Source organism: Ascaphus truei, chromosome 4 (genome assembly GCF_040206685.1).
Source record: "Ascaphus truei isolate aAscTru1 chromosome 4, aAscTru1.hap1, whole genome shotgun sequence".
NCBI lineage: Eukaryota > Metazoa > Chordata > Amphibia > Anura > Ascaphidae > Ascaphus > Ascaphus truei.
This window is the reverse complement of record NC_134486.1, coordinates 421,216,164-421,504,521: the sequence shown is the minus strand read 5'-3', so window position 1 is coordinate 421,504,521 and position 288,358 is coordinate 421,216,164. Positions and strand designations below refer to the sequence as shown.

Genomic DNA, 288,358 nt, shown 5'->3' with positions numbered 1-288,358 from the left:
GGACTGAAACACAGTCCCCCAATCTCTGGGGTTCCCCCGGACTGAAACACAGTCACTCAATCTCTGGGGTTCCCCAGGACTGAAACACAGTCCCCCAATCTCTGAGGTTCCCCAGGACTGAAACACGGTCCCCCAATCTCTTGGGTTCCCCAGGACTGAAACACAGTCACCCAATCTCTGGGGTTCCCCAGGACTGAAACACAGTCACCCAATCTCTGGGGTTCCCCAGGACTGAAACACAGTCCCCCAATCTCTGGGGTTCACCAGGACTGAAACACAGTCACCCAATCTCTGGGGCTCCCCAGGACTGAAACACAGTCACCCAATCTCTGGGGTTCCCCAGGACTGAAACACAGTCCCCCAATCTCTGGGGTTCCCCAGGACTGAAACACGGTCACCCAATCTCTAGGGTTCCCCAGGACTGAAACACAGTCCCCCAATCTCTGGGGTTCCCCAGGACTGAAACACAGTCACCCAATGTCTGGGGTTCCCCAGGACTGAAACACAGTCCCCCAATCTCTGGGGATCCCCAGGACTTAAACACGATCCCCCAATCTCTGGGGTTCCCCAGGACTGAAACACAGTCACCCAATCTCTAGGGTTCCCAGGACTGAAACATGATCCCCCAATCTCTGGGGTTCCCCAGGACTGAAACACAGTCACCCAATCTCTGGGGTTCCCCAGGACTGAAACACGGTCACCCAATCTCTGGGGTTCCCCAGGACTGAAACACAGTCACCCAATCTCTGGGGTTCCCCAGGACTGAAACACGGTCCCCCAATCTCTGGGGTTCCCCAGGACTGAAACACAGTCACCCAATCTCTGGGGTTCCCCAGGACTGAAACCCAGTCACCCAATCTCTGGGGTTCCCCAGGACTGAAACACAGTCCCCCAATCTCTGGGGTTCACCAGGACTGAAACACAGTCACCCAATCTCTGGGGCTCCCCAGGACTGAAACACAGTCACCCAATCTCTGGGGTTCCCCAAGACTGAAACACAGTCACCCAATCTCTAGGGTTCCCAGGACTGAAACATGATCCCCCAATCTCTGGGGTTCCCCAGGACTGAAACACAGTCACCCAATCTCTGGGGTTCCCCAGGACTGAAACACGGTCACCCAATCTCTGGGGTTCCCCAGGACTGAAACACAGTCACCCAATCTCTGGGTTTCCCCAGGACTGAAACACGGTCCCCCAATCTCTGGGGTTCCCCAGGATTGAAACACGGTCCCCCAATCTCTGGGGTTCCCCAGGACTGAAACATGGTCCCCCAATCTCTGGGGTTCCCCAGGACTGAAACACGGTCCCCCAATCTCTGGGGTTCCCCAGGACTGAAACACAGTCACCCAATCTCTGGGGTTCCCCTGGACTGAAACACAGTCCCCCAATCTCTGGGGTTCCCCAAGACTCAAACACAGTCCCCCAATCTCTGGGGTTCCCCAGGACTGAAACACAGTCACCCAATCTCTGGGGTTCCCCAGGACTGAAACATGGTCACCCAATCTCTGGGGTTCCCCAGGACTGAAACACGGTCCCCCAATCTCTGGGGTTCCCCAGGACTGAAACACAGTCACCCAATCTCTGGGGTTCCCCAGGACTGAAACACGGTCTCCCAATCTCTGGGGTTCCCCAAGACTGAAACACGGTCACCCAATCTCTGGGGTTCCCCAGGACTGAAACACAGTCACCCAATCTCTGGGGTTCCCCAGGACTGAAACACGGTCTCCCAATCTCTGGGGTTCCCCAGGACTGAAACACGGTCACCCAATCTCTGGGGTTCCCCAGGACTGAAACACAGTCCCCCAATCTCTGGGGTTCCCCAGGACTGAAACACGGTTACCCAATCTCTGGGGTTCCCCAGGACTGAAACACAGTCACCCAATCTCTGGGGTTCCCCAGGACTGAAACACAGTCCCCCAATCTCTGGTGTTCCCCAGGACTGAAACACGGTCCCCCAATCTCTGGGATTCCCCAGGACTGAAACACAGTCCCCCAATCTCTGGGGTTCCCCTGGACTGAAACATGGTCACCCAATCTCTGGGATTCCCCGGGACTGAAACACAGTCCACCAATCTCTGGGGTTCCCCAGGACTGAAACACGGTCACCCAATCTCTGGGGTTCCCCAGGACTGAAACACAGTCCCCCAATCTCTGGGGTTCCCCAGGACTGAAACACGGTCACCCAATCTCTGGGGTTCCCCAGGACTGAAACACGGTCCCCCAATCTCTGGGGTTCCCCTGGACTGAAACACGGTCACCAAATCTCTGGGGTTCCCCAGGACTGAAACACGGTCACCCAATCTCTGGGGTTCCCCATTACTGAAACACGGTCACCCAATCTCTGGGGTTCCCCAGGACTGAAACACGGTCACCCATTCTCTGGGGTTCCCAAGGACTGAAACACGGTCACCCAATCTCTGGGGTTCCCCAGGACTGAAACACGGTCACCCAATCTCTGTGGTTCCCTAGGACTGAAACACGGTCACCCAATCTCTGGGGTTCCCCAGGACTGAAACACGGTCCCCCAATCTCTGGGGTTCCCCAGGACTGAAACACGGTCACCCAATTTCTGGGGTTCCCCAGGACTGAAACACGGTCACCCAATCTCTGGGGTTCCCCAGGACTGAAACACATTCCCCCAATCTCTGAGGTTCCCCAGGACTGAAACACGGTCCCCCAATTTCTGGGGTTCCCCAGGACTGAAACACGGTCACCCAATCTCTGAGGTTCCCCAGGACTGAAACACGGTCCCCCAATCTCTGGAGTTCCCCAGGACTGAAACACAGTCACCCAATCTCTGGGGTTCCCCAGCACTGAAACACAGTCCCCCAATCTCTGGGGTTCCCCCGGACTGAAACACAGTCACTCAATCTCTGGGGTTCCCCAGGACTGAAACACAGTCCCCCAATCTCTGAGGTTCCCCAGGACTGAAACACGGTCCCCCAATCTCTTGGGTTCCCCAGGACTGAAACACAGTCACCCAATCTCTGGGGTTCCCCAGGACTGAAACACAGTCACCCAATCTCTGGGGTTCCCCAGGACTGAAACACAGTCCCCCAATCTCTGGGGTTCACCAGGACTGAAACACAGTCACCCAATCTCTGGGGCTCCCCAGGACTGAAACACAGTCACCCAATCTCTGGGGTTCCCCAGGACTGAAACACAGTCCCCCAATCTCTGGGGTTCCCCAGGACTGAAACACGGTCACCCAATCTCTAGGGTTCCCCAGGACTGAAACACAGTCCCCCAATCTCTGGGGTTCCCCAGGACTGAAACACAGTCACCCAATGTCTGGGGTTCCCCAGGACTGAAACACAGTCCCCCAATCTCTGGGGATCCCCAGGACTTAAACACGATCCCCCAATCTCTGGGGTTCCCCAGGACTGAAACACAGTCACCCAATCTCTAGGGTTCCCAGGACTGAAACATGATCCCCCAATCTCTGGGGTTCCCCAGGACTGAAACACAGTCCCCCAATCTCTGGGGTTCCCCCAGACTGAAACACAGTCACTCAATCTCTGGGGATCCCCAGGACTGAAACACAGTCCCCCAATCTCTGAGGTTCCCCAGGACTGAAACACGGTCCCCCAATCTCTTGGGTTCCCCAGGACTGAAACACAGTCACCCAATCTCTGGGGTTCCCCAGGACTGAAACACAGTCACCCAATCTCTGGGGTTCCCCAGGACTGAAACACAGTCCCCCAATCTCTGGGGTTCACCAGGACTGAAACACAGTCACCCAATCTCTGGGGCTCCCCAGGACTGAAACACAGTCACCCAATCTCTGGGGTTCCCCAGGACTGAAACACAGTCCCCCAATCTCTGGGGTTCCCCAGGACTGAAACACGGTCACCCAATCTCTAGGGTTCCCCAGGACTGAAACACAGTCCCCCAATCTCTGGGGTTCCCCAGGACTGAAACACAGTCACCCAATGTCTGGGGTTCCCCAGGACTGAAACACAGTCCCCCAATCTCTGGGGATCCCCAGGACTTAAACACGATCCCCCAATCTCTGGGGTTCCCCAGGACTGAAACACAGTCACCCAATCTCTAGGGTTCCCAGGACTGAAACATGATCCCCCAATCTCTGGGGTTCCCCAGGACTGAAACACAGTCACCCAATCTCTGGGGTTCCCCAGGACTGAAACACAGTCACCCAATCTCTGGGGTTCCCCAGGACTGAAACACAGTCACCCAATCTCTGGGGTTCCCCAGGACTGAAACACAGTCCCCCAATCTCTGGGGTTCACCAGGACTGAAACACAGTCACCCAATCTCTGGGGCTCCCCAGGACTGAAACACAGTCACCCAATCTCTGGGGTTCCCCAAGACTGAAACACAGTCACCCAATCTCTAGGGTTCCCAGGACTGAAACATGATCCCCCAATCTCTGGGGTTCCCCAGGACTGAAACACAGTCACCCAATCTCTGGGGTTCCCCAGTACTGAAACACGGTCACCCAATCTCTGGGGTTCCCCAGGACTGAAACACAGTCACCCAATCTCTGGGTTTCCCCAGGACTAAAACACGGTCCCCCAATCTCTGGGGTTCCCCAGGATTGAAACACGGTCCCCCAATCTCTGGGGTTCCCCAGGACTGAAACATGGTCCCCCAATCTCTGGGGTTCCCAGGACTGAAACACGGTCCCCCAATCTCTAGGGTTCCCCAGGACTGAAACACAGTCACCCAATCTCTGGGGTTCCCCAGGACTGAAACACGGTCACCCAATCTCTGGGGTGCCCCAGGACTGAAACACGGTCACCCAATCTCTGCGGTTCCCATGGACTGAAACACGGACACCCATTCTCTGGGGTTCCCCAGGACTGAAACATGGTCACCCAATCTCTGGGGTTCCCCTGGACTGAAACACAGTCACCCAATCTCTGGGGTTCCCCAGGAGTGAAACACGGTCCCCCAATCTCTGGGGTTCCCCAGGACTGAAACACAGTCACCCAATCTCTGGGGTTCCCCAGGACTGAAACACGGTCACCCAATCTCTTGGGTTCCCCAAGACTGAAACACGGTCACCCAATCTCTGGGGTTCCCCAGGACTGAAACACAGTCACCCAATCTCTGGGGTTCCCCAGGACTGAAACACGATCCCCCAATCTCTGGGGTTCCCCAGGACTGAAACACAGTCCCCCAATCTCTGGGGTTCCCCATTACTGAAACATGGTCACCCAATCTCTGGGGTTCCCCAGGACTGAAACACGGTCACCCAATCTCTGGGGTTCCCCTGGACTGAAACACGGTCACTAAATCTCTGGGGTTCCCCAGGACTGAAACACGGTCACCCAATCTCTGGGGTTCCCCAGGACTGAAACACATTCCCCCAATCTCTGAGGTTCCCCAGGACTGAAACACGGTCCCCCAATCTCTGGGGTTCCCCAGGACTGAAACACGGTCACCCAATCTCTGAGGTTCCCCAGGACTGAAACACGGTCCCCCAATCTCTAGGGTTCCCCAGGACTGAAACACAGTCACCCAATCTCTGGGGTTCCCCAGGACTGAAACACAGTCACCCAATCTCTGGGGTTCCCCAGGACTGAAACACGGTCACCCAATCTCTGGGGTGCCCCAGGACTGAAACGCGGTCACCCATTCTCTGGGGTTCCCCAGGACTGAAACATGGTCACCCAATCTCTGGGGTTCCCCAGGACTGAAAAACAGTCACCCAATCTCTGGGGTTCCCCTGGACTGAAACACAGTCACCCAATCTCTGGGGTTCCCCAGGAGTGAAACACGGTCCCCCAATCTCTGGGGTTCCCCAGGACTGAAACACAGTCACCCAATCTCTGGGGTTCACCAGGACTGAAACACGGTCCCACAATCTCTGGGGTTCCCCAGGACTGAAACACAGCCACCCAATCTCTGGGGTTCCCCAGGACTGAAACACGGTCACCCAATCTCTGGGGTTCCCCAAGACTGAAACACGGTCACCCAATCTCTGGGGTTCCCCAGGACTGAAACACAGTCACCCAATCTCTGGGGTTCCCCAGGACTGAAACACGATCCCCCAATCTCTGGGGTTCCCCAGGACTGAAACACGGTCCCTCAATCTCTGGTGTTCCCCAGGACTGAAACACGGTCCCCCAATCTCTGGGGTTCCCCAGGACTGAAACACGGTCCCCCAATCTCTGGGGTTCCCCTGGACTGAAACACGGTCACCAAATCTCTGGGGTTCCCCAGGACTGAAACACGGTCACCCAATCTCTGGGGTTCCCCATTACTGAAACACGGTCACCCAATCTCTGGGGTTCCCCAGGACTGAAACACGGTCACCCATTCTCTGGGGTTCCCCAGGACTGAAACACGGTCACCCAATCTCTGGGATTCCCCAGGACTGAAACACGGTCCCCCAATCTCTGGGGTTCCCCAGGACTGAAACACGGTCACCCAATTTCTGGGGTTCCCCAGGACTGAAACACGGTCACCCAATCTCTGGGGTTCCCCAGGACTGAAACACATTCCCCCAATCTCTGAGGTTCCCCAGGACTGAAACACGGTCCCCCAATTTCTGGGGTTCCCCAGGACTGAAACACGGTCACCCAATCTCTGAGGTTCCCCAGGACTGAAACACGGTCCCCCAATCTCTGGAGTTCCCCAGGACTGAAACACAGTCACCCAATCTCTGGGGTTCCCCAGGACTGAAACACAGTCACCCAATCTCTGGGGTTCCCCAGGACTGAAACACAGTCCCCCAATCTCTGGGGTTCCCCCGGACTGAAACACAGTCACTCAATCTCTGGGGTTCCCCAGGACTGAAACACAGTCCCCCAATCTCTGAGGTTCCCCAGGACTGAAACACGGTCCCCCAATCTCTTGGGTTCCCCAGGACTGAAACACAGTCACCCAATCTCTGGGGTTCCCCAGGACTGAAACACAGTCACCCAATCTCTGGGGTTCCCCAGGACTGAAACACAGTCCCCCAATCTCTGGGGTTCACCAGGACTGAAACACAGTCACCCAATCTCTGGGGCTCCCCAGGACTGAAACACAGTCACCCAATCTCTGGGGTTCCCCAGGACTGAAACACAGTCCCCCAATCTCTGGGGTTCCCCAGGACTGAAACACGGTCACCCAATCTCTAGGGTTCCCCAGGACTGAAACACAGTCCCCCAATCTCTGGGGTTCCCCAGGACTGAAACACAGTCACCCAATGTCTGGGGTTCCCCAGGACTGAAACACAGTCCCCCAATCTCTGGGGATCCCCAGGACTTAAACACGATCCCCCAATCTCTGGGGTTCCCCAGGACTGAAACACAGTCACCCAATCTCTAGGGTTCCCAGGACTGAAACATGATCCCCCAATCTCTGGGGTTCCCCAGGACTGAAACACAGTCACCCAATCTCTGGGGTTCCCCAGGACTGAAACACGGTCACCCAATCTCTGGGGTTCCCCAGGACTGAAACACAGTCACCCAATCTCTGGGGTTCCCCAGGACTGAAACACGGTCCCCCAATCTCTGGGGTTCCCCAGGACTGAAACACAGTCACCCAATCTCTGGGGTTCCCCAGGACTGAAACCCAGTCACCCAATCTCTGGGGTTCCCCAGGACTGAAACACAGTCCCCCAATCTCTGGGGTTCACCAGGACTGAAACACAGTCACCCAATCTCTGGGGCTCCCCAGGACTGAAACACAGTCACCCAATCTCTGGGGTTCCCCAAGACTGAAACACAGTCACCCAATCTCTAGGGTTCCCAGGACTGAAACATGATCCCCCAATCTCTGGGGTTCCCCAGGACTGAAACACAGTCACCCAATCTCTGGGGTTCCCCAGGACTGAAACACGGTCACCCAATCTCTGGGGTTCCCCAGGACTGAAACACAGTCACCCAATCTCTGGGTTTCCCCAGGACTGAAACACGGTCCCCCAATCTCTGGGGTTCCCCAGGATTGAAACACGGTCCCCCAATCTCTGGGGTTCCCCAGGACTGAAACATGGTCCCCCAATCTCTGGGGTTCCCCAGGACTGAAACACGGTCCCCCAATCTCTGGGGTTCCCCAGGACTGAAACACAGTCACCCAATCTCTGGGGTTCCCCTGGACTGAAACACAGTCCCCCAATCTCTGGGGTTCCCCAAGACTCAAACACAGTCCCCCAATCTCTGGGGTTCCCCAGGACTGAAACACAGTCACCCAATCTCTGGGGTTCCCCAGGACTGAAACATGGTCACCCAATCTCTGGGGTTCCCCAGGACTGAAACACGGTCCCCCAATCTCTGGGGTTCCCCAGGACTGAAACACAGTCACCCAATCTCTGGGGTTCCCCAGGACTGAAACACGGTCTCCCAATCTCTGGGGTTCCCCAAGACTGAAACACGGTCACCCAATCTCTGGGGTTCCCCAGGACTGAAACACAGTCACCCAATCTCTGGGGTTCCCCAGGACTGAAACACGGTCTCCCAATCTCTGGGGTTCCCCAGGACTGAAACACGGTCACCCAATCTCTGGGGTTCCCCAGGACTGAAACACAGTCCCCCAATCTCTGGGGTTCCCCAGGACTGAAACACGGTTACCCAATCTCTGGGGTTCCCCAGGACTGAAACACAGTCACCCAATCTCTGGGGTTCCCCAGGACTGAAACACAGTCCCCCAATCTCTGGTGTTCCCCAGGACTGAAACACGGTCCCCCAATCTCTGGGATTCCCCAGGACTGAAACACAGTCCCCCAATCTCTGGGGTTCCCCTGGACTGAAACATGGTCACCCAATCTCTGGGATTCCCCGGGACTGAAACACAGTCCACCAATCTCTGGGGTTCCCCAGGACTGAAACACGGTCACCCAATCTCTGGGGTTCCCCAGGACTGAAACACAGTCCCCCAATCTCTGGGGTTCCCCAGGACTGAAACACGGTCACCCAATCTCTGGGGTTCCCCAGGACTGAAACACGGTCCCCCAATCTCTGGGGTTCCCCTGGACTGAAACACGGTCACCAAATCTCTGGGGTTCCCCAGGACTGAAACACGGTCACCCAATCTCTGGGGTTCCCCATTACTGAAACACGGTCACCCAATCTCTGGGGTTCCCCAGGACTGAAACACGGTCACCCATTCTCTGGGGTTCCCAAGGACTGAAACACGGTCACCCAATCTCTGGGGTTCCCCAGGACTGAAACACGGTCACCCAATCTCTGTGGTTCCCTAGGACTGAAACACGGTCACCCAATCTCTGGGGTTCCCCAGGACTGAAACACGGTCCCCCAATCTCTGGGGTTCCCCAGGACTGAAACACGGTCACCCAATTTCTGGGGTTCCCCAGGACTGAAACACGGTCACCCAATCTCTGGGGTTCCCCAGGACTGAAACACATTCCCCCAATCTCTGAGGTTCCCCAGGACTGAAACACGGTCCCCCAATTTCTGGGGTTCCCCAGGACTGAAACACGGTCACCCAATCTCTGAGGTTCCCCAGGACTGAAACACGGTCCCCCAATCTCTGGAGTTCCCCAGGACTGAAACACAGTCACCCAATCTCTGGGGTTCCCCAGCACTGAAACACAGTCCCCCAATCTCTGGGGTTCCCCCGGACTGAAACACAGTCACTCAATCTCTGGGGTTCCCCAGGACTGAAACACAGTCCCCCAATCTCTGAGGTTCCCCAGGACTGAAACACGGTCCCCCAATCTCTTGGGTTCCCCAGGACTGAAACACAGTCACCCAATCTCTGGGGTTCCCCAGGACTGAAACACAGTCACCCAATCTCTGGGGTTCCCCAGGACTGAAACACAGTCCCCCAATCTCTGGGGTTCACCAGGACTGAAACACAGTCACCCAATCTCTGGGGCTCCCCAGGACTGAAACACAGTCACCCAATCTCTGGGGTTCCCCAGGACTGAAACACAGTCCCCCAATCTCTGGGGTTCCCCAGGACTGAAACACGGTCACCCAATCTCTAGGGTTCCCCAGGACTGAAACACAGTCCCCCAATCTCTGGGGTTCCCCAGGACTGAAACACAGTCACCCAATGTCTGGGGTTCCCCAGGACTGAAACACAGTCCCCCAATCTCTGGGGATCCCCAGGACTTAAACACGATCCCCCAATCTCTGGGGTTCCCCAGGACTGAAACACAGTCACCCAATCTCTAGGGTTCCCAGGACTGAAACATGATCCCCCAATCTCTGGGGTTCCCCAGGACTGAAACACAGTCCCCCAATCTCTGGGGTTCCCCCAGACTGAAACACAGTCACTCAATCTCTGGGGATCCCCAGGACTGAAACACAGTCCCCCAATCTCTGAGGTTCCCCAGGACTGAAACACGGTCCCCCAATCTCTTGGGTTCCCCAGGACTGAAACACAGTCACCCAATCTCTGGGGTTCCCCAGGACTGAAACACAGTCACCCAATCTCTGGGGTTCCCCAGGACTGAAACACAGTCCCCCAATCTCTGGGGTTCACCAGGACTGAAACACAGTCACCCAATCTCTGGGGCTCCCCAGGACTGAAACACAGTCACCCAATCTCTGGGGTTCCCCAGGACTGAAACACAGTCCCCCAATCTCTGGGGTTCCCCAGGACTGAAACACGGTCACCCAATCTCTAGGGTTCCCCAGGACTGAAACACAGTCCCCCAATCTCTGGGGTTCCCCAGGACTGAAACACAGTCACCCAATGTCTGGGGTTCCCCAGGACTGAAACACAGTCCCCCAATCTCTGGGGATCCCCAGGACTTAAACACGATCCCCCAATCTCTGGGGTTCCCCAGGACTGAAACACAGTCACCCAATCTCTAGGGTTCCCAGGACTGAAACATGATCCCCCAATCTCTGGGGTTCCCCAGGACTGAAACACAGTCACCCAATCTCTGGGGTTCCCCAGGACTGAAACACAGTCACCCAATCTCTGGGGTTCCCCAGGACTGAAACACAGTCACCCAATCTCTGGGGTTCCCCAGGACTGAAACACAGTCCCCCAATCTCTGGGGTTCACCAGGACTGAAACACAGTCACCCAATCTCTGGGGCTCCCCAGGACTGAAACACAGTCACCCAATCTCTGGGGTTCCCCAAGACTGAAACACAGTCACCCAATCTCTAGGGTTCCCAGGACTGAAACATGATCCCCCAATCTCTGGGGTTCCCCAGGACTGAAACACAGTCACCCAATCTCTGGGGTTCCCCAGTACTGAAACACGGTCACCCAATCTCTGGGGTTCCCCAGGACTGAAACACAGTCACCCAATCTCTGGGTTTCCCCAGGACTAAAACACGGTCCCCCAATCTCTGGGGTTCCCCAGGATTGAAACACGGTCCCCCAATCTCTGGGGTTCCCCAGGACTGAAACATGGTCCCCCAATCTCTGGGGTTCCCAGGACTGAAACACGGTCCCCCAATCTCTGGGGTTCCCCAGGACTGAAACACAGTCACCCAATCTCTGGGGTTCCCCTGGACTGAAACACAGTCCCCCAATCTCTGGGGTTCCCCAAGACTCAAACACAGTCCCCCAATCTCTGGGGTTCCCCAGGACTGAAACACAGTCACCCAATCTCTGGGGTTCCCCAGGACTGAAACATGGTCACCCAATCTCTGGGGTTCCCCAGGACTGAAACACGGTCCCCCAATCTCTGGGGTTCCCCAGGACTGAAACACAGTCACCCAATCTCTGGGGTTCCCCAGGACTGAAACACGGTCTCCCAATCTCTGGGGTTCCCCAGGACTGAAACACGGTCACCCAATCTCTGGGGTTCCCCAGGACTGAAACACAGTCCCCCAATCTCTGGGGTTCCCCTGGACTGAAACACAGTCACCCAATCTCTGGGGTTCCCCAGGACTGAAACACGGTTACCCAATCTCTGGGGTTCCCCAGGACTGAAACACAGTCACCCAATCTCTGGGGTTCCCCAGGACTGAAACACAGTCCCCCAATCTCTGGTGTTCCCCAGGACTGAAACACGGTCCCCCAATCTCTGGGATTCCCCAGGACTGAAACACAGTCCCCCAATCTCTGGGGTTCCCCTGGACTGAAACATGGTCACCCAATCTCTGGGATTCCCCGGGACTGAAACACGGTCACCCAATCTCTGGGGCTCCCCAAGACTGAAACACAGTCCCCCAATCTCTGGGGTTCCCCAGGACTGAAACACGGTCACCCAATCTCCGGGGTTCCCCAGGACTGAAACACAGTCCCCCAATCTCTGGGGTTCCCCAGGACTGAAACACGGTCACCCAATCTCTGGGGTTCCCCAGGACTGAAACACGGTCACCCAATCTCTGGGGTTCCCCAGGACTGAAACACGGTCACCCAATCTCTGGTGTTCCACAGGACTGAAACACAGTCCCCCAATCTCTGGGGTTCCCCATGACTGAAACACGGTCACCCATTCTCTGGGGTTCCCCAGGACTGAAACACGGTCACCCAATCTCTGGGGTTCCCCAGGACTGAAACACGGTCACCCAATCTCTGGGGTTCCCCAGGACTGAACCACAGTCACCCAATCTCTGGGGTTCCCCTGGACTGAAACACAATCACCCAATCTCTGGGGTTCCCCAGGACTGAAACACGGTTATCCAATCTCTGGGGTTCCCCAGGACTGAAACACGGTCACCCAATCTCTGGGGTTCCCCTGGACTGAAACACAGTCCCCCAATCTCTGAGGTTCCCCAGGACTGAAACACGGTCCCCCAATCTCTGGGGTTCCCCAGGACTGAAACACGGTCACCCAATCTCTAGTGTTCCCCAGGACTGAAACACAGTCACCCAATCTCTGGGGTTCCCCAGGACTGAAACACAGTCCCCCAATCTCTGGGGTTCTCCAGGATTGAAACACGGTACCCCAATCTCTGGGGTTCCCCAGGACTGAAACACAGTCCCCCAATCTCTGGGGTTCCCAGGACTGAAACACGGTACCCCAATCTCTGGGGTTCCCCAGGACTGAAACACAGTCACCCAATCTCTGGGGTTCCCCAGGACTGAAAAACAGTCACCCAATTTCTGGGGTTCCCCAGGACTGAAACACAGTCACATAATCTCTGGGGTTCCCCAGGACTGAAACACGGTCCCCCAATCTCTGGGGTTCCCCAGGACTGAAACACAGTCCCCCAATCTCTGGGGTTCATGCAGCGCCCCCCGGAGCAGCACTACATTCCTTCCCCGCGGGAGGAGGAGGAAGAGGAGGCTTACTTCATGCAGCGCCCCCCGGAGCAGCAGAACATTCCTTCCCCGCGGGAGGAGGAGGAGGAGGCTTACTTCATGCAGCGCCCCCCGGAGCAGCAGAACATTCCTTCCCCGCGGGAGGAGGAGGAGGAGGCTTACTTCATGCAGCGCCCACCGGAGCAGCAGAACATTCCTTCCCCGCGGGAGGAGGAGGAGGAGGAGGCTTACTTCATGCAGCGCCCCCCGGAGCAGCAGAACATTCCTTCCCCGCGGGAGGAGGAGGAGGCTTACTTCATGCAGCGCCCCCCGGAGCAGCAGAACATTCCTTCCCCGCGGGAGGAGGAGGAGGAGGAGGAGGCTTACTTCATGCAGCGCCCCCCGGAGCAGCAGAACATTCCTTCCCCGCGGGAGGAGGAGGAGGCTTACTTCATGCAGCGCCCCCCGGAGCAGCAGAACATTCCTTCCCCGCGGGAGGAGGAGGAGGAGGCTTACTTCATGCAGCGCCCCCCGGAGCAGCAGAACATTCCTTCCCCGCGGGCGGAGGAGGAGGAGGCTTACTTCATGCAGCGCCCCCCGGAGCAGCAGAACATTCCTTCCCCGCGGGAGGAGGAGGAGGAGGCTTACTTCATGCAGCGCCCCCCGGAGCAGCAGAACATTCCTTCCCCGCGGGAGGAGGAGGAGGAGGCTTACTTCATGCAGCGCCCCCCGGAGCAGCAGAACATTCCTTCCCCGTGGGAGGAGGAGGAGGAGGCTTAATTCATGCAGCGCCCCCCGGAGCAGCAGAACATTCCTTCCCCGCGGGAGGAGGAGGCTTACTTCATGCAGCGCCCCCCGGAGCAGCAGAACATTCCTTCCCCGCGGGAGGAGGAGGAGGCTTACTTCATGCAGCGCCCCCCGGAGCAGCAGAACATTCCTTCACCGCGGGGGGAGGAGGAGGAGGCTTAATTCATGCTGCGCCCCCCCGGAGCAGCAGAACATTCCTTCCCCGCGGGAGGAGGAGGAGGAGGCTTACTTCATGCAGCGCCCCCCGGAGCAGCAGAACATTCCTTCCCCGCGGGAGGAGGAGGAGGAGGCTTACTTCATGCAGCGCCCCCCGGAGCAGCAGAACATTCCTTCCCCGCGGGAGGAGGAGGAGGAGGAGGCTTACTTCATGCAGCGCCCCCCGGAGCAGCAGAACATTCCTTCCCCGCGGGAGGAGGAGGAGGCTTACTTCATGCAGCGCCCCCCGGAGCAGCAGAACATTCCTTCCCCGCGGGAGGAGGAGGAGGCTTACTTCATGCAGCGCCCCCCGGAGCAGCAGAACATTCCTTCCCCGCGGGAGGAGGAGGAGGAGGCTTACTTCATGCAGCGCCCCCCGGAGCAGCAGAACATTCCTTCCCCGCGGGAGGAGGAGGAGGCTTACTTCATGCAGCGCCCCCCGGAGCAGCAGAACATTCCTTCCCCGCGGGAGGAGGAGGAGGAGGAGGAGGAGGCTTACTTCATGCAGCGCCCCCCGGAGCAGCAGAACATTCCTTCACCGCGGGGGGAGGAGGAGGAGGCTTAATTCATGCTGCGCCCCCCCGGAGCAGCAGAACATTCCTTCCCCGCGGGAGGAGGAGGAGGCATACTTCATGCAGCGCCCCCCGGAGCAGCAGAACATTCCTTCCCCGCGGGAGGAGGAGGAGGAGGCTTACTTCATGCAGCGCCCCCCGGAGCAGCAGAACATTCCTTCCCCGCGGGAGGAGGAGGAGGAGGCTTACTTCATGCAGCGCCCCCCGGAGCAGCAGAACATTCCTTCCCCGCGGGAGGAGGAGGAGGAGGAGGCTTACTTCATGCAGCGCCCCCCGGAGCAGCAGAACATTCCTTCCCCGCGGGAGGAGGAGGAGGAGGCTTACTTCATGCAGCGCCCCCCGGAGCAGCAGAACATTCCTTCCCTGCGGGAGGAGGAGGAGGAGGAGGCTTACTTCATGCAGTGCCCCCCGGAGCAGCAGAACATTCCTTCCCCGCGGGAGGAGGAGGAGGAGGCTTACTTCATGCAGCGCCCCCCGGAGCAGCAGAACATTCCTTCCCCGCGGGAGGAGGAGGAGGCTTACTTCATGCAGCGCCCCCCGGAGCAGCAGAACATTCCTTCTCCGCGGGAGGAGGAGGAGGCTTACTTCATGCAGCGCCCCCCGGAGCAGCAGAACATTCCTTCCCCGTGGGGGGAGGAGGAGGAGGCTTACTTCATGCAGCGCCCCCCCGGAGCAGCAGAACATTCCTTCCCCGCGGGAGGAGGAGGCTTACTTCATGCAGCGCCCCCCGGAGCAGCAGAACATTCCTTCCCCGCGGGAGGAGGAGGAGGAGGCTTACTTCATGCAGCGCCCCCCGGAGCAGCAGAACATTCCTTCCCCGCGGGAGGAGGAGGAGGAGGCTTACTTCATGCAGCGCCCCCCGGAGCAGCAGAACATTCCTTCCCCGCGGGGGGAGGAGGAGGAGGCTTACTTCATGCAGCGCCCCCCGGAGCAGCAGAACATTCCTTCCCCGCGGGAGGAGGAGGAGGAGGCTTACTTCATGCAGCGCCCCCCGGAGCAGCAGAACATTCCTTCCCCGCGGGAGGAGGAGGAGGAGGCTTACTTCATGCAGCGCCCCCCGGAGCAGCAGAACATTCCTTCCCCGCGGGAGGAGGAGGAGGAGGCTTACTTCATGCAGCGCCCCCCGGAGCAGCAGAACATTCCTTCCCCGCGGGAGGAGGAGGAGGAGGCTTACTTCATGCTCCGCCCCCCGGAGCAGCAGAACATTCCTTCCCCGTGGGAGGAGGAGGAGGAGGCTTACTTCATGCAGCGCCCCCCGGAGCAGCAGAACATTCCTTCCCCGCGGGAGGAGGAGGCTTACTTCATGCAGCGCCCCCCGGAGCAGCAGAACATTCCTTCCCCGCGGGAGGAGGAGGAGGCTTACTTCATGCAGCGCCCCCCGGAGCAGCAGAACATTCCTTCCCCGCGGGGGGAGGAGGAGGAGGCTTACTTCATGCAGCGCCCCCCCGGAGCAGCAGAACATTCCTTCCCCGCGGGATTAGGAGGCTTACTTCACGCAGCGCCCCCCGGAGCAGCAGAACATTCCTTCCCCGCGGGAGGAGGAGGAGGAGGCTTACTTCATGCAGCGCCCCCCGGAGCAGCAGAACATTCCTTCCCCACGGGAGGAGGAGGAGGAGGCTTACTTCATGCAGCGCCCCCCGGAGCAGCAGAACATTCCTTCCCCGCGGGGGGAGGAGGAGGAGGCTTACTTCATGCAGCGCCCCCCGGAGCAGCAGAACATTCCTTCCCCGCGGGAGGAGGAGGAGGAGGCTTACTACATGCAGCGCCCCCCGGAGCAGCAGAACATTCCTTCCCCGCGGGAGGAGGAGGAGGAGGCTTACTTCATGCAGCGCCCCCCGGAGCAGCAGAACATTCCTTCCCCGCGGGAGGAGGAGGAGGAGGCTTACTTCATGCAGCGCCCACCGGAGCAGCAGAACATTCCTTCCCCGCGGGAGGAGGAGGAGGAGGCTTACTTCATGCAGCGCCCCCCGGAGCAGCAGAACATTCCTTCCCCGCGGGAGGAGGAGGAGGCTTACTTCATGCAGCGCCCCCCGGAGCAGCAGAACATTCCTTCCCCGCGGGATTAGGAGGAGGAGGCTTACTTCATGCAGCGCCCCCCGGAGCAGCAGAACATTCCTTCCCCGCGGGAGGAGGAGGAGGAGGCTTACTTCATGCAGCGCCCCCCGGAGCAGCAGAACATTCCTTCCCCGCGGGAGGAGGAGGAGGAGGCTTACTTCATGCAGCGCCCCCCGGAGTAGCAGAACATTCCTTCCCCGCGGGAGGAGGAGGAGGCTTACTTCATGCAGCGCCCCCCAGAGCAGCAGAACATTCCTTCCCCGCGGGAGGAGGAGGAGGAGGCTTACTTCATGCAGCGCCCCCCGGAGCAGCAGAACATTCCTTCCCCGCGGGAGGAGGAGGAGGAGGCTTACTTCATGCAGCGCCCCCCGGAGCAGCAGAACATTCCTTCCCCGCGGGAGGAGGAGGAGGAGGCTTACTTCATGCAGCGCCCCCCGGAGCAGCAGAACATTCCTTCCCCACGGGAGGAGGAGGAGGAGGCTTACTTCATGCAGCGCCCCCCGGAGCAGCAGAACATTCCTTCCCCGCGGGAGGAGGAGGAGGAGGCTTACTTCATGCAGCGCCCCCCGGAGCAGCAGAACATTCCTTCCCCGCGGGAGGAGGAGGAGGAGGCTTACTTCATGCAGCGCCCCCCGGAGCAGCACAACATTCCTTCCCCGCGGGAGGAGGAGGAGGAGGCTTACTTCATGCAGCGCCCCCCGGAGCAGCAGAACATTCCTTCCCCGCGGGAGGAGGAGGAGGAGGCTTACTTCATGCAGCGCCCCCCGGAGCAGCAGAACATTCCTTCCCCGCGGGAGGAGGAGGAGGAGGCTTACTTCATGCAGCGCCCCCCGGAGCAGCAGAACATTCCTTCCCCGCGGGAGGAGGAGGAGGAGGAGGCTTACTTCATGCAGCGCCCCCCGGAGCAGCAGAACATTCCTTCCCCGCGGGAGGAGGAGGAGGAGGCTTACTTCATGCAGCGCCCCCCGGAGCAGCAGAACATTCCTTCCCCGCGGGAGGAGGAGGAGGAGGCTTACTTCATGCAGCGCCCCCCGGAGCAGCAGAACATTCCTTCCCCGCGGGAGGAGGAGGCTTACTTCATGCAGCGCCCCCCGGAGCAGCAGAACATTCCTTCCCCGCGGGAGGAGGAGGAGGAGGCTTACTTCATGCAGCGCCCCCCGGAGCAGCAGAACATTCCTTCCCCGCGGGAGGAGGAGGAGGAGGCTTACTTCATGCAGCGCCCCCCGGAGCAGCAGAACATTCCTTCCCCGCGGGAGGAGGAGGAGGAGGCTTACTTCATGCAGCGCCCCCCGGAGCAGCAGAACATTCCTTCCCCGCGGGAGGAGGAGGAGGAGGCTTACTTCATGCAGCGCCCCCCGGAGCAGCAGAACATTCCTTCCCCGCGGGAGGAGGAGGAGGAGGCATACTTCATGCAGCGCCCCCCGGAGCAGCAGAACATTCCTTCCCCGCGGGAGGAGGAGGAGGAGGCTTACTTCATGCAGCGCCCCCCGGAGCAGCAGAACATTCCTTCCCCGCGGGAGGAGGAGGAGGAGGCTTACTTCATGCAGCGCCCCCCGGAGCAGCAGAACATTCCTTCCCTGTGGGAGGAGGAGGAGGAGGCTTACTTCATGCAGCGCCCCCCGGAGCAGCAGAACATTCCTTCCCCGCGGGAGGAGGAGGAGGCTTACTTCATGCAGCGCCCCCCGGAGCAGCAGAACATTCCTTCCCCGCGGGATTAGGAGGAGGAGGCTTACTTCATGCAGCGCCCCCCGGAGCAGCAGAACATTCCTTCCCCGCGGGGGAGGAGGAGGAGGCTTACTTCATGCAGCGCCCCCCCGGAGCAGCAGAACATTCCTTCCCCGCGGGAGGAGGAGGAGGAGGCTTACTTCATGCAGCGCCCCCCGGAGCAGCAGAACATTCCTTCCCCGCGGGAGGAGGAGGAGGAGGCTTACTTCATGCAGCACCCCCCGGAGCAGCAGAACATTCCTTCCCCGCGTGAGGAGGAGGAGGCTTACTTCATGCAGCGCCCCCCGGAGCAGCAGAACATTCCTTCCCCGCGGGGGGAGGAGGAGGAGGCTTACTTCATGCAGCGCCCCCCCGGAGCAGCAGAACATTCCTTCCCCGCGGGAGGAGGAGGAGGAGGCTTACTTCATGCAGCGCCCCCCGGAGCAGCAGAACATTCCTTCCCCATTGGAGGAGGAGGAGGAGGCTTACTTCATGCAGCGCCCCCCGGAGCAGCAGAACATTCCTTCCCCACGGGAGGAGGAGGAGGAGGCTTACTTCATGCAGCGCCCCCCGGAGCAGCAGAACATTCCTTCCCCGCGGGAGGAGGAGGAGGCTTACTTCATGCAGCGCCCCCCGGAGCAGCAGAACATTCCTTCCCCGCGGGGGAGGAGGAGGAGGCTTACTTCATGCAGCGCCCCCCCGGAGCAGCAGAACATTCCTTCCCCGCGGGAGGAGGAGGAGGAGGAGGCTTACTTCATGCAGCGCCCCCCGGAGCAGCAGAACATTCCTTCCCCGCGGGAGGAGGAGGAGGCTTACTTCATGCAGCGCCCCCCGGAGCAGCAGAACATTCCTTCCCTGTGGGAGGAGGAGGAGGAGGCTTACTTCATGCAGCGCCCCCCGGAGCAGCAGAACATTCCTTCCCCGCGGGAGGAGGAGGAGGCTTACTTCATGCAGCGCCCCCCGGAGCAGCAGAACATTCCTTCCCCGCGGGAGGAGGAGGAGGCTTACTTCATGCAGCGCCCCCCGGAGCAGCAGAACATTCCTTCCCCGCGGGAGGAGGAGAAGGAGGCTTACTTCATGCAGCGCCCCCCCGGAGCAGCAGAACATTCCTTCCCCGCGGGAGGAGGAGGAGGAGGCTTACTTCATGCAGCACCCCCCGGAGCAGCAGAACATTCCTTCCCCATGGGAGGAGGAGGAGGAGGCTTACTTCATGCAGCGCCCCCCGGAGCAGCAGAACATTCCTTCCCCACGGGGAGGAGGAGGAGGAGGCTTACTTCATGCAGCGCCCCCCGGAGCAGCAGAACATTCCTTCCCCGCGGGAGGAGGAGGAGGCTTACTTCATGCAGCGCCCCCCGGAGCAGCAGAACATTCCTTCCCCGCGGGGGGAGGAGGAGGAGGCTTACTTCATGCAGCGCCCCCCCGGAGCAGCAGAACATTCCTTCCCCGCGGGAGGAGGAGGCTTACTTCATGCAGCGCCCCCCGGAGCAGCAGAACATTCCTTCCCCGCGGGAGGAGGAGGAGGCTTACTTCATGCAGCGCCCCCCGGAGCAGCAGAACATTCCTTCCCCACGGGAGGAGGAGGAGGAGGCTTACTTCATGCAGCGCCCCCCCGGAGCAGCAGAACATTCCTTCCCCGCGGGGAGGAGGAGGCTTACTTCATGCAGCGCCCCCCGGAGCAGCAGAACATTCCTTCCCCGCGGGAGGAGGAGGAGGAGGCTTACTTCATGCAGCGCCCCCCCGGAGCAGCAGAACATTCCTTCCCCGCGGGAGGAGGAGGAGGCTTACTTCATGCAGCGCCCCCCGGAGCAGCAGAACATTCCTTCCCCGCGGGGGGAGGAGGAGGAGGCTTACTTCATGCAGCGCCCCCCCGGAGCAGCAGAACATTCCTTCCCCGCGGAGGAGGAGGAGGAGGAGGCTTACTTCATGCAGCGCCCCCCGGAGCAGCAGAACATTCCTTCCCCGCGGGAGGAGGAGGAGGCTTACTTCATGCAGCGCCCCCCGGAGCAGCAGAACATTCCTTCCCCGCGGGAGGAGGAGGAGGAAGCTTACTTCATGCAGCGCCCCCCAGAGCAGCAGAACATTCCTTCCCCGCGGGAGGAGGAGGAGGCTTACTTCATGCAGCGCCCCCCGGAGCAGCAGAACATTCCTTCCCCGCGGGAGGAGGAGGAGGAGGCTTACTTCATGCAGCGCCCCCCGGAGCAGCAGAACATTGCTTCCCCGCGGGAGGAGGAGGAGGCTTACTTCATGCAGCGCCCCCCAGGAGCAGCAGAACATTCCTTCCCCGCGGGAGGAGGAGGAGGAGGCTTACTTCATGCTGCGCCCCCCGGAGCAGCAGAACATTCCTTCCCCGCGGGAGGAGGAGGAGGAGGCTTACTTCATGCAGCAGCCCCCCCGGAGCAGCAGAACATTCGTTCCCTGCGGGAGGAGGAGGAGGCTTACTTCATGCAGCGCCCCCCGGAGCAGCAGAACATTCCTTCCCCGCGGGAGGAGGAGGAGGAGGCTTACTTCATGCAGCGCCCCCCGGAGCAGCAGAACATTCCTTCCCCGCGGGAGGAGGAGGAGGAGGCTTACTTCATGCAGCGCCCCCCGGAGCAGCAGAACATTCCTTCCCCGCGGGAGGAGGAGGAGGCTTACTTCATGCAGCGCCCCCCGGAGCAGCAGAACATTCCTTCCCCGCGGGAGGAGGAGGAGGAGGCTTACTTCATGCAGCGCCCCCCGGAGCAGCAGAACATTCCTTCCCCGCGGGGGGGGGGGGGGAGGAGGAGGAGGCTTACTTCATGCAGCGCCCCCCGGAGCAGCAGAACATTCCTTCCCCGCGGGAGGAGGAGGAGGAGCTTACTTCATGCAGCGCCCCCCAGGAGCAGCAGAACATTCCTTCCCCGCGGGAGGAGGAGGAGGCTTACTTCATGCAGCGCCCCCCGGAGCAGCAGAACATTCCTTCCCCGCGGGAGGAGGAGGAGGAGGCTTACTTCATGCAGCGCCCCCCGGAGCAGCAGAACATTCCTTCCCCGCGGGAGGAGGAGGAGGCTTACTTCATGCAGCGCCCCCCGGAGCAGCAGAACATTCCTTCCCCGCGGGAGGAGGAGGAGGAGGCTTACTTCATGCAGCGCCCCCCGGAGCAGCAGAACATTCCTTCCCCGCGGGAGGAGGAGGAGGGCTTACTTCATGCAGCGCCCCCCGGAGCAGCAGAACATTCCTTCCCCGCGGGAGGAGGAGGAGGCTTACTTCATGCAGCGCCCCCCGGAGCAGCAGAACATTCCTTCCCCGCGGGAGGAGGAGGAGGCTTACTTCATGCAGCGCCCCCCGGAGCAGCAGAACATTCCTTCCCCGCGGGAGGAGGAGGAGGCTTACTTCATGCAGCGCCCCCCGGAGCAGCAGAACATTCCTTCCCCGCGGGAGGAGGAGGAGGCTTACTTCATGCAGCGCCCCCCGGAGCAGCAGAACATTCCTTCCCCGCGGGAGGAGGAGGAGGCTTACTTCATGCAGCGCCCCCCGGAGCAGCAGAACATTCCTTCCCCGCGGGAGGAGGAGGAGGCTTACTTCATGCAGCGCCCCCCGGAGCAGCAGAACATTCCTTCCCCGCGGGAGGAGGAGGAGGCTTACTTCATGCAGCGCCCCGGAGCTACTTCATGCAGCGCCCCCCGGAGCAGCAGAACATTCGCTTCCGCCCGCGGGGAGCAGCAGAACATTCCTTCCCCGCGGGAGGAGGAGGAGGAGGCTTACTTCATGCAGCGCCCCCCGGAGCAGCAGAACATTCCTTCCCCGCGGGAGGAGGAGGAGAAGGAGGAGGCTTACTTCATGCAGCGCCCCCCGGAGCAGCAGAACATTCCTTCCCCGCGGGAGGAGGAGGAGGCTTACTTCATGCAGCGCCCCCCGGAGCAGCAGAACATTCCTTCCCCGCGGGAGGAGGAGGAGGAGGCTTACTTCATGCAGCGCCCCCCGGAGCAGCAGAACATTCCTTCTCTGCGGGAGGAGGAGGAGGAGGCTTACTTCATGCAGCGCCCCCCGGAGCAGCAGAACATTCCTTCCCCGCGGCGGGAGGAGGAGGAGCCTTACTTCATGCAGCGCCCCCCGGAGCAGCAGAACATTCCTTCCCCGCGGGAGGAGGAGGAGGAGGCTTACTTCATGCAGCGCCCCCCGGAGCAGCAGAAAATTCCTTCCCCGCGGGGGGAGGAGGAGGAGGCTTACTTCATGCAGCGCCCCCCGGAGCAGCAGAACATTCCTTCCCCGCGGGAGGAGGAGGAGGAGGCTTACTTCATGCAGCGCCCCCCGGAGCAGCAGAACATTCCTTCCCCGCGGGAGGAGGAGGAGGAGGCTTACTTCATGCAGCGCCCCCCGGAGCAGCAGAACATTCCTTCCCCGCGGGAGGAGGAGGAGGAGGCTTACTTCATGCAGCGCCCCCCGGAGCAGCAGAACATTCCTTCCCCGCGGGAGGAGGAGGAGGAGGCTTACTTCATGCAGCGCCCCCCGGAGCAGCAGAACATTCCTTCCCCGCGGGGGGGAGGGGGAGGAGGCTTACTTCATGCAGTGCCCCCCGGAGCAGCAGAACATTCCTTCCCCGCGGGAGGAGGAGGAGGAGGCTTACTTCATGCAGCACCCCCCGGAGCAGCAGAACATTCCTTCCCCGCGGGAGTAGGAGGAGGCTTACTTCATGCAGCGCCCCCCGGAGCAGCAGAACATTCCTTCCCCGCGGGGGAGGAGGAGGAGGCTTACTTCATGCAGCGCCCCCCGGAGCAGCAGAACATTCCTTCCCCGTGGGAGGAGGAGGAGGAGGCTTACTTCATGCAGCGCCCCCCGGAGCAGCAGAACATTCCTTCCCCGCGGGAGGAGGAGGAGGAGGCTTACTTCATGCAGCGCCCCCCGGAGCAGCAGAACATTCCTTCCCCGCGGGAGGAGAAGGAGGAGGCTTACTTCATGCAGCGCCCCCCGGAGCAGCAGAACATTCCTTCCCCGCGGGAGGAGGAGGCTTACTTCATGCAGCGCCCCCCGGAGCAGCAGAACATTCCTTCCCCGCGGGAGGAGGAGGAGGAGGCTTACTTCATGCAGCGCCCCCCGGAGCAGCAGAACATTCCTTCCCCGCGGGAGGAGGAGGAGGCTTACTTCATGCAGCGCCCCCCGGAGCAGCAGAACATTCCTTCCCCGCGGGAGGAGGAGGAGGAGGCTTACTTGATGCAGTGCCCCCCGGAGCAGCAGAACATTCCTTCCCCGCGGGAGGAGGAGGAGGAGGCTTACTTCATGCAGCGCCCCCCGGAGCAGCAGAACATTCCATCCCTGCGGGAGGAGGAGGAGGAGGCTTACTTCATGCAGCGCCCCCGGAGCAGCAGAACATTCCTTCCCCGCGGGAGGAGGAGGAGGAGGCTTACTTCATGCAGCGCCCCCCGGAGCAGCAGAACATTCCTTCCCCGTGGGAGGAGGAGGAGGAGGCTTACTTCATGCAGCGCCCCCCGGAGCAGCAGAACATTCCTTCCCCGCGGGAGGAGGAGGAGGAGGCTTACTTCATGCAGCGCCCCCCGGAGCAGCAGAACATTCCTTCCCCGCGGGAGGAGGAGGAGGAGGCTTACTTCATGCAGCGCCCCCGGGAGCAGCAGAACATTCCTTCCCCGCGGGAGGAGGAGGAGGCTTACTTCATGCAGCGCCCCCCGGAGCAGAAGAACATTCCTTCCCCGCGGGAGGAGGAGGAGGAGGCTTACTTCATGCAGTGCCCCCCGGAGCAGCAGAACATTCCTTCCCCGCGGGAGGAGGAGGAGGAGGCTTACTTCATGCAGCGCCCCCCGGAGCAGCAGAACATTCCTTCCCCGCGGGAGGAGGAGGAGGCTTACTTCATGCAGCGCCCCCCGGAGCAAAAGAACATTCCTTCCCCGCGGGAGGAGGAGGAGGAGGCTTACTTCATGCAGCGCCCCCCGGAGCAAAAGAACATTCCTTCCCCGCGGGAGGAGGAGGAGGTTTACTTCATGCAGCGCCCCCCGGAGCAGCAGAACATTCCTTCCCCGCGGGAGGAGGAGGAGGAGGCTTACTTCATGCAGCGCCCCCCGGAGCAGCAGAACATTCCTTCCCCGCGGGAGGAGGAGGAGGAGGCTTACTTCATGCAGCGCCCTCCGGAGCAGCAGAACATTCCTTCCCCGCGGGAGGAGGAGGAGGAGGCTTACTTCATGCAGCGCCCCCCGGAGCAGCAGAACATTCCTTCCCCGCGGGAGGAGGAGGAGGAGGCTTACTTCATGCAGCGCCCCCCCGGAGCAGCAGAACATTCCTTCAACGCGGGGGGGAGGAGGAGGCTTACTTCATGCAGCGCCCCCCGGAGCAGCAGAACATTTCTTCCCCGCGGGAGGAGGAGGAGGCTTACTTCATGCAGCGCCCCCCGGAGCAGCAGAACATTCCTTCCCCACGGGAGGAGGAGGAGGAGGCTTACTTCATGCAGCGCCCCCCGGAGCAGCAGAACATTCCTTCCCCGCGGGAGGAGGAGGAGGAGGCTTACTTCATGCAGCGCCCCCCGGAGCAGCAGAACATTCCTTCTCTGCGGGAGGAGGAGGAGGAGGCTTACTTCATGCAGCGCCCCCCGGAGCAGCAGAACATTCCTTCCCCGCGGGAGGAGGAGGAGGAGGAGGCTTACTTCATGCAGCGCTCCCCGGAGCAGCAGAACATTCCTTCCCGCGGGGGGAGGAGGAGGAGGCTTACTTCATGCAGCGCCCCCCCGGAGCAGCAGAACATTCCTTCCCCGCGGGAGGAGGAGGAGGAGGCTTACTTCATGCAGCGCCCCCCGGAGCAGCAGAACATTCCTTCCCCGCGGGAGGAGGAGGAGGAGGCTTACTTCATGCAGCGCCCCCCGGAGCAGCAGAACATTCCTTCCCCGCGGGAGGAGGAGGCTTACTTCATGCAGCGCCCCCCGGAGCAGCAGAACATTCCTTCCCCGCGGGAGGAGGAGGAGGAGGCTTACTTCATGCAGCGCCCCCCGGAGCAGCAGAACATTCCTTCCCCGCGGGGGGAGGAGGAGGAGGCTTACTTCATGCAGCGCCCCCCGGAGCAGCAGAACATTCCTTCCCCGCGGGAGGAGGAGGAGGAGGTTTACTTCATGCAGTGCCCCCCGGAGCAGCAGAACATTCCTTCCCCGCGGGAAGAGGAGGAGGAGGCTTACTTCATGCAGCGCCCCCCGGAGCAGCAGAACATTCCTTCCCCGCGGGGGGAGGAGGAGGCTTACTTCATGCAGCGCCCCCCGGAGCAGCAGAACATTCCTTCCCCGCGGGAGGAGGAGGAGGAGGCTTACTTCATGCAGCGCCCCCCGGAGCAGCAGAACATTCCTTCCCCGCGGGAGGAGGAGGAGGCTTACTTCATGCAGCGCCCCCCGGAGCAGCAGAACATTCCTTCCCCGCGGGAGGAGGAGGAGGAGGCTTACTTCATGCAGCGCCCCCCGGAGCAGCAGAACATTCCTTCCCCGCGGGAGGAGGAGGAGGCTTACTTCATGCAGCGCCCCCCGGAGCAGCAGAACATTCCTTCCCCGCGGGAGGAGGAGGAGGAGGCTTACTTCATGCAGCGCCCCCCGGAGCAGCAGAACATTCCTTCCCCGCGGGAGGAGGAGGAGGAGGCTTACTTCATGCAGCGCCCCCCGGAGCAGCAGAACATTCCTTCCCCGCGGCGGGAGGAGGAGGAGCCTTACTTCATGCAGCGCCCCCCGGAGCAGCAGAACATTCCTTCCCCGCGGGAGGAGGAGGAGGAGGCTTACTTCATGCAGCGCCCCCCGGAGCAGCAGAAAATTCCTTCCCCGCGGGGGGAGGAGGAGGAGGCTTACTTCATGCAGCGCCCCCCGGAGCAGCAGAACATTCCTTCCCCGCGGGAGGAGGAGGAGGAGGCTTACTTCATGCAGCGCCCCCCGGAGCAGCAGAACATTCCTTCCCCGCGGGAGGAGGAGGAGGAGGCTTACTTCATGCAGCGCCCCCCGGAGCAGCAGAACATTCCTTCCCCGCGGGAGGAGGAGGAGGAGGCTTACTTCATGCAGCGCCCCCCGGAGCAGCAGAACATTCCTTCCCCGCGGGAGGAGGAGGAGGAGGCTTACTTCATGCAGCGCCCCCCGGAGCAGCAGAACATTCCTTCCCCGCGGGGGGGAGGGGGAGGAGGCTTACTTCATGCAGCGCCCCCCGGAGCAGCAGAACATTCCTTCCCCGCGGGAGGAGGAGGAGGAGGCTTACTTCATGCAGTGCCCCCCGGAGCAGCAGAACATTCCTTCCCCGCGGGGGGAGGAGGAGGAGGCTTACTTCATGCAGCGCTCCCCGGAGCAGCAGAACATTCCTTCCCCGCGGGAGGAGGAGGAGGAGGAGGCTTACTTCATGCAGCACCCCCCGGAGCAGCAGAACATTCCTTCCCCGCGGGAGTAGGAGGAGGAGGCTTACTTCATGCAGCGCCCCCCGGAGCAGCAGAACATTCCTTCCCGCGGGAGGAGGAGGAGGAGGCTTACTTCATGCAGCGCCCCCCGGAGCAGCAGAACATTCCTTCCCCGCGGGGGGAGGAGGAGGAGGCTTACTTCATGCAGCGCCCCCCGGAGCAGCAGAACATTCCTTCCCCGTGGGAGGAGGAGGAGGAGGCTTACTTCATGCAGCGCCCCCCGGAGCAGCAGAACATTCCTTCCCCGCGGGAGGAGAAGGAGGAGGCTTACTTCATGCAGCGCCCCCCGGAGCAGCAGAACATTCCTTCCCCGCGGGAGGAGGAGGAGGCTTACTTCATGCAGCGCCCCCCGGAGCAGCAGAACATTCCTTCCCCGCGGGAGGAGGAGGAGGAGGCTTACTTCATGCAGCGCCCCCCGGAGCAGCAGAACATTCCTTCCCCGCGGGAGGAGGAGGAGGAGGCTTACTTCATGCAGCGCCCCCCGGAGCAGCAGAACATTCCTTCCCCGCGGGAGGAGGAGGCTTACTTCATGCAGCGCCCCCCGGAGCAGCAGAACATTCCTTCCCCGCGGGAGGAGGAGGAGGAGGCTTACTTCATGCAGCGCCCCCCGGAGCAGCAGAACATTCCTTCCCCGCGGGAGGAGGAGGAGGCTTACTTCATGCAGCGCCCCCCGGAGCAGCAGAACATTCCTTCCCCGCGGGAGGAGGAGGAGGAGGCTTACTTCATGCAGCGCCCCCCGGAGCAGCAGAACATTCCTTCCCCGCGGGGGGAGGAGGAGGAGGCTTACTTCATGCAGCGCCCCCCGGAGCAAAAGAACATTCCTTCCCCGCGGGAGGAGGAGGAGGAGGCTTACTTCATGCAGCGCCCCCCGGAGCAGCAGAACATTCCTTCCCCGCGGGAGGAGGAGGAGGAGGTTTACTTCATGCAGCGCCCCCCGGAGCAAAAGAACATTCCTTCCCCGCGGGAGGAGGAGGAGGAGGTTTACTTCATGCAGCGCCCCCCGGAGCAGCAGAACATTCCTTCCCCGCGGGAGGAGGAGGAGGAGGCTTACTTCATGCAGCGCCCCCCGGAGCAGCAGAACATTCCTTCCCCGCGGAAGGAGGAGGAGGCTTACTTCATGCAGCGCCCCCCGGAGCAGCAGAACATTCCTTCCCCACGGGAGGAGGAGGAGGAGACTTACTTCATGCAGCGCCCCCCGGAGCAGCAGAACATTCCTTCCCCGCGGGAGGAGGAGGAGGAGGCTTACTTCATGCAGCGCCCCCCGGAGCAGCAGAACATTCCTTCCCTGCGGGGGGGAGGGGGAGGAGGCTTACTTCATGCAGCGCCCCCCGGAGCAGCAGAACATTCCTTCCCCGCGGGAGGAGGAGGAGGAGGCTTACTTCATGCAGCGCCCCCCGGAGCAGCAGAACATTCCTTCCCCGCGGGGGGAGGAGGAGGAGGCTTACTTCATGCAGCGCCCCCCGGAGCAGCAGAACATTCCTTCCCCGCGGGAGGAGGAGGAGGAGGCTTACTTCATGCAGCGCCCCCCGGAGCAGCAGAACATTCCTTCCCCGCGGGAGGAGGAGGAGGAGGCTTACTTCATGCAGCGCCCCCCGGAGCAGCAGAACATTCCTTCCCCGCGGGAGGAGGAGGCTTACTTCATGCAGCGCCCCCCGGAGCAGCAGAACATTCCTTCCCCGGGGGAGGAGGAGGCTTACTTCATGCAGCGCCCCCCGGAGCAGCAGAACATTCCTTCCCCGCGGGAGGAGGAGGAGGAGGCTTACTTCATGCAGCGCCCCCCGGAGCAGCAGAACATTCCTTCCCCGCGGGGGAGGAGGAGGAGGCTTACTTCATGCAGCGCCCCCCGGAGCAGCAGAACATTCCTTCCCCGCGGGAGGAGGAGGAGGCTTACTTCATGCAGCGCCCCCCGGAGCAGCAGAACATTCCTTCCCCGCGGGAGGAGGAGGAGGAGGCTTACTTCATGCAGTGCCCCCCCGGAGCAGCAGAACATTCCTTCCCCGCGGGAGGAGGAGGAGGCTTACTTGATGCCAGCGCCCCCCGGAGCAGCAGAACATTCCTTCCCCGCGGGAGGAGGAGGAGGAGGTTTACTTCATGCAGTGCCCCCCGGAGCAGCAGAACATTCCTTCCCCGCGGGAAGAGGAGGAGGAGGCTTACTTCATGCAGCGCCCCCCGGAGCAGCAGAACATTCCTTCCCCGCGGGAAGAGGAGGAGGAGGCTTACTTCATGCAGCGCCCCCCGGAGCAGCAGAACATTCCTTCCCCGCGGGAGGAGGAGGAGGAGGCTTACTTCATGCAGCGCCCCCCGGAGCAGCAGAACATTCCTTCCCCGCGGGAGGAGGAGGAGGCTTACTTCATGCAGCGCCCCCCGGAGCAGCAGAACATTCCTTCCCCGCGGGAGGAGGAGGAGGAGGCTTACTTCATGCAGCGCCCCCCGGAGCAGCAGAACATTCCTTCCCCGCGGGAGGAGGAGGAGGCTTACTTCATGCAGCGCCCCCCGGAGCAGCAGAACATTCCTTCCCCGCGGGAGGAGGAGGAGGAGGCTTACTTCATGCAGCGCCCCCCGGAGCAGCAGAACATTCCTTCTCTGCGGGAGGAGGAGGAGGAGGCTTACTTCATGCAGCGCCCCCCGGAGCAGCAGAACATTCCTTCCCCGCGGCGGGAGGAGGAGGAGCCTTACTTCATGCAGCGCCCCCCGGAGCAGCAGAACATTCCTTCCCCGCGGGAGGAGGAGGAGGAGGCTTACTTCATGCAGCGCCCCCCGGAGCAGCAGAAAATTCCTTCCCCGCGGGGGGAGGAGGAGGAGGCTTACTTCATGCAGCGCCCCCCGGAGCAGCAGAACATTCCTTCCCCGCGGGAGGAGGAGGAGGAGGCTTACTTCATGCAGCGCCCCCCGGAGCAGCAGAACATTCCTTCCCCGCGGGAGGAGGAGGAGGAGGCTTACTTCATGCAGCGCCCCCCGGAGCAGCAGAACATTCCTTCCCCGCGGGAGGAGGAGGAGGAGGCTTACTTCATGCAGCGCCCCCCGGAGCAGCAGAACATTCCTTCCCCGCGGGAGGAGGAGGAGGAGGCTTACTTCATGCAGCGCCCCCCGGAGCAGCAGAACATTCCTTCCCCGCGGGGGGAGGGGGAGGAGGCTTACTTCATGCAGCGCCCCCCGGAGCAGCAGAACATTCCTTCCCCGCGGGAGGAGGAGGAGGAGGCTTACTTCATGCAGTGCCCCCCGGAGCAGCAGAACATTCCTTCCCCGCGGGAGGAGGAGGAGGAGGAGGCTTACTTCATGCAGCACCCCCCGGAGCAGCAGAACATTCCTTCCCCGCGGGAGTAGGAGGAGGCTTACTTCATGCAGCGCCCCCCGGAGCAGCAGAACATTCCTTCCCCGCGGGGGGAGGAGGAGGAGGCTTACTTCATGCAGCGCCCCCCGGAGCAGCAGAACATTCCTTCCCCGTGGGAGGAGGAGGAGGAGGCTTACTTCATGCAGCGCCCCCCGGAGCAGCAGAACATTCCTTCCCCGCGGGAGGAGAAGGAGGAGGCTTACTTCATGCAGCGCCCCCCGGAGCAGCAGAACATTCCTTCCCCGCGGAGAGGAGGAGGCTTATTTCATGCAGCGCCCCCCGGAGCAGCAGAACATTCCTTCCCCGCGGGAGGAGGAGGAGGAGGCTTACTTCATGCAGCGCCCCCCGGAGCAGCAGAACATTCCTTCCCCGCGGGAGGAGGAGGAGGAGGCTTACTTCATGCAGCGCCCCCCGGAGCAGCAGAACATTCCTTCCCCGCGGGAGGAGGAGGAGGAGGCTTACTTGATGCAGTGCCCCCCGGAGCAGCAGAACATTCCTTCCCCGCGGGAGGAGGAGGAGGAGGCTTACTTCATGCAGTGCCCCCCGGAGCAGCAGAACATTCCTTCCCTGCGGGAGGAGGAGGAGGAGGCTTACTTCATGCAGCGCCCCCCGGAGCAGCAGAACATTCCTTCCCCGCGGGAGGAGGAGGAGGCTTACTTCATGCAGCGCCCCCCGGAGCAGCAGAACATTCCTTCCCCGCGGGAGGAGGAGGCTTACTTCATGCAGCGCCCCCCGGAGCAGCAGAACATTCCTTCCCCGCGGGGGGAGGAGGAAGAGGCTTACTTCATGCAGCGCACCCCGGAGCAGCAGAACATTCCTTCCCCGCGGGAGGAGGAGGAGGAGGCTTACTTCATGCAGCGCCCCCCGGAGCAGCAGAACATTCCTTCCCCGCGGGAGGAGGAGGAGGAGGCTTACTTCATACAGCGCCCCCCGGAGCAGCAGAACATTCCTTCCCCGCGGGAGGAGGAGGAGGAGGCTTACTTCATGCAGCGCCCCCCGGAGCAGCAGAACATTCCTTCCCCGCGGGAGGAGGAGGAGGAGGCTTACTTCATGCAGCGCCCCCGGAGCAGCAGAACATTCCTTCCCCGCGGGGTGAGGAGGAGGAGGCTTACTTCATGCAGCGCCCCCCGGAGCAGCAGAACATTCCTTCCCCGCGGGGGGGAGGGGGAGGAGGCTTACTTCATGCAGCGCCCCCCGGAGCAGCAGAACATTCCTTTCCCGCGGGAGGAGGAGGAGGAGGCTTACTTCATGCAGCGCCCCCCGGAGCAGCAGAACATTCCTTCCCCGCGGGAGGAGGAGGAGGAGGCTTACTTCATGCAGCGCCCCCCGGAGCAGCAGAACATTCCTTCCCCGCGGGAGGAGGAGGAGGAGGCTTACTTCATGCAGCGCCCCCCGGAGCAGCAGAACATTCCTTCCCCGCGGGAGGAGGAGGAGGAGGAGGCTTACTTCATGCAGCGCCCCCCGGAGCAGCAGAACATTCCTTCCCCGCGGGAGGAGGAGGAGCCTTACTTCATGCAGCGCCCCCCGGAGCAGCAGAACATTCCTTCCCCGCGGGAGGAGGAGGAGGAGGCTTACTTCATGCAGCGCCCCCCGGAGCAGCAGAAAATTCCTTCCCCGCGGGGGGAGGAGGAGGAGGCTTACTTCATGCAGCGCCCCCCGGAGCAGCAGAACATTCCTTCCCCGCGGGAGGAGGAGGAGGAGGCTTACTTCATGCAGCGCCCCCCGGAGCAGCAGAACATTCCTTCCCCGCGGGAGGAGGAGGAGGAGGCTTACTTCATGCAGCGCCCCCCGGAGCAGCAGAACATTCCTTCCCCGCGGGAGGAGGAGGAGGAGGCTTACTTCATGCAGCGCCCCCCGGAGCAGCAGAACATTCCTTCCCCGCGGGAGGAGGAGGAGGCTTACTTCATGCAGCGCCCCCCGGAGCAGCAGAACATTCCTTCCCCGCGGGGGGGAGGGGGAGGAGGCTTACTTCATGCAGCGCCCCCCGGAGCAGCAGAACATTCCTTCCCCGCGGGAGGAGGAGGAGGAGGCTTACTTCATGCAGTGCCCCCCGGAGCAGCAGAACATTCCTTCCCCGCGGGAGGAGGAGGAGGAGGAGGCTTACTTCATGCAGCACCCCCCGGAGCAGCAGAACATTCCTTCCCCGCGGGAGGAGGAGGAGGCTTACTTCATGCAGCGCCCCCCGGAGCAGCAGAACATTCCTTCCCCGCGGGGGGAGGAGGAGGAGGCTTACTTCATGCAGCGCCCCCCGGAGCAGCAGAACATTCCTTCCCCGTGGGAGGAGGAGGAGGAGGCTTACTTCATGCAGCGCCCCCCGGAGCAGCAGAACATTCCTTCCCCGCGGGAGGAGGAGGAGGAGGCTTACTTCATGCAGCGCCCCCCGGAGCAGCAGAACATTCCTTCCCCGCGGGAGGAGGAGGAGGAGGCTTACTTCATGCAGCGCCCCCCGGAGCAGCAGAACATTCCTTCCCCGCGGGAGGAGGAGGCTTACTTCATGCAGCGCCCCCCGGAGCAGCAGAACATTCCTTCCCCGCGGGAGGAGGAGGAGGAGGCTTACTTCATGCAGCGCCCCCCGGAGCAGCAGAACATTCCTTCCCCGCGGGAGGAGGAGGAGGAGGCTTACTTCATGCAGCGCCCCCCGGAGCAGCAGAACATTCCTTCCCCGCGGTAGGAGGAGGAGGAGGCTTACTTGATGCAGTGCCCCCCGGAGCAGCAGAACATTCCTTCCCCGCGGGAGGAGGAGGAGGAGGCTTACTTCATGCAGTGCCCCCCGGAGCAGCAGAACATTCCTTCCCTGCGGGAGGAGGAGGAGGAGGCTTACTTCATGCAGCGCCCCCCGGAGCAGCAGAACATTCCTTCCCCGCGGGAGGAGGAGGAGGCTTACTTCATGCAGCGCCCCCCGGAGCAGCAGAACATTCCTTCCCCGCGGGAGGAGGAGGCTTACTTCATGCAGCGCCCCCCGGAGCAGCAGAACATTCCTTCCCCGCGGGGGGAGGAGGAAGAGGCTTACTTCATGCAGCGCACCCCGGAGCAGCAGAACATTCCTTCCCCGCGGGAGGAGGAGGAGGAGGCTTACTTCATGCAGCGCCCCCCGGAGCAGCAGAACATTCCTTCCCCGCGGGAGGAGGAGGAGGAGGCTTACTTCATGCAGCGCCCCCCGGAGCAGCAGAACATTCCTTCCCCGCGGGAGGAGGAGGAGGAGGCTTACTTCATGCAGCGCCCCCCGGAGCAGCAGAACATTCCTTCCCCGCGGGAGGAGGAGGAGGAGGCTTACTTCATGCAGCGCCCCCGGAGCAGCAGAACATTCCTTCCCCGCGGGGGGAGGAGGAGGAGGCTTACTTCATGCAGCGCCCCCCGGAGCAGCAGAACATTCCTTCCCCGCGGGGGGGAGGGGGAGGAGGCTTACTTCATGCAGCGCCCCCCGGAGCAGCAGAACATTCCTTTCCCGCGGGAGGAGGAGGAGGAGGCTTACTTCATGCAGCGCCCCCCGGAGCAGCAGAACATTCCTTCCCCGCGGGAGGAGGAGGAGGAGGCTTACTTCATGCAGCGCCCCCCGGAGCAGCAGAACATTCCTTCCCCGCGGGAGGAGGAGGAGGAGGCTTACTTCATGCAGCGCCCCCCGGAGCAGCAGAACATTCCTTCCCCGCGGGAGGAGGAGGAGGAGGAGGCTTACTTCATGCAGCGCCCCCCGGAGCAGCAGAACATTCCTTCCCCGCGGGAGGAGGAGGAGGAGGTTTACTTCATGCAGCGCCCCCCGGAGCAGCAGAACATTCCTTCCCCGCGGGAGGAGGAGGAGGAGGCTTACTTCATGCAGCGCCCCCCGGAGCAGCAGAACATTCCTTCCCCGCGGGAGGAGGAGGAGGAGGCTTACTTCATGCAGCGCCCCCCGGAGCAGCAGAACATTCCTTCCCCGCGGGGGGAGGAGGAGGAGGCTTACTTCATGCAGCGCCCCCCGGAGCAGCAGAACATTCCTTCCCCGCGGGAGGAGGAGGAGGAGGCTTACTTCATGCAGAGCCCCCCGGAGCAGCAGAACATTCCTTCCCCGCGGGAGGAGGAGGAGGCTTACTTCATGCTGCGCCCCCCGGAGCAGCAGAACATTCCTTCCCCGCGGGGGGGAGGAGGAGGAGGCTTACTTCATGCAGCGCCCCCCGGAGCAGCAGAACATTCCTTCCCCGCGGGAGGAGGAGGAGGAGGCTTACTTCATGCAGCGCCCCCCGGAGCAGCAGAACATCCCTTCCCCGCGGGAGGAGGAGGCTTACTTCATGCAGCGCTCCCCGGAGCAGCAGAACATTCCTTCCCCGCGGGGGGAGGAGGAGGAGGCTTACTTCATGCAGCGCCCCCTGGAGCAGCAGAACATTCCTTCCCCGCGGGAGGAGGAGGAGGAGGCTTACTTCATGCAGCGCCCCCCGGAGCAGCAGAACATTCCTTCCCCGCGGGAGGAGGAGGAGGAGGCTTACTTCATGCAGCGCCCCCCGGAGCAGCAGAACATTCCTTCCCCGCGGGAGGAGGAGGAGGAGGAGGCTTACTTCATGCAGCGCCCCCCGGAGCAGCAGAACATTCCTTCCCCGCGGGAGGAGGAGGAGGAGGCTTACTTCATGCAGCGCCCCCCGGAGCAGCAGAACAATCCTTCCCCGCGGGAGGAGGAGGAGGCTTACTTCATGCAGCGCCCCCCGGAGCAGCAGACAATTCCTTCCCCGCGGGGGAGGAGGAGGAGGCTTACTTCATGCAGCGCCCCCTGGAGCAGCAGAACATTCCTTCCCCGCGGGAGGAGGAGGAGGAGGCTTACTTCATGCAGCGCCCCCCGGAGCAGCAGAACATTCCTTCCCCGCGGGAGGAGGAGGAGGAGGCTTACTTCATGCAGCGCCCCCCGGAGCAGCAGAACATTCCTTCCCCGCGGGAGGAGGAGGAGGAGGAGGCTTACTTCATGCAGCGCCCCCCGGAGCAGCAGAACATTCCTTCCCCGCGGGGGGAGGAGGAGGAGGCTTACTTCATGCAGCGCCCCCCGGAGCAGCAGAACATTCCTTCCCCGCGGGAGGAGGAGGAGGAGGCTTACTTCATGCAGCGCCCCCCGGAGCAGCAGAACATTCCTTCCCCGCGGGAGGAGGAGGAGGAGGCTTACTTCATGCAGCGCCCCCCGGAGCAGCAGAACATTCCTTCCCCGCGGGAGGAGGAGGAGGAGGCTTACTTCATGCAGTGCCCCCCGGAGCAGCAGAACATTCGTTCCCCGCGGGAGGAGGAGGAGGAGGCTTACTTCATGCAGCGCCCCCCGGAGCAGCAGAACATTCCTTCCCCGCGGGAGGAGGAGGAGGAGGCTTACTTCATGCAGCGCCCCCCGGAGCAGCAGAACATTCCTTCCCCGCGGGAGAAGGAGGAGGAGGCTTACTTCATGCAGCGCCCCCCGGAGCAGCAGAACATTCCTTCCCCGCGGGAGGAGGAGGAGGAGGCTTACTTCATGCAGCGCCCCCCGGAGCAGCAGAACATTCCTTCCCCGCGGGAAGAGGAGGAGGAGGCTTACTTCATGCAGCGCCCCCCGGAGCAGCAGAACATTCCTTCCCCGCGGGAGGAGGAGGAGGAGGCTTACTTCATGCAGCGCCCCCCGGAGCAGCAGAACATTCCTTCCCCGCGGGAGGAGGAGGAGGAGGCTTACTTCATGCAGCGCCCCCCGGAGCAGAAGAACATTCCTTCCCCGCGGGGGGAGGAGGAGGAGGCTTACTTCATGCAGCGCCCCCCGGAGCAGCAGAACATTCCTTCCCGCGGGAGGAGGAGGAGGAGGCTTACTTCATGCAGCGCCCCCCGGAGCAGCAGAACATTCCTTCCCCGCGGGAGGAGGAGGAGGAGGCTTACTTCATGCAGCGCCCCCCGGAGCAGCAGAACATTCCTTCCCCGCGGGAGGAGGAGGAGGCTTACTTCATGCAGTGCCCCCCGGAGCAGCAGAACATTCGTTCCCCGCGGGAGGAGGAGGAGGAGGCTTACTTCATGCAGCGCCCCCCGGAGCAGCAGAACATTCCTTCCCCGCGGGAGGAGGAGGAGGAGGCCTACTTCATGCAGCGCCCCCCGGAGCAGCAGAACATTCCTTCCCCGCGGGAGGAGGAGGAGGAGGCTTACTTCATGCAGTGCCCCCCGGAGCAGCAGAACATTCCTTCCCCGCGGGAGGAGGAGGAGGAGGCTTACTTCATGCAGCGCCCCCCGGAGCAGCAGAACATTCCTTCCCCGCGGGAGAAGGAGGAGGAGGCTTACTTCATGCAGCGCCCCCCGGAGCAGCAGAACATTCCTTCCCCGCGGGAGGAGGAGGAGGAGGCTTACTTCATGCAGCGCCCCCCGGAGCAGCAGAACATTCCTTCCCCGCGGGAAGAGGAGGAGGAGGCTTACTTCATGCAGCGCCCCCCGGAGCAGCAGAACATTCCTTCCCCGCGGGAGGAGGAGGAGGAGGCTTACTGCATGCAGTGCCCCCCGGAGCAGCAGAACATTCCTTCCCCGCGGGAAGAGGAGGAGGAGGCTTACTTCATGCAGCGCCCCCCGGAGCAGCAGAACATTCCTTCCCCGCGGGAGGAGGAGGAGGAGGAGGCTTACTTCATGCAGCGCCCCCCGGAGCAGCAGAACATTCCTTCCCCGCGGGAGGAGGAGGAGGCTTACTTCATGCAGCGCCCCCCGGAGCAGCAGAACATTCCTTCCCCGTGGGAGGAGGAGGAGGAGACTTACTTCATGCAGCGCCCCCCGGAGCAGCAGAACATTCCTTCCCCGCGGGAGGAGGAGGAGGCTTACTTCATGCAGCGCCCCCCGGAGCAGCAGAACATTCCTTCCCCGCGGGAGGAGGAGGAGGAGGCTTACTTCATGCAGCGCCCTCCGGAGCAGCAGAACATTCCTTCCCCGCGGGAGGAGGAGGAGGCTTACTTCATGCAGCGCCCCCCGGAGCAGCAGAACATTCCTTCCCCGCGGGAGGAGGAGGAGGAGGCTTACTTCATGCAGCGCCCCCCGGAGCAGCAGAACATTCCTTCCCCGCGGGAGGAGGAGGAGGAGGCTTACTTCATGCAGCGCCCCCCGGAGCAGCAGAACATTCCTTCCCCGCGGGAGGAGGAGGAGGCTTACTTCATGCAGCGCCCCCCGGAGCAGCAGAACATTCCTTCCCCGCGGGAGGAGGAGGAGGCTTACTTCATGCAGCGCCCCCCGGAGCAGCAGAACATTCCTTCCCCGCGGGGGGAGGAGGAGGCTTACTTCATGCAGCGCCCCCCGGAGCAGCAGAACATTCCTTCCCCGCGGGAGGAGGAGGAGGAGGCTTACTTCATGCAGCGCCCCCCGGAGCAGCAGAACATTCCTTCCCCGCGGGAGGAGGAGGAGGCTTACTTCATGCAGCGCCCCCCGGAGCAGCAGAACATTCCTTCCCCGCGGGAGGAGGAGGAGGAGGCTTACTTCATGCAGCGCCCCCCGGAGCAGCAGAACATTCCTTCCCCGCGGGAGGAGGAGGAGGCTTACTTCATGCAGCGCCCCCCGGAGCAGCAGAACATTCCTTCCCCGCGGGAGGAGGAGGAGGAGGCTTACTTCATGCAGCGCCCCCCGGAGCAGCAGAACATTCCTTCTCTGCGGGAGGAGGAGGAGGAGGCTTACTTCATGCAGCGCCCCCCGGAGCAGCAGAACATTCCTTCCCCGCGGCGGGAGGAGGAGGAGCCTTACTTCATGCAGCGCCCCCCGGAGCAGCAGAACATTCCTTCCCCGCGGGAGGAGGAGGAGGAGGCTTACTTCATGCAGCGCCCCCCGGAGCAGCAGAAAATTCCTTCCCCGCGGGGGAGGAGGAGGAGGCTTACTTCATGCAGCGCCCCCCGGAGCAGCAGAACATTCCTTCCCCGCGGGAGGAGGAGGAGGAGGCTTACTTCATGCAGCGCCCCCCGGAGCAGCAGAACATTCCTTCCCCGCGGGAGGAGGAGGAGGAGGCTTACTTCATGCAGCGCCCCCCGGAGCAGCAGAACATTCCTTCCCCGCGGGAGGAGGAGGAGGAGGCTTACTTCATGCAGCGCCCCCCGGAGCAGCAGAACATTCCTTCCCCGCGGGAGGAGGAGGAGGAGGCTTACTTCATGCAGCGCCCCCCGGAGCAGCAGAACATTCCTTCCCCGCGGGGGGGAGGGGGAGGAGGCTTACTTCATGCAGCGCCCCCCGGAGCAGCAGAACATTCCTTCCCCGCGGGAGGAGGAGGAGGAGGCTTACTTCATGCAGTGCCCCCCGGAGCAGCAGAACATTCCTTCCCCGCGGGAGGAGGAGGAGGAGGAGGCTTACTTCATGCAGCACCCCCCGGAGCAGCAGAACATTCCTTCCCCGCGGGAGTAGGAGGAGGCTTACTTCATGCAGCGCCCCCCGGAGCAGCAGAACATTCCTTCCCCGCGGGGGGAGGAGGAGGAGGCTTACTTCATGCAGCGCCCCCCGGAGCAGCAGAACATTCCTTCCCCGTGGGAGGAGGAGGAGGAGGCTTACTTCATGCAGCGCCCCCCGGAGCAGCAGAACATTCCTTCCCCGCGGGAGGAGGAGGAGGAGGCTTACTTCATGCAGCGCCCCCCGGAGCAGCAGAACATTCCTTCCCCGCGGGAGGAGGAGGAGGCTTACTTCATGCAGCGCCCCCCGGAGCAGCAGAACATTCCTTCCCCGCGGGAGGAGGAGGCTTACTTCATGCAGCGCCCCCCGGAGCAGCAGAACATTCCTTCCCCGCGGGAGGAGGAGGAGGAGGCTTACTTCATGCAGCGCCCCCCGGAGCAGCAGAACATTCCTTCCCCGCGGGAGGAGGAGGAGGCTTACTTCATGCAGCGCCCCCCGGAGCAGCAGAACATTCCTTCCCCGCGGGAGGAGGAGGAGGAGGCTTACTTCATGCAGCGCCCCCCGGAGCAAAAGAACATTCCTTCCCCGCGGGAGGAGGAGGAGGAGGAGGCTTACTTCATGCAGCGCCCCCCGGAGCAGAAGAACATTCCTTCCCCGCGGGAGGAGGAGGAGGAGGTTTACTTCATGCAGCGCCCCCCGGAGCAGCAGAACATTCCTTCCCGCGGGAGGAGGAGGAGGAGGCTTACTTCATGCAGCGCCCCCCGGAGCAGCAGAACATTCCTTCAACGCGGGGGGAGGAGGAGGAGGCTTACTTCATGCAGCGCCCCCCGGAGCAGCAGAACATTCCTTCCCCGCGGGAGGAGGAGGAGGAGGCTTACTTCATGCAGCGCCCTCCGGAGCAGCAGAACATTTCTTCCCCGCGGGAGGAGGAGGAGGCTTACTTCATGCAGCGCCCCCCGGAGCAGCAGAACATTCCTTCCCCGCGGAAGGAGGAGGAGGCTTACTTCATGCAGCGCCCCCCGGAGCAGCAGAACATTCCTTCCCCACGGGAGGAGGAGGAGGAGGCTTACTTCATGCAGCGCCCCCCGGAGCAGCAGAACATTCCTTCCCCGCGGGAGGAGGAGGAGGAGGCTTACTTCATGCAGCGCCCCCCGGAGCAGCAGAACATTCCTTCCCCGCGGGAGGAGGAGGAGGAGGCTTACTTCATGCAGCGCCCCCCGGAGCAGCAGAACATTCCTTCCCCGCGGGAGGAGGAGGAGGAGGCTTACTTCATGCAGCGCCCCCCGGAGCAGCAGAACATTCCTTCTCTGCGGGAGGAGGAGGAGGCTTACTTCATGCAGCGCCCCCCGGAGCAGCAGAACATTCCTTCCCCGCGGGGGGAGGAGGAGGAGGCTTACTTCATGCAGCGCCCCCCCGGAGCAGCAGAACATTCCTTCCCCGCGGGAGGAGGAGGAGGCTTACTTCATGCAGTGCCCCCCGGAGCAGCAGAACATTCCTTCCCCGCGGGAGGAGGAGGAGGAGGCTTACTTCATGCAGCGCCCCCCGGAGCAGCAGAACATTCCTTCCCCGCGGGAGGAGGAGGAGGAGGCTTACTTCATGCAGCGCCCCCCGGAGCAGCAGAACATTCCTTCCCCGCGGGAGGAGGAGGCTTACTTCATGCAGCGCCCCCCGGAGCAGCAGAACATTCCTTCCCCGTGGGAGGAGGAGGCTTACTTCATGCAGCGCCCCCCGGAGCAGCAGAACATTCCTTCCCCGCGGGAGGAGGAGGAGGAGGCTTACTTCATGCAGCGCCCCCCGGAGCAGCAGAACATTCCTTCCCCGCGGGGGGAGGAGGAGGAGGCTTACTTCATGCAGCGCCCCCCGGAGCAGCAGAACATTCCTTCCCCGCGGGAGGAGGAGGAGGAGGTTTACTTCATGCAGTGCCCCCCGGAGCAGCAGAACATTCCTTCCCCGCGGGAAGAGGAGGAGGAGGCTTACTTCATGCAGCGCCCCCCGGAGCAGCAGAACATTCCTTCCCCGCGGGGGGAGGAGGAGGCTTACTTCATGCAGCGCCCCCCGGAGCAGCAGAACATTCCTTCCCCGCGGGAGGAGGAGGAGGAGGCTTACTTCATGCAGCGCCCCCCGGAGCAGCAGAACATTCCTTCTCTGCGGGAGGAGGAGGAGGAGGCTTACTTCATGCAGCGCCCCCCGGAGCAGCAGAACATTCCTTCCCCGCGGCGGGAGGAGGAGGAGCCTTACTTCATGCATCGCCCCCCGGAGCAGCAGAACATTCCTTCCCCGCGGGAGGAGGAGGAGGAGGCTTACTTCATGCAGCGCCCCCCGGAGCAGCAGAAAATTCCTTCCCCGCGGGGGGAGGAGGAGGAGGCTTACTTCATGCAGCGCCCCCCGGAGCAGCAGAACATTCCTTCCCCGCGGGAGGAGGAGGAGGAGGCTTACTTCATGCAGCGCCCCCCGGAGCAGCAGAACATTCCTTCCCCGCGGGAGGAGGAGGAGGAGGCTTACTTCATGCAGCGCCCCCCGGAGCAGCAGAACATTCCTTCCCCGCGGGAGGAGGAGGAGGAGGCTTACTTCATGCAGCGCCCCCCGGAGCAGCAGAACATTCCTTCCCCGCGGGAGGAGGAGGAGGAGGCTTACTTCATGCAGCGCCCCCCGGAGCAGCAGAACATTCCTTCCCCGCGGGAGGAGGAGGAGGAGGCTTACTTCATGCAGCGCCCCCCGGAGCAGCAGAACATTCCTTCCCCGCGGGGGGGAGGGGGAGGAGGCTTACTTCATGCAGCGCCCCCCGGAGCAGCAGAACATTCCTTCCCCGCGGGAGGAGGAGGAGGAGGCTTACTTCATGCAGTGCCCCCCGGAGCAGCAGAACATTCCTTCCCCGCGGGAGGAGGAGGAGGAGGAGGCTTACTTCATGCAGCACCCCCCGGAGCAGCAGAACATTCCTTCCCCGCGGGAGTAGGAGGAGGCTTACTTCATGCAGCGCCCCCCGGAGCAGCAGAACATTCCTTCCCCGCGGGGGGAGGAGGAGGAGGCTTACTTCATGCAGCGCCCCCCGGAGCAGCAGAACATTCCTTCCCCGTGGGAGGAGGAGGAGGAGGCTTACTTCATGCAGCGCCCCCCGGAGCAGCAGAACATTCCTTCCCCGCGGGAGGAGGAGGAGGAGGCTTACTTCATGCAGCGCCCCCCGGAGCAGCAGAACATTCCTTCCCCGCGGGAGGAGAAGGAGGAGGCTTACTTCATGCAGCGCCCCCCGGAGCAGCAGAACATTCCTTCCCCGCGGGAGGGAGGAGGCTTACTTCATGCAGCGCCCCCCGGAGCAGCAGAACATTCCTTCCCCGCGGGAGGAGGAGGAGGAGGCTTACTTCATGCAGCGCCCCCCGGAGCAGCAGAACATTCCTTCCCCGCGGGAGGAGGAGGAGGAGGCTTACTTCATGCAGCGCCCCCCGGAGCAGCAGAACATTCCTTCCCGCGGGAGGAGGAGGAGGAGGCTTACTTGATGCAGTGCCCCCCGGAGCAGCAGAAAATTCCTTCCCCGCGGGAGGAGGAGGAGGAGGCTTACTTCATGCAGTGCCCCCCGGAGCAGCAGAACATTCCTTCCCTGCGGGAGGAGGAGGAGGAGGCTTACTTCATGCAGCGCCCCCCGGAGCAGCAGAACATTCCTTCCCCGCGGGAGGAGGAGGAGGCTTACTTCATGCAGCGCCCCCCGGAGCAGCAGAACATTCCTTCCCCGCGGGAGGAGGAGGCTTACTTCATGCAGCGCCCCCCGGAGCAGCAGAACATTCCTTCCCCGCGGGGGGAGGAGGAAGAGGCTTACTTCATGCAGCGCACCCCGGAGCAGCAGAACATTCCTTCCCCGCGGGAGGAGGAGGAGGAGGCTTACTTCATGCAGCGCCCCCCGGAGCAGCAGAACATTCCTTCCCCGCGGGAGGAGGAGGAGGAGGAGGCTTACTTCATGCAGCGCCCCCCGGAGCAGCAGAACATTCCTTCCCCGCGGGAGGAGGAGGAGGAGGCTTACTTCATGCAGCGCCCCCCGGAGCAGCAGAACATTCCTTCCCCGCGGGAGGAGGAGGAGGAGGCTTACTTCATGCAGCGCCCCCGGAGCAGCAGAACATTCCTTCCCCGCGGGGTGAGGAGGAGGAGGCTTACTTCATGCAGCGCCCCCCGGAGCAGCAGAACATTCCTTCCCCGCGGGGGGGAGGGGAGGAGGCTTACTTCATGCAGCGCCCCCCGGAGCAGCAGAACATTCCTTTTCCCGCGGGAGGAGGAGGAGGAGGCTTACTTCATGCAGCGCCCCCCGGAGCAGCAGAACATTCCTTCCCCGCGGGAGGAGGAGGAGGAGGCTTACTTCATGCAGCGCCCCCCGGAGCAGCAGAACATTCCTTCCCCGCGGGAGGAGGAGGAGGAGGCTTACTTCATGCAGCGCCCCCCGGAGCAGCAGAACATTCCTTCCCCGCGGGAGGAGGAGGAGGAGGAGGCTTACTTCATGCAGCGCCCCCCGGAGCAGCAGAACATTCCTTCCCCGCGGGAGGAGGAGGAGCCTTACTTCATGCAGCGCCCCCCGGAGCAGCAGAACATTCCTTCCCCGCGGGAGGAGGAGGAGGAGGCTTACTTCATGCAGCGCCCCCCGGAGCAGCAGAAAATTCCTTCCCCGCGGGGGGAGGAGGAGGAGGCTTACTTCATGCAGCGCCCCCCGGAGCAGCAGAACATTCCTTCCCCGCGGGAGGAGGAGGAGGAGGCTTACTTCATGCAGCGCCCCCCGGAGCAGCAGAACATTCCTTCCCCGCGGGAGGAGGAGGAGGAGGCTTACTTCATGCAGCGCCCCCCGGAGCAGCAGAACATTCCTTCCCCGCGGGAGGAGGAGGAGGAGGCTTACTTCATGCAGCGCCCCCCGGAGCAGCAGAACATTCCTTCCCCGCGGGAGGAGGAGGAGGCTTACTTCATGCAGCGCCCCCCGGAGCAGCAGAACATTCCTTCCCCGCGGGGGGGAGGGGGAGGAGGCTTACTTCATGCAGCGCCCCCCGGAGCAGCAGAACATTCCTTCCCCGCGGGAGGAGGAGGAGGAGGCTTACTTCATGCAGTGCCCCCCGGAGCAGCAGAACATTCCTTCCCCGCGGGAGGAGGAGGAGGAGGAGGCTTACTTCATGCAGCACCCCCCGGAGCAGCAGAACATTCCTTCCCCGCGGGAGGAGGAGGAGGCTTACTTCATGCAGCGCCCCCCGGAGCAGCAGAACATTCCTTCCCCGCGGGGGGAGGAGGAGGAGGCTTACTTCATGCAGCGCCCCCCGGAGCAGCAGAACATTCCTTCCCCGTGGGAGGAGGAGGAGGAGGCTTACTTCATGCAGCGCCCCCCGGAGCAGCAGAACATTCCTTCCCCGCGGGAGGAGGAGGAGGAGGCTTACTTCATGCAGCGCCCCCCGGAGCAGCAGAACATTCCTTCCCCGCGGGAGGAGGAGGAGGAGGCTTACTTCATGCAGCGCCCCCCGGAGCAGCAGAACATTCCTTCCCCGCGGGAGGAGGAGGCTTACTTCATGCAGCGCCCCCCGGAGCAGCAGAACATTCCTTCCCCGCGGGAGGAGGAGGAGGAGGCTTACTTCATGCAGCGCCCCCCGGAGCAGCAGAACATTCCTTCCCCGCGGGAGGAGGAGGAGGAGGCTTACTTCATGCAGCGCCCCCCGGAGCAGCAGAACATTCCTTCCCCGCGGTAGGAGGAGGAGGAGGCTTACTTGATGCAGTGCCCCCCGGAGCAGCAGAACATTCCTTCCCCGCGGGAGGAGGAGGAGGAGGCTTACTTCATGCAGTGCCCCCCGGAGCAGCAGAACATTCCTTCCCTGCGGGAGGAGGAGGAGGAGGCTTACTTCATGCAGCGCCCCCCGGAGCAGCACAACATTCCTTCCCCGCGGGAGGAGGAGGAGGAGGCTTACTTCATGCAGCGCCCCCCGGAGCAGCAGAACATTCCTTCCCCGCGGGAGGAGGAGGAGGCTTACTTCATGCAGCGCCCCCCGGAGCAGCAGAACATTCCTTCCCCGCGGGAGGAGGAGGCTTACTTCATGCAGCGCCCCCCGGAGCAGCAGAACATTCCTTCCCCGCGGGGGGAGGAGGAAGAGGCTTACTTCATGCAGCGCACCCCGGAGCAGCAGAACATTCCTTCCCCGCGGGAGGAGGAGGAGGAGGCTTACTTCATGCAGCGCCCCCCGGAGCAGCAGAACATTCCTTCCCCGCGGGAGGAGGAGGAGGAGGCTTACTTCATGCAGCGCCCCCCGGAGCAGCAGAACATTCCTTCCCCGCGGGAGGAGGAGGAGGAGGCTTACTTCATGCAGCGCCCCCCGGAGCAGCAGAACATTCCTTCCCCGCGGGAGGAGGAGGAGGAGGCTTACTTCATGCAGCGCCCCCGGAGCAGCAGAACATTCCTTCCCCGCGGGGGGAGGAGGAGGAGGCTTACTTCATGCAGCGCCCCCCGGAGCAGCAGAACATTCCTTCCCCGCGGGGGGGAGGGGGAGGAGGCTTACTTCATGCAGCGCCCCCCGGAGCAGCAGAACATTCCTTTCCCGCGGGAGGAGGAGGAGGAGGCTTACTTCATGCAGCGCCCCCCGGAGCAGCAGAACATTCCTTCCCCGCGGGAGGAGGAGGAGGAGGCTTACTTCATGCAGCGCCCCCCGGAGCAGCAGAACATTCCTTCCCCGCGGGAGGAGGAGGAGGAGGCTTACTTCATGCAGCGCCCCCCGGAGCAGCAGAACATTCCTTCCCCGCGGGAGGAGGAGGAGGAGGAGGCTTACTTCATGCAGCGCCCCCCGGAGCAGCAGAACATTCCTTCCCCGCGGGAGGAGGAGGAGGAGGTTTACTTCATGCAGCGCCCCCCGGAGCAGCAGAACATTCCTTCCCCGCGGGAGGAGGAGGAGGAGGCTTACTTCATGCAGCGCCCCCCGGAGCAGCAGAACATTCCTTCCCCGCGGGAGGAGGAGGAGGAGGCTTACTTCATGCAGCGCCCCCCGGAGCAGCAGAACATTCCTTCCCCGCGGGGGGAGGAGGAGGAGGCTTACTTCATGCAGCGCCCCCCGGAGCAGCAGAACATTCCTTCCCCGCGGGAGGAGGAGGAGGAGGCTTACTTCATGCAGAGCCCCCCGGAGCAGCAGAACATTCCTTCCCCGCGGGAGGAGGAGGAGGCTTACTTCATGCTGCGCCCCCCGGAGCAGCAGAACATTCCTTCCCCGCGGGGGGGAGGAGGAGGAGGCTTACTTCATGCAGCGCCCCCCGGAGCAGCAGAACATTCCTTCCCCGCGGGAGGAGGAGGAGGAGGCTTACTTCATGCAGCGCCCCCCGGAGCAGCAGAACATCCCTTCCCCGCGGGAGGAGGAGGCTTACTTCATGCAGCGCTCCCCGGAGCAGCAGAACATTCCTTCCCCGCGGGGGGAGGAGGAGGAGGCTTACTTCATGCAGCGCCCCCTGGAGCAGCAGAACATTCCTTCCCCGCGGGAGGAGGAGGAGGAGGCTTACTTCATGCAGCGCCCCCCGGAGCAGCAGAACATTCCTTCCCCGCGGGAGGAGGAGGAGGAGGCTTACTTCATGCAGCGCCCCCCGGAGCAGCAGAACAATCCTTCCCCGCGGGAGGAGGAGGAGGCTTACTTCATGCAGCGCCCCCCGGAGCAGCAGACAATTCCTTCCCCGCGGGGGGAGGAGGAGGAGGCTTACTTCATGCAGCGCCCCCTGGAGCAGCAGAACATTCCTTCCCCGCGGGAGGAGGAGGAGGAGGCTTACTTCATGCAGCGCCCCCCGGAGCAGCAGAACATTCCTTCCCCGCGGGAGGAGGAGGAGGAGGCTTACTTCATGCAGCGCCCCCCGGAGCAGCAGAACATTCCTTCCCCGCGGGAGGAGGAGGAGGAGGAGGCTTACTTCATGCAGCGCCCCCCGGAGCAGAAGAACATTCCTTCCCCGCGGGGGGAGGAGGAGGAGGCTTACTTCATGCAGCGCCCCCCGGAGCAGCAGAACATTCCTTCCCCGCGGGAGGAGGAGGAGGAGGCTTACTTCATGCAGCGCCCCCCGGAGCAGCAGAACATTCCTTCCCCGCGGGAGGAGGAGGAGGAGGCTTACTTCATGCAGCGCCCCCCGGAGCAGCAGAACATTCCTTCCCCGCGGGAGGAGGAGGAGGCTTACTTCATGCAGTGCCCCCCGGAGCAGCAGAACATTCGTTCCCCGCGGGAGGAGGAGGAGGAGGCTTACTTCATGCAGCGCCCCCCGGAGCAGCAGAACATTCCTTCCCCGCGGGAGGAGGAGGAGGAGGCTTACTTCATGCAGTGCCCCCCGGAGCAGCAGAACATTCCTTCCCCGCGGGAGAAGGAGGAGGAGGCTTACTTCATGCAGCGCCCCCCGGAGCAGCAGAACATTCCTTCCCCGCGGGAGAAGGAGGAGGAGGCTTACTTCATGCAGCGCCCCCCGGAGCAGCAGAACATTCCTTCCCCGCGGGAGGAGGAGGAGGAGGCTTACTTCATGCAGCGCCCCCCGGAGCAGCAGAACATTCCTTCCCCGCGGGAAGAGGAGGAGGAGGCTTACTTCATGCAGCGCCCCCCGGAGCAGCAGAACATTCCTTCCCCGCGGGAGGAGGAGGAGGAGGCTTACTTCATGCAGCGCCCCCCGGAGCAGCAGAACATTCCTTCCCCGCGGGAGGAGGAGGAGGAGGCTTACTTCATGCAGCGCCCCCCGGAGCAGAAGAACATTCCTTCCCCGCGGGGGGAGGAGGAGGAGGCTTACTTCATGCAGCGCCCCCCGGAGCAGCAGAACATTCCTTCCCCGCGGGAGGAGGAGGAGGAGGCTTACTTCATGCAGCGCCCCCCGGAGCAGCAGAACATTCCTTCCCCGCGGGAGGAGGAGGAGGAGGCTTACTTCATGCAGCGCCCCCCGGAGCAGCAGAACATTCCTTCCCCGCGGGAGGAGGAGGAGGCTTACTTCATGCAGTGCCCCCCGGAGCAGCAGAACATTCGTTCCCCGCGGGAGGAGGAGGAGGAGGCTTACTTCATGCAGCGCCCCCCGGAGCAGCAGAACATTCCTTCCCCGCGGGAGGAGGAGGAGGAGGCCTACTTCATGCAGCGCCCCCCGGAGCAGCAGAACATTCCTTCCCCGCGGGAGGAGGAGGAGGAGGCTTACTTCATGCAGTGCCCCCCGGAGCAGCAGAACATTCCTTCCCCGCGGGAGGAGGAGGAGGAGGCTTACTTCATGCAGCGCCCCCCGGAGCAGCAGAACATTCCTTCCCCGCGGGAGAAGGAGGAGGAGGCTTACTTCATGCAGCGCCCCCCGGAGCAGCAGAACATTCCTTCCCCGCGGGAGGAGGAGGAGGAGGCTTACTTCATGCAGCGCCCCCCGGAGCAGCAGAACATTCCTTCCCCGCGGGAAGAGGAGGAGGAGGCTTACTTCATGCAGCGCCCCCCGGAGCAGCAGAACATTCCTTCCCCGCGGGAGGAGGAGGAGGAGGCTTACTGCATGCAGTGCCCCCCGGAGCAGCAGAACATTCCTTCCCCGCGGGAAGAGGAGGAGGAGGCTTACTTCATGCAGCGCCCCCCGGAGCAGCAGAACATTCCTTCCCCGCGGGAGGAGGAGGAGGAGGAGGCTTACTTCATGCAGCGCCCCCCGGAGCAGCAGAACATTCCTTCCCCGCGGGAGGAGGAGGAGGCTTACTTCATGCAGCGCCCCCCGGAGCAGCAGAACATTCCTTCCCCGTGGGAGGAGGAGGAGGAGACTTACTTCATGCAGCGCCCCCCGGAGCAGCAGAACATTCCTTCCCCGCGGGAGGAGGAGGAGGCTTACTTCATGCAGCGCCCCCCGGAGCAGCAGAACATTCCTTCCCCGCGGGAGGAGGAGGAGGAGGCTTACTTCATGCAGCGCCCTCCGGAGCAGCAGAACATTCCTTCCCCGCGGGAGGAGGAGGAGGCTTACTTCATGCAGCGCCCCCCGGAGCAGCAGAACATTCCTTCCCCGCGGGAGGAGGAGGAGGAGGCTTACTTCATGCAGCGCCCCCCGGAGCAGCAGAACATTCCTTCCCCGCGGGAGGAGGAGGAGGAGGCTTACTTCATGCAGCGCCCCCCGGAGCAGCAGAACATTCCTTCCCCGCGGGAGGAGGAGGAGGCTTACTTCATGCAGCGCCCCCCGGAGCAGCAGAACATTCCTTCCCCGCGGGAGGAGGAGGCTTACTTCATGCAGCGCCCCCCGGAGCAGCAGAACATTCCTTCCCCGCGGGAGGAGGAGGAGGAGGCTTACTTCATGCAGCGCCCCCCGGAGCAGCAGAACATTCCTTCCCCGCGGGAGGAGGAGGAGGCTTACTTCATGCAGCGCCCCCCGGAGCAGCAGAACATTCCTTCCCCGCGGGAGGAGGAGGCTTACTTCATGCAGCGCCCCCCGGAGCAGCAGAACATTCCTTCCCCGCGGGAGGAGGAGGAGGAGGCTTACTTCATGCAGCGCCCCCCGGAGCAGCAGAACATTCCTTCCCCGCGGGAGGAGGAGGAGGAGGCTTACTTCATGCAGCGCCCCCCTGAGCAGCAGAACATTCCTTCCCCGCGGGAGGAGGAGGAGGCTTACTTCATGCAGCGCCCCCCGGAGCAGCAGAACATTCCTTCCCCGCGGGAGGAGGAGGAGGCTTACTTCATGCAGCGCCCCCCGGAGCAGCAGAACATTCCTTCCCCGCGGGAGGAGGAGGAGGAGGCTTACTTCATGCAGCGCCCCCCGGAGCAGCAGAACATTCCTTCCCCGCGGGAGGAGGAGGAGGAGGCTTACTTCATGCAGCGCCCCCCGGAGCAGCAGAACATTCCTTCCCCGCGGGAGGAGGAGGAGGAGGCTTACTTCATGCAGCGCCCCCCGGAGCAGCAGAACATTCCTTCCCTGCGGGGGGGAGGGGGAGGAGGCTTACTTCATGCAGCGCCCCCCGGAGCAGCAGAACATTCCTTCCCCGCGGGAGGAGGAGGAGGCTTACTTCATGCAGCGCCCCCCGGAGCAGCAGAACATTCCTTCCCCGCGGGGGTGAGGGGGAGGAGGTTTACTTCATGCAGCGCCCCCCGGAGCAGCAGAACATTCCTTCCCCGCGGGAGGAGGAGGAGGAGGCTTACTTCATGCAGCGCCCCCCGGAGCAGCAGAACGTTCCTTCCCCGCGGGAGGAGGAGGAGGAGGCTTACTTCATGCAGCGCCCCCCGGAGCAGCAGAACATTCCTTCCCCGCGGGAGGAGGAGGAGGAGGCTTACTTCATGCAGCGCCCCCCGGAGCAGCAGAACATTCCTTCCCCGCGGGGGGGAGGGGGAGGAGGTTTACTTTAAGCATCTCAGTAGCAAGTCATTTCTTCTGTCCGGCCAAATAACAAATAGATAACCCTACTGGGAAAGTGCCCACTTATTGCTGAACAAGTCCGCAGAATCTGATTGTACTAGTGCAGGGGACGGCAACTCCAGTCCTCAAAGGACACCAACAGGTCAGGTTTTCAGGATATCCCTGCTTCGGCACAGGTGGTGCAGTCGAAGACCGAGCCACGGATTGAGGAACCTGTGCTGAAGCAGTAATGTCTTGAAAACCTGACCTGTTGGTGGCCCTTGAGAACTAGAGTTGGCCTCTCCCTGTACCTCACGCACCCCCCCCCCCCCTGTGCCTTACGCACCTGCGCCGGCCCTGGATCCACCCCCGGTAGCCCCACCGTCATTGGCCACGGGGTGTCACCCGGTCACCCCCATTGTCCATGGCGCCATCCCCCCTGGCGGATATGCCGGCATTAGGGGCACCGGGAAGCGTCACTGATCCGGGGAACAGCAGCAAGAGCCGGGCGGCGAGCAAAAGTTCCAGGACCGGTCACCCAGGGGCCCGAGCCGCGAGCAGGCGAGCATGGTAATGCGGGGTTGGAAAGTGACTACGATGTTAGTGACGTGGGGTCGGTTAGGACAGCGGTGCGCAAACTGTGGGGCGCGACCCCCAGGGGGGGCGCGACACTGCCGACGGGGGGCGCGGGGTTTACAGAGGCCCCGCGCGCTTCCCGAAGGCACTTAAATTAAGTGCCGGGGGAGCTGCAGCGCCTCTGTAAACCTAACTTACCGTGGCTCCGGCGGCTTCCTCCCGGCGTCGCCATGGCAACGCGGCGTCAAAATGACGCTGCGAGGTCATGTGACGTCACGTTGCTATGGCAACGTGACGTCATTACGCCGGAGCGTGGGTAAGTTGGGGTTGGGGGGGGCGCGGGAGTGAGGGGACAGCCGGCAGGGGGGCGCAGGGAAAAAAGTTTGCGCCCCCCTGGGTTAGGAAAGGGTCGGACTGTGAGTCCCAAGGGTCAGACAGCGACGATAGTGGCAGCGCAAGGGCGAGCACCGAGTGAGGCGCAGACAGCGACGAGACCCCGGGGCTAAAGCGCTTAAGGAAGCAGGTAGAAGCGTTAAGCGAGTCTGCGAAGCGGAGTAGGAAGGTGAAAAAACTCAGCGCGCAAGGACAAGGGGGCGGTCTCCACCCGCGGCGGGGAGGATGCGGTTTCCTCCCGCGGCGGGGAGGATGCGGGTCTCCACCCGCGGCGGGGAGGATGCGGGTCTCCACCCGCGGCGGGGAGGATGCGGGTCTCCACCCGCGGCGGGGAGGATGCGGTTTCCACCCGCGGCGGGGAGGATGCGGTCTCCACCCGCGGCGGGGAGGATGCGGGGTTTCCACCCGCGGCGGGGAGGATGCGGGTTTCCACCCGCGGCGGGGAGGATGCGGGTTTCCACCCGCGGCGGGGAGGATGCGGGTTTCCACCCGCGCGGGGAGGATGCGGGTTTCCACCCGCGGCGGGGAGGATGCGGGTTTCCACCCGCGCGGGGAGGATGCGGGTTTCCACCCGCGGCGGGGAGGATGCGGTTTCCACCCGCGGCGGGGAGGATGCGGGTTTCCACCCGCGGCGGGGAGGATGCGTCCGCGGTCGAGACTCGCTCCCTGTACACACACCTGCACAGGAGAACGCAGATAGATATAGGTAACAGGGAGTACGTGGATATGTTTAAGCTGTCAGTAACGGGGCGAGGTTGTGAGATGGACGCAGAGGTGGCGGGGAGAGACACGGGTGGGGGAGATGGATGCAGAGGTGGCGGGGAGAGACACGGGTGGGGGAGATGGATGCAGAGGTGGCGGGGAGAGACACGGGTGGGGGAGATGGATGCAGAGGTGGCGGGGAGAGACACGGGTGGGGGACATGGACGCAGAGGTGGCGGGAAGAGATACGGGTGGGGGAGATGGACGCAGAGGTGGCGGGGAGAGACACGGGTGGGGAAGATGGACGCACAGGTGGCGGGGAGAGACACAGGTGGGGGAGATGGACGCAGAGGTGGCGGGGAGAGACACGGGTGGGGGAGATGGACGCAGAGGTGGCGGGGAGAGACACGGGTGGGGGAGATGGACGCAGAGGTGGCGGGGAGAGACACGGGTGGGGGAGATGGACGCAGAGGTGGCGGGGAGAGACACGGGTGGGGGAGATGGACGCAGAGGTGGCGGGGAGAGACACGGGTGGGGGACATGGAGGCAGAGGTGGCGGGAAGAGACACGGGTGGGGGACATGAACGCAGAGGTAGCGGGGAGAGACACAGGTGGGGGAGATGGACGCAGAGGTGGCGGGGAGAGACACGGGTGGGGGAGATGGACGCAGAGGTGGCGGGGAGAGACACGGGAGGGGGAGATGGACGCAGAGGTGGCGGGGAGAGACACGGGTGGGGGAGATGGACGCAGAGGTGGCGGGGAGAGACACGGGTGGGGGACATGGATGCAGAGGTAGCGGGGAGAGACACAGGTGGGGGAGATGGACGCAGAGGTGGCGGGGAGAGACACGGGTGGGGGAGATGGACGCAGAGGTGGCGGGGAGAGACACGGGAGGGGGAGATGGACGCAGAGGTGGCGGGGAGAGACACGGGTGGGGGAGATGGACGCAGAGGTGGCGGGGAGAGACACGGGTGGGGGACATGGATGCAGAGGTGGCGGGGAGAGACACGGGTGGGGGAGATGGATGCAGAGATGGCGGGGAGAGACACGGGTGGGGGAGATGGACGCAGAGGTGGCGGGGAGAGACACGGGTGGGGGAGATGGACGCAGAGGTGGCGGGGAGAGACACGGATGGGGGAGATGGACGCAGAGGTGGCGGGGAGAGACACGGGTGGGGGAGATGGACGCAGAGGTGGCGGGGAGAGACACGGGTGGGGGAGATGGACGCAGAGGTGGCGGGGAGAGACGGGTGGGGGAGATGGACGCAGAGGTTGCGGGGAGAGACACGGGTGGGGGAGATGGACGCAGAGGTGGCGGAGACAGACATGGGTGGGGGAGATGGACGCAGAGGTGGCGGAGACAGACATGGGTGGGGGAGATGGACGCAGAGGTGGCGGGGAGAAACATGGGTGGGGGAGATGGACGCAGAGGTGGCGGGGAGAGACACGGGTGGGGGAGATGGACGCAGAGGTGGCGGGGAGAGACACGGGTGGGGGAGATGGACGCAGAGGTGGCAGGGAGAGACACGGGTGGGGGAGATGGACGCAGAGGTGGCGGGGAGAGACACGGGTGGGGGAGATGGACGCAGAGGTGGCAGGGAGAGACACGGGTGGGGGAGATGGACGCAGAGGTGGCGGGGAGAGAAACGGGTGGGGGAGATGGACGCAGAGGTGGCGGGGAGAGACACGGGTGGGGGAGATGGACGCAGAGGTGGCGGGGAGAGACACGGGTGGGGGAGATGGACGCAGAGGTGGCAGGGAGAGACACGGATGGGGAAGATGGACGCAGAGGTGGCGGGGAGAGACACGGGTGGGGGAGATGGACGCAGAGGTGGCAGGGAGAGACACGGGTGGGGGAGATGGACGCAGAGGTGGCGGGGAGAGAAACGGGTGGGGGAGATGGACGCAGAGGTGGCGGGGAGAGACACGGGTGGGGGAGATGGACGCAGAGGTGGCGGGGAGAGACACGGGTGGGGGAGATGGACGCAGAGGTGGCAGGGAGAGACACGGATGGGGAAGATGGACATGAAGTTGTGGATAGATCTAGTGGGACAGGGGAAGCAAGCGTCCTTTCTAAGGGGCGGCCGTTCAGCGACAGACACGGCACGCTGGGGGCGGGTGGCAAGTTTAGACGTGTGTGTAGCCAGTGTGGGGGTAACCACCTCATTAAGAAGTGCTACACAGCCACGGGCAACCCCACCCAGGGGGGGGGGTACACCCCTAACAAAGGCCCAACGCCGGTCAGCCATAGCGGTTTGAGCCGTTGGTTACAGGGGTACCCCAACCGGGAGGAAGCAAGGTTCCTGGAGGAGGGGTGTAAGGTGGGGGGGTGTCACATTTCAGTGGGGGGGGGCAGTACGAGCGAGGCGAGTAAGCCGAAATTTGAAATCTGCTATGATACACGCACACATAGTTAAAGAGATAATAGAAATAGAGGTGATAAAATTGGGGCGAATGGTGGGCCCATTCGCCTCCCCCCCCCCTCGCCCAGCTAATTATTTCCCCACTGGGCCTGGTGCCTGAAAAGGACCCGGGCAAATTCAGGATAATACCACACCTGTCATATCCAAGGGGTGGGTCTGTAAACGATGCCACAGACACGGAGCCATGCCGGGTACAATACCAATCATTCCACACCGCCATAGGGATAATTAAACATATGGGGAGGGAGCACTACTGGCCAAAACTGACATAGAATCAGCCGTTCGGCTGTTACCTTTGACCCCCAGCAGCTTCAGATTCACAGGGTGCGTGTTACATGGATAAATATCCCCCCACAGGGTGCGTGTTACATGGATAAATATCCCCCCACAGGGTGCGTGTTACATGGATAGGTGTCTCCCCACAGGGTGCGTATTAAATGGATAGATGTCTCCCCACAGGGTGCGTATTACATGGATAGATGTCTCCCCACAGGGTGCGTATTAGATGGATAGATGTCTCCCCACAGGGTGCGTATTACATGGATAGATGTCTCCCCACAGGGTGCGTATTAGATGGATAGATGTCTCCCCACAGGGTGCGTATTACATGGATAGATGTCTCCCCACAGGGTGCGTATTACATGGATAGATGTCTCCCCACAGGGTGCGTATTACATGGATAGATGTCTCCCCACGGGATGTGTATTACATGGATAGATGTCTCCCCACAGGGTGCGTATTAGATGGATAGATGTCTCCCCACAGGGTGCGTATTACATGGATAGATGTCTCCCCACAGGGTGCGTGTTACATGGATAGATGTCTCCCCACAGGGTGCGTGTTACATGGATAGATGTCTCCCCACAGGGTGCGTGTTACATGGATAGATGTCTCCCCACAGGGTGCGTATTACATGGATAGATGTCTCCCCACAGGATGCGTATTACATGGATAGATGTCTCCCCACAGGATGCGTATTACATGGATAGATGTCTCCCCACAGGATGCGTATTACATGGATAGATGTCTCCCCACAGGCTGCGTATTACATGGATAGATGTCTCCCCACAGGGTGCGTATTACATGGATAGGTGTCTCCCCACAGGATGCGTATTACATGGATAGGTGTCTCCCCACAGGGTGCGTATTACATGGATAGATGTCTCCCCACAGGGTGCGTATTACATGGATAGATGTCTCCCCACAGGATGCGTATTACATGGATAGATGTCTCCCCACAGGGTGCGTATTACATGGATAGATGTCTCCCCACATGGTGCGTATTACATGGATAGATGTCTCCCCACAGGGTGCGTATTACATGGATAGATGTCTCCCCACAGGGTGCGTATTACATGGATAGATGTCTCCCCACAGGGTGCGTATTACATGGATAGATGTCTCCCCACAGGGTACGTATTACATGGATAGATGTCTCCCCACAGGATGCGTATTACATGGATAGATGTCTCCCCACAGGGTGCGTATTACATGGATAGATGTCTCCCCACAGGATGCGTATTACATGGATAGATGTCTCCCCACAGGGTGCGTATTACATGGATAGATGTCTCCCCACAGGATGCGTATTACATGGATAGATGTCTCCCCACAGGGTGCGTATTACATGGATAGATGTCTCCCCACAGGGTGCGTATTACATGGATAGATGTCTCCCCACAGGGTGCGTATTACATGGATAGATGTCTCCCCACAGGGTGCGTATTACATGGATAGATGTCTCCCCACAGGGTGCGTATTACATGGATAGATGTCTCCCCACAGGGTGCGTATTACATGGATAGATGTCTCCCCACAGGATGCGTATTACATGGATAGATGTCTCCCCACAGGGTGCGTATTACATGGATAGATGTCTCCCCACAGGATGCGTATTACATGGATAGATGTCTCCCCACAGGGTGCGTATTACATGGATAGATGTCTCCCCACAGGGTGCGTATTACATGGATAGATGTCTCCCCACAGGGTGCGTATTACATGGATAGATGTCTCCCCACAGGATGCGTATTACATGGATAGATGTCTCCCCACAGGATGCGTATTACATGGATAGATGTCTCCCCACGGGGTGCGTATTACATAGATAGATGTCTCCCCACAGGGTGCGTGTTACATGGATAGATGTCTCCCCACAGGGTGCGTATTACATGGATAGATGTCTCCCCACAGGATGCGTATTACATGGATAGATGTCTCCCCACAGGGTGCGTATTACATGGATAGATGTCTCCCCACATGGTGCGTATTACATGGATAGATGTCTCCCCACAGGGTGCGTATTACATGGATAGATGTCTCCCCACAGGGTGCGTATTACATGGATAGATGTCTCCCCACAGGGTGCGTATTACATGGATAGATGTCTCCCCACAGGGTACGTATTACATGGATAGATGTCTCCCCACAGGATGCGTATTACATGGATAGATGTCTCCCCACAGGGTGCGTATTACATGGATAGATGTCTCCCCACAGGATGCGTATTACATGGATAGATGTCTCCCCACAGGATGCGTATTACATGGATAGATGTCTCCCCACAGGGTGCGTATTACATGGATAGATGTCTCCCCACAGGATGCGTATTACATGGATAGATGTCTCCCCACAGGGTGCGTATTACATGGATAGATGTCTCCCCACAGGGTGCGTATTACATGGATAGATGTCTCCCCACAGGGTGCGTATTACATGGATAGATGTCTCCCCACAGGGTGCGTATTACATGGATAGATGTCTCCCCACAGGGTGCGTATTACATGGATAGATGTCTCCCCACAGGATGCGTATTACATGGATAGATGTCTCCCCACAGGGTGCGTATTACATGGATAGATGTCTCCCCACAGGATGCGTATTACATGGATAGATGTCTCCCCACAGGGTGCGTATTACATGGATAGATGTCTCCCCACAGGGTGCGTATTACATGGATAGATGTCTCCCCACAGGATGCGTATTACATGGATAGATGTCTCCCCACAGGGTGCGTATTACATGGATAGATGTCTCCCCACAGGATGCGTATTACATGGATAGATGTCTCCCCACAGGATGCGTATTACATGGATAGATGTCTCCCCACGGGGTGCGTATTACATAGATAGATGTCTCCCCACAGGGTGCGTGTTACATGGATAGATGTCTCCCCACAGGGTGCGTATTACATGGATAGATGTCTCCCCACAGGGTGCGTATTACATGGATAGATGTCTCCCCACAGGGTGCATATTACATGGATAGATGTCTCCCCACAGGGTGCGTGTTACATGGATAGATGTCTCCCCACAGGGTGCGTATTACATGGATAGATGTCTCCCCACAGGATGCGTATTACTTGGATAGATGTCTCCCCACAGGGTGCGTATTACATGGATAGATGTCTCCCCACAGGGTGCGTATTACATGGATAGATGTCTCCCCACAGGGTGCGTATTACATGGATAGATGTCTCCCCACAGGGTGCGTATTACATGGATAGATGTCTCCCCAGAGGGTGCGTATTACATGGATAGATGTCTCCCCACAGGATGCGTATTACATGGATAGATGTCTCCCCACAGGGTGCGTATTACATGGATAGATGTCTCCCCACAGGGTGCGTATTACATGGATAGGTGTCTCCCCACAGGGTGCGTATTACATGGATAGATGTCTTCCCACAGGGTGCGAATTACATGGATAGATGTCTCCCCACAGGGTGCGTATTACATGGATAGATGTCTCCCCACATGGTGCGTATTACATGGATAGATGTCTCCCCACAGGGTGCGTATTACATGGATAGATGTCTCCCCACAGGGTGCGTATTACATGGATAGATGTCTCCCCACAGGGTGCGTATTACATGGATAGATGTCTCCCCACAGGGTACGTATTACATGGATAGATGTCTCCCCACAGGATGCGTATTACATGGATAGATGTCTCCCCACAGGGTGCGTATTACATGGATAGATGTCTCCCCACAGGATGCGTATTACATGGATAGATGTCTCCCCACAGGATGCGTATTACATGGATAGATGTCTCCCCACAGGGTGCGTATTACATGGATAGATGTCTCCCCACAGGATGCGTATTACATGGATAGATGTCTCCCCACAGGGTGCGTATTACATGGATAGATGTCTCCCCACAGGGTGCGTATTACATGGATAGATGTCTCCCCACAGGGTGCGTATTACATGGATAGATGTCTCCCCACAGGGTGCGTATTACATGGATAGATGTCTCCCCACAGGGTGCGTATTACATGGATAGATGTCTCCCCACAGGATGCGTATTACATGGATAGATGTCTCCCCACAGGGTGCGTATTACATGGATAGATGTCTCCCCACAGGATGCGTATTACATGGATAGATGTCTCCCCACAGGGTGCGTATTACATGGATAGATGTCTCCCCACAGGGTGCGTATTACATGGATAGATGTCTCCCCACAGGATGCGTATTACATGGATAGATGTCTCCCCACAGGGTGCGTATTACATGGATAGATGTCTCCCCACAGGATGCGTATTACATGGATAGATGTCTCCCCACAGGATGCGTATTACATGGATAGATGTCTCCCCACGGGGTGCGTATTACATAGATAGATGTCTCCCCACAGGGTGCGTGTTACATGGATAGATGTCTCCCCACAGGGTGCGTATTACATGGATAGATGTCTCCCCACAGGGTGCGTATTACATGGATAGATGTCTCCCCACAGGGTGCATATTACATGGATAGATGTCTCCCCACAGGGTGCGTGTTACATGGATAGATGTCTCCCCACAGGGTGCGTATTACATGGATAGATGTCTCCCCACAGGATGCGTATTACTTGGATAGATGTCTCCCCACAGGGTGCGTATTACATGGATAGATGTCTCCCCACAGGGTGCGTATTACATGGATAGATGTCTCCCCACAGGGTGCGTATTACATGGATAGATGTCTCCCCACAGGGTGCGTATTACATGGATAGATGTCTCCCCAGAGGGTGCGTATTACATGGATAGATGTCTCCCCACAGGATGCGTATTACATGGATAGATGTCTCCCCACAGGGTGCGTATTACATGGATAGATGTCTCCCCACAGGGTGCGTATTACATGGATAGGTGTCTCCCCACAGGGTGCGTATTACATGGATAGATGTCTTCCCACAGGGTGCGTATTACATGGATAGATGTCTCCCCACAGGGTGCGTATTACATGGATAGATGTCTCCCCACAGGATGCGTATTACATGGATAGATGTCTCCCCACAGGATGCGTATTACATGGATAGATGTCTCCCCACAGGGTGCGTATTACATGGATAGATGTCTCCCCACAGGATGCGTATTACATGGATAGATGTCTCCCCACAGGGTGCGTATTACATGGATAGATGTCTCCCCACAGGGTGCGTATTACATGGATAGATGTCTCCCCACAGGATGCGTATTACATGGATAGATGTCTCCCCACAGGGTGCGTATTACATGGATAGATGTCTCCCCACAGGATGCGTATTACATGGATAGATGTCTCCCCACAGGGTGCGTATTACATGGATAGATGTCTCCCCACAGGGTGCGTGTTACATGGATAGATGTCTCCCCACAGGGTGCGTATTACTTGGATAGATGTCTCCCCACAGGGTGCGTGTTACATGGATAGATGTCTCCCCACAGGGTGCGTATTACATGGATAGATGTCTCCCCACAGGGTGCGTATTACATGGATAGGTGTCTCCCCACAGGGTGCGTGTTACATGGATAGATGTCTCCCCACAGGGTGCGTATTACATGGATAGATGTCTCCCCACAGGGTGCGTATTACATGGATAGATGTCTCCCCACAGGGTGCGTATTACATGGATAGATGTCTCCCCACAGGGTGCGTATTACATGGATAGATGTCTCCCCACAGGCTGCGTATTACATGGATAGATTTCTCCCCACGGGGTGCGTATTACATGGATAGATGTCTCCCCACAGGATGCGTATTACATGGATAGTTGTCTCCCCACAGGGTGCGTATTACATGGATAGGTGTCTCCCCACAGGGTGCGTGTTACATGGATAGATGTCTCCCCACAGGGTGCGTATTACATGGATAGATGTCTCCCCACAGGGTGCGTATTACATGGATAGATGTCTCCCCACAGGCTGCGTATTACATGGATAGATTTCTCCCCACGGGGTGCGTATTACATGGATAGATGTCTCCCCACAGGGTGCGTATTACATGGATAGTTGTCTCCCCACAGGGTGCGTATTACATGGATAGGTGTCTCCCCACAGGGTGCGTGTTACATGGATAGATGTCTCCCCACAGGGTGCGTATTACATGGATAGATGTCTCCCCACAGGGTGCGTGTTACATGGATAGATGTTTCCCCACAGGATGCGTATTACATGGATAGATGTCTCCCCACAGGGTGCGTATTACATGGATAGATGTCTCCCCACAGGATGCGTATTACATGGATAGATGTCTCCCCACAGGATGCGTATTACATGGATAGATGTCTCCCCACAGGGTGCGTATTACATGGATAGATGTCTCCCCACAGGGTGCGTATTACATGGATAGATGTCTCCCCACAGGGTGCGTATTACATGGATAGATGTCTCCCCACAGGGTGTGTATTACATGGATAGATGTTTCCCCACAGGGTGCGTATTACATGGATAGATGTCTCCCCACAGGGTGCGTATTACATGGATAGATGTCTCCCCACAGGGTGCGTATTACATGGATAGATGTCTCCCCACAGGATGCGTATTACATGGATAGATGTCTCCCCACAGGGTGCGTATTACATGGATAGATGTCTCCCCACAGGGTGCGTATTACATGGATAGATGTCTCCCCACAGGGTGCGTATTACATGGATAGATGTCTCCCCACAGGGTGCGTATTACATGGATAGATGTCTCCCCACAGGATGCGTATTACATGGATAGATGTCTCCCCACAGGGTGCGTGTTACATGGATAGATGTTTCCCCACAGGGTGCGTATTACATGGATAGGTGTCTCCCCACAGGGTGCGTATTACATGGATAGGTGTCTCCCCACAGGGTGCGTATTACATGGATAGATGTCTCCCCACAGGGTGCGTATTACATGGATAGGTGTCTCCCCACATGGTGCGTATTACATGGATAGATGTCTCCCCACAGGGTGCGTATTACTTGGATTGATGTCTCCCCACAGGGTGCGTATTACATGGATAGATGTCTCCCCACAGGGTGCGTATTACTTGGATTGATGTCTCCCCACAGGGTGCGTATTACATGGATAGATGTCTCCCCACAGGGTGCGTATTACATGGATAGATGTCTCCCCACAGGGTGCGTATTACATGGATAGATGTCTCCCCACAGGGTGCGTATTACATGGATAGATGTCTCCCCACAGGTGCGTATTACATGGATAGATGTCTCCCCACAGGATGCGTATTACATGGATAGATGTCTCCCCACAGGGTGCGTATTACATGGATAGATGTCTCCCCACAGGGTGCGTATTACATGGATAGATGTCTCCCCACAGGGTGCGTATTACATGAATAGATGTCTCCCCACAGGGTGCGTATTACATGGATAGATGTCTCCCCACAGGGTGCGTATTACATGGATAGATGTCTCCCCACAGGGTGCGTATTACATGGATAGATGTCTCCCCACAGGGTGCGTATTACATGGATAGATGTCTCCCCACAGGGTGCGTATTACATGGATAGATGTCTCCCCACAGGGTGCGTATTACATGGATAGATGTCTCCCCACAGGGTGCGTATTACATGGATAGATGTCTCCCCACAGGATGCGTATTACATGGATAGGTGTCTCCCCACAGGATGCGTATTACATGGATAGATGTCTCCCCACAGGGTGCGTATTACATGGATAGATGTCTCCCCACAGGGTGCGTATTACATGGATAGATGTCTCCCCACAGGGTGCGTATTACATGGATAGATGTCTCCCCACAGGATGCGTATTACATGGATAGATGTCTCCCCACAGGATGCGTATTACATGGATAGATGTCTCCCCACAGGATGCGTATTACATGGATAGATGTCCCCCACAGGGTGCGTATTACATGGATAGATGTCTCCCCACAGGATGCGTATTACATGGATAGATGTCTCCCCACAGGGTGCGTATTACATGGATAGATGTCTCCCCACAGGGTGCGTATTACATGGATAGATGTCTCCCCACAGGGTGCGTATTACATGGATAGATGTTTCCCCACAGGGTGCGTATTACATGGATAGATGTCTCCCCACAGGCTGCGTATTACATGGATAGATGTCTCCCCACAGGGTGCGTATTACATGGATAGATGTCTCCCCACAGGGTGCGTATTACATGGATAGATGTCTCCCCACAGGGTGCGTATTACATGGATAGAGGGTGCGTATTACATGGATAGGTGTCTCCCCACAGGGTGCGTATTACATGGATAGATGTCTCCCCACAGGGTGCGTATTACATGGATAGATGTCTCCCCACAGGGTGCGTATTACATGGATAGATGTCTCCCCACAGGGTGCGTATTACATGGATAGATGTCTCCCCACAGGGTGCGTATTACATGGATAGATGTCTCCCCACAGGATGCGTATTACATGGATAGATGTCTCCCCACAGGGTGCGTATTACATGGATAGATGTCTCCCCACAGGATGCGTATTACATGGATAGATGTCTCCCCACAGGGTGCGTATTACATGGATAGATGTCTCCCCACAGGATGCGTATTACATGGATAGATGTCTCCCCACAGGATGCGTATTACATGGATAGGTGTCTCCCCACAGGGTGCGTATTACATGGATAGGTGTCTCCCCACAGGGTGCGTATTACATGGATAGATGTCTCCCCACAGGGTGCGTATTACATGGATAGATGTCTCCCCACAGGGTGCGTATTACATGGATAGAGGGTGCGTATTACATGGATAGGTGTCTCCCCACAGGGTGCGTATTACATGGATAGATGTCTCCCCACAGGGTGCGTATTACATGGATAGATGTCTCCCCACAGGGTGCGTATTACTTGGATTGATGTCTCCCCACAGGGTGCGTATTACATGGATAGATGTCTCCCCACAGGGTGCGTATTACATGGATAGATGTCTCCCCACAGGGTGCGTATTACATGGATAGATGTCTCCCCACAGGATGCGTATTACATGGATAGATGTCTCCCCACAGGGTGCGTATTACATGGATAGATGTCTCCCCACAGGATGCGTATTACATGGATAGATGTCTCCCCACAGGGTGCGTATTACATGGATAGATGTCTCCCCACAGGATGCGTATTACATGGATAGATGTCCCCCCACAGGGTGCGTATTACATGGATAGATGTCTCCCCACAGGATGCGTATTACATGGATAGATGTCTCCCCACAGGGTGCGTATTACATGGATAGATGTCTCCCCACAGGGTGCGTATTACATGGATAGATGTCTCCCCACAGGGTGCGTATTACATGGATAGATGTCTCCCCACAGGGTGCGTATTACATGGATAGATGTCTCCCCACAGGGTGCGTATTACATGGATAGATGTCTCCCCACAGGATGCGTATTACATGGATAGATGTCTCCCCACAGGGTGCGTATTACATGGATAGATGTCTCCCCACAGGGTGCGTATTACATGGATAGATGTCTCCCCACAGGGTGCGTATTACATGGATAGATGTCTCCCCACAGGATGCGTATTACATGGATAGATGTCTCCCCACAGGGTGCGTATTACATGGATAGATGTCTCCCCACAGGGTGCGTATTACATGGATAGATGTCTCCCCACAGGGTGCGTATTACATGGATAGATGTCTCCCCACAGGATGTGTATTACATGGATAGATGTCTCCCCACAGGGTGCGTATTACATGGATAGGTGTCTCCCCACAGGGTGCGTGTTACATGGATAGATGTCTCCCCACAGGGTGCGTATTACATGGATAGATGTCTCCCCACAGGGTGCGTATTACATGGATAGTTGTCTCCCCAGGGGGTGCGTATTACATGGATAGATGTCTCCCCACAGGGTGCGTATTACATGGATAGATGTCTCCCCACAGGATGTGTATTACATGGATAGATGTCTCCCCACAGGGTGCGTATTACATGGATAGGTGTCTCCCCACAGGGTGCGTGTTACATGGATAGATGTCTCCCCACAGGGTGCGTATTACATGGATAGATGTCTCCCCACAGGGTGCGTATTACATGGATAGTTGTCTCCCCAGGGGGTGCGTATTACATGGATAGATGTCTCCCCACAGGGTGCGTATTACATGGATAGATGTCTCCCCACAGGGTGCGTATTACATGGATAGTTGTCTCCCCAGGGGGTGCGTATTACATGGATAGATGTCTCCCCACAGGGTGCGTATTACATGGATAGATGTCTCCCCACAGGATGCGTATTACATGGATAGATGTCTCCCCACAGGGTGCGTATTACATGGATAGATGTCTCCCCACAGGATGCGTATTACATGGATAGATGTCTCCCCACAGGGTGCGTATTACATGGATAGGTGTCTCCCCACAGGGTGCGTGTTACATGGATAGATGTCTCCCCACAGGGTGCGTATTACATGGATAGATGTCTCCCCACAGGGTGCGTATTACATGGATAGTTGTCTCCCCAGGGGGTGCGTATTACATGGATAGATGTCTCCCCACAGGGTGCGTATTACATGGATAGATGTCTCCCCACAGGGTGCGTATTACATGGATAGTTGTCTCCCCAGGGGGTGCGTATTACATGGATAGATGTCTCCCCACAGGGTGCGTATTACATGGATAGATGTCTCCCCACAGGATGCGTATTACATGGATAGATGTCTCCCCACAGGGCGCGTATTACATGGATAGATGTCTCCCCACAGGGTGCGTGTTACATGGATAGATGTCTCCCCACAGGGTGCGTATTACATGGATAGATGTCTCCCCACAGGGTGCGTATTACATGGATAGATGTCTCCCCACAGGGTGCGTATTACATGGATAGATGTCTCCCCACAGGGTGCGTATTACATGGATAGATGTCTCCCCACAGGATGCGTATTACATGGATAGATGTCTCCCCACAGGGTGCGTATTACATGGATAGATGTCTCCCCACAGGGTGCGTATTACATGGATAGATGTCTCCCACAGGGTGCGTATTACATGGATAGATGTCTCCCCACAGGGTGCGTATTACATGGATAGATGTCTCCCCACAGGGTGCGTATTACATGGATAGATGTCTCCCCACAGGGTGCGTATTACATGGATAGATGTCTCCCCACAGGGTGCGTATTACATGGATAGATGTCTCCCCACAGGGTGCGTATTACATGGATAGATGTCTCCCCACAGGATGCGTATTACATGGATAGGTGTCTCCCCACAGGATGCGTATTACATGGATAGATGTCTCCCCACAGGGTGCGTATTACATGGATAGATGTCTCCCCACAGGGTGCGTATTACATGGATAGATGTCTCCCCACAGGGTGCGTATTACATGGATAGATGTCTCCCCACAGGATGCGTATTACATGGATAGATGTCTCCCCACAGGATGCGTATTACATGGATAGATGTCTCCCCACAGGATGCGTATTACATGGATAGATGTCCCCCCACAGGGTGCGTATTACATGGATAGATGTCTCCCCACAGGATGCGTATTACATGGATAGATGTCTCCCCACAGGGTGCGTATTACATGGATAGATGTCTCCCCACAGGGTGCGTATTACATGGATAGATGTCTCCCCACAGGGTGCGTATTACATGGATAGATGTTTCCCCACAGGGTGCGTATTACATGGATAGATGTCTCCCCACAGGCTGCGTATTACATGGATAGATGTCTCCCCACAGGGTGCGTATTACATGGATAGATGTCTCCCCACAGGGTGCGTATTACATGGATAGATGTCTCCCCACAGGGTGCGTATTACATGGATAGAGGGTGCGTATTACATGGATAGGTGTCTCCCCACAGGGTGCGTATTACATGGATAGATGTCTCCCCACAGGGTGCGTATTACATGGATAGATGTCTCCCCACAGGGTGCGTATTACATGGATAGATGTCTCCCCACAGGGTGCGTATTACATGGATAGATGTCTCCCCACAGGGTGCGTATTACATGGATAGATGTCTCCCCACAGGATGCGTATTACATGGATAGATGTCTCCCCACAGGGTGCGTATTACATGGATAGATGTCTCCCCACAGGATGCGTATTACATGGATAGATGTCTCCCCACAGGGTGCGTATTACATGGATAGATGTCTCCCCACAGGATGCGTATTACATGGATAGATGTCTCCCCACAGGATGCGTATTACATGGATAGGTGTCTCCCCACAGGGTGCGTATTACATGGATAGGTGTCTCCCCACAGGGTGCGTATTACATGGATAGATGTCTCCCCACAGGGTGCGTATTACATGGATAGATGTCTCCCCACAGGGTGCGTATTACATGGATAGAGGGTGCGTATTACATGGATAGGTGTCTCCCCACAGGGTGCGTATTACATGGATAGATGTCTCCCCACAGGGTGCGTATTACATGGATAGATGTCTCCCCACAGGGTGCGTATTACTTGGATTGATGTCTCCCCACAGGGTGCGTATTACATGGATAGATGTCTCCCCACAGGGTGCGTATTACATGGATAGATGTCTCCCCACAGGGTGCGTATTACATGGATAGATGTCTCCCCACAGGATGCGTATTACATGGATAGATGTCTCCCCACAGGGTGCGTATTACATGGATAGATGTCTCCCCACAGGATGCGTATTACATGGATAGATGTCTCCCCACAGGGTGCGTATTACATGGATAGATGTCTCCCCACAGGATGCGTATTACATGGATAGATGTCCCCCCACAGGGTGCGTATTACATGGATAGATGTCTCCCCACAGGATGCGTATTACATGGATAGATGTCTCCCCACAGGGTGCGTATTACATGGATAGATGTCTCCCCACAGGGTGCGTATTACATGGATAGATGTCTCCCCACAGGGTGCGTATTACATGGATAGATGTCTCCCCACAGGGTGCGTATTACATGGATAGATGTCTCCCCACAGGGTGCGTATTACATGGATAGATGTCTCCCCACAGGATGCGTATTACATGGATAGATGTCTCCCCACAGGGTGCGTATTACATGGATAGATGTCTCCCCACAGGGTGCGTATTACATGGATAGATGTCTCCCCACAGGGTGCGTATTACATGGATAGATGTCTCCCCACAGGATGCGTATTACATGGATAGATGTCTCCCCACAGGGTGCGTATTACATGGATAGATGTCTCCCCACAGGGTGCGTATTACATGGATAGATGTCTCCCCACAGGGTGCGTATTACATGGATAGATGTCTCCCCACAGGATGTGTATTACATGGATAGATGTCTCCCCACAGGGTGCGTATTACATGGATAGGTGTCTCCCCACAGGGTGCGTGTTACATGGATAGATGTCTCCCCACAGGGTGCGTATTACATGGATAGATGTCTCCCCACAGGGTGCGTATTACATGGATAGTTGTCTCCCCAGGGGGTGCGTATTACATGGATAGATGTCTCCCCACAGGGTGCGTATTACATGGATAGATGTCTCCCCACAGGATGTGTATTACATGGATAGATGTCTCCCCACAGGGTGCGTATTACATGGATAGGTGTCTCCCCACAGGGTGCGTGTTACATGGATAGATGTCTCCCCACAGGGTGCGTATTACATGGATAGATGTCTCCCCACAGGGTGCGTATTACATGGATAGTTGTCTCCCCAGGGGGTGCGTATTACATGGATAGATGTCTCCCCACAGGGTGCGTATTACATGGATAGATGTCTCCCCACAGGGTGCGTATTACATGGATAGTTGTCTCCCCAGGGGGTGCGTATTACATGGATAGATGTCTCCCCACAGGGTGCGTATTACATGGATAGATGTCTCCCCACAGGATGCGTATTACATGGATAGATGTCTCCCCACAGGGCGCGTATTACATGGATAGATGTCTCCCCACAGGGTGCGTGTTACATGGATAGATGTCTCCCCACAGGGTGCGTATTACATGGATAGATGTCTCCCCACAGGGTGCGTATTACATGGATAGATGTCTCCCCACAGGGTGCGTATTACATGGATAGATGTCTCCCCACAGGGTGCGTATTACATGGATAGATGTCTCCCCACAGGATGCGTATTACATGGATAGATGTCTCCCCACAGGGTGCGTATTACATGGATAGATGTCTCCCCACAGGGTGCGTATTACATGGATAGATGTCTCCCACAGGGTGCGTATTACATGGATAGATGTCTCCCCACAGGGTGCGTATTACATGGATAGATGTCTCCCCACAGGGTGCGTATTACATGGATAGATGTCTCCCCACAGGGTGCGTATTACATGGATAGATGTCTCCCACAGGGTGCGTATTACATGGATAGATGTCTCCCCACAGGGTGCGTATTACATGGATAGATGTCTCCCCACAGGGTGCGTATTACATGGATAGATGTCTCCCCACAGGGTGCGTATTCCATTGATAGATGTCTCCCCACAGGGTGCGTATTACATGGATAGATGTCTCCCCACAGGGTGCGTATTACATGGATAGATGTCTCCCCACAGGGTGCGTATTACATGGATAGATGTCTTCCCACAGGATGCGTATTACATGGATAGATGTCTCCCCACAGGGTGCGTATTACACGGATAGATGTCTCCCCACAGGATGCGTATTACATGGATAGATGTCTCCCCACAGGGTGCGTATTACATGGATAGATGTCTCCCCACAGGGTGCGTATTCCATTGATAGATGTCTCCCCACAGGGTGCGTATTACATGGATAGATGTCTCCCCACAGGGTGCGTATTACATGGATAGATGTCTCCCCACAGGGTGCGTATTACATGGATAGATGTCTCCCCACAGGGTGCGTATTACATGGATAGATGTCTCCCACAGGGTGCGTATTACATGGATAGATGTCTCCCCACAGGGTGCGTATTCCATTGATAGATGTCTCCCCACAGGGTGCGTATTACATGGATAGGTGTCTCCCCACAGGGTGCGTATTACATTGATATGTGTCTCCCCACATGGTGCGTATTACATGGATAGATGTCTCCCCACAGGGTGCGTATTACATGGATAGATGTCTCCCCACAGGGTGCGTATTACATGGATAGATGTCTCCCCACAGGGTGCGTATTACATGGATAGATGTCTCCCCACAGGATGCGTATTACATGGATAGATGTCTCCCCACATGGTGCGTATTACATGGATAGATGTCTCCCCACAGGGTGCGTATTACATGGATAGATGTCTCCCCACAGGGTGCGTATTACATGGATAGATGTCTCCCCACAGGGTGCGTATTACATGGATAGATGTCTCCCCACAGGGTGCGTATTACATGGATAGATGTCTCCCCACAGGGTGCGTATTACATGGATAGATGTCTCCCCACAGGGTGCGTATTACATGGATAGATGTCTCCCCACAGGGTGCGTATTACACGGATAGATGTCTCCCCACAGGGTGCGTATTACATGGATAGATGTCTCCCCACAGGATGCGTATTACATGGATAGATGTCTCCCCACAGGGTGCGTATTACATGGATAGATGTCTCCCCACAGGATGCGTATTACATGGATAGATGTCTCCCCACAGGGTGCGTATTACATGGATAGATGTCTCCCCACAGGGTGCGTATTACATGGATAGATGTCTCCCCACAGGATGCGTATTACATGGATAGATGTCTCCCCACAGGGTGCGTATTACATGGATAGATGTCTCCCCACAGGGTGCGTATTACTTGGATTGATGTCTCCCCACAGGGTGCGTATTACATGGATAGATGTCTTCCCACAGGGTGCGTATTACATGGATAGATGTCTCCCCACAGGGTGCGTATTACATGGATAGATGTCTCCCCACAGGGTGCGTATTACATGGATAGATGTCTCCCCACAGGGTGCGTATTACATGGATAGATGTCTCCCCACAGGGTGCGTGTTACATGGATAGATGTCTCCCCACAGGGTGCGTATTACATGGATAGATGTCTCCCCACAGGGTGCGTATTACATGGATAGATGTCTCCCCACAGGGTGCGTATTACATAGATAGATGTCTCCCCACAGGGTGCGTATTACATGGATAGATGTCTCCCCACACGGTGCGTATTACATGGATAGATGTCTCCCCACAGGGTGCGTATTACATGGATAGATGTCTCCCCACAGGGTGCGTATTACATGGATAGATGTCTCCCCACAGGGTGCGTATTACATGGATAGATGTCTCCCACAGGGTGCGTATTACATGGATAGATGTCTCCCCACAGGGTGCGTATTCCATTGATAGATGTCTCCCCACAGGGTGCGTATTACATGGATAGGTGTCTCCCCACAGGGTGCGTATTACATTGATATGTGTCTCCCCACATGGTGCGTATTACATGGATAGATGTCTCCCCACAGGGTGCGTATTACATGGATAGATGTCTCCCCACAGGGTGCGTATTACATGGATAGATGTCTCCCCACAGGGTGCGTATTACATGGATAGATGTCTCCCCACAGGATGCGTATTACATGGATAGATGTCTCCCCACATGGTGCGTATTACATGGATAGATGTCTCCCCACAGGGTGCGTATTACATGGATAGATGTCTCCCCACAGGGTGCGTATTACATGGATAGATGTCTCCCCACAGGGTGCGTATTACATGGATAGATGTCTCCCCACAGGGTGCGTATTACATGGATAGATGTCTCCCCACAGGGTGCGTATTACATGGATAGATGTCTCCCCACAGGGTGCGTATTACATGGATAGATGTCTCCCCACAGGGTGCGTATTACACGGATAGATGTCTCCCCACAGGGTGCGTATTACATGGATAGATGTCTCCCCACAGGATGCGTATTACATGGATAGATGTCTCCCCACAGGGTGCGTATTACATGGATAGATGTCTCCCCACAGGATGCGTATTACATGGATAGATGTCTCCCCACAGGGTGCGTATTACATGGATAGATGTCTCCCCACAGGGTGCGTATTACATGGATAGATGTCTCCCCACAGGATGCGTATTACATGGATAGATGTCTCCCCACAGGGTGCGTATTACATGGATAGATGTCTCCCCACAGGGTGCGTATTACTTGGATTGATGTCTCCCCACAGGGTGCGTATTACATGGATAGATGTCTTCCCACAGGGTGCGTATTACATGGATAGATGTCTCCCCACAGGGTGCGTATTACATGGATAGATGTCTCCCCACAGGGTGCGTATTACATGGATAGATGTCTCCCCACAGGGTGCGTATTACATGGATAGATGTCTCCCCACAGGGTGCGTGTTACATGGATAGATGTCTCCCCACAGGGTGCGTATTACATGGATAGATGTCTCCCCACAGGGTGCGTATTACATGGATAGATGTCTCCCCACAGGGTGCGTATTACATAGATAGATGTCTCCCCACAGGGTGCGTATTACATGGATAGATGTCTCCCCACACGGTGCGTATTACATGGATAGATGTCTCCCCACAGGGTGCGTATTACATGGATAGATGTCTCCCCACAGGGTGCGTATTACATGGATAGATGTCTCCCCACAGGGTGCGTATTACATGGATAGATGTCTCCCCACAGGGTGCGTATTACATGGATAGATGTCTCCCCACAGGGTGCGTATTACATAGATAGATGTCTCCCCACAGGGTGTGTATTACATGGATAGATGTCTCCCCACACGGTGCGTATTACATGGATAGATGTCTCCCCACAGGGTGCGTATTACATGGATAGATGTCTCCCCACAGGGTGCGTATTACATGGATAGATGTCTCCCCACAGGGTGCGTATTACATGGATAGATGTCTCCCCACAGGGTGCGTATTACATGGATAGATGTCTCCCCACAGGGTGCGTATTACATGGATAGATGTCTCCCCACAGGATGCATATTACATGGATAGATGTCTCCCCACACGGTGCGTATTACATGGATAGATGTCTCCCCACAGGGTGCGTATTACATGGATAGATGTCTCCCCACAGGGTGCGTATTACATGGATAGATGTCTCCCCACAGGGTGCGTATTACATGGATAGATGTCTCCCCACAGGATGCGTATTACATGGATAGATGTCTCCCCACAGGGTGCGTATTACATGGATAGATGTCTCCCCACAGGGTGCGTGTTACATGGATAGATGTCTCCCCACAGGGTGCGTATTACATGGATAGATGTCTCCCCACAGGGTGCGTATTACATGGATAGATGTCTCCCCACAGGGTGCGTATTACATGGATAGATGTCTCCCCACAGGGTGCGTATTACACGGATAGATGTCTCCCCACAGGGTGCATATTACATGGATAGATGTCTCCCCACAGGATGCGTATTACATGGATAGATGTCTCCCCACAGGGTGCGTATTACATGGATAGATGTCTCCCCACAGGGTGCGTATTACATGGATAGATGTCTCCCCACAGGGTGCGTATTACATGGATAGATGTCTCCCCACAGGGTGCGTATTACATGGATAGATGTCTCCCCACAGGATGCGTATTACATGGATAGATGTCTCCCCACAGGGTGCGTATTACATGGATAGATGTCTCCCCACAGGGTGCGTATTACATGGATAGATGTCTCCCCACAGGGTGCGTATTACATGGATAGATGTCTCCCCACAGGGTGCGTATTACATGGATAGATGTCTCCCCACAGGGTGCGTATTACATGGATAGATGTCTCCCCACAGGGTGCGTATTACATGGATAGATGTCTCCCCACAGGATGCGTATTACATGGATAGATGTCTCCCCACAGGGTGCGTATTACATGGATAGATGTCTCCCCACAGGGTGCGTATTACATGGATAGATGTCTCCCCACAGGATGCGTATTACATGGATAGATGTCTCCCCACGGGGTGCGTATTACATGGATAGATGTCTCCCCACAGGATGCGTATTACATGGATAGATGTCTCCCCAGGGTGTGCGTATTACATGGATAGATGTCTCCCCACAGGATGCGTATTACATGGATAGATGTCTCCCCACAGGGTGCGTATTACATGGATAGATGTCTCCCCACAGGGTGCGTATTACATGGATAGATGTCTCCCCACAGGGTGCGTATTACATGGATAGATGTCTCCCCACAGGATGCGTATTACTTGGATAGATGTCTCCCCACAGGGTGCGTATTACATGGATAGATGTCTCCCCACAGGGTGCGTATTACATGGATAGATGTCTCCCCACAGGGTGCGTATTACATGGATAGATGTCTCCCCACAGGGTGCGTATTACATGGATAGATGTCTCCCCACAGGGTGCGTATTACATGGATAGATGTCTCCCCACAGGGTGCGTATTACATGGATAGATGTCTCCCCACAGGGTGCGTATTACATGGATAGATGTCTCCCCACAGGGTGCGTATTACATGGATAGGTGTCTCCCCACAAGGTGCGTATTACATGGATAGATGTCTCCCCACAGGATGCGTATTACATGGATAGATGTCTCCCCACAGGGTGCGTATTACATGGATAGATGTCTCCCCACAGGGTGCGTATTACATGGATAGATGTCTCCCCACAGGATGCGTATTACATGGATAGATGTCTCCCCACAGGGTGCGTATTACATGGATAGATGTCTCCCCACTGGGTGCGTATTACATGGATAGATGTCTCCCCAGGGGGTGCGTATTACATGGATAGGTGTCTCCCCACAGGATGCGTATTACATGGATAGATGTCTCCCCACAGGGTGCGTATTACATGGATAGATGTCTCCCCACAGGATGCGTATTACATGGATAGATGTCTCCCCACAGGGTGCGTATTACATGGATAGATGTCTCCCCACAGGGTGCGTATTACATAGATAGATGTCTCCCCACAGGGTGCGTATTACATGGATAGATGTCTCCCCACAGGGTGCATATTACATGGATAGATGTCTCCCCACAGGGTGCGTATTACATGGATAGATGTCTCCCCACAGGGTGCGTATTACATGGATAGATGTCTCCCCACAGGGTGCGTATTACATGGATAGAGGTCTCCCCACAGGGTGCGTATTACATGGATAGATGTCTCCCCACAGGGTGCGTATTACATGGATAGATGTCTCCCCACAGGGTGCGTATTACATGGATAGATGTCTCCCCACAGGGTGCGTATTACATTGATATATGTCTCCCCACACGGTGCGTATTACATGGATAGATGTCTCCCCACAGGATGCGTATTACATGGATAGATGTCTCCCCCCAGGGTGCGTATTACATGGATAGATGTCTCCCCACACGGTGCGTATTACATGGATAGATGTCTCCCCACAGGGTGCGTATTACATGGATAGATGTCTCCCCACATGGTGCGTATTACATGGATAGATGTCTCCCCACAGGATGCGTATTACATGGATAGATGTCTCCCCACAGGGTGCGTATTACATGGATAGATGTCTCCCAACACGGTGCGTATTACATGGATAGATGTCTCCCCACAGGGTGCGTATTACATGGATAGATGTCTCCCCACAGGGTGCGTATTACATGGATAGATGTCTCCCCACAGGGTGCGTATTACATGGATAGATGTCTCCCCACAGGGTGCGTATTACATGGATAGATGTCTCCCCACAGGGTGCGTATTACATGGATAGATGTCTCCCCACAGGGTGCGTATTACATGGATAGATGTCTCCCAACACGGTGCGTATTACATGGATAGATGTCTCCCCACAGGGTGCGTATTACATGGATAGATGTCTTCCCACAGGGTGCGTATTACATGGATAGATGTCTCCCCACAGGGTACGTATTACATGGATAGATGTCTCCCCACAGGGTGCGTATTACATGGATAGATGTCTCCCCACAGGATGCGTATTACATGGATAGATGTCTCCCCACAGGATGCGTATTACATGGATAGATGTCTCCCCACAGGGTGCGTATTACATGTATAGATGTCTCCCCACAGGGTGCGTATTACATGGATAGATGTCTCCCCACAGGGTGCGTATTACATGGATAGATGTCTCCCCACAGGGTGCGTATTACATGGATAGATGTCTCCCCAGGGGGAGCGTATTACATGGATAGATGTCTCCCCACAGGGTGCGTGTTACATGGATAGAAGTCTCCCCACAGGGTGCGTATTACATGGATAGATGTCTCCCCACAGGGTGCATATTACATGGATAGATGTCTCCCCACAGGGTGCGTATTACATGGATAGATGTCACTCCACAGGATGCGTATTACATGGATAGATGTCCCACCACAGGGTGCGTATTACATAGATAGATGTCTCCCCACAGGGTGCGTATTACATGGATAGATGTCTCCCCACAGGATGCGTATTACATGGATAGATGTCTCCCCACAGGGTGCGTATTTCATGGATAGATGTCTCACCACAGGGTGCGTATTACATGGATAGAGGTCTCCCCACAGGGTGCGTATTACATGGATAGATGTCTCCCCACAGGGTGCGTATTACATGGATAGATGTCTCCCCACAGGGCGCGTATTACATGGATAGATGTCTCCCCACAGGGTGCGTATTACATGGATAGATGTCTCCCCACAGGGTGCGTATTACATGGATAGATGTCTCCCCACAGGGTGCGTATTACATGGATAGATGTCTCCCCACAGGGTGCGTATTACATGGATAGATGTCTCCCCACAGGGTGCGTATTACATGGATAGATGACTCCCCACAGGGTGCGTATTACATGGATAGATGTCTCCCCAGGGGGTGCGTATTACATGGATAGATGTCTCCCCACAGGGTGCGTATTACATGGATAGAAGTCTCCCCACAGGGTGCGTATTACATGGATAGATGTCTCCCCACAGGGTGCATATTACATGGATAGATGTCTCCCCACAGGGTGCGTATTACATGGATAGATGTCACTCCACAGGATGCGTATTACATGGATAGATGTCTCCCCACAGGGTGCGTATTACATGGATAGATGTCCCACCACAGGGTGCGTATTACATAGATAGATGTCTCCCCACAGGGTGCGTATTACATGGATAGATGTCTCCCCACAGGATGCGTATTACATGGATAGATGTCTCCCCATAGGGTGCGTATTACATGGATAGTTGTCTCCTCATGTGGTGCGTATTACATGGATAGATGTCTCCCCAGGGGGTGCGTATTATATGGATAGATGTCTCCCCACAGGATGCGTATTACATGGATAGATGTCTCCTCATGTGGTGCGTATTACATGGATAGATGTCTCCCCAGGGGGTGCGTATTACATGGATAGATGTCTCCCCACAGGATGCGTATTACATGGATAGATGTCTCCCCACAGGGTGCGTATTACATTGATAGATGTCTCCCCACAGGGTGCGTATTACATAGATAGATGTCTCCCCACAGGGTGCGTATTACATGGATAGATGTCTCTCCACAGGATGCGTATTACATGGATAGATGTCTCCCCACAGGGTGCGTATTACATGGATAGATGTCTCCCCACAGGGTGCGTATTACATGGATAGATGTCTCCCCACAGGGTGCGTATTACATGGATAGATGTCTCCCCACAGGGTGCGTATTACATGGATAGATGTCTCCCCACAGGGTGCGTATTACATGGATAGATGTCTCCCCAGGGGGTGCGTATTACATGGATAGATGTCTCCCCACAGGGTGCGTATTACATGGATAGATGTCTCCCCACAGGGTGCGTATTACATGCATAGATGTCTCCCCACAGGGTGCGTATTACATGGATAGATGTCTCCCCACAGGGTGCGTATTACATAGATAGATGTCTCCCCACAGGGTGCGTATTACATGGATAGATGTCTCTCCACAGGATGCGTATTACATGGATAGATGTCTCCCCACAGGGTGCGTATTACATGGATAGATGTCTCCCCACAGGGTGCGTATTACATGGATAGATGTCTCCCCAGGGGGTGCGTATTACATGGATAGATGTCTCCCCACAGGGTGCGTATTACATGGATAGATGTCTCCCCACAGGGTGCGTATTACATGGATAGATGTCTCCCCACAGGGTGCGTATTACATGGATAGATGTCTCCCCACAGGGTGCGTATTACATGGATAGATGTCTCCCACAGGGTGCGTATTACATGGATAGATGTCTCCCCACAGGGTGCGTATTACATGGATAGATGTCTCCCACAGGATGCGTATTACATGGATAGATGTCTCCCCACAGGATGCGTATTACATTGATAGATGTCTCCCCACAGGGTGCGTATTACATGGATAGATGTCTCCCCAGGGGGTGCGTATTACATGGATAGATGTCTCCCCACAGGCTGCGTATTACATGGATAGATGTCTCCCCACAGGGTGTGTATTACATTGATAGATGTCTCCCCACAGGGTGCGTATTACATGGATAGATGTCTCCCCAGGGGTGCGTATTACATGGATAGATGTCTCCCCACAGGGTGCGTGTTACATGGATAGATGTCTCCCCACAGGGTGCGTATTACATTGATAGATGTCTCCCCACATGGTGCGTATTACATTGATAGATGTCTCCCTACAGGGTGCGTATTACATGGATAGATGTCTCCCCACAGGGTGCGTGTTACATGGATAGATGTCTCCCCACAGAATGCGTATTACATGGATAGATGTCTCCCCAGGGGGTGCGTATTACATGGATAGATGTCTCCCCACAGGGTGCGTATTACATTGATAGATGTCTCCCCACAGGGTGCGTATTACATGGATAGATGTCTCCCCAGGGGGTGCGTATTACATGGATAGATGTCTCCCCACAGGGTGCGTATTACATTGATAGATGTCTCCCCACAGAATGCGTATTACATGGATAGATGTCTCCCCACATGGTGCGTATTACATGGATAGATGTCTCCCCACAGGGTGCGTATTACATGGATAGATGTCTCCCCACAGGATGCGTATTACATTGATAGATGTCTCCCCACAGGGCGCGTATTACATGGATAGAGGGTGCGTATTACATGGATAGATGTCTCCCCAGGGGGTGCGTATTACATGGATAGATGTCTCCCCACAGGGTGCGTATTACATGGATAGATGTCTCCCCAGGGTGCGTATTACATGGATAGATGTCTCCCCACAGGGTGCGTATTACATTGATAGATGTCTCCCCACATGGTGCGTATTACATGGATAGGTGTCTCCCCACAGGGTGCGTATTACATGGATAGATGTCTCCCCACAGGATGCGTATTACATTGATAGATGTCTCCCCACAGGGCGCGTATTACATGGATAGAGGGTGCGTATTACATGGATAGATGTCTCCCCAGGAGGTGCGTATTACATGGATAGATGTCTCCCCACAGGGTGCGTATTACATGGATAGATGTCTCCCCACAGGGTGCGTATTACATGGATAGATGTCTCCCCACAGGGTGCGTATTACATGGATAGATGTCTCCCCACAGGGTGCGTGTTACATGGATAGATGTCTCCCCACAGGGTGCGTATTACATGGATAGATGTCTCCCCACAGGGTGCGTATTACATGGATAGATGTCTCCCCACAGAGTGCGTATTACATTGATAGATGTCTCCCCACAGGATGCGTGTTACATGGATAGATGTCTCCCCACAGGGTGCGTATTACATGGATAGATGTCTCCCCACAGGGTACGTATTACATGGATAGATGTCTCCCCACAGGGTGCGTATTACATGGATAGATGTCTCCCCACAGGGTGCGTATTACACGGATAGATGTCTCTCCACAGGGTGTGTATTACATGGATAGATGTCTCCCCACAGGGTGCGTATTACATGGATAGATGTCTCCCCACAGGGTGCGTATTACACGGATAGATGTCTCCCCACAGGGTGCGTATTACATGGATAGATGTCTCCCCACAGGGTGCGTATTACATGGATAGATGTCTCCCCACAGGGTGCGTATTACATGGATAGATGTCTCCCCACAGGGTGCGTGTTACATGGATAGATGTCTCTCCACAGGGTGTGTATTACATGGATAGATGTCTCCCCACAGGGTGTGTATTACATGGATAGATGTCTCCCCACAGGGTGCGTATTACATGGATAGATGTCTCCCCACAGGGTGCGTATTACATGGATAGATGTCTCCCCACAGGGTGCGTATTACATGGATAGATGTCTCCCCACAGGGTGCGTATTACATGGATAGATGTCTCCCCACAGGGTGCGTATTACATGGATAGATGTCTCCCCACAGGGTGCGTATTACATGGATAGATGTCTCCCCACAGGGTGCGTATTACATGGATAGATGTCTCCCCACAGGGTGCGTATTACATGGATAGATGTCTCCCCACAGGGTTCGTAATACATTGATAGATGTCTCCCCACAGGGCGCGTATTAGATGGATAGATGTCTCCCCACAGGGTGCGTATTACATGGATAGATGTCTCCCCACAGGGTGCGTGTTACATGGATAGATGTCTCCCCACAGGGTGCGTATTACATGGATAGATGTCTCCCCACAGGGTGCATATTACATGGATAGATGTCTCCCCACAGGGTGCGTATTACATGGATAGATGTCTCCCCACAGGATGCGTATTACATGGATAGATGTCTCCCCACAGGGTGCGTATTACATGGATAGATGTCTCCCCACAGGGTGCGTATTACATGGATAGATGTCTCCCCACAGGGTGCGTATTACATGGATAGATGTCTCCCCAGGGGGTGCGTATTACATGGATAGATGTCTACCCACAGGGTGCGTATTACATGGATAGGTGTCTCCCCACAGGATGCGTATTACATGGATAGATGTCTCCCCACAGGGTGCGTATTACATGGATAGATGTCTCCCCACAGGATGCGTATTACATGGATAGATTTCTCCCCACAGGATGCGTATTACATGGATAGATGTCTCCCCACAGGGTGCGTATTACATGGATAGATGTCTCCCCACAGGGTGCGTATTACATGGATAGATGTCTCCCCACAGGGTGCGTATTACATGGATAGATGTCTCCCCACAGGGTGCGTATTACATGGATAGGTGTCTCCCCACAGGGTGCGTATTACATGGATAGATGTCTCCCCACAGGATGCGTATTACATGGATAGATGTCTCCCCACAGGGTGCGTATTACATGGATAGATGTCTCCCCACAGGGTGCGTATTACATGGATAGATGTCTCCCCACAGGGTGCGTATTACATGGATAGATGTCTCCCCACAGGGTGCGTATTACATGGATAGATGTCTCCCCACAGGATGCGTATTACTTGGATAGATGTCTCCCCACAGGGTGCGTATTACATGGATAGATGTCTCCCCACAGGGTGCGTATTACATGGATAGATGTCTCCCCACAGGGTGCGTATTACATGGATAGATGTCTCCCCACAGGGTGCGTATTACATGGATAGATGTCTCCCCACAGGGTGCGTATTACATGGATAGATGTCTCCCCACAGGGTGCGTATTACATGGATAGAGGTCTCCCCACAGGGTGCGTATTACATGGATAGATGTCTCCCCACAGGGTGCGTATTACATGGATAGGTGTCTCCCCACAGGGTGCGTATTACATGGATAGATGTCTCCCCACAGGATGCGTATTACATGGATAGATGTCTCCCCACAGGGTGCGTATTACATGGATAGATGTCTCCCCACAGGGTGCGTATTACATGGATAGATGTCTCCCCACAGGGTGCGTATTACATGGATAGATGTCTCCCCACAAGGTGCGTATTACATGGATAGGTGTCTCCCCACAAGGTGCGTATTACATGGATAGATGTCTCCCCACAGGATGCGTATTACATGGATAGATGTCTCCCCACAGGGTGCGTATTACATGGATAGATGTCTCCCCACAGGGTGCGTATTACATGGATAGATGTCTCCCCAGAGGGTGCGTATTACATGGATAGATGTCTCCCCACAGGGTGCGTATTACAGGGATAGATGTCTCCCCACAGGGTGCGTATTACATGGATAGATGTCTCCCCACAGGATGCGTATTACATGGATAGATGTCTCCCCACAGGGTGCGTATTACATGGATAGATGTCTCCCCACTGGGTGCGTATTACATGGATAGATGTCTCCCCAGGGGGTGCGTATTACATGGATAGGTGTCTCCCCACAGGATGCGTATTACATGGATAGATGTCTCCCCACAGGGTGCGTATTACATGGATAGATGTCTCCCCACTGGGTGCGTATTACATGGATAGATGTCTCCCCAGGGGGTGCGTATTACATGGATAGGTGTCTCCCCACAGGATGCGTATTACATGGATAGATGTCTCCCCACAGGGTGCGTATTACATGGATAGATGTCTCCCCACAGGGTGCGTATTACATTGATATATGTCTCCCCACACGGTGCGTATTACATGGATAGATGTCTCCCCACAGGATGCGTATTACATGGATAGATGTCTCCCCACAGAGTGCGTGTTACATGGATAAATGTCCCCCCACAGGATGCGTATTACATGGATAGATGTCTCCCCACAGGGTGCGTATTACATTGATATATGTCTCCCCACATGGTGCGTATTACATGGATAGATGTCTCCCCACAGGATGCGTATTACATGGATAGATGTCTCCCCACAGAGTGCGTGTTACATGGATAAATGTCCCCCCACAGGATGCGTATTACATGGATAGATGTCTCCCCACAGGGTGCGTATTACATGGATAGTTGTCTCCCCACAGGGTGCGTATTACATGGATAGATGTCTCCACACAGGGTGCGTATTACATGGATAGATGTCTTCCCACAGGGTGCGTATTACATGGATAGATGTCTCCCCACAGGGTGCGTATTACATGGATAGATGTCTCCCCACAGGGTGCGTATTACATGGATAGAAGTCTCCCCACAGGGTGCGTATTACATGGATAGATGTCTCCCCACAGGGTGCATATTACATGGATAGATGTCTCCCCACAGGGTGCGTATTACATTGATAGATGTCTCTCCACAGGATGCGTATTACATGGATAGATGTCTCCCCACAGGGTGCGTATTACATGGATAGATGTCTCCCCACAGGGTGCGTATTACATGGATAGATGTCTCCCCACAGGATGCGTATTACATGGATAGATGTCTCCCCATAGGGTGCGTATTACATGGATAGATGTCTCCTCATGTGGTGCGTATTACATGGATAGATGTCTCCCCAGGGGGTGCGTATTATATGGATAGATGTCTCCCCACAGGATGCGTATTACATGGATAGATGTCTCCCCACAGGATGCGTATTACATGGATAGATGTCTCCCCACAGGGTGCGTATTACATGGATAGATGTCTCCCCAGAGGGTGCGTATTACATGGATAGATGTCTCCCCACAGGGTGCGTATTACATGGATAGATGTCTCCCCACAGGGTGCGTATTACATGGATAGATGTCTCCCCACAGGGTGCGTATTACATGGATAGATGTCTCCCCAGGGGGTGCGTATTACATGGATAGATGTCTCCCCACAGGGTGCGTATTACATGGATAGATGTCTCCCCACAGGGTGCGTATTACATGGATAGATGTCTCCCCACAGGGTGCGTATTACATAGATAGATGTCTCCCCACAGGGTGCGTATTACATGGATAGATGTCTCTCCACAGGATGCGTATTACATGGATAGATGTCTCCCCAGGGGGTGCGTATTACATGGATAGATGTCTCCCCACAGGGTGCGTATTACATGGATAGATGTCTCCCCAGGGGGTGCGTATTACATGGATAGATGTCTCCCCACAGGGTGCGTATTACATGGATAGATGTCTCCCCACAGGGTGCGTATTACATGGATAGATGTCTCCCCACAGGGTGCGTATTACATGGATAGATGTCTCCCCACAGGGTGCGTATTACATGGATAGATGTCTCCCACAGGGTGCGTATTACATGGATAGATGTCTCCCCACAGGATGCGTATTACATTGATAGATGTCTCCCCACAGGGTGCGTATTACATGGATAGATGTCTCCCCACAGGGTGTGTATTACATTGATAGATGTCTCCCCACAGGGTGCGTATTACATGGATAGATGTCTCCCCAGGGGTGCGTATTACATGGATAGATGTCTCCCCACAGGGTGCGTATTACATTGATAGATGTCTCCCCACATGGTGCGTATTACATTGATAGATGTCTCCCCACAGGATGCGTATTACATGGATAGATGTCTCCTCACAGGGTGCGTATTACATGGATAGATGTCTCCCTACAGGGTGCGTATTACATGGATAGATGTCTCCCCACAGGGTGCGTGTTACATGGATAGATGTCTCCCCACAGAATGCGTATTACATGGATAGATGTCTCCCCAGGGGGTGCGTATTACATGGATAGATGTCTCCCCACAGGGTGCGTATTACATGGATAGATGTCTCCCCACAGGGTGCGTATTACATTGATAGATGTCTCCCCACATGGTGCGTATTACATGGATAGATGTCTCCCCACAGGGTGCGTATTACATTGATAGATGTCTCCCCACATGGTGCGTATTACATGGATAGATGTCTCCCCACTGGATGCGTATTACATGGATAGATGTCTCCCCACAGGATGCGTATTACATTGATAGATGTCTCCCCACAGGGCGCGTATTACATGGATAGAGGGTGCGTATTACATGGATAGATGTCTCCCCAGGGGGTGCGTATTACATGGATAGATGTCTCCCCACAGGGTGCGTATTACATGGATAGATGTCTCCCCAGGGTGCGTATTACATGGATAGATGTCTCCCCACAGGATGCGTATTACATTGATAGATGTCTCCCCACAGGATGCGTATTACATGGATAGATGTCTCCCCACAGGGTGCGTGTTACATGGATAGATGTCTCCCCACAGGGTGCATATTACATGGATAGATGTCTCCCCACAGGGTGCGTATTACATAGATAGATGTCTCCCCACAGGGTGCGTATTACATGGATAGATGTCTCTCCACAGGATGCGTATTACATGGATAGATGTCTCCCCAGGGGGTGCGTATTACATGGATAGATGTCTCCCCACAGGGTGCGTATTACATGGATAGATGTCTCCCCAGGGGGTGCGTATTACATGGATAGATGTCTCCCCACAGGGTGCGTATTACATGGATAGATGTCTCCCCACAGGGTGCGTATTACATGGATAGATGTCTCCCCACAGGGTGCGTATTACATGGATAGATGTCTCCCCACAGGGTGCGTATTACATGGATAGATGTCTCCCACAGGGTGCGTATTACATGGATAGATGTCTCCCCACAGGATGCGTATTACATTGATAGATGTCTCCCCACAGGGTGCGTATTACATGGATAGATGTCTCCCCACAGGGTGTGTATTACATTGATAGATGTCTCCCCACAGGGTGCGTATTACATGGATAGATGTCTCCCCAGGGGTGCGTATTACATGGATAGATGTCTCCCCACAGGGTGCGTATTACATTGATAGATGTCTCCCCACATGGTGCGTATTACATTGATAGATGTCTCCCCACAGGATGCGTATTACATGGATAGATGTCTCCTCACAGGGTGCGTATTACATGGATAGATGTCTCCCCACAGGGTGCGTATTACATGGATAGATGTCTCCCCACAGGGTGCGTGTTACATGGATAGATGTCTCCCCACAGAATGCGTATTACATGGATAGATGTCTCCCCAGGGGGTGCGTATTACATGGATAGATGTCTCCCCACAGGGTGCGTATTACATGGATAGATGTCTCCCCACAGGGTGCGTATTACATTGATAGATGTCTCCCCACATGGTGCGTATTACATGGATAGATGTCTCCCCACAGGGTGCGTATTACATTGATAGATGTCTCCCCACATGGTGCGTATTACATGGATAGATGTCTCCCCACAGGGTGCGTATTACATGGATAGATGTCTCCCCACAGGGTGCGTATTACATGGATAGATGTCTCCCCACAGGATGCGTATTACATTGATAGATGTCTCCCCACAGGGCGCGTATTACATGGATAGAGGGTGCGTATTACATGGATAGATGTCTCCCCAGTGGGTGCGTATTACATGGATAGATGTCTCCCCACAGGGTGCGTATTACATGGATAGATGTCTCCCCAGGGTGCGTATTACATGGATAGATGTCTCCCCACAGGGTGCGTATTACATGGATAGATGTCTCCCCACAGGGTGCGTAATACATGGATAGATGTCTCCCCACAGGGTGCGTATTACATGGATAGATGTCTCCCCACAGGGTGCGTATTACATGGATAGATGTCTCCCCACAGGGTGCGTATTACATGGATAGATGTCTCCCCACAGGGTGCGTATTACATGGATAGATGTCTCCCCACAGGGTGCGTATTACATGGATAGATGTCTCCCCACAGGGTTCGTAATACATTGATAGATGTCTCCCCACAGGGTGCGTATTACATGGATAGATGTCTCCCCACAGGATGCGTGTTACATGGATAGATGTCTCCCCACAGGGTGCGTATTACATGGATAGATGTCTCCCCACAGGGTGCGTATTACATGGATAGATGTCTCCCCACAGGGTGCGTATTACACGGATAGATGTCTCCCCACAGGGTGCGTGTTACATGGATAGATGTCTCCCCACAGGATGCGTGTTACATGGATAGATGTCTCCCCACAGGGTGCGTATTACACGGATAGATGTCTCCCCACAGGATGCGTATTACATGGATAGATGTCTCCCCACAGGGTGCGTATTACATGGATATATGTCTCCCCACACGGTGCGTATTACATGGATAGATGTCTCCCCACAGGATGCATATTACATGGATAGATGTCTCCCCACAGGGTGCGTATTACATGGATAGATGTCTCCCCACAGGGTGCGTGTTACATGGATAGATGTCTCCCCACAGGGTGCGTATTACACGGATAGATGTCTCCCCACAGGGTGCGTATTACACGGATAGATGTCTCCCCACAGGGTGCGTATTACATGGATAGATGTCTCCCCACAGGGTGCGTATTACATGGATAGGTGTCTCCCCACAGGATGCGTATTACATGGATAGATGTCTCCCCACAGGGTGCGTATTACATGGATAGATGTCTCCCCACAGGGTGCGTATTACATGGATAGATGTCTCCCCACAGGGTGCGTATTACATGGATAGATGTCTCCCCACAGGGTACGTATTACATGGATAGATGTCTCTCCACAGGATGCGTGTTACATGGATAGATGTCTCCCCACAGGATGCATATTACATGGATAGATGTCTCCCCACAGGGTGCGTATTACATGGATAGATGTCTCCCCACAGGATGCGTATTACATGGATAGATGTCTCCCCACAGGGTGCGTATTACATGGATAGATGTCTCCCCACAGGATGCGTATTACACGGATAGATGTCTCCCCACAGGGTGCGTATTACATGGATAGATGTCTCCCCACAGGGTGCGTATTACATGGATAGATGTCTCCCCACAGGGTGCGTATTACATGGATAGATGTCTCCCCACAGGGTACGTATTACATGGATAGATGTCTCTCCACAGGATGCGTGTTACATGGATAGATGTCTCCCCACAGGGTACGTATTACATGGATAGATGTCTCCCCACAGGGTGCGTATTACATGGATAGATGTCTCCCCACAGGGTGCGTATTACATGGATAGATGTCTCCCCACAGGGTACGTATTACATGGATAGATGTCTCCCCACAGGGTGCGTATTACATGGATAGATGTCTCCCCACAGGGTGCGTGTTACATGGATAGATGTCTCCCCACAGGGTGCGTGTTACATGGATAGATGTCTCCCCACAGGGTGCGTATTACATGGATAGATGTCTCCCCACAGGGTGCGTATTACATGGATAGATGTCTCCCCATGGGTTGCACTATTTCATGCGCCTACTTTGAGGCATTGAGTGCTTTCCTACGCTGGTGCGTAGTCAGTAAGACGGGGACTAGCACAGTGGCGCACTATCCGGATAACTTCCTGCTGGTGGGTCCCCCGGGTTCCCCACTGTGGGACAGGCTGCCAGAGAGTACTAAGGGGATTATGAGGGAGTTGGGGGTTCCCATAGCAGAGGAGGAAACGGAGGGCCCAACAGAAATACTGTCATTCCTCGGTATAGAGATTGACACGCTGGCGAGGGAATCACGCTTACCCGCGGACAAAGTCAGGACGCTTAGGACTAGCCTAGGTCAGGTCAGGGAGGCCAGGAAGCTTAGGACTAGCCTAGGTCAGGTCAGGGAGACCAGGAAGCTTAGGACTAGCCTAGGTCAGGTCAGGGAGGCCAGGAAGCTTAGAATGAGCCTAGGCCAGGTCAGGGAGGCCAGGAAGCTTAGGACTAGCCTAGGCCAGGTCAGGGAGGCCAGGAAGCTTAGAATGAGCCTAGGCCAGGTCAGGGAGGTCAGGAAGCTTAGAATGAGCCTAGGCCAGGTCAGGGAGGTCAGGAAGCTTAGAATGAGCCTAGGCCAGGTCAGGGAGGCCAGGAAGCTTAGAATGAGCCTAGGCCAGGTCAGGGAGGCCAGGAAGCTTAGAATGAGCCTAGGCCAGGTCAGGGAGGCCAGGAAGCTTAGAATGAGCCTAGGCCAGGTCAGGGAGGCCAGGAAGCTTAGAATGAGCCTAGGCCAGGTCAGGGAGGTCAGGAAGCTTAGAATGAGCCTAGGCCAGGTCAGGGAGGCCAGGAAGCTTAGAATGAGCCTAGGCCAGGTCAGGGAGACCAGGAAGCTTAGAATGAGCCTAGGCCAGGTCAGGGAGACCAGGAAGCTTAGAATGAGCCTAGGCCAGGTCAGGGAGGCCAGGAAGCTTAGAATGAGCCTAGGTCAGGTCAGGGAGGCCAGGAAGCTTAGAATGAGCCTAGGCCAGGTCAGGGAGACCAGGAAGCTTAGAATGAGCCTAGGCCAGGTCAGGGAGGCCAGGAAGCTTAGAATGAGCCTAGGCCAGGTCAGGGAGACCAGGAAGCTTAGAATGAGCCTAGGCCAGGTCAGGGAGGCCAGGAAGCTTAGAATGAGCCTAGGTCAGGTCAGGGAGGCCAGGAAGCTTAGAATGAGCCTAGGCCAGGTCAGGGAGACCAGGAAGCTTAGGACTAGCCTAGGCCAGGTCAGGGAGACCAGGAAGCTTAGAATGAGCCTAGGTCAGGTCAGGGAGGCCAGGAAGCTTAGAATGAGCCTAGGCCAGGTCAGGGAGGCCAGGAAGCTTAGAATGAGCCTAGGCCAGGTCAGGGAGGCCAGGAAGCTTAGGACTAGCCTAGGCCAGGTCAGGGAGACCAGGAAGCTTAGAATGAGCCTAGGTCAGGTCAGGGAGGCCAGGAAGCTTAGAATGAGCCTAGGCCAGGTCAGGGAGACCAGGAAGCTTAGGACTAGCCTAGGCCAGGTCAGGGAGGCCAGGAAGCTTAGAATGAGCCTAGGCCAGGTCAGGGAGGCCAGGAAGCTTAGAATGAGCCTAGGCCAGGTCAGGGAGACCAGGAAGCTTAGAATGAGCCTAGGCCAGGTCAGGGAGGCCAGGAAGCTTAGAATGAGCCTAGGCCAGGTCAGGGAGGCCAGGAAGCTTAGGACTAGCCTAGGTCAGGTCAGGGAGACCAGGAAGCTTAGAATGAGCCTAGGTCAGGTCAGGGAGGCCAGGAAGCTTAGGACTAGCCTAGGCCAGGTCAGGGAGGCCAGGAAGCTTAGAATGAGCCTAGGCCAGGTCAGGGAGACCAGGAAGCTTAGAATGAGCCTAGGCCAGGTCAGGGAGGCCAGGAAGCTTAGAATGAGCCTAGGCCAGGTCAGGGAGGCCAGGAAGCTTAGGACTAGCCTAGGCCAGGTCAGGGAGACCAGGAAGCTTAGAATGAGCCTAGGCCAGGTCAGGGAGGCCAGGAAGCTTAGAATGAGCCTAGGCCAGGTCAGGGAGGTCAGGAAGCTTAGAATGAGCCTAGGCCAGGTCAGGGAGACCAGGAAGCTTAGAATGAGCCTAGGCCAGGTCAGGGAGACCAGGAAGCTTAGAATGAGCCTAGGCCAGGTCAGGGAAGCCAGGAAGCTTAGGACTAGCCTAGGCCAGGTCAGGGAGACCAGGAAGCTTAGAATGAGCCTAGGTCAGGTCAGGGAGGCCAGGAAGCTTAGAATGAGCCTAGGCCAGGTCAGGGAGGTCAGGAAGCTTAGAATGAGCCTAGGCCAGGTCAGGGAGACCAGGAAGCTTAGAATGAGCCTAGGTCAGGTCAGGGAGGCCAGGAAGCTTAGAATGAGCCTAGGCCAGGTCAGGGAGGCCAGGAAGCTTAGAATGAGCCTAGGTCAGGTCAGGGAGACCAGGAAGCTTAGAATGAGCCTAGGCCAGGTCAGGGAAGCCAGGAAGCTTAGGACTAGCCTAGGCCAGGTCAGGGAGACCAGGAAGCTTAGAATGAGCCTAGGTCAGGTCAGGGAGGCCAGGAAGCTTAGAATGAGCCTAGGCCAGGTCAGGGAGGTCAGGAAGCTTAGAATGAGCCTAGGCCAGGTCAGGGAGGCCAGGAAGCTTAGAATGAGCCTAGGCCAGGTCAGGGAGACCAGGAAGCTTAGAAAGAGCCTAGGCCAGGTCAGGGAAGCCAGGAAGCTTAGAATGAGCCTAGGCCAGGTCAGGGAGACCAGGAAGCTTAGAAAGAGCCTAGGCCAGGTCAGGGAGACCAGGAAGCTTAGAATGAGCCTAGGCCAGGTCAGGGAGACCAGGAAGCTTAGAATGAGCCTAGGCCAGGTCAGGGAGACCAGGAAGCTTAGAATGAGCCTAGGCCAGGTCAGGGAGACCAGGAAGCTTAGAATGAGCCTAGGCCAGGTCAGGGAGACCAGGAAGCTTAGAATGAGCCTAGGCCAGGTCAGGGAGGCCAGGAAGCTTAGGACTAGCCTAGGCCAGGTCAGGGAGGCCAGGAAGCTTAGAATGAGCCTAGGTCAGGTCAGGGAGGCCAGGAAGCTTAGAATGAGCCTAGGCCAGGTCAGGGAGACCAGGAAGCTTAGGACTAGCCTAGGCCAGGTCAGGGAGGCCAGGAAGCTTAGAATGAGCCTAGGCCAGGTCAGGGAGGCCAGGAAGCTTAGGACTAGCCTAGGTCAGGTCAGGGAAGCCAGGAAGGTGACCCTGAAACAAATGCTGTCACTGCTGGGTCTGCTAAACTTCACCTGCCGAGTAATCCCCATGGGCAGGTTATTTAACCGCAGGTTGGAAAGGGTCACTTCGGGGGGCAAGGTACTCCCTACATCCTATCCGAATCACCAGGGAGCTGAGGGCAGACCAGAAGGGAGGGGGGTTCTCAGGCAATTTAACGGTAGAAGGCTTTGAGTCAGGGACAGCGAGACCAGCGTTGCCCTGCAGTTATTCACTGACGCGTCAGGGGGGCACGGGTTCGGGGCATACTTTAGAGGGGAGTGGTGTGCGGGTCCATGGCCAGCTGACTGGGCAGAGACGGGGCTAACTAAGAACATGGCTTTCCTGGAGTTGTTCCCCATTATAGTAGCAGTAGAGTTATGGGCCAAGGAGTTGGCAAACAAGCATATAGTATTCTGGGCAGACAATTTGGGGGTGGTGGAGGCGGTGAACGGCCTATCGGCAACGTCACCACCAGTGATAAGGTTATTGCGCAGGTTGGTCCTGCAGTGCATGCTGGGGAATAGAAACCTTAAAGCAAGCATGTCCCAGGGAAGCGTAATATAATCGCAGGCGCATTATCTCGCTGTAACTGGCCGGCATTTAGGCGGGCAGCCCGAGGCACGCAGGAAAGAGGTCTGACCTGCCCAAATTATCTGTGTCAGTTAGGGCAGAGGGAGTGAGGGATTTGGTGGTTTCACTTTCGCCTTTTTTGGAGCCTTTAGAGTAGGGGAACTGGTAGCAGCAGAAACTAGCAGGGACGCTGGCCTTGTGTTCGGGAATGTGATTATAGGGGAGGAGACTGACCAGGCAAGGAAGGGGTCCTGGGTACATGAGACAGCACGAGAACAGGAGGGTGTGCCCTGTGAGGGCGGCAAAGCGCTGCGCCAGGCAGCGATCGCAAGGGGGCGAGGTTTTCCTGACGCATAAAGATTCAACTCCCCTAACCAAATTTCAGTTCACAGGATTTTAAGCGTTGCCTGGAGGCGGGAGGCGTAGATGCCACCAATTGTGGGACCCACTCGTTTCGGATCGGGGCAGCAACGGTAGCCTCCGAGCGGGGGCTGCCTATAGCGCAGATTAAGGAACTGGGGAGGGGGAAATCAAACGCTTACAAAGGGTACATCAGGTCCCGGCAGGCGAGTAATTAAATAATCGTGCAGTGCTAACGCGCTTTCTGTCTTCACAGTGGGCGATGCAGGCGCAGCGCGGGAAGTCTGGCGGATCGGTCATTCTTTCATGTTCTGGGCCCGGGAGCGGGCGGCGAGCACGCTGGGTCTGCAGCTGGGAATCCCACGAGAGAGCATGAAAATACGCTGGCTGGGTAAGAGAGGGATGCGCTGGAGAGACCTGGTGCCAACCACCACAAGCGCGCCAGCAGTCTATGGCAGGAAGCCCCACGTGATAATGATCCACCTGGGCGGGAACGACATGGCGGCCACCAAGTCTTTAGACTTAATCCTCCAGATACACGCCGACTGCGCCAGTGTTAAAGCCCTCTGGAGGGACGCAGTCATTATTTGGTGAGATTATACCTCGGCTGGTATGGAGGGGGGCGCGCAGTTGGGTGGGCATCGAGAAGGCAAGGCGAGACGTGAACAGAGACATCCGTAAGTTCATCCTCTCTTGGACAGGGGCGTACTTGGCACAGGAGGGACGGGGTGCACCTGACGGACGAGGGCATGGATATATTTTTATTAATAACATGCTCAGGCCTTTGCAAGCGATCAGCAGTCAGGGTTTAGGGTCACAGCTTGGTGTGTGGGTGATTCCCCAGTAAAAGGCCTTAATGGGGTCTCGGGGTGGTGGAACTGTCAGGCCAGTCATCGTAGGGACACCGTGAATACCCGAAATGGGGCTCCACCCGATGCGGATGGGCCCCAGATAGCGGTTCCCCTGAAGATTGTGCGGGCCGGAGGCACCAACGCAGCCAGTCGGGCACTGTACCCCTGGCACCAATCTTAGGAATCTGGGCTCTACCCTATGCGGGTAGGCCCAGACAGCCAAGAAAATGGGAACTAGGGTGAGCAGATGACAGGGTGGTTGGGAGATGACTCCCGCCGGACGGTAGATTAGGACGGTTTGGAGAAGGGCTCCCGCCGGAAGATACCGAGAATAGGGCTGACGACACATGACTAGCGACTGGCCGACAGTTTATTTTCAAGTATTGTTAAGGCAATAAAGCTGGGACCAATTTTTACTTCCACAAAACTGTGGCGTCTCAGTTTGTAGGTGGGGGTGTAAGTAAACCTCGCTGTAGGCAAACTAAGCCTTTATGCGCCTTCGCGAAACGTACTTCGGGAAGTGGGAAGTCTGCTGTCACGTCGTCCGTCACACCCGTGTTTTGCTGCTGCGAACGCGGCGAGATACTGGCCACCATGGAGCACAGCTGAGGCCCGGAGACCCCTCGCCGAGCGCCAGAAACGCCGTGCCCGAGCAGACAGCAGGGAAGTAACCAGGGCATCCCCTCCTGTCCGTTCCCTGTTTTTCCTCAGATAAGGGGCAGCTCCGAGTCTACTATGAGCTATTTGCCAGCAAGCTGATAGAGCGTCTTCCATTGCTATGGCCACATACAGTTCCACTTAAAGGGGCAGCAACGAAGCCCAGGGGTTAAGCTGTAAATGTCTAATTAAGCACAGCCTTGCTTCCTTATTGTTATAAACTGTTCCACTCTCTCACTCCACCTTATACAGTCATGTGAATAAGAAAGTACACCCCCTTTGAATTCTATGGTTTTACATATCAGGACATAATAACAATCATCTGTTCCCTAGCAGGTCTAAAAATGAGGTAAATACAACCTCAGATGAACAACAGCACACAACATATTACACCGTCATTATTTATTTAACAAAAATAAAGCCAAAATGGAGAAGCTATGCGTGTAAAACTAAGTACACCCTTACTGCTTCCATAGGAATTAAGATGCTAAGTAGCAGACAGGTGCTGCTAATCAAATGCCCTTGATTAATTGATCATCAGCAAGTGTGACCACCTCTAAAAAAACGAAGTTTTAGCAGTTTGCTGGTCTGGAGCATTCAGGTGTGTGTTAACACAATGCCAAGGAGGAAAGACATCAGCAATGATCTTAGAGAAGCAATTGTTGCTGCTCATCAATCTGGGAAGGGTTATAAGGCCATTTCCAAACAATTTAAAGTCCATCATTCTACAGTGAGAAAGATTATTCAAAAGTGGAACACTTTCAAGACAGTTGCCAATCTTCCCAAGAGTGGACGTCCCAGCAAATTCACCCCAAGGTCAGACCGTGCAATGCTCAGAGAAATTGCAAAAAAAACTAGAGTTACATCTCAGAGTCTACAGGCCTCAGTTAGCATGTTAAATGTTAAAGTTCATGACAGTACAATTAGAAAAAGACTGAACAAGTATAGTTAGTTTGGAAGGGTTGCCAGGAGAAAGCCTCTTCTCTCTAAAAAGAACACGGTAGCACTGCATAGGTTTGCAAAGTTGCATCTGAACAAACCACAAGACTTCTGGAACTATGTCCTTTGGACAGACGAGACCAAAGTGGAAATGTCTGGCTATAATGCACAGCGCCACGTTTGGCGAAAACCAAACACAGCATATCAGCACAAACACCTCATACCAACTGTCAAGCACGGTGGTGGAGGGGTGATGATTTGGGCTTGTTTTACAGCCACAGAACCTGGGAACCTTGCAGTCATTGAGTTGACCATGAACTTCTCTGTATACCAATGTATTCTGGAGTCAAATATGAGGCCATCTGTCCGACAGCTAAAGCTTGGCCGAAATTGGGTCATGCAACAGGACAATGATCCCAAGCACACCAGCAAATCTACAACAGAATGGCTGAAAAAGAAAAGAATCAAGGTGTTGCAATGGCCCAGTCAAAGTCCAGACCTCAACCCGATTGAAATGCTGTGGCTGGACCTTAAGAGAGCTGTGCATAAACAAATGCCCACAAACCTCAATGAACTGAAGCAATGTTGTAAAGAAGAGTGGGCCAAAATTCCTCCACAACGATGTGAGAGACTGATAAAGTCATACAGGAAACGATTACTTCAAGTTATTGCTGCTAAATGTGGTTCTACAAGCTATTGAATCAAAAGGTGCTTAGTTTTTCACACATGGCTTCTCCATTTTGGCTTTATCTTTGTTAAATAAATAATGACACGGTGTAATATGTCATCTGTTGTTGTTCATCTGAGGTTGTATTTACCTAATGTTAAGACCTGCTAAGGAACAATTGATTGTTATTATGTCCTGATATGTAAAACCATGGAATTCAAAGAGGGTGTACTTTCTTATTCACACCACTGTATGTATGGCCAATCCTTTCACCAGCGGCATGCTCCTAACACGGAGAAGCGCAGTGAATATATATATTTGTTTGAGGGGATACATTACCTGCGGCAGATTATTGTCCTAAATGCCACGTGTGAAAGCAAAGACGTGGCAAATTTGTGAGAAAGTGTGCGAGGTCTCTTCGCCTTCCACTGATTTGGTTGTGGACGCGTGTAAAAGCGGGAGTAATCCCTGTTCAAGTAATGTGCCTTTAATCTAGCAGTGTGGTGGTTAACTGCTGGTAGTCAATTAATAAACACCACATGCCTGATTTGGTTGCTTACAAAAGCCTGTCTGTTGAGACAGGAAGTGACTCCTTAGCTCACTTGTGGGCTGAACTTTGGAGACAGAGCAGTGTTCTTGAGTCTCCCAGGAGAGATTGACCAAGAGAACACAGATCTCTGGAGCTGACCTGTCTTGAGCTCTGCACAGCATAGCTGATTGCAAGACACCAAATAAGACTTCTAAACCTGGATGCTGACATTTTCTGTGCACGCACGGGTGCGGTTCCAGGAGAGCAGAGAAGCTTACTCTACAGCAGCTAACAGATAAGACTTTCATTATTAAGAGACGGCTTATATCTGCTTATTTCATGCTATATGTTTGGGGCTGGGAGAAATTCTTACTTAGGGAGTTGTGAATTAATTGCATGGGATTTTACTAGAAATACTCCCAAGTGAATAGAAGCTTTGTTCCCCCCCCCTGTGTTTGGATGATTTCCTGATGAAAAGGAAAAGGCACAATAAAGCCTTATTATAATTTCACCTTATAAACGTCTCCAATTGTGTACCTCTGTGAACGTCCATCTACAATGCGTTTCAGGGGAAAAGTAGAAAAATAATCATTTTTATTTTAAGCTAGGATTTGAGGAGCGTTGCAGTTACACGGGGACGGGTGCTGTTACACGGGGACGGGTGCTGTTACACGGGGACGGGTGCTGTTACACGGGACAGTTGCTGTTACACGGGATGGGTGCTGTTACACGGGGACGGGTGCTGTTACACGGGACAGTTGCTGTTACACGGGACGGTTGCTGTTACACGGGACGGTTGCTGTTACACGGGATGGGTGCTGTTACACGGGGACGGTTGCATGGTTGGGTTATGACGGGAGCAGCACCGTGTAATAGTGCGAGGGGGGTGACGTCGCCACCTCTCAGCCATGCTGTAGTCCTGAGCTAGGAACGACCTTCACCGCAGCCGACAGCCGGGTGCGCTCCTGGTTCCTCCTCAGGGCCTGGTTTATGAAGAACTCGCTCTCCTGTCCCACCTCGGTCAGACGCAGGTCAAAAGCCACCAGGGTCTTGTTCTCCGACATGCCTTCCAGGAGCTGCTTCCCCCCATCCTGCAAGCAAAGCAATGGTATGAATAAAGGTTCACTGTACATGTGATGCGGGGCACAGAGAGACAAAGGGACGTGTCCACATTACACCGGCATTACACCGGGCTGGCACTGACATTACATTGGGGTTCTCAAGTTCAAGCACTAGAGAAGTGTGAATGTGAGACGGGCGCTTGCTGGCAGTGAATGTGAGACGTGCGCTTGCTGGCAGTGAATGTGAGATGGGCGCTTGCTGGCAGTGAATGTGAGATGGGCGCTTGCTGGGTGTGAATGTGAGATGGGCGCTTGCTGGCTGTGAATGTGAGATGGGCGCTTGCTGGGTGTGAATGTGAGATGGGCGCTTGCTGGGTGTGAATGTGAGATGGGCGCTTGCTGGCAGTGAATGTGAGATGGGCGCTTGCTGGGTGTGAATGTGAGATGGGCGCTTGCTGGCAGTGAATGTGAGATGGGCGCTTGCTGGCAGTGAATGTGAGATGGGCGCTTGCTGGGTGTGAATGTGAGATGGGCGCTTGCTGGCAGTGAATGTGAGACGGGCACTTGCTGGGTGTGAATGTGAGATGGGCGCTTGCTGGGTGTGAATGTGAGATGGGCGCTTGCTGGCAGTGAATGTGAGATGGGCGCTTGCTGGCAGTGAATGTGAGATGGGCGCTTGCTGGGTGTGAATGTGAGATGGGCGCTTGCTGGGTGTGAATGTGAGATGGGCGCTTGCTGGCAGTGAATGTGAGATGGGCGCTTGCTGGGTGTGAATGTGAGATGGGCGCTTGCTGGCAGTGAATGTGTGATGGGCGCTTGCTGGCAGTGAATGTGAGATGGGCGCTTGCTGGCAGTGAATGTGAGATGGGCGCTTGCTGGCAGTGAATGTGAGATGGGCGCTTGCTGGCAGTGAATGTGAGATGGGCGCTTGCTGGGTGTGAATGTGAGATGGGCGCTTGCTGGCAGTGAATGTGAGACGGGCGCTTGCTGGGTGTGAGATGGGCGCTTGCTGGCAGTGAATGTGAGATGGGCGCTTGCTGGGTGTGAATGTGAGATGGGCGCTTGCTGGGTGTGAATGTGAGATGGGCGCTTGCTGGGTGTGAATGTGAGATGGGCGCTTGCTGGCAGTGAATGTGAGATGGGCGCTTGCTGGCAGTGAATGTGAGATGGGCGCTTGCTGGCAGTGAATGTGAGATGGGCGCTTGCTGGCAGTGAATGTGAGATGGGCGCTTGCTGGCAGTGAATGTGAGATGGGCGCTTGCTGGGTGTGAATGTGAGATGGGCGCTTGCTGGGTGTGAATGTGAGATGGGCGCTTGCTGGCAGTGAATGTGAGATGGGCGCTTGCTGGGTGTGAATGTGAGATGGGCGCTTGCTGGCAGTGAATGTGAGATGGGCGCTTGCTGGCAGTGAATGTGAGATGGGCGCTTGCTGGGTGTGAATGTGAGATGGGCGCTTGCTGGCAGTGAATGTGAGATGGGCGCTTGCTGGCAGTGAATGTGAGATGGGCGCTTGCTGGGTGTGAATGTGAGATGGGCGCTTGCTGGCAGTGAATGTGAGACGGGCACTTGCTGGGTGTAAATGTGAGATGGGCGCTTGCTGGGTGTGAATGTGAGATGGGCGCTTGCTGGCAGTGAATGTGAGATGGGCGCTTGCTGGCAGTGAATGTGAGATGGGCGCTTGCTGGGTGTGAATGTGAGATGGGCGCTTGCTGGGTGTGAATGTGAGATGGGCGCTTGCTGGCAGTGAATGTGAGATGGGCGCTTGCTGGGTGTGAATGTGAGATGGGCGCTTGCTGGCAGTGAATGTGAGATGGGCGCTTGCTGGCAGTGAATGTGAGATGGGCGCTTGCTGGCAGTGAATGTGAGATGGGCGCTTGCTGGCAGTGAATGTGAGATGGGCGCTTGCTGGCAGTGAATGTGAGATGGGCGCTTGCTGGGTGTGAATGTGAGATGGGCGCTTGCTGGCAGTGAATGTGAGACGGGCGCTTGCTGGGTGTGAGATGGGCGCTTGCTGGCAGTGAATGTGAGATGGGCGCTTGCTGGGTGTGAATGTGAGATGGGCGCTTGCTGGGTGTGAATATGAGATGGGCGCTTGCTGGCAGTGAATGTGAGATGGGCGCTTGCTGGGTGTGAATGTGAGATGGGCGCTTGCTGGCAGTGAATGTGAGATGGGCGCTTGCTGGGTGTGAATGTGAGATGGGCGCTTGCTGGCAGTGAATGTGAGATGGGCGCTTGCTGGCAGTGAATGTGAGATGGGCGCTTGCTGGGTGTGAATGTGAGATGGGCGCTTGCTGGCAGTGAATGTGAGATGGGCGCTTGCTGGCAGTGAATGTGAGATGGGAGCTTGCTGGCAGTGAATGTGAGATGGGGGCTTGCTGGCAGTGAATGTGAGATGGGCGCTTGCTGGCAGTGAATGTGAGATGGGCGCTTGCTGGGTGTGAGATGGGCGCTTGCTGGCAGTGAATGTGAGATGGGCGCTTGCTGGGTGTGAATGTGAGATGGGCGCTTGCTGAGTGTGAATATGAGATGGGCGCTTGCTGGCAGTGAATGTGAGATGGGCGCTTGCTGGGTGTGAATGTGAGATGGGCGCTTGCTGGCAGTGAATGTGAGATGGGCGCTTGCTGGGTGTGAATGTGAGATGGGCGCTTGCTGGCAGTGAATGTGAGATGGGCGCTTGCTGGCAGTGAATGTGAGATGGGCGCTTGCTGGGTGTGAATGTGAGATGGGCGCTTGCTGGCAGTGAATGTGAGATGGGCGCTTGCTGGCAGTGAATGTGAGATGGGAGCTTGCTGGCAGTGAATGTGAGATGGGGGCTTGCTGGCAGTGAATGTGAGATGGGCGCTTGCTGGCAGTGAATGTGAGATGGGCGCTTGCTGGCAGTGAATGTGAGACGGGCGCTTGCTGGGTGTGAATGTGAGATGGGCGCTTGCTGGCAGTGAATGTGAGACGGGCACTTGCTGGGTGTGAATGTGAGATGGGCGCTTGCTGGGTGTGAATGTGAGATGGGCGCTTGCTGGCAGTGAATGTGAGATGGGCGCTTGCTGGCAGTGAATGTGAGATGGGCGCTTGCTGGGTGTGAATGGGAGATGGGCGCTTGCTGGGTGTGAATGTGAGATGGGCGCTTGCTGGCAGTGAATGTGAGATGGGCGCTTGCTGGGTGTGAATGTGAGATGGGCGCTTGCTGGCAGTGAATGTGTGATGGGCGCTTGCTGGCAGTGAATGTGAGATGGGCGCTTGCTGGCAGTGAATGTGGGATGGGCGCTTGCTGGCAGTGAATGTGAGATGGGCGCTTGCTGGCAGTGAATGTGAGATGGGCGCTTGCTGGGTGTGAATGTGAGATGGGCGCTTGCTGGCAGTGAATGTGAGACGGGCGCTTGCTGGGTGTGAGATGGGCGCTTGCTGGCAGTGAATGTGAGATGGGCGCTTGCTGGGTGTGAATGTGAGATGGGCGCTTGCTGGGTGTGAATATGAGATGGGCGCTTGCTGGCAGTGAATGTGAGATGGGCGCTTGCTGGGTGTGAATGTGAGATGGGCGCTTGCTGGCAGTGAATGTGAGATGGGCGCTTGCTGGCAGTGAATGTGAGATGGGCGCTTGCTGGCAGTGAATGTGAGATGGGCGCTTGCTGGCAGTGAATGTGAGATGGGCGCTTGCTGGGTGTGAATGTGAGATGGGCGCTTGCTGGGTGTGAATGTGAGATGGGCGCTTGCTGGCAGTGAATGTGAGATGGGCGCTTGCTGGCAGTGAATGTGAGATGGGCGCTTGCTGGCAGTGAATGTGAGATGGGCGCTTGCTGGCAGTGAATGTGAGACGGGCGCTTGCTGGGTGTGAATGTGAGACGGGCGCTTGCTGGGTGTGAATGTGAGATGGGCGCTTGCTGGCAGTGAATATGAGATGGGCGCTTGCTGGGTGTGAATGTGAGATGGGCGCTTGCTGGCAGTGAATGTGAGATGGGCGCTTGCTGGGTGTGAATGTGAGATGGGCGCTTGCTGGCTGTGAATGTGAGATGGGCGCTTGCTGGGTGTGAATATGAGATGGGCGCTTGCTGGGTGTGAATGTGAGATGGGCGCTTGCTGGGTGTGAATGTGAGATGGGCGCTTGCTGGCAGTGAATGTGAGATGGGCGCTTGCTGGCAGTGAATATGAGATGGGCGCTTGCTGGGTGTGAATGTGAGATGGGCGCTTGCTGGCAGTGAATATGAGATGGGCGCTTGCTGGGTGTGAATATGAGATGGGCGCTTGCTGGCAGTGAATGTGAGATGGGCGCTTGCTGGCAGTGAATATGAGATGGGCGCTTGCTGGCAGTGAATATGAGATGGGCGCTTGCTGGCAGTGAATATGAGATGGGCGCTTGCTGGGTGTGAATGTGAGATGGGCGCTTGCTGGCAGTGAATATGAGATGGGCGCTTGCTGGCAGTGAATATGAGATGGGCGCTTGCTGGGTGTGAATGTGAGATGGGCGCTTGCTGGCAGTGAATATGAGATGGGCGCTTGCTGGGTGTGAATATGAGATGGGCGCTTGCTGGCAGTGAATGTGAGATGGGCGCTTGCTGGCAGTGAATGTGAGATGGGCGCTTGTTGGCAGTGAATGTGAGATGGGCGCTTGCTGGCAGTGATTGTGAGATGGGCGCTTGCTGGCAGTGAATGTGAGATGGGCGCTTGCTGGGTGTGAATGTGAGATGGGCGCTTGCTGGCAGTGAATGTGAGATGGGCGCTTGCTGGCAGTGAATGTGAGATGGGAGCTTGCTGGGTGTGAATGTGAGATGGGCGCTTGCTGGCAGTGAATGTGAGATGGGAGCTTGCTGGGTGTGAATGTGAGATGGGCGCTTGCTGGGTGTGAATGTGAGATGGGCGCTTGCTGGCTGTGAATGTGAGATGGGCACTTGCTGGCAGTGAATGTGAGATGGGCGCTTGCTGGCAGTGAATGTGAGATGGGCGCTTGCTGGCAGTGAATGTGAGATGGGCGCTTGCTGGCAGTGAATGTGAGATGGGCGCTTGCTGGCAGTGAATGTGAGATGGGCGCTTGCTGGCAGTGAATGTGAGATGGGCGCTTGCTGGCAGTGAATGTGAGATGGGCGCTTGCTGGCAGTGAATGTGAGATGGGCGCTTGCTGGCAGTGAATGTGAGATGGGCGCTTGCTGGCAGTGAATGTGAGATGGGCGCTTGCTGGCAGTGAATGTGAGATGGGCGCTTGCTGGCAGTGAATGTGAGATGGGCGCTTGCTGGCAGTGAATGTGAGATGGGCGCTTGCTGGCAGTGAATGTGAGATGGGCGCTTGCTGGCAGTGAATGTGAGATGGGCGCTTGCTGGCAGTGAATGTGAGATGGGCACTTGCTGGGTGTGAATGTGAGACGGGCGCTTGCTGGCAGTGAATGTGAGACGGGCGCTTGCTGGGTGTGAATGTGAGATGGGCGCTTGCTGGGTGTGAATGTGAGATGGGCGCTTGCTGGCAGTGAATGTGAGATGGGCGCTTGCTGGGTGTGAATGTGAGATGGGCGCTTGCTGGCTGTGAATGTGAGATGGGCGCTTGCTGGCAGTGAATGTGAGACGGGCGCTTGCTGGCAGTGAATGTGAGACGGGCGCTTGCTGGCAGTGAATGTGAGATGGGCGCTTGCTGGCAGTGAATGTGAGATGGGCGCTTGCTGGCAGTGAATGTGAGATGGGCGCTTGCTGGGTGTGAATGTGAGACGGGCGCTTGCTGGCAGTGAATGTGAGATGGGCGCTTGCTGGCAGTGAATGTGAGATGGGCGCTTGCTGGGTGTGAATGTGAGATGGGCGCTTGCTGGCAGTGAATGTGAGATGGGCGCTTGCTGGCAGTGAATGTGAGATGGGCGCTTGCTGGCAGTGAATGTGAGATGGGCGCTTGCTGGGTGTGAATGTGAGATGGGCGCTTGCTGGCAGTGAATGTGAGATGGGCGCTTGCTGGCTGTGAATGTGAGATGGGCGCTTGCTGGGTGTGAATGTGAGATGGGCGCTTGCTGGCAGTGAATGTGAGATGGGCGCTTGCTGGCAGTGAATGTGAGATGGGCGCTTGCTGGCAGTGAATGTGAGATGGGCGCTTGTTGGCAGTGAATGTGAGATGGGCGCTTGCTGGCAGTGAATGTGAGATGGGCACTTGCTGGCAGTGAATGTGAGATGGGCGCTTGCTGGGTGTGAATGTGAGATGGGCGCTTGCTGGCAGTGAATGTGAGATGGGCGCTTGCTGGCAGTGAATGTGAGATGGGCGCTTGCTGGCAGTGAATGTGAGATGGGCGCTTGCTGGCAGTGAATGTGAGATGGGCGCTTGTTGGCAGTGAATGTGAGATGGGCGCTTGCTGGCAGTGAATGTGAGATGGGCGCTTGCTGGCAGTGAATGTGAGATGGGCGCTTGCTGGCTGTGAATGTGAGATGGGCGCTTGCTGGGTGTGAATGTGAGATGGGCGCTTGCTGGCAGTGAATGTGAGATGGGCGCTTGCTGGGTGTGAATGTGAGATGGGCGCTTGCTGGGTGTGAATGTGAGATGGGCGCTTGCTGGGTGTGAATGTGAGATGGGCGCTTGCTGGCAGTGAATGTGAGATGGGCGCTTGCTGGCAGTGAATGTGAGATGGGCGCTTGCTGGCAGTGAATGTGAGATGGGCGCTTGCTGGCAGTGAATGTGAGATGGGCGCTTGCTGGCAGTGAATGTGAGATGGGCGCTTGCTGGGTGTGAATGTGAGATGGGCGCTTGCTGGGTGTGAATGTGAGATGGGCGCTTGCTGGCAGTGAATGTGAGATGGGCGCTTGCTGGGTGTGAATGTGAGATGGGCGCTTGCCGGCAGTGAATGTGAGATGGGCGCTTGCTGGCAGTGAATGTGAGATGGGCGCTTGCTGGGTGTGAATGTGAGATGGGCGCTTGCTGGCAGTGAATGTGAGATGGGCGCTTGCTGGCAGTGAATGTGAGATGGGCGCTTGCTGGGTGTGAATGTGAGATGGGCGCTTGCTGGCAGTGAATGTGAGACGGGCACTTGCTGGGTGTGAATGTGAGATGGGCGCTTGCTGGGTGTGAATGTGAGATGGGCGCTTGCTGGCAGTGAATGTGAGATGGGCGCTTGCTGGCAGTGAATGTGAGATGGGCGCTTGCTGGGTGTGAATGTGAGATGGGCGCTTGCTGGGTGTGAATGTGAGATGGGCGCTTGCTGGCAGTGAATGTGAGATGGGCGCTTGCTGGGTGTGAATGTGAGATGGGCGCTTGCTGGCAGTGAATGTGAGATGGGCGCTTGCTGGCAGTGAATGTGAGATGGGCGCTTGCTGGCAGTGAATGTGAGATGGGCGCTTGCTGGCAGTGAATGTGAGATGGGCGCTTGCTGGCAGTGAATGTGAGATGGGCGCTTGCTGGGTGTGAATGTGAGATGGGCGCTTGCTGGCAGTGAATGTGAGACGGGCGCTTGCTGGGTGTGAGATGGGCGCTTGCTGGCAGTGAATGTGAGATGGGCGCTTGCTGGGTGTGAATGTGAGATGGGCGCTTGCTGGGTGTGAATATGAGATGGGCGCTTGCTGGCAGTGAATGTGAGATGGGCGCTTGCTGGGTGTGAATGTGAGATGGGCGCTTGCTGGCAGTGAATGTGAGATGGGCGCTTGCTGGGTGTGAATGTGAGATGGGCGCTTGCTGGCAGTGAATGTGAGATGGGCGCTTGCTGGCAGTGAATGTGAGATGGGCGCTTGCTGGGTGTGAATGTGAGATGGGCGCTTGCTGGCAGTGAATGTGAGATGGGCGCTTGCTGGCAGTGAATGTGAGATGGGAGCTTGCTGGCAGTGAATGTGAGATGGGGGCTTGCTGGCAGTGAATGTGAGATGGGCGCTTGCTGGCAGTGAATGTGAGATGGGCGCTTGCTGGGTGTGAATGTGAGATGGGCGCTTGCTGGCAGTGAATGTGAGACGGGCACTTGCTGGGTGTGAATGTGAGATGGGCGCTTGCTGGGTGTGAATGTGAGATGGGCGCTTGCTGGCAGTGAATGTGAGATGGGCGCTTGCTGGCAGTGAATGTGAGATGGGCGCTTGCTGGGTGTGAATGTGAGATGGGCGCTTGCTGGGTGTGAATGTGAGATGGGCGCTTGCTGGCAGTGAATGTGAGATGGGCGCTTGCTGGGTGTGAATGTGAGATGGGCGCTTGCTGGCAGTGAATGTGAGATGGGCGCTTGCTGGCAGTGAATGTGAGATGGACGCTTGCTGGCAGTGAATGTGAGATGGGCGCTTGCTGGCAGTGAATGTGAGATGGGCGCTTGCTGGCAGTGAATGTGAGATGGGCGCTTGCTGGGTGTGAATGTGAGATGGGCGCTTGCTGGCAGTGAATGTGAGACGGGCGCTTGCTGGGTGTGAGATGGGCGCTTGCTGGCAGTGAATGTGAGATGGGCGCTTGCTGGGTGTGAATGTGAGATGGGCGCTTGCTGGGTGTGAATATGAGATGGGCGCTTGCTGGCAGTGAATGTGAGATGGGCGCTTGCTGGGTGTGAATGTGAGATGGGCGCTTGCTGGCAGTGAATGTGAGATGGGCGCTTGCTGGGTGTGAATGTGAGATGGGCGCTTGCTGGCAGTGAATGTGAGATGGGCGCTTGCTGGCAGTGAATGTGAGATGGGCGCTTGCTGGGTGTGAATGTGAGATGGGCGCTTGCTGGCAGTGAATGTGAGATGGGCGCTTGCTGGCAGTGAATGTGAGATGGGAGCTTGCTGGCAGTGAATGTGAGATGGGGGCTTGCTGGCAGTGAATGTGAGATGGGCGCTTGCTGGCAGTGAATGTGAGATGGGCGCTTGCTGGGTGTGAGATGGGCGCTTGCTGGCAGTGAATGTGAGATGGGCGCTTGCTGGGTGTGAATGTGAGATGGGCGCTTGCTGAGTGTGAATATGAGATGGGCGCTTGCTGGCAGTGAATGTGAGATGGGCGCTTGCTGGCAGTGAATGTGAGACGGGCGCTTGCTGGGTGTGAATGTGAGATGGGCGCTTGCTGGCAGTGAATGTGAGATGGGCGCTTGCTGGGTGTGAATGTGAGATGGGCGCTTGCTGGCAGTGAATGTGAGATGGGCGCTTGCTGGCAGTGAATGTGAGATGGGCGCTTGCTGGGTGTGAATGTGAGATGGGCGCTTGCTGGCAGTGAATGTGAGATGGGCGCTTGCTGGCAGTGAATGTGAGATGGGAGCTTGCTGGCAGTGAATGTGAGATGGGGGCTTGCTGGCAGTGAATGTGAGACGGGCGCTTGCTGGCAGTGAATGTGAGACGGGCGCTTGCTGGCAGTGAATGTGAGACGGGCGCTTGCTGGGAGTGAATGTGAGACGGGCGCTTGCTGGCAGTGAATGTGAGACGGGCACTTGCTGGGTGTGAATGTGAGACGGGCGCTTGCTGGGTGTGAATGTGAGATGGGCGCTTGCTGGCAGTGAATGTGAGATGGGCGCTTGCTGGCAGTGAATGTGAGATGGGCGCTTGCTGGGTGTGAATGTGAGATGGGCGCTTGCTGGGTGTGAATGTGAGATGGGCGCTTGCTGGCAGTGAATGTGAGATGGGCGCTTGCTGGGTGTGAATGTGAGATGGGCGCTTGCTGGCAGTGAATGTGTGATGGGCGCTTGCTGGCAGTGAATGTGAGATGGGCGCTTGCTGGCAGTGAATGTGGGATGGGCGCTTGCTGGCAGTGAATGTGAGATGGGCGCTTGCTGGCAGTGAATGTGAGATGGGCGCTTGCTGGGTGTGAATGTGAGATGGGCGCTTGCTGGCAGTGAATGTGAGACGGGCGCTTGCTGGGTGTGAGATGGGCGCTTGCTGGCAGTGAATGTGAGATGGGCGCTTGCTGGGTGTGAATGTGAGATGGGCGCTTGCTGGGTGTGAATATGAGATGGGCGCTTGCTGGCAGTGAATGTGAGATGGGCGCTTGCTGGGTGTGAATGTGAGATGGGCGCTTGCTGGCAGTGAATGTGAGATGGGCGCTTGCTGGCAGTGAATGTGAGATGGGCGCTTGCTGGCAGTGAATGTGAGATGGGCGCTTGCTGGCAGTGAATGTGAGATGGGCGCTTGCTGGGTGTGAATGTGAGATGGGCGCTTGCTGGGTGTGAATGTGAGATGGGCGCTTGCTGGCAGTGAATGTGAGATGGGCGCTTGCTGGCAGTGAATGTGAGATGGGCGCTTGCTGGCAGTGAATGTGAGATGGGCGCTTGCTGGCAGTGAATGTGAGACGGGCGCTTGCTGGGTGTGAATGTGAGACGGGCGCTTGCTGGGTGTGAATGTGAGATGGGCGCTTGCTGGCAGTGAATATGAGATGGGCGCTTGCTGGGTGTGAATGTGAGATGGGCGCTTGCTGGCAGTGAATGTGAGATGGGCGCTTGCTGGGTGTGAATGTGAGATGGGCGCTTGCTGGCTGTGAATGTGAGATGGGCGCTTGCTGGGTGTGAATATGAGATGGGCGCTTGCTGGGTGTGAATGTGAGATGGGCGCTTGCTGGGTGTGAATGTGAGATGGGCGCTTGCTGGCAGTGAATGTGAGATGGGCGCTGGCTGGGTGTGAATGTGAGATGGGCGCTTGCTGGCAGTGAATATGAGATGGGCGCTTGCTGGCAGTGAATATGAGATGGGCGCTTGCTGGGTGTGAATGTGAGATGGGCGCTTGCTGGCAGTGAATATGAGATGGGCGCTTGCTGGGTGTGAATGTGAGATGGGCGCTTGCTGGCAGTGAATGTGAGATGGGCGCTTGCTGGCAGTGAATGTGAGATGGGCGCTTGTTGGCAGTGAATGTGAGATGGGCGCTTGCTGGCAGTGATTGTGAGATGGGCGCTTGCTGGCAGTGAATGTGAGATGGGCGCTTGCTGGGTGTGAATGTGAGATGGGCGCTTGCTGGCAGTGAATGTGAGATGGGCGCTTGCTGGCAGTGAATGTGAGATGGGAGCTTGCTGGGTGTGAATGTGAGATGGGCGCTTGCTGGCAGTGAATGTGAGATGGGAGCTTGCTGGGTGTGAATGTGAGATGGGCGCTTGCTGGGTGTGAATGTGAGATGGGCGCTTGCTGGCTGTGAATGTGAGATGGGCACTTGCTGGCAGTGAATGTGAGATGGGCGCTTGCTGGCAGTGAATGTGAGATGGGCGCTTGCTGGCAGTGAATGTGAGATGGGCGCTTGCTGGCAGTGAATGTGAGATGGGCGCTTGCTGGCAGTGAATGTGAGATGGGCGCTTGCTGGCAGTGAATGTGAGATGGGCGCTTGCTGGCAGTGAATGTGAGATGGGCGCTTGCTGGCAGTGAATGTGAGATGGGCGCTTGCTGGCAGTGAATGTGAGATGGGCGCTTGCTGGCAGTGAATGTGAGATGGGCGCTTGCTGGCAGTGAATGTGAGATGGGCGCTTGCTGGCAGTGAATGTGAGATGGGCGCTTGCTGGCAGTGAATGTGAGATGGGCGCTTGCTGGCAGTGAATGTGAGATGGGCGCTTGCTGGCAGTGAATGTGAGATGGGCACTTGCTGGGTGTGAATGTGAGACGGGCGCTTGCTGGCAGTGAATGTGAGACGGGCGCTTGCTGGGTGTGAATGTGAGATGGGCGCTTGCTGGGTGTGAATGTGAGATGGGCGCTTGCTGGCAGTGAATGTGAGATGGGCGCTTGCTGGGTGTGAATGTGAGATGGGCGCTTGCTGGCTGTGAATGTGAGATGGGCGCTTGCTGGCAGTGAATGTGAGACGGGCGCTTGCTGGCAGTGAATGTGAGACGGGCGCTTGCTGGCAGTGAATGTGAGATGGGCGCTTGCTGGCAGTGAATGTGAGATGGGCGCTTGCTGGCAGTGAATGTGAGATGGGCGCTTGCTGGGTGTGAATGTGAGACGGGCGCTTGCTGGCAGTGAATGTGAGATGGGCGCTTGCTGGCAGTGAATGTGAGATGGGCGCTTGCTGGCAGTGAATGTGAGATGGGCGCTTGCTGGCAGTGAATGTGAGATGGGCGCTTGCTGGCAGTGAATGTGAGATGGGCGCTTGCTGGCAGTGAATGTGAGATGGGCGCTTGCTGGCAGTGAATGTGAGATGGGCGCTTGCTGGGTGTGAATGTGAGATGGGCGCTTGCTGGCAGTGAATGTGAGATGGGCGCTTGCTGGCAGTGAATGTGAGATGGGCGCTTGCTGGCAGTGAATGTGAGATGGGCGCTTGCTGGGTGTGAATGTGAGATGGGCGCTTGCTGGCAGTGAATGTGAGATGGGCGCTTGCTGGCTGTGAATGTGAGATGGGCGCTTGCTGGGTGTGAATGTGAGATGGGCGCTTGCTGGCAGTGAATGTGAGATGGGCGCTTGCTGGCAGTGAATGTGAGATGGGCGCTTGCTGGCAGTGAATGTGAGATGGGCGCTTGTTGGCAGTGAATGTGAGATGGGCGCTTGCTGGCAGTGAATGTGAGATGGGCACTTGCTGGCAGTGAATGTGAGATGGGCGCTTGCTGGGTGTGAATGTGAGATGGGCGCTTGCTGGCAGTGAATGTGAGATGGGCGCTTGCTGGCAGTGAATGTGAGATGGGCGCTTGCTGGCAGTGAATGTGAGATGGGCGCTTGCTGGCAGTGAATGTGAGATGGGCGCTTGCTGGCAGTGAATGTGAGATGGGCGCTTGCTGGCAGTGAATGTGAGATGGGCGCTTGCTGGCAGTGAATGTGAGATGGGCGCTTGCTGGCAGTGAATGTGAGATGGGCGATTGCTGGCTGTGAATGTGAGATGGGCGCTTGCTGGGTGTGAATGTGAGATGGGCGCTTGCTGGCAGTGAATGTGAGATGGGCGCTTGCTGGCAGTGAATGTGTGATGGGCGCTTGCTGGCAGTGAATGTGAGATGGGCGCTTGCTGGCAGTGAATGTGAGATGGGCGCTTGCTGGCAGTGAATGTGAGATGGGCGCTTGCTGGCAGTGAATGTGAGATGGGCGCTTGCTGGGTGTGAATGTGAGATGGGCGCTTGCTGGCAGTGAATGTGAGACGGGCGCTTGCTGGGTGTGAGATGGGCGCTTGCTGGCAGTGAATGTGAGATGGGCGCTTGCTGGGTGTGAATGTGAGATGGGCGCTTGCTGGGTGTGAATATGAGATGGGCGCTTGCTGGCAGTGAATGTGAGATGGGCGCTTGCTGGGTGTGAATGTGAGATGGGCGCTTGCTGGCATTGAATGTGAGATGGGCGCTTGCTGGGTGTGAATGTGAGATGGGCGCTTGCTGGCAGTGAATGTGAGATGGGCGCTTGCTGGCAGTGAATGTGAGATGGGCGCTTGCTGGGTGTGAATGTGAGATGGGCGCTTGCTGGCAGTGAATGTGAGATGGGCGCTTGCTGGCAGTGAATGTGAGATGGGAGCTTGCTGGCAGTGAATGTGAGATGGGGGCTTGCTGGCAGTGAATGTGAGATGGGCGCTTGCTGGCAGTGAATGTGAGATGGGCGCTTGCTGGCAGTGAATGTGAGACGGGCGCTTGCTGGGTGTGAATGTGAGATGGGCGCTTGCTGGCAGTGAATGTGAGACGGGCACTTGCTGGGTGTGAATGTGAGATGGGCGCTTGCTGGGTGTGAATGTGAGATGGGCGCTTGCTGGCAGTGAATGTGAGATGGGCGCTTGCTGGCAGTGAATGTGAGATGGGCGCTTGCTGGGTGTGAATGTGAGATGGGCGCTTGCTGGGTGTGAATGTGAGATGGGCGCTTGCTGGCAGTGAATGTGAGATGGGCGCTTGCTGGGTGTGAATGTGAGATGGGCGCTTGCTGGCAGTGAATGTGTGATGGGCGCTTGCTGGCAGTGAATGTGAGATGGGCGCTTGCTGGGTGTGAATGTGAGATGGGCGCTTGCTGGCAGTGAATGTGAGATGGGCGCTTGCTGGCTGTGAATGTGAGATGGGCGCTTGCTGGGTGTGAATGTGAGATGGGCGCTTGCTGGCAGTGAATGTGAGATGGGCGCTTGCTGGCAGTGAATGTGAGATGGGCGCTTGCTGGCAGTGAATGTGAGATGGGCGCTTGTTGGCAGTGAATGTGAGATGGGCGCTTGCTGGCAGTGAATGTGAGATGGGCACTTGCTGGCAGTGAATGTGAGATGGGCGCTTGCTGGGTGTGAATGTGAGATGGGCGCTTGCTGGCAGTGAATGTGAGATGGGCGCTTGCTGGCAGTGAATGTGAGATGGGCGCTTGCTGGCAGTGAATGTGAGATGGGCGCTTGCTGGCAGTGAATGTGAGATGGGCGCTTGCTGGCAGTGAATGTGAGATGGGCGCTTGCTGGCAGTGAATGTGAGATGGGCGCTTGCTGGCAGTGAATGTGAGATGGGCGATTGCTGGCTGTGAATGTGAGATGGGCGCTTGCTGGGTGTGAATGTGAGATGGGCGCTTGCTGGCAGTGAATGTGAGATGGGCGCTTGCTGGCAGTGAATGTGTGATGGGCGCTTGCTGGCAGTGAATGTGAGATGGGCGCTTGCTGGCAGTGAATGTGAGATGGGCGCTTGCTGGCAGTGAATGTGAGATGGGCGCTTGCTGGCAGTGAATGTGAGATGGGCGCTTGCTGGGTGTGAATGTGAGATGGGCGCTTGCTGGCAGTGAATGTGAGACGGGCGCTTGCTGGGTGTGAGATGGGCGCTTGCTGGCAGTGAATGTGAGATGGGCGCTTGCTGGGTGTGAATGTGAGATGGGCGCTTGCTGGGTGTGAATATGAGATGGGCGCTTGCTGGCAGTGAATGTGAGATGGGCGCTTGCTGGGTGTGAATGTGAGATGGGCGCTTGCTGGCATTGAATGTGAGATGGGCGCTTGCTGGGTGTGAATGTGAGATGGGCGCTTGCTGGCAGTGAATGTGAGATGGGCGCTTGCTGGCAGTGAATGTGAGATGGGCGCTTGCTGGGTGTGAATGTGAGATGGGCGCTTGCTGGCAGTGAATGTGAGATGGGCGCTTGCTGGCAGTGAATGTGAGATGGGAGCTTGCTGGCAGTGAATGTGAGATGGGGGCTTGCTGGCAGTGAATGTGAGATGGGCGCTTGCTGGCAGTGAATGTGAGATGGGCGCTTGCTGGCAGTGAATGTGAGACGGGCGCTTGCTGGGTGTGAATGTGAGATGGGCGCTTGCTGGCAGTGAATGTGAGACGGGCACTTGCTGGGTGTGAATGTGAGATGGGCGCTTGCTGGGTGTGAATGTGAGATGGGCGCTTGCTGGCAGTGAATGTGAGATGGGCGCTTGCTGGCAGTGAATGTGAGATGGGCGCTTGCTGGGTGTGAATGTGAGATGGGCGCTTGCTGGGTGTGAATGTGAGATGGGCGCTTGCTGGCAGTGAATGTGAGATGGGCGCTTGCTGGGTGTGAATGTGAGATGGGCGCTTGCTGGCAGTGAATGTGTGATGGGCGCTTGCTGGCAGTGAATGTGAGATGGGCGCTTGCTGCCAGTGAATGTGAGATGGGCGCTTGCTGGCAGTGAATGTGAGATGGGCGCTTGCTGGCAGTGAATGTGAGATGGGCGCTTGCTGGGTGTGAATGTGAGATGGGCGCTTGCTGGCAGTGAATGTGAGACGGGCGCTTGCTGGGTGTGAGATGGGCGCTTGCTGGCAGTGAATGTGAGATGGGCGCTTGCTGGGTGTGAATGTGAGATGGGCGCTTGCTGGGTGTGAATATGAGATGGGCGCTTGCTGGCAGTGAATGTGAGATGGGCGCTTGCTGGGTGTGAATGTGAGATGGGCGCTTGCTGGCAGTGAATGTGAGATGGGCGCTTGCTGGCAGTGAATATGAGATGGGCGCTTGCTGGGTGTGAATGTGAGATGGGCGCTTGCTGGCAGTGAATATGAGATGGGCGCTTGCTGGGTGTGAATGTGAGATGGGCGCTTGCTGGCAGTGAATGTGAGATGGGCGCTTGCTGGCAGTGAATGTGAGATGGGCGCTTGTTGGCAGTGAATGTGAGATGGGCGCTTGCTGGCAGTGATTGTGAGATGGGCGCTTGCTGGCAGTGAATGTGAGATGGGCGCTTGCTGGGTGTGAATGTGAGATGGGCGCTTGCTGGCAGTGAATGTGAGATGGGCGCTTGCTGGCAGTGAATGTGAGATGGGAGCTTGCTGGGTGTGAATGTGAGATGGGCGCTTGCTGGCAGTGAATGTGAGACGGGCGCTTGCTGGCAGTGAATGTGAGATGGGAGCTTGCTGGGTGTGAATGTGAGATGGGCGCTTGCTGGCAGTGAATGTGAGATGGGAGCTTGCTGGGTGTGAATGTGAGATGGGCGCTTGCTGGGTGTGAATGTGAGATGGGCGCTTGCTGGCTGTGAATGTGAGATGGGCGCTTGCTGGCAGTGAATGTGAGATGGGCGCTTGCTGGCAGTGAATGTGAGATGGGCGCTTGCTGGCAGTGAATGTGAGATGGGCGCTTGCTGGCAGTGAATGTGAGATGGGCGCTTGCTGGCAGTGAATGTGAGATGGGCGCTTGCTGGCAGTGAATGTGAGATGGGCGCTTGCTGGCAGTGAATGTGAGATGGGCGCTTGCTGGCAGTGAATGTGAGATGGGCGCTTGCTGGCAGTGAATGTGAGATGGGCGCTTGCTGGCAGTGAATGTGAGATGGGCGCTTGCTGGCAGTGAATGTGAGATGGGCGCTTGCTGGCAGTGAATGTGAGATGGGCGCTTGCTGGCAGTGAATGTGAGATGGGCGCTTGCTGGCAGTGAATGTGAGATGGGCGCTTGCTGGCAGTGAATGTGAGATGGGCGCTTGCTGGCAGTGAATGTGAGATGGGCGCTTGCTGGCAGTGAATGTGAGATGGGCGCTTGCTGGCAGTGAATGTGAGATGGGCGCTTGCTGGCAGTGAATGTGAGATGGGCGCTTGCTGGGTGTGAATGTGAGACGGGCGCTTGCTGGCAGTGAATGTGAGATGGGCGCTTGCTGGGTGTGAATGTGAGATGGGCGCTTGCTGGGTGTGAATGTGAGATGGGCGCTTGCTGGCAGTGAATGTGAGATGGGCGCTTGCTGGGTGTGAATGTGAGATGGGCGCTTGCTGGCTGTGAATGTGAGATGGGCGCTTGCTGGCAGTGAATGTGAGACGGGCGCTTGCTGGCAGTGAATGTGAGACGGGCGCTTGCTGGCAGTGAATGTGAGATGGGCGCTTGCTGGCAGTGAATGTGAGATGGGCGCTTGCTGGCAGTGAATGTGAGATGGGCGCTTGCTGGGTGTGAATGTGAGACGGGCGCTTGCTGGCAGTGAATGTGAGATGGGCGCTTGCTGGCAGTGAATGTGAGATGGGCGCTTGCTGGCTGTGAATGTGAGATGGGCGCTTGCTGGCAGTGAATGTGAGATGGGCGCTTGCTGGCAGTGAAGGTGAGATGGGCGCTTGCTGGCAGTGAATGTGAGATGGGCGCTTGCTGGGTGTGAATGTGAGATGGGCGCTTGCTGGCAGTGAATGTGAGATGGGCGCTTGCTGGCTGTGAATGTGAGATGGGCGCTTGCTGGGTGTGAATGTGAGATGGGCGCTTGCTGGCAGTGAATGTGAGATGGGCGCTTGCTGGCAGTGAATGTGAGATGGGCGCTTGCTGGCAGTGAATGTGAGATGGGCGCTTGCTGGCAGTGAATGTGAGATGGGCACTTGCTGGCAGTGAATGTGAGATGGGCGCTTGCTGGCTGTGAATGTGAGATGGGCGCTTGCTGGGTGTGAATGTGAGATGGGCGCTTGCTGGCAGTGAATGTGAGATGGGCGCTTGCTGGCAGTGAATGTGAGATGGGTGCTTGCTGGCAGTGAATGTGAGATGGCGCTTGCTGGGTGTGAATGTGAGATGGGCGCTTGCTGGCAGTGAATGTGAGACGGGCGCTTGCTGGGTGTGAATGTGAGACGAGCGCTTGCTGGCTGTGAATGTGAGACGGGCGCTTGCTGGGTGTGAATGTGAGACGGGCGCTTGCTGGGTGTGAATGTGAGACGGGCGCTTGCTGGCTGTGAATGTGAGACGGGCGCTTGCTGGGTGTGAATGTGAGACGGGCGCTTGCTGGGTGTGAATGTGAGATGGGCGCTTGCTGGGTGTGAATGTGAGATGGGCGCTTGCTGGCAGTGAATGTGAGATGGCGCTTGCTGGCAGTGAATGTGAGATGGGCGCTTGCTGGGTGTGAATGTGAGATGGGCGCTTGCTGGGTGTGAATGTGAGATGGGCGCTTGCTGGGTGTGAATGTGAGACGGGCGCTTGCTGGGTGTGAATGTGAGACGGGCGCTTGCTGGGTGTGAATGTGAGATGGGCGCTTGCTGGCAGTGAATGTGAGATGGGCGCTTGCTGGCAGTGAATGTGAGATGGCGCTTGCTGGCAGTGAATGTGAGATGGGCGCTTGCTGGGTGTGAATGTGAGATGGGCGCTTGCTGGGTGTGAATGTGAGATGGGCGCTTGCTGGCAGTGAATGTGAGATGGGTGCTTGCTGGGTGTGAATGTGAGATGGGCGCTTGCTGGCAGAGAATGTGAGATGGCGCTTGCTGGGTGTGAATGTGAGATGGGCGCTTGCTGGCAGTGAATGTGAGATGGGCGCTTGCTGGGTGTGAATGTGAGACGAGCGCTTGCTGGGTGTGAATGTGAGATGGCGCTTGCTGGGTGTGAATGTGAGACGGGCGCTTGCTGGCAGTGAATATGAGATGGGCGCTTGCTGGCAGTGTATGTGAGATGGCGCTTGCTGGGTGTGAATGTGAGATGGGTGCTTGCTGGCAGTGAATGTGAGATGGGCGCTTGCTGGGTGTGAATGTGAGATGGGCGCTTGCTGGGTGTGAATGTGAGATGGGCGCTTGCTGGCAGTGAATGTGAGATGGGTGCTTGCTGGCAGTGTATGTGAGATGGCGCTTGCTGGGTGTGAATGTGAGATGGGCGCTTGCTGGCAGTGAATGTGAGATGGGCGCTTGCTGGGTGTGAATGTGAGATGGGCGCTTGCTGGGTGTGAATGTGAGATGGGCGCTTGCTGGGTGTGAATGTGAGATGGGCGCTTGCTGGGTGTGAATGTGAGATGGGCGCTTGCTGGCAGTGAATGTGAGATGGGTGCTTGCTGGCAGTGTATGTGAGATGGCGCTTGCTGGGTGTGAATGTGAGATGGGCGCTTGCTGGCAGTGAATGTGAGATGGGCGCTTGCTGGCAGTGAATGTGAGATGGGCGCTTGCTGGCAGTGAATGTGAGATGGGCGCTTGCTGGGTGTGAATGTGAGACGGGCGCTTGCTGGCAGTGAATGTGAGATGGGCGCTTGCTGGGTGTGAATGTGAGATGGGCGCTTGCTGGGTGTGAATGTGAGATGGGCGCTTGCTGGCAGTGAATGTGAGATGGGCGCTTGCTGGGTGTGAATGTGAGATGGGCGCTTGCTGGCTGTGAATGTGAGATGGGCGCTTGCTGGCAGTGAATGTGAGACGGGCGCTTGCTGGCAGTGAATGTGAGATGGGCGCTTGCTGGCAGTGAATGTGAGATGGGCGCTTGCTGGCAGTGAATGTGAGATGGGCGCTTGCTGGGTGTGAATGTGAGACGGGCGCTTGCTGGCAGTGAATGTGAGATGGGCGCTTGCTGGCAGTGAATGTGAGATGGGCGCTTGCTGGGTGTGAATGTGAGATGGGCGCTTGCTGGCAGTGAATGTGAGATGGGCGCTTGCTGGCAGTGAAGGTGAGATGGGCGCTTGCTGGCAGTGAATGTGAGATGGGCGCTTGCTGGGTGTGAATGTGAGATGGGCGCTTGCTGGCAGTGAATGTGAGATGGGCGCTTGCTGGCTGTGAATGTGAGATGGGCGCTTGCTGGGTGTGAATGTGAGATGGGCGCTTGCTGGCAGTGAATGTGAGATGGGCGCTTGCTGGCAGTGAATGTGAGATGGGCGCTTGCTGGCAGTGAATGTGAGATGGGCGCTTGCTGGCAGTGAATGTGAGATGGGCACTTGCTGGCAGTGAATGTGAGATGGGCGCTTGCTGGCTGTGAATGTGAGATGGGCGCTTGCTGGGTGTGAATGTGAGATGGGCGCTTGCTGGCAGTGAATGTGAGATGGGCGCTTGCTGGCAGTGAATGTGAGATGGGTGCTTGCTGGCAGTGAATGTGAGATGGCGCTTGCTGGGTGTGAATGTGAGATGGGCGCTTGCTGGCAGTGAATGTGAGACGGGCGCTTGCTGGGTGTGAATGTGAGACGAGCGCTTGCTGGCTGTGAATGTGAGACGGGCGCTTGCTGGGTGTGAATGTGAGACGGGCGCTTGCTGGGTGTGAATGTGAGACGGGCGCTTGCTGGCTGTGAATGTGAGACGGGCGCTTGCTGGGTGTGAATGTGAGACGGGCGCTTGCTGGGTGTGAATGTGAGATGGGCGCTTGCTGGGTGTGAATGTGAGATGGGCGCTTGCTGGGTGTGAATGTGAGATGGGCGCTTGCTGGCAGTGAATGTGAGATGGGCGCTTGCTGGCAGTGAATGTGAGATGGCGCTTGCTGGCAGTGAATGTGAGATGGGCGCTTGCTGGGTGTGAATGTGAGATGGGCGCTTGCTGGGTGTGAATGTGAGATGGGCGCTTGCTGGCAGTGAATGTGAGATGGGTGCTTGCTGGCAGAGAATGTGAGATGGCGCTTGCTGGGTGTGAATGTGAGATGGGCGCTTGCTGGCAGTGAATGTGAGATGGGCGCTTGCTGGGTGTGAATGTGAGACGAGCGCTTGCTGGGTGTGAATGTGAGATGGCGCTTGCTGGGTGTGAATGTGAGACGGGCGCTTGCTGGCAGTGAATATGAGATGGGCGCTTGCTGGCAGTGAATATGAGATGGGCGCTTGCTGGCAGTGTATGTGAGATGGGCGCTTGCTGGCAGTGAATATGAGATGGGCGCTTGCTGGCAGTGTATGTGAGATGGCGCTTGCTGGGTGTGAATGTGAGATGGGCGCTTGCTGGCAGTGAATGTGAGATGGGCGCTTGCTGGGTGTGAATGTGAGATGGGCGCTTGCTGGGTGTGAATGTGAGATGGGCGCTTGCTGGCAGTGAATGTGAGATGGGTGCTTGCTGGCAGTGTATGTGAGATGGCGCTTGCTGGGTGTGAATGTGAGATGGCGCTTGCTGGGTGTGAATGTGAGATGGGCGCTTGCTGGCAGTGAATGTGAGATGGGCGCTTGCTGGGTGTGAATGTGAGATGGGCGCTTGCTGGGTGTGAATGTGAGATGGGCGCTTGCTGGGTGTGAATGTGAGATGGGCGCTTGCTGGCAGTGAATGTGAGATGGGCGCTTGCTGGCAGTGAATGTGAGATGGGCGCTTGCTGGCAGTGAATGTGAGATGGGCGCTTGCTGGCAGTGAATGTGAGATGGGCGCTTGCTGGGTGTGAATGTGAGATGGGCGCTTGCTGGCAGTGAATGTGAGATGGGCGCTTGCTGGCAGTGAATGTGAGATGGGCGCTTGCTGGGTGTGAATGTGAGATGGATGCTTGCTGGGTGTGAATGTGAGATGGGCGCTTGCTGGCAGTGAATGTGAGATGGGCGCTTGCTGGGTGTGAATGTGAGATGGGCGCTTTCTGGGTGTGAATGTGAGATGGGCGCTTGCTGGGTGTGAATGTGAGATGGGCGCTTGCTGGGTGTGAATGTGAGATGGGCGCTTGCTGGCAGTGAATGTGAGATGGGTGCTTGCTGGGTGTGAATGTGAGATGGGCGCTTGCTGGCAGTGAATGTGAGATGGGCGCTTGCTGGCAGTGAATGTGAGATGGGCGCTTGCTGGCAGTGAATGTGAGATGGGCGCTTGCTGGCAGTGAATGTGAGACGGGCGCTTGCTGGCAGTGAATATGAGATGGGCGCTTGCTGGGTGTGAATATGAGATGGGCGCTTGCTGGCAGTGAATGTGAGATGAGCGCTTGCTGGCAGTGAATGTGAGATGGGCGCTTGCTGGGTGTGAATGTGAGATGGGCGCTTGCTGGCAGTGAATGTGAGATGGGCGCTTGCTGGGTGTGAATGTGAGATGGGCGCTTGCTGGCGGTGAATGTGAGATGGGCGCTTGCTGGGTGTGAATGTGAGATGGGCGCTTGCTGGCAGTGAATGTGAGATGGGCGCTTGCTGGCAGTGAATGTGAGATGGGCGCTTGCTGGGTGTGAATGTGAGATGGGCGCTTGCTGGGTGTGAATGTGAGATGGGCGCTTGCTGGCAGTGAATGTGAGATGGGCGCTTGCTGGCAGTGAATGTGAGATGGGCGCTTGCTGGCAGTGAATGTGAGACGGGCGCTTGCTGGGTGTGAATGTGAGACGGGCGCTTGCTGGGTGTGAATGTGAGACGGGCGCTTGCTGGCAGTGAATGTGAGACGGGCGCTTGCTGGGTGTGAATGTGAGATGGGCGCTTGCTGGGTGTGAATGTGAGATGGGCGCTTGCTGGGTGTGAATGTGAGATGGGCGCTTGCTGGGTGTGAATATGAGATGGGTGCTTGCTGGCAGTGAATGTGAGATGGGCGCTTGCTGGGTGTGAATGTGAGATGGGAGCTTGCTGGCAGTGAATGTGAGATGGGCGCTTGCTGGGTGTGAATGTGAGATGGGAGCTTGCTGGCAGTGAATGTGAGACGGGCGCTTGCTGGCAGTGAATGTGAGATGGGTGCTTGCTGGCAGTGATTGTGAGATGGGCGCTTGCTGGCAGTGAATGTGAGATGGGCGCTTGCTGGCAGTGAATGTGAGACGGGCGCTTGCTGGCAGTGAATGTGAGACGGGCGCTTGCTGGCAGTGAATGTGAGATGGGCGCTTGCTGGGTGTGAATATGAGATGGGCGCTTGCTGGCAGTGAATGTGAGATGAGCGCTTGCTGGCAGTGAATGTGAGATGGGCGCTTGCTGGGTGTGAATGTGAGATGGGCGCTTGCTGGGTGTGAATGTGAGATGGGCGCTTGCTGGCAGTGAATGTGAGATGGGTGCTTGCTGGGTGTGAATGTGAGATGGGCGCTTGCTGGCAGTGAATGTGAGATGGGCGCTTGCTGGCAGTGAATGTGAGATGGGCGCTTGCTGGCAGTGAATGTGAGATGGGCGCTTGCTGGCAGTGAATGTGAGACGGGCGCTTGCTGGCAGTGAATATGAGATGGGCGCTTGCTGGGTGTGAATATGAGATGGGCGCTTGCTGGCAGTGAATGTGAGATGAGCGCTTGCTGGCAGTGAATGTGAGATGGGCGCTTGCTGGGTGTGAATGTGAGATGGGCGCTTGCTGGCAGTGAATGTGAGATGGGCGCTTGCTGGGTGTGAATGTGAGATGGGCGCTTGCTGGCGGTGAATGTGAGATGGGCGCTTGCTGGGTGTGAATGTGAGATGGGCGCTTGCTGGCAGTGAATGTGAGATGGGCGCTTGCTGGCAGTGAATGTGAGATGGGCGCTTGCTGGGTGTGAATGTGAGATGGGCGCTTGCTGGGTGTGAATGTGAGATGGGCGCTTGCTGGCAGTGAATGTGAGATGGGCGCTTGCTGGCAGTGAATGTGAGATGGGCGCTTGCTGGCAGTGAATGTGAGACGGGCGCTTGCTGGGTGTGAATGTGAGACGGGCGCTTGCTGGGTGTGAATGTGAGACGGGCGCTTGCTGGCAGTGAATTTGAGACGGGCGCTTGCTGGGTGTGAATGTGAGATGGGCGCTTGCTGGGTGTGAATGTGAGATGGGCGCTTGCTGGGTGTGAATGTGAGATGGGCGCTTGCTGGGTGTGAATATGAGATGGGTGCTTGCTGGCAGTGAATGTGAGATGGGCGCTTGCTGGGTGTGAATGTGAGATGGGAGCTTGCTGGCAGTGAATGTGAGATGGGCGCTTGCTGGGTGTGAATGTGAGATGGGCGCTTGCTGGGTGTGAATGTGAGATGGACGCTTGCTGGCAGTGAATGTGAGATGGGCGCTTGCTGGGTGTGAATGTGAGATGGGAGCTTGCTGGCAGTGAATGTGAGACGGGCGCTTGCTGGCAGTGAATGTGAGATGGGCGCTTGCTGGCAGTGATTGTGAGATGGGCGCTTGCTGGCAGTGAATGTGAGATGGGCGCTTGCTGGCAGTGAATGTGAGACGGGCGCTTGCTGGCAGTGAATGTGAGACGGGCGCTTGCTGGCAGTGAATGTGAGATGGGCGCTTGCTGGGTGTGAATATGAGATGGGCGCTTGCTGGCAGTGAATGTGAGATGAGCGCTTGCTGGCAGTGAATGTGAGATGGGCGCTTGCTGGGTGTGAATGTGAGATGGGCTCTTGCTGGCAGTTAATGTGAGATGGGCGATTGCTGGGTGTGAATGTGAGATGGGCGCTTGCTGGCAGTGAATGTGAGATGGGCGCTTGCTGGCAGTGAATGTGAGATGGGCGCTTGCTGGCAGTGAATGTGAGATGGGCGCTTGCTGGGTGTGAATGTGAGACGGGCGCTTGCTGGGTGTGAATGTGAGATGGGTGCTTGCTGGCAGTGAATATGAGATGGGCGCTTGCTGGCAGTGAATGTGAGATGGACGCTTGCTGGGTGTGAATGTGAGATGGGCGCTTGCTGGCAGTGAATGTGAGATGGACGCTTGCTGGGTGTGAATGTGAGATGGGCGCTTGCTGGCAGTGAATGTGTGATGGGCGCTTGCTGGGTGTGAATGTGAGATGGGCGCTTGCTGGCAGTGAATGTGAGATGGGCGCTTGCTGGGTGTGAATGTGAGATGGGCGCTTGCTGGCTGTGAATGTGAGATGGGCGCTTGCTGGGTGTGAATATGAGATGGGCGCTTGCTGGCAGTGAATGTGAGATGGGTGCTTGCTGGCAGTGAATGTGAGATGGGCGCTTGCTGGGTGTGAATGTGAGATGGGCGCTTGCTGGGTGTGAATGTGAGATGGGCGCTTGCTGGGTGTGAATGTGAGATGGGCGCTTGCTGGGTGTGAATGTGAGACGGGCACTTGCTGGCAGTGAATGTGAGACGGGCGCTTGCTGGGTGTGAATGTGAGACGGGCGCTTGCTGGGTGTGAATATGAGATGGGCGCTTGCTGGCAGTGAATGTGAGATGGGCGCTTGCTGGCAGTGAATGTGAGATGGGCGCTTGCTGGGTGTGAATGTGAGATGGGCGCTTGCTGGGTGTGAATGTGAGATGGGCGCTTGCTGGGTGTGAATGTGAGATGGGCGCTTGCTGGGTGTGAATGTGAGACGGGCACTTGCTGGCAGTGAATGTGAGACGGGCGCTTGCTGGGTGTGAATGTGAGATGGGCGCTTGCTGGCAGTGAATGTGAGACGGGCGCTTGCTGGCAGTGAATGTGAGACGGGCGCTTGCTGGGTGTGAATGTGAGATGGGCGCTTGCTGGGTGTGAATATGAGAAGGGTGCTTGCTGGCAGTGAATGTGAGATGGGCGCTTGCTGGGTGTGAATATGAGATGGGCGCTTGCTGGCAGTGAATGTGAGATGGGCGCTTGCTGGCTGTGAATGTGAGATGGGCGCTTGCTGGCAGTGAATGTGAGATGGGCGCTTGCTGGCAGTGAATGTGAGATGGGCGCTTGCTGGCTGTGAATGTGAGATGGGCGCTTGCTGGCAGTGAATGTGAGATGGGCGCTTGCTGGGTGTGAATGTGAGATGGGCGCTTGCTGGCAGTGAATGTGAGTTGGGCGCTTGCTGGCAGTGAATGTGAGATGGGCGCTTGCTGGCAGTGAATGTGAGATGGGCGCTTGCTGGGTGTGAATGTGAGATGGGCGCTTGCTGGCAGTGAATGTGAGATGGGCGCTTGCTGGGTGTGAATGTGAGATGGGCGCTTGCTGGCAGTGAATGTGAGATGGGCGCTTGCTGGGTGTGAATGTGAGATGGGCGCTTGCTGGGTGTGAATGTGAGATGGGCGCTTGCTGGCAGTGAATGTGAGATGGGCGCTTGCTGGCAGTGAATGTGAGACGGGCGCTTGCTGGGTGTGAATGTGAGATGGGCGCTTGCTGGCAGTGAATGTGAGATGGGCGCTTGCTGGCAGTGAATGTGAGATGGGCGCTTGCTGGGTGTGAATATGAGATGGGCGCTTGCTGGCAGTGAATGTGAGATGGGCGCTTGCTGGCAGTGAATGTGAGATGGGCGCTTGCTGGCAGTGAATGTGAGATGGGCGCTTGCTGGCTGTGAATGTGAGATGGGCGCTTGCTGGCAGTGAATGTGAGATGGGCGCTTGCTGGGTGTGAATGTGAGATGGGCGCTTGCTGGCAGTGAATGTGAGATGGGCGCTTGCTGGCAGTGAATGTGAGATGGGCGCTTGCTGGCAGTGAATGTGAGATGGGCGCTTGCTGGGTGTGAATGTGAGATGGGCGCTTGCTGGCAGTGAATGTGAGATGGGCGCTTGCTGGGTGTGAATGTGAGATGGGCGCTTGCTGGCAGTGAATGTGAGATGGGCGCTTGCTGGGTGTGAATGTGAGATGGGCGCTTGCTGGGTGTGAATGTGAGATGGGCGCTTGCTGGCAGTGAATGTGAGATGGGCGCTTGCTGGCAGTGAATGTGAGACGGGCGCTTGCTGGGTGTGAATGTGAGATGGGCGCTTGCTGGCAGTGAATGTGAGACGGGCGCTTGCTGGCAGTGAATATGAGATGGGCGCTTGCTGGCAGTGAATGTGAGATGGGCGCTTGCTGGCAGTGAATGTGAGATGGGCGCTTGCTGGGTGTGAATGTGAGACGGGCGCTTGCTGGCAGTGAATGTGAGATGGGCGCTTGCTGGCAGTGAATGTGAGATGGGCGCTTGCTGGGTGTGAATATGAGATGGGCGCTTGCTGGCAGTGAATGTGAGATGGGCGCTTGCTGGGTGTGAATGTGAGATGGGCGCTTGCTGGCAGTGAATGTGAGATGGCGCTTGCTGGGTGTGAATGTGAGATGGGCGCTTGCTGGCAGTGAATGTGAGATGGGCGCTTGCTGGCAGTGAATGTGAGATGGGCACTTGCTGGGTGTGAATGTGAGATGGGCGCTTGCTGGCAGTGAATGTGAGACGGGCGCTTGCTGGCAGTGAATGTGAGATGGGCGCTTGCTGGCAGTGAATGTGAGATGGGCGCTTGCTGGGTGTGAATGTGAGATGGGCGCTTGCTGGGTGTGAATGTGAGACGGGCGCTTGTTGGGTGTGAATATGAGATGGGTGCTTGCTGGCAGTGAATGTGAGATGGGCGCTTGCTGGCAGTGAATGTGAGATGGGCACTTGCTGGGTGTGAATGTGAGATGGGCGCTTGCTGGCAGTGAATGTGAGATGGGCGCTTGCTGGCAGTGAATGTGAGATGGGCGCTTGCTGGCAGTGAATGTGAGATGGGCGCTTGCTGGCAGTGAATGTGAGATGGGCACTTGCTGGCAGTGAATGTGAGATGGGCGCTTGCTGGGTGTGAATGTGAGATGGGCGCTTGCTGGCAGTGAATGTGAGATGGGCGCTTGCTGGCAGTGAATGTGAGATGGGCGCTTGCTGGCAGTGAATGTGAGATGGGCGCTTGCTGGCAGTGAATGTGAGATGGGCGCTTGCTGGCAGTGAATGTGAGATGGGCGCTTGCTGGCAGTGAATGTGAGATGGGCGCTTGCTGGCAGTGAATGTGAGATGGGCGCTTGCTGGGTGTGAATGTGAGATGGGCGCTTGCTGGGTGTGAATGTGAGATGGGCGCTTGCTGGGTGTGAATGTGAGATGGGCGCTTGTTGGGTGTGAATGTGAGATGGGTGCTTGCTGGCAGTGAATGTGAGATGGGCGCTTGCTGGGTGTGAATGTGAGATGGGCGCTTGCTGGCAGTGAATGTGAGATGGGCGCTTGCTGGGTGTGAATGTGAGACGGGCGCTTGCTGGCAGTGAATGTGAGATGGGCGCTTGCTGGGTGTGAATGTGAGATGGGCGCTTGCTGGGTGTGAATATGAGATGGGTGCTTGCTGGCAGTGAATGTGAGATGGGCGCTTGCTGGGTGTGAATGTGAGATGGGCGCTTGCTGGCAGTGATTGTGAGATGGGCGCTTGCTGGCAGTGAATGTGAGATGGGCGCTTGCTGGGTGTGAATGTGAGATGGGAGCTTGCTGGCAGTGAATGTGAGATGGGCGCTTGCTGGGTGTGAATGTGAGATGGGCGCTTGCTGGCAGTGATTGTGAGATGGGCGCTTGCTGGCAGTGAATGTGAGACGGGCGCTTGCTGGCAGTGAATGTGAGACGGGCGCTTGCTGGCAGTGAATGTGAGATGGGCGCTTGCTGGCAGTGAATGTGAGACGGGCGCTTGCTGGCAGTGAATGTGAGACAGGCGCTTGCTGGCAGTGAATGTGAGATGGGCGCTTGCTGGGTGTGATGGGCGCTTGCTGGCAGTGAATGTGAGATGGGCGCTTGCTGGCAGTGAATGTGAGATGGGCGCTTGCTGGGTGTGAATGTGAGATGGGCGCTTGCTGGCAGTGAATGTGAGATGGGCGCTTGCTGGGTGTGAATGTGAGATGGGCGCTTGCTGGCAATGAATGTGAGATGGGCGCTTGCTGGCAGTGAATGTGAGATGGGCGCTTGCTGGCAGTGAATGTGAGATGGGCGCTTGCTGGGTGTGAATGTGAGATGGGCGCTTGCTGGCAGTGAATGTGAGATGGGCGCTTGCTGGGTGTGAATGTGAGATGGGCGCTTGCTGGCAATGAATGTGAGATGGGCGCTTGCTGGCAGTGATTATGAGACGGGCGCTTGCTGGCAGTGAATGTGAGATGGGCGCTTGCTGGGTGTGAATGTGAGATGGGCGCTTGCTGGCAGTGAATGTGAGACGGGCGCTTGCTGGCAGTGAATGTGAGACGGGCGCTTGCTGGCAGTGAATGTGAGATGGGCGCTTGCTGGGTGTGAATATGAGATGGGCGCTTGCTGGCAGTGAATGTGAGATGGGCGCTTGCTGGCAGTGAATGTGAGATGGGCGCTTGCTGGGTGTGAATGTGAGATGGGCGCTTGCTGGCAGTGAATGTGAGATGGGCGCTTGCTGGGTGTGAATGTGAGATGGGCGCTTGCTGGCAATGAATGTGAGATGGGCGCTTGCTGGCAGTGAATGTGAGATGGGCGCTTGCTGGCAGTGAATGTGAGATGGGCGCTTGCTGGGTGTGAATGTGAGATGGGCGCTTGCTGGCAGTGAATGTGAGATGGGCGCTTGCTGGGTGTGAATGTGAGATGGGCGCTTGCTGGCAATGAATGTGAGATGGGCGCTTGCTGGCAGTGAATGTGAGACGGGCGCTTGCTGGCAGTGAATGTGAGATGGGCGCTTGCTGGGTGTGAATGTGAGATGGGCGCTTGCTGGCAGTGAATGTGAGACGGGCGCTTGCTGGCAGTGAATGTGAGACGGGCGCTTGCTGGCAGTGAATGTGAGATGGGCGCTTGCTGGGTGTGAATATGAGATGGGCGCTTGCTGGCAGTGAATGTGAGATGAGCGCTTGCTGGCAGTGAATGTGAGATGGGCGCTTGCTGGGTGTGAATGTGAGATGGGCGCTTGCTGGCAGTGAATGTGAGATGGACGCTTGCTGGGTGTGAATGTGAGATGGGCGCTTGCTGGCAGTGAATGTGAGATGGGTGCTTGCTGGCAGTGAATGTGAGATGGGCGCTTGCTGGCAGTGAATGTGAGATGGGCGCTTGCAGGCAGTGAATGTGAGATGGGCGCTTGCTGGGTGTGAATGTGAGATGGGCGCTTGCTGGCAGTGAATGTGAGATGGGCGCTTGCAGCAGTGAATGTGAGATGGGCGCTTGCTGGGTGTGAATGTGAGATGGGCGCTTGCTGGCAGTGAATGTGAGATGGGCGCTTGCTGGGTGTGAATGTGAGATGGGCGCTTGCTGGCAATGAATGTGAGATGGGCGCTTGCTGGGTGTGAATGTGAGACGGGCGCTTGCTGGCAGTGAATGTGAGATGGGCGCTTGCTGGGTGTGAATGTGAGACGGGCGCTTGCTGGCAGTGAATGTGAGATGGGCGCTTGCTGGGTGTGAATGTGAGATGGGCGCTTGCTGGCAGTGAATGTGAGATGGGCGCTTGCTGGCAGTGAATGTGAGATGGGCGCTTGCTGGCAGTGAATGTGAGATGGGCGCTTGCTGGCAGTGAATGTGAGACGGGCGCTTGCTGGCAGTGAATGTGAGAAGGGCGCTTGCTGGCAGTGAATGTGAGATGGGCGCTTGCTGGCAGTGAATGTGAGACGGGCACTTGCTGGCAGTGAATGTGAGACGGGCGCTTGCTGGGTGTGAATGTGAGATGGGCGCTTGCTGGCAGTGAATGTGAGACGGGCGCTTGCTGGCAGTGAATGTGAGACGGGCGCTTGCTGGGTGTGAATGTGAGATGGGCGCTTGCTGGGTGTGAATATGAGAAGGGTGCTTGCTGGCAGTGAATGTGAGATGGGCGCTTGCTGGGTGTGAATATGAGATGGGCGCTTGCTGGCAGTGAATGTGAGATGGGCGCTTGCTGGCTGTGAATGTGAGATGGGCGCTTGCTGGCAGTGAATGTGAGATGGGCGCTTGCTGGCAGTGAATGTGAGATGGGCGCTTGCTGGCTGTGAATGTGAGATGGGCGCTTGCTGGCAGTGAATGTGAGATGGGCGCTTGCTGGGTGTGAATGTGAGATGGGCGCTTGCTGGCAGTGAATGTGAGTTGGGCGCTTGCTGGCAGTGAATGTGAGATGGGCGCTTGCTGGCAGTGAATGTGAGATGGGCGCTTGCTGGGTGTGAATGTGAGATGGGCGCTTGCTGGCAGTGAATGTGAGATGGGCGCTTGCTGGGTGTGAATGTGAGATGGGCGCTTGCTGGCAGTGAATGTGAGATGGGCGCTTGCTGGGTGTGAATGTGAGATGGGCGCTTGCTGGGTGTGAATGTGAGATGGGCGCTTGCTGGCAGTGAATGTGAGATGGGCGCTTGCTGGCAGTGAATGTGAGACGGGCGCTTGCTGGGTGTGAATGTGAGATGGGCGCTTGCTGGCAGTGAATGTGAGATGGGCGCTTGCTGGCAGTGAATGTGAGATGGGCGCTTGCTGGGTGTGAATATGAGATGGGCGCTTGCTGGCAGTGAATGTGAGATGGGCGCTTGCTGGCAGTGAATGTGAGATGGGCGCTTGCTGGCAGTGAATGTGAGATGGGCGCTTGCTGGCTGTGAATGTGAGATGGGCGCTTGCTGGCAGTGAATGTGAGATGGGCGCTTGCTGGGTGTGAATGTGAGATGGGCGCTTGCTGGCAGTGAATGTGAGATGGGCGCTTGCTGGCAGTGAATGTGAGATGGGCGCTTGCTGGCAGTGAATGTGAGATGGGCGCTTGCTGGGTGTGAATGTGAGATGGGCGCTTGCTGGCAGTGAATGTGAGATGGGCGCTTGCTGGGTGTGAATGTGAGATGGGCGCTTGCTGGCAGTGAATGTGAGATGGGCGCTTGCTGGGTGTGAATGTGAGATGGGCGCTTGCTGGGTGTGAATGTGAGATGGGCGCTTGCTGGCAGTGAATGTGAGATGGGCGCTTGCTGGCAGTGAATGTGAGACGGGCGCTTGCTGGGTGTGAATGTGAGATGGGCGCTTGCTGGCAGTGAATGTGAGACGGGCGCTTGCTGGCAGTGAATATGAGATGGGCGCTTGCTGGCAGTGAATGTGAGATGGGCGCTTGCTGGCAGTGAATGTGAGATGGGCGCTTGCTGGGTGTGAATGTGAGACGGGCGCTTGCTGGCAGTGAATGTGAGATGGGCGCTTGCTGGCAGTGAATGTGAGATGGGCGCTTGCTGGGTGTGAATATGAGATGGGCGCTTGCTGGCAGTGAATGTGAGATGGGCGCTTGCTGGGTGTGAATGTGAGATGGGCGCTTGCTGGCAGTGAATGTGAGATGGCGCTTGCTGGGTGTGAATGTGAGATGGGCGCTTGCTGGCAGTGAATGTGAGATGGGCGCTTGCTGGCAGTGAATGTGAGATGGGCACTTGCTGGGTGTGAATGTGAGATGGGCGCTTGCTGGCAGTGAATGTGAGACGGGCGCTTGCTGGCAGTGAATGTGAGATGGGCGCTTGCTGGCAGTGAATGTGAGATGGGCGCTTGCTGGGTGTGAATGTGAGATGGGCGCTTGCTGGGTGTGAATGTGAGACGGGCGCTTGTTGGGTGTGAATATGAGATGGGTGCTTGCTGGCAGTGAATGTGAGATGGGCGCTTGCTGGCAGTGAATGTGAGATGGGCACTTGCTGGGTGTGAATGTGAGATGGGCGCTTGCTGGCAGTGAATGTGAGATGGGCGCTTGCTGGCAGTGAATGTGAGATGGGCGCTTGCTGGCAGTGAATGTGAGATGGGCGCTTGCTGGCAGTGAATGTGAGATGGGCACTTGCTGGCAGTGAATGTGAGATGGGCGCTTGCTGGGTGTGAATGTGAGATGGGCGCTTGCTGGCAGTGAATGTGAGATGGGCGCTTGCTGGCAGTGAATGTGAGATGGGCGCTTGCTGGCAGTGAATGTGAGATGGGCGCTTGCTGGCAGTGAATGTGAGATGGGCGCTTGCTGGCAGTGAATGTGAGATGGGCGCTTGCTGGCAGTGAATGTGAGATGGGCGCTTGCTGGCAGTGAATGTGAGATGGGCGCTTGCTGGGTGTGAATGTGAGATGGGCGCTTGCTGGGTGTGAATGTGAGATGGGCGCTTGCTGGGTGTGAATGTGAGATGGGCGCTTGTTGGGTGTGAATGTGAGATGGGTGCTTGCTGGCAGTGAATGTGAGATGGGCACTTGCTGGCTGTGAATGTGAGATGGGCGCTTGCTGGCAGTGAATGTGAGATGGGCGCTTGCTGGGTGTGAATGTGAGACGGGCGCTTGCTGGCAGTGAATGTGAGATGGGCGCTTGCTGGGTGTGAATGTGAGATGGGCGCTTGCTGGGTGTGAATATGAGATGGGTGCTTGCTGGCAGTGAATGTGAGATGGGCGCTTGCTGGGTGTGAATGTGAGATGGGCGCTTGCTGGCAGTGATTGTGAGATGGGCGCTTGCTGGCAGTGAATGTGAGATGGGCGCTTGCTGGGTGTGAATGTGAGATGGGAGCTTGCTGGCAGTGAATGTGAGATGGGCGCTTGCTGGGTGTGAATGTGAGATGGGCGCTTGCTGGCAGTGATTGTGAGATGGGCGCTTGCTGGCAGTGAATGTGAGACGGGCGCTTGCTGGCAGTGAATGTGAGACGGGCGCTTGCTGGCAGTGAATGTGAGATGGGCGCTTGCTGGCAGTGAATGTGAGACGGGCGCTTGCTGGCAGTGAATGTGAGACAGGCGCTTGCTGGCAGTGAATGTGAGATGGGCGCTTGCTGGGTGTGATGGGCGCTTGCTGGCAGTGAATGTGAGATGGGCGCTTGCTGGCAGTGAATGTGAGATGGGCGCTTGCTGGGTGTGAATGTGAGATGGGCGCTTGCTGGCAGTGAATGTGAGATGGGCGCTTGCTGGGTGTGAATGTGAGATGGGCGCTTGCTGGCAATGAATGTGAGATGGGCGCTTGCTGGCAGTGAATGTGAGATGGGCGCTTGCTGGCAGTGAATGTGAGATGGGCGCTTGCTGGGTGTGAATGTGAGATGGGCGCTTGCTGGCAGTGAATGTGAGATGGGCGCTTGCTGGGTGTGAATGTGAGATGGGCGCTTGCTGGCAATGAATGTGAGATGGGCGCTTGCTGGCAGTGAATGTGAGACGGGCGCTTGCTGGCAGTGAATGTGAGATGGGCGCTTGCTGGGTGTGAATGTGAGATGGGCGCTTGCTGGCAGTGAATGTGAGACGGGCGCTTGCTGGCAGTGAATGTGAGACGGGCGCTTGCTGGCAGTGAATGTGAGATGGGCGCTTGCTGGGTGTGAATATGAGATGGGCGCTTGCTGGCAGTGAATGTGAGATGAGCGCTTGCTGGCAGTGAATGTGAGATGGGCGCTTGCTGGGTGTGAATGTGAGATGGGCGCTTGCTGGCAGTGAATGTGAGATGGACGCTTGCTGGGTGTGAATGTGAGATGGGCGCTTGCTGGCAGTGAATGTGAGATGGGTGCTTGCTGGCAGTGAATGTGAGATGGGCGCTTGCTGGCAGTGAATGTGAGATGGGCGCTTGCAGGCAGTGAATGTGAGATGGGCGCTTGCTGGGTGTGAATGTGAGATGGGCGCTTGCTGGCAGTGAATGTGAGATGGGCGCTTGCAGCAGTGAATGTGAGATGGGCGCTTGCTGGGTGTGAATGTGAGATGGGCGCTTGCTGGCAGTGAATGTGAGATGGGCGCTTGCTGGGTGTGAATGTGAGATGGGCGCTTGCTGGCAATGAATGTGAGATGGGCGCTTGCTGGGTGTGAATGTGAGACGGGCGCTTGCTGGCAGTGAATGTGAGATGGGCGCTTGCTGGGTGTGAATGTGAGACGGGCGCTTGCTGGCAGTGAATGTGAGATGGGCGCTTGCTGGGTGTGAATGTGAGATGGGCGCTTGCTGGCAGTGAATGTGAGATGGGCGCTTGCTGGCAGTGAATGTGAGATGGGCGCTTGCTGGCAGTGAATGTGAGATGGGCGCTTGCTGGCAGTGAATGTGAGACGGGCGCTTGCTGGCAGTGAATGTGAGAAGGGCGCTTGCTGGCAGTGAATGTGAGATGGGCGCTTGCTGGCAGTGAATGTGAGATGGGCACTTGCTGGGTGTGAATGTGAGACTGGCGCTTGCTGGCAGTGAATGTGAGATGGGCGCTTGCTGGCAGTGAATGTGAGATGGGCGCTTGCTGGCAGTGAATGTGAGATGGGCGCTTGTTGGGTGTGAATATGAGATGGGCGCTTGCAGGCAGTGAATGTGAGATGGGCGCTTGCTGGCAGTGAATGTGAGATGGGCGCTTGCTGGCAGTGAATGTGAGATGGGCGCTTGCTTGCAGTGAATGTGAGATGGGCACTTGCTGGGTGTGAATATGAGATGGGCGCTTGCTGGCAGTGAATGTGAGATGGGCGCTTGCTGGGTGTGAATATGAGATGGGCGCTTGCTGGCAGTGAATGTGAGATGGGCGCTTGCTGGCAGTGAATGTGAGATGGGCGCTTGCTGGCAGTGAATGTGAGATGGGCGCTTGCTGGCAGTGAATGTGAGATGGGCGCTTGCTGGCTGTGAATGTGAGATGGGCGCTTGCTGGCAGTGAATGTGAGATGGGCGCTTGCTGGGTGTGAATGTGAGATGGGCGCTTGCTGGCAGTGAATGTGAGATGGGCGCTTGCTGGCAGTGAATGTGAGATGGGCGCTTGCTGGCAGTGAATGTGAGATGGGCGCTTGCTGGCAGTGAATGTGAGATGGGCGCTTGCTGGCAGTGAATGTGAGATGGGCGCTTGCTGGGTGTGAATGTGAGATGGGCGCTTGCTGGCAGTGAATGTGAGATGGGCGCTTGCTGGGTGTGAATGTGAGATGGGCGCTTGCTGGGTGTGAATGTGAGATGGGCGCTTGCTGGCAGTGAATGTGAGATGGGCGCTTGCTGGCAGTGAATGTGAGATGGGCGCTTGCTGGCAGTGAATGTGAGATGGGCGCTTGCTGGGTGTGAATATGAGATGGGCGCTTGCTGGCAGTGAATGTGAGATGGGCGCTTGCTGGCAGTGAATGTGAGATGGGCGCTTGCTGGCAGTGAATGTGAGATGGGCGCTTGCTGGCTGTGAATGTGAGATGGGCGCTTGCTGGCAGTGAATGTGAGATGGGCGCTTGCTGGGTGTGAATGTGAGATGGGCGCTTGCTGGCAGTGAATGTGAGATGGGCGCTTGCTGGGTGTGAATGTGAGATGGGCGCTTGCTGGCAGTGAATGTGAGATGGGCGCTTGCTGGGTGTGAATGTGAGATGGGCGCTTGCTGGCAGTGAATGTGAGATGGGCGCTTGCTGGGTGTGAATGTGAGATGGGCGCTTGCTGGGTGTGAATGTGAGATGGGCGCTTGCTGGCAGTGAATGTGAGACGGGCGCTTGCTGGCAGTGAATGTGAGACGGGCGCTTGCTGGGTGTGAATGTGAGATGGGCGCTTGCTGGCAGTGAATGTGAGATGGGCGCTTGCTGGGTGTGAATGTGAGATGGGCGCTTGCTGGTTGTGAATGTGAGATGGGCGCTTGCTGGCAGTGAATGTGAGATGGGCGCTTGCTGGCAGTGAATGTGAGATGTGCGCTTGCTGGCAGTGAATGTGAGATGGGCGCTTGCTGGCAGTGAATATGAGATGGCGCTTGCTGGCAGTGAATGTGAGATGGGCGCTTGCTGGGTGTGAATGTGAGATGGGCGCTTGCTGGGTGTGAATGTGAGATGGGCGTTTGCTGGGTGTGAATGTGAGATGGGTGCTTGCTGGCAGTGAATGTGAGATGGGCGCTTGCTGGCAGTGAATGTGAGATGGGCGCTTGCTGGCAGTGAATGTGAGACGGGCGCTTGCTGGCAGTGAATATGAGACGGGCGCTTGCTGGCAGTGAATGTGAGATGGGCGCTTGCTGGCAGTGAATGTGAGATGGGCGCTTGCTGGGTGTGAATGTGAGACGGGCGCTTGCTGGCAGTGAATGTGAGACGGGCGCTTGCTGGGTGTGAATGTGAGATGGGCGCTTGCTGGGTGTGAATATGAGATGGGTGCTTGCTGGCAGTGAATGTGAGATGGGCGCTTGCTGGGTGTGAATATGAGATGGGCGCTTGCTGGCAGTGAATGTGAGATGGGCGCTTGCTGGCAGTGAATGTGAGATGGGCGCTTGCTGGCAGTGAATGTGAGATGGGCGCTTGCTGGCAGTGAATGTGAGATGGGCGCTTGCTGGCTGTGAATGTGAGATGGGCGCTTGCTGGCAGTGAATGTGAGATGGGCGCTTGCTGGGTGTGAATGTGAGATGGGCGCTTGCTGGCAGTGAATGTGAGATGGGCGCTTGCTGGCAGTGAATGTGAGATGGGCGCTTGCTGGCAGTGAATGTGAGATGGGCGCTTGCTGGGTGTGAATGTGAGATGGGCGCTTGCTGGGTGTGAATGTGAGATGGGCGCTTGCTGGCAGTGAATGTGAGATGGGCGCTTGCTGGGTGTGAATGTGAGATGGGCGCTTGCTGGGTGTGAATGTGAGATGGGCGCTTGCTGGCAGTGAATATGAGATGGGCGCTTGCTGGCAGTGAATGTGAGATGGGTGCTTGCTGGCAGTGAATGTGAGATGGCGCTTGCTGGGTGTGAATGTGAGATGGGCGCTTGCTGGCAGTGAATGTGAGATGGGCGCTTGCTGGGTGTGAAAGTGAGATGGGCGCTTGCTGGCAGTGAATGTGAGATGGGCGCTTGCTGGGTGTGAATGTGAGATGGGCGCTTGCTGGCAGTGAATGTGAGATGGGCGCTTGCTGGGTGTGAATGTGAGATGGGCGCTTGCTGGGTGTGAATGTGAGATGGGCGCTTGCTGGCAGTGAATGTGAGATGGGCGCTTGCTGGCAGTGAATGTGAGATGGGCGCTTGCTGGCAGTGAATGTGAGATGGGCGCTTGCTGGCAGTGAATGTGAGATGGGCGCTTGCTGGCAGTGAATGTGAGACGGGCGCTTGCTGGGTGTGAATGTGAGACGGGCGCTTGCTGGCAGTGAATGTGAGATGGGCGCTTGCTGGCAGTGAATGTGAGATGGGCGCTTGCTGGGTGTGAATATGAGATGGGCGCTTGCTGGCAGTGAATGTGAGATGGGCGCTTGCTGGCAGTGAATGTGAGATGGGCGCTTGCTGGCAGTGAATGTGAGATGGGCGCTTGCTGGCTGTGAATGTGAGATGGGCGCTTGCTGGCAGTGAATGTGAGATGGGCGCTTGCTGGGTGTGAATGTGAGATGGGCGCTTGCTGGCAGTGAATGTGAGATGGGCGCTTGCTGGCAGTGAATGTGAGATGGGCGCTTGCTGGCAGTGAATGTGAGATGGGCGCTTGCTGGCAGTGAATGTGAGATGGGCACTTGCTGGGTGTGAATGTGAGATGGGCGCTTGCTGGCAGTGAATGTGAGATGGGCGCTTGCTGGGTGTGAATGTGAGATGGGCGCTTGCTGGCAGTGAATGTGAGATGGGCGCTTGCTGGGTGTGAATGTGAGATGGGCGCTTGCTGGGTGTGAATGTGAGATGGGCGCTTGCTGGCAGTGAATGTGAGATGGGCGCTTGCTGGCAGTGAATGTGAGACGGGCGCTTGCTGGGTGTGAATGTGAGATGGGCGCTTGCTGGCAGTGAATGTGAGATGGGCGCTTGCTGGGTGTGAATGTGAGATGGGCGCTTGCTGGGTGTGAATGTGAGATGGGCGCTTGCTGGGTGTGAATGTGAGATGGGCGCTTGCTGGCAGTGAATGTGAGATGGGCGCTTGCTGGCAGTGAATGTGAGATGGGCGCTTGCTGGCAGTGAATGTGAGATGGGCGCTTGCTGGCAGTGAATGTGAGATGGGCGCTTGCTGGCAGTGAATGTGAGACGGGCGCTTGCTGGCAGTGAATATGAGATGGGCGCTTGCTGGCAGTGAATGTGAGATGGGCGCTTGCTGGGTGTGAATGTGAGACGGGCGCTTGCTGGCAGTGAATGTGAGATGGGCGCTTGCTGGCAGTGAATGTGAGATGGGCGCTTGCTGGGTGTGAATATGAGATGGGCGCTTGCTGGCAGTGAATGTGAGATGGGCGCTTGCTGGGTGTGAATGTGAGATGGGCGCTTGCTGGCAGTGAATGTGAGATGGGCGCTTGCTGGGTGTGAATGTGAGATGGGCGCTTGCTGGCAGTGAATGTGAGATGGGCGCTTGCTGGGTGTGAATGTGAGATGGGCGCTTGCTGGCAGTGAATGTGAGATGGGCGCTTGCTGGGTGTGAATGTGAGATGGGCGCTTGCTGGGTGTGAATGTGAGATGGGCGCTTGCTGGCAGTGAATGTGAGATGGGCGCTTGCTGGCAGTGAATGTGAGATGGGCGCTTGCTGGCAGTGAATGTGAGATGGGCGCTTGCTGGGTGTGAATATGAGATGGGCGCTTGCTGGCAGTGAATGTGAGATGGGCGCTTGCTGGCAGTGAATGTGAGATGGGCGCTTGCTGGCAGTGAATGTGAGATGGGCGCTTGCTGGCAGTGAATGTGAGATGGGCGCTTGCTGGCTGTGAATGTGAGATGGGCGCTTGCTGGCAGTGAATGTGAGATGGGCGCTTGCTGGGTGTGAATGTGAGATGGGCGCTTGCTGGCAGTGAATGTGAGATGGGCGCTTGCTGGCAGTGAATGTGAGATGGGCGCTTGCTGGCAGTGAATGTGAGATGGGCGCTTGCTGGGTGTGAATGTGAGATGGGCGCTTGCTGGCAGTGAATGTGAGATGGGCGCTTGCTGGGTGTGAATGTGAGATGGGCGCTTGCTGGCAGTGAATGTGAGATGGGCGCTTGCTGGGTGTGAATGTGAGATGGGCGCTTGCTGGGTGTGAATGTGAGATGGGCGCTTGCTGGCAGTGAATGTGACATGGGCGCTTGCTGGGTGTGAATATGAGATGGGCGCTTGCTGGCAGTGAATGTGAGATGGGCGCTTGCTGGCAGTGAATGTGAGATGGGCGCTTGCTGGCAGTGAATGTGAGATGGGCGCTTGCTGGCTGTGAATGTGAGATGGGCGCTTGCTGGCAGTGAATGTGAGATGGGCGCTTGCTGGGTGTGAATGTGAGATGGGCGCTTGCTGGCAGTGAATGTGAGATGGGCGCTTGCTGGGTGTGAATGTGAGATGGGCGCTTGCTGGCAGTGAATGTGAGACGGGCGCTTGCTGGGTGTGAATGTGAGATGGGCGCTTGCTGGGTGTGAATATGAGATGGGTGCTTGCTGGCAGTGAATGTGAGATGGGCGCTTGCTGGGTGTGAATATGAGATGGGCGCTTGCTGGCAGTGAATGTGAGATGGGCGCTTGCTGGCAGTGAATGTGAGATGGGCGCTTGCTGGCAGTGAATGTGAGATGGGCGCTTGCTGGCAGTGAATGTGAGATGGGCGCTTGCTGGCTGTGAATGTGAGATGGGCGCTTGCTGGCAGTGAATGTGAGATGGGCGCTTGCTGGGTGTGAATGTGAGATGGGCGCTTGCTGGCAGTGAATGTGAGATGGGCGCTTGCTGGCAGTGAATGTGAGATGGGCGCTTGCTGGCAGTGAATGTGAGATGGGCGCTTGCTGGGTGTGAATGTGAGATGGGCGCTTGCTGGGTGTGAATGTGAGATGGGCGCTTGCTGGCAGTGAATGTGAGATGGGCGCTTGCTGGGTGTGAATGTGAGATGGGCGCTTGCTGGGTGTGAATGTGAGATGGGCGCTTGCTGGCAGTGAATATGAGATGGGCGCTTGCTGGCAGTGAATGTGAGATGGGTGCTTGCTGGCAGTGAATGTGAGATGGCGCTTGCTGGGTGTGAATGTGAGATGGGCGCTTGCTGGCAGTGAATGTGAGATGGGCGCTTGCTGGGTGTGAAAGTGAGATGGGCGCTTGCTGGCAGTGAATGTGAGATGGGCGCTTGCTGGGTGTGAATGTGAGATGGGCGCTTGCTGGCAGTGAATGTGAGATGGGCGCTTGCTGGGTGTGAATGTGAGATGGGCGCTTGCTGGGTGTGAATGTGAGATGGGCGCTTGCTGGCAGTGAATGTGAGATGGGCGCTTGCTGGCAGTGAATGTGAGATGGGCGCTTGCTGGCAGTGAATGTGAGATGGGCGCTTGCTGGCAGTGAATGTGAGATGGGCGCTTGCTGGCAGTGAATGTGAGACGGGCGCTTGCTGGGTGTGAATGTGAGATGGGTGCTTGCTGGCAGTGAATGTGAGATGGGCGCTTGCTGGCAGTGAATGTGAGATGGGCGCTTGCTGGGTGTGAATATGAGATGGGCGCTTGCTGGCAGTGAATGTGAGATGGGCGCTTGCTGGCAGTGAATGTGAGATGGGCGCTTGCTGGCAGTGAATGTGAGATGGGCGCTTGCTGGCTGTGAATGTGAGATGGGCGCTTGCTGGCAGTGAATGTGAGATGGGCGCTTGCTGGGTGTGAATGTGAGATGGGCGCTTGCTGGCAGTGAATGTGAGATGGGCGCTTGCTGGCAGTGAATGTGAGATGGGCGCTTGCTGGCAGTGAATGTGAGATGGGCACTTGCTGGGTGTGAATGTGAGATGGGCGCTTGCTGGCAGTGAATGTGAGATGGGCGCTTGCTGGGTGTGAATGTGAGATGGGCGCTTGCTGGCAGTGAATGTGAGATGGGCGCTTGCTGGGTGTGAATGTGAGATGGGCGCTTGCTGGGTGTGAATGTGAGATGGGCGCTTGCTGGCAGTGAATGTGAGATGGGCGCTTGCTGGCAGTGAATGTGAGACGGGCGCTTGCTGGGTGTGAATGTGAGATGGGCGCTTGCTGGCAGTGAATGTGAGATGGGCGCTTGCTGGGTGTGAATGTGAGATGGGCGCTTGCTGGGTGTGAATGTGAGATGGGCGCTTGCTGGGTGTGAATGTGAGATGGGCGCTTGCTGGCAGTGAATGTGAGATGGGCGCTTGCTGGCAGTGAATGTGAGATGGGCGCTTGCTGGCAGTGAATGTGAGATGGGCGCTTGCTGGCAGTGAATGTGAGATGGGCGCTTGCTGGCAGTGAATGTGAGACGGGCGCTTGCTGGCAGTGAATATGAGATGGGCGCTTGCTGGCAGTGAATGTGAGATGGGCGCTTGCTGGCAGTGAATGTGAGATGGGCGCTTGCTGGGTGTGAATGTGAGACGGGCGCTTGCTGGCAGTGAATGTGAGATGGGCGCTTGCTGGCAGTGAATGTGAGATGGGCGCTTGCTGGGTGTGAATATGAGATGGGCGCTTGCTGGCAGTGAATGTGAGATGGGCGCTTGCTGGGTGTGAATGTGAGATGGGCGCTTGCTGGCAGTGAATGTGAGATGGGCGCTTGCTGGGTGTGAATGTGAGATGGGCGCTTGCTGGCAGTGAATGTGAGATGGGCGCTTGCTGGGTGTGAATGTGAGATGGGCGCTTGCTGGCAGTGAATGTGAGATGGGCGCTTGCTGGCAGTGAATGTGAGATGGGCGCTTGCTGGGTGTGAATGTGAGATGGGCGCTTGCTGGGTGTGAATGTGAGATGGGCGCTTGCTGGCAGTGAATGTGAGATGGGCGCTTGCTGGCAGTGAATGTGAGATGGGCGCTTGCTGGCAGTGAATGTGAGATGGGCGCTTGCTGGGTGTGAATGTGAGATGGGCGCTTGCTGGGTGTGAATGTGAGACGGGCGCTTGCTGGGTGTGAATGTGAGATGGGCGCTTGCTGGCAGTGAATGTGAGATGGGCGCTTGCTGGGTGTGAATGTGAGATGGGCGCTTGCTGGGTGTGAATGTGAGATGGGCGCTTGCTGGGTGTGAATGTGAGACGGGCGCTTGCTGGGTGTGAATGTGAGATGGGCGCTTGCTGGGTGTGAATATGAGATGGGTGCTTGCTGGGTGTGAATGTGAGATGGGCGCTTGCTGGCAGTGAATGTGAGATGGGCGCTTGCTGGCAGTGCATGTGAGATGGGCGCTTGCTGGCAGTGAATGTGAGATGGGCGCTTGCTGGCTGTGAATGTGAGATGGGCACTTGCTGGGTGTGAATATGAGATGGGCGCTTGCTGGGTGTGAATGTGAGATGGGAGCTTGCTGGCAGTGAATGTGAGATGGGCGCTTGCTGGGTGTGAATGTGAGATGGGCGCTTGCTGGCAGTGATTGTGAGATGGGCGCTTGCTGGCAGTGAATGTGAGACGGGCGCTTGCTGGCAGTGAATGTGAGACGGGCGCTTGCAGGCAGTGAATGTGAGACGGGCGCTTGGTGGCAGTGAATGTGAGATGGGCGCTTGCTGGGTGTGAATATGAGATGGGCGCTTGCTGGCAGTGAATATGAGATGGGCGCTTGCTGGCAGTGAATGTGAGATGAGCGCTTGCTGGCAGTGAATGTGAGATGGGCGCTTGCTGGGTGTGAATGTGAGATGGGCGCTTGCTGGCAGTGAATGTGAGATGGACGCTTGCTGGGTGTGAATGTGAGATGGGCGCTTGCTGGCAGTGAATGTGAGATGGACGCTTGCTGGGTGTGAATGTGAGATGGGCGCTTGCTGGCAGTGAATGTGAGATGGACACTTGCTGGGTGTGAATGTGAGATGGGCGCTTGCTGGCAGTGAATGTGAGATGGGCGCTTGCTGGCAGTGAATGTGAGATGGGCGCTTGCTGGCAGTGAATGTGAGATGGGCGCTTGCAGGCAGTGAATGTGAGATGGGCGCTTGCTGGCTGTGAATGTGAGATGGGCGCTTGCTGGCAGTGAATGTGAGATGGGCGCTTGCTGGGTGTGAATGTGAGATGGGCGCTTGCTGGGTGTGAATGTGAGATGGGCGCTTGCTGGGTGTGAATGTGAGATGGGCGCTTGCTGGCAGTGAATGTGAGATGGGCGCTTGCTGGCAGTGAATGTGAGATGGGCGCTTGCTGGCAGTGAATGTGAGATGGGCGCTTGCTGGCAGTGAATGTGAGATGGGCGCTTGCTGGGTGTGAATGTGAGATGGGCGCTTGCTGGGTGTGAATGTGAGATGGGCGTTTGCTGGGTGTGAATGTGAGATGGGTGCTTGCTGGCAGTGAATGTGAGATGGGCGCTTGCTGGCAGTGAATGTGAGATGGGCGCTTGCTGGCAGTGAATGTGAGACGGGCGCTTGCTGGCAGTGAATGTGAGATGGGCGCTTGCTGGGTGTGAATGTGAGATGGGCGCTTGCTGGCAGTGAATGTGAGATGGGCGCTTGCTGGGTGTGAATGTGAGATGGGCGCTTGCTGGGTGTGAATGTGAGATGGGCGCTTGCTGGCAGTGAATGTGAGATGGGCGCTTGCTGGCAGTGAATGTGAGATGGGCGCTTGCTGGGTGTGAATATGAGATGGGCGCTTGCTGGCAGTGAATGTGAGATGGGCGCTTGCTGGGTGTGAATGTGAGATGGGCGCTTGCTGGCAGTGAATGTGAGATGGGCGCTTGCTGGGTGTGAATGTGAGATGGGCGCTTGCTGGCAGTGAATGTGAGATGGGCGCTTGCTGGGTGTGAATGTGAGATGGGCGCTTGCTGGCAGTGAATGTGAGATGGGCGCTTGCTGGCAGTGAATGTGAGATGGGCGCTTGCTGGGTGTGAATGTGAGATGGGCGCTTGCTGGGTGTGAATGTGAGATGGGCGCTTGCTGGCAGTGAATGTGAGATGGGCGCTTGCTGGCAGTGAATGTGAGATGGGCGCTTGCTGGCAGTGAATGTGAGATGGGCGCTTGCTGGGTGTGAATGTGAGATGGGCGCTTGCTGGGTGTGAATGTGAGACGGGCGCTTGCTGGCAGTGAATGTGAGACGGGCGCTTGCTGGGTGTGAATGTGAGATGGGCGCTTGCTGGGTGTGAATATGAGATGGGTGCTTGCTGGGTGTGAATGTGAGATGGGCGCTTGCTGGCAGTGAATGTGAGATGGGCGCTTGCTGGCAGTGCATGTGAGATGGGCGCTTGCTGGCAGTGAATGTGAGATGGGCGCTTGCTGGCTGTGAATGTGAGATGGGCACTTGCTGGGTGTGAATATGAGATGGGCGCTTGCTGGGTGTGAATGTGAGATGGGAGCTTGCTGGCAGTGAATGTGAGATGGGCGCTTGCTGGGTGTGAATGTGAGATGGGCGCTTGCTGGCAGTGATTGTGAGATGGGCGCTTGCTGGCAGTGAATGTGAGACGGGCGCTTGCTGGCAGTGAATGTGAGACGGGCGCTTGCAGGCAGTGAATGTGAGACGGGCGCTTGGTGGCAGTGAATGTGAGATGGGCGCTTGCTGGGTGTGAATATGAGATGGGCGCTTGCTGGCAGTGAATATGAGATGGGCGCTTGCTGGCAGTGAATGTGAGATGAGCGCTTGCTGGCAGTGAATGTGAGATGGGCGCTTGCTGGGTGTGAATGTGAGATGGGCGCTTGCTGGCAGTGAATGTGAGATGGACGCTTGCTGGGTGTGAATGTGAGATGGGCGCTTGCTGGCAGTGAATGTGAGATGGACGCTTGCTGGGTGTGAATGTGAGATGGGCGCTTGCTGGCAGTGAATGTGAGATGGACACTTGCTGGGTGTGAATGTGAGATGGGCGCTTGCTGGCAGTGAATGTGAGATGGGCGCTTGCTGGCAGTGAATGTGAGATGGGCGCTTGCTGGCAGTGAATGTGAGATGGGCGCTTGCAGGCAGTGAATGTGAGATGGGCGCTTGCTGGCTGTGAATGTGAGATGGGCGCTTGCTGGCAGTGAATGTGAGATGGGCGCTTGCTGGGTGTGAATGTGAGATGGGCGCTTGCTGGGTGTGAATGTGAGATGGGCGCTTGCTGGGTGTGAATGTGAGATGGGCGCTTGCTGGCAGTGAATGTGAGATGGGCGCTTGCTGGCAGTGAATGTGAGATGGGCGCTTGCTGGCAGTGAATGTGAGATGGGCGCTTGCTGGCAGTGAATGTGAGATGGGCGCTTGCTGGGTGTGAATGTGAGATGGGCGCTTGCTGGGTGTGAATGTGAGATGGGCGTTTGCTGGGTGTGAATGTGAGATGGGTGCTTGCTGGCAGTGAATGTGAGATGGGCGCTTGCTGGCAGTGAATGTGAGATGGGCGCTTGCTGGCAGTGAATGTGAGACGGGCGCTTGCTGGCAGTGAATGTGAGATGGGCGCTTGCTGGCAGTGAATGTGAGATGGGCGCTTGCTGGCAGTGAATGTGAGATGGGCGCTTGCTGGGTGTGAATGTGAGACGGGCGCTTGCTGGCAGTGAATGTGAGATGGGCGCTTGCTGGCAGTGAATGTGAGATGGGCGCTTGCTGGGTGTGAATGTGAGATGGGCGCTTGCTGGCAGTGAATGTGAGATGGGCGCTTGCTGGGTGTGAATGTGAGATGGGCGCTTGCTGGCAGTGAATGTGAGATGGGCGCTTGCTGGGTGTGAATGTGAGATGGGCGCTTGCTGGCAGTGAATGTGAGATGGGCGCTTGCTGGCAGTGAATGTGAGATGGGCGCTTGCTGGGTGTGAATGTGAGATGGGCGCTTGCTGGGTGTGAATGTGAGATGGGCGCTTGCTGGCAGTGAATGTGAGATGGGCGCTTGCTGGCAGTGAATGTGAGATGGGCGCTTGCTGGCAGTGAATGTGAGATGGGCGCTTGCTGGGTGTGAATGTGAGATGGGCGCTTGCTGGGTGTGAATGTGAGACGGGCGCTTGCTGGCAGTGAATGTGAGACGGGCGCTTGCTGGGTGTGAATGTGAGATGGGCGCTTGCTGGGTGTGAATATGAGATGGGTGCTTGCTGGCAGTGAATGTGAGATGGGCGCTTGCTGGGTGTGAATGTGAGATGGGAGCTTGCTGGCAGTGAATGTGAGATGGGCGCTTGCTGGGTGTGAATGTGAGATGGGCGCTTGCTGGGTGTGAATGTGAGATGGGCGCTTGCTGGCAGTGATTGTGAGATGGGCGCTTGCTGGCAGTGAATGTGAGACGGGCGCTTGCTGGCAGTGAATGTGAGACGGGCGCTTGCTGGCAGTGAATGTGAGACGGGCGCTTGGTGGCAGTGAATGTGAGATGGGCGCTTGCTGGGTGTGAATACAGTATGAGATGGGCGCTTGCTGGCAGTGAATGTGAGATGAGCGCTTGCTGGCAGTGAATGTGAGATGGGCGCTTGCTGGGTGTGAATGTGAGATGGGCGCTTGCTGGCAGTGAATGTGAGATGGGCGCTTGCTGGCAGTGAATGTGAGATGGGCGCTTGCTGGCAGTGAATGTGAGATGGGCGCTTGCAGGCAGTGAATGTGAGATTGGCGCTTGCTGGGTGTGAATGTGAGATGGGCGCTTGCTGGCAGTGAATGTGAGATGGGCGCTTGCTGGCAGTGAATGTGAGATGGGCGCTTGCTGGCAGTGAATGTGAGATGGGCGCTTGCAGGCAGTGAATGTGAGATTGGCGCTTGCTGGGTGTGAATGTGAGATGGGCGCTTGCTGGCAGTGAATGTGAGATGGGCGCTTGCTGGCAGTGAATGTGAGATGGACGCTTGCTGGGTGTGAATGTGAGATGGGCGCTTGCTGGCAGTGAATGTGAGATGGGCGCTTGCTGGCAGTGAATGTGAGATGGGCGCTTGCTGGCAGTGAATGTGAGATGGGCGCTTGCTGGGTGTGAATGTGAGATGGGCGCTTGCTGGCAGTGAATGTGAGATGGGCGCTTGCTGGGTGTGAATGTGAGATGGGCGCTTGCTGGCAATGAATGTGAGACGGGCGCTTGCTGGGTGTGAATGTGAGACGGGCGCTTGCTGGCAGTGAATGTGAGATGGGCGCTTGCTGGGTGTGAATGTGAGACGGGCGCTTGCTGGCAGTGAATGTGAGATGGGCGCTTGCTGGGTGTGAATGTGAGATGGGCGCTTGCTGGCAGTGAATGTGAGATGGGCGCTGGCTGGGTGTGAATGTGAGATGGGCGCTTGCTGGGTGTGAATGTGAGACGGGCGCTTGCTGGCAGTGAATGTGAGATGGGCGCTTGCTGGGTGTGAATGTGAGACGGGCGCTTGCTGGCAGTGAATGTGAGATGGGCGCTTGCTGGGTGTGAATGTGAGATGGGCGCTTGCTGGCAGTGAATATGAGATGGGCGCTTGCTGGCAGTGAATGTGAGATGGGTGCTTGCTGGCAGTGAATGTGAGATGGCGCTTGCTGGGTGTGAATGTGAGATGGGCGCTTGCTGGCAGTGAATGTGAGATGGGCGCTTGCTGGGTGTGAAAGTGAGATGGGCGCTTGCTGGCAGTGAATGTGAGATGGGCGCTTGCTGGGTGTGAATGTGAGATGGGCGCTTGCTGGCAGTGAATGTGAGATGGGCGCTTGCTGGGTGTGAATGTGAGATGGGCGCTTGCTGGGTGTGAATGTGAGATGGGCGCTTGCTGGCAGTGAATGTGAGATGGGCGCTTGCTGGCAGTGAATGTGAGATGGGCGCTTGCTGGCAGTGAATGTGAGATGGGCGCTTGCTGGCAGTGAATGTGAGATGGGCGCTTGCTGGCAGTGAATGTGAGACGGGCGCTTGCTGGGTGTGAATGTGAGATGGGTGCTTGCTGGCAGTGAATGTGAGATGGGCGCTTGCTGGCAGTGAATGTGAGATGGGCGCTTGCTGGGTGTGAATATGAGATGGGCGCTTGCTGGCAGTGAATGTGAGATGGGCGCTTGCTGGCAGTGAATGTGAGATGGCGCTTGCTGCCAGTGAATGTGAGATGGGCGCTTGCTGGGTGTGAATGTGAGATGGGCGCTTGCTGGGTGTGAATGTGAGATGGGCGCTTGCTGGCAGTGAATGTGAGATGGGCGCTTGCTGGCAGTGAATGTGAGATGGGCGCTTGCTGGCTGTGAATGTGAGATGGGCGCTTGCTGGCAGTGAATGTGAGATGGGCGCTTGCTGGGTGTGAATGTGAGATGGGCGCTTGCTGGCAGTGAATGTGAGATGGGCGCTTGCTGGCAGTGAATGTGAGATGGGCGCTTGCTGGCAGTGAATGTGAGATGGGCACTTGCTGGGTGTGAATGTGAGATGGGCGCTTGCTGGCAGTGAATGTGAGATGGGCGCTTGCTGGGTGTGAATGTGAGATGGGCGCTTGCTGGCAGTGAATGTGAGATGGGCGCTTGCTGGGTGTGAATGTGAGATGGGCGCTTGCTGGGTGTGAATGTGAGATGGGCGCTTGCTGGCAGTGAATGTGAGATGGGCGCTTGCTGGCAGTGAATGTGAGACGGGCGCTTGCTGGGTGTGAATGTGAGATGGGCGCTTGCTGGCAGTGAATGTGAGATGGGCGCTTGCTGGGTGTGAATGTGAGATGGGCGCTTGCTGGGTGTGAATGTGAGATGGGCGCTTGCTGGGTGTGAATGTGAGATGGGCGCTTGCTGGCAGTGAATGTGAGATGGGCGCTTGCTGGCAGTGAATGTGAGATGGGCGCTTGCTGGCAGTGAATGTGAGATGGGCGCTTGCTGGCAGTGAATGTGAGATGGGCGCTTGCTGGCAGTGAATGTGAGACGGGCGCTTGCTGGCAGTGAATATGAGATGGGCGCTTGCTGGCAGTGAATGTGAGATGGGCGCTTGCTGGCAGTGAATGTGAGATGGGCGCTTGCTGGGTGTGAATGTGAGACGGGCGCTTGCTGGCAGTGAATGTGAGATGGGCGCTTGCTGGCAGTGAATGTGAGATGGGCGCTTGCTGGGTGTGAATATGAGATGGGCGCTTGCTGGCAGTGAATGTGAGATGGGCGCTTGCTGGGTGTGAATGTGAGATGGGCGCTTGCTGGCAGTGAATGTGAGATGGGCGCTTGCTGGGTGTGAATGTGAGATGGGCGCTTGCTGGGTGTGAATGTGAGATGGGCGCTTGCTGGCAGTGAATGTGAGATGGGCGCTTGCTGGCAGTGAATGTGAGATGGGCGCTTGCTGGGTGTGAATGTGAGATGGGCGCTTGCTGGCAGTGAATGTGAGATGGGCGCTTGCTGGCAGTGAATGTGAGATGGGCGCTTGCTGGGTGTGAATGTGAGATGGGCGCTTGCTGGGTGTGAATGTGAGATGGGCGCTTGCTGGCAGTGAATGTGAGATGGGCGCTTGCTGGCAGTGAATGTGAGATGGGCGCTTGCTGGCAGTGAATGTGAGATGGGCGCTTGCTGGGTGTGAATGTGAGATGGGCGCTTGCTGGGTGTGAATGTGAGACGGGCGCTTGCTGGCAGTGAATGTGAGACGGGCGCTTGCTGGGTGTGAATGTGAGATGGGCGCTTGCTGGGTGTGAATATGAGATGGGTGCTTGCTGGGTGTGAATGTGAGATGGGCGCTTGCTGGCAGTGAATGTGAGATGGGCGCTTGCTGGCAGTGCATGTGAGATGGGCGCTTGCTGGCAGTGAATGTGAGATGGGCGCTTGCTGGCTGTGAATGTGAGATGGGCACTTGCTGGGTGTGAATATGAGATGGGCGCTTGCTGGGTGTGAATGTGAGATGGGAGCTTGCTGGCAGTGAATGTGAGATGGGCGCTTGCTGGGTGTGAATGTGAGATGGGCGCTTGCTGGCAGTGATTGTGAGATGGGCGCTTGCTGGCAGTGAATGTGAGACGGGCGCTTGCTGGCAGTGAATGTGAGACGGGCGCTTGCAGGCAGTGAATGTGAGACGGGCGCTTGGTGGCAGTGAATGTGAGATGGGCGCTTGCTGGGTGTGAATATGAGATGGGCGCTTGCTGGCAGTGAATATGAGATGGGCGCTTGCTGGCAGTGAATGTGAGATGAGCGCTTGCTGGCAGTGAATGTGAGATGGGCGCTTGCTGGGTGTGAATGTGAGATGGGCGCTTGCTGGCAGTGAATGTGAGATGGACGCTTGCTGGGTGTGAATGTGAGATGGGCGCTTGCTGGCAGTGAATGTGAGATGGACGCTTGCTGGGTGTGAATGTGAGATGGGCGCTTGCTGGCAGTGAATGTGAGATGGACACTTGCTGGGTGTGAATGTGAGATGGGCGCTTGCTGGCAGTGAATGTGAGATGGGCGCTTGCTGGCAGTGAATGTGAGATGGGCGCTTGCTGGCAGTGAATGTGAGATGGGCGCTTGCAGGCAGTGAATGTGAGATGGGCGCTTGCTGGCTGTGAATGTGAGATGGGCGCTTGCTGGCAGTGAATGTGAGATGGGCGCTTGCTGGGTGTGAATGTGAGATGGGCGCTTGCTGGGTGTGAATGTGAGATGGGCGCTTGCTGGGTGTGAATGTGAGATGGGCGCTTGCTGGCAGTGAATGTGAGATGGGCGCTTGCTGGCAGTGAATGTGAGATGGGCGCTTGCTGGCAGTGAATGTGAGATGGGCGCTTGCTGGCAGTGAATGTGAGATGGGCGCTTGCTGGGTGTGAATGTGAGATGGGCGTTTGCTGGGTGTGAATGTGAGATGGGTGCTTGCTGGCAGTGAATGTGAGATGGGCGCTTGCTGGCAGTGAATGTGAGATGGGCGCTTGCTGGCAGTGAATGTGAGACGGGCGCTTGCTGGCAGTGAATGTGAGATGGGCGCTTGCTGGCAGTGAATGTGAGATGGGCGCTTGCTGGCAGTGAATGTGAGATGGGCGCTTGCTGGGTGTGAATGTGAGACGGGCGCTTGCTGGCAGTGAATGTGAGATGGGCGCTTGCTGGCAGTGAATGTGAGATGGGCGCTTGCTGGGTGTGAATATGAGATGGGCGCTTGCTGGCAGTGAATGTGAGATGGGCGCTTGCTGGGTGTGAATGTGAGATGGGCGCTTGCTGGCAGTGAATGTGAGATGGGCGCTTGCTGGGTGTGAATGTGAGATGGGCGCTTGCTGGCAGTGAATGTGAGATGGGCGCTTGCTGGCAGTGAATGTGAGATGGGCGCTTGCTGGGTGTGAATGTGAGATGGGCGCTTGCTGGGTGTGAATGTGAGATGGGCGCTTGCTGGCAGTGAATGTGAGATGGGCGCTTGCTGGCAGTGAATGTGAGATGGGCGCTTGCTGGCAGTGAATGTGAGATGGGCGCTTGCTGGGTGTGAATGTGAGATGGGCGCTTGCTGGGTGTGAATGTGAGACGGGCGCTTGCTGGCAGTGAATGTGAGACGGGCGCTTGCTGGGTGTGAATGTGAGATGGGCGCTTGCTGGGTGTGAATATGAGATGGGTGCTTGCTGGCAGTGAATGTGAGATGGGCGCTTGCTGGGTGTGAATGTGAGATGGGAGCTTGCTGGCAGTGAATGTGAGATGGGCGCTTGCTGGGTGTGAATGTGAGATGGGCGCTTGCTGGGTGTGAATGTGAGATGGGCGCTTGCTGGCAGTGATTGTGAGATGGGCGCTTGCTGGCAGTGAATGTGAGACGGGCGCTTGCTGGCAGTGAATGTGAGACGGGCGCTTGCTGGCAGTGAATGTGAGACGGGCGCTTGGTGGCAGTGAATGTGAGATGGGCGCTTGCTGGGTGTGAATATGAGATGGGCGCTTGCTGGCAGTGAATGTGAGATGAGCGCTTGCTGGCAGTGAATGTGAGATGGGCGCTTGCTGGGTGTGAATGTGAGATGGGCGCTTGCTGGCAGTGAATGTGAGATGGGCGCTTGCTGGCAGTGAATGTGAGATGGGCGCTTGCTGGCAGTGAATGTGAGATGGGCGCTTGCAGGCAGTGAATGTGAGATTGGCGCTTGCTGGGTGTGAATGTGAGATGGGCGCTTGCTGGCAGTGAATGTGAGATGGGCGCTTGCTGGCAGTGAATGTGAGATGGGCGCTTGCTGGCAGTGAATGTGAGATGGGCGCTTGCTGGCAGTGAATGTGAGATGGGCGCTTGCAGGCAGTGAATGTGAGATTGGCGCTTGCTGGGTGTGAATGTGAGATGGGCGCTTGCTGGCAGTGAATGTGAGATGGGCGCTTGCTGGGTGTGAATGTGAGATGGGCGCTTGCTGGCAGTGAATGTGAGATGGACGCTTGCTGGGTGTGAATGTGAGATGGGCGCTTGCTGGCAGTGAATGTGAGATGGGCGCTTGCTGGCAGTGAATGTGAGATGGGCGCTTGCTGGCAGTGAATGTGAGATGGGCGCTTGCTGGGTGTGAATGTGAGATGGGCGCTTGCTGGCAGTGAATGTGAGATGGGCGCTTGCTGGGTGTGAATGTGAGATGGGCGCTTGCTGGCAATGAATGTGAGACGGGCGCTTGCTGGGTGTGAATGTGAGACGGGCGCTTGCTGGCAGTGAATGTGAGATGGGCGCTTGCTGGGTGTGAATGTGAGACGGGCGCTTGCTGGCAGTGAATGTGAGATGGGCGCTTGCTGGGTGTGAATGTGAGATGGGCGCTTGCTGGCAGTGAATGTGAGATGGGCGCTTGCTGGGTGTGAATGTGAGATGGGCGCTTGCTGGGTGTGAATGTGAGACGGGCGCTTGCTGGCAGTGAATGTGAGATGGGCGCTTGCTGGGTGTGAATGTGAGACGGGCGCTTGCTGGCAGTGAATGTGAGATGGGCGCTTGCTGGGTGTGAATGTGAGATGGGCGCTTGCTGGCAGTGAATGTGAGATGGGCGCTTGCTGGCAGTGAATGTGAGATGGGCGCTTGCTGGCAGTGAATGTGAGATGGGCGCTTGCTGGCAGTGAATGTGAGATGGGCGCTTGCTGGCAGTGAATGTGAGAAGGGCGCTTGCTGGCAGTGAATGTGAGATGGGCGCTTGCTGGCAGTGAATGTGAGATGGGCACTTGCTCGGTGTGAATGTGAGACTGGCGCTTGCTGGCAGTGAATGTGAGATGGGCGCTTGCTGGCAGTGAATGTGAGATGGGCGCTTGCTGGCAGTGAATGTGAGATGGGCGCTTGTTGGGTGTGAATATGAGATGGGCGCTTGCTGGGTGTGAATGTGAGATGGGCGCTTGCTGGCAGTGAATGTGAGATGGGCACTTTCTGGGTGTGAATATGAGATGGGCGCTTGCTGGCAGTGAATGTGAGATGGGCGCTTGCTGGGTGTGAATATGAGATGGGCGTTTGCTGGCAGTGAATGTGAGATGGGCGCTTGCTGGCAGTGAATGTGAGATGGGCGCTTGCTGGCAGTGAATGTGAGATGGGCGCTTGCTGGCAGTGAATGTGAGATGGGCGCTTGCTGGCTGTGAATGTGAGATGGGCGCTTGCTGGCAGTGAATGTGAGATGGGCGCTTGCTGGGTGTGAATGTGAGATGGGCGCTTGCTGGCAGTGAATGTGAGATGGGCGCTTGCTGGCAGTGAATATGAGATGGGCGCTTGCTGGCAGTGAATGTGAGATGGGCGCTTGCTGGGTGTGAATGTGAGATGGGCGCTTGCTGGCAGTGAATGTGAGATGGGCGCTTGCTGGGTGTGAATGTGAGATGGGCGCTTGCTGGCAGTGAATGTGAGATGGGCGCTTGCTGGGTGTGAATGTGAGATGGGCGCTTGCTGGGTGTGAATGTGAGATGGGCGCTTGCTGGCAGTGAATGTGAGATGGGCGCTTGCTGGCAGTGAATGTGAGACGGGCGCTTGCTGGGTGTGAATGTGAGATGGGCGCTTGCTGGCAGTGAATGTGAGATGGGCGCTTGCTGGGTGTGAATGTGAGATGGGCGCTTGCTGGCAGTGAATGTGAGATTGGCGCTTGCTGGGTGTGAATGTGAGATGGGCGCTTGCTGGCAGTGAATGTGAGATGGGCGCTTGCTGGCAGTGAATATGAGATGGGCGCTTGCTGGCAGTGAATGTGAGATGGGCGCTTGCTGGGTGTGAATGTGAGATGGGCGTTTGCTGGGTGTGAATGTGAGATGGGTGCTTGCTGGCAGTGAATGTGAGATAGGCACTTGCTGGCAGTGAATGTGAGATGGGCGCTTGCTGGCAGTGAATGTGAGATGGGCGCTTGCTGGCAGTGAATGTGAGACGGGCGCTTGCTGGCAGTGAATATGAGATGGGCGCTTGCTGGCAGTGAATGTGAGATGGGCGCTTGCTGGCAGTGAATGTGAGATGGGCGCTTGCTGGGTGTGAATGTGAGACGGGCGCTTGCTGGCAGTGAATGTGAGATGGGCGCTTGCTGGCAGTGAATGTGAGATGGGCGCTTGCTGGCAGTGAATGTGAGATGGGCGCTTGCTGGGTGTGAATGTGAGATGGGCGCTTGCTGGCAGTGAATGAGATGGGCGCTTGCTGGGTGTGAATGTGAGACGGGCGCTTGCTGGGTGTGAATGTGAGATGGGCGCTTGCTGGGTGTGAATATGAGATGGGCGCTTGCTGGCAGTGAATGTGAGATGGGCGCTTGCTGGGTGTGAATGTGAGATGGGCGCTTGCTGGCAGTGAATGTGAGATGGGCGCTTGCTGGGTGTGAATGTGAGATGGGCGCTTGCTGGGTGTGAATGTGAGATGGGCGCTTGCTGGCAGTGAATGTGAGATGGGCGCTTGCTGGGTGTGAATGTGAGACGGGCGCTTGCTGGCAGTGAATGTGAGATGGGCGCTTGCTGGGTGTGAATGTGAGATGGGCGCTTGCTGGCAGTGAATGAGATGGGCGCTTGCTGGGTGTGAATGTGAGACGGGCGCTTGCTGGGTGTGAATGTGAGACGGGCGCTTGCTGGCAGTGAATGTGAGATGGGCGCTTGCTGGCAGTGAATGTGAGATGGGCGCTTGCTGGCAGTGAATGTGAGATGGGCGCTTGCTGGCAGTGAATGTGAGACGGGCGCTTGCTGGCAGTGAATGTGAGATGGGCGCTTGCTGGGTGTGAATGTGAGATGGGTGCTTGCTGGCAGTGAATGTGAGATGGGCGCTTGCTGGCAGTGAATGTGAGATGGGCGCTTGCTGGGTGTGAATGTGAGATGGGCGCTTGCTGGCAGTGAATGTGAGATGGGCGCTTGCTGGGTGTGAATGTGAGATGGGCGCTTGCTGGCAGTGAATGTGAGATGGGCGCTTGCTGGGTGTGAATGTGAGATGGGTGCTTGCTGGGTGTGAATATGAGATGGGCGCTTGCTGGCAGTGAATGTGAGATGGGCGCTTGCTGGCAGTGAATGTGAGATGGGCGCTTGCTGGGTGTGAATGTGAGATGGGTGCTTGCTGGCAGTGAATGTGAGATGGGCGCTTGCTGGCAGTGAATGTGAGATGGGCGCTTGCTGGCAGTGAATGTGAGACGGGCGCTTGCTGGCAGTGAATGTGAGATGGGCGCTTGCTGGCAGTGAATGTGAGATGGGCGCTTGCTGGCAGTGAATGTGAGATGGGCGCTTGCTGGGTGTGAATGTGAGACGGGCGCTTGCTGGCAGTGAATGTGAGATGGGCGCTTGCTGGCAGTGAATGTGAGATGGGCGCTTGCTGGCAGTGAATGTGAGATGGGCGCTTGCTGGGTGTGAATGTGAGATGGGCGCTTGCTGGCAGTGAATGTGAGATGGGCGCTTGCTGGCAGTGAATGTGAGACGGGCGCTTGCTGGCAGTGAATGTGAGATGGGCGCTTGCTGGCAGTGAATGTGAGATGGGCGCTTGCTGGCAGTGAATGTGAGATGGGCGCTTGCTGGGTGTGAATGTGAGACGGGCGCTTGCTGGCAGTGAATGTGAGATGGGCGCTTGCTGGCAGTGAATGTGAGATGGGCGCTTGCTGGCAGTGAATGTGAGATGGGCGCTTGCTGGGTGTGAATGTGAGATGGGCGCTTGCTGGGTGTGAATGTGAGATGGGCGCTTGCTGGCAGTGAATGTGAGATGGGCGCTTGCTGGCAGTGAATGTGAGATGGGCGCTTGCTGGCAGTGAATGTGAGATGGGCGCTTGCTGGGTGTGAATGTGAGACGGGCGCTTGCTGGCAGTGAATGTGAGATGGGCGCTTGCTGGCAGTGAATGTGAGATGGGCGCTTGCTGGGTGTGAATATGAGATGGGCGCTTGCTGGCAGTGAATGTGAGATGGGCGCTTGCTGGGTGTGAATGTGAGATGGGCGCTTGCTGGCAGTGAATGTGAGATGGGCGCTTGCTGGGTGTGAATGTGAGATGGGCGCTTGCTGGCAGTGAATGTGAGATGGGCGCTTGCTGGGTGTGAATGTGAGATGGGCGCTTGCTGGGTGTGAATGTGAGATGGGCGCTTGCTGGCAGTGAATGTGAGATGGGCGCTTGCTGGCAGTGAATGTGAGATGGGCGCTTGCTGGGTGTGAATGTGAGATGGGCGCTTGCTGGGTGTGAATGTGAGATGGGCGCTTGCTGGCAGTGAATGTGAGATGGGCGCTTGCTGGCAGTGAATGTGAGATGGGCGCTTGCTGGCAGTGAATGTGAGATGGGCGCTTGCTGGGTGTGAATGTGAGATGGGCGCTTGCTGGGTGTGAATGTGAGACGGGCGCTTGCTGGCAGTGAATGTGAGACGGGCGCTTGCTGGGTGTGAATGTGAGATGGGCGCTTGCTGGGTGTGAATATGAGATGGGTGCTTGCTGGCAGTGAATGTGAGATGGGCGCTTGCTGGGTGTGAATGTGAGATGGGAGCTTGCTGGCAGTGAATGTGAGATGGGCGCTTGCTGGGTGTGAATGTGAGATGGGCGCTTGCTGGCAGTGAATGTGAGATGGGCGCTTGCTGGCAGTGAATGTGAGACGGGCGCTTGCTGGCAGTGAATGTGAGACGGGCGCTTGCTGGCAGTGAATGTGAGACGGGCGCTTGGTGGCAGTGAATGTGAGATGGGCGCTTGCTGGGTGTGAATATGAGATGGGCGCTTGCTGGCAGTGAATGTGAGATGAGCGCTTGCTGGCAGTGAATGTGAGATGGGCGCTTGCTGGGTGTGAATGTGAGATGGGCGCTTGCTGGCAGTGATTGTGAGATGGACGCTTGCTGGGTGTGAATGTGAGATGGGCGCTTGCTGGCAGTGAATGTGAGATGGGCGCTTGCTGGCAGTGAATGTGAGATGGGCGCTTGCTGGCAGTGAATGTGAGATGGGCACTTGCTGGGTGTGAATGTGAGATGGGCGCTTGCTGGCAGTGAATGTGAGATGGGCGCTTGCTGGCAGTGAATGTGAGATGGGCGCTTGCTGGCAGTGAATGTGAGATGGGCGCTTGCTGGCAGTGAATGTGAGATGGGCGCTTGCTGGCAGTGAATGTGAGATGGGCGCTTGCTGGGTGTGAATGTGAGATGGGCGCTTGCTGGCAGTGAATGTGAGATGGGCGCTTGCTGGGTGTGAATGTGAGATGGGCGCTTGCTGGCAATGAATGTGAGATGGGCGCTTGCTGGGTGTGAATGTGAGACGGGCGCTTGCTGGCAGTGAATGTGAGATGGGCGCTTGCTGGGTGTGAATGTGAGACGGGCGCTTGCTGGCAGTGAATGTGAGATGGGCGCTTGCTGGGTGTGAATGTGAGATGGGCGCTTGCTGGCAGTGAATGTGAGATGGGCGCTTGCTGGCAGTGAATGTGAGATGGGCGCTTGCTGGCAGTGAATGTGAGATGGGCGCTTGCTGGCAGTGAATGTGAGACGGGCGCTTGCTGGCAGTGAATGTGAGAAGGGCGCTTGCTGGCAGTGAATGTGAGATGGGCGCTTGCTGGCAGTGAATGTGAGATGGGCACTTGCTCGGTGTGAATGTGAGAAGGGCGCTTGCTGGCAGTGAATGTGAGATGGGCGCTTGCTGGCAGTGAATGTGAGATGGGCGCTTGCTGGCAGTGAATGTGAGATGGGCGCTTGTTGGGTGTGAATATGAGATGGGCGCTTGCTGGGTGTGAATGTGAGATGGGCGCTTGCTGGCAGTGAATGTGAGATGGGCACTTTCTGGGTGTGAATATGAGATGGGCGCTTGCTGGCAGTGAATGTGAGATGGGCGCTTGCTGGCTGTGAATGTGAGACGGGCGCTTGCTGGCAGTGAATGTGAGATGGGCGCTTGCTGGGTGTGAATGTGAGATGGGCGCTTGCTGGCAGTGAATGTGAGATGGGCGCTTGCTGGGTGTGAATATGAGATGGGCGCTTGCTGGCAGTGAATGTGAGATGGGCGCTTGCTGGCTGTGAATGTGAGACGGGCGCTTGCTGGCAGTGAATGTGAGATGGGCGCTTGCTGGGTGTGAATGTGAGATGGGCGCTTGCTGGCAGTGAATGTGAGATGGGCGCTTGCTGGGTGTGAATATGAGATGGGCGCTTGCTGGCAGTGAATGTGAGATGGGCGCTTGCTGGCAGTGAATGTGAGATGGGCGCTTGCTGGCAGTGAATGTGAGATGGGCGCTTGCTGGCAGTGAATGTGAGATGGGCGCTTGCTGGCTGTGAATGTGAGATGGGCGCTTGCTGGCAGTGAATGTGAGATGGGCGCTTGCTGGGTGTGAATGTGAGATGGGCGCTTGCTGGCAGTGAATGTGAGATGGGCGCTTGCTGGCAGTGAATGTGAGATGGGCGCTTGCTGGCAGTGAATGTGAGATGGGCGCTTGCTGGTTGTGAATGTGAGATGGGCGCTTGCTGGCAGTGAATGTGAGATGGGCGCTTGCTGGGTGTGAATGTGAGATGGGCGCTTGCTGGCAGTGAATGTGAGATGGGCGCTTGCTGGGTGTGAATGTGAGATGGGCGCTTGCTGGGTGTGAATGTGAGATGGGCGCTTGCTGGGTGTGAATGTGAGATGGGCGCTTGCTGGCAGTGAATGTGAGATGGGCGCTTGCTGGGTGTGAATGTGAGATGGGCGCTTGCTGGCAGTGAATGTGAGATGGGCGCTTGCTGGGTGTGAATGTGAGATGGGCGCTTGCTGGGTGTGAATGTGAGATGGGCGCTTGCTGGCAGTGAATGTGAGATGGGCGCTTGCTGGCAGTGAATGTGAGACGGGCGCTTGCTGGGTGTGAATGTGAGATGGGCGCTTGCTGGCAGTGAATGTGAGATGGGCGCTTGCTGGGTGTGAATGTGAGATGGGCGCTTGCTGGGTGTGAATGTGAGATGGGCGCTTGCTGGCAGTGAATGTGAGATGGGCGCTTGCTGGCAGTGAATATGAGATGGGCGCTTGCTGGCAGTGAATGTGAGATGGGCGCTTGCTGGGTGTGAATGTGAGATGGGCGTTTGCTGGGTGTGAATGTGAGATGGGCGCTTGCTGGCAGTGAATGTGAGATGGGCGCTTGCTGGCAGTGAATGTGAGACGGGCGCTTGCTGGGTGTGAATGTGAGATGGGCGCTTGCTGGCAGTGAATGTGAGATGGGCGCTTGCTGGCAGTGAATGTGAGATGGGCGCTTGCTGGCAGTGAATGTGAGATGGGCGCTTGCTGGCAGTGAATGTGAGATGGGCGCTTGCTGGCAGTGAATGTGAGACGGGCGCTTGCTGGCAGTGAATATGAGATGGGCGCTTGCTGGCAGTGAATGTGAGATGGGCGCTTGCTGGCAGTGAATGTGAGATGGGCGCTTGCTGGGTGTGAATGTGAGACGGGCGCTTGCTGGCAGTGAATGTGAGATGGGCGCTTGCTGGCAGTGAATGTGAGATGGGCGCTTGCTGGCAGTGAATGTGAGATGGGCGCTTGCTGGGTGTGAATGTGAGATGGGCGCTTGCTGGCAGTGAATGAGATGGGCGCTTGCTGGGTGTGAATGTGAGACGGGCGCTTGCTGGGTGTGAATGTGAGATGGGCGCTTGCTGGGTGTGAATATGAGATGGGCGCTTGCTGGCAGTGAATGTGAGATGGGCGCTTGCTGGGTGTGAATGTGAGATGGGCGCTTGCTGGCAGTGAATGTGAGATGGGCGCTTGCTGGGTGTGAATGTGAGATGGGCGCTTGCTGGGTGTGAATATGAGATGGGCGCTTGCTGGCAGTGAATGTGAGATGGGCGCTTGCTGGGTGTGAATGTGAGATGGGCGCTTGCTGGCAGTGAATGTGAGATGGGCGCTTGCTGGGTGTGAATGTGAGACGGGCGCTTGCTGGCAGTGAATGTGAGATGGGCGCTTGCTGGCAGTGAATGTGAGATGGGCGCTTGCTGGGTGTGAATGTGAGATGGGCGCTTGCTGGCAGTGAATGAGATGGGCGCTTGCTGGGTGTGAATGTGAGACGGGCGCTTGCTGGCAGTGAATGTGAGATGGGCGCTTGCTGGCAGTGAATGTGAGATGGGCGCTTGCTGGCAGTGAATGTGAGATGGGCGCTTGCTGGGTGTGAATGTGAGATGGGCGCTTGCTGGGTGTGAATGTGAGACGGGCGCTTGCTGGCAGTGAATGTGAGATGGGCGCTTGCTGGCAGTGAATGTGAGATGGGCGCTTGCTGGCAGTGAATGTGAGACGGGCGCTTGCTGGCAGTGAATGTGAGATGGGCGCTTGCTGGGTGTGAATGTGAGATGGGCGCTTGCTGGCAGTGAATGTGAGATGGGCGCTTGCTGGGTGTGAATGTGAGATGGGCGCTTGCTGGCAGTGAATGTGAGATGGGCGCTTGCTGGGTGTGAATGTGAGATGGGCGCTTGCTGGCAGTGAATGTGAGATGGGCGCTTGCTGGCAGTGAATGTGAGATGTGCGCTTGCTGGCAGTGAATGTGAGATGGCGCTTGCTGGCAGTGAATATGAGATGGGCGCTTGCTGGCAGTGAATGTGAGATGGGCGCTTGCTGGCTGTGAATGTGAGACAGGCGCTTGCTTGGTGTGAATGTGAGATGGGCGCTTGCTGGGTGTGAATGTGAGACGGGCGCTTGCTGGGTGTGAATGTGAGATGGGCGCTTGCTGGCAGTGAATGTGAGATGGGCGCTTGCTGGCAGTGAATGTGAGATGGGCGCTTGCTGGGTGTGAATATGAGATGGGCGCTTGCTGGCAGTGAATGTGAGATGGGCGCTTGCTGGGTGTGAATGTGAGATGGGCGCTTGCTGGCAGTGAATGTGAGATGGGCGCTTGCTGGGTGTGAATGTGAGATGGGCGCTTGCTGGCAGTGAATGTGAGATGGGCGCTTGCTGGCAGTGAATGTGAGATGGGCGCTTGCTGGGTGTGAATGTGAGATGGGCGCTTGCTGGCAGTGAATGTGAGATGGGCGCTTGCTGGCAGTGAATGTGAGATGGGCGCTTGCTGGGTGTGAATGTGAGATGGGCGCTTGCTGGGTGTGAATGTGAGATGGGCGCTTGCTGGCAGTGAATGTGAGATGGGCGCTTGCTGGCAGTGAATGTGAGATGGGCGCTTGCTGGCAGTGAATGTGAGATGGGCGCTTGCTGGGTGTGAATGTGAGATGGGCGCTTGCTGGGTGTGAATGTGAGACGGGCGCTTGCTGGCAGTGAATGTGAGACGGGCGCTTGCTGGGTGTGAATGTGAGATGGGCGCTTGCTGGGTGTGAATATGAGATGGGTGCTTGCTGGCAGTGAATGTGAGATGGGCGCTTGCTGGGTGTGAATGTGAGATGGGAGCTTGCTGGCAGTGAATGTGAGATGGGCGCTTGCTGGGTGTGAATGTGAGATGGGCGCTTGCTGGCAGTGATTGTGAGATGGGCGCTTGCTGGCAGTGAATGTGAGACGGGCGCTTGCTGGCAGTGAATGTGAGACGGGCGCTTGCTGGCAGTGAATGTGAGACGGGCGCTTGGTGGCAGTGAATGTGAGATGGGCGCTTGCTGGGTGTGAATATGAGATGGGCGCTTGCTGGCAGTGAATGTGAGATGAGCGCTTGCTGGCAGTGAATGTGAGATGGGCGCTTGCTGGGTGTGAATGTGAGATGGGCGCTTGCTGGCAGTGAATGTGAGATGGACGCTTGCTGGGTGTGAATGTGAGATGGGCGCTTGCTGGCAGTGAATGTGAGATGGGCGCTTGCTGGCAGTGAATGTGAGATGGGCGCTTGCTGGCAGTGAATGTGAGATGGGCGCTTGCAGGCAGTGAATGTGAGATGGGCGCTTGCTGGCAGTGAATGTGAGATGGGCGCTTGCTGGCAGTGAATGTGAGATGGGCGCTTGCTGGCAGTGAATGTGAGATGGGCGCTTGCTGGGTGTGAATGTGAGATGGGCGCTTGCTGGCAGTGAATGTGAGATGGGCGCTTGCTGGGTGTGAATGTGAGATGGGCGCTTGCTGGCAATGAATGTGAGATGGGCGCTTGCTGGGTGTGAATGTGAGACGGGCGCTTGCTGGCAGTGAATGTGAGATGGGCGCTTGCTGGGTGTGAATGTGAGACGGGCGCTTGCTGGCAGTGAATGTGAGATGGGCGCTTGCTGGGTGTGAATGTGAGATGGGCGCTTGCTGGCAGTGAATGTGAGATGGGCGCTTGCTGGCAGTGAATGTGAGATGGGCGCTTGCTGGCAGTGAATGTGAGATGGGCGCTTGCTGGCAGTGAATGTGAGACGGGCGCTTGCTGGCAGTGAATGTGAGAAGGGCGCTTGCTGGCAGTGAATGTGAGATGGGCGCTTGCTGGCAGTGAATGTGAGATGGGCACTTGCTCGGTGTGAATGTGAGACTGGCGCTTGCTGGCAGTGAATGTGAGATGGGCGCTTGCTGGCAGTGAATGTGAGATGGGCGCTTGCTGGCAGTGAATGTGAGATGGGCGCTTGTTGGGTGTGAATATGAGATGGGCGCTTGCTGGGTGTGAATGTGAGATGGGCGCTTGCTGGCAGTGAATGTGAGATGGGCACTTTCTGGGTGTGAATATGAGATGGGCGCTTGCTGGCAGTGAATGTGAGATGGGCGCTTGCTGGGTGTGAATATGAGATGGGCGCTTGCTGGCAGTGAATGTGAGATGGGCGCTTGCTGGCAGTGAATGTGAGATGGGCGCTTGCTGGCAGTGAATGTGAGATGGGCGCTTGCTGGCAGTGAATGTGAGATGGGCGCTTGCTGGCTGTGAATGTGAGATGGGCGCTTGCTGGCAGTGAATGTGAGATGGGCGCTTGCTGGGTGTGAATGTGAGATGGGCGCTTGCTGGCAGTGAATGTGAGATGGGCGCTTGCTGGCAGTGAATGTGAGATGGGCGCTTGCTGGGTGTGAATGTGAGATGGGCGCTTGCTGGCAGTGAATGTGAGATGGGCGCTTGCTGGGTGTGAATGTGAGATGGGCGCTTGCTGGCAGTGAATGTGAGATGGGCGCTTGCTGGGTGTGAATGTGAGATGGGCGCTTGCTGGGTGTGAATGTGAGATGGGCGCTTGCTGGCAGTGAATGTGAGATGGGCGCTTGCTGGCAGTGAATGTGAGACGGGCGCTTGCTGGGTGTGAAAGTGAGATGGGCGCTTGCTGGCAGTGAATGTGAGATGGGCGCTTGCTGGGTGTGAATGTGAGATGGGCGCTTGCTGGGTGTGAATGTGAGATGGGCGCTTGCTGGCAGTGAATGTGAGATGGGCGCTTGCTGGCAGTGAATATGAGATGGGCGCTTGCTGGCAGTGAATGTGAGATGGGCGCTTGCTGGGTGTGAATGTGAGATGGGCGCTTGCTGGGTGTGAATGTGAGATGGGCGCTTGCTGGGTGTGAATGTGAGATGGGCGTTTGCTGGGTGTGAATGTGAGATGGGCGCTTGCTGGTAGTGAATGTGAGATGGGCGCTTGCTGGCAGTGAATGTGAGACGGGCGCTTGCTGGGTGTGAATGTGAGATGGGCGCTTGCTGGCAGTGAATGTGAGATGGGCGCTTGCTGGCAGTGAATGTGAGATGGGCGCTTGCTGGCAGTGAATGTGAGATGGGCGCTTGCTGGCAGTGAATGTGAGATGGGCGCTTGCTGGCAGTGAATGTGAGACGGGCGCTTGCTGGCAGTGAATATGAGATGGGCGCTTGCTGGCAGTGAATGTGAGATGGGCGCTTGCTGGCAGTGAATGTGAGATGGGCGCTTGCTGGGTGTGAATGTGAGATGGGCGTTTGCTGGGTGTGAATGTGAGACGGGCGCTTGCTGGCAGTGAATGTGAGATGGGCGCTTGCTGGCAGTGAATGTGAGATGGGCGTTTGCTGGGTGTGAATGTGAGACGGGCGCTTGCTGGCAGTGAATGTGAGATGGGCGCTTGCTGGCAGTGAATGTGAGATGGGCGCTTGCTGGCAGTGAATGTGAGATGGGCGCTTGCTGGGTGTGAATGTGAGATGGGCGCTTGCTGGCAGTGAATGAGATGGGCGCTTGCTGGGTGTGAATGTGAGACGGGCGCTTGCTGGGTGTGAATGTGAGATGGGCGCTTGCTGGGTGTGAATATGAGATGGGCGCTTGCTGGCAGTGAATGTGAGATGGGCGCTTGCTGGGTGTGAATGTGAGATGGGCGCTTGCTGGCAGTGAATGTGAGACGGGCGCTTGCTGGCAGTGAATATGAGATGGGCGCTTGCTGGCAGTGAATGTGAGATGGGCGCTTGCTGGCAGTGAATGTGAGATGGGCGCTTGCTGGGTGTGAATGTGAGATGGGCGTTTGCTGGGTGTGAATGTGAGACGGGCGCTTGCTGGCAGTGAATGTGAGATGGGCGCTTGCTGGCAGTGAATGTGAGATGGGCGTTTGCTGGGTGTGAATGTGAGACGGGCGCTTGCTGGCAGTGAATGTGAGATGGGCGCTTGCTGGCAGTGAATGTGAGATGGGCGCTTGCTGGCAGTGAATGTGAGATGGGCGCTTGCTGGCAGTGAATGTGAGACGGGCGCTTGCTGGCAGTGAATATGAGATGGGCGCTTGCTGGCAGTGAATGTGAGATGGGCGCTTGCTGGCAGTGAATGTGAGATGGGCGCTTGCTGGGTGTGAATGTGAGATGGGCGTTTGCTGGGTGTGAATGTGAGACGGGCGCTTGCTGGCAGTGAATGTGAGATGGGCGCTTGCTGGCAGTGAATGTGAGATGGGCGTTTGCTGGGTGTGAATGTGAGACGGGCGCTTGCTGGCAGTGAATGTGAGATGGGCGCTTGCTGGCAGTGAATGTGAGATGGGCGCTTGCTGGCAGTGAATGTGAGATGGGCGCTTGCTGGGTGTGAATGTGAGATGGGCGCTTGCTGGCAGTGAATGAGATGGGCGCTTGCTGGGTGTGAATGTGAGACGGGCGCTTGCTGGGTGTGAATGTGAGATGGGCGCTTGCTGGGTGTGAATATGAGATGGGCGCTTGCTGGCAGTGAATGTGAGATGGGCGCTTGCTGGGTGTGAATGTGAGATGGGCGCTTGCTGGCAGTGAATGTGAGATGGGCGCTTGCTGGGTGTGAATGTGAGATGGGCGCTTGCTGGGTGTGAATATGAGATGGGCGCTTGCTGGCAGTGAATGTGAGATGGGCGCTTGCTGGGTGTGAATGTGAGATGGGCGCTTGCTGGCAGTGAATGTGAGATGGGCGCTTGCTGGGTGTGAATGTGAGACGGGCGCTTGCTGGCAGTGAATGTGAGATGGGCGCTTGCTGGCAGTGAATGTGAGATGGGCGCTTGCTGGGTGTGAATGTGAGACGGGCGCTTGCTGGGTGTGAATGTGAGACGGGCGCTTGCTGGCAGTGAATGTGAGATGGGCGCTTGCTGGCAGTGAATGTGAGATGGGCGCTTGCTGGCAGTGAATGTGAGATGGGCGCTTGCTGGCAGTGAATGTGAGATGGGCGCTTGCTGGCAGTGAATGTGAGACGGGCGCTTGCTGGCAGTGAATGTGAGATGGGCGCTTGCTGGGTGTGAATGTGAGATGGGCGCTTGCTGGCAGTGAATGTGAGATGGGCGCTTGCTGGGTGTGAATGTGAGATGGGCGCTTGCTGGCAGTGAATGTGAGATGGGCGCTTGCTGGGTGTGAATGTGAGATGGGCGCTTGCTGGCAGTGAATGTGAGATGGGCGCTTGCTGGCAGTGAATGTGAGATGTGCGCTTGCTGGCAGTGAATGTGAGATGGCGCTTGCTGGCAGTGAATATGAGATGGGCGCTTGCTGGCAGTGAATGTGAGATGGGCGCTTGCTGGCTGTGAATGTGAGACGGGCGCTTGCTTGGTGTGAATGTGAGATGGGCGCTTGCTGGGTGTGAATGTGAGACGGGCGCTTGCTGGGTGTGAATGTGAGATGGGCGCTTGCTGGCAGTGAATGTGAGATGGGCGCTTGCTGGCAGTGAATGTGAGATGGGCGCTTGCTGGCAGTGAATGTGAGATGGGCGCTTGCTGGCAGTGAATGTGAGATGGGCGCTTGCTGGCAGTGAATGTGAGATGGGTGCTTGCTGGGTGTGAATATGAGATGGGCGCTTGCTGGCAGTGAATGTGAGATGGGCGCTTGCTGGCAGTGAATGTGAGATGGGCGCTTGCTGGGTGTGATTGTGAGATGGGCGCTTGCTGGCAGTGAATGTGAGATGGGCGCTTGCTGGCTGTGAATGTGAGATGGGCGCTTGCTGGCAGTGAATGTGAGATGGGCGCTTGCTGGCAGTGAATGTGAGATGGGCGCTTGCTGGCAGTGAATGTGAGATGGGCGCTTGCTGGCAGTGAATGTGAGATGGGCGCTTGCTGGCAGTGAATGTGAGATGGGCGCTTGCTGGGTGTGAATGTGAGACGGGCGCTTGCTGGCAGTGAATGTGAGATGGGCGCTTGCTGGCAGTGAATGTGAGATGGGCGCTTGCTGGGTGTGAATATGAGATGGGCGCTTTCTGGCAGTGAATGTGAGATGGGCGCTTGCTGGGTGTGAATGTGAGATGGGCGCTTGCTGGCAGTGAATGTGAGATGGGCGCTTGCTGGGTGTGAATGTGAGACGGGCGCTTGCTGGCAGTGAATGTGAGATGGGCGCTTGCTGGCAGTGAATGTGAGATGGGCGCTTGCTGGGTGTGAATGTGAGATGGGCGCTTGCTGGCAGTGAATGAGATGGGCGCTTGCTGGGTGTGAATGTGAGACAGGCGCTTGCTGGCAGTGAATGTGAGATGGGCGCTTGCTGGCAGTGAATATGAGATGGGCGCTTGCTGGGTGTGAATGTGAGATGGGCGCTTGCTGGCAGTGAATGTGAGATGGGCGCTTGCTGGGTGTGAATGTGAGATGGGCGCTTGCTGGGTGTGAATGTGAGATGGGCGCTTGCTGGCTGTGAATGTGAGATGGGCGCTTGCTGGCAGTGAATGTGAGATGGGCGCTTGCTGGCAGTGAATGTGAGATGGGCGCTTGCTGGCAGTGAATGTGAGATGGGCGCTTGCTGGGTGTGAATGTGAGATGGGCGCTTGCTGGCAGTGAATGTGAGATGGGCGCTTGCTGGCAGTGAATGTGAGATGGGCGCTTGCTGGCAGTGAATGTGAGATGGGCGCTTGCTGGCAGTGAATGTGAGATGGGCGCTTGCTGGCAGTGAATGTGAGATGGGCGCTTGCTGGCAGTGAATGTGAGATGGGCACTTGCTGGCAGTGAATGTGAGATGGGCGCTTGCTGGGTGTGAATGTGAGATGGGCGCTTGCTGGGTGTGAATGTGAGACAGGCGCTTGCTGGCAGTGAATGTGAGATGGGCGCTTGCTGGGTGTGAATGTGAGATGGGCGCTTGCTGGGTGTGAATGTGAGATGGGCGCTTGCTGGCAGTGAATGTGAGATGGGCGCTTGCTGGGTGTGAATGTGAGATGGGCGCTTGCTGGCAGTGAATGTGAGATGGGCGCTTGCTGGCAGTGAATGTGAGATGGGCGCTTGCTGGCAGTGAATGTGAGATGGGCGCTTGCTGGCAGTGAATGTGAGATGGGCGCTTGCTGGCAGTGAATGTGAGATGGGCGCTTGCTGGCAGTGAATGTGAGATGGGCGCTTGCTGGGTGTGAATGTGAGATGGGCGCTTGCTGGGTGTGAATATGAGATGGGCGCTTGCTGGCAGTGAATGTGAGATGGGCGCTTGCTGGGTGTGAATATGAGATGGGCGCTTGCTGGGTGTGAATGTGAGACGGGCGCTTGCTGGCAGTGAATGTGAGATGGGCGCTTGCTGGCAGTGAATGTGAGATGGGCGCTTGCTGGCAGTGAATGTGAGATGGGCGCTTGCTGGGTGTGAATGTGAGATGGGCGCTTGCTGGCAGTGAATGTGAGATGGGCGCTTGCTGGCAGTGAATGTGAGATGGGCGCTTGCTGGCAGTGAATGTGAGATGGGTGCTTGCTGGGTGTGAATATGAGATGGGCGCTTGCTGGCAGTGAATGTGAGATGGGCGCTTGCTGGCAGTGAATGTGAGATGGGCGCTTGCTGGCAGTGAATGTGAGATGGGCGCTTGCTGGCAGTGAATGTGAGATGGGCGCTTGCTGGCAGTGAATGTGAGATGGGCGCTTGCTGGGTGTGAATGTGAGATGGGCGCTTGCTGGGTGTGAATGTGAGATGGCGCTTGCTGGGTGTGAATGTGAGATGGGCGCTTGCTGGGTGTGAATGTGAGATGGGCGCTTGCTGGCAGTGAATGTGAGATGGGCGCTTGCTGGCAGTGAATGTGAGATGGGCGCTTGCTGGCAGTGAATGTGAGATGGGCGCTTGCTGGCAGTGAATGTGAGATGGGCGCTTGCTGGCAGTGAATGTGAGATGGGCGCTTGCTGGCAGTGAATGTGAGATGGGCGCTTGCTGGCAGTGAATGTGAGATGGGCGCTTGCTGGCAGTGAATGTGAGATGGGCGCTTGCTGGGTGTGAATGTGAGATGGGCGCTTGCTGGCAGTGAATGTGAGACGGGCGCTTGCTGGCAGTGAATGTGAGACGGGCGCTTGCTGGCAGTGAATGTGAGATGGGCGCTTGCTGGCTGTGAATGTGAGATGGGCGCTTGCTGGCAGTGAATGTGAGATGGGTGCTTGCTGGCAGTGAATGTGAGATGGGCGCTTGCTGGCAGTGAATGTGAGATGGGCGCTTGCTGGCAGTGAATGTGAGATGGGCGCTTGCTGGCAGTGAATGTGAGATGGGCGCTTGCTGGCAGTGAATGTGAGATGGGCGCTTGCTGGCAGTGAATGTGAGATGGGCGCTTGCTGGCAGTGAATGTGAGATGGGCGCTTGCTGGCAGTGAATGTGAGATGGGCGCTTGCTGGCAGTGAATGTGAGATGGGCGCTTGCTGGCAGTGAATGTGAGATGGGCGCTTGCTGGGTGTGAATATGAGATGGGTGCTTGCTGGCAGTGAATGTGAGATGGGCGCTTGCTGGCAGTGAATATGAGATGGGCGCTTGCTGGCAGTGAATGTGAGATGGGCGCTTGCTGGCAGTGAATGTGAGATGGGCGCTTGCTGGCTGTGAATGTGAGATGGGTGCTTGCTGGCAGTGAATGTGAGATGGGCGCTTGCTGGCAGTGAATGTGAGATGGGCGCTTGCTGGCAGTGAATGTGAGATGGGCGCTTGCTGGCTGTGAATGTGAGATGGGCGCTTGCTGGCAGTGAATGTGAGATGGGTGCTTGCTGGCAGTGAATGTGAGATGGGCGCTTGCTGGCAGTGAATGTGAGATGGGCGCTTGCTGGCAGTGAATGTGAGATGGGCGCTTGCTGGCAGTGAATGTGAGATGGGCGCTTGCTGGGTGTGAATATGAGATGGGCGCTTGCTGGCAGTGAATGTGAGATGAGCGCTTGCTGGCAGTGAATGTGAGATGAGCGCTTGCTGGCAGTGAATGTGAGATGAGCGCTTGCTGGCAGTGAATGTGAGATGGGCAGTTGCTGGCAGTGAATGTGAGATGGGCGCTTGCTGGCAGTGAATGTGAGATTGGCGCTTGCTGGCAGTGAATGTGAGATGGGCGCTTGCTGGCAGTGAAAGTGAGACGGGCGCTTGCTGGCAGTGAATGTGAGACGGGCGCTTGCTGGCAGTGAATGTGAGACGGGCGCTTGCTGGCAGTGAATGTGAGATGGGCGCTTGCTGGCAGTGAATGTGAGATGGGCGCTTGCTGGCAGTGAATGTGAGACGGGCGCTTGCTGGCAGTGAATGTGAGACGGGCGCTTGCTGGCAGTGAATGTGAGACGGGCGCTTGCTGGCAGTGAATGTGAGATGGGCGCTTGCTGGGTGTGAATGTGAGATGGGCGCTTGCTGGCAGTGAATGTGAGATGGGCGCTTGCTGGGTGTGAATGTGAGATGGGCGCTTGCTGGCAGTGAATGTGAGGTGGGTGCTTGCTGGCAGTGAATGTGAGATGGGCGCTTGCTGGCAGTGAATGTGAGATGGGCGCTTGCTGGCAGTGAATGTGAGATGGGCGCTTGCTGGCAGTGAATGTGAGACGGGCGCTTGCTGGCAGTGAATGTGAGATGGGCGCTTGCTTGGTGTGAATGTGAGATGGGCGCTTGCTGGCAGTGAATGTGAGATGGGCGCTTGCTGGCAGTGAATGTGAGATGGGGGCTTGCTGGCAGTGAATGTGAGATGGGCACTTGCTGGGTGTGAATGTGAGATGGGCGCTGGCTGGCAGTGAATGTGAGATGGGCGCTGGCTGGGTGTGAATGTGAGATGGGCGCTTGCTGGGTGTGAATGTGAGATGGGCGCTTGCTGGGTGTGAATGTGAGATGGGCGCTTGCTGGGTGTGAATGTGAGATGGGGGCTTGCTGGCAGTGAATGTGTGATGGGCGCTTGCTGGGTGTGAATGTGAGATGGGCGCTTGCTGGCAGTGAATGTGAGATGGGCGCTTGCTGGGTGTGAATGTGAGATGGGTTCTTGCTGGCAGTGAATGTGAGATGGGCGCTTGCTGGGTGTGAATGTGAGATGGGCGCTTGCTGGCAGTGAATGTGAGATGGGCGCTTGCTGGCAGTGAATGTGAGATGGGCGCTTGCTGGCAGTGAATGTGAGATGGGCGCTTGCTGGCAGTGAATGTGAGATGGGCGCTTGCTGGGTGTGAATGTGAGATGGGTGCTTGCTGGCAGTGAATGTGAGATGGGCGCTTGCTGGGTGTGAATGTGAGATGGGTGCTTGCTGGCAGTGAATGTGAGATGGGCGCTTGCTGGCAGTGAATGTGAGATGGGCGCTTGCTGGCAGTGAATGTGAGATGGGCGCTTGCTGGGTGTGAATGTGAGATGGGCGCTTGCTGGCAGTGAATGTGAGATGGGCGCTTGCTGGGTGTGAATGTGAGATGGGCGCTTGCTGGCAGTGAATGTGAGATGGGCGCTTGCTGGCAGTGAATGTGAGATGGGCGCTTGCTGGCAGTGAATGTGAGATGGGCGCTTGCTGGGTGTGAATGTGAGATGGGCGCTTGCTGGCAGTGAATGTGAGATGGGCGCTTGCTGGGTGTGAATGTGAGATGGGCGCTTGCTGGCAGTGAATGTGAGATGGGCGCTTGCTGGCAGTGAATGTGAGATGGGCGCTTGCTGGGTGTGAATGTGAGATGGGCGCTTGCTGGGTGTGAATGTGAGACGGGCGCTTGCTGGCAGTGAATGTGAGATGGGCGCTTGCTGGGTGTGAATGTGAGATGGGCGCTTGCTGGCAGTGAATGTGAGACGGGCACTTGCTGGCAGTGAATGTGAGATGGGCGCTTGCTGGCAGTGAATGTGAGATGGGCGCTTGCTGGGTGTGAATGTGAGATGGGCGCTTGCTGGCAGTGAATGTGAGATGGGCGCTTGCTGGGTGTGAATGTGAGATGGGCGCTTGCTGGCAGTGAATGTGAGATGGGCGCTTGCTGGGTGTGAATGTGAGATGGGCGCTTGCTGGCAGTGAATGTGAGATGGGCGCTTGCTGGGTGTGAATGTGAGATGGGCGCTTGCTGGCAGTGAATGTGAGATGGGCGCTTGCTGGCAGTGAATGTGAGATGGGCGCTTGCTGGCAGTGAATGTGAGATGGGCGCTTGCTGGCAGTGAATGTGAGATGGGCGCTTGCTGGGTGTGAATGTGAGATGGGCGCTTGCTGGCAGTGAATGTGAGATGGGCGCTTGCTGGGTGTGAATGTGAGATGGGCGCTTGCTGGCAGTGAATGTGAGATGGGTGCTTGCTGGCAGTGAATGTGAGATGGGCGCTTGCTGGCAGTGAATGTGAGATGGGCGCTTGCTGGCAGTGAATGTGAGATGGGCGCTTGCTGGCTGTGAATGTGAGATGGGCGCTTGCTGGCAGTGAATGTGAGATGGGTGCTTGCTGGCAGTGAATGTGAGATGGGCGCTTGCTGGCAGTGAATGTGAGATGGGCGCTTGCTGGCAGTGAATGTGAGATGGGCGCTTGCTGGCAGTGAATGTGAGATGGGCGCTTGCTGGGTGTGAATATGAGATGGGCGCTTGCTGGCAGTGAATGTGAGATGAGCGCTTGCTGGCAGTGAATGTGAGATGAGCGCTTGCTGGCAGTGAATGTGAGATGAGCGCTTGCTGGCAGTGAATGTGAGATGGGCAGTTGCTGGCAGTGAATGTGAGATGGGCGCTTGCTGGCAGTGAATGTGAGATTGGCGCTTGCTGGCAGTGAATGTGAGATGGGCGCTTGCTGGCAGTGAATGTGAGACGGGCGCTTGCTGGCAGTGAATGTGAGACGGGCGCTTGCTGGCAGTGAATGTGAGACGGGCGCTTGCTGGCAGTGAATGTGAGATGGGCGCTTGCTGGCAGTGAATGTGAGATGGGCGCTTGCTGGCAGTGAATGTGAGACGGGCGCTTGCTGGCAGTGAATGTGAGACGGGCGCTTGCTGGCAGTGAATGTGAGACGGGCGCTTGCTGGCAGTGAATGTGAGATGGGCGCTTGCTGGGTGTGAATGTGAGATGGGCGCTTGCTGGCAGTGAATGTGAGATGGGCGCTTGCTGGGTGTGAATGTGAGATGGGCGCTTGCTGGCAGTGAATGTGAGGTGGGTGCTTGCTGGCAGTGAATGTGAGATGGGCGCTTGCTGGCAGTGAATGTGAGATGGGCGCTTGCTGGCAGTGAATGTGAGATGGGCGCTTGCTGGCAGTGAATGTGAGACGGGCGCTTGCTGGCAGTGAATGTGAGATGGGCGCTTGCTGGCAGTGAATGTGAGATGGGGGCTTGCTGGCAGTGAATGTGAGATGGGCACTTGCTGGGTGTGAATGTGAGATGGGCGCTGGCTGGCAGTGAATGTGAGATGGGCGCTGGCTGGGTGTGAATGTGAGATGGGCGCTTGCTGGGTGTGAATGTGAGATGGGGGCTTGCTGGCAGTGAATGTGTGATGGGCGCTTGCTGGGTGTGAATGTGAGATGGGCGCTTGCTGGCAGTGAATGTGAGATGGGCGCTTGCTGGGTGTGAATGTGAGATGGGTTCTTGCTGGCAGTGAATGTGAGATGGGCGCTTGCTGGGTGTGAATGTGAGATGGGCGCTTGCTGGCAGTGAATGTGAGATGGGCGCTTGCTGGCAGTGAATGTGAGATGGGCGCTTGCTGGCAGTGAATGTGAGATGGGCGCTTGCTGGCAGTGAATGTGAGATGGGCGCTTGCTGGGTGTGAATGTGAGATGGGTGCTTGCTGGCAGTGAATGTGAGATGGGCGCTTGCTGGGTGTGAATGTGAGATGGGTGCTTGCTGGCAGTGAATGTGAGATGGGCGCTTGCTGGCAGTGAATGTGAGATGGGCGCTTGCTGGCAGTGAATGTGAGATGGGCGCTTGCTGGGTGTGAATGTGAGATGGGCGCTTGCTGGCAGTGAATGTGAGATGGGCGCTTGCTGGGTGTGAATGTGAGATGGGCGCTTGCTGGCAGTGAATGTGAGATGGGCGCTTGCTGGGTGTGAATGTGAGATGGGCGCTTGCTGGCAGTGAATGTGAGATGGGCGCTTGCTGGCAGTGAATGTGAGATGGGCGCTTGCTGGCAGTGAATGTGAGATGGGCGCTTGCTGGGTGTGAATGTGAGATGGGCGCTTGCTGGGTGTGAATGTGAGATGGGCGCTTGCTGGCAGTGAATGTGAGATGGGCGCTTGCTGGCAGTGAATGTGAGATGGGCGCTTGCTGGCAGTGAATGTGAGATGGGCGCTTGCTGGCAGTGAATGTGAGATGGGTGCTTGCTGGCAGTGAATGTGAGATGGGCGCTTGCTGGCAGTGAATGTGAGATGGGCGCTTGCTGGGTGTGAATGTGAGATGGGCGCTTGCTGGCAGTGAATGTGAGATGGGCGCTTGCTGGCAGTGAATGTGAGATGGGTGCTTGCTGGGTGTGAATGTGAGATGGGCGCTTGCTGGGTGTGAATGTGAGACGGGCGCTTGCTGGCAGTGAATGTGAGATGGGCGCTTGCTGGGTGTGAATGTGAGATGGGCGCTTGCTGGCAGTGAATGTGAGACGGGCGCTTGCTGGCAGTGAATGTGAGATGGGCGCTTGCTGGCAGTGAATGTGAGATGGGCGCTTGCTGGGTGTGAATGTGAGATGGGCGCTTGCTGGCAGTGAATGTGAGATGGGCGCTTGCTGGGTGTGAATGTGAGATGGGCGCTTGCTGGCAGTGAATGTGAGATGGGCGCTTGCTGGGTGTGAATGTGAGATGGGCGCTTGCTGGCAGTGAATGTGAGATGGGCGCTTGCTGGGTGTGAATGTGAGATGGGCGCTTGCTGGCAGTGAATGTGAGATGGGCGCTTGCTGGCAGTGAATGTGAGATGGGCGCTTGCTGGCAGTGAATGTGAGATGGGCGCTTGCTGGCAGTGAATGTGAGATGGGCGCTTGCTGGGTGTGAATGTGAGATGGGCGCTTGCTGGCAGTGAATGTGAGATGGGCGCTTGCTGGGTGTGAATGTGAGATGGGCGCTTGCTGGCAGTGAATGTGAGATGGGTGCTTGCTGGGTGTGAATATGAGATGGGCGCTTGCTGGGTGTGAATGTGAGATGGGCGCTTGCTGGGTGTGAATGTGAGATGGGCGCTTGCTGGGTGTGAATGTGAGATGGGCGCTTGCTGGCAGTGAATGTGAGATGGGCGCTTGCTGGGTGTGAATGTGAGATGGGCGCTTGCTGGGTGTGAATGTGAGATGGGCGCTTGCTGGGTGTGAATGTGAGATGGGCGCTTGCTGGGTGTGAATGTGAGATGGGCGCTTGCTGGCAGTGAATGTGAGATGGGCGTTTGCTGGGTGTGAATGTGAGATGGGCGCTTGCTGGGTGTGAATGTGAGATGGGCGCTTGCTGGCAGTGAATGTGAGATGGGCGCTTGCTGGGTGTGAATGTGAGATGGGCGCTTGCTGGGTGTGAATGTGAGATGGGCGCTTGCTGGGTGTGAATGTGAGATGGGCGCTTGCTGGGTGTGAATGTGAGATGGGCGCTTGCTGGCAGTGAATGTGAGATGGGCGCTTGCTGGCAGTGAATGTGAGATGGGCGCTTGCTGGCAGTGAATGTGAGATGGGCGCTTGCTGGCAGTGAATGTGAGATGGGCGCTTGCTGGCAGTGAATGTGAGATGGGCGCTTGCTGGCAGTGAATGTGAGATGGGCGCTTGCTGGCAGTGAATGTGAGATGGGCGCTTGCTGGCAGTGAATGTGAGATGGGCGCTTGCTGGCAGTGAATGTGAGATGGGCGCTTGCTGGCAGTGAATGTGAGATGGGCGCTTGCTGGGTGTGAATGTGAGATGGGCGCTTGCTGGGTGTGAATGTGAGATGGGCGCTTGCTGGGTGTGAATGTGAGATGGGCGCTTGCTGGCAGTGAATGTGAGATGGACGCTTGCTGGCAGTGAATGTGAGATGGGCGCTTGCTGGGTGTGAATGTGAGATGGGTGCTTGCTGGGTGTGAATGTGAGATGGGCGCTTGCTGGCAGTGAATGTGAGATGGACGCTTGCTGGCAGTGAATGTGAGATGGGCGCTTGCTGGGTGTGAATGTGAGATGGGCGCTTGCTGGCAGTGAATGTGAGATGGGCGCTTGCTGGCTGTGAATGTGAGATGGGCGCTTGCTGGGTGTGAATGTGAGATGGGTGCTTGCTGGCAGTGAATGTGAGATGGGCGCTTGCTGGCAGTGAATGTGAGATGGGCACTTGCTGGCAGTGAATGTGAGATGGGCGCTTGCTGGCAGTGAATGAGATGGGCGCTTGCTGGCAGTGAATGTGAGATGGGCGCTTGCTGGGTGTGAATGTGAGATGGGCACTTGCTGGCAGTGAATGTGAGACGGGCGCTTGCTGGCAGTGAATGTGAGATGGGCGCTTGCTGGCAGTGAATGTGAGATGGGCGCTTGCTGGCAGTGAATGTGAGATGGGCGCTTGCTGGCAGTGAATGTGAGATGGGCACTTGCTGGGTGTGAATGTGAGATGGGCGCTTGCTGGCAGTGAATGTGAGATGGGCGCTTGCTGGCAGTGAATGTGAGATGGGCGCTTGCTGGCAGTGAATGTGAGATGGGCGCTTGCTGGCAGTGAATGTGAGATGGGCGCTTGCTGGGTGTGAATGTGAGATGGGCGCTTGCTGGCAGTGAATGTGAGATGGGCGCTTGCTGGCAGTGAATGTGAGATGGGCGCTTGCTGGCAGTGAATGTGAGATGGGCGCTTGCTGGCAGTGAATATGAGATGGGTGCTTGCTGGCAGTGTATGTGAGATGGCGCTTGCTGGCAGTGAATGTGAGATGGGCGCTTGCTGGCAGTGAATGTGAGATGGGCGCTTGCTGGCAGTGAATGTGAGATGGGCGCTTGCTGGCAGTGAATGTGAGATGGGCGCTTGCTGGCAGTGAATGTGAGATGGGCGCTTGCTGGCAGTGAATGTGAGATGGGCGCTTGCTGGGTGTGAATGTGAGATGGGCGCTTGCTGGCAGTGAATGTGAGATGGGCGCTTGCTGGCAGTGAATGTGAGATGGGCGCTTGCTGGCAGTGAATGTGAGATGGGCGCTTGCTGGCAGTGAATATGAGATGGGTGCTTGCTGGCAGTGTATGTGAGATGGCGCTTGCTGGCAGTGAATGTGAGATGGGCGCTTGCTGGCAGTGAATGTGAGATGGGCGCTTGCTGGCAGTGAATGTGAGATGGGCGCTTGCTGGGTGTGAATGTGAGACGGGCGCTTGCTGGCAGTGAATGTGAGATGGGCGCTTGCTGGCAGTGAATATGAGATGGGCGCTTGCTGGCAGTGAATGTGAGATGGGCGCTTGCTGGGTGTGAATGTGAGATGGGCGCTTGCTGGGTGTGAATGTGAGATGGGCGCTTGCTGGCAGTGAATGTGAGATGGGCGCTTGCTGGCAGTGAATGTGAGATGGGCGCTTGCTGGCAGTGAATGTGAGATGGGCGCTTGCTGGCAGTGAATGTGAGATGGGCGCTTGCTGGCAGTGAATGTGAGATGGGCGCTTGCTGGCAGTGAATGTGAGATGGGCGCTTGCTGGCAGTGAATGTGAGATGGGCGCTTGCTGGGTGTGAATGTGAGATGAGCGCTTGCTGGCAGTGAATGTGAGATGGGCGCTTGCTGGCTGTGAATGTGAGATGGGCGCTTGCTGGCAGTGAATGTGAGATGGGCGCTTGCTGGCAGTGAATGTGAGATGGGCGCTTGCTGGCAGTGAATGTGAGATGGGCGTTTGCTGGCAGTGAATGTGAGATGGGCGCTTGCTGGCAGTGAATGTGAGATGGGCGCTTGCTGGCAGTGAATGTGAGATGGGCGCTTGCTGGGTGTGAATATGAGATGGGCGCTTGCTGGCAGTGAATGTGAGATGGGCGCTTGCTGGCAGTGAATGTGAGATGGGCGCTTGCTGGCAGTGAATGTGAGATGGGCGCTTGCTGGCAGTGAATGTGAGATGGGCGCTTGCTGGGTGTGAATGTGAGATGGGCGCTTGCTGGGTGTGAATGTGAGATGGGCGCTTGCTGGCAGTGAATGTGAGATGGGCGCTTGCTGGCAGTGAATGTGAGATGGGCGCTTGCTGGCAGTGAATGTGAGATGGGCGCTTGCTGGCAGTGAATGTGAGATGGGCGCTTGCTGGCAGTGAATGTGAGACGGGCGCTTGCTGGCAGTGAATGTGAGATGGGCGCTTGCTGGCAGTGAATGTGAGATGGGCGCTTGCTGGGTGTGAATGTGAGATGGGCGCTTGCTGGGTGTGAATGTGAGACGGGCGCTTGGTGGCAGTGAATGTGAGATGGGCGCTTGCTGGCAGTGAATGTGAGACGGGCGCTTGCTGGCAGTGAATGTGAGATGGGCGCTTGCTGGCAGTGAATGTGAGATGGGCGCTTGCTGGCAGTGAATGTGAGATGGGCGCTTGCTGGCAGTGAATGTGAGATGGGCGCTTGCTGGGTGTGAATGTGAGATGGGCGCTTGCTGGCAGTGAATGTGAGATGGCGCTTGCTGGCAGTGAATGTGAGATGGGCGCTTGCTGGCAGTGAATGGGAGATGGGCGCTTGCTGGCAGTGAATGTGAGATGGGCGCTTGCTGGCAGTGAATGGGAGATGGGCGCTTGCTGGCAGTGAATGTGAGATGGGCGCTTGCTGGCAGTGAATGTGAGATGGGCGCTTGCTGGGTGTGAATGTGAGATGGGCGCTTGCTGGCAGTGAATGTGAGATGGGCGCTTGCTGGCAGTGAATGTGAGATGGGCGCTTGCTGGGTGTGAATGTGAGATGGGCGCTTGCTGGGTGTGAATGTGAGATGGGCGCTTGCTGGCAGTGAATGTGAGATGGGCGCTTGCTGGCAGTGAATGGGAGATGGGCGCTTGCTGGCAGTGAATGTGAGATGGGCGCTTGCTGGGTGTGAATGTGAGATGGCGCTTGCTGGCAGTGAATGTGAGATGGCGCTTGCTGGGTGTGAATGTGAGATGGGCGCTTGCTGGGTGTGAATGTGAGATGGGCGCTTGCTGGGTGTGAATGTGAGATGGGCGCTTGCTGGGTGTGAATGTGAGATGGGCGCTTGCTGGCAGTGAATGGGAGATGGGCGCTTGCTGGGTGTGAATGTGAGATGGGCGCTTGCTGGCAGTGAATGTGAGATGGGCGCTTGCTGGGTGTGAATGTGAGATGGGCGCTTGCTGGCAGTGAATGTGAGATGGGCGCTTGCTGGCAGTGAATGTGAGATGGGCGCTTGCTGGCAGTGAATGGGAGATGGGCGCTTGCTGGCAGTGAATGTGAGATGGGCGTTTGCTGGCAGTGAATGTGAGATGGGCGCTTGCTGGGTGTGAATGTGAGATGGGCGCTTGCTGGGTGTGAATGTGAGATGGGCGCTTGCTGGCAGTGAATGTGAGATGGGCGCTTGCTGGGTGTGAATGTGAGATGGGCGCTTGCTGGGTGTGAATGTGAGATGGGCGCTTGCTGGCAGTGAATGGGAGATGGGCGCTTGCTGGCAGTGAATGTGAGATGGCGCTTGCTGGCAGTGAATGTGAGATGGGCGCTTGCTGGGTGTGAATGTGAGATGGGCGCTTGCTGGCAGTGAATGGGAGATGGGCGCTTGCTGGGTGTGAATGTGAGATGGACGCTTGCTGGCAGTGAATGTAAGATGGGCGCTTGCTGGGTGTGAATGTGAGATGGGCGCTTGCTGGCAGTGAATGTGAGATGGGCGCTTGCTGGCAGTGAATGTGAGATGGGCGCTTGCTGGCAGTGAATGTGAGATGGGCGCTTGCTGGGTGTGAATGTGAGATGGGCGCTTGCTGGCAGTGAATGTGAGATGGGCGCTTGCTGGCAGTGAATGTGAGATGGGCGCTTGCTGGGTGTGAATGTGAGATGGGCGCTTGCTGGCAGTGAATGTGAGATGGGCGCTTGCTGGCAGTGAATGTGAGACGGGCGCTTGCTGGCAGTGAATGTGAGATGGGCGCTTGCTGGGTGTGAATGTGAGATGGGCGCTTGCTGGCAGTGAATGTGAGACGGGCACTTGCTGGGTGTGAATGTGAGATGGGCGCTTGCTGGGTGTGAATGTGAGATGGGCGCTTGCTGGGTGTGAATGTGAGATGGGCGCTTGCTGGCAGTGAATGTGAGATGGGCGCTTGCTGGCAGTGAATGTGAGATGGGCGCTTGCTGGCAGTGAATGTGAGATGGGCGCTTGCTGGGTGTGAATATGAGATGGGCGCTTGCTGGCAGTGAATGTGAGATGGGCGCTTGCTGGCAGTGAATGTGAGATGGGCGCTTGCTGGCAGTGAATGTGAGATGGGCGCTTGCTGGGTGTGAATGTGAGATGGGCGCTTGCTGGCAGTGAATGTGAGATGGGCGCTTGCTGGCAGTGAATGTGAGATGGGCGCTTGCTGGCAGTGAATGTGAGATGGGCGCTTGCTGGCAGTGAATGTGAGATGGGCGCTTGCTGGGTGTGAATGTGAGATGGGCGCTTGCTGGGTGTGAATGTGAGATGGGCGCTTGCTGGCAGTGAATGTGAGATGGGCGCTTGCTGGCAGTGAATGTGAGATGGGCGCTTGCTGGCAGTGAATGTGAGATGGGCGCTTGCTGGGTGTGAATGTGAAATGGGCGCTTGCTGGCAGTGAATGTGAGATGGGCGCTTGCCAGCTGTTTGCGAATGTGCAGTTGGCGCTCTCCGTTTGCGCAACGTGTCCTGGGCTGTCCCCGAGAAATTAATGGTCACCCTACACATAAAGCTCAATCCTAATTAGGAAATAAAGCCAAGCAGTAAATGGGACCGGAGGTGTTACAGCAGAGGTGAGAGTGGGCCGAGTCTGGCCGCCATGAGGTTCTGATCCGCCTCACGCATCCTCCGCGGCTAATTACGGAGACTGCCGGGCTCCTGCTTCTGTGGCTGGGGGCAGCTTTTGGGTATCTTTGCTGCAACTCACAACTGCAAAACCGGGGCTAAATCAGGGCAAAACTGGGGCTAAATCAGGGCAAAACCGGGGCTAAATCAGGGCAAAACCGGGGCTAAATCAGGGCAAAACCGGGGCTAAATCAGGGCAAAACCGGGGCAAAACCAGGGCAAAGAAAGAGCACCACACATGTGCAAAGAAAAGACGCCCACCGCTGCCATCGGGACTCCCTGTCTTTGTTACATTTGGTGCTGCTTTTTGCACCCAGTTTGCAGCCGGGAGCCTTAGATACATTAACCCCTGCCGGCCAAAGTGGCCGCGTGGAGTGTTTTCGGTCAAAAATGACCATTGAAGTCAACAGTAAAATATGTACCTTGGTGTATATAAAGGTACCCCCCTTACTGTGCAGACAGAGCTATACAGCCAGGCTGCCCACAGTGAAGCCCCCCAGGGAGCAGCAGGTCCGTACCAGGCCGATGCGGTTACAGGAGAGGTAGATGCTCCTCAGCGTAGTGTTGTGAGAGAGGACCTGAGAGAGGACTGTGGCGGTGGGCTCAGACAGCTCGTTGCTCCCCAGGTAAAGCGTCATGAGGTTGGCATTTTGCAGGAGGGCGTGGCACAGGGCCAGCCCCCCCTCGTCCCCGATTTGGTTTAACCTCAGGTTGAGGCAGGTGAGGGTGGTGTTTTTGGTCAGGGCGTGAGCGATGGCTTGGGCCCCGTGGGGGCGCACGTGGTTGTTGCAGAGGTTCAGGGTCTGCAGCCGGCTCCGGTTCAGCAGTTTGCCGACGGCTCTTGCACCGCGGTCTGAGATCTGGTTGTGGGAGAGGTCCAGGTGGACTAAGGCTGCATGGTCCAACAAACTCCGGATCAGAACACGCACCTGGTCATCGTCCACTCGACTTTTGTGAATCCTGAAGACCTGGAGAGATGTGAACGCAAAGCGAGGTCAGGACATGTACAGGATAACCTAGAACCGCGGGAACCAATGTGGTTCTAAGAGACAGGACATGTACAGGATAACCTAGAACCGCGGGAACCAATGTGGTTCTAAGAGACAGGACATGTACAGGATAACCTAGAACCGCGGGAACCAATGTGGTTCTAAGAGACAGGACATGTACAGGATAACCTAGAACCGCGGGAACCAATGTGGTTCTAAGAGACAGGACATGTACAGGATAACCTAGAGCAGATCCGCAGGAACCAACGTGCTTCTAAGAGACAGGACATGTACAGGATAACCTAGAACAGATCCGTGGGAACCAATGTGGTTCTAAGAGACAGGACATGTACAGGATAACCTAGAACCGCGGGAACCAATGTGGTTCTAAGAGACATGACATGTACAGGATAACCTAGAGCAGATCCGCGGGAACCAATGTGGTTCTAAGAGACAGGACATGTACAGGATAACCTAGAACCGCGGGAACCAATGTGGTTCTAAGAGACATGACATGTACAGGATAACCTAGAGCAGATCCGCGGGAACCAATGTGGTTCTAAGAGACAGGACATGTACAGGATAACCTAGAACCGCGGGAACCAATGTGGTTCTAAGAGACATGACATGTACAGGATAACCTAGAGCAGATCCGCGGGAACCAATGTGGTTCTAAGAGACAGGACATGTACAGGATAACCTAGAACCGCGGGAACCAATGTGGTTCTAAGAGACATGACATGTACAGGATAACCTAGAGCAGATCCGCGGGAACCAACGTGCTTCTAAGAGACAGGACAATCTGAGGCCACGAGCTGCAGGCACAATGTAAAGTATCTCTCGCCACAGTCCGGTGTGTGACCGGTCCGGCAGGTCTACCTGAGTAACAGGTTAGTCCCGGGCGGAGCAAAAGGGAGGAGACATCAAACTGCTTAAAGCAGGGGTGGCCACTGCAGTCCTCAAGGGCCACCAGCAGGTCCGGTACTAGGGATACCCCTGCTTCAGGTCATAATGGCTGTGTCACTGATTGAGCCAGCTGTGCTGAAGCAGGGATATCCTAAAAACATGACCTGCTGGTGGCTCTTGAGCACTGGATTTTGTAATCCCTGATTCAAAGGCGTAATGTGACGAAGATCACCTGGAGGGGTACGGCCACAATCAACCCCAAATATTGGGGAGCCCAGTGTTGCCATGTGCCACATTATGGGGGAGACTGGCTGAGTGACAGTCGGGACCGTTACAAGACACGTTTCAAATCATTGTGGACACTTCCAGACCGGGAGCAACGCATTTAAAGAGCTGGTAGGTGCACTCTAAACACGCCCTATGACAGAGCGGCATTACGTAGGCGCTCGCTAAGCAAAGAGTGACCGAGCGCAAGACGCAGGATTGCGTCTCCTCAGCCCCGTGCCTTCCGGAAGCGCAGCAAGAAGCTTCCAGGTGCATCGCACATACAGTGCTAGCAAGAAGGCAGCCACTGTGTAACACTGCCCCTATATCTACAGATATATATATACCGATCTGTGTAACACTGCCCCTATATCTACATATATATATACTGATCTGTGTAACACTGCCCCTATATCTACAGATATATATACTGATCTGTGTAACACTGCCCCTATATCTACAGATATATATATACCGATCTGTGTAACACTGCCCCTATATCTACATATATATATACTGATCTGTGTAACACTGCCCCTATATCTACAGATATATATACTGATCTGTGTAACACTGCCCCTATATCTACAGATATATATATACCGATCTGTGTAACACTGCCCCTATATCTACATATATATATACTGATCTGTGTAACACTGCCCCTATATCTACAGATATATATATACCGATCTGTGTAACACTGCCCCTATATCTACATATATATATACTGATCTGTGTAACACTGCCCCTATACAGTATCTACAGATATATATACTGATCTGTGTAACACTGCCCCTATATCTACAGATATATATATACCGATCTGTGTAACACTGCCCCTATATCTACATATATATATACTGATCTGTGTAACACTGCCCCTATATCTACAGATATATATACCGATCTGTGTAACACTGCCCCTATATCTACAGATATATATACCGATCTGTGTAACACTGCCCCTATATCTACAGATATATATACTGATCTGTGTAACACTGCCCCTATATCTACAGATATATATACCGATCTGTGTAACACTGCCCCTATATCTACAGATATATATACCGATCTGTGTAACACTGCCCCTATATCTACAGATATATATATACCGATCTGTGTAACACTGCCCCTATATCTACAGATATATATACTGATCTGTGTAACACTGCCCCTATATCTACAGATATATATATACTGATCTGTGTAACACTGCCCCTATATCTACAGATATATATACTGATCTGTGTAACACTGCCCCTATATCTACAGATATATATACCGATCTGTGTAACACTGCCCCTATATCTACAGATATATATATACTGATCTGTGTAACACTGCCCCTATATCTACAGATATATATATATACTGCTCTGTGTAACACTGCCCCTATATCTACAGATATATATACTGCTCTGTGTAACACTGCCCCTATATCTACAGATATATATACTGATCTGTGTAACACTGCCCCTATATCTACAGATATATATACCGATCTGTGTAACACTGCCCCTATATCTACAGATATATATACTGATCTGTGTAACACTGCCCCTATATCTACAGATATATATATACTGATCTGTGTAACACTGCCCCTATATCTACAGATATATATACTGATCTGTGTAACACTGCCCCTATATCTACAGATATATATACTGATCTGTGTAACACTGCCCCTATATCTACAGATATATATACTGATCTGTGTAACACTGCCCCTATATCTACAGATATATATACTGATCTGTGTAACACTGCCCCTATATCTACAGATATATATATACTGATCTGTAGTAACACGAGACCCCGATCTGTAGTAACACGAGACCCCGATCTGTAGTAACACGAGACCCCGATCTGTAGTAACACGAGACCCCGATCTGTAGTAACACGAGACCCCGATCTGTAGTAACACTAGACCCCGATCTGTAGTAACACGAGACCCCGATCTGTAGTAACACGAGACCCCGATCTGTAGTAACACGAGGACCCCATCTGTAGTAACACGAGACCCCCATCTGTAGTAACACGAGACCCCGATCTGTAGTAATGAGACCCTGATCTGTAGTAACACGAGACCCCGATCTGTAGTAACACGAGACCCCGATCTGTAGTAACACGAGACCCCAATCTGTAGTAACACGAGACCCCGATCTGTAGTAATGAGACCCCGATCTGTAGTAACACGAGACCCCGATCTGTAGTAATGAGACCCTGATCTGTAGTAACACGAGACCCCGATCTGTAGTAACACGAGACCCCGATCTGTAGTAACACGAGACCCCGATCTGTAGTAACACGAGACCCTGATCTGTAGTAACACGAGACCCCGATCTGTAGTAACACGAGACCTCGATCTGTAGTAACACGAGACCTCGATCTGTAGTAACACGAGACCCCGATCTGTAGTAACACGAGAGCCCGATCTGTAGTAACACGAGACCCCGATCTGTAGTAACACGAGACCCCGATCTGTAGTAATGAGACCCCGATCTGTAGTAATGAGACCCCAATCTGTAGTAACACGAGACCCCGATCTGTAGCAACACGAGACCCCAATCTGTAGTAACACGAGACCCCGATCTGTAGTAACACGAGACCCCGATCTGTAGTAACACGAGACCCCGATCTGTATTAACACGAGACCCCGATCTGTAGTAATGAGACCCCGATCTATAGTAGCACGGGACCTCGATCTGTAGTAACACGAGACCCCGATCTGTAGTAACACGAGACCCCGATCTGTAGTAACACGAGACCCCGATCTGTAGTAACACGAGACCTCGATCTGTAGTAACACGAGACCCCGATCTGTAGTAACACGAGACCCCGATCTGTAGTAACACGAGACCCCGATCTGTAGTAACACGAGACCCCGATCTGTAGTAACACGAGACCCCGATCTGTAGTAACACGAGACCCCGATCTGTAGTAACACGAGACCCCGATCTGTAGTAATGAGACCCCGATCTGTAGAAACACGAGACCCCGATCTGTAGTAACACGAGACTGATCTGTAGTAATGAGACCCCGATCTGTAGTAACACGAGACCCCGATCTGTAGTAACACGAGACCCCGATCTGTAGTAACACGAGACCCCGATCTGTAGTAACACGAGACCCCGATCTGTAGTAATACGAGACTGATCTGTAGTAACACGAGACCCCGATCTGTAGTAACACGAGACCCCGATCTGTAGTAACACGAGACCCCGATCTGTAGTAACACGAGACCCCGATCTGTAGTAACACGAGACCCCGATCAGTAGTAACACGAGACCCCGATCTGTAGTAACACGAGACCCCGATCTGTAGTAATACGAGACCCCGATCTGTAGTAATACGAGACCCCGATCTGTAGTAACACGAGACCCCGATCTGTAGTAACACGAGACCCCGATCTGTAGTAACACGAGACAACGATCTGTAGTAACACGAGACCCCGATCTGTAGTAACACGAGACCCCGACCTGTAGTAACACGAGACCCCGCTCTGTAGTAACACGAGACCCAGATCTGTAGTAACACGAGACCCCGCCCTGTAGTAACACGAGACCCCGCTCTGTAGTAACACGAGACCCCGATCTGTAGTAACACGAGACCCCGATCTGTAGTAACGAGACCCCGATCTGTAGTAACACGAGACCCCGATCTGTAGTAACACGAGACCCCGATCTGTAGTAACACGAGACCCCGATCTGTAGTAACACGAGACCCTGATCTGTAGTAACACGAGACCCCGATCTGTAGTAACACGAGACCCCGATCTGTAGCAACACGAGACCCCGATCTGTAGTAACACGAGACCCCGATCTGTAGTAATGAGACCCTGATCTGTAGTAACACGAGACGCCGATCTGTAGTAACACGAGACCCCGATCTGTAGTAACACGAGACCCCGATCTGTAGTAACACAAGACCCCATCTGTAGTAACACGAGACCCCGCTCTGTAGTAACACGAGACCCCATCTGTAGTAACACGAGACCCCGATCTGTAGTAACACGAGACCTCGATCTGTAGTAACACGAGACCTCGATCTGTAGTAACACGAGACCCCGATCTGTAGTAACACGAGACCCCGATCTGTAGTAACACGAGACCCCGATCTGTAGTAACACGAGACCCCGATCTGTAGTAATGAGACCCCGATCTATAGTAGCACGAGACCTCGATCTGTAGTAACACGAGACCCCGATCTGTAGTAACACGAGACCCCGATCTGCAGTAACACGAGACCCCGATCTGTAGTAACACGAGACCCCGATCTGTAGTAACACGAGACCTCGATCTGTAGTAACACGAGACCCCGATCTGTAGTAACACGAGACCCCGATCTGTAGTAACACGAGACCCCGATCTGTAGTAACACGAGACCCCGATCTGTAGTAACACGAGACCCCGATCTGTAGTAACACGAGACCCCGATCTGTAGTAACACGAGACCCCGATCTGTAGTAATGAGACCCCGATCTGTAGAAACACGAGACCCCGATCTGTAGTAACACGAGACTGATCTGTAGTAATGAGACCCCGATCTGTAGTAACACGAGACCCCGATCTGTAGTAACACGAGACCCCGATCTGTAGTAACACGAGACCCCGATCTGTAGTAATACGAGACTGATCTGTAGTAACACGAGACCCCGATCTGTAGTAACACGAGACCCCGATCTGTAGTAACACGAGACCCCGATCTGTAGTAACACGAGACCCCGATCTGTAGTAACACGAGACCCCGATCTGTAGTAACACGAGACCCCGATCAGTAGTAACACGAGACCCCGATCTGTAGTAACACGAGACCCCGATCTGTAGTAATACGAGACCCCGATCTGTAGTAATACGAGACCCCGATCTGTAGTAACACGAGACCCCGATCTGTAGTAACACGAGACCCCGATCTGTAGTAACACGAGACAACGATCTGTAGTAACACGAGACCCTGATCTGTAGTAACACGAGACCCCGACCTGTAGTAACACTAGACCCCGACCTGTAGTAACACGAGACCCCGCTCTGTAGTAACACGAGACCCCGATCTGTAGTAACACGAGACCCCGATCTGTAGTAACACGAGACCCCGATCTGTAGTAACACGAGGACCCCATCTGTAGTAACACGAGACCCCCATCTGTAGTAACACGAGACCCCGATCTGTAGTAATGAGACCCTGATCTGTAGTAACACGAGACCCCGATCTGTAGTAACACGAGACCCCGATCTGTAGTAACACGAGACCCCGATCTGTAGTAACACGAGACCCCGATCTGTAGTAATGAGACCCCGATCTGTAGTAACACGAGACCCCGATCTGTAGTAATGAGACCCTGATCTGTAGTAACACGAGACCCCGATCTGTAGTAACACGAGACCCCGATCTGTAGTAACACGAGACCCCGATCTGTAGTAACACGAGACCCTGATCTGTAGTAACACGAGACCCCGATCTTCAGTAATACGAGACTGATCTGTAGTAACACGAGACCCCATCTGTAGTAACACGAGACCCCGCTCTGTAGTAACACGAGACCCCATCTGTAGTAACACGAGACCCCATCTGTAGTAACACGAGACCCCGATCTGTAGTAACACGAGACCTCGATCTGTAGTAACACGAGACCTCGATCTGTAGTAACACGAGACCCCGATCTGTAGTAACACGAGACCCCGATCTGTAGTAACACGAGACCCCGATCTGTAGTAACACGAGACCCCGATCTGTAGTAATGAGACCCCGATCTGTAGTAATGAGACCCCAATCTGTAGTAACACGAGACCCCGATCTGTAGCAACACGAGACCCCAATCTGTAGTAACACGAGACCCCGATCTGTAGTAACACGAGACCCCGATCTGTAGTAACACGAGACCCCGATCTGTAGTAATGAGACCCCGATCTATAGTAGCACGGGACCTCGATCTGTAGTAACACGAGACCCCGATCTGTAGTAACACGAGACCCCGATCTGTAGTAACACGAGACCCCGATCTGTAGTAACACGAGACCTCGATCTGTAGTAACACGAGACCCCGATCTGTAGTAACACGAGACCCCGATCTGTAGTAACACGAGACCCCGATCTGTAGTAACACGAGACCCCGATCTGTAGTAACACGAGACCCCGATCTGTAGTAACACGAGACCCCGATCTGTAGTAACACGAGACCCCGATCTGTAGTAATGAGACCCCGATCTGTAGAAACACGAGACCCCGATCTGTAGTAACACGAGACTGATCTGTAGTAATGAGACCCCGATCTGTAGTAACACGAGACCCCGATCTGTAGTAACACGAGACCCCGATCTGTAGTAACACGAGACCCCGATCTGTAGTAACACGAGACCCCGATCTGTAGTAACACGAGACCCCGATCTGTAGTAATACGAGACTGATCTGTAGTAACACGAGACCCCGATCTGTAGTAACACGAGACCCCGATCTGTAGTAACACGAGACCCCGATCTGTAGTAACACGAGACCCCGATCTGTAGTAACACGAGACCCCGATCAGTAGTAACACGAGACCCCGATCTGTAGTAACACGAGACCCCGATCTGTAGTAATACGAGACCCCGATCTGTAGTAATACGAGACCCCGATCTGTAGTAACACGAGACCCCGATCTGTAGTAACACGAGACCCCGATCTGTAGTAACACGAGACAACGATCTGTAGTAACACGAGACCCCGATCTGTAGTAACACGAGACCCCGACCTGTAGTAACACGAGACCCCGCTCTGTAGTAACACGAGACCCAGATCTGTAGTAACACGAGACCCCGCTCTGTAGTAACACGAGACCCCGCTCTGTAGTAACACGAGACCCCGATCTGTAGTAACACGAGACCCCGATCTGTAGTAACGAGACCCCGATCTGTAGTAACACGAGACCCCGATCTGTAGTAACACGAGACCCCGATCTGTAGTAACACGAGACCCCGATCTGTAGTAACACGAGACCCCGATCTGTAGTAACACGAGACCCCGATCTGTAGTAACACGAGACCCCGATCTGTAGCAACACGAGACCCCGATCTGTAGTAACACGAGACCCCGATCTGTAGTAATGAGACCCTGATCTGTAGTAACACGAGACGCCGATCTGTAGTAACACGAGACCCCGATCTGTAGTAACACGAGACCCCGATCTGTAGTAACACGAGACCCCATCTGTAGTAACACGAGACCCCGCTCTGTAGTAACACGAGACCCCATCTGTAGTAACACGAGACCCCGATCTGTAGTAACACGAGACCTCGATCTGTAGTAACACGAGACCTCGATCTGTAGTAACACGAGACCCCGATCTGTAGTAACACGAGACCCCGATCTGTAGTAACACGAGACCCCGATCTGTAGTAACACGAGACCCCGATCTGTAGTAATGAGACCCCGATCTATAGTAGCACGAGACCTCGATCTGTAGTAACACGAGACCCCGATCTGTAGTAACACGAGACCCCGATCTGCAGTAACACGAGACCCCGATCTGTAGTAACACGAGACCCCGATCTGTAGTAACACGAGACCTCGATCTGTAGTAACACGAGACCCCGATCTGTAGTAACACGAGACCCCGATCTGTAGTAACACGAGACCCCGATCTGTAGTAACACGAGACCCCGATCTGTAGTAACACGAGACCCCGATCTGTAGTAACACGAGACCCCGATCTGTAGTAACGAGACCCCGATCTGTAGAAACACGAGACCCCGATCTGTAGTAACACGAGACTGATCTGTAGTAATGAGACCCCGATCTGTAGTAACACGAGACCCCGATCTGTAGTAACACGAGACCCCGATCTGTAGTAACACGAGACCCCGATCTGTAGTAATACGAGACTGATCTGTAGTAACACGAGACCCCGATCTGTAGTAACACGAGACCCCGATCTGTAGTAACACGAGACCCCGATCTGTAGTAACACGAGACCCCGATCTGTAGTAACACGAGACCCCGATCTGTAGTAACACGAGACCCCGATCTATAGTAACACGAGACCCCGATCAGTAGTAACACGAGACCCCGATCTGTAGTAACACGAGACCCCGATCTGTAGTAATACGAGACCCCGATCTGTAGTAACACGAGACCCCGATCTGTAGTAACACGAGACCCCGATCTGTAGTAACACGAGACCCCGATCTGTAGTAACACGAGACAACGATCTGTAGTAACACGAGACCCTGATCTGTAGTAACACGAGACCCCGACCTGTAGTAACACTAGACCCCGACCTGTAGTAACACGAGACCCCGCTCTGTAGTAACACGAGACCCCGATCTGTAGTAACACGAGACCCCGCTCTGTAGTAACACGAGACCCCGCTCTGTAGTAACACGAGACCCCGATCTGTAGTAACACGAGACCCCGATCTGTAGTAACGAGACCCCGATCTGTAGTAACACGAGACCCCGATCTGTAGTAACACGAGACCCCGATCTGTAGTAACACGAGACCCCGATCTGTAGTAACACGAGACCCCGATCTGTAGTAACACGAGACCCCGATCTGTAGTAACACGAGACCCCGATCTGTAGTAACACGAGACCCCGATCTGTAGCAACACGAGACCCCGATCTGTAGCAACACGAGACCCCGATCTGTAGTAACACGAGACCCCGCTCTGTAGTAACACGAGACCCCGCTCTGTAGTAACACGAGACCCCATCTGTAGTAACTCGAGACCCCGATCTGTAGTAACACGAGACCCCGATCTGTAGTAACACGAGACCTCGATCTGTAGTAACACGAGACCCCATCTGTAGTAACATGAGACCCCGATCTGTAGTAATGAGACCCCGATCTGTAGTAACACGAGACCCCGATCTGTAGTAACACGAGACCCCGATCTGAAGTAACACGAGACCCTGATCTGTAGTAACACGAGATCCCGATCTGTAGTAACACGAGACCCCGATCTGTAGTAACACGAGACCCCGATCTGTAGTAACACGAGACCCCGATCTGTAGTAACACGAGACCCCGATCTGTAGCAACACGAGACCCCGATCTGTAGTAACACGAGACCCCGATCTGTAGTAACACGAGACCCCGATCTGTAGTAATGAGACCCTGATCTGTAGTAACACGAGACGCCGATCTGTAGTAACACGAGACCCCGATCTGTAGTAACACGAGACCCCGATCTGTAGTAACACGAGACGCCGATCTGTAGTAACACGAGACCCCGATCTGTAGTAATGAGACCCTGATCTGTAGTAACACGAGACGCCGATCTGTAGTAACACGAGACCCCGATCTGTAGTAACACGAGACCCCGATCTGTAGTAACACGAGACGCCGATCTGTAGTAATGAGACCCCGATCTGTAGTAATGAGACCCCGATCTGTAGTAATGAGACCCCGATCTGTAGTAACACGAGACCCCGATCTGTAGTAACACGAGACCCCATCTGTAGTAACACGAGACCCCGATCTGTAGTAACACGAGACCCCGCTCTGTAGTAACACGAAACCCCGCTCTGTAGTAACACGAGACCCCATCTGTAGTAACACGAGACCCCGATCTGTAGTAACACGAGACCCCGATCTGTAGTAACACGAGACCCCGATCTGTAGTAACACGAGACCCCGATCTGTAGTAACACGAGACCCCGATCTGTAGTAACACGAGACCCTGATCTGTAGTAACACGAGACCCCGATCTGTAGTAACACGAGACCCCGATCTGTAGTAATACGAGACTGATCTGTAGTAACACGAGACCCCGATCTGTAGTAACACGAGACCCCGATCTGTAGTAACACGAGACCTCGATCTGTAGTAACACGAGACCCCGATCTGTAGTAACACGAGACCCCGATCTGTAGTAACACGAGACCCCGATCTGTAGTAACACGAGACCCCGATCTGTAGTAACACGAGACCCCGATCTGTAGTAACACGAGACCCCGATCTGTAGTAACACGAGACCCCGATCTGTAGTAACACGAGACCCCGATCTGTAGTAACACGAGACCCCGATCTGTAGTAATACGAGACTGATCTGTAGTAACACAAGACCCCGATCTGTAGTAACACGAGACCCCGATCTGTAGTAACACGAGACCTAGCTCTGTAGTAACACGAGACCCCGATCTGTAGTAACACGAGACCCCGATCTGTAGTAACACGAGACCCCGATCTGTAGTAACACGAGACCCCGATCTGTAGTAACACGAGACCCCGATCTGTAGTAACACGAGACCCCGATCTGTAGTAACACGAGACCTCGATCTGTAGTAATGAGACCCCGATCTGTAGAAACACGAGACCCCGATCTGTAGTAACACGAGACTGATCTGTAGTAATGAGACCCCGATCTGTAGTAACACGAGACCCCGATCTGTAGTAACACGAGACCCCGATCTGTAGTAACACGAGACCCCGATCTGTAGTAACACGAGACCCCGATCTGTAGTAATACGAGACTGATCTGTAGTAACACGAGACCCCGATCTGTAGTAACACGAGACCCGATCTGTAGTAACACGAGACCCCGATCTGTAGTAACACGAGACCCCGATCTGTAGTAACACGAGACCCCGATCTGTAGTAACACGAGACCCCGATCTGTAGTAACACGAGACCCCGATCTGTAGTAACACGAGACCCTGATCTGTAGTAACACGAGACCCCGATCTGTAGTAACACGAGACCCCGATCTGTAGTAATACGAGACTGATCTGTAATAACACGAGACCCCGATCTGTAGTAACACGAGACCCCGATCTGTAGTAACACGAGACCTCGATCTGTAGTAACACGAGACCCCGATCTGTAGTAACACGAGACCCCGATCTGTAGTAACACGAGACCCCGATCTGTAGTAACACGAGACCCCGATCTGTAGTAACACGAGACCCCGATCTGTAGTAACACGAGACCCCGATCTGTAGTAACACGAGACCCCGATCTGTAGTAACACGAGACCCCGATCTGTAGTAACACGAGACCCCGATCTGTAGTAACACGAGACCCCGATCTGTAGTAACACGAGACCCCGATCTGTAGTAATACTTGACTGATCTGTAGTAACACAAGACCCCGATCTGTAGTAACACGAGACCCCGATCTGTAGTAACACGAGACCTCGATCTGTAGTAACACGAGACCCCGATCTGTAGTAACACGAGACCCCGATCTGTAGTAACACGAGACCCCGATCTGTAGTAACACGAGACCCCGATCTGTAGTAACACGAGACCCCGATCTGTAGTAACACGAGACCCCGATCTGTAGTAACACGAGACCCCGATCTGTAGTAATGAGACCCCGATCTGTAGAAACACGAGACCCCGATCTGTAGTAACACGAGACTGATCTGTAGTAATGAGACCCCGATCTGTAGTAACACGAGACCCCGATCTGTAGTAACACGAGACCCCGATCTGTAGTAACACGAGACCCCGATCTGTAGTAACACGAGACCCCGATCTGTAGTAATACGAGACTGATCTGTAGTAACACGAGACCCCGATCTGTAGTAACACGAGACCCCGATCTGTAGTAACACGAGACCCCGATCTGTAGTAACACGAGACCCCGATCTGTAGTAACACGAGACCCCGATCAGTAGTAACACGAGACCCCGATCTGTAGTAACACGAGACCCCGATCTGTAGTAATACTAGACCCCGATCTGTAGTAATACGAGACCCCGATCTGTAGTAACACGAGACCACGATCTGTAGTAACACGAGACCCCGATCTGTAGTAACACGAGACAACGATCTGTAGTAACACGAGACCCCGATCTGTAGTAATACGAGACTGATCTGTAGTAACACGAGACCCCGATCTGTAGTAACACGAGACCCCGATCTGTAGTAACACGAGACCCCGATCTGTAGTAACACGAGACCCCGATCTGTAGTAACACGAGACCCCGATCTGTAGTAACACGAGACCCCGATCTGTAGTAACACGAGACCCCGATCTGTAGTAACACGAGACCCCGATCAGTAGTAACACGAGACCCCGATCTGTAGTAACACGAGACCCCGATCTGTAGTAATACGAGACCCCGATCTGTAGTAATACGAGACCCCGATCTGTAGTAACACGAGACCCCGATCTGTAGTAACACGAGACCCCGATCTGTAGTAACACGAGACAACGATCTGTAGTAACACGAGACCCTGATCTGTAGTAACACGAGACCCCGACCTGTAGTAACACGAGACCCCGACCTGTAGTAACACGAGACCCCGCTCTGTAGTAACACGAGACCCCGCTCTGTAGTAACACGAGACCCCGCTCTGTAGTAACACGAGACCCCGATCTGTAGTAACACGAGACCCCGATCTGTAGTAACGAGACCCCGATCTGTAGTAACACGAGACCCCGATCTGTAGTAACACGAGACCCCGATCTGTAGTAACACGAGACCCCGATCTGTAGTAACACGAGACCCCGATCTGTAGTAACACGAGACCCCGATCTGTAGTAACACGAGACCCCGATCTGTAGCAACACGAGACCCCGATCTGTAGTAACACGAGACCCCGATCTGTAGTAACACGAGACCCCCATCTGTAGTAACACGAGACCCCGATCTGTAGTAATGAGACCCTGATCTGTAGTAACACGAGACGCCGATCTGTAGTAACACGAGACCCCGATCTGTAGTAACACGAGACCCCGATCTGTAGTAACACGAGACGCCGATCTGTAGTAACACGAGACCCCGATCTGTAGTAATGAGACCCCGATCTGTAGTAATGAGACCCCGATCTGTAGTAACACGAGACCCCGATCTGTAGTAACACGAGACCCCATCTGTAGTAACACGAGACCCCGATCTGTAGTAACACGAGACCCCGCTCTGTAGTAACACGAGACCCCGCTCTGTAGTAAAACGAGACCCCATCTGTAGTAACACGAGACCCCGATCTGTAGTAACACGAGACCCCGATCTGTAGTAACACGAGACCTCGATCTGTAGTAACACGAGACCCCATCTGTAGTAACATGAGACCCCGATCTGTAGTAATGAGACCCCGATCTGTAGTAACACGAGACCCCGATCTGTAGTAACACGAGACCCCGATCTGTAGTAACACGAGACCCTGATCTGTAGTAACACGAGATCCCGATCTGTAGTAACACGAGACCCCGATCTGTAGTAACACGAGACCCCGATCTGTAGTAACACGAGACCCCGATCTGTAGTAACACGAGACCCCGATCTGTAGTAACACGAGACCCCGATCTGTAGTAACACGAGACCCCGATCTGTAGTAACACGAGACCCCGATCTGTAGTAACACGAGACCCCGATCTGTAGTAACACGAGACCCAGATCTGTAGTAACACGAGACCCCGATCTGTAGTAACACGAGACCCCGATCTGTAGTAACACGAGACCCTGATCTGTAGTAACACGAGACCCTGATCTGTAGTAACACGAGACCCCGATCTGTAGTAACACGAGACCCTGATCTGTAGTAACACGAGACCCCGATCTGTAGTAACACGAGACCCCATCTGTAGTAACACGAGACCCCGATCTGTAGTAACACGAGACCCCGATCTGTAGTAACACGAGACCCCGATCTGTAGTAACACGAGACCCCGATCTGTAGTATCACGAGACCCCGATCTGTAGTAACACGAGACCCCGATCTGTAGTAACACGAGACCCCGATCTGTAGTAACACGAGACCCCGATCTGTAGTAACACGAGACCCCGATCTGTAGTAACACGAGACCCCGATCTATAGTAATGAGACCCCGATCTGTAGTAACACGAGACCCCGATCTGTAGTAACACGAGACCCCGATCTGTAGTAACACGAGACCCCCATCTGTAGTAACACGAGACCCCCATCTGTAGTAACACGAGACCCCCATCTGTAGTAACACGAGACCCTGAATTAGACGGAACTGTCCCGTTTTTTTGTTTGGTTCCGGGCGCCCGAAATTGGAGTAAATGTCCCCGTGTTTGGTTGCGTTGCCGGACGCAAATGCGCGACATTTGTCCCGGGAAAAATATGGCCACCCTACAGATACTAGAACTCTGTCACACATGTAACTGTGTCGCTCTGTTGTGCGACGTGTTACAAGGTTAATAATAAGTGCGTGCGGGTTGTAGGTAGGACAGCACGAGCTGCAGTCAGCCTTTACATGGCTGGAAATTACATCTCACATGTCCTGCACACAAAACATTTAGAAAGAGTCATCAGAATAAACCAGCCATGTTTCATTGTGCTCTCCCATCAGGCCCAATGTGTCGCCTTTGTATAAATGTCACCTATACCCCCTGCTCCATAGGTAGGGTCTGAGAGGGGGGGGGAGTGAGAGAGAAGGGGGAAGGGAGTGAGAAGAGGGGAGAGAGTAAGAGACAAGAAGGGTGAGAAGGAGAGCGTGTGGGGGAGAAGCTGGTGAGGAGGAGAGCGTGTGGGGGAGAAGCTGGTGATGAGGGGAGCATGCGGGGGAGAAGCTGGTGAGGAGGGGAGCATGCGGGGGAGAAGCTAGTGAGGAGGGGAGCTTGTGGGGAGAAGCTGGTGAGGGGGGAGCATGTGGGGGAGACGCTGGTGAGGAGGGGAGCATGTGGGAGAGAAGCTGGTGAGGAGGAGAGCATGTGGGGGAGAAGCTGGTGAGGAGGAGAGCGAGTGGGGGAGAAGCTGGTGAGGAGGAGAGCGAGTGGGGGAGAAGCTGGTGAGGAGGAGAGCGTGTGTGGGAGAAGCTGGTGAGGAGGAGAGCGTGTGGGGGAGAAGCTGGTGAGGAGGAGAGCGTGTGGGGGAGAAGCTGGTGAGGAGGAGAGCGTGTGGGGGAGAAGCTGGTGAGGAGGAGAGCGTGTGGGGGAGAAGCTGGTGAGGAGGATAGCATGTGGGGAGACGCTGGTGAGGAGGAGAGCGTGTGGGGGAGAAGCTGGTGAGGAGGGGAGCAGGTGGGAGAGAAGCTGGTGAGGAGGGAACATGTCAGGGAGAAGCTGATGATGGGGGGGGCATGTGGGGGAGAAGCTAGTGAGGAGAGAGTGTGGGGGAGAAGCTGGTGAGGAGGGGAGCATGTGGGGAAGAAGCTGGTGAGGAGGGGGGCGTGTGGGGGAGAGGCTGGTGAGGAGGGGAGGATGTGGGGGAGAAGCTGGTGAGGAGGAGGGCGTGTGGGGGAGAAGCTGGTGAGGAGGAGAGCGTGTGGGGGAGAAGCTGGTGAGGAGGAGAGCGTGTGGGGGAGAGGCTGGTGAGGAGGAGAGCGTGTGGGGGAGAGGCTGGTGAGGAGGAGAGCGTGTGGGGGAGAAGCTGGTGAGGAGGAGAGCGTGTGGGGGAGAAGCTGGCGAGGAGGGAGAGCGTGTGTGGAGACGCTGGTGAGGAGGAGAGCGTGTGGGGGAGAAGCTGGTGAGGAGAAGAGCGTGTGGGGGAGAGGCTGGTGAGGAGGGGAGGATGTGGGGGAGAAGCTGGTGAGGAGGAGAGCATGTGGGGGAGAAGCTGGTGAGGAGGAGAACATGTGGGGGGAGAAGCTGGTGAGGAGAAGAGCGTGTGGGGGAGAGGCTGGTGAGGAGGAGAGCGTGTGGGGGAGAAGCTGGTGAGGAGGATAGCATGTGGGGAGACGCTGGTGAGGAGGAGAGCGTGTGGGGGAGAGGCTGGTGAGGAGGAGAGCGTGTGGGGGAGAAGCTGGTGAGGAGGAGAGCGTGTGGGGAGAAGCTGGTGAGGTGGAGAGCGTGTGAGGGAGAAGCTGGTGAGGAGGAGAGCGTGTGGGGGAGAAGCTGGTGAGGAGGGGAGCATGTGGGGGAGAAGCTGGTGAGGAGGGGAGCATGTGGGGGAGAAGCTGGTGAGGAGGAGAGCGTGTGGGGGAGAAGCTGGTGTGGAGAGTGTGTGGGGGAGAAGCTGGTGAGGAGGAGAGCGTGTGGGGGAAAAGCTGGTGAGGAGGAGAGCGTGTGGGGGAGAAGCTGGTGAGGAGGAGAGCGTGTGGGGGAGAAGCTGGTGAGGAGGAGAAGCTGGTGAGGAGAGCATGTGGGGGAGAAGCTGGTGAGGTGGAGAGCGTGTGAGGGAGAAGCTGGTGAGGAGGAGAGCGTGTGGGGAGAAGCTGGTGAGGAGGGGAGCATGTGGGGGAGAAGCTGGTGAGGAGGGGAGCATGTGGGGGAGAAGCTGGTGAGGAGGAGAGCGTGTGGGGGAGAAGCTGGTGTGGAGAGTGTGTGGGGGAGAAGCTGGTGAGGAGGAGAGCGTGTGGGGGAGAAGCTGGCGAGGAGGGAGAGCGTGTGGGGAGACGCTGGTGAGGAGGAGAGCGTGTGGGGGAGAAGCTGGTGAGGAGAAGAGCGTGTGGGGGAGAGGCTGGTGAGGAGGGGAGGATGTGGGGGAGAAGCTGGTGAGGAGGAGAGCGTGTGGGGGAGAAGCTGGTGAGGAGGAGAACATGTGGGGGAGAAGCTGGTGAGGAGAAGAGCGTGTGGGGGAGAGGCTGGTGAGGAGGAGAGCGTGTGGGGGAGAAGCTGGTGAGGAGGATAGCATGTGGGGAGACGCTGGTGAGGAGGAGAGCGTGTGGGGGAGAGGCTGGTGAGGAGGAGAGCGTGTGGGGGAGAAGCTGGTGAGGATGAGAGCGTGTGGGGGAGAAGCTGGTGAGGTGGAGAGCGTGTGAGGGAGAAGCTGGTGAGGAGAGCGTGTGGGGGAGAAGCTGGTGAGGAGGGGAGCATGTGGGGGAGAAGCTGGTGAGGAGGGGAGCATGTGGGGGAGAAGCTGGTGAGGAGGAGAGCGTGTGGGGGAGAAGCTGGTGTGGAGAGTGTGTGGGGGAGAAGCTGGTGAGGAGGAGAGCGTGTGGGGGAAAAGCTGGTGAGGAGGAGAGCGTGTGGGGGAGAAGCTGGTGAGGAGGAGAGCGTGTGGGGGAGAAGCTGGTGAGGAGGAGAAGCTGGTGAGGAGAGCATGTGGGGGAGAAGCTGCTGAGGTGGGGTCATGTGAAAATGACAACATTTAATAAAAGGAATTATTTAATGGCCGTGTTTAAGATGACGCCGTGGGAGGAAAAGGAGATTCCCTGCGTTTTTATTAGAACTCTGGCACTGAAGATCGCCCGGTGTAAATAACTGGTAATAAAAGTGTCTCGTGTTTGCCACTCATCGTTAGTAAGGCGAGTCCACACCAACACGGACTTGGCATTGAGGCAGATTCAGAACGTGAGAAAGTGACTGTTCTGCACATCTCATTATAAGAGGCCTGCCTGGTAACCCAGCCCTTACTTCTCCCATTCAGGCTGATGCATCTAGGGCCCAAAAGTATGAAGCCCCATTACAAAATGGCACTTAAAGACACATTGTATAATGCTTCCTAAGTTTGTGTGCTGGACCTGAGAAATCCCTTCTTCACGTGTCCCTTCTGATTGACCATCTTGTAGCTCATCGGAAGAAGAGGCTTGTGAGGTCTCTAAAGCTTGTGCCCAAACCACATCTGTACTGTATAGTTCATACCACAGCCATTCCCTGGCACAGCTTCTCTATAATGAATAGTTAGTGTTGCCGTAATGGTGCTTCAGGACCACCTCTCCTACTTAATTACCTTCAGATTTCTGAACGTCTTGAATGTGTTAGCAAGGGCGCTACAATCCCGGGCTGTGAACCGGAAGAGGTTCCACTCGAAGTTCATGCCGCAACCCTTCACCCCGTACACCAAGCGCAGCTCCTCCAGGTCACACAGGGATCTGGAGACCATGCCAAGGTCAAAGTGGTCCATGGAAGGCAGGTCCATCCCGGCTTCACTCCCGGAGTCGGACCCGTCGTCCCCCTCACCTTCCTTTTTGGTGTCCAGCCTCACAGGTGGCAGGAGCTGCTGGATCTCCAGCTTCCTGACGTAGTCCTTGCTTAGCTCTGCAGCATCCATGATGGGTCCCGTGTCCGTCAGGTCTGGAATGAAGTTCTCGATGAGGTTCTCAAGGTGACGCTCGAAGAACAGCCTCTTCCAGCTGCTCCCGTAGTGGGAGATGTCGCAGATGGACCAGCGCTCAGTGCAGCAACGCTTCCAGTAGTCCTCGTGGCTGACCAGGTTGGCTGTTACCTTGAGGGGCAGCGAGGTGGAGATTCTGTCCAGCACCTTGGCCTTGTGCTTGGGAAGCAGCCCGTCCACGATGGGATTGTCTGCAAGTCGGAAGAAGATGAGTAAAACGTACAGTACAAATACAGAACCATATGCAACCTGACAGAGACAGCCCGCAGTCACACTAACAGACATAGGGGAGTTGAAATTAAATGTGGGTCGTGACAACGGTCAGGTTAAACACGGGGGGCCTCATTCTATATATTCTGATAAACACGGGGGGCCTCATTCTATACATTGTAAAGCAGCTGTTTGGACAGGTTCTGCCAACAATTCCTATTGAAATCGATAGGTATTTTCGGGCAGATAACAATCCAAACTGCTGCTTCTGGAGATATATAATTACCCCACCTGGATCATTAAAAGCTTGGACTTTTACATTTAGAGGAAGGAGTGAGAAGTGTGCGGTGTCCCGCTCCTTTGTACTTCCCTTTTATATGTGAGAGCTGCGTACTCTCTGCATAATCATTCAATGTTCTCTTCTATCCCCAGGCATTCATCGCTTAACTCCTTCAAGGCAGGTGATAACAGAAAATCATGTTTATTCATAGGTGTATTTTGAGCGCCTAGAAATGTCTCCCCTCATGTAATGTCCCCTGCTCCCTCTCCACGTACATTAGTTTTATCATTAAAGATGTGTTCCTAAAAGAAAACAATCCGTAAATAAAAATCCCGCGTGAGCACATTCACATCTCGGACAGCTCTGTAATCCTGACTTTCCCCTTCATCTCTCAGCATACAGTACTTCCACTGCCGCCAGGGATTCTGGGTAATGACATGCAAACGAGCACATTCACATCTCGGACAGCTCTGTAATCCTGCCTTTCCCCTTCATCTCTCAGCATACAGTACTTCCACTGCCGCCAGGGATTCTGGGTAATGACATGCAAATTAGCACAGTGTGTCATTCTTTCATTCTGACTCCCAACTAGCACTAGCACAACTAGCGCAACACAGAGCACATAATGCACATCGCTGGGTTAGGGCGTCAATTCAACGAGAGTGAAAGTGCAGAGGTCCGGGATTGACTGTATACATTGAATAAATGGGGTCCACAGATAGGCGGAGTGGTCCTTATTTAAAACTGTAAAACATACTGGACACCTAACAAGCTCCTATTGAACCCCCAAAATAACCACAACATATACATATATATTTAGGCACTGTACCGTATATGAATTTCACTGGATGTGCACTGAGCTCTGTCTGTGTTTTATGTTCTGTCTCTGGTTTTAAATACTTATTTAAAACTGACATGTTTATATTTAAACTCTTATTCTGGTCTCAGGGAATATAAATGTTCCCTCAAGCCCGGCGCTCCCAAGATATTTCACATGAACTGAACAAAGTCAGGTCACTCAAACACCCACAAGAACCGCTGGTACCGGATCGGTGATGCCGCGATGCCCTGGTATTTGCTGTGTGTACGTGTATCCATTGCTCTCACATATACTTGTAACGGTGTTTCCCCCACCCGATCGCAGATAGGGGCCATTACAGGGTGTGTGGTGCATATACCTGCTGGCAACAGGAGGGCTGAGTCGTCCGCCGGTGGTAGTGGGGACACAGGAACAGGCTTCTGGGGTTCATGCCCCAAATATCTCTGTAGCAGTGCAGCGCCTCCATCTGCCGTGGACTCCAGAAACTGAAGGTGATCTTCCACAGTAGAACTTATTACCTCTCCCCCCAGAAAGGTCACGCACCAGGCAGGAGGCACCGGAAGGTTCCTCCATCTATACCGGAGAATCACTGGATCGGCTTCCGGACACCTCCACGAGGGGTAGGCTCATCCGTCTTTCAGAACTCACGGTCGCGGTTACTGTTGCAGGACTCCTCCGTCTCTTGGAGCCATTAGAACTGTTCTATTCCTCCACAGCACCGACCGTCTCTGGTTCCTCTGCGGGTACCAGGTCTGGAACCGTCTCAGCTTGCCCTGTGGTCATCGGGATATTCAAATCCCCTTGGGCCTCAGATAGGGCGCAGGGACCCACTGAAGCCTCCATAGTTGAGGTAGATTGAATAGCAGCAGATAGAGGGGTCAGTCGCATCTTTCTCTGCGAATTCCGTAGGCCGCAGCACCGTGGGTTTCAGGAACTGTGCTCCGCAGCGGGCACACTTGGCTCCCCAGGTCAATTCGCCACCTGGGAAATCACACTTGGGGCATAGGCGTCTGATGTACCTTTTTCCCCTCGACCTTCACCACCAGGACCCCTCTTGGTCACCGATAGGGGTTGAAGTCCATACCACCAGACATATTCAAGTCTTTTTGTAAGCACAGGCACAAGAGAAATGGTACGTTCACTCCTTTCGCTCGCCAGACTCAAAAGAACTGAGGGTGCGGTACATTACATCCGGTACCTCCCTTGTTCTCCAAAGTCGTTAGGCATTGGTTATCAGCGCACCCCCTCCCTCTGGTGGAGATTAGAGGAGGGGCAACCAGTGACATGGACGAGGCGTGACTCTGACGCCGGCTTGAGACAGTCACATCACTTGGGTGGGGTCCTGGCTTTTGTGCCAAACCCCTGTAGAACTTTGCAAAAAGTTCACGTGCAACCTGTTTGCAAGTGGCACGTGCGCTCTCCAGCATTGGCGGGAGACACACCCTTAGCTCATGTAACTCACATGGCGCATTCCCGGGCAAGGGAAACTCCATCCTGAGCACTGTCCGTTCTCTGACCCGACAGGAGTGGCGATTCTTACGGGAATCCATTTCCTATGGTCTCTGCGGCATATAGATTAGCAGTCTACCAAGAGTAGGATGTACCGCAGACTAGCAAAGCTCCATCTCGATACGGCGCACACGGTTACAGTCCATCACAAGCACTCTGTGGTTCCATAGTCTGGCTACTGGCTAGTGGTTCTCTGGGCTTCTTCCCTATTAGTACCCTTATGCCGCCCCACTTGGCTGCCAGCATCGCGGACCCTCTCCAGAGGTCCCTGGGACTCAGCTAACCAAAGCACCCCCTTTAGGCATCCCGACTACCTGCCGACTTAGAACAGCAATAGCCTTCTTTTCTCCAGACCATTCACCCGATAGGGCAGTCTAAATCATAGTTCCATGGCGGGTAAAGTGGTCCCTGGTTATGGTATGCCGGGGTCCCCAGAACACTATACCTAGCCTCCCTCCTTCAGTTTCAGCGCTTGTTCTGGAAGCGTACCTTGTTACTTCCAGCTTTGTTTCGCTGAAAGCCTGTCCTGTTTGGTAAATATATCTCAGCAGCGCCTACAAATGTAACAGTGTTTCCCCCACCCAGTCAAAGATAGGGGCCATTACAGGGTGTATGGTGCATATACCTGCTGGCAACAGGAGGGCTGAGTCATCCGCCGATGGTAGTGGGGACACAGGACTAGGCTTCTGGGGTTCATACCCTCCACATCTCTTTAGCAGTGCAGCGCCTCCATCTGCCGCAGGCTCCAGAAACTGAAGGTGATCTCCAACGGTAGAAACTATTACCTCTCCCCCCAGTAAGATCACACACCAGGCAGGAATAGTTACATGACAGTCTTCTGCCAGATGCAGTACTCGCAGCTCTCACTGAAGGATGGTCCCTGGACCGTCGCTACAGGCCAAGGGCACCCGCAGCCGTCCTAGCTCTTCCACACCTCCCTAGAACAGGCAGAGGTATGGCCCACACTCACTGTCCCCCGGAGGGAAGAGCACATGGGAAGGCCCCAATCTCAGGCCCCCAGTTGTGTGACCTGCCTTCCTCAGAGGGGGAAGGACACTACTAAATTTAGGGTGATCCTGCTCTTAAGAACTGCCAGGAGGAGGGCACCCTGTTGACCTAGCTACAACACCCCCTGCTGTCACTCAAATGCAGCACCAAAGTGGAGGGGGAAAACCCCATAGCAACTACTGGCAACCTGATTGCACCAGGGTTTACTGCCAGCCCACGGGCAGAATAGCAGCCATCAGGTGACCGGCTACATACTGTTCCAAGAAGTTGCTGGCTTCATTTCTCCCTGTCCTTGGGAATCCCACAGGGTGCTCTGGGCACAGAGTTCTGATACAGACATGGACAGCACACTCCCTGCCTGAGATCACAAGGAACCGGTCCGCCCGTACACAGGGACTCCATATTCGCCATTTCCGTCCCTCCCCAGGGAAATCCGTGTCCATCGCGTCTCCCTCGCTGCGCGTGTTATCCTGCGAGGTCATCCCCGGGGAAGTCCGTGCCCATCGCGTCTCCCTCGCTGCGCGCGTTATTGATCCTGTTATGATGTGATTATGAATCATGGAGGTTTCTCAGCCTTATCCTGCGAGGACATCCCCGGGGAAGTCCGTGCCCATCGCGTCTCCCTCGCTGTGCGCGTTATTATCCTGCAAGGACATCCCCGGGGAAGTCCGTGCCCATCGCGTCTCCCTCGCTGTGCGCGTTATTGATCCTGTTATGATGTGATTATGAATCACGGAGAAGGTTTCTCAGCCTTATCCTGCGAGGACATCCCCGGGGAAGTCCGTGCCCATCGCGTCTCCCTCGCTGTGCGCGTTATTATCCTGCAAGGACATCCCCGGGGAAGTCCGTGCCCATCGCGTCTCCCTCGCTGTGCGCGTTATTGATCCTGTTATGATGTGATTATGAATCATGGAGGTTTCTCAGCCTTATCCTGCGAGGACATCCCCGGGGAAGTCCGTGTCCATCGCGTCTCCCTCGCTGTGCGCGTTATTATCCTGCGAGGTCATCCCCGGGGAAGTCCGTGCCCATCGCGTCTCCCTCGCTGTGCGCGTTATTATCCTGCGAGGTCATCCCCGGAGAAGTCCGTGCCCATCGCGTCTCCCTCGCTGTGCGCGTTATTGATCCTGTTATGATGTGATTATGAATCATGGAGGTTTCTCAGCCTTATCCTGCGAGGACATCCCCGGGGAAGTCCGTGCCCATCGCGTCTCCCTCGCTGCGCGCGTTATTGATCCTGTTATGATGTGATTATGAATCATGGAGGTTTCTCAGCCTTATCCTGCGAGGACATCCCCGGGGAAGTCCGTGCCCATCGCGTCTCCCTCGCTGCGCGCGTTATTGATCCTGTTATGATGTGATTATGAATCACGGAGAAGGTTTCTCAGCCTTATCCTGCGAGGACATCCCCGGGGAAGTCCGTGCCCATCGCGTCTCCCTCGCTGTGCGCGTTATTATCCTGCAAGGACATCCCCGGGGAAGTCCGTGCCCATCGCGTCTCCCTCGCTGCGCGCGTTATTGATCCTGTTATGATGTGATTATGAATCACGGAGAAGGTTTCTCAGCCTTATCCTGCGAGGACATCCCCGGGGAAGTCCGTGCCCATCGCGTCTCCCTCGCTGTGCGCGTTATTATCCTGCAAGGACATCCCCGGGGAAGTCCGTGCCCATCGCGTCTCCCTCGCTGTGCGCGTTATTGATCCTGTTATGATGTGATTATGAATCACGGAGAAGGTTTCTCAGCCTTATCCTGCGAGGACATCCCCGGGGAAGTCCGTGCCCATCGCGTCTCCCTCGCTGCGCGCGTTATTGATCCTGTTATGATGTGATTATGAATCACGGAGAAGGTTTCTCAGCCTTATCCTGCGAGGACATCCCGGCAGTGCGAGTGCGGCAGAGAAGAGCCAATAAAGTGATTATTGGTGCCAGACGTCGCCGGGGAAGGTTACGCGATGGATCATTCATCCATCCAGCCAGGATCATTAACCCCTTCACAGTCAGAGGGGCCCGCAGCGCGTTGCAGTCCCCTTTTGGCAGTGAAAGCGTTAAAGACAGACTTTGTTTCCCACCCCGGCTGCATACATCTCCTGCCGTGTCCTTTCTGAGGGAGAGGAATATGAATGCGAAAGAAACGCGTTTTCTCGCGGTCCTTTTAATGGTGATATTGTATAAAGTGCTTCCAGCGCGAATCCGTGCTAATTACTGCGGATTTCTATTCCCGTGTATAACACTTTCTGTGATGCTTGTTAGTGCGGTTTGCTATCCCGTGTATTACACTTTCTGTGATGCTTGTTAGTGCGGTTTGCTATCCCGTGTATTACACTTTCTGTGATGCTTGTTACTGCGGGTTTCTATTCCCGTGTATTACACTTTCTGTGATGCTTGTTACTGCGGATTGCTATCCCGTGTATTACACTTTCTGTGATGCTTGTTACTGCGGATTGCTATCCCGTGTATTACACTTTCTGTGATGCTTGTTATTGTGGTTTGAAAATGTAAGTCTATAAATCCTTTTATTTATCTAAGGCTCCCAAAATGAAGCAAAGAAACTGCTGCAGGTTTACCCAAGCACACACAGTCCCAAGGAAACACATTTTCTTGATTGATAAATCTGGTGCACGGGTTTTGCACGGGCTTTGCACTGGTTTTGCACTGGCATCGCACTGGTTTTGCACGGGCATCGCACTGGTTTTGCACGGGCATCCCACTGGTTTTGCACTAGTTTTGCACGGGCTTTGCACGAGCATCCCACTAGTTTTGCACGGGCATCGCACTGGTTTTGCATGGGCTTTGCACGGGCATCCCACTAGTTTTGCACGGGCATCGCACTGGTTTTGCATGGGCTTTGCACGGGCATCCCACTAGTTTTGCACGGGCATCGCACTGGTTTTGCATGGGCTTTGCACGGGCATCCCACTAGTTTTGCACGGGCATCGCACTGGCTTTGCACTGGTTTTGCACAGGTTTTGCACAGGTTTTGCACGGGATTTGCACGGGCTTTGCAGACAGAGACTTTGAGAAATGACCCCTTACATTTGCAAAAATGTCAAAACACATCTTGAAATATTAACCAGCAATTAAGGGGTGCTCAACCAGTCTCCAAGACATCCCAACAAGTCAGGCTTAAGGATATCCCTGCTTCAGCACAGGTGGGGCAGTCTTCGGCTGAGCCACTGTTTGAGCCACCTGTGCTGAAGCAGGGATATTGTGATAACCTGACCTGTTGGGGCGGTTCGAGGACTGGAGTTAAGCCCCCCTGCCTGATGGCGTAGCACCGCCAGTAAACATGGCCCTAAATGTCTAACAAGAGCCGTGTACAAGAGCCAAGATTTCAGCAGGGGAGACTCTTAGACAGATTTAGGAAAGAGTAGAGTGATTCTGGCAGCAGCGTTTAGGATAGATTGTAGGGGAGACAGGTGAGAGGCAGGAAGGCCGGACAGCAGGAGGTTACAGTAATCAAGACGGGAGAGAATGAGGGCCTGAGTCAGAGTTTTAGCAGTCGAGCAACAGAGGAAAGGGCGTATCTTTGTTATATTGCGGAGGAAAAAGCGACAAGTTTTAGAAATGTTTTGAATTTGAGGGGCGAATGTGAGAGAGGAGTCGAGTGTGACCCCTAGGCAGCGTGCTTGGGCTACTGGGTGAATGATTGTAGTTCCAACAGTAATGTGGAAGGAGGTTGTAGGGCCAGGTTTGGGAGGAAGTATGAGGAGCTCTGTTTTTGCCATGTTAAGTTTAAGGTGGCGGAGGGCCATCCAGGATGATATAGCAGAGAGACATTCAGAAACTTTGGTCTGTACAGCGAGTGTAAGTTCGGGGGTTGAAAAGTAAATTTGTGTGTCGTCAGCATAGAGGTGATATTTGAACCCAAGAGATGTGATTAGGTCACCTAGAGAGAGTGTGTACAAAGAGAAGAGGTCCCAGGACAGAGCCCTGGGGTACCCCCACAGAGAGATCAATAGAGGAGGAGGTGGTGTTAGCAGAAGATACACTGAAAGTACGCTGGGAGAGGTAAGAGGAGATCCAGGATAGAGCTTTGTTCCGAATACCAAGAGTATGGAGAATGTGAAGGAGAAGAGGGTGGTCCACGGTGTCAAATGCTGCAGAGAGGTCGAGCAATATGAGAAGAGTGTAATGACCTCTATCTTTGGCAGCATGGAGGTCATCAATTATTTTAGTGAGTGCTGTTTCAGTGGAGTGAGCAGTGCGGAAGCCAGATTGTAGCGGGTCTAGCAGAGAATACGTGTTTAGAAAGTGGAGCAAGCGAGAGAATACAAGATGTTCAAGGAGTTTAGAGGCAAAAGGCAGGAAGGAGACAGATCGATAGTTAGAAAGACAGGTAGGGTCAAGCTTGCTGTTATTGAGTAATGGTAGAACTGTTGCATGTTTAAAGGAGGAGGGAAAGGTATCAGAGTAGATGGAAGAGTTAAAAATGTGTGTGAGCATATGGGTTATAGAAGGAACAAGATGTTTTAGGAGATGGGAGGAAATGGGGTCAAAAGGGCAAGTGGTAGAGGGAGATGAGGAGATCAACAGTGACAAATCCTCCTCTGTGACAGAGGAAAAAGGAGTCACGGAAGGCAGGATGAGAGTTGGGAAGTGGTGTAGGATGGGAGGAGGAAACAGAGGGGATGTTCTGACGTATGGATTCCACCTTTTCCTGAAAATAGTCAGCAAAGTCCTGAGGTGAGATGGAGGAAGAAGAGGCAGCTGAGGGTGATCTGAGTACGGAGTCAAAGAAAGAGAAGAGTCGGCGTGGGTTAGACTTGTGCGTGTTTATTAGTGAAGAAAAGTAGCTTTGTTTAGCCTGAGAGAGGGCAGAGGTGGAACAGGATAGCATACATTTGTAGTGAAGGAAGTCTGCGAGAGTGTGAGCTTTCCTCCAATGAAAGGGTTAGATAAGCCTACCCCAGCTCGAGCGCCAGCACACACAGGTAACGTGGGGCGTGACGGCTACTTACGCTGGAAGTTGCTGACGATGTGTCGCAGGCACAGGTCGCTCAGCAGCGGGATGGTGGCCAGTGACCACGCCGGGTCCTCTGTGATGATTCTGCGCATTCTCCTGAGGTCAGCCGCCGGATTTATTTCCCAGGCTGGTAACGGGACGGAGACCGAATCCCTGCCGCTTGCTGGAGGCTCAGACATTGTAAAGATGGAGTTAACACAATGCAACCAGTTCCAGCCGTGTCCGGTTCAAAGTGTGTGCGTTCCTGCAGGAGGAGAGGGGAGAGCGGGGCAGGTCAGCGGTGTCTGGCACACATGCTTCTCTTGTGAGGAGGTATGGAAGAGTAACACAGGAGGAGAGGGGAGAGCGGGGTAGGTCAGCGGTGTCTGGCACACATGCTTCTCTTGTGAGGAGGTATGGAAAAGTAACACAGGAGGAGAGGGGAGAGCGGGGCAGGTCAGCGGTGTCTGGCACACATGCTTCTCTTGTGAGGAGGTATGGAAGAGTCACACAGGAGGAGAGGGGAGAGCGGGGCAGGTCAGCGGTGTCTGGCACACATGCTTCTCTTGTGAGGAGGTATGGAAGAGTCACACAGGAGGAGAGGGGAGAGCGGGGCAGGTCAGCGGTGTCTGGCACACATGCTTCTCTTGTGAGGAGGTATGGAAGAGTCACACAGGAGAGGGGAGAGCGGGGCAGGTCAGCGGTGTCTGGCACACATGCTTCTCTTGTGAGGAGGTATGGAAGAGTCACACAGGAGAGGGGAGAGTGGGGCATGTCAGCGGTGTCTGGCACACATGCTTCTCTTGTGAGGAGGTATGGAAGAGTCACACAGGAGGAGAGGGGAGAGCGGGGCAGGTCAGCGGTGTCTGGCACACATGCTTCTCTTGTGAGGAGGTATGGAAGAGTAAGACAGGAGGAGAGGGGAGAGCGGGGCAGGTCAGCGGTGTCTGGCACACATGCTTCTCTTGTGAGGAGGTATGGATGAGTCACACAGGAGGAGGTATGGATGAGTTACACGAGATTGAGGTATGGATGAGTTACACGAGGAGGAGGTATGGATGAGTTACACAGGAGGAGGTATGGAAGAGTTACACAGGAGGAGGTATGGATGAGTTACACGAGGAGGAGGTATGGATGAGTTACACGAGGAGGAGGTATGGATGAGTTACATAGGAGGAGGTATGGAAGAGTCACACAGGAGGAGGTATGGATGAGTTACACAGGAGGAGGTATGGAAGAGTTACACTAGAGGAGGTATGGATGAGTTACACGACGAGGAGGTATGGATGAGTTACAAAGGAGGCAGTATGGATGAGTTACACAGGAGGCGGTATGGATGAGTTACACGACGAGGAGGTATGGATGAGTTACACGAGGAGGAGGTATGGATGAGTTACACGACGAGGAGGTATGGATGAGTTACACGAGGAGGAGGTATGGATGAGTTACACGACGAGGAGGTATGGATGAGTTACACGAGGAGGTATAGATGAGCTACACGAGGAGGAGGTATGGATGAGTTACATGACAAGGAGGAATGGATGAGTTACACGACGAGGAGGTATGGATGAGTTACACGATGAGGCGGTATGGATGAGTTACACGAGGAGGAGGTATGGATGAGTTACACGAGGAGGAGGTATGGATGAGTTACACGAGGAGGAGGTATGGATGAGTTACATGAGGAGGAGGTATGGATGAGTCACACGACGAGGAGGTATGGATGAGTCAAACGACGAGGAGGTATGGATGAGATACACAGGAGGAGGTATGGTTGAGACACAAGGAGGAGTTCTGGATGAGTTACACGAGGAGGCGGTATGGATAAGTTACAAGAGGAGGTATGGATGAGACACAAAGAAGAGTTCTAGATGAGTTACACGAGGAGGCAGTATGGATAAGTTACACAGGAGGAGGTATGGATGAGTTACACAGGAGGAGGTATGGATGAGTTACACAGGAGGAGGTATGGATGAGTTAAACGAGGAGGAGGTATGGATGAGTTACAAGAGGAGGAGGTATGGATGAGTTACACAGGAGGAGGTATGGAAGAGTTACACTAGAGGAGGTATGGATGAGTTACACGACGAGGAGGTATGGATGAGTTAAACGAGGAGGAGGTATGGATGAGTTACAAGAGGAGGAGGTATGGATGAGTTACACGAGGAGGAGGTATAGATGAGTTACACAACGAGGAGGTATAGATGAGTTACAAGAGGAGGAGGTATGGATGAGTTACACGAGGAGGCGGTATGGATGAGTTACACGAGATTGAGGTATGGGTGAGTTACACGAGATTGAGGTATGGATGAGTTACACAGGAGGAGGTATGGATGAGTTACACGAGATTAAGGTATGGATGAGTTACACAGGAGGAGGTATGGATGAGTTACACGAGTAGGAGTTATGGATGAGTTACCCGAGATTAAGGTATGGATGAGTTACAAAGGAGGAGGTATGGATGAGTTACACGAGAAGGAGGTATGGATGAGTTACACAGGAGGAGTTATGGATGAGTTACACGAGGAGGAGGTATGGATGAGTTATACGAGAAGGAGGTATGGATGAGTTACACAGGAGGAGGTATGGATGAGTCACGCGAGGAGGAGGAGGTATGGATAAGTTACAAGAGGAGGAGGTATGGATGAGTTACACGAGGAGGAGGTATGGATGAGTTACACGAGATTGAGGTTTGGATGAGTTACACGAGATTAAGGTATGGATGAGTTACACGAGAAGGAGGTATGGATGAGTTACACGAGATTGAGGTATGGATGAGTTACACGAGATTGAGGTATGGATGAGTTACACGAGATTAAGGTATGGATGAGTTACATGACAAGGAGGAATGGATGAGTTACACGAGGAGGAGGTATGGATGAGTTACACGATGAGGAGGTATGGATGAGTTACACGAGGAGGAGGTATGGATGAGTTACACGAGGAGGAGGTGTCGATGAGTTACACGAGGAGGTATGGATGAGTTACACGAGGAGGAGGTATGGATGAGTCACACGACGAGGAGGTATGGATGAGTCAAACGACGAGGAGGTATGGATGAGTCAAACGACGAGGAGGTATGGATGAGATACACAGGAGGAGGTATGGATGAGACACAAGGAGGAGTTCTGGATGAGTTACACGAGGGGGTATGGATAAGTTACAAGAGGAGGTATGGATGAGATACACAGGAGGAGGTATGGATGAGACACAAGGAGGAGTTCTAGATGAGTTACATGAGGAGGCGGTATGGATAAGTTACACAGGAGGAGGTATGGATGAGTTACACAGGAGGAGGTATGGATGAGTTAAATGAGGAGGAGGTATGGATGAGTTACAAGAGGAGGAGGTATGGATGAGTTACACGAGGAGGAGGTATGGATAAGTTACAAGAGGAGGAGGTATGGATGAGTTACACAGGAGGAGGTATGGATGAGTTACACAGGAGGAGGTATGGATGAGTTAAACGAGGAGGAGGTATGGATGAGTTACACGAGGAGGAGGTATGGATGAGTTACACGAGAATGAGGTATGGGTGAGTTACACGAGATTGAGGTATCGATGAGTTACACGAGATTAAGGTATGGATGAGTTACACAGGAGGAGGTATGGATGAGTTACACGAGTAGGAGTTATGGATGAGTTACACGAGATTAAGGTATGGATGAGTTACACAGGAGGAGGTATGGATGAGTTACATGAGAAGGAGGTATGGATGAGTTACACAGGAGGAGTTATGTATGAGTTACACGAGGAGGAGGTATGGATGAGTTATACGAGAAGGAGGTATGGATGAGTTACACAGGAGGAGGTATGGATGAGTCACACGAGGAGGAGGAGGTATGGATAAGTTACAAGAGGAGGAGGTATGGATGAGTTACACGAGGAGGAGGTATGGATGAGTTACACGAGATTGAGGTTTGGATGAGTTACACGAGATTAAGGTATGGATGAGTTACATGAGAAGGAGGTATGGATGAGTTACACGAGATTGAGGTATGGATGAGTTACACGAGATTAAGGTATGGATGAGATACACGAGATTGAGGTATGGATGAGTTACACGAGATTAAGGTATGGATGAGTTACATGACAAGGAGGAATGGATGAGTTACACGACGAGGAGGTATGGATGAGTTACACGATGAGGAGGTATGGATGAGTTACACGAGGAGGAAGTATGGATGAGTTATACGAGAAGGAGGTATGGATGAGTTACACGAGGAGGAGGTATGGATGAGTCACACGACGAGGAGGTATGGATGAGTCAAATGACGAGGAGGTATGGATGAGTCAAACGACGAAGCGATATGGATGAGATACACAGGAGGAGGTATGGATGAGACACAAGGAGGAGTTCTGGATGAGTTACACGAGGAGGTATGGATAAGTTACAAGAGGAGGTATGGATGAGACACAAGGAGGAGTTCTAGATGAGTTACACGAGGAGGCGGTATGGATAAGTTACACAGGAGGAGGTATGGATGAGTTACACAGGAGGAGGTATGGATGAGTTAAACGAGGAGGAGGTATGGATGAGTTACAAGAGGAGGAGGTATGGATGAGTTACACGAGGAGGAGGTATGGATAAGTTACAAGAGGAGGAGGTATGGATGAGTTACAAGAGGAGGAGGTATAGATGAGTTACAAGAGGAGGTATGGATGAGTTACACGAGGAGGTATGGGTGAGTTACACGAGGAGGTATGGGTGAGTTACACGAGATTGAGGTATCAATGAGTTACACGAGATTAAGGTATCGATGAGTTACACAGGAGGAGGTATGGATGAGTTACACGAGATTAAGGTATGGATGAGTTACACAGGAGGAGGTATGGATGAGTTACACGAGGAGGAGTTAGGGATGAGTTACACGAGGAGGAGGTATGGATGAGTTATACGAGAAGGAGGTATGGATGAAATACACAGGTGGAGGTATGGATGGGTCACACGAGGAGGAGGAGGTGTGGATAAGTTACAAGAGGAGGAGGTATGGATGAGTTACACAAGGAGGAGGTATGACCGAGTTACACGAGGAGGAGTTATGGATGAGTTACACGAAGAGGAGGTATGGATGAGTTACACGAGGAGGAGGTATGGATGAGTTACACGAGATTGAGGTATGGATGAGTTACACGAGATTAAGGTATGGAGGAGTTACACAGGAGGAGGTATGGATGAGTTACACAGGAGGAGTTATGGATGAGTTACACGAGGAGGAGGTATGGATGAGTTACACGAGATTGAGGTATGGATGAGTTACACGAGATTGAGGTATGGATGAGTTACACGAGATTAAGGTATGGATGAGTTACACAGGAGGAGATATGGATGAGTTACACGAGGAGGAGGTATGGATGAGTTACACAGGAGGAGGTGTGCATAAGTTACAAGAGGAGGAGGTATGGATGAATTACACGAGGAGGAGGTATGGATGAGTTACACGAGGAGGAGGTATGGATGAGTTACACGAGGAGGAGGTATGGATGAGTTACATGAGGAGGAGGTATGGATGAGTTACACGAGGAGGAGGTATGGATGAGTTACACAGGAGGAGGTATGGATGAGTTACAAAGGAGTAGGTATGGATGAGTTACACGAGGAGGAGGTATGGATGAGTTACACGAGGAGGAGGTATGGATGAGTTACACAGAAGGAGGTATGGATGAGTTACACGAGGAGGAGATATGGAAGCGTTACAGAGGAGGAGGTATGGATGAGTTAAACAAGGAGGAGTTATGGATGAGTTACACACAAGAAGCTATGAATGAGTTACATGAGGAGGAGGTATGGATGAGTTACACAAGATTGAGGTATGGATGAGATACACGAGGAGGAGGTATGGATGAGTTACACAGGAGGAGGTATGGATGACTTACACGAGGAGGAGTTATGGATGAGTTACACAGGAGGAGCTATGGATGAGTTACATGAGGAGGAGGTATGGATGAGTTAAACGAGGAGGAGTTATGGATGAGTTACACAGGAGGTATGGATGAGTTACACAGGAGGAGGTATTGATGAGTTACACGAGGAGGTATGGATGAGTTACACGAGGAGGAGGTATGGATGAGTTACACGAGGAGGAGGTATGGATGAGTTACACGAGGAGGAGGTATGGATGAGTTACACAAGGAGGAGGTATGGATGAGTTACACAAGGAGGAGGTATGGATGAGTTACACAAGGAGGAGGTATGGATGAGTTACACGAGGAGGAGGTATGGATGAGTTACACGAGGAGGTATGGATGAGTTACACAAGGAGGAGGTATGACTGAGTTACACGAGGAGGAGTTATGGATGAGTTACACGAGGAGGAGGTATGGATGAGTTACACGAGGAGGAGGTATGGATGAGTTACACAAGGAGGAGGTATGAATGAGTTACACGAGGAGGAGTTATGGATGAGTTACACGAGGAGGAGTTATGGATGAGTTACACGAGGAGGTATGGATGAGTTACACTAGGAGGAGGTATGGATGAGTTACACAGGAGGAGGTATGGATGAGTTACACAAGGAGGAGGTATGGATGAGTTACACGAGGAGGAGGTATGGATGAGTTAAACGAGGAGGAGTTATGGATGAGTTACACAGGAGGAGCTATGAATGAGTTACATGAGGAGGAGGTATGGATGAGTTACACAAGTTTGAGGTATGGATGAGTTACACAAGTTTGAGGTATGGATGAGATACACGAGGAGGCATGGATGAGTTACACAGGAGGAGGTATGGATGAGTTACACGAGGAGGAGGTATGGATGACTTACACGAGGAGGCGGTATGGATGAGTTACACAGGAGGAGGTATGGATGAGTTAAACGAGGAGGAGTTATGGATGAGTTACACAGGAGGAGCTATGAATGAGTTACATGAGGAGGAGGTATGGATGAGTTACACAAGATTGAGGTATGGATGAGATACACGAGGAGGAGGTATGGATGAATTACACGAGGAGGAGTTATGGATGAGTTACACGAGGAGGAGGTATGGAGGAGTTACACAGGAGGAGGTATGGATGAGTTACACAGGAGGAGGTATGGATGAGTTACAAAGGAGTAGGTATGGATGAGTTACACGAGGAGGAGGTATGGATGAGTTACACAGAAGGAGGTATGGATGAGTTACACACAAGGAGCTATGAATGAGTTACATGAGGAGTTGGTATGGATGAGTTACACAAGATTGAGGTATGGATGAGATACACGAGGAGGAGGTATGGATGAGTTACACAGGAGGAGGTATGGATGACTTACACGAGGAGGAGTTATGGATGAGTTACACAGGAGGAGCTATGGATGAGTTACATGAGGAGGAGGTATGGATGAGTTAAACGAGGAGGAGTTATGGATGAGTTACACAGGAGGTATGGATGAGTTACACAGGAGTAGGTATGGATGAGTTACACGAGGAGGAGTTATGGATGAGTTACACACAAGGAGCTATGAATGAGTTACATGAGGAGTTGGTATGGATGAGTTACACAAGATTGAGGTATGGATGAGATACACGAGGAGGAGGTATGGATGAGTTACACAGGAGGAGGTATGGATGACTTACACGAGGAGGAGTTATGGATGAGTTACACAGGAGGAGCTATGGATGAGTTACATGAGGAGGAGGTATGGATGAGTTAAACGTGGAGGAGTTATGGATGAGTTACACAGGAGGTATGGATGAGTTACACAGGAGGAGGTATGGATGAGTTACACGAGGAGGAGGTATGGATGAGTTACACGAGGAGGAGGTATGGATGAGTTACACGAGGAGGAGGTATGGATGAGTTACACGAGGAGGAGGTATGGATGAGTTACACAAGGAGGAGGTATGGATGAGTTACACAAGGAGGAGGTATGACTGAGTTACACGAGGAGGAGTTATGGATGAGTTACACGAGGAGGAGGTATGGATGAGTTACACGAGGAGGAGGTATGGATGAGTTACACGAGGAGTAGGTATGAATGAGTTACACGAGGAGGAGTTATGGATGAGTTACACGAGGAGGAGTTATGGATGAGTTACACGAGGAGGAGGTATGGATGAGTTACACTAGGAGGAGGTATGGATGAGTTACACAGGAGGAGGTATGGATGAGTTACACAAGGAGGAGGTATGGATGAGTTACACGAGGAGGAGGTATGGATGAGTTACACGAGGAGGAGTTATGGATGAGTTACACAGGAGGAGCTATGAATGAGTTACATGAGTTGGAGGTATGGATGAGTTACACAAGTTTGAGGTATGGATGAGATACACGAGGAGGCATGGATGAGTTACACAGGAGGAGGTATGGATGACTTACACGAGGAGGCGGTATGGATGAGTTACACAGGAGGAGGTATGGATGAGTTAAACGAGGAGGAGTTATGGATGAGTTACACAAGAGGAGCTATGAATGAGTTACATGAGGAGGAGGTATGGATGAGATACACGAGGAGGAGGTATGGATGAGTTACACGAGGAGGAGTTATGGATGAGTTACACGAGGAGGAGGTATGGATGAGTTACACAGGAGGAGGTATGGATGAGTTACACAGGAGGAGGTATGGATGAGTTACAAAGGAGTAGGTATGGATGAGTTACACGAGGAGATATGGATGAGTTACAGAGGAGGAGGTATGGATGAGTTAAACAAGGAGGAGTTATGGATGAGATACACACAAGGAGCTATGAATGAGTTACATGAGGAGAAGGTATGGATGAGTTAAACGAGGAGGAGTTATGGATGAGTTACACAGGAGGAGGTATGGATGACTTACACGAGGAGGAGGTATGGATGAGTTACACAGGAGGAGGTATGGATGACTTACACGAGGAGGAGGTATGGATGAGTTACACAGGAGGAGGTATGGATGAGTTAAACAAGGAGGAGTTATGGATGAGATACACACAAGGAGCTATGAATGAGTTACATGAGGAGAAGGTATGGATGAGTTAAACGAGGAGGAGTTATGGATGAGTTACACAGGAGGAGGTATGGATGAGATACACGAGGAGGAGGTATGGATGAGTTACACAGGAGGAGGTATGGATGAGTTACACGAGGAGGAGGTATGGATGAGTTACACAGGAGGAGGTATGGATGAGTTAAACGAGGAGGAGTTATGGATGAGTTACACAGGAGGAGCTATGGATGAGTTACATGAGGAGGAGGTATGGATGAGTTAAACGAGGAGGAGTTATGGATGAGTTACACAGGAGGTATGGATGAGTTCCACAGGAGGAGGTATGGATGAATTACACGAGGAGGAGGTATGGATGAGTTACACGAGGAGGAGGTATAGATGAGTTACACGAGGAGGAGGTATGGATGAGTTACACGATGAGGAGGTATGGATGAGTTACACGAGGAGGAGGTATGGGTGAGTTACACAAGGAGGAGGTATGGATGAGTTACACGAGGAGGAGGTATGGATGAGTTACACGAGGAGGTATGGATGAGTTACACAAGGAGGAGGTATGACTGAGTTACACGAGGAGGAGTTATGGATGAGTTACACGAGGAGGAGGTATGGATGAGTTACACGAGGAGGAGTTATGGATGAGTTACACGAGGAGGAGGTATGAATGAGTTACACGAGGAGGAGTTATGGATGAGTTACACGAGGAGGAGTTATGGATGAGTTACACGAGGAGGAGGTATGGATGAGTTACACTAGGAGGTATGGATGAGTTACACAGGAGGAGGTATGGATGACTTACACGAGGAGGCGGTATGGATCAGTTACACAGGAGGAGGTATGGATGAGTTACACAGGAGGAGGTATGGATGAGTTAAACGAGGAGGAGTTATGGATGAGTTACACAGGAGGAGATATGAATGAGTTACATGAGGAGGAGGTATGGATGAGTTACACAAGATTGAGGTATGGATGAGATACACGAGGAGGAGGTATGGATGAGTTACACGAGGAGGAGTTATGGATGAGTTACACGAGGAGGAGGTATGGATGAGTTACACAAGGAGGAGGTATGGATGAGTTACACGAGGAGGAGGTATGGATGAGTTAAACGAGGAGGAGTTATGGATGAGTTACACAGGAGGAGCTATGAATGAGTTACATGAGGAGGAGGTATGGATGAGTTACACAAGTTTGAGGTATGGATGAGATACACGAGGAGGCATGGATGAGTTACACAGGAGGAGGTATGGATGAGTTACACGAGGAGGAGGTATGGATGACTTACACGAGGAGGCGGTATGGATGAGTTACACAAGATTGAGGTATGGATGAGATACACGAGGAGGAGGTATGGATGAGTTACACGAGGAGGAGTTATGGATGAGTTACACGAGGAGGAGGTATGGATGAGTTACACAAGGAGGAGGTATGGATGAGTTACACGAGGAGGAGGTATGGATGAGTTAAACGAGGAGGAGTTATGGATGAGTTACACGAGGAGGAGTTTGGATGAGTTACACGAGGAGGAGGTATGGATGAGTTACACAAGGAGGAGGTATGGATGAGTTACACGAGGAGGAGGTATGGATGAGTTAAACGAGGAGGAGTTATGGATGAGTTACACAGGAGGAGCTATGAATGAGTTACATGAGGAGGAGGTATGGATGAGTTACACAAGTTTGAGGTATGGATGAGATACACGAGGAGGCATGGATGAGTTACACAGGAGGAGGTATGGATGAGTTACACGAGGAGGAGGTATGGATGACTTACACGAGGAGGCGGTATGGATGAGTTACACAGGAGGAGGTATGGATGAGTTACACAGGAGGAGGTATGGATGAGTTAAACGAGGAGGAGTTATGGATGAGTTACACAGGAGGAGCTATGAATGAGTTACATGAGGAGGAGGTATGGATGAGTTACACAAGATTGAGGTATGGATGAGATACACGAGGAGGAGGTATGGATGAGTTAAACAGGAGGAGGTATGGATGAGTTACATGAGGAGGAGGTATGGATGAGTTACACAGGAGGAGGTATGGATGAGTTACAAAGGAGTAGGTATGGATGAGTTACACGAGGAGATATGGATGAGTTACAGAGGAGGAGGTATGGATGAGTTACAGAGGAGGAGGTATGGATGAGTTAAACAAGGAGGAGTTATGGATGAGTTACACACAAGGAGCTATGAATGAGTTACATGAGGAGGAGGTATTGATGAGTTACACAAGATTGAGGTATGGATGAGATACACGAGGAGGAGGTATGGATGAGTTACACAAGAGGAGGTATGGATGAGTTACATGAGGAGGAGGTATGGATGAGTTAAACGAGGAGGAGTTATGGATGAGTTACACAGGAGGAGGTATGGATGAGTTACACAGGAGGAGGTATGGATGAGTTACACGAGGAGGAGGTATGGATGAGTTACACGAGGAGGAGGTATGGATGAGTTACACGAGAAGGAGGTATGGATGAGTTACACGAGGAGGAGGTATGGATGAGTTACACAAGGAGGAGGTATGGATGAGTTACACGAGGAGGAGGTATGGATGAGTTACACGAGGAGGAGGTATGGATGAGTTACACGAGGAGGAGGTATGGATGAGTTACACAAGGAGGAGGTATGGATGAGTTACATGAGGAGGAGTTATGGATGAGTTACACGAGGAGGAGGTATGGATGAGTTACACAAGGAGGAGGTATGAATGAGTTACACGAGGAGGAGGTATGGATGAGTTACACAGGAGGGGGTATGGATGAGTTAAACGAGGAGTTATGGATGAGTTACACAGGAGGAGCTATGAATTAGTTACATGAGGAGGAGGTATGGATGAGTTACACAAGATTGAGGTATGGATGAGATACACGAGGAGGAGGTATGGATGAGTTACACAGGAGGAGGTATGGATGACTTACATGAGGAGGAGGTATGGATGAGTAACACAGGAGGAGGTATGGAGGAGTTACACCGGAGGAGGTATGGATAAGGTCCAAGAGGAGGAGTTATGGATGGGTTACACGAGATTGAGGTATGGATGAGTTACACGAGATTGAGGTATGGATACGTTACAAGAGGTTTGGATGAGTTACACCAGGAGGAGGTATGGATGAGTTACACAGGAGGAGGTTTGGATGAGTTACACGAGAAGGAGGTATGGATGAGTTACACGAGAAGGAGGTATGGATGAGTTACACGAGAAGGAGGTATGGATGAGTTACACCAGGAGGAGGTATGGATAAGTTACACGAGGAGGAGGTATGGATGAGTTACACGAGGAGGAGGTATGGATGTGTTACACCAGGAGGAGGTATGGATGAGTTACACAGGAGGAGGTATGGTTAAGTTACAAGAGGAGGAGTTATAGATGACGTGACACTTCTGTGGCTGACACACTGTATCTGGGACACGGGTCTCATGTACGTGACAGCTTCTGTGGCTGACTGTCAGTAGCTGGGACACAGGTCTCATGCACGTGACAGCTTCTGTGGCTGACTGTCAGTAGCTGGGACGCGGGTCTCATGTAGGTGACAGCTTCTGTGGCAACTGCCAGTAGCTGGGACACGGAACTCATGTACGTGACAGCTTCTGTGGACGAATGTCCGTCGCTGGGACACAGGTCTCATGTACGTGACAGCTTCTGTGGCAACTGTCAATAGCTGGGACACAGGTCTCATGTACGTGACCGCTTCTGTGGCAACTGTCAGTAGCTGGGACACGGGTCTCATGTAGGTGACAGCTTCTGTGGCAACTGTCAGTAGCTGGGTCACAGGTCTCATGTACGTGACAGCTTCTGTGGACGAATGTCCGTCGCTGGGACACAGGTCTCATGTACGTGACAGCTTCTGTGGACGAATGTCCGTCGCTGGGACACGGGTCTCATGTACGTGACAGCTTCTGTGGACGAATGTCCGTCGCTGGGACACGGGTCTCATGTACGTGACAGCTTCTGTGGCTGACAGTCAGTAGCTGGGACACGGGTCTAATGTACGTGACAGCTTCTGTGGCTAACTGTCTCATACATTTTTCACTCAGAGGATGCTGGAAGTAAATATTGACCATGCGGGGTCACGCGAGGTGCCACGTCTCACATGGCGATTTGAAGCCACGTCGGGCCTGCAGTCAGTAATAAGATATAATGATACAAGTGTCCGCACATTGAGAGATACACATTATCAGGGCCCCCCCACGGGGCCAGGCCAGGGGTCCTGCAGTGACCGCACACTGAGATACACATTATCAGGGTCACCCCACGGAGCCAGGCCAGGGGTCCTGCAGTGACCGCACACTGAGATACACATTATCAGGGCCACCCCACGGAGCCAGGCCAGGGGTCCTGCAGTGACCACACACTGAGAGATACACATTATCAGGACCCCCCCACGGAGCCAGGCCAGGGGTCCTGCAGTGACTCCACACTGAGATACACATTATCAGGGTCACCCCACGGAGCCAGGCCAGGGGTCCTGCAGTGACTCCACACTGAGATACACATTATCAGGGTCACCCCACGGAGCCAGGCCAGGGGTCCTGCAGTGACTCCACACTGAGATACACATTATCAGGGTCACCCCACGGAGCCAGGCCAGGGGTCCTGCAGTGACCCTACACTGAGATACACATTATCAGGGTCACCCCACGGAGCCAGGCCAGGGGTCCTGCAGTGACCGCACACTGAGAGATACACATTATCAAAGTCACCCCACGGAGCCAGGCCAGGGGACCTGCAGTGACCGCACACTGAGAGATACACATTATCAGGGCCACCCCACGGAGCCAGGCCAGGGGTCCTGCAGTGACCCCACACTGAGATACACATTATCAGGGCCACCCCACGGAGCCAGGCCAGGGGTCCTGCAGTGACCCCACACTGAGATACACATTATCAAAGTCACCCCACGGGGCCAGGCCAGGGGACCTGCAGTGACCCCACACTGAGATACACATTATCAGGGCCACCCCATGGGGCCAGGCCAGGGGTCCTGCAGTGACCGCACACTGAGAGATACACATTATCAGGGCCACCCCACGGGGCCAGGCCAGGGGTCCTGCAGTGACCCCACACTGAGATACACATTATCAGGGCCACCCCACGGAGCCAGGCCAGGGGTCCTGCAGTGACCGCACACTGAGATACACATTATCAGGGCCACCCCACGGGGCCAGGCCAGGGGTCCTGCAGTGACCCCACACTGAGATACACATTATCAGGGCCACCCCACGGGGCCAGGCCAGGGGTCCTGCAGTGACCCCACACTGAGATACACATTATCAGGACCACCCCACGGAGCCAGGCCAGGGGTCCTGCAGTAACCCCACACTGAGATACACATTATCAGGACCACCCCACAGAGCCAGACCAGGGGTCCTGCAGTGACCGCACACTGAGAGATAAACATTATCAGGGCCCCCCCACGGAGCCAGGCCAGGGGTCCTGCAGTGACCCCACACTGAGATACACATTATCAGGACCACCCCACGGAGCCAGGCCAGGGGTCCTGCAGTGACTCCACACTGAGATACACATTATCAGGGCCACCCCACAGGGCCAGGCCAGGGGTCCTGCAGTGACCGCACACTGAGATACACATTATCAGGGTCACCCCACGGAGCCAGGCCAGGGGTCCTGCAGTGACCCCACACTGAGATACACATTATCAGGGCCACCCCACGGAGCCAGGCCAGGGGTCCTGCAGTGACCGCACACTGAGATACACATTATCAGGGCCACCCCACGGGGCCAGGCCAGGGGTCCTGCAGTGACCCCACACTGAGAGATACACATTATCAGGGTCACCCCACGGAGCCAGGCCAGGGGTCCTGCAGTGACCGCACACTGAGATACACATTATCAGGGCCACCCCACGGGGCCAGGCCAGGGGTCCTGCAGTGACCACACACTGAGATACACATTATCAGGGCCACCCCACGGAGCCAGGCCAGGGGTCCTGCAGTGACCCCACACTGAGAGATACACATTATCAGGGTCACCCCACGGAGCCAGGCCAGGGGTCCTGCAGTGACCGCACAGTGAGAGATACACATTATCAGGGCCACCCCACGGGGCCAGGCCAGGGGTCCTGCAGTGACCGCACACTGAGATACACATTATCAGGGCCCCCCCACGGAGCCAGGCCAGGGGTCCTGCAGTGACCCCACACTGAGAGATACACATTATCAGGGTCACCCCACGGAGCCAGGCCAGGGGTCCTGCAGTGACCGCACACTGAGATACACATTATCAGGGCCACCCCACGGGGCCAGGCCAGGGGTCCTGCAGTGACCACACACTGAGATACACATTATCAGGGCCACCCCACGGAGCCAGGCCAGGGGTCCTGCAGTGACCCCACACTGAGAGATACACATTATCAGGGTCACCCCACGGAGCCAGGCCAGGGGTCCTGCAGTGACCGCACAGTGAGAGATACACATTATCAGGGCCACCCCACGGGGCCAGGCCAGGGGTCCTGCAGTGACCGCACACTGAGATACACATTATCAGGGCCCCCCCACGGAGCCAGGCCAGGGGTCCTGCAGTGACCCCACACTGAGAGATACACATTATCAGGGCCACCCCACGGAGCCAGGTCACGGGTCCTGCAGTGACCCCACACTGAGATACACATTATCAGGGTCACCCCACGGAGCCAGGCCAGGGGTCCTGCAGTGACCCCACACTGAGATACACATTATCAGGGTCACCCCACGGAGCCAGGCCAGGGGTCCTGCAGTGACCCCACACAGATAGATACACATTATTGGGGCCACCCCACGGAGCCAGGCCAGGGGTCCTGCAGTGACCGCACACTGAGAGATACACATTATCAGGGTCACCCCACGGAGCCAGGCCAGGGGTCCTGCAGTGACCCCACACTGAGAGATACACATTATCAGGGTCACCCCACGGGGCCAGGCCAGGGGTCCTGCAGTGACCGCACACTGAGATACACATTATCAGGGTCACCCCACGAAGCCAGGCCAGGGGTCCTGCAGTGACCCCACACTGAGATACACATTATCAGGGTCACCCCACGGGGCCAGGCCAGGGGTCCTGCAGTGACCCCACACTGAGAGATACACATTATCAGGGCCACCCCACGGGGCCAGGCCAGGGGTCCTGCAGTGACCGCACACTGAGATACACATTATCAGGGTCACCCCACGAAGCCAGGCCAGGGGTCCTGCAGTGACCCCACACTGAGATACACATTATCAGGGTCACCCCACGGGGCCAGGCCAGGGGTCCTGCAGTGACCCCACACTGAGAGATACACATTATCAGGGCCACCCCACGGGGCCAGGCCAGGGGTCCTGCAGTGACCCCACACAGATAGATACACATTATCAGGGCCACCCCACGGAGCCAGGCCAGGGGTCCTGCAGTGACCCCACACTGAGATACACATTATCAGGGCCACCCCACGGAGCCAGGCCAGGGGTCCTGCAGTGACCCCACACTGAGATACACATTATCAGGGTCACCCCACGGAGCCAGGCCAGGGGTCCTGCAGTGACCCCACACTGAGATACACATTATCAGGGTCACCCCACGGGGCCAGGCCAGGGGTCCTGCAGTGACCCCACACTGAGATACACATTATCAGGGTCACCCCACGGGGCCAGGCCAGGGGTCCTGCAGTGACCCCACACAGAGATACACATTATCAGGGCCACCCCACGGAGCCAGGCCAGGGGTCCTGCAGTGACCCCACACTGAGAGATACACATTATCAGGGTCACCCCACGGAGCCAGGCCAGGGGTCCTGCAGTGACCGCACACTGAGAGATACACATTATCAGGGCCACCCCACGGAGCCAGGCCAGGGGTCCTGGAGTGACCGCACACTGAGATACACATTATCAGGGTCACCCCACGGAGCCAGGCCAGGGGTCCTGCAGTGACCCCACACTGAGATACACATTATCAGGGTCACCCCACGGAGCCAGGCCAGGTGTCCTGCAGTGACCCCACACAGATAGATACACATTATCAGGGCCACCCCACGGAGCCAGGCCAGGGGTCCTGCAGTGACCCCACACTGAGATACACATTATCAGGGTCACCCCACGGAGCCAGGCCAGGGGTCCTGCAGTGACCCCACACTGAGAATATACACATTATCAGGGTCACCCCACGGGGCCAGGCCAGGGGTCCTGCAGTGACCACACACTGAGATACACATTATCAGGGCCACCCCACGGAGCCAGGCCAGGGGTCCTGCAGTGACCGCACACTGAGATACACATTATCAGGGCCACCCCACGGAGCCAGGCCAGGGGTCCTGCAGTGACCGCACACTGAGAGATACACATTATCAGGGTCACCCCACGGAGCCAGGCCAGGGGTCCTGCAGTGACCGCACACTGAGATACACATTATCAGGGCCCCCCCACGGAGCCAGGCCAGGGGTCCTGCAGTGACCGCACACTGAGAGATACACATTATCAGGACCACCCCACGGAGCCAGGCCAGGGGTCCTGCAGTGACCCCACACTGAGATACACATTATCAGGGTCACCCCACGGGGCCAGGCCAGGGGTCCTGCAGTGACCCCACACTGAGAGATACACATTATCAGGGCCACCCCACGGGGCCAGGCCAGGGGTCCTGCAGTGACCCCACACAGATAGATACACATTATCAGGGCCACCCCACGGAGCCAGGCCAGGGGTCCTGCAGTGACCCCACACTGAGATACACATTATCAGGGCCACCCCACGGAGCCAGGCCAGGGGTCCTGCAGTGACCCCACACTGAGATACACATTATCAGGGTCACCCCACGGAGCCAGGCCAGGGGTCCTGCAGTGACCCCACACAGATACACATTATCAGGGTCACCCCACGGGGCCAGGACAGGGGTCCTGCAGTTACCCCACACTGAGATACACATTATCAGGGTCACCCCACGGGGCCAGGCCAGGGGTCCTGCAGTGACCCCACACAGAGATACACATTATCAGGGCCACCCCACGGAGCCAGGCCAGGGGTCCTGCAGTGACCCCACACTGAGAGATACACATTATCAGGGTCACCCCACGGAGCCAGGCCAGGGGTCCTGCAGTGACCGCACACTGAGAGATACACATTATCAGGGCCACCCCACGGAGCCAGGCCAGGGGTCCTGGAGTGACCGCACACTGAGATACACATTATCAGGGTCACCCCACGGAGCCAGGCCAGGGGTCCTGCAGTGACCCCACACTGAGATACACATTATCAGGGTCACCCCACGGAGCCAGGCCAGGGGTCCTGCAGTGACCCCACACAGATAGATACACATTATCAGGGCCACCCCACGGAGCCAGGCCAGGGGTCCTGCAGTGACCCCACACTGAGATACACATTATCAGGGTCACCCCACGGAGCCAGGCCAGGGGTCCTGCAGTGACCCCACACTGAGAGATACACATTATCAGGGTCACCCCACGGGGCCAGGCCAGGGGTCCTGCAGTGACCACACACTGAGATACACATTATCAGGGCCACCCCACGGAGCCAGGCCAGGGGTCCTGCAGTGACCCCACACTGAGATACACATTATCAGGGCCACCCCACGGAGCCAGGCCAGGGGTCCTGCAGTGACCGCACACTGAGATACACATTATCAGGGCCACCCCACGGAGCCAGGCCAGGGGTCCTGCAGTGACCGCACACTGAGAGATACACATTATCAGGGTCACCCCACGGAGCCAGGCCAGGGGTCCTGCAGTGACCGCACACTGAGATACACATTATCAGGGCCCCCCCACGGAGCCAGGCCAGGGGTCCTGCAGTGACCGCACACTGAGAGATACACATTATCAGGACCACCCCACGGAGCCAGGCCAGGGGTCCTGCAGTGACCGCACACTGAGATACACATTATCAGGGTCACCTCACGGAGCCAGGCCAGGGGTCCTGCAGTGACCGCACACTGAGATACACATTATCAGGGCCACCCCACGGAGCCAGGCCAGGGGTCCTGCAGTGACCCCACACTGAGAGATACACATTATCAGGGTCACCCCACGGAGCCAGGCCAGGGGTCCTGCAGTGACCCCACACTGAGAGATACACATTATCAGGGTCACCCCACGGGGCCAGGCCAGGGGTCCTGCAGTGACCGCACACTGAGAGATACACATTATCAGGGCCACCCCACGGGGCCAGGCCAGGGGTCCTGCAGTGACCGCACACAGAGATACACATTATCAGGGTCACCCCACGGAGCCAGGCCAGGGGTCCTGCAGTGACTCCACACTGAGATACACATTATCAGGGTCACCCCACGGAGCCAGGCCAGGGGTCCTGCAGTGACCCTACACTGAGATACACATTATCAGGGTCACCCCACGGAGCCAGGCCAGGGGTCCTGCAGTGACCGCACACTGAGAGATACACATCATCAAAGTCACCCCACGGAGCCAGGCCAGGGGACCTGCAGTGACCGCACACTGAGAGATACACATTATCAGGGCCACCCCACGGAGCCAGGCCAGGGGTCCTGCAGTGACCCCACACTGAGATACACATTATCAGGGCCACCCCACGGAGCCAGGCCAGGGGTCCTGCAGTGACCCCACACTGAGATACACATTATCAAAGTCACCCCACGGGGCCAGGCCAGGGGACCTGCAGTGACCCCACACTGAGATACACATTATCAGGGCCACCCCATGGGGCCAGGCCAGGGGTCCTGCAGTGACCGCACACTGAGAGATACACATTATCAGGGCCACCCCACGGGGCCAGGCCAGGGGTCCTGCAGTGACCCCACACTGAGATACACATTATCAGGGCCACCCCACGGAGCCAGGCCAGGGGTCCTGCAGTGACCGCACACTGAGATACACATTATCAGGGCCACCCCACGGGGCCAGGCCAGGGGTCCTGCAGTGACCCCACACCGAGATACACATTATCAGGGCCACCCCACGGGGCCAGGCCAGGGGTCCTGCAGTGACCCCACACTGAGATACACATTATCAGGACCACCCCACGGAGCCAGGCCAGGGGTCCTGCAGTGACCCCACACTGAGATACACATTATCAGGACCACCCCACAGAGCCAGACCAGGGGTCCTGCAGTGACCGCACACTGAGAGATACACATTATCAGGGCCCCCCCACGGAGCCAGGCCAGGGGTCCTGCAGTGACCCCACACTGAGATACACATTATCAGGACCACCCCACGGAGCCAGGCCAGGGGTCCTGCAGTGACTCCACACTGAGATACACATTATCAGGGCCACCCCACAGGGCCAGGCCAGGGGTCCTGCAGTGACCGCACACTGAGATACACATTATCAGGGTCACCCCACGGAGCCAGGCCAGGGGTCCTGCAGTGACCCCACACTGAGATACACATTATCAGGGCCACCCCACGGAGCCAGGCCAGGGGTCCTGCAGTGACCGCACACTGAGATACACATTATCAGGGCCACCCCACGGAGCCAGGCCAGGGGTCCTGCAGTGACCGCACACTGAGAGATACACATTATCAGGGTCACCCCACGGAGCCAGGCCAGGGGTCCTGCAGTGACCGCACACTGAGATACACATTATCAGGGCCACCCCACGGGGCCAGGCCAGGGGTCCTGCAGTGACCCCACACTGAGAGATACACATTATCAGGGTCACCCCACGGAGCCAGGCCAGGGGTCCTGCAGTGACCGCACACTGAGATACACATTATCAGGGCCACCCCACGGGGCCAGGCCAGGGGTCCTGCAGTGACCACACACTGAGATACACATTATCAGGGCCACCCCACGGAGCCAGGCCAGGGGTCCTGCAGTGACCCCACACTGAGATACACATTATCAGGGCCACCCCACGGAGCCAGGCCAGGGGTCCTGCAGTGACCGCACACTGAGAGATACACATTATCAGGGTCACCCCACGGAGCCAGGCCAGGGGTCCTGCAGTGACCGCACAGTGAGAGATACACATTATCAGGGCCACCCCACGGGGCCAGGCCAGGGGTCCTGCAGTGACCGCACACTGAGATACACATTATCAGGGCCCCCCCACGGAGCCAGGCCAGGGGTCCTGCAGTGACCCCACACTGAGATACACATTATCAGGGTCACCCCACGGAGCCAGGCCAGGGGTCCTGCAGTGACCCCACACTGAGATACACATTATCAGGGTCACCCCACGGAGCCAGGCCAGGGTTCCTGCAGTGACCCCACACAGATAGATACACATTATTGGGGCCACCCCACGGAGCCAGGCCAGGGGTCCTGCAGTGACCGCACACTGAGAGATACACATTATCAGGGTCACCCCACGGAGCCAGGCCAGGGGTCCTGCAGTGACCCCACACTGAGAGATACACATTATCAGGGTCACCCCACGGGGCCAGGCCAGGGGTCCTGCAGTGACCGCACACTGAGATACACATTATCAGGGTCACCCCACGAAGCCAGGCCAGGGGTCCTGCAGTAACCCCACACTGAGATACACATTATCAGGGTCACCCCACGGGGCCAGGCCAGGGGTCCTGCAGTGACCCCACACTGAGAGATACACATTATCAGGGCCACCCCACGGGGCCAGGCCAGGGGTCCTGCAGTGACCCCACACAGATAGATACACATTATCAGGGCCACCCCACGGAGCCAGGCCAGGGGTCCTGCAGTGACCCCACACTGAGATACACATTATCAGGGCCACCCCACGGAGCCAGGCCAGGGGTCCTGCAGTGACCCCACACTGAGATACACATTATCAGGGTCACCCCACGGAGCCAGGCCAGGGGTCCTGCAGTGACCCCACACTGAGATACACATTATCAGGGTCACCCCACGGGGCCAGGCCAGGGGTCCTGCAGTGACCCCACACTGAGATACACATTATCAGGGTCACCCCACGGGGCCAGGCCAGGGGTCCTGCAGTGACCCCACACAGAGATACACATTATCAGGGCCACCCCACGGAGCCAGGCCAGGGGTCCTGCAGTGACCCCACACTGAGATACACATTATCAGGGTCACCCCACGGAGCCAGGCCAGGGGTCCTGCAGTGACCCCACACTGAGAGATACACATTATCAGGGTCACCCCACGGGGCCAGGCCAGGGGTCCTGCAGTGACCACACACTGAGATACACATTATCAGGGCCACCCCACGGAGCCAGGCCAGGGGTCCTGCAGTGACCGCACACTGAGATACACATTATCAGGGCCACCCCACGGAGCCAGGCCAGGGGTCCTGCAGTGACCGCACACTGAGAGATACACATTATCAGGGTCACCCCACGGAGCCAGGCCAGGGGTCCTGCAGTGACCGCACACTGAGATACACATTATCAGGGCCCCCCCACGGAGCCAGGCCAGGGGTCCTGCAGTGACCGCACACTGAGAGATACACATTATCAGGACCACCCCACGGAGCCAGGCCAGGGGTCCTGCAGTGACCCCACACTGAGATACACATTATCAGGGTCACCCCACGGGGCCAGGCCAGGGGTCCTGCAGTGACCCCACACTGAGAGATACACATTATCAGGGCCACCCCACGGGGCCAGGCCAGGGGTCCTGCAGTGACCCCACACAGATAGATACACATTATCAGGGCCACCCCACGGAGCCAGGCCAGGGGTCCTGCAGTGACCCCACACTGAGATACACATTATCAGGGTCACCCCACGGAGCCAGGCCAGGGGTCCTGCAGTGACCCCACACAGATAGATACACATTATCAGGGCCACCCCACGGAGCCAGGCCAGGGGTCCTGCAGTGACCCCACACTGAGATACACATTATCAGGGTCACCCCACGGAGCCAGGCCAGGGGTCCTGCAGTGACCCCACACTGAGAGATACACATTATCAGGGTCACCCCACGGGGCCAGGCCAGGGGTCCTGCAGTGACCACACACTGAGATACACATTATCAGGGCCACCCCACGGAGCCAGGCCAGGGGTCCTGCAGTGACCCCACACTGAGATACACATTATCAGGGCCACCCCACGGAGCCAGGCCAGGGGTCCTGCAGTGACCGCACACTGAGATACACATTATCAGGGCCACCCCACGGAGCCAGGCCAGGGGTCCTGCAGTGACCGCACACTGAGAGATACACATTATCAGGGTCACCCCACGGAGCCAGGCCAGGGGTCCTGCAGTGACCGCACACTGAGATACACATTATCAGGGCCCCCCCACGGAGCCAGGCCAGGGGTCCTGCAGTGACCGCACACTGAGAGATACACATTATCAGGACCACCCCACGGAGCCAGGCCAGGGGTCCTGCAGTGACCGCACACTGAGATACACATTATCAGGGTCACCTCACGGAGCCAGGCCAGGGGTCCTGCAGTGACCGCACACTGAGATACACATTATCAGGGCCACCCCACGGAGCCAGGCCAGGGGTCCTGCAGTGACCCCACACTGAGAGATACACATTATCAGGGTCACCCCACGGAGCCAGGCCAGGGGTCCTGCAGTGACCCCACACTGAGAGATACACATTATCAGGGTCACCCCACGGGGCCAGGCCAGGGGTCCTGCAGTGACCGCACACTGAGAGATACACATTATCAGGGCCACCCCACGGGGCCAGGCCAGGGGTCCTGCAGTGACCGCACACAGAGATACACATTATCAGGGTCACCCCACGGAGCCAGGCCAGGGGTCCTGCAGTGACTCCACACTGAGATACACATTATCAGGGTCACCCCACGGAGCCAGGCCAGGGGTCCTGCAGTGACCCTACACTGAGATACACATTATCAGGGTCACCCCACGGAGCCAGGCCAGGGGTCCTGCAGTGACCGCACACTGAGAGATACACATCATCAAAGTCACCCCACGGAGCCAGGCCAGGGGACCTGCAGTGACCGCACACTGAGAGATACACATTATCAGGGCCACCCCACGGAGCCAGGCCAGGGGTCCTGCAGTGACCCCACACTGAGATACACATTATCAGGGCCACCCCACGGAGCCAGGCCAGGGGTCCTGCAGTGACCCCACACTGAGATACACATTATCAAAGTCACCCCACGGGGCCAGGCCAGGGGACCTGCAGTGACCCCACACTGAGATACACATTATCAGGGCCACCCCATGGGGCCAGGCCAGGGGTCCTGCAGTGACCGCACACTGAGAGATACACATTATCAGGGCCACCCCACGGGGCCAGGCCAGGGGTCCTGCAGTGACCCCACACTGAGATACACATTATCAGGGCCACCCCACGGAGCCAGGCCAGGGGTCCTGCAGTGACCGCACACTGAGATACACATTATCAGGGCCACCCCACGGGGCCAGGCCAGGGGTCCTGCAGTGACCCCACACCGAGATACACATTATCAGGGCCACCCCACGGGGCCAGGCCAGGGGTCCTGCAGTGACCCCACACTGAGATACACATTATCAGGACCACCCCACGGAGCCAGGCCAGGGGTCCTGCAGTGACCCCACACTGAGATACACATTATCAGGACCACCCCACAGAGCCAGACCAGGGGTCCTGCAGTGACCGCACACTGAGAGATACACATTATCAGGGCCCCCCCACGGAGCCAGGCCAGGGGTCCTGCAGTGACCCCACACTGAGATACACATTATCAGGACCACCCCACGGAGCCAGGCCAGGGGTCCTGCAGTGACTCCACACTGAGATACACATTATCAGGGCCACCCCACAGGGCCAGGCCAGGGGTCCTGCAGTGACCGCACACTGAGATACACATTATCAGGGTCACCCCACGGAGCCAGGCCAGGGGTCCTGCAGTGACCCCACACTGAGATACACATTATCAGGGCCACCCCACGGAGCCAGGCCAGGGGTCCTGCAGTGACCGCACACTGAGATACACATTATCAGGGCCACCCCACGGAGCCAGGCCAGGGGTCCTGCAGTGACCGCACACTGAGAGATACACATTATCAGGGTCACCCCACGGAGCCAGGCCAGGGGTCCTGCAGTGACCGCACACTGAGATACACATTATCAGGGCCACCCCACGGGGCCAGGCCAGGGGTCCTGCAGTGACCCCACACTGAGAGATACACATTATCAGGGTCACCCCACGGAGCCAGGCCAGGGGTCCTGCAGTGACCGCACACTGAGATACACATTATCAGGGCCACCCCACGGGGCCAGGCCAGGGGTCCTGCAGTGACCACACACTGAGATACACATTATCAGGGCCACCCCACGGAGCCAGGCCAGGGGTCCTGCAGTGACCCCACACTGAGATACACATTATCAGGGCCACCCCACGGAGCCAGGCCAGGGGTCCTGCAGTGACCGCACACTGAGAGATACACATTATCAGGGTCACCCCACGGAGCCAGGCCAGGGGTCCTGCAGTGACCGCACAGTGAGAGATACACATTATCAGGGCCACCCCACGGGGCCAGGCCAGGGGTCCTGCAGTGACCGCACACTGAGATACACATTATCAGGGCCCCCCCACGGAGCCAGGCCAGGGGTCCTGCAGTGACCCCACACTGAGATACACATTATCAGGGTCACCCCACGGAGCCAGGCCAGGGGTCCTGCAGTGACCCCACACTGAGATACACATTATCAGGGTCACCCCACGGAGCCAGGCCAGGGTTCCTGCAGTGACCCCACACAGATAGATACACATTATTGGGGCCACCCCACGGAGCCAGGCCAGGGGTCCTGCAGTGACCGCACACTGAGAGATACACATTATCAGGGTCACCCCACGGAGCCAGGCCAGGGGTCCTGCAGTGACCCCACACTGAGAGATACACATTATCAGGGTCACCCCACGGGGCCAGGCCAGGGGTCCTGCAGTGACCGCACACTGAGATACACATTATCAGGGTCACCCCACGAAGCCAGGCCAGGGGTCCTGCAGTAACCCCACACTGAGATACACATTATCAGGGTCACCCCACGGGGCCAGGCCAGGGGTCCTGCAGTGACCCCACACTGAGAGATACACATTATCAGGGCCACCCCACGGGGCCAGGCCAGGGGTCCTGCAGTGACCCCACACAGATAGATACACATTATCAGGGCCACCCCACGGAGCCAGGCCAGGGGTCCTGCAGTGACCCCACACTGAGATACACATTATCAGGGCCACCCCACGGAGCCAGGCCAGGGGTCCTGCAGTGACCCCACACTGAGATACACATTATCAGGGTCACCCCACGGAGCCAGGCCAGGGGTCCTGCAGTGACCCCACACTGAGATACACATTATCAGGGTCACCCCACGGGGCCAGGCCAGGGGTCCTGCAGTGACCCCACACTGAGATACACATTATCAGGGTCACCCCACGGGGCCAGGCCAGGGGTCCTGCAGTGACCCCACACAGAGATACACATTATCAGGGCCACCCCACGGAGCCAGGCCAGGGGTCCTGCAGTGACCCCACACTGAGATACACATTATCAGGGTCACCCCACGGAGCCAGGCCAGGGGTCCTGCAGTGACCCCACACTGAGAGATACACATTATCAGGGTCACCCCACGGGGCCAGGCCAGGGGTCCTGCAGTGACCACACACTGAGATACACATTATCAGGGCCACCCCACGGAGCCAGGCCAGGGGTCCTGCAGTGACCGCACACTGAGATACACATTATCAGGGCCACCCCACGGAGCCAGGCCAGGGGTCCTGCAGTGACCGCACACTGAGAGATACACATTATCAGGGTCACCCCACGGAGCCAGGCCAGGGGTCCTGCAGTGACCGCACACTGAGATACACATTATCAGGGCCCCCCCACGGAGCCAGGCCAGGGGTCCTGCAGTGACCGCACACTGAGAGATACACATTATCAGGACCACCCCACGGAGCCAGGCCAGGGGTCCTGCAGTGACCCCACACTGAGATACACATTATCAGGGTCACCCCACGGGGCCAGGCCAGGGGTCCTGCAGTGACCCCACACTGAGAGATACACATTATCAGGGCCACCCCACGGGGCCAGGCCAGGGGTCCTGCAGTGACCCCACACAGATAGATACACATTATCAGGGCCACCCCACGGAGCCAGGCCAGGGGTCCTGCAGTGACCCCACACTGAGATACACATTATCAGGGCCACCCCACGGAGCCAGGCCAGGGGTCCTGCAGTGACCCCACACTGAGATACACATTATCAGGGTCACCCCACGAAGCCAGGCCAGGGGTCCTGCAGTGACCCCACACAGATACACATTATCAGGGTCACCCCACGGGGCCAGGCCAGGGGTCCTGCAGTGACCCCACACTGAGATACACATTATCAGGGTCACCCCACGGGGCCAGGCCAGGGGTCCTGCAGTGACCCCACACAGAGATACACATTATCAGGGCCACCCCACGGAGCCAGGCCAGGGGTCCTGCAGTGACCCCACACTGAGAGATACACATTATCAGGGCCACCCCACGGAGCCAGGCCAGGGGTCCTGGAGTGACCGCACACTGAGATACACATTATCAGGGTCACCCCACGGAGCCAGGCCAGGGGTCCTGCAGTGACCCCACACTGAGATACACATTATCAGGGTCACCCCACGGAGCCAGGCCAGGGGTCCTGCAGTGACCCCACACAGATAGATACACATTATCAGGGCCACCCCACGGAGCCAGGCCAGGGGTCCTGCAGTGACCCCACACTGAGATACACATTATCAGGGTCACCCCACGGAGCCAGGCCAGGGGTCCTGCAGTGACCCCACACTGAGAGATACACATTATCAGGGTCACCCCACGGGGCCAGGCCAGGGGTCCTGCAGTGACCACACACTGAGATACACATTATCAGGGCCACCCCACGGAGCCAGGCCAGGGGTCCTGCAGTGACCCCACACTGAGATACACATTATCAGGGCCACCCCACGGAGCCAGGCCAGGGGTCCTGCAGTGACCGCACAATGAGATACACATTATCAGGGCCACCCCACGGAGCCAGGCCAGGGGTCCTGCAGTGACCGCACACTGAGAGATACACATTATCAGGGTCACCCCACGGAGCCAGGCCAGGGGTCCTGCAGTGACCGCACACTGAGATACACATTATCAGGGCCCCCCCACGGAGCCAGGCCAGGGGTCCTGCAGTGACCGCACACTGAGAGATACACATTATCAGGACCACCCCACGGAGCCAGGCCAGGGGTCCTGCAGTGACCGCACACTGAGATACACATTATCAGGGTCACCTCACGGAGCCAGGCCAGGGGTCCTGCAGTGACCGCACACTGAGATACACATTATCAGGGCCACCCCACGGAGCCAGGCCAGGGGTCCTGCAGTGACCCCACACTGAGAGATACACATTATCAGGGTCACCCCACGGAGCCAGGCCAGGGGTCCTGCAGTGACCCCACACTGAGAGATACACATTATCAGGGTCACCCCACGGGGCCAGGCCAGGGGTCCTGCAGTGACCGCACACTGAGATACACATTATCAGGGCCACCCCACGGGGCCAGGCCAGGGGTCCTGCAGTGACCGCACACTGAGAGATACACATTATCAGGGCCACCCCACGGGGCCAGGCCAGGGGTCCTGCAGTGACCGCACACTGAGAGATACACATTATCAGGGCCACCCCACGGGGCCAGGCCAGGGGTCCTGCAGTGACCGCACACTGAGAGATACACATTATCAGGGTCACCCCACGGAGCCAGGCCAGGGGTCCTGCAGTGACCCCACACTGAGATACACATTATCAGGGCCACCCCACGGAGCCAGGCCAGGGGTCCTGCAGTGACCGCACACTGAGATACACATTATCAGGGCCACCCCACGGGGCCAGGCCAGGGGTCCTGCAGTGACCCCACACTGAGATACACATTATCAGGGTCACCCCACGGAGCCAGGCCAGGGGTCCTGCAGTGACCGCACACTGAGATACACATTATCAGGGTCATCCCACGTAGCCAGGCCAGGGGTCCATGTCCGTGGCCTGGCTCCGTGGGGTGACCCTGATAATGTGTATCTCAGAGTGGGGTCACTGCAGGGCCCCTGGCCTGGCCCCGTGAGCTGGCCACGTAACCCCTCTGCTGCCCGAAGAACCCAGATTTGTGCCGGAAAAGCAGAAAGAAAGTGGAATGGGGATATCAAGACACCGGGGACTCCTCCTGTCCCCATTTCTCAAGCTCACTCTTCAGGGGACACCAACAGGTCAGGTTTTTAGGATATCCCTGCTTCAGCACAGGTGGCTCAATCAGATATCTTGAAAACCTGCCCTGTTGGTGGCCCCTGAGGACTGGAGTTGGCGGCCCCTGGGCTACGTCATTGGTTCTGGGACTCTAGGTGTAGTATCTCCGTGTCCCCCAAGTGATCGCCTTGGCACTCTAAGGGTTACGAGACCTCTTCTTGTGGCAGACTGCTGAATTCCCAGCAGCAGCAGCTAATACCCCCACCTCTCCAAGCAGAGACCCCCGGGGGGGACAGCAGCAGCTAATACCCCCACCTCTCCAAGCAGAGACCCCCGGGGGGGACAGCAGCAGCTAATACCCCCACCTCTCCAAGCGGAGACCCCCAGGGGACAGCAGCAGCTAATACCCCCACCTCTCCAAGCAGAGACCCCCAGGGGACAGCAGCAGCTAATACCCCCACCTCTCCAAGCGGAGACCCCCAGGGGACAGCAGCAGCTAATACCCCCACCTCTCCAAGCGGAGACCCCTAGGAGGACAGCAGCAGCTAATACCCCCACCTCTCCAAGCAGAGACCCCTAGGGGGACAGCAGCAGCTAATACCCCCACCTCTCCAAGCAGAGACCCCCAGGGGGACAGCAGCAGCTAACCTACTCTCTTGCACACCGCACCTCTCCAAGCGGAGACCCCCAGGGGGACAGCAGCAGCTAACCTATTCTCTTGCACACCGCACCTCTCCAAGCGGAGACCCCCAGGGGGACAGCAGCAGCTAACCTACTCTCTTGCACACCACACCTCTCCAAGCGGAGACCCCCAGGGGGACAGCAGCAGCTAACCTACTCTCTTGCACACCACACCTCTCCAAGCAGAGACCCCCAGGGGGACAGCAGCAGCTAATACCCCCACCTCTCCAAGCAGAGACCCCCAGGGGGACAGCAGCAGCTAACCTACTCTCTTGCACACCACACCTCTCCAAGCGGAGACCCCCAGGGGGACAGCAGGTGCTGTGCAATGCATTCTGGGTGTCACCTCGCACTGATAGTCTGCGACTCGCTGATATTACGTCAGAGTATCAAAACCTCTCTGGGAAGAATCAGTAAACATGACGGGAACAAAAGGGTTCCTTTCGTGTTGTTGGGGTTACGTCGACATTATCGCTACCCAAAGCAATCCTCATATCCCATCATATACTGTATCCCCGCCTCCCCCTCCTCATCCTCATATCCCATCATATACTGTATCCCCGCCTCCCCCTCCTCATACTCATATCCCATCATATACTGTATCCCCGCCTCCCCCTCCTCATCCTCATATCCCATCATATACTATATCCCCGTCTCCCCCTCCTCATCCCCATATCCCATCATATACTGTATCCCCGCCTCCCCCTCCTCATCCCCATATCCCATCATATACTGTATCCCCGCCTCCCCCTCCTCATCCTCATATCCCAACATATACTGTATCCTCGCCTCCCCCTCCTCATCCTCATATCCCATCATATACTGTATCCCCGCCTCCCCCTCCTCATCCTCATATCCCATCATATACTGTATCCCCGCCTCCCCCTCCTCATCCTCATATCCCATCATATACTGTATCCCCGCCTCCCCCTCCTCATCCTCATATCCCATCATATACTATATCCCCGTCTCCCCCTCCTCATCCCCATATCCCATCATATACTGTATCCCCGCCTCCCCCTCCTCATCCCCATATCCCATCATATACTGTATCCCCGCCTCCCCCTCCTCATCCTCATATCCCAACATATACTGTATCCCCGTCTCCCCCTCCTCATCCCCATATCCCATCATATACTGTATCCCCGTCTCCCCCTCCTCATCCTCATATCCCATCATATACTGTATCCCCGCCTCCCCCTCCTCATCCTCATATCCCATCATATACTGTATCCCCGCCTCCCCCTCCTCATCCTCATATCCCATCATATACTGTATCCCCGCCTCCCCCTCCTCATCCTCATATCCCAACATATACTGTATCCCCGCCTCCCCCTCCTCCTCCCCATATCCCATCATATACTGTATCCCCGCCTCCCCCTCCTCATCCTCATATCCCAACATATACTGTATCCCCGCCTCCCCCTCCCCCTCCTCATATCACAACATATACTGTATCCCCGCCTCCCCCTCCTCCTCCCCATATCCCATCATATACTGTATCCCCGCCTCCCCCTCCTCATATCCCAACATATACTGTATCCCCGCCTCCCCCTCCTCATCCTCATATCCCATCATATACTGTATCCCCGCCTCCCCCTCCTCATACTCATATCACAACATATACTGTATCCCCGCCTCCCCCTCCTCCTCCCCATATCCCATCATATACTGTATCCCCGCCTCCCCCTCCTCATCCTCATATCCCATCATATACTGTATCCCCGCCTCCCCCTCCTCATACTCATATCCCAACATATACTGTATCCCCGCTTCCCCCTCCTCCTCCCCATATCCCATCATATACTGTATCCCTGCCTCCCCCTCCTCATCCTCATATCCCATCATATACTGTATCCCCGCCTCCCCCTCCTCATACTCATATCACAACATATACTGTATCCCCGCCTCCCCCTCCTCATATCCCATCATATACTGTATCCCCGCCTCCCCCTCCTCATCCCCATATCCCATCATATACTGTATCCCCGCCTCCCCCTCCTCATCCCAATATCCCATCATGTACTGTATCCCCGCCTCCCCCTCCTCATCCCCATATCCCATCATATACTGTATCCCCGCTTCCCCCTCCTCCTCCCCATATCCCATCATATACTGTATCCCCGCCTCCCCCTCCTCATATCCCAACATATACTGTATCCCCGCCTCCCCCTCCTCCTCCCCATATCCCATCATATACTGTATCCCCGCCTCCCCCTCCTCATATCCCAACATATACTGTATCCCCGCCTCCCCCTCCTCATCCTCATATCCCAACATATAATGTATCCCACCTCCCCCTCCTCCTCCCCATATCCCATCATATACTGTATCCCCGCCTCCCCCTCCTCATCCCAATATCCCATCATGTACTGTATCCCCGCCTCCCCCTCCTCATCCCCATATCCCATCATATACTGTATCCCCGCCTCCCCCTCCTCATATCCCATCATATACTGTATCCCCGCCTCCCCCTCCTCATCCCCATATCCCATCATATACTGTATCCCCGCCTCCCCCTCCTCATCCCCATATCCCATCATATACTGTATCCCCGACACCCCCTCCTCATCCCCATATCCCATCATATACTGTATCCCCGCCTCCCCCTCCTCATCCCCATATCCCATCATATACTGTATCCCCGCCTCCCCCTCCTCATCCTCATATCCCATCATATACTGTATCCCCGCCTCCCCCTCCTCATATCCCATCATATACTGTATCCCCGCCTCCCCCTCCTCATCCCCATATCCCATCATATACTATATCCCCGCCTCCCCCTCCTCCTCCCCATATCCCATCATATACTGTATCCCAGCCTCCCCCTCCTCATATCCCATCATATACTGTATCCCTGCCTCCCCCTCCTCCTCCCCATATCCCATCATATACTGTATCCCAGCCTCCCCATCCTCATCCCAATATCCCATCATATACTGTATCCCCGTCTCCCCCTCCTCATCCCCATATCCCAAAATATACTTTATCCCTGTCTCCCCCTCCTCATCCTCATATCCCATCATATACTGTATCCCCGCCTCCCCCTCCTCATCCCCATATCCCATCATATACTGTATCCCCGCCTCCCCCTCCTCATCCCCATATCCCATCATATACTATATCCCCGCCTCCCCCTCCTCATCCTCATATCCCATCATATACTATATCCCCGCCTCCCCCTCCTCCTCCCCATATCCCATCATATACTGTATCCCAGCCTCCCCCTCCTCATATCCCATCATATACTGTATCCCCGCCTCCCCCTCCTCCTCCCCATATCCCATCATATACTGTATCCCAGCCTCCCCATCCTCATCCCAATATACCATCATATACTGTATCCCCGTCTCCCCCTCCTCATCCCCATATCCCAAAATATACTTTATCCCTGTCTCCCCCTCCTCATCCTCATATCCCATCATATACTGTATCCCCGCCTCCCCCTCCTCATCCTCAAATCCCATCATATACTGTATCCCCGTCTCCCCCTCCTCATCCCCATATCCCAAAATATACTTTATCCCTGTCTCCCCCTCCTCATCCTCATATCCCATCATATACTGTATCCCCGCCTCCCCCTCCTCATCCTCAAATCCCATCATATACTGTATCCCCATCTCCCCCTCCTCATATCCCATCATATACTGTATCCCCGCCTCCCCCTCATCCCCATATCCCATCATATACTGAATCCCCGTCTCCCCCTCCTCATCCTCATATCCCATCATATACTGTATCCCCGTCTCCCCCTCCTCATCCTCATATCCCATCATATACTGTATCCCCGCCTCCCCCTCCTCATCCTCATATCCCATCATATACTGTATCCCAGCCTCCCCCTCCTCATCCTCATATCCCATCATATACTGTATCCCCGCCTCCCCCTCCTCATATCCCATCATATACTGTATCCCCGCCTCCCCCTCCTCATCCCCATATCACATCATATACTGTATCCCCGCCTCCCCCTCCTCATCCCCATATCCCATCATATACTGTATCCCCGACACCCCCTCCTCATCCCCATATCCCATCATATACTATATCCCCGCCTCCCCCTCCTCCTCCCCATATCCCATCATATACTGTATCCCAGCCTCCCCCTCCTCATATCCCATCATATACTGTATCCCCGTCTCCCCCTCCTCATCCCCATATCCCAAAATATACTTTATCCCCATCTCCCCCTCCTCATATCCCATCATATACTGTATCCCCGTCTCCCCCTCCTCATCCTCATATCCCATCATATACTGTATCTCCGTCTCCCCCTCCTCATCCTCATATCCCATCATATACTGTATCCCCTTCTCCCCCTCCTCATCCTCATATCCCATCATATACTGTATCCCCGCCTCCCCCTCCTACTCCCCATATCCCATCATATACTGTATCCCTGCCTCCCCCTCCTCATCCTCATATCCCATCATATACTGTATCCCCGCCTCCCCCTCCTCATCCCCATATCCCATCATATACTGTATCCCCGTCTCCCCCTCCTCATCCTCATATCCCATCATATACTGTATCCCCGTCTCCCCCTCCTCCTCCCCATATCCCATCATATACTGTATCCCCGCCTCCCCCTCCTCATCCTCATATCCCATCATATACTATATCCCCGTCTCCCCCTCCTCATCCTCATATCCCATCATATACTATATCCCCGTCTCCCCCTCCTCATCCTCATATCCCATCATATACTGTATCCCCGCCTCCCCCTCCTCATATCCCATCATATACTATATCCCCGTCTCCCCCTCCTCATATCCCATCATATACTATATCTCCGTCTCCCCCTCCTCATATCCAATCATATACTATATCCCCGTCTCCCCCTCCTCATCCCCCATCATATACTGTATCCCCGTCTCCCCCTCCCCATATCCCATCATATACTGAATCCCTGTCTCCCCCTCCTCATCCCGATCATATACTATATCCCCGTCTCCCCCTCCTCATCCCCCATCATATACTGTATCCCCGTCTCCCCCTCCCCATATCCCATCATATACTGAATCCCTGTCTCCCCCTCCTCATCCCGATCATATACTATATCCCCGTCTCCCCCTCCTCATCCCCCATCATATACTGAATCCCCGTCTCCCCCTCCCCCTCCCCATATCCCATCATATACTGTATCCCCGCCTCCTCCTCCACATATCCCATCATATACTGTATCCCCACCTCCCCATCCTCATCCCCATATCCCAAAATATACTGTATCCCCGCCTCCCCCTCCTCATCCTCATATCCCAACATATACTTATACCCCCCCACTCCTCCCCCTATCCCATCTAATACCCCCCACTCGTCCTCGTATGCCCGTCCCCGTATGCTCCTCCCCTATCCCATCATATACTCCCTCACTCCTCCCCCTATCCCATTTTATACCCCCACTCCTCCCCTATCCCATCTTATACCCCCCCATTCCTCTCCCCATCCCATCTTATACCCCCCACCCCATCTTAAACCCCCCACTCCTCCCCCTATCTCATCTTATACCCTCCCACTCCTCCCCTTATCCCATCTTATACGCCCCACTCCTCCCCCTATCCCCTCTTATACGCCCCACTCCTCTCCCTATCCCATCTTATTCCCCCCACACTCTTCCCCCTATCCCATCCTATACCCCCCATACTCTTCCCCCATCCCATCTTATACCCCCATACTCTTCCCCATCCCATCTTATACCCCCCACTATTCCCCATCCCATCTTATACCCCCACTCCTCCCCTATCCCATCTTATACCCCCCCATTCCTCTCCTCTACCTATCCCATCTTATACCCCCTCCTCCCTAGCCCATCCTATACCCCCTCCTCCCCCTAGCCCATCCTATAACCCCCTCCTCCCCCTAGCCCATCCTATAACCCCTCCTCCTCCTAGCCCATCCTATACCCCCTCCTCCCCCTATCCCATCTTATACCCCCCACTCCCCCTATCCCATCTTATACCCCCCACTCCCCCCTATCCCATCTTATACCTCCCACTCCTCCCCCTACCCCATCCTATACCCCCTCCTCCTCCTAGCCCATCCTATACCCCCTCCTCCCCCTAGCCCATCTTATACCCCCCACTCCCCCCTATCCCATCTTATACCCCCCACTCCCCCCTATCCCATCTTATACCTCCCACTCCTCCCCCTATCCCATCCTATATCCCCTCCTCCCCCTATCCCATCCTATACCCCCTCCTCCCCCTATTCCATCCTATACCCCCCACTCCTCCCCCTATCCCATCCTATACCCCCACCCCATCTTACACCCCCCCCACTCCTCCCCCTATCCCATCTTATACCCCCCACTCCCCCCTATCCCATCTTATACCCCCCACTCCCCCCTATCCCATCTTATAACCCCCCCCCCCTCTCTGGTAATGCCCTCTGGCATTGAAGGGGTTAACAACGACCGGCCCCCCATTTGACCCCCGCCCCCCTACCTCGGGGTAACTGTCACTCAGGCTCCCTGAGCTCCTCTAGGCCGCAGCTGTTTACAGTCTCCATGGCAACCAAGCCTGAGCTAGGAGCGCGCGCCCTAACACTCTCCTGTTGCCATGGCAGCGCCCCCTCACCCGCCGCCAGGACGCAGAGCGCGCGCTCATGACATAGCCACGCCCCCCTTATCTGCAGCTCGCCGCTGTGCAGCTGAGAAGTCACGTGACCTGGCACAGCCGCAGGGGGCGGTAATAAGGGGATGTAACCCCTTGTGCGCCGGCCAGCTGGGGAAATACACATACACTGCATGGCGTCCCTCCCCCTCCTCTCACAGCGCGTGGTCTCCACCCTCCCCAACAGGTTTCATTATATCCCTGCTTCAGCACAGGCAGCTGGGGAAATGCACATACACTGCATGGCGTCCCTCTCCCTCCTCTCACAGCGCGTGCTCTCTGCCCTCCCCAACAGGTTTCATTATATCCCTGCTTCAGCACAGCCAGCTGGGGAAATACACATACACTGCATGGCGTCCCTCTCCCTCCTCTCACAGCGCGTGCTCTCCGCCCTCCCCAACAGGTTTCATTATATCCCTGCTTCAGCACAGCCAGCTGGGGAAATGCACATACACTGCATGGCGTCCCTCTCCCTCCTCTCACAGCGCGTGCTCTCTGCCCTCCCCAACAGGTTTCATTATATCCCTGCTTCAGCACAGCCAGCTGGGGAAATACACATACACTGCATGGCGTCCCTCTCCCTCCTCTCACAGCGCGTGCTCTCTACCCTCCCCAACAGGTTCCAGTATATCCCTGCTTCAGCACAGGCAGCTGGGGAAATACACATACACTGCATGGCGTCCCTCTCCCTCCTCTCACAGCGCGTGGTCTCTGCCCTCCCCAACAGGTTTCAGTATATCCCTGCTTCAGCACAGGCAGCTGGGGAAATACACATACACTGCATGGCGTCCCTCTCCCTCCTCTCACAGCGCGTGCTCTCTACCCTCCCCAACAGGTTTCAGTATATCCCTGCTTCAGCACAGCCAGCTGGGGAAATGCACATACACTGCATGGCGTCCCTCTCCCTCCTCTCACAGCGCGTGGTCTCTACCCTCCCCAACAGGTTTCATTATATCCCTGCTTCAGCACAGCCAGCTGGGGAAATACACATACACTGCATGGCGTCCCTCTCCCTCCTCTCACAGCGCGTGGTCTCTGCCCTCCCCAACAGGTTTCAGTATATCCCTGCTTCAGCACAGGCAGCTGGGGAAATACACATACACTGCATGGCGTCCCTCTCCCTCCTCTCACAGCGCGTGCTCTCTACCCTCCCCAACAGGTTTCAGTATATCCCTGCTTCAGCACAGCCAGCTGGGGAAATGCACATACACTGCATGGCGTCCCTCTCCCTCCTCTCACAGCGCGTGGTCTCTACCCTCCCCAACAGGTTTCATTATATCCCTGCTTCAGCACAGCCAGCTGGGGAAATACACATACACTGCATGGCGTCCCTCTCCCTCCTCTCACAGCGCGTGCTCTCTGCCCTCCCCAACAGGTTTCATTATATCCCTGCTTCAGCACAGCCAGCTGGGGAAATACACATACACTGCATGGCGTCCCTCTCCCTCCTCTCACAGCGCGTGGTCTCTACCCTCCCCAACAAGTTTCAGTATATCCCTGCTTCAGCACAGCCAGCTGGGGAAATACACTGCATGGCGTCCCTCTCCCTCCTCTCACAGCGCGTGCTCTCTACCCTCCCCAACAGGTTTCAGTATATCCCTGCTTCAGCACAGCCAGCTGGGGAAATACACATACACTGCATGGCGTCCCTCTCCCTCCTCTCACAGCGCGTGCTCTCTGCCCTCCCCAACAGGTTTCATTATATCCCTGCTTCAGCACAGCCAGCTGGGGAAATACACTGCATGGCGTCCCTCTCCCTCCTCTCACAGCGCGTGGTCTCCGCCCTCCCCAACAGGTTTCAGTATATCCCTGCTTCAGCACAGCCAGCTGGGGAAATGCACATACACTGCATGGCGTCCCTCTCCCTCCTCTCACAGCGCGTGCTCTCTGCCCTCCCCAACAGGTTTCATTATATCCCTGCTTCAGCACAGCCAGCTGGGGAAATGCACATACACTGTATGGCGTCCCTCTCCCTCCTCTCACAGCGCGTGGTCTCTGCCCTCCCCAACAGGTTTCATTATATCCCTGCTTCAGCACAGGCAGCTGGGGAAATACACATACACTGCATGGCGTCCCTCTCCCTCCTCTCACAGCGCGTGGTCTCTGCCCTCCCCAACAGGTTTCATTATATCCCTGCTTCAGCACAGCCAGCTGGGGAAATACACATACACTGCATGGCGTCCCTCTCCCTCCTCTCACAGCGCGTGCTCTCTGCCCTCCCCAACAGGTTTCATTATATCCCTGCTTCAGCACAGCCAGCTGGGGAAATGCACATACACTGCATGGCGTCCCTCTCCCTCCTCTCACAGCGCGTGCTCTCTGCCCTCCCCAACAGGTTTCATTATATCCCTGCTTCAGCACAGCCAGCTGGGGAAATGCACATACACTGCATGGCGTCCCTCTCCCTCCTCTCACAGCGCGTGGTCTCTGCCCTCCCCAACAGGTTTCATTATATCCCTGCTTCAGCACAGCCAGCTGGGGAAATGCACATACACTGCATGGCGTCCCTCTCCCTCCTCTCACAGCGCGTGGTCTCTGCCCTCCCCAACAGGTTTCATTATATCCCTGCTTCAGCACAGCCAGCTGGGGAAATACACATACACTGCATGGCGTCCCTCTCCCTCCTCTCACAGCGCGTGCTCTCTGCCCTCCCCAACAGGTTTCATTATATCCCTGCTTCAGCACAGGCAGCTGGGGAAATACACATACACTGCATGGCGTCCCTCTCCCTCCTCTCACAGCGCGTGGTCTCTGCCCTCCCCAACAGGTTTCATTATATCCCTGCTTCAGCACAGGCAGCTGGGGAAATACACATACACTGCATGGCGTCCCTCCCCCTCCTCTCACAGCGCGTGCTCTCTGCCCTCCCCAACAGGTTTCATTATATCCCTGCTTCAGCACAGGCAGCTGGGGAAATGCACATACACTGCATGGCGTCCCTCTCCCTCCTCTCACAGCGCGTGCTCTCCGCCCTCCCCAACAGGTTTCATTATATCCCTGCTTCAGCACAGCCAGCTGGGGAAATACACATACACTGCATGGCGTCCCTCTCCCTCCTCTCACAGCGCGTGCTCTCCGCCCTCCCCAACAGGTTTCATTATATCCCTGCTTCAGCACAGCCAGCTGGGGAAATGCACATACACTGCATGGCGTCCCTCTCCCTCCTCTCACAGCGCGTGCTCTCCGCCCTCCCCAACAGGTTTCATTATATCCCTGCTTCAGCACAGCCAGCTGGGGAAATACACATACACTGCATGGCGTCCCTCTCCCTCCTCTCACAGCGCGTGCTCTCCGCCCTCCCCAACAGGTTTCATTATATCCCTGCTTCAGCACAGCCAGCTGGGGAAATGCACATACACTGCATGGCGTCCCTCCCCCTCCTCTCACAGCGCGTGGTCTCTGCCCTCCCCAACAGGTTTCATTATATCCCTGCTTCAGCACAGCCAGCTGGGGAAATACACATACACTGCATGGCGTCCCTCTCCCTCCTCTCACAGCGCGTGCTCTCTACCCTCCCCAACAGGTTCCAGTATATCCCTGCTTCAGCACAGGCAGCTGGGGAAATACACATACACTGCATGGCGTCCCTCTCCCTCCTCTCACAGCGCGTGGTCTCTGCCCTCCCCAACAGGTTTCAGTATATCCCTGCTTCAGCACAGGCAGCTGGGGAAATACACATACACTGCATGGCGTCCCTCTCCCTCCTCTCACAGCGCGTGGTCTCTGCCCTCCCCAACAGGTTTCATTATATCCCTGCTTCAGCACAGCCAGCTGGGGAAATGCACATACACTGTATGGCGTCCCTCTCCCTCCTCTCACAGCGCGTGGTCTCTGCCCTCCCCAACAGGTTTCATTATATCCCTGCTTCAGCACAGGCAGCTGGGGAAATACACATACACTGCATGGCGTCCCTCTCCCTCCTCTCACAGCGCGTGGTCTCTGCCCTCCCCAACAGGTTTCATTATATCCCTGCTTCAGCACAGCCAGCTGGGGAAATACACATACACTGCATGGCGTCCCTCTCCCTCCTCTCACAGCGCGTGCTCTCTGCCCTCCCCAACAGGTTTCATTATATCCCTGCTTCAGCACAGCCAGCTGGGGAAATGCACATACACTGCATGGCGTCCCTCTCCCTCCTCTCACAGCGCGTGCTCTCTGCCCTCCCCAACAGGTTTCATTATATCCCTGCTTCAGCACAGCCAGCTGGGGAAATGCACATACACTGCATGGCGTCCCTCTCCCTCCTCTCACAGCGCGTGGTCTCTGCCCTCCCCAACAGGTTTCATTATATCCCTGCTTCAGCACAGCCAGCTGGGGAAATGCACATACACTGCATGGCGTCCCTCTCCCTCCTCTCACAGCGCGTGGTCTCTGCCCTCCCCAACAGGTTTCATTATATCCCTGCTTCAGCACAGCCAGCTGGGGAAATACACATACACTGCATGGCGTCCCTCTCCCTCCTCTCACAGCGCGTGGTCTCTGCCCTCCCCAACAGGTTTCATTATATCCCTGCTTCAGCACAGGCAGCTGGGGAAATACACATACACTGCATGGCGTCCCTCTCCCTCCTCTCACAGCGCGTGGTCTCTGCCCTCCCCAACAGGTTTCATTATATCCCTGCTTCAGCACAGCCAGCTGGGGAAATACACATACACTGCATGGCGTCCCTCTCCCTCCTCTCACAGCGCGTGCTCTCTGCCCTCCCCAACAGGTTTCATTATATCCCTGCTTCAGCACAGCCAGCTGGGGAAATGCACATACACTGCATGGCGTCCCTCTCCCTCCTCTCACAGCGCGTGCTCTCTGCCCTCCCCAACAGGTTTCATTATATCCCTGCTTCAGCACAGCCAGCTGGGGAAATGCACATACACTGCATGGCGTCCCTCTCCCTCCTCTCACAGCGCGTGGTCTCTGCCCTCCCCAACAGGTTTCATTATATCCCTGCTTCAGCACAGCCAGCTGGGGAAATGCACATACACTGCATGGCGTCCCTCTCCCTCCTCTCACAGCGCGTGGTCTCTGCCCTCCCCAACAGGTTTCATTATATCCCTGCTTCAGCACAGCCAGCTGGGGAAATACACATACACTGCATGGCGTCCCTCTCCCTCCTCTCACAGCGCGTGCTCTCTGCCCTCCCCAACAGGTTTCATTATATCCCTGCTTCAGCACAGGCAGCTGGGGAAATACACATACACTGCATGGCGTCCCTCTCCCTCCTCTCACAGCGCGTGGTCTCTGCCCTCCCCAACAGGTTTCATTATATCCCTGCTTCAGCACAGGCAGCTGGGGAAATACACATACACTGCATGGCGTCCCTCCCCCTCCTCTCACAGCGCGTGCTCTCTGCCCTCCCCAACAGGTTTCATTATATCCCTGCTTCAGCACAGGCAGCTGGGGAAATGCACATACACTGCATGGCGTCCCTCTCCCTCCTCTCACAGCGCGTGCTCTCCGCCCTCCCCAACAGGTTTCATTATATCCCTGCTTCAGCACAGCCAGCTGGGGAAATACACATACACTGCATGGCGTCCCTCTCCCTCCTCTCACAGCGCGTGCTCTCCGCCCTCCCCAACAGGTTTCATTATATCCCTGCTTCAGCACAGCCAGCTGGGGAAATGCACATACACTGCATGGCGTCCCTCTCCCTCCTCTCACAGCGCGTGCTCTCCGCCCTCCCCAACAGGTTTCATTATATCCCTGCTTCAGCACAGCCAGCTGGGGAAATACACATACACTGCATGGCGTCCCTCTCCCTCCTCTCACAGCGCGTGCTCTCCGCCCTCCCCAACAGGTTTCATTATATCCCTGCTTCAGCACAGCCAGCTGGGGAAATGCACATACACTGCATGGCGTCCCTCCCCCTCCTCTCACAGCGCGTGGTCTCTGCCCTCCCCAACAGGTTTCATTATATCCCTGCTTCAGCACAGCCAGCTGGGGAAATACACATACACTGCATGGCGTCCCTCTCCCTCCTCTCACAGCGCGTGCTCTCTACCCTCCCCAACAGGTTCCAGTATATCCCTGCTTCAGCACAGGCAGCTGGGGAAATACACATACACTGCATGGCGTCCCTCTCCCTCCTCTCACAGCGCGTGGTCTCTGCCCTCCCCAACAGGTTTCAGTATATCCCTGCTTCAGCACAGGCAGCTGGGGAAATACACATACACTGCATGGCGTCCCTCTCCCTCCTCTCACAGCGCGTGGTCTCTGCCCTCCCCAACAGGTTTCAGTATATCCCTGCTTCAGCACAGCCAGCTGGGGAAATACACATACACTGCATGGCGTCCCTCTCCCTCCTCTCACAGCGCGTGCTCTCTACCCTCCCCAACAGGTTTCAGTATATCCCTGCTTCAGCACAGCCAGCTGGGGAAATGCACATACACTGCATGGCGTCCCTCTCCCTCCTCTCACAGCGCGTGGTCTCTACCCTCCCCAACAGGTTTCATTATATCCCTGCTTCAGCACAGCCAGCTGGGGAAATACACATACACTGCATGGCGTCCCTCTCCCTCCTCTCACAGCGCGTGCTCTCTGCCCTCCCCAACAGGTTTCATTATATCCCTGCTTCAGCACAGCCAGCTGGGGAAATGCACATACACTGCATGGCGTCCCTCTCCCTCCTCTCACAGCGCGTGCTCTCTGCCCTCCCCAACAGGTTTCATTATATCCCTGCTTCAGCACAGCCAGCTGGGGAAATACACATACACTGCATGGCGTCCCTCTCCCTCCTCTCACAGCGCGTGGTCTCTACCCTCCCCAACAGGTTTCATTATATCCCTGCTTCAGCACAGCCAGCTGGGGAAATACACATACACTGCATGGCGTCCCTCTCCCTCCTCTCACAGCGCGTGCTCTCTACCCTCCCCAACAAGTTTCAGTATATCCCTGCTTCAGCACAGCCAGCTGGGGAAATACACTGCATGGCGTCCCTCTCCCTCCTCTCACAGCGCGTGCTCTCTACCCTCCCCAACAGGTTTCAGTATATCCCTGCTTCAGCACAGCCAGCTGGGGAAATACACATACACTGCATGGCGTCCCTCTCCCTCCTCTCACAGCGCGTGCTCTCTGCCCTCCCCAACAGGTTTCATTATATCCCTGCTTCAGCACAGCCAGCTGGGGAAATACACTGCATGGCGTCCCTCTACCTCCTCTCACAGCGCGTGGTCTCCGCCCTCCCCAACAGGTTTCAGTATATCCCTGCTTCAGCACAGCCAGCTGGGGAAATGCACATACACTGCATGGCGTCCCTCTCCCTCCTCTCACAGCGCGTGCTCTCTGCCCTCCCCAACAGGTTTCATTATATCCCTGCTTCAGCACAGCCAGCTGGGGAAATGCACATACACTGTATGGCGTCCCTCTCCCTCCTCTCACAGCGCGTGGTCTCTGCCCTCCCCAACAGGTTTCATTATATCCCTGCTTCAGCACAGGCAGCTGGGGAAATACACATACACTGCATGGCGTCCCTCTCCCTCCTCTCACAGCGCGTGCTCTCCGCCCTCCCCAACAGGTTTCATTATATCCCTGCTTCAGCACAGCCAGCTGGGGAAATACACATACACTGCATGGCGTCCCTCTCCCTCCTCTCACAGCGCCTGCTCTCTGCCCTCCCCAACAGGTTTCATTATATCCCTGCTTCAGCACAGCCAGCTGGGGAAATACACATACACTGCATGGCGTCCCTCTCCCTCCTCTCACAGCGCGTGGTCTCTACCCTCCCCAACAGGTTTCATTATATCCCTGCTTCAGCACAGCCAGCTGGGGAAATGCACATACACTGCATGGCGTCCCTCTCCCTCCTCTCACAGCGCGTGCTCTCTGCCCTCCCCAACAGGTTTCATTATATCCCTGCTTCAGCACAGCCAGCTGGGGAAATACACATACACTGCATGGCGTCCCTCTCCCTCCTCTCACAGCGCGTGCTCTCTACCCTCCCCAACAGGTTTCATTATATCCCTGCTTCAGCACAGCCAGCTGGGGAAATGCACATACACTGCATGGCGTCCCTCTCCCTCCTCTCACAGCGCGTGCTCTCTGCCCTCCCCAACAGGTTTCATTATATCCCTGCTTCAGCACAGCCAGCTGGGGAAATGCACATACACTGCATGGCGTCCCTCTCCCTCCTCTCACAGCGCGTGGTCTCTGCCCTCCCCAACAGGTTTCATTATATCCCTGCTTCAGCACAGCCAGCTGGGGAAATACACATACACTGCATGGCGTCCCTCTCCCTCCTCTCACAGCGCGTGCTCTCTGCCCTCCCCAACAGGTTTCATTATATCCCTGCTTCAGCACAGGCAGCTGGGGAAATACACATACACTGCATGGCGTCCCTCTCCCTCCTCTCACAGCGCGTGGTCTCTGCCCTCCCCAACAGGTTTCATTATATCCCTGCTTCAGCACAGCCAGCTGGGGAAATACACATACACTGCATGGCGTCCCTCCCCCTCCTCTCACAGCGCGTGCTCTCTGCCCTCCCCAACAGGTTTCATTATATCCCTGCTTCAGCACAGGCAGCTGGGGAAATGCACATACACTGCATGGCGTCCCTCTCCCTCCTCTCACAGCGCGTGCTCTCCGCCCTCCCCAACAGGTTTCATTATATCCCTGCTTCAGCACAGCCAGCTGGGGAAATACACATACACTGCATGGCGTCCCTCTCCCTCCTCTCACAGCGCGTGCTCTCCGCCCTCCCCAACAGGTTTCATTATATCCCTGCTTCAGCACAGCCAGCTGGGGAAATGCACATACACTGCATGGCGTCCCTCTCCCTCCTCTCACAGCGCGTGCTCTCCGCCCTCCCCAACAGGTTTCATTATATCCCTGCTTCAGCACAGCCAGCTGGGGAAATGCACATACACTGCATGGCGTCCCTCTCCCTCCTCTCACAGCGCGTGCTCTCCGCCCTCCCCAACAGGTTTCATTATATCCCTGCTTCAGCACAGCCAGCTGGGGAAATACACATACACTGCATGGCGTCCCTCTCCCTCCTCTCACAGCGCGTGCTCTCCGCCCTCCCCAACAGGTTTCATTATATCCCTGCTTCAGCACAGCCAGCTGGGGAAATGCACATACACTGCATGGCGTCCCTCTCCCTCCTCTCACAGCGCGTGCTCTCCGCCCTCCCCAACAGGTTTCATTATATCCCTGCTTCAGCACAGCCAGCTGGGGAAATACACATACACTACATGGCGTCCCTCTCCCTCCTCTCACAGCGCGTGGTCTCTGCCCTCCCCAACAGGTTTCATTATATCCCTGCTTCAGCACAGCCAGCTGGGGAAATACACATACACTGCATGGTGTCCCTCTCCCTCCTCTCACAGCGCGTGGTCTCTGCCCTCCCCAACAGGTTTCATTATATCCCTGCTTCAGCACAGCCAGCTGGGGAAATGCACATACACTGCATGGCGTCCCTCTCCCTCCTCTCACAGCGCGTGCTCTCCGCCCTCCCCAACAGGTTTCATTATATCCCTGCTTCAGCACAGCCAGCTGGGGAAATACACATACACTACATGGCGTCCCTCTCCCTCCTCTCACAGCGCGTGGTCTCTGCCCTCCCCAACAGGTTTCATTATATCCCTGCTTCAGCACAGCCAGCTGGGGAAATGCACATACACTGCATGGCGTCCCTCTCCCTCCTCTCACAGCGCGTGGTCTCTGCCCTCCCCAACAGGTTTCATTATATCCCTGCTTCAGCACAGACAGCTGGGGAAATGCACATACACTGCATGGCGTCCCTCTCCCTCCTCTCACAGCGCGTGGTCTCTGCCCTCCCCAACAGGTTTCATTATATCCCTGCTTCAGCACAGCCAGCTGGGGAAATACACATACACTGCATGGCGTCCCTCTCCCTCCTCTCACAGCGCGTGCTCTCTGCCCTCCCCAACAGGTTTCATTATATCCCTGCTTCAGCACAGCCAGCCGGGGAAATGCACATACACTGCATGGCGTCCCTCCCCCTCCTCTCACAGCGCGTGCTCTCTGCCCTCCCCAACAGGTTTCATTATATCCCTGCTTCAGCACAGCCAGCTGGGGAAATACACATACACTGCATGGCGTCCCTCTCCCTCCTCTCACAGCGCGTGCTCTCCGCCCTCCCCAACAGGTTTCATTATATCCCTGCTTCAGCACAGCCAGCTGGGGAAATGCACATACACTGCATGGCGTCCCTCTCCCTCCTCTCACAGCGCGTGCTCTCTACCCTCCCCAACAGGTTTCATTATATCCCTGCTTCAGCACAGCCAGCTGGGGAAATGCACATACACTGCATGGCGTCCCTCTCCCTCCTCTCACAGCGCGTGCTCTCTACCCTCCCCAACAGGTTTCAGTATATCCCTGCTTCAGCACAGCCAGCTGGGGAAATACACATACACTGCATGGCGTCCCTCTCCCTCCTCTCACAGCGCGTGCTCTCTACCCTCCCCAACAGGTTTCAGTATATCCCTGCTTCAGCACAGCCAGCTGGGGAAATACACATACACTGCATGGCGTCCCTCTCCCTCCTCTCACAGCGCGTGCTCTCTGCCCTCCCCAACAGGTTTCATTATATCCCTGCTTCAGCACAGCCAGCTGGGGAAATGCACATACACTGCATGGCGTCCCTCTCCCTCCTCTCACAGCGCGTGGTCTCTGCCCTCCCCAACAGGTTTCATTATATCCCTGCTTCAGCACAGCCAGCTGGGGAAATGCACATACACTGCATGGCGTCCCTCTCCCTCCTCTCACAGCGCGTGGTCTCTGCCCTCCCCAACAGGTTTCATTATATCCCTGCTTCAGCACAGACAGCTGGGGAAATGCACATACACTGCATGGCGTCCCTCTCCCTCCTCTCACAGCGCGTGGTCTCTGCCCTCCCCAACAGGTTTCATTATATCCCTGCTTCAGCACAGCCAGCTGGGGAAATACACATACACTGCATGGCGTCCCTCTCCCTCCTCTCACAGCGCGTGCTCTCTGCCCTCCCCAACAGGTTTCATTATATCCCTGCTTCAGCACAGCCAGCCGGGGAAATGCACATACACTGCATGGCGTCCCTCCCCCTCCTCTCACAGCGCGTGCTCTCTGCCCTCCCCAACAGGTTTCATTATATCCCTGCTTCAGCACAGCCAGCTGGGGAAATACACATACACTGCATGGCGTCCCTCTCCCTCCTCTCACAGCGCGTGCTCTCCGCCCTCCCCAACAGGTTTCATTATATCCCTGCTTCAGCACAGCCAGCTGGGGAAATGCACATACACTGCATGGCGTCCCTCTCCCTCCTCTCACAGCGCGTGCTCTCTACCCTCCCCAACAGGTTTCATTATATCCCTGCTTCAGCACAGCCAGCTGGGGAAATGCACATACACTGCATGGCGTCCCTCTCCCTCCTCTCACAGCGCGTGCTCTCTACCCTCCCCAACAGGTTTCAGTATATCCCTGCTTCAGCACAGCCAGCTGGGGAAATACACATACACTGCATGGCGTCCCTCTCCCTCCTCTCACAGCGCGTGCTCTCTACCCTCCCCAACAGGTTTCAGTATATCCCTGCTTCAGCACAGCCAGCTGGGGAAATACACATACACTGCATGGCGTCCCTCTCCCTCCTCTCACAGCGCGTGCTCTCTGCCCTCCCCAACAGGTTTCATTATATCCCTGCTTCAGCACAGCCAGCTGGGGAAATGCACATACACTGCATGGCGTCCCTCTCCCTCCTCTCACAGCGCGTGGTCTCTGCCCTCCCCAACAGGTTTCATTATATCCCTGCTTCAGCACAGACAGCTGGGGAAATACACATACACTGCATGGCGTCCCTCTCCCTCCTCTCACAGCGAGTGGTCTCTGCCCTCCCCAACAGGTTTCATTATATCCCTGCTTCAGCACAGCCAGCTGGGGAAATACACATACACTGCATGGCGTCCCTCTCCCTCCTCTCACAGCGCGTGCTCTCTGCCCTCCCCAACAGGTTTCATTATATCCCTGCTTCAGCACAGACAGCTGGGGACATACACTGCATGGCGTCCCTCTCCCTCCTCTCACAGCGCGTGCTCTCTGCCCTCCCCAACAGGTTTCATTATATCCCTGCTTCAGCACAGCCAGCTGGGGAAATGCACATACACTGCATGGCGTCCCTCTCCCTCCTCTCACAGCGCGTGGTCTCTGCCCTCCCCAACAGGTTTCAGGATATCCCTGCTTCAGCACAGCCAGCTGGGGAAATGCACATACACTGCATGGTGTCCCTCCCCCTCCTCTCACAGCGCGTGGTCTCTGCCCTCCCCAACAGGTTTCAGTATATCCCTGCTTCAGCACAGGCAGCTGGGGAAATACACATACACTGCATGGCGTCCCTCTCCCTCCTCTCACAGCGCGTGCTCTCTACCCTCCCCAACAGGTTTCAGTATATCCCTGCTTCAGCACAGCCAGCTGGGGAAATACACTGCATGGCGTCCCTCTCCCTCCTCTCACAGCGCGTGCTCTCTGCCCTCCCCAACAGGTTTCATTATATCCCTGCTTCAGCACAGCCAGCCGGGGAAATACACATACACTGTATGGCGTCCCTCTCCCTCCTCTCACAGCGCGTGCTCTCTGCCCTCCCCAACAGGTTTCATTATATCCCTGCTTCAGCACAGCCAGCTGGGGACATACACTGCATGGCGTCCCTCTCCCTCCTCTCACAGCGCGTGGTCTCTGCCCTCCCCAACAGGTTTCATTATATCCCTGCTTCAGCACAGGCAGCTGGGGAAATACACATACACTGCATGGCGTCCCTCTCCCTCCTCTCACAGCGCGTGCTCTCTGCCCTCCCCAACAGGTTTCATTATATCCCTGCTTCAGCACAGCCAGCTGGGGAAATACACATACACTGCATGGCGTCCCTCTCCCTCCTCTCACAGCGCGTGCTCTCTGCCCTCCCCAACAGGTTTCAGTATATCCCTGCTTCAGCACAGCCAGCTGGGGACATACACTGCATGGCGTCCCTCTCCCTCCTCTCACAGCGCGTGGTCTCTGCCCTCCCCAACAGGTTTCATTATATCCCTGCTTCAGCACAGCCAGCTGGGGAAATACACATACACTGCATGGCGTCCCTCTCCCTCCTCTCACAGCGCGTGGTCTCTGCCCTCCCCAACAGGTTTCATTATATCCCTGCTTCAGCACAGCCAGCTGGGGAAATACACATACACTGCATGGCGTCCCTCTCCCTCCTCTCACAGCGCGTGCTCTCTGCCCTCCCCAACAGGTTTCATTATATCCCTGCTTCAGCACAGCCAGCTGGGGAAATACACATACACTGCATGGCGTCCCTCTCCCTCCTCTCACAGCGCGTGGTCTCTGCCCTCCCCAACAGGTTTCATTATATCCCTGCTTCAGCACAGCCAGCTGGGGAAATACACATACACTGCATGGCGTCCCTCTCCCTCCTCTCACAGCGCGTGCTCTCTGCCCTCCCCAACAGGTTTCATTATATCCCTGCTTCAGCACAGCCAGCTGGGGAAATACACATACACTGCATGGCGTCCCTCTCCCTCCTCTCACAGCGCGTGCTCTCTACCCTCCCCAACAGGTTTCAGTATATCCCTGCTTCAGCACAGCCAGCTGGGGAAATACACATACACTGCATGGCGTCCCTCTCCCTCCTCTCACAGCGCGTGGTCTCTGCCCTCCCCAACAGGTTTCATTATATCCCTGCTTCAGCACAGACAGCTGGGGAAATACACATACACTGCATGGCGTCCCTCTCCCTCCTCTCACAGCGCGTGCTCTCTACCCTCCCCAACAGGTTTCATTATATCCCTGCTTCAGCACAGACAGCTGGGGAAATACACATACACTGCATGGCGTCCCTCTCCCTCCTCTCACAGCGCGTGCTCTCTACCCTCCCCAATAGGTTTCATTATATCCCTGCTTCAGCACAGACAGCTGGGGAAATACACATACACTGCATGGCGTCCCTCTCCCTCCTCTCACAGCGCGTGGTCTACACCCTCCCCAACAGGTTTCAGGATATCCCTGCTTCAGCACAGGCAGCTCAATCAGTCCCTGCATCAGCGCAGGTGGCTCAATCAGTCCCTGCTTGTGCACCTCTGATTATGCCACCTGTGCTGAAGCAGGGACTGATTGAGCCACCTGTACTGAAGCAGGGACTGATTGAGCCACCTGTGCTGAAGCAGGGACTGATTGAGCCACCTGTGCTGACGCTGGGACTGATTGAGCCACCTGTGCTGAAGCAGGGACAGATTGAGGCACCTGTGCTGAAGCAGGGACTGATTGAGCCACCTGTGCTGAAGCAGGGACTGATTGAGCCACCTGTGCTGACGCTGGGACTGATTGAGCCACCTGTGCTGAAGCAGGGACAGATTGAGGCACCTGTGCTGAAGCAGGGACTGATTGAGCCACCTGTGCTGAAGCAGGGAATGCTGAAGATGTTCTATAACTCGGCCAGTACACCCGAAAAACTCAGGACAGAGACAAGCGAATTATAAAGATGTCAACTTGTGATTGTCGCTGTCCCCGTGGGCCTGTCCCCGTGGGCCTGTCCCCGTGGGCCCTCCACTCTCCTGTCACACAATACGTGGGACACACCGGCGAGGCCCTGAGGAGGGATATAGATCAGGGGGGCTCAACCCCAGTCCTAACACCCCCCAACAGGTCAGGTTTTCAGGATATCCCTGCTTCAGCACAGACGGCTCAATCAGAGGCTCATAGATTTAGAAAATACATTTGCAGGGATTTAAAATGGCGACATGAGGTATACAGACGCCGTTTCCTGTGGTTGTGAATAGGTTCAGTTCCCGCATGTTGCTTTGGTGCATGTATTGTTAACGCGCTAGTTAACGCGGGGTGAAGGGAAGCGGGGCAGGACAGGTTTGTTGCTCCCCGGAGTGGGTTTCGGCGTGGCGCCTGCGGTGCCACGGGCTGCGATATGAAACGCCCGGGTTATTGCAGTCAGGCTGGGGCGCTTGGTGTTTGGGGCCTCGACCGGCGGCGGAGTCCTCCTGACGAAGCCGTGTGTATCTAACGGCGAAACGGGTAGGGTGTCCCGTCAGACAGATCCAGAGGGAACACCGAGCGCGCGCCCTTACCAACGAGTCCGCCGGTCTCAGACGCACCGGAAGTGGCGCGAGCCCCCGGCGTGGGTGCGGAAGTGTTCCGGAGCAGCGGAGAACCACGCGTCACGCAGCGAGATCGCGGCACGCAGTGTGCCCGCCACCCGCTGCTGATCACGCTGTTTTATTCAATCCTAAGGCCTCGGCCAAGCTCCCCGCTGGCGTGCTGAGGCGCGCGGAGGCTCAGGGAAAGCGGGTGCTTTCCCTGCGCGCTGTCAGGGGGCGGGCCAGTGATGTCACGGAGCTGGTTCGCCCTCATTGGGCGAACCGCTCACGTGACCGGCCCTGCGCGCCGGCAAGCGGGGAAATGTTAAATTCTGGTAAGGCCTGCGCTTCCGCGCGCTTGCGGAAGCGCAGACGAACCCCTACTAAAGCCGCTCTAATTGCGGCTGTAGGAGCTCAGTGCTGAGCGGGAGCGCGCGTCATCGCGCCTCCGCCAGCAAGCGGTAAACATGGCCGAGGCCTAAGTGTCAGCCTCCACTTGTATTTTGCTTTTATTAATATATTTGCCGCCTACTCTCTCTTTTTTGGGAAATTGTCTGCTGGCAGCTGCTGCATTAACCCCTGGGAACACCCCGCCCCTGAGTTGGACGACTGCTGCTTTTGGCTGCTTTTATGTGCTTTGTATGACATGGCGATATTATGCCTTTTTATTTTACATGGCTGCAAGATGCGCTGCTCTGGTTCTTTTGGAAGCTGCGTCCATAGATAGGCAGACCGCGCGGGCGCGTCTGCTCGCTGAGCGAACAGACTGCCTAAGGCAGTCATCGTGTCTATACGGCGTGCAGGCGGAAGCGGGATGGTCGCGTAATGCTGATTTCTCGCGCGTTAGGGCGGTCACGTGCCGTCACTGCCCCCCCTCCCCCCCCGACACGCCCCCGGACGGCGCGCGTACTAAGGCCAAGGAAAGCACCCGCTTTCCCTCAGTCTCCGCGCCTCCACACGGCTGCAGTGTCTATGGACGCAGCCTACAGCTTGGCCCCCCGCAGAGACGCACTCACCCGAACTCCCTCCTACTGTCTCTGTACGTTCTCCCTACCTACCAATTAGACTGTAAGCTCCTCGGGGCAGGGACTCCTCTTCCTTAATGTTACTTTTATGTCTGAAGCGCTTATTCCCATGATCTGTTATTTGTATTATCTGTTATTTATATGATTGTCACGTGTATTACTACTGTAACGCGCTGTGTACATTAATGGCGCTATATAAATAAAGACATACATACCTACATACAGACAGACATACATACATACATACACACAGACATACATACATACATACACACAGACATACATACACACAGACATACATACATACATACACACAGACATACATACATACATACACGTGTATTACTGCTGTGACTCACTATGTACATTAATGGCGCTATATAAATAAAGACATACATACCTACATACAGACAGACATACATACATACACGCAGACATACATACACACACACAGACATACATACACACATACATACATAAATACATACATACACGTGTATTACTGCTAGGACACGCTATGTACATTAATGGCCCTATATAAATAAAGACATACATACACACACACACACACACACACACACACACATACATACATACATACATACATACATATACATACACACACACATACATCTTGATGGGGCCACGCAGGGGGAGATCCCGCCGCCGGAGGAGGAGGTAAGAGAGTTAAATATGTAACCCCTTCCCGCCTCCTCTGGGAGATTTGGCTGATACGGGTGTTATGATGCTAACCTGTTAGGCTTACAAGAGACCTGAGCCTCCACACTTGGGGAACCTGGGGTCACTGGTGCAGCGCCTCCACCCGTGAGGATCCCAGTGTTGGCGGGATAGCCCCTCACAGGAACAGGTATAACTATAGGGTGTACCTCAAATAATGTATATGCAACACACTTTACTATGGTCCCGTAGCATGCTCGGTTACACAATAACGGTAACCACAGGTAATCACAATAGCAATTGTCCCCCAAAGTACTGAGGAAGCCCTGGGCACTTAGAACCCGGTGTCCGAGAGAAGTTCGTGCCCAAAGGGGAGAAGCGAATAAGGGTGACATAATATGCTACAACTGCAGCCAAAAGGGCCACTTCTCTAGTAGCTGCTCGGAGCCCAACAAGGTTCGCGCGTTCCGCCCTCAGACCATGATCTGTAATGTCCAGTCTGCAGAAACCTCTCCCTCACCTCCGGGGAGCGCACTGATGCCAAGCTTCGATGAAACACCCCCTCCAGATGTTTACAGTCGTGTGGGACCCGCTGCCATCGTACGCATCCTCGTGGACGGTGTATACGTCTCCGCTTTGCTAGACCGCACGTTCTATAACATCTTACCCACCTGCCCGTGCCGTTGGCGGACAAGATGAAGCTGTGGGGACTCAGTAATGAGGACTACCCCATGGACGGAGTGGTGCAGGTTGGGCTAGAAATACTACAGCTGAACACCGGCCAGTCTCACGCTGTTGAGGTAGAGGAGCTGATCTTCCCGGAACCTCGAGAGCAGCCAAGCACCACGATCATACTGAGGACTAATACTGATGTGGTACGGGTGGTGTTCAAAGCATACCCACACAAAGCCGGCGAACTACCCCTGCCGGCTTTACAAATCCACCCAAGCCTGAAGGAAGAGTGCTGTCAGAGCTCGGACGAATACGACTATGGTGAATTGTTCAATCACTCCAAGGGATTGACCATAATTCCACCGGGGGGAGTGGAAGTTATGTACGCTGTGTGCTGCTACCCGGACCGGAACGCGGCTGACCATCTCTTCTCCCTAGAAAGTACACCGGAACATGATGCTGACCGAGGCTACCGGCCGGTACCCGAGAATGGGAGTCCGAACTACCTAGGAACGTCAAGGTGTTCATCCAAAACCTCTCTCCTTACCCCATGCCCCTCAACCATGGACAAGGGTTGGGTAGGATATACGCTGTTACTCCCGTCTAGACCATGACCACTCAGCTGAATGCCAAGGCTATACCCACTCAACCTACTGAACTGGCATTCGACTTCGGGGAATCCACCCTGCCCGCTGAATGGAAGGATCGGCTAACAGCTAAGCTGGAAGAACGACGAGAAGTATTCTCCACAAGCGAAATGGATGTGGGCTGCAGCCGGGATGCCCGGCACTCCATCCGGTTAAGTGATACCACTCACTTTCGGGAATGGTCCTGTCTTATTGCTCCCCGAGATGTAGAGGATGTGAGAGGCCTCCAGAAGAGAAGGAGACGGCGGCCATCGTCACCGCATCCCGTAGCCCCTACGTGTCACAGTTCGTAGCTAGAATGCAGCAAGGCATGGCGTCACACTAGACTATGCTCAGCAAGGAATGATAGCAGACTGAAGGTAAATATAGGAGGAGCCTCCAATAGCCAGCCAGGGTGGAACCAGGAAGTAAGTGCCGATAGGCTGCTGGTGCACACAGGTGTGCCCTATGATGCAGCCTAATCGGGGATGAGGGTGGAACTGGTCGCGCGCCGTCCCGCGCGCGTCACGGAGGTCAGGGGCAGGGCTTGGAGCGCACGTCACTCCCACGCCGATTCTTGGGACAAGAGGGGGCAAGACTAATCGCGCGCCGACCCGCGCGTCACGGAGGTCAGGGGGCGGAGCCGAGAACGCGCGTCATTCCCACAGCGATCCTGACTTTCCCCAGAGCGGGGGCGGGGCTTGACTCGCGCGTCAGCAGGGAGTCTGGCCGAATGCACCCGTCGTGCGACAGATGGGGCGGGATCCGAATCCGCGGGCGGGGAATCAGGACGCGCAAGGTCCGCACGCACGTACTGGGACCATAAAAACACGCATCCTGGGTGTCCGTCACGGAAGGCTTGTTGAAGTGAGGAGACGGTCTGCGACAGCCAGGATGGCGAATCCTCAAACGTGTATAATGATCCGTGATGACAAACACGTTGCATATTCCTCCGAGCCTGCCATGTAACGTGGGAAAATCCTAGGGGCAGACCGGGTAGCTCTGAGCATGCTCAGTGAGCAGCGTGTTAGCACCGTTGAGTAAAAAAGGGGCCCCTCGTTTCTGGGGACGCAACGTCTGGAGTTTGGTCCCAAGGTGTGAAATATCCAGGATGAGTAACAGGATCTGCTACTCAGAAATATCCTGATTAAGTGACACTTTAAGACTCTGGGGCCTTTCATCTCCCACACGTCCCTAGACCCATAGGCATTGCCTCAACAGAGGCTTTTGAAGCTGGAGAGGAACATACCCCCAGCTCATGTGTGCATAACATTTGTTCCTTAATTCATTCACTTAAAAAGGCAGACAGGAAAAATGTTCCTGTCCTGACTTTTAAAATTGCACACAGTAATACACTTTAATTAAAATATCTGTTCCACTTGTCTTACAGTTATATTTTTAATATGTGTGTGCTTGGGGGGTTACACTGATTCTGCACACCAAAAATCAGGGTGCTGGCTCACTCCGTTCCTGAGTTAGCAGTCTTAATGGAACGGCTCCTGTTATTCAGCACTGCAGCAAGAGACTAGCCTGCAAAAAGGGGACAACAATGCATAGATGGAAAATACTACATGTGTGGTGCACATAAATTTAACCCCTTCAGTCCCAACGCGAATTAGGATTAATCAACCGAGCATACTGCCTTTATTAATGCGCTGATTAATCCTATTTTCACCACACAGACACCGGGAAATCTGTCCTGGAGATGCTGTGCTTCTCTGCATCTTAGGGATTCCCGGGAAGCATAAACTCGCTGACCGTTGGCGTGACGGTGTGTTCGAGGTTGAGTCCCAGATGCCAGGCCTCCCGGTCCACCGTATAAAAGACACGGGTGGTCGGGTAAAGGTCTGGCCTCGAAACCATCTTCTTCCAATTTCGCAGGTGGGAGACGATGAACTAGAGTTAATGGCCACCCCACTGGATGGTGAGCCAGAACCACCCAAAACCCTCAAAGAGACTGTACAAAAAGCAGTCCATGAGACCATAAATGATCCTATGGAGGGACCCTCTCAAAGGGGACCCCAAAATCCTGGGGCACCTCCCGGAGAAGCTACGGGTAAAGGGCCCCAACAGACAACGCCCCACAGGGCGGCTCCCATGAGCCAACCTCTGGATCACGGAAGCCCATGCTTTCTCCCCCAAAGAGACTTTTCAGAGACATTTATACCCTCAATGGGAGAGGCTGAGCTTCAGGACTATGTACATTACTCCCCAGAGGGAGTAGAACAAGAGTTCACCGAAGCCAAATTCCTTTGGGGCACCCCACTATGAGGCTCAGCAGTGGTCTCAGAGTAAAATACACTCCATTATTGTAACGTTTACCCAGATGTACAATTTAATGTAAAGTTGTTGACATGTGTTAAGTTGTGTCTGATTTGATGCATTTTTATTATCTAACTTTCTGTATGTTTTACGCTGTTCTCAAGAGGGGACGTTGGAGTTTCCACCAGGGGGAGGATGTAGCCATGTCCCCTCCGATTCTCCCGGTCTGCCATTCCGCCCCTCTTACCTTCGGGTGGTGGAGTGGTTGCGGCGACGATCGGGACTTTCCCATGTTCTCCCGGTGCACTGGGTTGTTGCGGGAGGCAGCAGAGGGGCGACTGGATCGCCGGGAGCGAGTGCCGAGGGCGCCACCATGTTGGATTGCACGCGTGTACGCTCCATAAAAGTTGCGTATGCGCAGGAGCATCAGAGGGCCGGCGGCTATTGCAGATGCACACACAGGCGCAGGAGGGTACTAGATAGTGGCGGCCAATAGGATATGCTCCGCATGGGGAACTACAAGCCCCAGCATGCACAGGGGCCACAGTCAGTGTATGAGATGTACATTATATATAGAATATATGTGACCGATCTCCATAGTCTGGGTTAAACAGAACGGAGAGTTTGATTCAACTTACAACTGTTTTCCAAAACCTTCCTAAACATCGATTAGAAACATACTCATGTATACAGTTACATAGCTGACCAGAGGACGGGAGAGAGAGAGGGGAGAAGAGAGGAGAGGGAGGAAGCGTAACCCCTTCAGTGCCAGAAGAGCCGGCACACCTGCAGTGTGTATTATCTGAGAGTTGGGGGGGGGGAGGGTCCGGCACACCTGCAGTGTGTATTATCTGAGAGTTGGGGGGGGGAGGGTCCGGCACACCTGCAGTGTGTATTATCTGAGAGTTGCGGGGTCCGGCACACCTGCAGTGTGTATTATCTGAGAGTTGGGGGGGGGGGAGGGTCCGGCAAACCTGCAGTGTGTATTATCTGAGAGTTGGGGGGTCCGGCACACCTGCAGTGTGTATTATCTGAGAGTTGGGGGGTCCGGCACACCTGCAGTGTGTATTATCTGAGAGTTGAGGGGGGAGGGTCTGGCACACCTGCAGTGTGTATTATCTGAGAGTTGGGGGGGAGGGTCCGGCACACCTGCAGTGTGTATTATCTGAGAGATGGGGGGGGGAGGGTCCGGCACACCTGCAGTGTGTATTATCTGAGAGTTGGGGGGGGGGGGGGGGTCCAGCACACCTGCAGTGTGTATTATCTGAGAGTTGAGGGGGGAGGGTCTGGCACACCTGCAGTGTGCATTATCTGAGAGTTGGGGGGGAGGGTCCGGCACACCTGCAGTGTGTATTATCTGAGAGATGGGGGGGGGAGGGTCCGGCACACCTGCAGTGTGTATTATCTGAGAGTTGGGGGGGGGGGGGTCCAGCACACCTGCAGTGTGTATTATCTGAGAGTTGGGGGGGAGGGTCCGGCACACCTGCAGTGTGTATTATCTGAGAGATGGGGGGGGAGGGTCCGGCACACCTGCAGTGTGTATTATCTGAGAGTTGGGGGGTCCGGCACACCTGCAGTGTGTATTATCTGAGAGTTGGGGGGTCCGGCACACCTGCAGTGTGTATTATCTGAGAGTTGGGGGGGGGGGAGGGTCCGGCACACCTGCAGTGTGTATTATCTGAGAGTTGGGGGGTCCGGCACACCTGCAGTGTGTATTATCTGAGAGTTGGGGGGAGGGTCCGGCACACCTGCAGTGTGTATTATCTGAGAGTTGGGGGGGGAGGGTCCGGCACACCTGCAGTGTGTATTATCTGAGTTGGGGGGGAGGGTCCGGCACACCTGCAGTGTGTATTATCTGAGAGTTGGGGGGGAGGGTCCGGCGCACCTGCAGTGTGTATTATCTGAGAGTTGGGGGGTCCGGCACACCTGCAGTGTGTATTATCTGAGAGTTGGGGTGTCCGGCACACCTGCAGTGTGTATTATCTGAGAGTTGGGGGGAGGGTCCGGCACACCTGCAGTGTGTATTATCTGAGAGTTGGGGGGGAGGGTCCGGCACACCTGCAGTGTGTATTATCTGAGAGTTGGGGGTGAGGGTCCGGCACACCTGCAGTGTGTATTATCTGAGAGTTGGAGGGGGGGGTCCGGCACACCTGCAGTGTGTATTATCTGAGAGTTGGGGGGGGAGGGTCCGGCACACCTGCAGTGTGTATTATCTGAGAGTTGGGGGGGAGGGACCGGCACACCTGCAGTGTGTATTATCTGAGAGTTGGGGGGAGGGTCCGGCACACCTGCAGTGTGTATTATCTGAGAGTTGGGGGGGGGGGGTCCGGCACACCTGCAGTGTGTATTATCTGAGAGTTGGAGGGGGGGGGAGTGTCCGGCACGCCTGCAGTGTGTATTATCTGAGAGATGGGGGGGAGGGTCCGGCACACCTGCAGTGTGTATTATCTGAGAGATGGGGGGGGGGGGGGTGCGGCACACCTGCAGTGTGTATTATCTGAGGGTTGGAGGGGGGGGGGGGTCCGGCACACCTGCAGTGTGTATTATCTGAGAGTTGGGGGGGGAGGGTCCGGCACACCTGCAGTGTGTATTATCTGAGTTGGGGGGGAGGGTCCGGCACACCTGCAGTGTGTATTATCTGAGAGTTGGGGGGTCCGGCACACCTGCAGTGTGTATTATCTGAGAGTTGGGGGTCCGGCACACCTGCAGTGTGTATTATCTGAGAGTTGGGGGGTCCGGCACACCTGCAGTGTGTATTATCTGAGTTGGGGGGAGGGTCCGGCACACCTGCAGTGTGTATTATCTGAGAGTTGGGGGGAGGGTCCGGCACACCTGCAGTGTGTATTATCTGAGAGTTGGGGGGGAGGGTCCGGCACACCTGCAGTGTGTATTATCTGAGAGTTGGAGGGGGGGGGGGTCCGGCACACCTGCAGTGTGTATTATCTGAGTTGGGGGGGAGGGTCCGGCATACCTGCAGTGTGTATTATCTGAGAGATGGGGGGGGGGAGGGTCCGGCACACCTGCAGTGTGTATTATCTGAGAGTTGGGGGGGGAGGGTCCGGCACACCTGCAGTGTGTATTATCTGAGAGTTGGGGGGGGAGGGTCCGGCACACCTGCAGTGTGTATTATCTGAGTTGGGGGGGAGGGTCCGGCACACCTGCAGTGTGTATTATCTGAGAGTTGGGGGGGGAGGGTCCGGCACACCTGCAGTGTGTATTATCTGAGTTGGGGGGGAGGGTCCGGCACACCTGCAGTGTGTATTATCTGAGAGTTGGGGGGGGAGGGTCCGGCACACCTGCAGTGTGTATTATCTGAGAGTTGGGGGGTCCGGCACACCTGCAGTGTGTATTATCTGAGAGTTGGGGGGTCCGGCACACCTGTAGTGTGTATTATCTGAGAGTTGGGGGGGGGAGGGTCCGGCACACCTGCAGTGTGTATTATCTGAGAGTTGGGGGGTCCGGCACACCTGCAGTGTGTATTATCTGAGAGTTGGGGGGGGAGGGTCCGGCACACCTGCAGTGTGTATTATCTGAGAGTTGGGGGGTCCGGCACACCTGCAGTGTGTATTATCTGAGAGTTGAGGGGGGAGGGTCCGGCACACCTGCAGTGTGTATTATCTGAGAGTTGAGGGGGGAGGGTCCGGCACACCTGCAGTGTGTATTATCTGAGTTGGGGGGGAGGGTCCGGCACACCTGCAGTGTGTATTATCTGAGAGTTCGGGGGGGGGAGGGTCTGGCACACCTGCAGTGTGTATTATCTGAGAGTTGGGGGGAGGGTCCGGCACACCTGCAGTGTGTATTATCTGAGAGTTCGGGGGGGGGGAGGGTCTGGCACACCTGCAGTGTGTATTATCTGAGAGTTGGGGGGTCCGGCACACCTGCAGTGTGTATTATCTGAGAGTTGGGGGGAGGGTCCGGCACACCTGCAGTGTGTATTATCTGAGAGTTGGGGGGAGGGTCCGGCACACCTGCAGTGTGTATTATCTGAGAGTTGGGGGGGAGGGTCCGGCACACCTGCAGTGTGTATTATCTGAGAGTTGGAGGGGGGGGGGGTCCGGCACACCTGCAGTGTGTATTATCTGAGTTGGGGGGGAGGGTCCGGCATACCTGCAGTGTGTATTATCTGAGAGATGGGGGGGGGGAGGGTCCGGCACACCTGCAGTGTGTATTATCTGAGAGTTGGGGGGGGAGGGTCCGGCACACCTGCAGTGTGTATTATCTGAGAGTTGGGGGGGGAGGGTCCGGCACACCTGCAGTGTGTATTATCTGAGTTGGGGGGGAGGGTCCGGCACACCTGCAGTGTGTATTATCTGAGAGTTGGGGGGGGAGGGTCCGGCACACCTGCAGTGTGTATTATCTGAGTTGGGGGGGAGGGTCCGGCACACCTGCAGTGTGTATTATCTGAGAGTTGGGGGGGGAGGGTCCGGCACACCTGCAGTGTGTATTATCTGAGAGTTGGGGGGTCCGGCACACCTGCAGTGTGTATTATCTGAGAGTTGGGGGGTCCGGCACACCTGTAGTGTGTATTATCTGAGAGTTGGGGGGGGGAGGGTCCGGCACACCTGCAGTGTGTATTATCTGAGAGTTGGGGGGTCCGGCACACCTGCAGTGTGTATTATCTGAGAGTTGGGGGGGGAGGGTCCGGCACACCTGCAGTGTGTATTATCTGAGAGTTGGGGGGTCCGGCACACCTGCAGTGTGTATTATCTGAGAGTTGAGGGGGGAGGGTCCGGCACACCTGCAGTGTGTATTATCTGAGAGTTGAGGGGGGAGGGTCCGGCACACCTGCAGTGTGTATTATCTGAGTTGGGGGGGAGGGTCCGGCACACCTGCAGTGTGTATTATCTGAGAGTTCGGGGGGGGGAGGGTCTGGCACACCTGCAGTGTGTATTATCTGAGAGTTGGGGGGAGGGTCCGGCACACCTGCAGTGTGTATTATCTGAGAGTTCGGGGGGGGGGGAGGGTCTGGCACACCTGCAGTGTGTATTATCTGAGAGTTCGGGGGGGAGGGTCTGGCACACCTGCAGTGTGTATTATCTGAGAGTTGGGGGGAGGGTCCGGCACACCTGCAGTGTGTATTATCTGAGAGTTGGGGGGTCCGGCACACCTGCAGTGTGTATTATCTGAGAGTTGGGGGGTCCGGCACACCTGCAGTGTGTATTATCTGAGAGTTGAGGGGGGAGGGTCCGGCACACCTGCAGTGTGTATTATCTGAGAGTTGAGGGGGGAGGGTCCGGCACACCTGCAGTGTGTATTATCTGAGTTGGGGGGGAGGGTCCGGCACACCTGCAGTGGGTATTATCTGAGAGATGGGGGGGAGGGTCCGGCACACCTGCAGTGTGTATTATCTGAGAGTTGGGGGGGAGGGTCCGGCACACCTGCAGTGTGTATTATCTGAGAGATGGGGGGGAGGGCCCGGCACACCTGCAGTGTGTATTATCTGAGTTGGGGGGGAGGGTCCGGCACACCTGCAGTGTGTATTATCTGAGAGATGGGGAGGGGGGGTCCGGCACAGAATACAGGTTGGATAAGGGGGAGTGCGGGGGGGGGGGGTCCGGCACAGAATACAGGTTGGATAAGGGGGAGTGCGGGGGGGGAGTCTGGCACAGAATACAGGTTGTATAGGGGGGAGTGCGGGGGGGGGGGGGTCCGGCACAGAATACAGGTTGGATAAGGGGGAGTGCGGGGGGGGGGGGGGAGTCTGGCACAGAATACAGGTTGTATAGGGGGGAGTGCGGCGGGGGGGGGGTCCGGCACAGAATACAGGTTGGATAAGGGGGAGTGCGGGGGGGGGGGGGGAGTCTGGCACAGAATACAGGTTGTATAGGGGGGAGTGCGGGGGGGGGGGGGGTCCGGCACAGAATACAGGTTGGATAGGGGGGAGTGCGGGGGGGGGGGGGGGTGTCCGGCACAGAATACAGGTTGGATAAGGGGGAGTGCGGGGGGGGGTGCAGAGACAGAGTGGAGAGAAACTCTATCCAGAAATCTGTGTCAGGAAGAAAGAGGCAAACACTTAATTATTCATAGGGATGTGCACCTAAATAGCACTGAGGGGGAGGAGGGGGAAGGAGAGAGAGAGGACATAGAGAGGGGGGGAGAGAGGATATACAGAGGGGGAGAGAGAGGATATACAGAGGGGGGGAGAGAGAGGATGTAAAAAGGGGGGAGAGAGAGGACATATAGGGGGAGGAGAGAGGACATAGAGAGGGGGGGGAGAGAGGATATACAGAGGGTGAGAGAGAGGATATACAGAGGGGGAGAGAGAGAGGATGTAAAAAGGGGGGTGAGAGAGGACATAGAGAGGGAGGAGAGAGGACATAGAGAGGGGGAGAGAGGGGGGGAGAGAGGATATACAGAGGGTGAGAGAGATGATATACAGAGGGGGAGAGAGAGAGGATGTAAAAAGGGGGGTGAGAGAGGACATAGAGAGGGAGGAGAGAGGACATAGAGAGGGGGGGAGAGAGGATATACAGAGGGTGAGAGAGAGGATATACAGAGGGGGAGAGAGAGAGGATGTAAAAAGGGGGGAGAGAGAGGACATAGAGGGGGGTGAGAGAGGACATAGAGAGCGGGGAGAGAGGACATAGAGGGGGGGTGAGAGAAGACATAGAGAGGGGGGGAGAGGACATAGAGGGGGATTGAGAGAAGACATAGAGAGGACATAGAGAGGGAGGAGAGAGGACATAGAGGGGGGGGAGAGAGGATATACAGAGGGTGAGAGAGAGGATATACAGAGGGGGGGAGAGAGAGAGGATGTAAAAAGGGGGGAGAGAGAGGACATAGAGAGGGGGGAGAGAGGACATAGAGGGGGGGTGAGAGAAGACATAGAGAGGGGGGGAGAGGACATAGAGAGGGAGGAGAGAGGACATAGAGAGGGGGTGAGAGAGGATATAGAGAGGAGGGAGAGAGGACATAGAGAGGAGAAAGGGGGTTGAGAGAGGGGGAGAGAGGACATAGAGAGGAGGGAGAGAGGACGGATGGGGAGAGGGGTTGAGAGAGGACAGAGGAGGGAGAGAGGACATAGAGAGAGGACATAGAGAGAGGACATAGAGAGAGGGGAGAGAGGATATACAGAGGGGGAGAGAGAGGACATAGAGAGCGGGGAGAGAGGACATAGAGAGGGGGAGAGAGGATATAAAGAGGGGGAGGAGAAGACATAGAGAGGGGGTAAGAGAGGACATAGAGAGGGGGGAGAGAGGACATTGAGAGGAGAAAGGGGGTTGAGAGAGGGGGAGAGAGGACATAGAGAGGAGGGAGAGAGGACGGATGGGGAGAGGGGTTGAGAGAGGACAGAGAGGGGGTGAGAGAGGAGGGAGAGAGGACATAGAGAGAGGGGAGAGAGGATATACAGAGGGGGAGAGAGAGGACATAGAGAGCGGGGGGAGAGGACATAGAGAGGGGGGAGAGAGGACATACAGAGGGGGTGAGAGAGGACATAGAGAGGGGGAGAGAGGACATAGAGAGGGGGAGAGGACATAGAGAGGGGGGAGAGAGGACATAGAGAGGGGGGAGAGAGGACATAGAGAGGGGGGAGAGAGAGGGGGGAGAGAGAGGGGGAGAGAGGACATAGAGAGGAGAGAGGGGGTTGAGAGAGGGGGAGAGAGGACATAGAGAGGAGGGAGAGAGAACATAGAGAGGAGGGGGAGAGGGCATAGAGAGGGGGAGAGAGTATAGAGAGCTGAGAGAGGACAATGGGGCCTATGCAGAGAGCAGCGAATTTTAAAATTGGCGAATTTATTAAAAAGTAGCTTTTTTTGGAGAGTTTTATTCTCCATATGCAGAAAAGTGCGAATTCTGCTATGTTTAACATGGATGCGTGTGGCGAGTTTAAATTGGCGAGATGCGCGCTTCAGAAACGTGTAAAAACAAATTCGCGCCTTTTTTTTCCCTTTGCAATGGCCGCGAGCGGCAGCTTCTTGCCAGGTTTTTCTGGCGAGGCAAAAAGGAGACAATCGCGCCATTTTATTGGCGCGAACAGCCGCTAGATGCCGTTCGCGCCTCTCTGCATACGGATATTTTTAAAACTGGCGAGATTGAGGTTCTCGCCAGCCGCGAGGCGAGTTTTACAAATAGAAAAGAAAAATTGGCGCGTTTTTCGGAACTCGCCATTTTCTGCTGCTTTCTGCGCGATTTTCTCCAAAAAATGGCGAATTTCGAAATAGCGCTGCTCTCTGCATAGGCCCCATAGAGAGAACATAGAGAGGGGGTGAGAGAGGACATAGAGAGGGGGAGAGAGAGGGGGGAGAGAGGACATAGAGAGGGGGGAGAGAGGACATAGAGAGGGGGGAGAGAGAGGGGGAGAGAGGGGAGAGAGAGGGGGAGAGAGGACATAGAGAGGGGGAGAGAGGACATAGAGAGGGGGAGAGAGGACATAGAGAGGGGGAGAGAGGACATAGAGAGGGGGTGAGAGAGAGGGGGTTGAGAGAGGACATAGAGAGAGGGGGGAGAGGACATAGAGAGGGGGGAGAGAGAACATAGAGAGGAGGGGGAGAGGGCATAGAGAGGGGGAGAGAGTATAGAGAGCTGAGAGAGGACATAGAGAGAACATAGAGGGGGTGAGAGAGGACATAGAGAGGGGGTGAGAGAGGACAGAGGGGGTGACAGAGGACATAGAGAGGGGGGAGAGAGGACATAGAGAGGGGGAGAGAGAGGACAGAGGGGGTGACAGAGGACATAGAGAGGGGGGAGAGAGGACATAGAGAGGGGGAGAGAGAGGACATAGAGAGGGGGAGAGAGAGAGGGGGGAGAGAGGACATAGAGATGGGGTGAGAGAGGACAGAGAGGGGGTGAGAGAGGACATAGAGAGGGGGGGAGAGAGGGGGAGAGAGAGGACATAGAGAGGGGGAGAGAGGACATAGAGAGGGGGTGAGAGAGGACATAGAGAGAGGAGGAGAGAGGACATAGAGAGGGGATGAGAGAGGACATAGAGAGAGGGGGAGAGAGGACATAGAGAGGGGGTGAGAGAGGACAGAGAGGGGGTGAGAGAGAGGGGGGGAGAGAGGACATAGAGAGGGGGATAGAGGACATAGAGAGGGGGTTAGAGAGGACATAGAGAGGGGGGAGTGTCATGGAACAGGAATATCCCTGTCTGCACTTCTGTCTCACCCCTCCCCCCCCCCCCCCCCTTGTCCTTGCAGCCCTGCTTGTCAGCCTGCTTAGTGGCAGCTGCATGTGTTAGGTTCTGCACACAAACACAGTGCCAGTTCCCCTCTCCCAGCAGCTTGCTGCATTAAGGTGCAACATTTCTGTTACATGTTGCAGCTTCCCCAGACACTCCTGTGAGTTGTCATGGCAGCCCCAGCTTTCCTCTCAAATGGGCTGGTCTGCTTCTCCCCCTCTGTTCTGCCCACAGATGGTTTGTCCCCAGACCATTTATTACCCAGTATGCATCACCACCTCCTTTCCACCATTTTCCCTGGACTTGTGAGTACCTCTCTGTAACCCCTGTAATGGTGCTGAAGGAGAATCTTTTCACCTCCCTTGAATATTGAGCACACACAGAGACCTCTACACAAGAGACTCTACCTTATCCTGTTCTCCCTCAATAAAACCAAGAAAAGAAACAGTGTCGTGCTTAGGAAAGAGGGCGAGTTGGCACTATCTGAGCTAAGTCATAACCACGTGATCCTCTGGCTTCCAGAATAGGGAGATAGGACATAGAGAGGGGAGAGAGAGAGGAGAGGTAGAGGGGGGAGAGAGGACATAGAGAGGGGAGAGAGAGAGGAGGGGGAAGAGAAGGCCAGAGTTGTTACCCGCTGTAATTCAGTCTATGGCAAACTGACCACAAATAAATGTATTTCATGTTTTATATTTAGGAATTCACTGTCTTAACCCCGTCTCTGGGACCCCCGCCTCTGGGACCCCCGCCTCTGGGACCCCCCGTCTCTGGGACCCCCCGTCTCTGGGACCCCCCGTCTCTGGGGACCCCCGTCTCTGGGACCCCCGTCTCTGGGACCCCCCGTCTCTGGGACCCCCCCGTCTCTGGGACCCCCCGCCTCTGGGACCCCCCGCCTCTGGGACCCCCCGTCTCTGGGACCCCCCGTCTCTGGGACCCCCGTCTCTGGGACCCCCGTCTCTGGGACCCCCCGCCTCTGGGTCCCCCCGCCTCTGGGTCCCCCCGCCTCTGGGACCCCCGTCTCTGGGACCCCCCGTCTCTGGGACCCCCCGTCTCTGGGACCCCCCGTCTCTGGGACCCCCCGCCTCTGGGACCCCCCGTCTCTGGGACCCCCCGTCTCTGGGACCCCCCGCCTCTGGGACGCCCTGGCGGTGAAGGGGTTATGATTGAGTAAGAGACACAGATACTCAAGTCAGGATGAATAATAACCTAATCCTGCAATGTAATAATAGTGATCACGTGTGTGAGGGGGGAAGGGGGGGGGGGACACGGGGCACACGTCCTGTATCACGTGACACGGGATTCCCTTACACAGAGGTACCCGCCTTATAGAAAGGTGCAGGGGATTGGAACAGCATTTAACCCTCTCTCACTCCCCCCCCCCCCCACTGTCTCACCCCCCCCCACTATCTCACCCCCCCCACCTGTCTCACCCCCCCACTATCTCACCCGCCTCTAACTCCCCCCACTATCTCACCTCCCCCCCACTGTCTCACCCCCCCACTATCTCACCCGCCTCTTAACTCCCCCCCACTATCTCACCCGCCTCTACTCCCCCCACTATCTCACCCGCCTCTCACTCCCCCCCACTATCTCACCCGCCTCACTCCCCCCACTATCTCACCCGCCTCTCACTCCCCCCCACTATCTCACCCGCCTCTCACTCCCCCCCACTATTTCACCCGCCTCTCACTCCCCCCCCACTGTCTCACCCCCCCATTATCTCACCCGCCTCTCACTCCCCCCCACTATCTCACCTGCCTCTCACTCCCCCCCCTCCCCCACTGTCTCACACCCCCACTATCTCACCCCTCCTCTCACCCGCCTCTCACTCTCCCCCACTATCTCACCCACCTCTCACTCCCCCCCACCCACTGTCTCACCCCCCCACTATCTCACCCCTCCCTCTCACTCCCCCCCCCACTATCTCACTCACCTCTCACTCCCCCCACACTATCTCACCCGCCTCTCACTCCCCACCCCCACTCTCTCACCCACCATCTCACCCCCTCTCACTCCCCCCCACTATCTCACCCCCTCTCACTCCCCCCCACTATCTCACCCGTGTCTCTCCCCCCCACTATCTCACCCGCCTCTCACTCCCCCCCACTATTTCACCCGCCTCTCACTCCCCCCCCCACTTTCTCACCCCCCCATTATCTCACCCGCCTCTCACTCCCCCCCACTATCTCACCTGCCTCTCACTCCCCCCCTCCCCACTGTCTCACACCCCCACTATCTCACCCACCTCTCACTCCCCCCCCACTATCTCACGCGCCTCTCACTCCCCCCCCACTGCCTTACCCCCCACTATCTCACTCCCCCCCACTATCTCACCCGCCTCTCACTCCCACCCTCACTCTCTCACCCGCCTCTCACTCCCCCCACTATCTCACCCGCCTCTCACTCCCCCCCCCCCACTATCTCACTCCCCCCCACTATCTCACCCGCCTCTCACTCCCACCCCCACTCTCTCACCCGCCTCTCACTCCCCCCCCACTATCTCACCCGCCTCTCACTCCCTCACTCCCCCCCCACTATCTCACCCCCCCTACTGTCTCACCCCCCCCCCACTATCTCACCCGCCTCTCACTCCCCCCCCCCTCACTCCCCCCCCACTATCTCACCCCATCTCACTTCCCCCACTATCTCACCCCATCTCACTTCCCCCCACTATCTCACCCGCCTCTCACTCCCCCCCCACTATCTCACCCGCCTCTCACTCCCCCCCACTATCTCAACCGCCTCTCACTCCCCCCCACTATCTCACCCGCCTCTCACTCCCCCCCCCGCTATCTCACCCGCCTCTCACTCCCCCCCACTATCTCACCCGCCTCTCACTCCCCCCCCGCTATCTCACCCGCCTCTCACTCCCCCCCACTATCTCACCCACCTCTCACTCCCCCCCGCTATCTCACCCGCCTCTCACTCCCCCCCCCACTATCTCATCCCCCCACTGTCTCACCCCCCCACGATCACTCCCCCCCCACTATCTCACCCCCTCTCTCACTCCTCCCCCCACTATCTCAACCCCCTCTCTCACTCCTCCCCCCACTATCACTCCCCCCCACTATCTCACCCCCTCTCTCACTCCTCCCCCCACTATCTCACACCCTCTCTCACTCCCCCCCAATATTTGACCCCCCCCTCTCATTCCCCCCCACTATCTCACCCCCTCTCACTCCCCCCACTATCTCACCCCCTCACTCCCCCCACTATCTCACCCCCTCACTCCCCCCCACTATCTCACCCCCCTCTCACTTCCCCCCACTATCTCACTCCCCTCCACTATCTCACCCCCCTCACTCCCCCCACAATCTCCCCCGTCTCTCACTCCCCCCCCCACTATCACACCCCCCTCTCCATCTCTCCCCCCCTCTCTCACTCCACTCCCCACTATCTCACCCTCTCTCCATCTGTCTCTCTCTCTCACTCCGCCCCACTATCTCACCCCCTCTCCATCTCTTCCCCTCTCTCTCACTCCCCCCCCACTATCTCACCACCCCTCTCTCACTCCGCTCCCCACTATCTCACCCTCTCTCCATCTCCCCCTCTCTATCTCCCCCAATCTCTCTCACTCTGCCCCCCTGTCACGGTAGCTTATGACAAGATATAATAAACACCAAATATCTGGGTTGAACCGAACTGAGACTTAGATATAATAAAATATAATGTATTCCTTAAAAAGGTGGGGGGTACAATTAACAGACAAGAAGGTAACACTTACTTAGGGTTGGGGGATGGAGAAGTATCAGCTAGCAATTCTCCATCAATCCGGTGACATTCCATGTGGAATCAGAAGCACAACTAAAAACTAGGGTGGACACAGTTTATATACCTGTGTAACCCTATTCTTAACATTGAATACAGACTATTGGTGAACAATTATCTGTATCCAATCCCTAACGTGGAGACACAGATCAACCCATGCCTCCCAGCTAATTAGCCCATGTGTACTGGGGACTCTATGGGTAGCCCCATAATTAAATCAGGGGCGACGACCAGTCTACCAATGAAGTGTCTGGTAGGATCTGCATTGTTTGTAGGTGTTGACATAACACTTACAAACCACTCCAGTTTGATGATTCTCCACCCTCAGGTGAACAATTAGAGTGGCAGAGTCTGTTGATTAGTACTTAGTGTAAACCAGGCCTGCACAACATACGGCCCGCGGGCCGCATGCCTCTCTGTGCGGGCCCGCAATGAGATTTAAAAAAACAAAAAAAACTTTAAAAAAATAAATAAAAAATGGCGGCAATTCCCTGCGGTCCCGGGGGTGATGTGAGGTGCATTGAGGTGAGGGGCATTGAGGTGAGGGGGCATTGAGGTGAGGTGCATTGAGGTGAGGTGCAGGGGGGTGAGGTGCAGCGGGGTGAGGTGCAGGGGAGGTGAAGTGCAGGAAGGGTGATGTGAGGTGCAGAAGGGTGATGTGAGGTGCAGGGGGGGTGATGTGAGGTGCAGGGGGGGTGATTGGAGGTGCAGGGGGGGTGATTGGAGGTGCAGGGGGGGTGATTGGAGCGTTGCGGGGGGGTGATTGGAGGTGCAGGGGGGGTGATTGGAGGTGCCAGGGGGGGGTGATTGGAGGTGCAGGGGGGGTGATTGGAGGTGCAGGGGGGGTGATTGGAGGTGCAGGGGGTGATGGGAGTGCAGGGTGGGTGATTGGAGTTGCAGGGGGGGTTATTGGAGTTGCAGGGAGGGTGATTGGAGGTGCAGGGAGGGTGATTGGAGGTGCAGGGGGGGTGATTGGAGGTGCAGGGGGGGTGATTGAAGGTGCAGGGGGTGGATTGAAGGTGCAGGGGGGTGATTGGAGGTGCAGGGGGGGTCATTGGAGGTGCTGGGGGGGTCATTGGAGGTGCAGGGGGGGTCATTGGAGGTGCAGGGGGGGTCATTGGAGGTGAGGGTCATTGGAGGGTGCAGGGGAGTTATTGAGGTGCGGGGGGGTCATTGGAGGTGCGGGGGTGATTGGAGGTGCAGGGGGGTGATTGGAGGTGCCAGGGGGGGTGATTGGAGTTGCAGGGGGGGGGTGATTGGAGGTGCAGAGGGGGGTGATTGGAGGTGCAGGAAGGTGATTGGAGGTGCAGGGGGGGTGATTGGAGGTGTAGGGGGGTGATTGGAGTTGCAGGGGGGGTGATTGAGTTGCAGGGAGGGTGATTGGAGTTGCAGGGAGGGTGATTGGAGTTGCAGGGAGGGTGATTGGAGGTCAGGGGGGGGTGATTAGAGGTGCGGGGGGGGGGTGATTAGAGGTGCGGGGGGGGGGTGATTAGAGGTGCGGGGGGGGGTGATTGGAGGTGCAGGGGGTGATTGGAGGTGCAGGGGGGTGATTGGAGGTACAGGGGAGGGGATTGGAGGTGCAGGGAGGCGATTGGAGGTGCAGGGGGGGTCATTGGAGGTGTGGGGGGTCATTGGAGGTGCGGGGGGGTCATTGGGGGTGCGGGGGGGTCATTGGAGGTGCAGGGGGGGTGATTGGAGGTGCAGGGGGGGGGATTGGAGGTGCAGGGGGGGGTGATTGGAGGTGCAGGGGGGGGGTGATTGGAGGTGCAGGGGGGGGTGATTGGAGGTGCAGGGGGGGGTGATTGGAGGTGCAGGGGGGGGTGATTGGAGGTGCAGGGGGGGGGTGATTGGAGGTGGCAGGGGGGGGTGATTGGAGGTGCAGGGGGGGGGTGATTGGAGGTGCAGGGGCTGGTGATTGGAGGTGCGGGGGGGTGATTGGAGGTGCGGGGGGGGGTGATTGGAGTTGCAGGGTGGGGTTATTGGAGTTGCAGGGGGGGTTATTGGAGGTGCAGGGAGGGTGATTGGAGGTGCAGGGGGGTGATTGGAGGTGCAGGGGGGGTGATTGGAGGTGCAGGGGAGGTGATTGGAGGTGCAGGGGGGGGGTGATTGAAGGTGCAGGGGGGTGATTGAAGGTGCAGGGGGGTGATTGAAGGTGCAGGGGGGTGATTGGAGGTGCAGGGGAGGTGATTGGAGGTGCAGGGGGGGTCATTGGAGGTGCAGGGGGGGTCATTGGAGGTGTGGGGGGTCATTGGAGGGTGCAGGGAGTTATTGGAGGTGCGGGGGGGTCATTGAGTGGAGGTGCGGGGGTGGGGATTGGAGGTGCGGGGGGGTGATTGGAGGTGCGGGGGGGATTGGAGGTGGCGGTGGGTGATTGGAGGTGCAGGGGGGGGTGATTGGAGTTGCAGGGGGGGGGGTGATTGGAGGTGCAGGGGGGGGTGATTGGAGGTGCAGGGGGGGTGGGAAGAAGGTGCAGGGGGGTGATTGAAGGTGCAGGGGGTGATTGAAGGTGCAGGGGGGTGATTGGAGGTGCAGAGGAGGTGATTGGAGGTGCAGGGGGTGTCACTTGGAGGTGCAGGGGGGGTCATTGGAGGTGTGAGGGGTCATTGGAGGGTGCAGGGGAGTTATTGGAGGTGCGGGGGGGTCATTGGAGGTGCTGGGGTGATTGGAGGTGCAGGGGGGGTGATTGGAGGTGCAGGGGGGGGTGATTGGAGTTGCAGGGGGGGGGTGATTGGAGGTGCAGGGGGGGTGATTGGAGGTGCAGGGGGGGGTGATTGGAGGTGCAGGAAGGTGATTGGAGGTGCAGGGGGGGTGATTGGAGGTGTAGGGGGGTGATTGGAGTTGCAGGGGGGGTGATTGGAGTTGCAGGGAGGGTGATTGGAGGTCAGGGGGGGGGTGATTAGAGGTGCGGGGGGGTGATTAGAGGTGCGGGGGGGGGGGTGATTGGAGGTGCGGGGGGGGTGATTGGAGTTGCAGGGTGGGGTGATTGGAGTTGCAGGGGGGGTGATTGGAGGTGCAGGGGGGGTGATTGGAGGTGCAGGGGGGGTGATTGGAGGTGCAGGGGGGGTGATTGGAGGTGCAGGGGGGTGATTGAAGGTGCAGGGGGTGTGATTGAAGGTGCAGGGGGGTGATTGAAGGGTGCAGGGGGGTGATTGGAGGTGCAGGGGAGGTGATTGGAGGTGCAGGGGGGTCATTGGAGGTGCAGGGGGGGTCATTGGAGGTGTGGGGGGTCATTGGCAGGGTGCAGGGGAGTTATTGGAGGTGCGGGGGGGTCATTGGAGGTGCGGGGGGGGTGATTGGAGGTGCAGGGGGGTGATTGGAGGTGCAGGGGGGGTGATTGGAGGTGCAGAGGGGGTGATTGGAGGTGCAGGAAGGTGATTGGAGGTGCAGGAAGGTGATTGGAGGTGCAGGGGGGGTGATTGGAGGTGTAGGGGGGTGATTGGAGTTGCAGGGGGGGGTGATTGGAGTTGCAGGGAGGGTGATTGGAGGTCAGGGGGGGGGGGGGTGATTGGAGGTGCGGGGGGTGATTGGAGGTGCAGGGGGGGGTGATTGGAGGTGCAGGGGGGGTGATTGGAGGTGCAGGGGGGTGATTGGAGGTGCAGGGGGTGATTGGAGGTGCAGGGGAGGTGATTGGAGGTGCAGGGGAGGCGATTGGAGGTGCAGGGGGGGTTCATTGGAGGTGTGGGGGGTCATTGGAGGTGCGGGGGGGTCATTGGAGGTGCGGGGGGGTCATTGGGGGTGCGGGGGGGTCATTGGAGGTGCAGGGGGGTCATTAGAGGTGCAAGGGGGGTCATTGGAGGTGCAGCGGAGGGTGTTTGGAGGTGCAGGGGGGAGAGTGATGTGAGGTGCAGGGGGGGAGAGTGGTGTGAGGTGCAGGGGGGAGAGTGGTGTGAGGTGCAGGGGGGGAGGTGGTGTGAGGTGCAGGGGGAGAGTGGTGTGAGGTGCAGGGAGGAGAGTGGTGTGAGGTGCAGGGGGGAGAGTGGTGTGAGGTGCAGGGGGGAGAGTGGTGTGAGGTGCAGGGGGGAGAGTGGTGTGAGGTGCAGGGGCGGAGAGTGGTGTGAGGTGCAGGGGGAGAGTGGTGTGAGGTGCCAGGGGGGAGAGTGGTGTGAGGTGCAGGGGGGGAGAGTGGTGTGAGGTGCAGGGGGGAGAGTGATGTGAGGTGCAGGGGGGAGAGTGATGTGAGGTGCAGGGGGGGAGAAGGATGTGAGGTGCAGGGGGTGGGATGTGTGTGGTGTGCAGGGGGGTATTGTGTGTTTGTGGAGAGGGAGTATTATGTGTGTGGTGAGGGGAGAGATGGGGTTAGGGAGTATCGCAAAGGTTGATAGTGATGGGTTCTGGGGAGATATGAGGATGATGATGAGAGGTGCTGGAAGAGAGATGATGATGATGATGATGATTTTACACGTGCGGCCCAAATTTTTTTTCCTTGGAGCATTTCGGCCCTTCTCGCTTTACGAGTTGTGCAGGCCTGGTGTAAACAATCAGGGCAGTTTAACTTTTGATCACAGTGCTTAGGCTCAATCAGCCGGATGCCCTTCATGACCTCTATCGCATAGCAGATGGAGTCTGCATTTCAGGCAGATCCAAAATACCATAAATATACACTTTAATATCTACACATATTAATAAGTTCCATTCTGGTGGGCTCAGTGGGTCGAAATTTGCCAGTTCTTAATGCCTACAGTGACTCCACATATTGCCAAATATGAACTCTCTGCGACCTCCAGAACTGGAGATACAGAAATGCACTTTAAAACATTAAAATACAGGTTTATAATGAAACCGGGAACATCCATTTTCCTGACATGACAAGGTGTAAGCCACATTCCTGGACCGCAGTCCAGTAAACCCCTTGCCTCCTGGTGAGGTCAGGGGGTGGCCATATGGGGTGCAACCCCTTTAATACCGGCCAACCCCCTCTCCCTCTACACTCCCCCCACTATCTCACCCCCTCTCCATCTCTCCCCTCTCCCCCCCATTATCTCACCCCCCTCTCTCACTCCGTTCCCCACTATCACACGCCTCGCCATCTTGCTCTCCTCTCTCCCCCCTCTCTCTCCCTCCACTCCCCCACTCTCACCCCCTCACTCTCATCAATCTCCCTCCTCCTCTCTTTCAATCCGCTCCCATACTATTTCACCCCCCCTCTCTCATCCATCTCTCCCCCTCTCTCACTACGCCTCCCCATCACTATCTCACCCCACACTCTCACTCTGCTCCCCACTGTCTCACCCCAGCTCCATTTCCCCTCTCCTCTTTCACTCCGTACCCCACTATCTCACCCTCTCATCTCTCCTCCCCGCTTTCTCACTCCGCCTCCCTCCCCACTATCTCACCCCCTCTCCATCTCTCCCCCCTCTCTCTCACTCCACCCCCCACTATCTCACCACCCCTCTCTCACTCCGCTCGCCACTATCTCACCCTCTCTCCATCTCCCCTCACATCTCTCCCCCATCTCTGTCTCACTCCCCCCTCTCTCACTCTGCTCCCCACTATCTCATCCTCTATCTCCCCCAATCTCTCTCACTCTGCTTCCCCCCCCACTATCTCACCCCCTCTCCCCCCTATCTCACCACCCGTCTCTCACTCCGCTCCCCACTATTTCACCCTCTCTCCATCTCCCTCACATCTCTCCCCCTCCTCTCTCTCACTCCCCCCTCTCTCACTCTGCTCCCCACTATATCACCCCCCTCTCCATCTCTCCCCCTTCTCTCACTCCGCCTCCACCCACTATCTCACCCTCTCTCTATCTCTCCCCTCTCTCCCTCCCCCTCCCCCCCCCCCCCACTAACTAACTCGCTAACTGAATAACTGACACTCTGACACTAATTTAGGAGGCATGTCCCAATTTGAACATCCTTGGGGAGTGTCTCTAACTCTGGCTCATTACAAGCCAGAGCTGGATACAGATTGGCCCACACACAGCATGGGCGTTCCAACCAATATCCATCCCCTTAGATTGACAGCCTCAGAGTTGCAAGGCCCGCCCTTGTATATTGCTACAATATTCAAGGCTGAAATACACATACAGGCCAACTGAAGGAATTAACCTTTCCACTGCCTGCACTAACAGGACTGACAGAGGAAAGGCCCAGAAAAAGAAATAGCTGCCGGAAGGCCAGGCTATACACTGGCGACACACTTTTTACGAGCTCGGCTAGTCCCACGAATTCGGGTATACCCGGTGTATTGAGGTTTGTGACTGTTTTCTGCCCGAGTGCATTGAGGTATTTCCAAGCAGGATTGAAGCATTTTATTCCAGCTGGCTGCAATACTGCACAGTATATATATATATACTGCATTACAATTCATGAATTATATGCCATCTGGTAGACACGCGAAGCATTGCAGCCTATTAAATCCTAATCATTATCATTTAACAGATCAGCCGCCCGTCAGCCAGGCATGACCCAGGCTGGGAAGGCAAACGCAACGGGGCTTGTCAGAGGTGAGGAGCGGCGCATTCCAGGTATCTGCCAGATACATACTGGGTATTTGCTCGAATAAAGTGTGTCGGTGCAGTATACTTCCTCTGTAAAAACTCCAACCGTCCCGGCTTGGACTACAGCAGGTATAACCTTACCTTGCTGTGCAACACCTGTAAATTTAACATGAGCTGAAATGCAATAACTACTGTACACTTCAGCATAACAGGACCGGCATAAACACTGCATAGGCACAGATACATGGCATATCATGGCAACACAGTGAATGAGTAGAACAGAACCATTTTGTACCACAGTAGTAATAGAGATACATTAGTAGTAATGGGCTGGGTCAGGCTTCTGACCATTCTGCCCTGACCATCAGGCACAGTTATGGAATAACATCTCTTATGCCCATCAGCAGAAATGTATTCTACCCTGTCCATGTGAATACTGCGCCCCACTTTCCATTCCCTTCGCAACCTCTGTATTGCGGCTTGTTCTGCCGCCTTGCGCTGACCCTCCTCCCCTTGTGGTGATACCCTTACCATAGGTGTGACAGGCAGGTGCAGGTATATAACCACCATTACTTATGGGACATCAGGCATTACAGTTGACAAAGGCCCTAGGGACCTCATAGAGTTAACACTAGGGCTGACAGCATCAGGAAGCACTGGAACAGGACAGGGCGGACCGGGCACATTACAGTCACGTAAACGGGAGACTAAAGAGACCTCCAGAGCCTCTGGCAGCACTTGATTCAGCCTCACAGGGCGCCGTTCTTCTTTTATCCCCCGGCAGGGCAGGAAAAATAGACCACAGACTCAGTACTCACCGGGGAGGCAGCAGCAGAAGTCACACCCATCCGGCCGGACGGCTCTGCGGCCTTCCCTTCTGATGGGGCAACAACAAGTACACTGGATCTGGCATCCCCGAGTAGTGCCGGCCGGCACTCCCGAAGAACTTCTCCAGCAGCCCCAGCGCGTCGTAGTGGCGTTCCGCCTCTCACATACGCGACTGCCGAGCGCGGCCTGGCGCATCTCTTGTCACATCGCGGACATCAGGATTGGTGCCAGCCTTAGGAACAGGCACCGGTAGAATGAGCGGCAACTCGGGAAGCGTTGGAGGTAATGGCAGGGACCTCAGGGATGTCATCAGCCTCTGCAGGTTCTCCTCTCACAGAGCAGCTCACCGGACCAGCGCTAGAAGATGGAGAACAGGACAACGGAGCGGCGCCTCTTCCAGATGGTTCTCGGTCGCTGACATGTAAGACATCACCAGAGGGTGCAGGGAGTATGGCTGGAAATAGGGCACTTTGCACATAGCGCACTGCGCTGATGCCTGCAGATCTTCTCCCATAGCCCCACATACGGCACATACCCCCAGCGTCTGGTAGGTCCCATCATCATTGGTGACCACCGCTAGTCCGCCAGGCAAGCAGTAAGCACCGACAGTGGCCCCAATAATTATTTGCAATGTGAAGCAAGGGAGGCAGCCTTCAGGCAACTACTGGTGCTGAAGTACAAAACGCGTCTGGCTCCTCACTTCCTGTGTGCTCCTTCCAGGCACACCCAGCTCCTCCCCCTGGTAAACAGTATAGTCCAATCCGGAGCAAGCAAGCGGGAGGGGTCTCAGCAGACCAATCCAGAGCAAGCAAGGGGGAGGGGTCTCAGCAGTCCAATCCATAGCAAGCAAGGGGGAGGGGTCTCAGCAGTCCAATCCAGAGCAAGCAAGGGGAGGGGTCTCGGCAGTCCAATCCAGAGCAAGGAAGGGGGAGGGGTCTCAGCAGTCCAATACGGAGCAAGGAAGGGGGAGGGATTTCAGTGGTTCCCGCTGTTTTCTGCAAACTGTAGATCAGCAAAAGCTTGCAAGTGGATGCAACTTTTGCAGAAGAGCACATGGCTTCCCTGGTAAGGCGGGAAGCACCATTTTGAGGTAGTAACAGTCCATGCGGCCCCCCAGTAATCTGGAGCCACCATTTTGAGAGCAAAAGAGCACATGGCGCCCCATGTTGAGAGAACAAAGTCCAGCACCGTGCGGTCTCCATGAAGAGCAAAACCGCCATCTTGAGAGGACGTGTGAGCACAGGCGTGGCCCCTTATCCCAGTAAGGAGCCACACAATAAAGCACAATTCTTTCTTTGTTTCTGTGAGTGCCATGCACCCTGGGGTAGCTTCCGGGAACGCCTGGGGTAGCTTCCGGGAACGCATCACGAACAGAACCGCAATAGTCTCTTATTGCTGGGTGTACAGGACTCTTGAGTGCACCTCAGAGTCCCTGTCCCCTTGCCGCTATCGTCGTGGTGGGTGCAGAAGGAAGTCGCCCCAACATAGTAATGTCTATTTTTAGGGTAACCCCCTCCCTAGGGAAGCTTCAGGGAGAGATTCCCTCTTTGGGGAGTCTGCCTGGTGCTGCCAAAGTCTCAAACACTGCTGCATGGTTCACTGTCTCTGAAAACCTGTCCCGCTGGTAAAACCTGTCCTAGGGAGCAGTCCTCTCTCAGCAGCGCCTCCAAATGTAACCCTGTTATCCCCCAACCTAAGTGAGATTGGGGGTGGGGGGGTACTCTCCTTGTCTGGTTACTTCATGTGCAATGGTGCTGCAACCTGCTGGTAACAGGAGGGCTGAGGGCTCCGCGGTGGTGTGGGGAGAACCAGGACAGGGAACAGGAGGGGGACAGGTTACCTATGTATCTCCAGATGGCGCAGTGCCTCTAGCCAGTAAGGATGCTGTGGGGTCTTCAGAGGATCCTTCATGCAGAGACAGGAAGCCACACCGCAATGTCTTTCTGTATTTTATTCAGCAGACTCCATGATAGAGAAACAGTAGCAGCATATCTCTCATGCAGTAATCATCATCCCTGCTCTCATGCTTTCTGGGCCTAAGCTGTGGATATTCTGGAAGCCAGGGATCATGTGCAAGTTGATTTAGCTCAGATAGTGTCAACTCTGCCCTCTTTTCCAAGCACGACAAGGTCTGTTTCTTTTCTTTACTTTATTTGGGGAAAGTAGCATAAAGTACAGGCACTTGTGAAGAGATGTTGATGTATGAATAGTGTCTCTCTGTGGGTGCCTTGGTAGTTAAGAGCAGGTGAGAAGATAATCCTACCATACAGGGGTTACGGCAGTGCTCACTCATCCAAGGTCATGGTGGAAAAGGAAGTGAGGGGCAAGGGTCACACTAAAATGGAGTGAGACCGCACTACTGTCAGCAAAAAGACAGGGGGGAAAATGGGAAGGTCCATAACTGGAGGACTGGAGGTGTTGCCAGAGCAACCAGGGGTGTGACAGCTTGGAAGGAAAAAAGCTACTTAATGTATCCATTCCATCTGCACTGGGAGTAAGCTGCAGGGAAAGTAAATCCATGTACAGCAAGCAGGGGGAACTGCCAAGGGAGAGGGGGGCTGAACAGAAGAGGCAGGCAGGGGTATTCCTGTTCCATGACACTCCCCGTCTGGTATCTGTAGATACCACTATATAACAGACTATGTGGAACATGTGTGCAATGCATACAACATAACAACATAATGCAAAGGTCCATATTTCCATAGCAAGGTGATACCGACCGGTACCACTGGCGTCAAAGTCCTTGGCCAACCTCCCAGTAAGGGAAGCCAGGTGGATGCACAGCTCTTGGTTAGCTTGATGCACCACAATGTCTCTCAAAAGTCCACGGAACTGGTAATCAGTTTTTCCCTATCACAGTCCGATTTAGGCATTAGAAGGATAGTCTCTGTAATAGGTCTTAAAAAGGTTTTAACGATCCCATTCTGGGTCACTCGTACTTCCACTTTGCGAACCCTTTCGTCTTCGCTTGGGATAGTTCTGATAATAAGTCCCATGGGCCATTCGTTTCTTGCCACCTGTTTATCCTTCAACAGAACCACATCTCCCACTTGGATATCTGGTTTTACCGTTTGCCATTTATGGCGTTCTTGGAGTGTCACCAGATACTCGCGTCTCCAGCGATCCCAAAATGTGTTGGCCAAGCGCTGCACCTGTCTCCACTGTCGTTTGTACATATCCTTAGAGTTGAAACCTTCGACTGGGTGGGGATGTTCCCTACTTTCTGGGTCAGCAGCATTGCTGGTGTTAAAATACTTGGCGATTCTGGATCTGTTGACACTGGAATCAAGGGCCTTGCGTTGATTATCGCTGATATTTCGGCCATAAATGTGGTTAACACTTCGTGGGTAAGTCGAGTTAAATCGTTTTTCAGCATCATAGAGTCCAAGATACGCCGGACTACCCCGATCATGCGTTCCCATGCTCCGCCCATGTGAGAGGAGTGAGGAGGGTTGAATGTCCACGTGCACTCTTGGTCGCGCAAGTATGTTTGGATACTATTGTCTCTATTATCTTTAGTGTTTATTTGTAATTCCTTACATGCTCCAACGAAATTGGTGCCACAATCGGAGCGTATTTGTTTAACTGGTCCTCTGACTGCAAAGAACCTTCTGAGGGCATTTATGAAGCTTGAAGCATCCATAGATTCTATAATCTCGATGTGTATAGCTCGCGTGCTCATGCAGGTGAAGAGAACCGCCCATCGCTTACTGTTTGCTAGTCCGCCTCTCATTCTACGTGAGATGACCATCCAGGGCCCAAATACATCGAGTCCTACATAGGTAAAGGGGGGTTCTTTATTGAGTCTGTCGATAGGTAGATCCACCATCCTTTGGTCTTGGCTTTTGCCTCTCAGCATTCGGCACCTAACACATTTGTGGAGATTACTGGCCACGGACCTTTTCATGCCCACGACCCAAATGCCCGCCGCCCTAATAGCGCCTTCGGTGAAGTGTTGTCCCTGATGCATGACTTGTTCGTGATAGTAGCGCACCAACAAAGTAGCGATGTGATGCCGGCCAGGGATGATAAGAGGATTGCTTTCCTCCCTGCTCAGTTGGGACTTGTTCAGGCGGCCTCCTACTCTCATGAGGCCGTCGTTGTCGATGAAGGGATTCAACTTCCAAAGTGGGCTGTTTTTGGGAACACTCTTCTTTCCGCGAATGCAATTGATCTCTTCCGCATACGTTTCTCTCTGAACATGACTGTGAACAGTTTCCTTAGCCCTTGTGATTTCCTCCACGGTGCGCAGCTCTTTGCAGATGTGCCAGCCGTGGCAGCCGGTGTTTTACCATCTGGCGGAAGGAGGAGACTATATGCCCGAGATGGGCTACTGCTCTCAGAAGGGCCGTCCACCTTGAGAAGCGTTGGAATCGATGCAATCCGAATGCGTTTTTGTGCGATACATTGGTGAGTACCACGGATACTTGTGGGGGCCTTATCTCCGTATCCTCCTCGGGGTCCTCGAGTTGAAAGTCGTCAACTGGGGTTGGTGGCGTTTCCGCAGGCAGCGCAAGAAACGTTGGTCCTGTGAGCCACGACGTATTCTGCAGTTGAGATGCGGGTACTGATCTGGTGGCGTGATCTGCGGGATTTTGATCTGTGGGCACGTGGTGCCATTGTTCTGGTTGGGTTGACTTCCTGATTCTTTCTACACGGTTAGCTACGTATACGTAGAATCTCCTCTTCTTGTTGTATATGTAGCCCAGTACCACCTTGCTGTCTGTGTAGAATCTGACGGCATCTGGTTTGCTGTCCATCTCGTTCTCGATGAGCTCCGCCAGTTCTACTGCTAACACGGCACCACATAGCTCGAGTCTGGGTATAGTATGGTCGGGTTGTGGCGCCAGCTTAGCTTTGCCAAGGATGAACCTGATGTGGCAACTTCCATCCACGTCCGTGGTTTTTAGGTAGGCCACCGCTGCTATAGCTTTGGTGGAGGCATCTGAGAATACGCAAAGCTCTTTGCCGTGTGCGGCGGTGAGAGATATAGGTGAGTAGGGGTGTGGGATCTGAAGTTGCTCAAGGGCCTTCAAGGAGTGCTTCCACGTCTCCCACTCTTTCCGTTTTTCTGGGGGTAGTGGGGTGTCCCATTCCTGTTTTTCGAAGGACATTTCTCTGAGAAGAGACTTCCCTTGTATGGTGACGGGAGCCACGAATCCTAGTGGATCATAAAGACTGTTAACGGTGGACAGGACTCCGCGATGTGTGAAGGGTTTTTCTTCGATGGCTACCTGGAACGTAAAGGTATCTGTTTTAAGATTCCAGCTTATCCCCAGGCTCCGCTGTATGGGAGGCGTGTCGGTCCCCAGATCCAAGTTCTTGAGATCATTCGCTTGATCATCTGCGTGGAACGACTTCATCACTATGGCACTGTTGGAGGCTATTTTGTGCAATCTTAGGTTGGCATTTGCTAACATCTTTTGTGTCCTTTTGAGTAGATCTATGGCTTCTTCTTCGGTGGGAACTGATTTCAATCCGTCGTCCACATAGAAGTCTCTTTCGACGAAGTTCCTGGCGTCTTTCCCGAACTCTGCTTCTCCGTCTTGGGCCGTTCTTCTGAGGCCGTAGGCAGCCACCGCAGGTGATGGGCTGTTCCCGAAGACATGTACTTTCATGCGGTACTCTGTGATTTCGTTTTCTATGTCGTCATCTTGGTACCACAGGAATCTTAGGTAGTTACGGTTGTCTTCTCGCACAAGGAAGCAGTGGAACATCTGTTGAATGTCTGCGGTTATGGCGATTGGCTCCTTGCGGAAGCGGATCAGCACTCCCAGAAGACTGTTCGTCAGATCCGGCCCGGTGAGGAGGACATCGTTTAGGGAGACTCCTTGATGCTGAGCACTGGAGTCGAATACCACTCGAATTTGGCCAAGTTTCTGGGGGAGGTAGACGCCAAACGACGGGAGGTACCAGCATTCTTCGCCTTCTTTCAGTGGGGGCGCCGACTCTGCGTGGCCTCTGTGGAAGATTTTCTGCATGAAGGCCACAAAGTGTTCCTTGGTCTCCGGTTTCCTTTGTAGGTTACGGCGAAGCGAAGCGAGTCGGTCGAGACATCGCGTGGTCTCTTGTTTGGGAGGCGTCTTCTTGGCGAGCGGAATGGTAGTGGGGCCACCCAACTGCCTAATTTGTTCTTGAAGAGCTCCTTATCCATTAACCTCAGGAATTCTTTATCTTCCATTGATGGCGCCTGTTTGTCGTCGTCCTTTGTTGTCTGGAACACTGTACTCCCTAGGTCATTGGGGTGTTTTCCTGCCACAAGCGCGTCTCCATGGTTCCTTTTGGTCTCGAGCTTCTCGTGGACCTGGAAGTGGTTCGGACAGGGTTTGAAGTGAGATGTACGGCCGTTCTCCAACAAGTTTGTTCGTAGGGCGTCTATGTTGTTGGGTCCTCGTATCCTGTCTATGCATACTTCTCCTACTACTACCCATCCTAGATCGAGCCTTTGAGCGCTTGGGCCGTTGTGGTCCCCGTTTCGCTGTTCGCGGATCTTGTGTGCTCTCATGATGTCCCTGCCAAGTAGCAGCATGATCTGGGCGCCTTCGTCTAGTGGTGGCCCTGGTCAGGTAAGTGATGTATGCTTCTGACAGCTCTTGATAACGCAAGTGATCAGTCCTTAATTGCGTTATTGCCTGCTCGAGCTGCTGCGCATAGTTGCCTACGCTAGTAACATTGTGTATTCCCAGTGTGGTTGTTTCCCAGGCCAACTCTAATTTAGCGCGGTGTGCTTCAATGTCAGTCTCGTATTTTTCACGGGCCTTTTGTGTCAGTGTGACTGTCCGTTTAGGCCTTGCGTCTGTCTGCGCCTGTTGCAGTTGCGCAGCGGTCTCTGTGTCTGAGTGATCGCTTTCCTGCGTGATGTCTGGTGAGGCTCTGAGTTCTGCAATGCTGTAGGTGTGTGTAGGCCTTTGCCAGTGCGTGTGGCGTGCGGTCTTTTACCTTTGTCAGCGATGGGCGTCTGTCTGAGATGATGCGAGCGGTGTCCTGCAGCGTGCAGCGTAGGGGTAGCTGTACTCACAGGTGTCCGGTGGCTCTGACCCTTGTCCTGGCAGGTGTCCGGTCGGTAGCGTGGCCCTTGATGGCGCTGG

The 288,358-nt window shown here is 56.1% G+C and overlaps 1 protein-coding gene across 2 annotated transcripts; it reads right to left on the bottom strand.

Annotated features, from left to right (window-relative positions):
* Nucleotides 1-95,167: 95,167 nt before the first annotated feature.
* Nucleotides 95,168-240,771, bottom strand: DRC5 (dynein regulatory complex subunit 5). Of its 2 annotated transcripts, none has more exons than XM_075598830.1 (5): nucleotides 240,628-240,771; nucleotides 204,541-204,789; nucleotides 195,376-195,950; nucleotides 176,225-176,674; nucleotides 95,168-95,681 (listed from the first exon to the last, which is right to left on the bottom strand). In XM_075598830.1, exons 2-5 carry the CDS (start codon nucleotides 204,722-204,724, stop codon nucleotides 95,493-95,495), a joined length of 1,398 nt encoding a protein of 465 aa, XP_075454945.1. In that variant the 5' UTR covers nucleotides 204,725-204,789; nucleotides 240,628-240,771; the 3' UTR covers nucleotides 95,168-95,492. The 2 variants fall into 2 exon arrangements, with proteins under 2 accessions (XP_075454945.1, XP_075454946.1); XM_075598831.1 differs by having other exon boundaries at nucleotides 95,602-95,681; nucleotides 176,129-176,674.
* Between the last annotated feature and the right edge of the window lie 47,587 nt (nucleotides 240,772-288,358).

What these genes read in the sequence shown, in the direction of transcription:
- DRC5 (XM_075598830.1), bottom strand. Translation starts at nt 204,724, where the DNA reads ATGTCTGAGCCTCCAGCAAGCGGCAGGGATTCGGTCTCCGTCCCGTTA. An exon ending in AGACGTTCAGAAATCTGAAG is followed by an intron (nt 176,675 to 195,375) that starts GTAATTAAGTAG and finishes ACATCTCTCCAG; the next exon opens with GTCTTCAGGATTCACAAAAG. An exon ending in CCTGTAACCGCATCGGCCTG is followed by an intron (nt 95,682 to 176,224) that starts GTACGGACCTGC and finishes CTTTGCTTGCAG; the next exon opens with GATGGGGGGAAGCAGCTCCT.